Source organism: Mustela nivalis, assembly GCF_964662115.1.
Source record: "Mustela nivalis genome assembly, chromosome: 16".
In the NCBI taxonomy this organism is placed as follows: Eukaryota; Metazoa; Chordata; class Mammalia; order Carnivora; family Mustelidae; genus Mustela; species Mustela nivalis.
This window is the reverse complement of record NC_139035.1, coordinates 10,781,811-10,994,493: the sequence shown is the minus strand read 5'-3', so window position 1 is coordinate 10,994,493 and position 212,683 is coordinate 10,781,811. Positions and strand designations below refer to the sequence as shown.

The following is a 212,683-nucleotide window of genomic DNA, read 5'->3' as shown; positions in this document are numbered from 1 at the left end:
GTGGTGGGGCAGGGGCCCAGGCAGAGAGCGCGATCTGCAGGGGATCAGTCAGGCCCAGGCGGTCTTGGCTCCACATGGAGCTGCCTGCCAGCCCCACAGAGGGTCACCGGGCACAGGCGGCTCTGGGAAAGGCTGCAGAGAGCCCTGACCTGGACGGCTGTTGTACTCACAGCAAGGCCCCGCGAGCCACCACGTGGCAGCTCCCGTCCTTCGTTAGGTTTCCAGGAGTTTGGCTCAGTTGTCTCCAGGTTGAGGCATGAAAGGATAAACGAATCAGGCCTGCCCAGGACTCGGGGGAGGGGGGCGGGGGCTGCCTCTGGAGAGGGCATTCGTGCAGCAGAATGGGGGGGATGGGGGGACGGCTGATTCCCGCAAGAAACCGGGATGGAGGAAACAGGGGCAACAGGCCAAGTCTTTGCCCTGAAGTGTGATGTTAGGGTATATACTGGAGGTCACCGGAACTCCACTGGCAGGACAGGCTAGCTAGGAAGGCAGGGAATCTGGTGATTTCTGCTTATGGATGGGGCCCAAAGGCTGTATCAGGGAGGCTTGGGTTTTTCCTGCAGCTCAGGTGCGGGACTAGTACACACATCAACTAAAACACGACCTGCAAGCTTGCAGCCCGAGTGTGGAGCTCCATGTGGGGACAGCCGAGGGGCCTGGGGTCTGTGAGGCCGCATGGTGTCCTCGGGAGCCTGTCGGCGAGGCAGGCCAGCAGGGAGGCCCCAGGAACCAGGAAAGGCTTCTACCCCTTAGACTGAGCCTCAAAGTTTTCTAACAATTTGCAGAAATAACTGCAGAAAGGATGTGTACTTTCGGCAAAGGAGCAGCTAGAGGAGGCTTGTGGGTTACAAGGAACGTCTAGACGAGACACGCTTGTACACAGATGTATACACGCCAGTGTCCACCTTAGAGCCACTCGGCACACACTGCCAAGCTGCAAAGAACATGATGCGGTCTGTGGCCATATCCACTAACCCCCAAATGCACCTCTAAACCATCCAGGCCTCAGCTCCAACCTGCAGACCTCCACGGAACCCACTGGTGTATTAGGATTCCGCCCTGTGGCTCGTCGTGAGATCTGCTGCTCCTGCACACCTCCCTGATTTTAGAGAGGATAAGACCTTTCCTAAGGGCCCACCAATGAGGCCACAGCTGAAACTAATTCCCAACCAGGCCGGGAATAGGATGGGCGAGACCCCACCACCACCACCACAAACCTCCCTCTTCAAGCTAGGGCCCCGCTCAGAAGGGTCCCTCCACACGAATCAGGTTCCTGTCCATGTCGTGCTTCTCTCTGAAGAGTAGAAATTTCATAAAGGCAGTGGCTGTCCTCTTTATGTCATGAATAGCACAGAAGACAATGTATGTGCTTATTATATGCTTATTACAAAAAGGAAATTCCTTTGCCTTATTTTAGGGCTTCAGTGGAAAACCTAGTTAAAATACAAAAAATAGGGGTGCCTCAGTGGCTCAGTGGGTTAAGCCTCTGCCTTCAGCTCAGGTCATGATCCCGGGGTCCTGGCCTGGAGCCCCACATTGGGCTCTCTGTTCAGCAGGGAACCTGCTTCCCCCCGCCTCCTACCTCTCTGCCTACTTGTGATCTCTGTCAAATAAGTAAATAAAATCTTGGAAAAAAAATAAAATACAAATAATAAATGAGAGAACAGTTCCGGTCAGGCAGTGCAAATCCACAGAAACTGGCCAGCTAGATCTTTAAAACCAATCACAGATACAGAACTGTAGAAAAGAAACAACAGGCCCAATTACTAGCAGTACCCAGGTCAGAGCCCAACTCAAATACCTACACAGGTCCAAACACAAAGCCACTGTTCCAGTGACAACTGTTTATTATTCAACTTAGGTAAAAGTCAAAAAGTCAGTGTCGATGGGTGAAAAAGTAGGCTAAAATAGCAAAAAACAGTTTCATTTGGCAAAGGGCCAAAGAGTATATAGAGAAACTCCGTAGGTGAGGTCCCATTCAGCGTCATAGCAGAAGGGAGAGTGGCTCTCCCTGCCCCCTGTGACCACCGGCCTGACCGCCTCATCCGGGACCTGTCAGCAGCACAGAGGGAGACGCCCACCCCAGCCTCTGATCCGCCAGCTCATGTTTAAAAACTGACCATGAATTCTTCAATGAAAAATTGAAAGATTACTTCTCTCTCACAAGCAATAAAACCACAAAATCAGCTAAGATTTGAAATTTAGGGAAGCTAGTACAATTTCCTGCTTTTTAATGTGTACGTATTTTAGATGTGACAAATCTTTTTCACATACAGTCAGACAGGATAGAGAAGAATTTCAAATTTCAAATTAAAAAAGGCCGTTAATTCATGCACTTTATGCCTTCAGGTAATTCTTCAACGGTTTAGACTTCAGAGCTGCTGATGACACTAAATTCAATGCCGCGCTGGTTGAGTCTGTCAATCAGCTTTGTTCTGGAGAAGGCTGCTCCGGGAGTGAAGACCCCACCCCTGTAAGACGAGAACAAGGTCAATCTCGGCACAAAGCAAGCTCTAGCCCTCTCCTGGGGGGGGGCGGTGAGATTCGCTGGAGGTCTGGCCAGCAAGCCATGCAGAGAAAACCTTCATTCTGGAAAACCTTCATTCCATACACACTAGTTTGGGTTCCTTTCTCGAAATCAGCCAAATGAGCAAAGGAGCTATAAGCCAGGAGGAAACTAGCCCTCAGCAAACCCATCCAGAAGGGCTCAGCTCCCAAGGGGATTGTCTCTGTGGACTGCTGAGTGTTTGAGGGGGACACTGAGGGTCATCAGCCTAAGGGACCACTGCTGTCAGTAAAGGCAATCCTCAGATTCAGGGGGATGAAAAGGGACCTGAGTGAAATAAATTTAGGCAACATAAATAAGACTTAACATAGAAGAAAAAGAAGTTTTTAAAAAATCTAATGACTAATATTTATAAAGTGCTAAATATTTTCAAAGGGTATACAGCTGAACTGCATGGGTCCACTTATATGTTACTTCTTTACAGTACTATAAATATTTTTTCTTATGATTTAACATTTTCATTTCTCTAGCTTACTTTAAGAATATAGCACATAATACCTAGGTCAACAGTAAGCTATTCGTTAAACTTGGGGGAGTTAAACGTTACACATGCGTTTTCAACCATGCAGGGGTCAACTGTAGAATTATTTGGAAAAATTTAATTAGGCTTCACTTTATACCATTTTTATGTCACTGAACATTGTTTCAGGTCATGGCTACATTTATTTGTTTCTAAGCCTGTAAGCCTGGACTTATCTGTAAAGTTGGCCTACGTTTATAGTAACAGCTAAACACTCTAGTAACTGAGTCCGCTTGATAATCATCTCGCCAAGATGCCATGCATCAGTTCCCACTGGCATCAGGGCTTCCCACTGCCGGCTGGGCGCCATCAGCGCTGGCAAGAGGCTCCTGACAAGACTATTTAACAACAGGAACCTTCTCTGGGTAGCTGACTCCCGCCCTGCACTACTTTTACAAGGAAGGAAAGCCAGCCTACATAACCCTGAAACTTCTCTATTTATCTCTGCATTGTTCTCAGAGGCCAGTCAGAAACTGTCCTCTCACAATTTTAATTTGCCCCTATCTTTGGATCAGAGGTACTGAAAATACTTATGTGCAGACTCAATGTCTGAAAACTGAAAATAAGCTAAAATATAACATAGATGAAAATGACATCTTCGAATTAGAAGAAAACCAGACTCACGTCTTCGGAAGATCCGAGATATCATTCAGAAGAGTCATGGCTGCCTGGACCATGGCTATGGAGGTGGCCACATAGCCAGCCTCTGCAGAAGACAGGCGATCAAAGCAAACTGTTAATGAAGTATGCATTTGACAACACCCAAAAATCAAACGGTTGATTTGATAGCTCACTCTAGATATACAGAATTTTCTCAAAAACTGTTCACTTAAAACTAATAATATTCATACAGTAGTTATTAAGTTAGGACTGTTAGTGCTTTAATTTTATTTTATTTTATGTTTTTTAAAGATTTTATTTATTTATTTGACAGAGAGAGATCACAAGTAGGCAGAGAGGCAGGCAGAGAGAGAGGAAGGGAAGCAGGCTCCCTGCTGAGCAGAGAGCCCGATGCGGGACTCGATCCCAGGTCCCCGAGATCATGACCTGAGCCGAAGGCAGCAGCCCAAACCACTGAGCCACCCAGGCGCCCAGTGCTTTAATTTTATTAACCATACTTCATTCTCCCAGCAATTACATGACATTAATCCCATTTTTTTAATCCCCATTTTACAGGGGAGGACACCGAGGCACAGACTTGAAGTCAGCAGCGGCTGGGCCAGGAGCACCCAGAGCTGCCATGGTCCACAGCTCAAGCCCCTGCGTGGCCTCTGGGAAGCAACTGAAGCCAATGAGCCTAATTCCTTGTTTCTCTATCCACACAACAGGCTCCACTTAAAAAAAAAGATTCCATTTCTTTAAGAAAAACAACTGAGTAACAGAAGTCCAACTTAAGAAGTAGCTTTAAAAGAAGTCTAAAAGCAAATGGAACTTTAGTGTTTACAATTCTGCCAAATCATAAAAATATGGTGAATTTATCTTAAAAAGCCTGGTGGGAATCTGAGAAGGCAAGATACAAAGTACCTTTGCCATCTGGCTTGATCGAAACTGCAAAACAGACCCCCTCTCATCTATCAGAGGTGATGGTAATTAAGTGACAATTATACTAGAATTCACACGTAGGACTGTCTCTGTAGAGTTCTGTAAAATTCACACACCAAAAGTTCTTGAACTTTTTTGGGCGACCAATCCTTTCAACTACCCATCAAAAGCCTTTACCTACTCCAGAAAAATACACATGGATGCAAACATTCTATAACAATGTCAGTGTGTTCACCTGGCCCACAGCTTTATGTTAAAATTTCACTGCTTTAAAGTGACCCTTGAGTATGAGCATAAATGTCAACCAGCCCCTTTTCTTATTAATATTAAAATATGCCACTCAGAATTACTAATAAAATTAGACTGTAACAATTTCAATCCTTCCTTCAATGGAATAATTTATATATATATACATATATATATATAAGGGGATAAAAAACAGAACAAACTTCACATAACTTCTGGGAGAATTATTTAATAAATAATTAGATTACTAATGTATTGATTTACTCATTTAATAAAATAATTTGTGCAAGTTTATCTCTAAAACAATGAAGCTTTAAGGAAAAAAACCTCACAATACTGCTTTCTGCCTTAAGACAATGTAAAACTCTGTAGCATTCTTAAGTCATATGTGAAATACCTGGTCCTTTCACCTGAGTACAAATTCTCATATTTGGTTTGTTCTTCTCGGGACTAAAGCCTTGGCTGTATCCTTGACCAAAGAACGTCAGTGTAAATGACGCGGCATCAATCTGAGAAGGAAGCACAGGCCTTATGTCAGGAACACGCCACTTCCTCCCCGAACCTGGTAAAACCCATTACTCTACTTCACAGGAGACATTTTCAATAGATGAAAACACCACTAATCGGCCAGAACATCCTATCATGCGTTAAGCACCAGGCAAAAAATCAATCCACGCCCGGCTGGTGCTGGGGGAGGCTGAGGAGGAGGAGTGAGCGCGGACGGTTCTTACCCTGGGGACTCCAGACGGACAGCACGCTGAAAACACGTCCCACGGCCTGGAGCCGTGGGAGCATCTGGTGGCTCCTCAAAAAATTACAAAGAGATTTCCCACTGGAAATCTCTTTACCCCAAGGAACTGACAGGAGGATCCTGCAGGTGTATCTGCACAGCCAAGTTCACAGCAGCACCGCTCAAGACAGCAGAAAGGAGAAAGAAACCCAAGCGTCCATGGCCGGAGACGGGGGCCGTACGTATGGGAGGTGTGGGTGTCTGTGCGTGTGCGGTGGGTGGGTATGAGTGTGTGAAAAGGAATCACTACTATTTAGCCTTAAAAAGGTATGAAGTCTGACACCTGCTACGACATGGAACCTTGAGGATATCATGCTCCGTGACACACGCCAGTCACAGAAGGACAAATACTGTCGGAGCGGACACACTCACAGACAGGAGAATGATCGTGGCCAGAGGCTGGGGAAAGAGGAGAAAGGCGAGTTATTGTTTACTGGGGACAGAGTTTCAATGCTGTGAGAGGAAAAGTTCTGCAGCCAGACGGCTGGGATGCCTGCACGGTCATGCAACTGCTGCAGACCAACGTGAGTTCGCGCAGAACGAGTGCTGTCACTGTGAGACGCGCGGATACCACCGAATGCGCACAAGTGGCTAAGATGGTACCTTTCATGTTACGTGCATTTTACCACAATTTCAGGAAGAGAGGAAAAAGAAAGAGAGGGACAAGAGCCTGAGCTAAGGTGCGTATGATGGGTTTGTAGAAAAATCTCGAATGATGCCTACATTCGTGACTGGGCAGATGACAGCGCCACCAATCGAGATGGAAAACAAAGAGGAGAAAGAAGTTTCAGGGAAAGACGTTCAGATTCATGATGTGTGCAATTTCAAGTGCCCGAGGGACACCTGGGTCAAGAGGTCCAGAAAACAGGTGGACAAGCAGCCGATCTAAGCAGGTCTGCTGAGAACACTGTGGAGACAGCCCGGGGACAGTGGAGGGAAGGAAGAGAGCGGGCACCTGGAAGAGAAACGGTCTCAGAAGCCAAGGGAGCGAGTATTTCAAGGACAATAATGTCAGATATAACAGACTGAATAGGGACCCACAGCATTCAAAACATTTAGCAGAATGAAGACAAACATCGACTCTACCTAGGGAAAAACAGGGCGAAGGAGGGCCGAGGACTCCTCTCTGGGCCGGCATGTGCACAGACAAGGAGAGGTGGGGGAGGACGGCAGGGGACACCACGAGGAAGTCAGCAGGAAAGGTGAGGCTCAGGCCAGTATGGTCCTCAGGTCCACGCACTCAAGCACACGAACTCGGGCAGGTAACACCTGCTCTGCGGACTTCCTCAGCTGGAGGGAGCGGCTAATACCTTCACGTATATGACCCCGGGAGGACTAAATGCGATGTAAAGCACTTAGCTCCGCACCTGCCACACAAGAAGGGCTCGATCTTTAAAGAGCACAGGTGGCGGGATTTGTCTTGTCCAGAGTCCTTCCCTGAGCCGCCGAGAAGGTGGAGACAAGAGCAGCACCACCCGTGGCGGCCGGAGAGCAGGACTCCGCGGGGCGCACCACCCACGTGCTCAACCCCACCAGTGAGGCAGTGGGGGTAGACGGGGGCGGGGTAGACGGCGAGGAAAGCCCATGAGGAGATGGAGAGATCGCTAATTCAAAGCGACAGCATCAGCAAATGGTGCTCAAGTTCCAAGTTCCAGTGAGAAGGGGAAGCGGGCATTTGCCTCACACCCATCCTCGCTGTCGGGGAAGGGAGGGCAGCTCCTGGTGGTGCCCGGGTCGGCAGATGGAGCTCACGACCCAGGCCTGACGGGGGTGAGGGGGTGGGGGAGTGGGGGGGGTGTCTGTGAACCACATAGGGGGAAAGAGGGAGGAACTGGCATGGGGGGAGGAGGCACCGGCGTGTGCAGAACAGGAAGGGAAGCGCTGGGGAGGAGGAGGTATGGAGGAGAAAAAGGAAGGCTAAACATTTCTGAGATCTCTGCGACGTCAGAAGAATAAAAGTTTGGAATCAGACGACTGGGTTCTCACCTCGGCTTGGCTAAGTACTCGCTGTAGGACTTTGGGCAAGTTACTTAGCCTCTGGGCTCAGGCTCCTCTTTGGTCAAGAGGAGAGCCTACCCACTTCAAGAGTGTTTGAAAAGACTGAGTCACCTAATTTATGTAAAGAACATAAAAGCACATCTGAAGCACAGTAAGTGCTCCAAGTTTTACCTTCCAGTAAGTGTGCTGAGGAAAAGTAAAAATGAAATAAAGAAAATCATTTAAGAGCTGTATACAAAAGAAAGGGTTACCTGTTTTTGCGTCGGACCTTGTTTTGAAAAATAACCAAAGGAGAAGAGCCATGGGAACTAAAAAAAAAAAAAATTGAAAACCTTCAGTGATATTTTTTTAAAAAATTTGTGGAAAATACTTCTAAAGACCTAGTTTCATAAAAATACCACTTACTTTTATGAGAAGCTGCCTCCCAATGCCAAACTTCACAAAGAATAAAAAGAAAAGTCCCGCGAACATCAGCTTAATGACAGAAGTGATGCCTCCCACCGTCATGTAGGCAGCATACTGGACCTAGATGAGGGCGTAAAGGCAGAATGTTACCCCCAACTTCTGCAGACAACGCAATACAAGAATGTAAGCTACTTACAACTTCCTCTGTGGCCATAAACAGTGAGCAAAAGCAGTTTATGTTCTAAAATCTTGTTCAGAAACCAGACCTTGGGAGCCCATTTTTAAAATAAATTATTATAAGTGGTAATTAGCTTCCCTGACCTGAACACAAAAGTCCCCTTGATCCATACATAAAAAGCCTACAACAATGTACCTAAACGTAGTAATTATACATTATAAGATACAGATTCTAACTACAACCTCTTCTATGAGAAAATAATCTTTTAAATTGAGATACAGTTTCCTCTCTTTTCCCCCCTGTGGCATGCTTTAGCTTTGGTCCTTTTTTTTTTCCTTTCATTTTTTAATTAAATTCAATGAATTAACATATAATATACTACTAGTTTCAGAGGTAGGAGTCAGTGATGCATCATCTTATATAATACTCAGGACTCTTTCCAATATATACCCTCCTTAATGTCCACCACCAAGTTACCTCAGCCCCCCAACACACTCCCTCCAGCAACCCTCATTTTGTCTCCCATGATTAAGAGTCCCTTATGGTGTATCTCTCTCTCTGGTTTCATCTTGTTTCATTTTTTTCCCCTCCCTTCTCCCATGATCCTGTTTTGTTTCCACATACGAGATCATGACAGTTGTCTTTCTCTGATTATTTCACTTAACATAATACCCTCTAGTTTCATCCATGTTGTTGCAAATGGCAAGATTTCATTCTTTTTTGGTGCCTGCATAGTATTTCATTGTACATATATACCACATCTTCTTTATCTATTTATATGTCAATGGACATCTGGGCTTTTTCTATAGTTTGGCTGTTGTGGACACTGCTGCTGTAAACATTGGGGTGAGGTGCCCCTTCGGATCACTACATTAGTGATCTTTAGGGTAAATACCCAGTAGTGCGATTCCTGGGTCGCAGAGTAGCTCTATTTTCAACTTTTTGAGGACCAGTTTCCTCTTCAAGTCTCAGAAACGGGAGCAATTACTTCCCAGACCAAAAGGAGAAAGATGTTACTCCAGAGGTTGGAGGTCACAAGGAGGAAAACCCAGACATCTCACCAGCCAACAGAGTATCCTAGCAGCCAACACTCTCAGGAAGGGTTGTTGGGTGTTTAGGACACCAGCGTTCCCTGCACTAAATTCGCTGCTCTTCTGTTTCATCAACAAGGTATGCAGCTGCCAGACCCGAGTTATGGGGAAAGCTACCTCCTCCCCCATGAAAGCAAAATGCTTTACCCTACCGATTCTTACACTTTCAGAAACTGAACCCTGCATTATTTTGCCTGCTCTTTTTTTGCTTTGCAAACATAATAATCCTACATTAAACAGGTATGGGAATGATAATGAACAGTACACTCTTCATTAAAAATTAATTCATATGCACTTACAGGTGACTGCTCCAAATTCTCGAACAAGTAGCGCTGAGTCCGCCTCACAACGGACACGTCTGATCCCAAGAAGGGAATGGAGTAGCTGTTCAGTTCTCTGCAGTAAGAAATCGGCCACCTGCAAGACAGACCCGCAGACCCAAGAATATGCTGCCTTTTCTTCACTTACAGTTAACTCCGCAAATTTCTGGATAAAAAATGTAGCTTTTCTTGAGGCAGTAATGACAACAAAGATGGCAGATCTGCTCTCAGTTACAATTTATCTACGTGTCCTGTGCTCCCCACACCTACACCAAATAAATGAGTGGGACAGAGCAGAGTTCCTCACAGCAGGGGCTCGCAACCCCATCAATCTCCCCAGACAGTACGCTCATTTCAACAGCCAAACCCTAGTATGAGTTTAGAGTTCTCACATAAAAGTGCTATTAATAGACAATCTAGGGCGCCTGGGTGGCTCAAACATTAAGCATCTGCCTTCAGCTCAGGTCATGATCCCAGGGTCCTGGGATCGAGTCCCGCATTGGGGCTCCCCGCTCTACAAGAAGCCTGCTTCTGCCTCTCCCACACTCCCTGCTTGTGTTCCCTCTCTCACTGTGTCTCTCTCTGTCAAATAAATAAAATCTTAAAAAAAATAATCTACATTAGATCATGACACTTATTAAAATGGTGGTTTTACAGCACAAAATTAACTGATGTTTGATTTTGATAATGATAGTAAAAAGGCATAAAATTCATTTTCTCCCAGAATGCAAATATATTATTATATATGAAGTACTTAAGCTTAGAATAATGTATTAATCATACTATATTTAGCTAGGAAGACAATCCTGTATTCACTACAAAACAGTCTCAGGCTTTTCCAAGTGGCAGACTTTATTAATAACCACACCAACAGCAATATATTTAGACCTGATATGCTAAAGAATGGATTTTGGGGTGCCTGAGTGGCTTAGTGGGTTGGGCATCTGCCTTCGGCTCAGGTCAGGATCTCAGGGTCCTGAGTCGAGTCCCAAGTCAGGCTCCTTGCTCAGTGGGGGGTCCGCTCCTCCCTCTCTCTTCTGCCTGCCCCTCCCCCGCTCCGTGCCTCCCCCCTCTCACTGCCCCTCCCCCTGCTCATGCTTTTTCATTCTCTCTCAAATAAATAAATAAAATCTTAAAATAAAAAAAAGAATAGATTTTAAGTTAATATACCTTCTTTTCAATTTTGAACCAACAATTGGGACAGGTTTCAGATTTGACTCATTTCGCAGTTTTTTCAAATTACTCTGATCTGCAAAACCATAAACTGCAGACTTCCAGGTACCATCGTGAATGCACAACCCCTAATAAAAATTCAGAAAGTAAAGAAACATGTCTTAAGGGATAATGACAAAACATAAAACCAAGTTTACAAGTGTTTACAGAGAACAGAATTCCGCCTCTCTCTGAACAAGGCAAAAATCCCTTTCTTAATCTCGAAATGAATCTCAGGCAGGACTCGCTGGCTTGATCATACTCGATATTTACCCTCATGTGTGGTCCCTCTTCTTCCTTCCTACCATCACTTATGCTCCTTGTAAATGCCACTGAGTTTTTACCTATGCATTTCCACTCAACTAACTGACCATACTCCTTCAAAATTACCCTAATTCCTCTCCCTATGCTGATTCCTCGAAGTTTCAAGACGTGTCCCTGAGCACATTTATGCACACGGACACAATGTACAGACCAATCCCGGCCCCGGCACAGTCGGGGTCCCACTGCCCCCAATGCACCTTACTCCAGACTCAAGTTATATAAATGCATCCCACATAAGTCTTGTTAAAATATATATTTTTTTAGTTTTAAGGCTCATTAATATTTATATTTTAATTTCTTCCCCCACTTCTTCAGTTTCTTTCTGGAACTGTAGGCAGCAGAGAACCCTTGCTTGATCTTGCCCAAACTCATTCGTTCAGTATTTCTCATCCTCAGTGTTTTCCATCCTTCCAGCGTAATTACACCCTCTCCACGAACCTCACCTCCAACGCCCATTAGACGTGAGGGGCAGAAAGGAGAACACAGGCAAGGATATAACCTCGGACTTGATGTCTTAGTGCTGACTCTTCTTTACCTCCTAACTTTCGGATGGGCCTTTTAATTCTCTGTTACATAAGTATTTGAAACTTCATTTATAATTCTGATTGTACATAACCTTTCAGGTAGTTTACCTTGTTTGAATGAACAAAGTTATTTAGAAATATTCAAAACCAATTCTGTCACAAGATTTTTGAGAGAGGAGCATCAGTAAAACTGATGTGAAGACATTGTTGCTTATTAATAAGGAGAATAAGAGAAACAATAAACCATCAGAAGATGCAGGTGTTTATATGAGAGCTTTGACGACAGTGAAAGGCAGAGAGACACCAAACTTAATTCCCACTTTGATACGGATTCGTATCTTCTGTTGTGTTAAAACAAACAGAGCTAGAACTCTGAGGGGTTTCTATGTGAAACTACTCTCAATCTGGACCCAGTCAATGTGACCTGTTTGCAAACATTAAGATCCCCAGGGGCACCCCGCTAGCTCTGTCGGTGAAGCACATGACTCTTGATCTTGGGTACACAAATTACTTAAAAGTAAAATCTTTAAATAAAAATTAAAAAATAAAAAATTTCCAAATACCAGGAGAAAACAGCTTTTTGGAAACCTAAGAATATCTTCTTATACAAATAAGCTATCAAGGGCGCCTGGGTGGCTCAGTGGTTAAGCCGCTGCCTTAGGCTCAGGTCATGATCTCAGGGTCCTGGGATCGAGTCCCGCATCGGGCTCTCTGCTCAGCAGGGAGCCTGCTTCCTCCTCTCTCTCTCTCTGCCTGCCTCTCTGCCTACTTGTGATTTCTCTCTGTCAAATAAATAATAAATAAAATCTTTAAAAAAAAAACAAAACAAAAACAAATAAGCTATCAAAAAGGCACAAATCAGTTCATTTTTAAAAACTGTTTACCTTATTGAAAATCATAAAGTACACAAAACAAAGAGGCAATTTAATGAAATTGTGAAACAAATATCCCTGTAGACAAGGCCCAACTTCTGTCCTGCTTTCATAGTAATAAAGACAAATACTTGCTTTTCCTTAGAGTTTTACCACCTAAGTATTCATTCCTTGTGAATTTTGCTTGTTTCTAAACTTTACAGAAATGAAAGCCCACAGCCTATATTCCTCTGAGTTTGGCCTTTTATGCTCAAGACTGTGATATTAAGATTCATCATGTGTTAGAAATCGCTCCTACTTTGGAAATCAAAAATTACATGGAAACATATGAAAATGAAAACACGATAGTCCAAAACCTTTGGGACAGAGCAAAAGCAGTTCTAAGAGGGAAGTTCATAGCAATACAGGCCCACCTCAAGAAGCAAGAAAAAACTCAAATACACAACTTAGCCTTACTCCTGAAGGAGCTAGGAAAAGAACAACAAGACCCCAAACCAGCAAAAGGAAGGAAATAATAAAAATTAGAGCAGATACAAATGATACAGAAACTAAAAAGCAACAGAAGTGATCAATGAAACCAGGAGCGGTTTCTTTGAAAAGACAGCAAAATTGATAAATCTCTAGCCAGAACCATAAGGAGAGAGAGAAAGGACTCAAACAAAATCACAGAAGAAAGGAGATAAATAATAACCAACACCACAGAAACACAAACAATTGTAGAGAACATTAGGAAAATTTGGGGACGCCTGGGTGGCTGTCAGTTAAGCATCTACCTTCAGCTCAGGTCCTGATCCCAGAATCCTGGGACTGAATCCCACATCGGGATCCTTGGCTCAGTGGGAAGCCTGCTGCTCCCCTTGCCAGGAAAATGCAAATCAAGGGGCATGTGAGTGGCTCAGTCAGTTAAGCAACTGCCTTTGGCACTGGTCTTGAAGTCCCAGGATCGAGTCCTGCTCCCCGAACTCCCTGCTCAGCAGGGAGTCTACTTCCACCCCTAACCCTCCCCACTCTCGTGCTCTCTCTCATCCTGTCTCTCTCAAATAAATAAAATCTTGGAAAAAAAAAAAAAAGGAAAATGCAAATTAAAACTACAATGAGAAATCACTTCACACCTGGTAGAAAGGCCAAAATCAACAACACAAGAAACAAGTGTTGGTGAGGGTGTAGAGAAAGGTGTGGAGAAACCCCTGCACTGTTGGTGGGAGTGCAAGCTGGTGCAGCCACTTGAAAAAACAGCATGGAGGTTCCTCAAAAAGTTAAAAATAGAGCTACCCTATGATCCAGCAATCACACTACTGGGTATTTATCCAAAGAATATACAAACACTAATTCAAAGGGACACATGGACCCCGATATTTATTGTAGCATTATCTACAATAGTCAAATTATGAAAGCAGCCCAAGGGTCCAATGACAGATGAATGGATAAAGAACACACACATACACACACACACACACTGGAGTACTACTCAGCCATAAAAAAGAATGAAATCTTGCCATCTGCAATGACATGGATGGAGCTAAAGAGTCAGAGAAAGACAAATACCATATGGTTTCACTCACAGGTGGAATTTAAGAAAGAAAACAAGCAAAGGAAACTAAAAGAGACAAACCAAGAAACAGACTCTTGAATTCCTATATTGTATTGAATCACCACACTGTACCCCTGAAACTGATATAACACTGTATGTTCACTATACTGGCATTAAAATAAAAAACTTTAAAAAAAAAGAACTGCTCTATTGCTGGCCTTTCCATTTTCTAAATGGTATCTTCTCATAAACAGACATTATCAATTTTAATGTACACAAATTTATCACTTTTTCTTTCTATCTAATGCCTTCTCTGTCTTTTTTAAGAAACCATTCCCTATACAGCCTGGTGACTATAGTTAATCCTGTATTCCCTATGTGAAAGTTGCTAAGAGAAATCTTAAAAGTTTTCACCATAAGGGGCACCTGAATGGTTCAGCTGGTTAAGCATCAGACTCTTGGTTACAGCTCAGGTCTTGATCTTAGGGTCATGAGTTCAAGCCCCATGTTGGGCTACAGGCTGCACATGGAGCCTACTTAAAAAAAAAAATTTCATCACGAGAAAAATAAATTTGCAAGTGTATATGGAAATGGATGTTAACTTATTGTGATAACTATTTGCAATATACTGCAGTATATATAAATACCAAATCAGTATGTTGTACACCTGAAACTAATGTTATATCAATTATATTTCATTAAAAAATAATAAAATATATGTGGGGGGGGAGAAGCCATTCCCAACCCTGAGGCCATGAAATGCACATCGTCTTCTAGAAGCTTCACTGTGTTGCCTCTCACACTGTAATCCACCTAAACTTGATTTTTTGTACACAGTGCAAAGTACGAATTTAATTTCATTTCTCTCCATCTGGATACCCAGTTGGCCCAGCATCACCTCCTGAAAAGCTCCTTTCCCATAAATCAAGTGCTCACGCACGTGAACTACTCTGAGCTCTTTACTCTGTTCCAGGCCTACTGATGTCCCACTGCCAATGTAATGCACTGATTTAATAATGAGTCTTGATACCCAAGAGCACCTTTCTACCTTTTTCTCCTTCAAGAATGTCTTGGTTATTATCAGCCCTCTGCATTTCCATATACATTTTAGAATTAGCTGGCCAACTGCACACCAAAACAAAATCCTGTTTCAGATTTTGATTGGAATTACATGGGATTATAAATCAATCTGAGGAAAACTGACATCATAACAAAACTACAAAACTGAGTCCCCCAATTCATGAATATGGTGGACCCTTCCATTTATTTGTCTTCCTTAAGGTCTCCAAACATGTGTTATAGCTTTCTTCACAGAAATATTGCACATTTTTCTATTACTATCCTTAGGTACTTAATTTTTTCTATGCTATTAAAAATGGTCACTTTTTTAAAAAAATTCATTTTCTAACTACAGCTTGTATATAGAAATGCAACTAATTTTTACATTAATTCTGTGTCCAGCAACAATAAAGACTAGGATGGAAATAAATGAAACAGAGAATAGAAAAATAGAGAAAATCAATGAAAACCAAATTTCTCTCTTTGAAGAAATCAACCAAATTGACAAACTTTTAGCCAGACTGACAAAAAGAGTGAAAGAGAAAAAGAGAAAGCACTCAAGTTACAAAAACCAGGAATGAAAGAAGGAACATCACTACCAACCTTACAGAAGCAGAAAGGAGTATTAGGGAATACTCCGGACGACTGTAAACCACCAAATGAGACAACCTAGATGAAATGGACAAACTCCAAGAAAGACACTATTACAAATTGAACTGTGTCTCCCCAAATTCATAGGCTGAAGTCCTAACCGCTAATACCTTAAAATGCAACCTTATTTGAAAACAGGATTTTTGTAGACATAATTAATTAAGGGGAGGTCAAACTAGAGTGGGTAGGCCCCATCCTTAACAGACCTGTGAGATGCAGACAGAGCATCCCCACAGAGAGGACGCTATGTGAAGGTGGAGCAGAGATCAGAGCACAGCATCTACACACCCCAAATGCCCAAGAGCCAGCAAACCACAAGAAGCCAGGAGAGAAATACTGAGCAGATTCTCCTTCAAAGCCTCCAAAGGAACCAACTCTACCAAAACCCTGATCTCCAACTTCTAACCTGCAGAACCATGAGAATAATAAATTTCTGTTTTTTAAGCAACCCAGTTCTCGGCAGTTCATTACAGCAGGCCTAGAAAACTAATGCCAATGCAAACCAGCAAAACTAACTTAAGAGGAAATAGAAAATCCTAGTAAACCTGTAAGTAAAGAAATTGAATTAATAATCAAAAAACTTCCCACAAGGAAAAGCCCAGGCCCAGATGATACCAAACATTTCAAGAATTAATACCACTTCTTTGCAAACTTTTCCTAAAAGGTCAGTACCAATTACCCTGATACCAAAACCAGACCAAAAAAAAAAAAATCACGAGAACTACAAACTAATATTCCTTATGAATATAGATGCAAAAATCATCAACAAAATGCTAGTAAACTAAATCCAGCAATATATAAAAAGGATTATATACTATGACCAAGTGGGATTCACCCCAGCAATGTAAGATTGGTTCAACATACGAAAATCAATTTTAAGCAATACAATGAAAGAAGGGAAGAAAAAACAAAAACCACATAATCATCTCAACAGATACAGAAAAAGCATTTGATAAAATATAACACCCTTCACATTAAAAACACTCAATAAACTACTAGAAGGAAATTTCCTCAACCTGATGAAGAGCCTCTATAAAAACCCACAGCTAGACAAAGACATCTGTTCTCGCCACTTCTACTCCCCACTGTACTGGAGGGTCTAGCCAAGGAAATCAGGTAAGGAAAAGAATTTTTCTAGCAATATATGAAACTCATTTACTCATTCTAAAAATACTGCCTATAGATTTCTTTGGAATTTCCTACATTTACAATTATATCATCTGCTGAAAATAGTTTTGTTTCTTTTAAAAAATAATATATTTTTTTATTTATTTATTTGAGAGACAGAGATAGCAAGAGAGAGCATGAATGGGTAGGGGAAGGAGAAGCAGGCTCCCCACTGAGCAGGGAGCCCGACTCAGGGCTTGATTCCAGGACCCTGAGATCATGACCTGAGCCAAAGGCAGATGCTTAACCGAATGAACCACCCAGGCACCCCTTGTTTTCTCATTTCCAACCTATATACAGTTTCGTTCGTTCTTCCTGCACTACTGCTCTGGCTACAATCTGGTGGAAGCAATGGGCACCCAGGTCTTACTCCTGCGCTCAGAGCAAAAGTTTTCAATGTTAAATACAGATTTAACTTTATTACAGCTTTTTATTTTTTTTTTTAAAGATTTTATTTATTTGACAGAGATCACAAGTAGACAGAGAGGTAGGCAGAGAGAGAGAGAGGGAAGCAGGCTCCCTGCTGAGCAGAGAGCCCGATGCGGGCCTCGATCCCAGGACCCTGAGATCATGACCTGAGCCGAAGGCAGCGGCTTAACCCACTGAGCCACCCAGGCGCCCTATTACAGCTTTTTAAAAAAAGATAATCTTCCCTTCTACTCCCGGCTTGCTGTAAGTTTTTAATCATGAATAGAAAGTACATTTTACCACACTTTTTCTCTGCTTATCGAGATGATCATAAGACTGTCCTCCTTTAACCTGTTAGTGAGGTGGATTATAGTGATTATGTAATACGACACGTCCTATTCCTCTCTAAAACTAACTTGGTCAAAATATATTATTCTTATGTATTATTGCTTTTAAATTGCAAATATTTTACTTCGAATTTTTATATCTGTGTTCCTAGAACATGAAACTGGACTGGACTTTTGCATCCCGGAATTGTTCTTGTAGGGTTTTAGAATTACGGTTCAGTTAGCCTTGTTCACTCAAGTCAGCTGACAAAGACACTTACTGAGCTCCTACTATGTGACCAGAAGCTGGAGCACCAGTTCTGGGAGCTTGGCGAACTAAAAAGACAAACATCCTTTTTTTTGTAGTGCTCACATTCCAGAGAGGGTTACAAACTCAATAAAAAATACAATACACAGGCTTTAGAAGGTGCAAAGTACTACAAGAAAAAAGAAAAAGAGTAGATATGATGAAGTGAAAATGATGGAATCAAGTTTGCAATTTTAAATGGGACTTCGTCAGGAAAGTGACATCAGAGGAAAGACTTGAAGGAGAAGAGGGTGTCAGTCATGCAAACATCTCTGACAAGTATTTGCAGGAGAAGGAGAGAGCCAGGACAAAAGTGGAGGGCGGAAGTGTGCTGGCATGTTCGAGGGGGCACACGGGTCAGCGTAAATGAGGAAGAATGCCCAGGTGTGGGAGAGGAGGCTAGACAGGGGACAAGGGCCACGTCACTTGGATTCTTGCACCCGACCGGAAGGACATGGTCCGAGTGAGGTCGGAACAGGATCATCCCGGCCACATGTTGAGCACGACTCTACAAGAACAGATGGTAGCAAGAATAAGGCGTGGGGGAAAGAGAAATGATGAAGAGTGATCAGATTCTCACGTTTCGCAAAGGCAGAATCAACAGGATTTCCTGACTGACAGGATCTGAGGATTTGTCCTCAGAGGACAGAGAGCAACGACCCCGCCCGTCCAACCATGGAAGGACACACCACTACCAACTGAAACGGATACAAATGACCCAAGGTTGGAGCGCATTTGGAAACAAGAAACAGGAGGTCAGTTATGGACAAGGCACAGTCTGAGAGAGCTATCGGGTGTTCAAGGGCAGATGTTAATTAGGTGATTAGATGTTTTAAGTCTGGAGTTTAGAAAAAAGGTCTGGGTTAATGACATAAATTTAAAATACATTTCATCATATGCAAATATAGAGATTTTCATGTTATCTCTTCATTGATTTCTAGTATAACTGTACTGAGGTCTACAACACACTCTAGGACAGGGCTTGGCAAACCGTCTCTGAAAGGTCCAATCTGTAGGCCACAGATGGTCTCTACGACCTATTCTTTGTATTTCTATTGCAGCCCTTTAAAAATGTAAACAATCATCCTTAGCTTGTGGACATATAAAAAAGGCCATGGGCTGGGGCAGCCGGGTGGCTCAGTTGGTTAAACATCCAGCTCTTGGTTTCCACTCAGCGTGTGATCGCAGGATCTCAGGGTCATGAGATGGAGTCCCATGCCGGGCTCCACGCTCAGCACAGAGTCTGCTTGAGACTCTCTTTCCCTCTCCCTCTGCCCCTCCCCCTCACACCTGCCACAGGCAAGTGGCTGACCTGTTTTAGAGCCCCAACAGCCACTGTATAAGCCTCCACGCAGCACACACGGAACATTTCCATCACAGTGGGAAGATGGACTGGACAGACAGGACAATTCTACACTATAATTTCAATCCTCTGAAATTCAAGCCTGTGGTCTATGGTACAATTTTGTGTGTAAAATAAAAAACCTCCAGGGGAAAAGAAAGATAAGGAGAGACAGGACAGCTCAGTGACTGGGGATACACAGTTTTACATCCCTGTAAAACTCAGGCTGTGGGTTTTGCTTTAGGGGGAATGAGAGCGGGAGCTGCACTCCTACGGAGGCTTCAGCTGTCTTGTCCTGAGTCAAGCCCCAACTTTAAATTTAAATAATATTAATAAAAATAATACTTAATAACATTTACTGGGCAATTTGCTAACTGCCAACCTCTGTTCTGATTTAGAGTCACTGACTCAGCGACCACATGAAGCAGATGCTATTATCATCTCCTTTTACAGATGAAGGAAGGGGGGCCCGTGAGGACAGTGTGGTACTTGCCCAGGCTCCCGTCACCCATAAGTGGCAGAGCCAGAACTCAAGCCCAGGCAGTCCGGCTGCCAAATCTGGCTCGCCTCCCTGTGAACCACCAGGAGCTCGTCGACCCTCTAGTGAAGGGAAGACACCTTCACGACACCAGCTCTCCTTCCGACTGCATCTCCTGCTGTTCTTTCAAAAGCAGCCTCTTTTCTACTCTACCAATTTTCTCACGATCTCCCTGATGTGACCTCTGGGTTCCGTCAGCAGCTCCCCGCAGTCCTCTAACTCATCTTCTGCTTATAAAACTCTCTCTCCTATCTGGAACGTGGTCCATGCTGGAGAGATGGAACTGTCTCTGTGGTGCCCCCTCCCAGAGGCCTGCGACCCAGGCCGAGGCAATCTGACTACGCCATTACACCAGGTCATACTGATGGGCTCAAGAAAAGCCCAAAGGCCCCATACTTGACTGATCTTTCCTACCATGTGATACATCAACTCTGCTAGCTGTTCCCAGGAAATGAGGAACTTTAAGGACAATGTATCCCTGGGAACGCCAGCACCTTCCCTGCCACGCTGAGAGCCACACAGAAGAACCCAGAGGAAAGGAACGCGACATCAGTAAATCCCACACTATCCCCTGCAGAGTCAGTCAGTTCCTCTTTGTGTTGCTGGTTTAAACTGGGTGGAGCTGGGTTTCTAGCCAAGCTCCCCGGATTCATGCACGTATCCCACTCTTGCTTCTGAACCTTGCTCAGGGGACTGCTTCTGACTTTCCAGATGCTATTTCCTTCTCGAAGCTGAACTCAGCAAGGCCTCCAGGAGGCCTTCCCCAGTTACTCGGGCTCGGGCCCACTATCACTTCCCTTTACTCGGACTCTCCAGTGGGCACTCCCTGTCACCACGGATTTTAGCATGCGTGACACAGCTTTGTGTCTATTAACCTGATCCCACAATGTGGACAACTAGAACCATGAGTCTCACCCGCACACGGTCATACCATCCCGCAGCTGTGTCCCGACGCCGCCGCTCCCTCTCCCTTAGCCCAGCTCCACGGCTCCCGCCTCCCACACTCAGCCCAGCTCCTCCCGGCAGCTCTCACCTCTGGCCTCCCAGCGGGGTTTACTCTCCATCCTCAGAATCCTACAGTATTTCACCTGATCTCTCTAATGTCTCTCTCTCCTGTCAAGCCACATTATTCTCCCCTTCAGGACAGGCCTGTATCTTCTCCGTTTCTGGGTCATACCACCTTGTACTGCTATATGTACCTGCACCACCACAGAGGGCTTGCTGAACGAATGGATTTTGAACCTCAAGCGCAGACCTAGACCTGGCTCAAACTGCCGGCGACAAAAGGCCTATCGTAAACATGGGCCTCCGGGAATACGGCCACCTCGGGTCTCACGTTTCCCAACAGGCTGGATGGTCAGTGATGACATCACCATCTCTTTCTGGCCATGATGGCCTTGGCCCATGAGGCGCACAACACGAGTGTACAGACTGAACTGGTTGACAACAGTTATTACACAACAATGAGAGATATTTTGGTGCTGGGATCATGGGACCTCATTCTAATACACTGAACCGTGCAGCTGTTTGTAACAAAATTCTATTTTAAGTCTAGGTAATTCCCAGCAAGCCACCATCTTTACTTTTTAAAATCAAACATAGTGACTCTCATACCCTAAAAATTACAAATATGTATGAAATTTAACTCATCGAAATCTTTTTAGGAGGCATGTATCATTTCCAAAATGTTTTTGTTAACTTTTAAAAACACCTGAGAAACAGAAAAACCAACCTCAGGTCCGGAATGTAGAGTCAGGAAACTTTCCACAGCAGTCAGAGTGCCTACAAGAACAGCAGAACGGTAGAGTCAAATCAAATAAAATCCACACAACTAAGACATGCAGAATGCATTATTCCTATTTTTTAAAGATTTTATTTACTTATTTGAGAGAGCACAAGCAAGGTGAAGGGCAGAGAGAGAAGCAGACTCCCCACTGAGCAGGGAGCCCAACGAGGGGTTCGATCCCAGGACCCTGGGATCATGACCTGAGCCAAAGGGAGACGCTTAACTGACTGAACCGCCCAGGCGTCCCAAAATATAGCAATTTCTTAAGACTGGTCTTCCTAGTTTTAATTCCTAAGAAAACAAAATCATGGGGACTTGGAAAGCTGACCCTGAAAAAGAGAATGAACAGCCTGGTCATCAACAATGATGAGAACCACAGTCATCTAAGTGTTGCCTGGTGACCGTCGATAAACACCTAGATCATGAAGCGTAATTCCCCGAGATGATTCTGACTTAACTGACTTAACTTTAGAGACTTAAGGTGATAAATGGGGACCTACCAGATCCATGATTTTAAGATTAAGTGTTTTAAAGATGTTCAGTTGGGGGGCACCCAGGAGGCTCAGTCAGTTAAGTGACCCATCTCGGTTTCAGTTTAGGTCGGATCAAGCCTGGGATCGAGTGCCATGTCAGGCTCCACACGGAGCATGGGAGTCTGCTTGGGACTTTCTCTCCCTCTATCCCTCCCACCACCCAACACTCACTCACGCTCTCTCTAAAATAAATAAATAACTTTTAAAAAAATGAGATGCTCGTCTTCTTTTTATTTGGAATGGTTCTAGCATTTCATCACTGAGTATGATATTGGCTATTGCCCTCTGACATTAATTATGTTAATATTCTATTCCTACAAACCTGCAATCAGTAAATGGCATGAATTGTCAAATCATTTACTGAGATGGCCCTCTAGTTTTTCACCTTCAATATTCTGATGTGATGATGACATAACTTCCTAATAAGCCTTGGTTTTGATATATTATTCTTTTAAAATGCCATTGAAGATTTATTAAAAATTTGGCATTTTTTTGACTACTAATTTCACAAAGCAAGACTGATCTGTAGCCTTCTTTCTTCTTTGGGTGCTATCTATCTGGGACTTTGGTTTGAGTTATGCTAACTTTTTACTATAAACTAGAACACTTTCCATCTTTTTAAGCTCTTAGGATAGTTTATATGACACTGGAGTTACCTGTTTCATGTCATTTTCTAAATGGACCCTTTTAAAATATGCAAGGCATTACTAATGTCCATTGTTTTACCACGATATTGATATTTTTCCATTTTTTTAAAGATAAAGGGTTTTTAGTAAAAAGCTCTCAAGAAGAGCATAATAAGGTGCCTCGGTGGCTCAGTCAGTTAAGCATCTGCCTTTGGCTCAGGTCATGATCGCTGTGATCCCAGGGTCCTGGGATGGAGCCCCGCATCGGGCTCCCGGCTCAGCAGGAGCCTGCCTCTTCCTCTCCATTTGCTTCTCCCCAGCTCATGCTCTCTCTCATTCTCTCTTGCTCTCTTGCTCTTAAATAAAACTTTTTTAACAAATTAAACTTTTAATTATAGTAGTTACATCAATTATATTTTTAAATGTGTTAATTCCTAAACCAACCAAGTTTGGATTATAACGGCTGTCAGAAAATTTTTCCAGAAATTTTGCAGCTTTAACCATAACTAAGTTGAGACAACGGACAATTCCTCACTTTGGAATACACACGGTACTAACTGCATCTTAAAAAATCATGTCAAAACTAAGCAAGTGGGGGGTTTTTTTATTTTTAATTTTTTTAAAGATTTTATTTATTTGACAGAGAGACAGAGGGAGAGAGAGCGCTTACATGCAGGGGGAACGCGAGAGGGAGAAGCAGGCTCCCCACTGATCAGGGAGCCCGATGCGGGCTCCAATCCCAGGTCCCCAGCACCATGACCCGAGCCGAAGGCAGACGCCCAGCCAACTGAGCCACCCAGGTGCCCCTTAAATGTTTTTTATTATTTTCTTTCTTTCTTTTTTTTTTTTTTTTTTAAGAGAAGGTGAGAGGGGGTCGGAGGAGCGAGAATCCCAAGCAGGCGCCACATCCAGCGCAGAGCCTGACACAGGGCTTGATTCCACAACCCCAAGATCACCACCTGGCCAAAGTCAAGAGCTGGATGCCTAAACGACTGAGCCACTCAGATGCCCCAAACAAATCATGCGTTTGAACATTACCCATTTATAGTTATATCTCTCTTCCCAACTAGATTTTAGTTCATCACAGTTATAAACATGAAAATTTTCTATTATTAAGTTCAATTACTGCTTAGTGATTGATAATTACCGTTCATCTTATTTCTGGTATATATTACCCCCAGATCTGCTGGAATGGAGTCAAAGCCACTGCTTCCAATGATATAAGATCCTTTTTCTGCAGCTTTCTCATGATACTTCCAGTACATTAATTCCAAAAACTAAAAAATTCAGGACAAAAATCTGAATCAGAGCTATACAGAAACATGTACATCAGCATTAAATGACAGACCTTAAAAGACAAAGCAATTACATTGTGAAAATGCTAACCAATGTGGCTTTGTAGTGAAATATTAACTGTGGAAATGTTTTTCACTTTTTCAGCAAATATTTACTGCACATCTATCACGTGGCAACTAGTGGGGGGTAAGGGCTGATCTGACTTAATGACACTATTAACTTTTTCAGAATGAGTTCTAAATGCAAAAGTAGTATTATGAAAAACTAAATTAATATGCAAAAACCCCACAAAGACAGCAAGAACACATCTCTAAATCGTATCACACAGAGGGGCATCATTACAGACATGGGTCGGCACACACATGGTTGGGGTGAACAATGTGGAGGAGAAGAAGAGATGGGAGAGAGAATAATGTCTGTTCAAATCCTCTGCCTGTTTTTACAAATTACTTTTAGAACAGTTCTAGAGTCACAGAAAATCTACGGAGTGGAGAGTTCCCATGTACCCCGACCCAGTTTCTCCTATTGTTAGAGTTTTCTGTTAACATTTGCTACAATTAACAAACCAACACTGATAACATTATCACTAAAGACCATACTTTACCCAGATTTCCCTAGTTTTCACCTAATGTCCTTTCTCTCCTCCAGGATCCCACATCACATTTATCTGCTGTGTGTCCCGAGGCTCCTATTGGCTGTGACAGTCTCCTCGGGCTCTCAGGACCCTGACCGTTTTGAGGACTCTGGATCAGGTATTTTGTAGCATGCCCCCGTTGGAATTCTTCTCGTGACCAGTGTGGGCTTACTGCTTTTGGGGGGCAGGGGGGAGACCGCAGAGGTAAGGTGCATTTTGTGACATTCCATCAAGGGTCTGTACCGTCACTGGGACTTACCAGTGTGGACGGTGGCCTTGAACACTCGGCTGAGGTAGCGATTGTCAGGTTTCACCACCACCAAGTTCTTCTCTTGCTCCCTCCTCTCTGTACTGTTCTCTAGGGGAGGGACTGACTCTGTGTGGCGCCCCCTGAGGAAGGGGTGGTGAGTCACGCTCCCCGCCTCGAGGGTGGAGTAGTTACACAAGCAATTTGGGATTCTTCCACAGAACCGTGTCTCTACTCATCCCTTTGCCCATTTTTAATTAGGTGATTTGATTTGTATTACTGCCTTGTAAGAGTCCTTCATTCAGTCTGGATCTTATTAAGGCTTTGAGATCACTTTTACTGCAGTTTATAGGACACTTTAGGAAGGTTTCCTCATTTTCTTTGCTGTGGGATTTTTTTTTTTTTTTAAATAAGACAGGAATTGGTTTCTGTCTCACTCAGGTTTCCTACCTCTTCTTGACTCGATTTTGGTAATTCACACTTTCCTAGTCTTTTCCAGTACGTTACTAGATCGGCACATTGGTGAGGACAGTGGCAGAGACCGCAGGGACAGATGAGGTGACAGTTCTCGAGAAGCCGGGGTGGCCTGGTGCTTGCGGACCTACTTCCTGCACGCAGGCGAACCCCAGCTGAGTCCTGCTTCTACCGAGGGGAGGGAGGACTCAGCAGCACGACTTAACCCCCCGCAGCTTCAGTTTACTCATCCACAAAACAGGCCAGACGACACCGACTTTACAGGAACGCGGAACATTCAGATGACACAAAATGCTGGATTAGCAGAGTGTCAGGCGTGCGGTGAGCACTCGAGTGTGAGTGTCTACAATGTTTATATTTGGAGGATTTTACACTTCCTTTTCTGTAACGCTGTAAAGGTGTCTGATTACAAGAAGGGAATTCATTATGAAAACGTTACAAAAGTGAGATTCTAAGAATTTACACACGGCGCACCATTTTAATTAAGCCCTCTCACAGCACGCGGAAGCTACAGAAAGCAGCACATCCTACACACAATTTTTTGCATTCCCTGCAAAAAATGAGGTGGTAAGGCAGGAAAAAAATTCAAGAGAATGGAAGACCTGACCATCGCACTCTCCTTCAAGCCATCAGTGGAACCGCACGTCTCAGCACGAGGGAGGGGGTCCCCGACTTCTAAAACAGGTCTATGGGGTGGCACTAAATAGTCCCCCCTCTCACAGACAGCTCCTTCTTTCTTCATTTTACATACCTGAGGCTCTCCACAGATGTCAATACAGCTCGTCCCATTTTCGATACATGCTTTTACTACAGGTTCTCCGTAAAATCGATACTGGAGGGAATAAAGAAAACCAACCGTTTACTCTCACTTAGCAAGCCTGAAGATTGACTGACTGACAGTGATTTGAGAGAGAGAGAGAGAGAGAGAGAGAGAATGTGTGCACATAACAAGGCAGGGTCAGAGGGAGAGAGACAATCTCAATCAGAGTCCAGCCTGGGACCTGATCCCACAACCCTGAGATCATGACCTAAGCCTAAATCCAGAGTTGGACACAGAACTAACGGAGCCACCCAGGCGCGCCTTCCTTAGCAAGCTTTAATGAATGAAATGCCATTGAGTTTTGCAAGTAGAGTCTTAGTTATTAAGAATCAAATATTCATAAAGGAGCCGAAAAATCACGTAACTGCACCACACCACTTCTCACAGGGTGAATGAAGGCACAATGGAATTAGAGGAATATGTGCTCACCTCTAATTGAAAACCAAACAGGAAGTTTTACAGACCAAGTGATTCATTCGAGTTAAATTCTGAAGAACAAGGATTTGCCAGCAAAAAGAAAAATCCAGATAAAGAGAAAAGTATATGTGAAGGTGTGAGAAAAGGTAAGGGTAGCTGAAGCTCAGAGTAGTTGATAGGGACGTGATGAGAGACGGGCCTGGAAGGAACACTGGAGCCAGGTCAGGACTACTAGGCTCTCCTGAAGAATCCTAAGTAGGACAGTGGTGTAAGGTGTACAGAAAACACACCTCACTCTGCCTGACCCGCTAGAAAACAACACCATGGCTGCTAAGAAATGACAAAAGGCGGAAGGAAGGAAGGGGACGGATACACCAAGGGTAAGACTGTTAAAGAGACAGAAGTGACTGGGCTTGCTGATCAGACAGACAAGGAGGCCAGTGGCGGCGGGGGAGGGGGGTAGGTTACTGGTCCTATTAGTCAAAATACAGACCAACGGGAAGAGGAGAAAGTTCATTTGTTGCCATGATTGGCCTGGCTCTCCACAAAACTCCCAAGTGAGAAACCTAGAACCTGGTTTTTACTCCACCTGCCCTGGAAGTCACCAAGTTTTACGAATTAGTTCCCTGAAAATCTCAAATCAGTTCCCTCCCCTCTACACATCCAAATCTGAGTTCATACACTTACCACCTCTGACGCAAGTTACTGTACACAGTAACCAGCTTCCCCGCAGCCAAGGTAGTCCCATGGCCAAAGAACACCAGATCATTATTCTAAAATAAGAATCTGATGTTATCTTTGTTTCGTTGCGTACACACACAAACACACGCACGCGTGCACAGATACATATACATCTCTTAAAATCCTTTGCTAGCTCCACAGTGCCTATATCTACTATAGGAGAAAGTCCAACCTTCTTAGCATGTCGCGAAAAGCATCAGGTCACACCACAACCCCTTCATCCACATATTCCAACAGCTCTCCACTGCCGGTCATCTCCGAATTGTGCTACTTCCTTGCCCTCCATTCCCTGGAGCCCCTTCCCCTGTTCGTGGCTGCCAGGCTAGCTCCTGGCCCCTCTAGTCTCAGCCTTCTGGCCTTGGCTTAACTTCCCAGGGCTCAGAGAGTGAGCCACAGCCTGTTGGCTACTGGATTTACCTACAAGTACTGGCAAGTGGCAGTAAAGCATTAATGAGCTTTCTGAAATAATAACAGCTCCTTCTGGAAACAGAATGCGCTTCCCTCTCCGCCACAATCTCTCCCCGCCAATCCCCACATCGTATTCTGTCTCAACTGGCCCACCTTTCTCTCTTCTCCGGGCAATCTGAGGTTGAGACTTCAACACGAACGTCCCTATATTAATTTTTTGTTGTTGTTTTTCTCCACTTTCTAACCTTGTGCTTTTATGAAATAAACAAATGGTAACAATCCTTGATCTCAGAGGAGAAATTTCTCCCCAGCGAAGCGAATCAGCTTATAGGTCAAAACTGCAACCCTGTTCTCAGCATTCCATGTCCTAACGTGACAGCCACGTAGGCAGGCTTGCCTCAAGGGGCCCACAGACCCATTCCCTCAGTTATGGAAATAAAATCAGTATGCTTATTCACGCTTTTTTTTTTTTTTAAAGGAAACACAAAGGAAAAAATGAAGCCTCATTAACAGTTAATACATGTTCCCTGGGCCACTTGATGTGGTCCCGTGTTGAATGGAAACTATACAAGGGGCTCTGAGGGCAGCCTGGGAGTGTCCCTCATGCACAGGGGCCCACAGTGATGCCCTCATTCATTCATTTTCGGTATATTTCAACTGAATGCCTGTTTACACATGCCTAAGTAGTTTTACAGATATCCTGTTCACAAAATAAACAAAGAGGTAAAAACAAACAAACAAAAACCTGCGAAGAAACTGGTAATGACCCCAAACTCGCAAAATGAAAATGCCAATCCCAGGAGAGCCCAGGAAGGAGCAGATTTAGGGCAAAAACCTAGGGACTCAGATGCCCATGAATCATCCAAGTGGAAACACCAAGAAGGCAGCCGGACCTCCCCATCTGGTTTCCAGAGCAGTCCTCATGGAAGCTAACGTGGGCCATCAGCATACAGATGGCATCCGAAACCTTTCGACCACAACCCACGCTGAGAAATCCACTTCATGTGGCAGTCAATATGTACAAATATACCGAACTGAAACACAAGTTTCATAAACCAGCACTTACCCATATTACATGTAATTCACTCTATATTCTATTCTAAGCTACCTGATCATTTTTTTTTAATGCTGGAGTCTCAACTTACTACACTACGCTGTTCAAAAATGCTGGCCCAAAATGGACAAGTAGGAAGCACCAAAGACCTCTCTTCAAAACAAAACAAAACAAAACACACCACACAAATGAAAACCAACCAACCTTCTGGGTTTCTGTCTGGGATGATGACAAGTTCTGGAGATAAGATGGTGCAGGTTACACAGCACTGCCAATGGACCAAATGCCACTGGTTTGTACACTGAGAAATGGCTAAAATGGTCATTTTGGTTGTGTGTGTGTTATTACAATACTTATAATATATTATTTTTAAAGAGTCTGGCTCAGAGAGTGCAAACAGAGAAGTCTGTAAGGCTCGAGAGCTGAGCCTCTGGTACTTACAGGAAGATGAGACTATCCGACAGAAGGGAGGGGGACGGAGCTGGTGGAAAACCAGGGAAGAAACAGACCGCAGCAGCCAAACACAGGAGGACGTGACCGAAGGGAGAAAAGGCTCCAGGTGAGTGTGGGCAGCTGGTGAGGCTTCGCAGACCGGGCTCCCTGGAGCAGGGAGGTTTGCAGAGGTCGGGCAAGAGTGGCTTAGGATGAAGTGGGAGCGAAAAGTGGACATAGAAGGAGAAAGAACGTGTTCAAGGAATTCAGCTGCAAAGGGGGCACAGAAACAGTCCACAAGAAGGGCAGATGTGATAAAAATGTCAACATGGGGTCTTCAAATCCCCCAAACAGGGAAGGCAGAGTCAGGGTTATGCAGGTACGCAGGTGAAGAAATTCTCTTTCAACAGCTTCGACTGTCATAGCAAAAAAAAAAAGGAAATAAAATAATCAGATCACCGAGGGAAGAGGGACAGGAGACGAAAAACATGAAGACAAAGAGGACACAAGCCGTTGCTTCAAAGAGCAGGAGAGAGAACAATCCAGGCAGGTGGGGTTAGGGTGGCTGGAGCTGCTCAGGCCCCACAGGAGGTTTGTCACCACATACTTAAAGACGGACCGTCAGCAGGGGGACACACTTTCTCCAGACACACAGAGCTGCGGGGTTACTGGCTGACAGAGGATGCAAGTTCAGGTAAGGTAGACGGGACTGGAATAACTGGAAAAAGTTTTGGTGATTCAAAGGGGCACCTGCACCCCAATGTTCATAGCAGCAATGTCCACAAGAGCCAAACTGTAGAAAGAGCTTAGATGTCCACCGACAGATGGAGGGATAAAGAAGATGCGGTATATATATATATAATGGAATACTATGCAGCCAGCAAAAGAAATGAAATCTTGCCATTTGCAATGACCTGGATGGAGGTAGAGTGTGTTATGTCAAGCAAAAGTCAGAGAAAGAAAAATACCTTATGATTTCACTCACATGTGGAATTTAAGAAACAAAACAGATGAACACAGGGGAAGGGAAGGAAAAATAAAATGAAAATTGAAAGGGAGGCAAACCATGAGACAGTGAGTTCTAGGGAACAAACAGGTTGCTGGAGGGGAGGCGGGTGGGGGGAAGGGGTAACTGGGTGTAAGGAGCAGTGGGTGTTATATGCAACATTCTACCTCGGAAACTAATTTTTAAAATAAATAATAAATAGAACACACACACACACACACACACACCATCTTTGGGTTTTTCCAGAGTACTGGGGTAGGAAGGGCAAGGAGGTTGGCTGAGGATGTACAAAAGAGAATGGTCGTAGCAAGAGAGCACAGAATCAAAACTAATTAGGAATGAGATTAATCTAAACAAACAATTTGAATACATTTTCACTGGATAATTAAAAAACCTTTCTGCTTTCATTTAAAGCGTGATTATCAGGGGCACCTGGGTGGTTCAGATGGTTAAACAATCGCCTTTGGCTCGGGCCATGATCCTAGCGTCCCTGAGATCAGCCCCACGTTGGGCTCCTGGCTCAGCAGGGAGTCTGCTCCTCCCTCTTCCTCTGCCTCTCCCCCTGCTCGTGCTCTCTCTCTCTCTGCATCTGTCTCGAATAAATAAATAAATAAATTCCTTTAAAAAATTGTTTAAAAAAATGATTATCAATCTCCTAGATGCTTAGTGTTCAAACATTCTGGCAACTGTGATGGCTTCCACAGACCAGTAACTGTTACCAACATTCACCTTGGGACACAGGCCAGAAGTGTGTCCTCCATGTCCAGAACAACAACAGCGGATGGTTCTAATCTCGAAGCATCCTCTGACCCCCACCACTCTCATCCTGTACTCGGCCTGCCTGGGCTATTTCCCTGTGGGTCCCCTAGGACCCCTTTTTTCTCTCAGAAGACAAGGAACTACAAAACCATACATGAGCTCGTGCTCTGGCTTTCAACCATTCAAAGACTCTGCTCACTTCAAACCCTGACCTGGCCTGCCACACCCTCGGACCTAACTCCTGGGGTTCCTCTCGGACGTGATCTCCCACCTCTGCCCTCTCTGGCGTTCCTGTCCTGCAAACCCACGTCATCTAGGACGTCTGTAGCTGCCCTTCCCTGAAGCACCTTCTCCACTACTGCCACCGCTCCCCTGCTCACCTCACTCGGGGCTCGACACTAATGTCAGGTCCTGCTGACCATCCACCTCACAGAGACTCATGTGCCAATATCTCTGTCTCCTTATCCTGCTTGATTTTTCTTCAAAGCACTAATCACTACCTACAATTATAACCTTAGTTTTCTGTCTCAACCACTGGACTGTAAGGTCCATGAGGGATTCTCAATTTTGCTCACCTTTATGTCCAGGTACCCACACTAGAGCAGTATCCATGTAATAAACATTCAATGAATATTTGTACTGAATAGATAATAGAGGAATATCATTTATCAGGAAATAAAAAAATATATTAGGGGCACATGCTCAAATATTTTTTAACTTAAGAAGCATGCAGTAAGAAAAAAAAAAAAAAAAAAAAAAGCTGGCAACCAGAGCTGTAACCAATGAAGGAACCAGGAGCCCTGAAGTAGTACCACCGAGAGTCTGACTCTCTCAGGAAACCTGGGTCACATCCACTGGCTCCTCATAAGGAATGAAAACTCCCCCACACAGGCTTGAAGTCCTGAACCAACTCTTCTGTCCTCTGTCCTTATGTTCCTCTGGAATATCAAATACCAGACTCTGCTGGAAATGAATACATTGCTTGTTCTGACACAAAACCGGGTGGATGACTTACTGGCCCCACACAATTGAGGACAACTGCTGCCTGTTTAGCCATTTCATCTAGTGAGGCTGGATTCGTGATATCACAAATTATTATTCCAACTTCGGATGGGAGTGTCGGTCTTCCTGAAATAAGAAATAAATTGTTTGAAACAAATCCTAATACAGCATTAGATCTTCCAGATCGTCTTTTTATAGAAATCAGGGGTGGCAGATTTACTAAATATACTAACAAGAGGTAAAAGTTTTTAAAACCAGATAATTAAAAAAAAAAAGAGAGAGAGAGAGAGAGAAAGTTATGAGGAATATGGAGTTAACACTACACAGGTTGCTAAAGAAAAAATCATTAAGCTTTAAAAAAATCTAACTTAAGCAACATGCAAAGAATAACCGTGTGTAAATGACAATTTCACCATCATTTAGATACCGAGTAGATGACTGTCCTGATTTCTTCTCTGTTGCAAGAATTCCATTATAAAAGTTTCTCATCAACTACCAACCAATTACATATGACAAAATACTGGGGAGGGGGGCGGTAAAAAGAAGTTAACATGGACACGAGAAAAAAAAGGACTCTGAGGTAGAGAGCACAGTCTATCTAGGTAAGAACACTCATTATAGGCTTATAATGAGTAAATTACTGTAATTAGCGGAATGCAGGTTTTGATGGATCAAGGTGTTCCCCACAACCACTGAACCTGGGCATCACAACCTTGGCCACTTAGCTAGGCTGCACCTGTCCAGTCTTGGTGGGAAGGAAAAGGAAACGGAAGACCATATTTCAACAGTGAAATTGTTTCTTCTGAAAAAGTAAAACAAACCAACAAAAAACACCAAAAAGCTCTTTGGTCAAGAGTGCCCATTGGTGGTGACAGCAAAAAGGATTCTGCACTCCGGGGCCCAGGGTGGAATCAGAAGTGCGATGAAGATGAAAGAGAAGAATGCAGGCGCATATGGGTGCATGAGGTCCACTCGGGTGGTAAGGAGCCACAGTTAAAGGCTCCTGAGACCTAAATGTGGGCGCTGTCTCGCTGTCCCATCCGTACCCCCGGCCTTAGGGCAGGACCCAGCAGGGATGAGACCAGGCAGCAAAACCCTGTGGAACGAATGCTAAAAGAATAAGCCAACGCGACAGAGTAAGCCCGCTGGCGAATTCTCACAGGCAAAAAAGAAACTGAAAAGCGAAGTCCACGACGTCCCCGAAACCTGGAAAGCTGCCTCGCCCACCGCCAAAACCCAAGGCGAGGGGAGAGGACGAACAGTCACCGGAAACCGATGCCGTCCCCTCCCGTCCGACCTCACCATCACGACCCCTCCAGCCCCACCAGCTCCCCCTCCGCCCCGCTCTAGAGGGACACCGGGCCGGCCAGGGAAGAACCGAAGTCCTCGGCGGCTTGGCCTGCGGGACCCGCCACGCCAACGGGGGGTTTCAACCCAGGAGACACGCATTGACTGCTGGGCTTCACGTGGGGAGCGGCCCAAAGCCACGGCCCCCCCGCACCCCGGGCACCGCTCCGGACGTCCGGCCGGCCGGGGAGCCCTGGGGAGCCTCCCCCACCCCCCAGCCCCCGGAAGGACAAACGCTCGCTGCGGGCGACCCGAACCCCTGCCCGGAGCGGGAAGCCGCCCACCCCGCGTTTACCCAGCTTCAGCGCAGCCCTCTCCACCACTCGCTGCAGCTTCTCCCGCGAGCGGCCCGCCACGGCCCAGGGCAGGCGGGGACTCAGCCCCGGGATCACCTGCTCCCGGGCCACCTCCTGGACCACGAACTGGCCGGTGAAGCCAGACGCGCCCAGCACCACCAGGTGGAAGGGCCTCGCCTCGGTCGCCATGACGAGCCCACAGCGAGCCGAAGCCCGGGAAGGGTGGAGTCCTCCGCGCCTGCGCCTCAGGCAGCGATCCCAGTACCGGGCGCAGCAACGGCCTCTGCCGCGGCCGCCGTCGCCGCCGCAGCCAGCGCGCCGCGCTCCCGACGCCCCGCACGCGCCGCGGCGCAAGGGACACGCCCACGTCCACGCCCCCACCCACGCCCACGCCCACTCCCGGGCCTGGTGTGCCCGCGAGAGCCTCGCACAGGGAAGGCGTTGGCCCCAATTCCTGCTGTCTGCAGGGACCGCGCAGCGGGAGAACTGTTCTCCAAGGCCGAGGAGTGTTCGCGAAGCCGGAGCAAGCAGGTGGAGGGCGAATGGGTTCTGGGGCCCAAGGCCGCAGCGCCCTGGACCGCAAGCCCCTGACCCCACCACGGGTGGTGCCCCTCCGCCCTCCGCCCAGGGACCTGGGGACCCCCTTCATGGTTGTCACTGCCCTGCGGCTCCCTGGAGGAAACAACTCCCAGAGCTAGCCTGCCTTTGAGCAGGGAGGTTAGGCAGATCCTCCAAATGCAGAAGTAAGTTTCTTGAGCTGTGCGATTCATATATCCAGAAGCATTTTAACACATTTAAATGCATTAGTAAATGCATGGGGGGGAGAAGAGCCATCTCCGGGTCCAAAAGAATTGCAAATAATTGTGTAGTTACTACCTCCTCCCGGAGAGGAGCTTACTTACCTCCATTCCCTTTGGATATAGGATTTGCTTAGCCACTTGTGTTAACTTTAAAAAGAGCCCTGCCCCCTATTTCACCAGCAAAATCGGGTTTAACCAGAAATAGCAGAGAATTGCAATTCCGGAGAAATGAGCTATGGCAAAATCAGATGCAAATCCCCAGAACAAAGGAGGGGAGTCCTTATTTATAGAAGAAAAGAGGAGCCCGGAAAGGATTTCATATACAAAAAGTCCATTGGAATAAACTGGGAGCTCAGATACTTAACCAATTGAACCACCCAGGTGCCTCCAGAGGACTTGTTTAATAAAGTTGGTATCATATCCATTCAATACCATCTATGCAAGTGGAGAATAATGAGGGAGGCATACGTGTTGTGACACAGAAATTATCCAAGATACATTGTAAGTGAAAGGAGCAAGTTCACTAACAACATGAGAGCATAAATCTTCTATTTAAGATGAAAAGGATGTGTTCATTCCGATGAAACCTTGGGCAGAATACATGACAGGTCTTCCTAAAACAATCGCTGTGAAAGGCTTGGGGAACTGCTCAGTGAGTGGAAACTGTTATTAGCAGTGTTAGTAGTTATTACTAGGAAGTGGATCTGTATGAATTAGGCGAGCAGAAAGGGACTTGCACATTAAAAATTTTACCTTTCTATATTGTTAAAACTTTTGAGCTTTCCAAACAAGTACGCATTACTTTTATAATCATAATTTTTATTTTTTTAAGATTTTATTTATTTATTTGACAGTGAGAGAGACAGTGAGAAAGGGAACACAGCAAGGGGGTGTGAGAGAGAGAGAGAAGCAGGCTTCCTGCTGAGCAGGGAGCCCAATGTGGGGCTCGATCCTAGACCCTGGGATCATGACCTGAGCTGAAGCCAGACGCTTAACAACCGAGCCACCCAGGCACCCCTATAATCATAATTTTTAAAAAGGAGCAGAAGCTGGCTTTGCACAAGGGGCAGAGAAGCCACTGTGGGAATCATGTCTTGTCATCTGCAGTCCTGCCCCTGAGGCCAGGTTCCTGTGTTCCCCCCAAGGCACATGTTTGGGTCCATTGTAAAACACAACAATATGCATAAATCTCACAAATGCTCCTTTGAGCAGAGAAAATTCAGGAAAGAAAGAGTAAATCTGTACCAGTCCCTTTATTCAAACTCCAAAAAGCATATCTGATCTACGGTGACAGGCATCGTGGAAGATTTTGCTTTTGCATCCAGTGGTCCCAGCAGGTCAGGCTCTTCTTGAAGTAATCCTCCAAGGGATCCCTTCTCCCCAGGGGACCAGCATAGAGGGTCATTTCAGCTCTAAGGGTAGCACCAAAGAGAAGGAGAGCCCCCTCATCCTACCAGAGAAGACGAGGTTAGCTTGGGGACAAGGTCACTGGCCGCCCTGTTGGTGAGGTGGTCAGAGACCCAGCCCTCTGCGACGTGGGGCCTGAAAAGAGAGGAGAATTCCTAGACTGCCAGCTTGAGGGTTTGCCAGGTGACTTGGCTTCTGTCCTGGAGCAAACTACAGCGAAACCCCTCTGAGCCCTCTCCTCAACAAGGCCTTGACCTTGGTCTCTACAGACTTGAACAAACACTGATACAGTTCGTAACATCTCAAGGCTGCCTTCCAAAAGCGATGCTGGCTTAAAATGTCTGCCTGAGGGAATCCAGGCTGCCAAAACAATTCAGTGTTTGTTCCAACCAGCTCTGAAGATAGGGCCCCAGCTTCCCAGCCTCTGCAGGAGGGTGATAAGCTCTAATTTGCAAGACCCTATGCTTCACATAGACCCACCACTTCTTCCCACTTTTTTTTTTATTTAAGATTTTATTTATTTATTTGACAGAGAGAGATCACAAGCAGGCAGAGAGGCAGGCAGAGAGAGAGGAGGAAGCAGGCTCCCTGCTGAGCAGAGAGCCGGATGCGGGCCTTGATCCCAGGACCCTGAGATCATGACCTGAGCCGAAGGCAGCGGCTTAACCCACTGAGCCACCCAGGCGCCCCTTCTTCCCACTTTTTGTCATTCTTTTCTTCCTGGGTTCCCTCTTCCTTCACGGGCCACCTTGGTTAAGTTCAGTTTCCCTAGTGCAATGATTAAATGATTAATTTAGTGCAATTAATTAAATTGATTGATTTAATTAATTTAGTGCAATAATTAAATGATAAGTGCAATGATTAAAATCTGCCTTTACCATTTCGTCTGGTGTCTGGTTTGTTTATTTTCTTTTCTTCCTTCCTTCCTTCCTTTCTGTCTTTCTTCCTTTTTCTTTTTGAAATAGGCTCTATGCCCAATATGGGGCTTAAACTCAAGACTATGAGATCAAGAGTTGCACATTCTACCAACTGAGCGGACAGGGGAGCCCCCTGACTTTGTGTATCTTTGACACAGCAAATCAGACAGAGAGAAATAAAGGAACACAGAAGTGGCTTTAAGGCTATTCCAGAAGCGAACAATACTTTGGGAGGCAGGGACTGTAGGAAGGAGGCAGAAAGTGGATGTAGGTAGGACCTACATTTAAGAACCATTATGGCAGTTACGGTGAGTGTGAAGGGAAGAAGTCATGGAGAGTCACCTCTAAGTTGTCCTGATTGCCAGAATCATTTGTTAATCTCCAGGGGATAACGCCACGCTTCCGAATGTAAACAGAAGACCGGCAAAACAGCCAACACAATCAGAAAATCCTGGCGCGCGACCACATTTTAGAACAGGGGTTCTCAGCGCACAAGAAGTTGCTGAGTAGTACAACACGGGCCCATCTCTCCTAACTCATTGTTTCCACCAGCCTCTGCCCATCATGCTAAAAATGATTCAGTGAAAACAAATTAGTCTGGGTTGATCTTTTAGAAAAACAACAGAAACTAAGTCTTTTTTTTTTTTTTTTAATCAATTGGGTGCTACTTCTTTCCCTTTCACATCGCTTTCTCTTTTTTTCCCTAGCTGAAAATCTGTTACTCAAAGTTCTCTGTGCAAATCCTCAGATATTTATACTTTATTATTTTTAATGGTTTTTTTAAAGATTTTATTTATTTATTTGACAGAGAAAGGTCACAAGTAGGCGGCGGGGGGCGGGGAAGCAGGTTCCCTGCTGAGCAGAGAGCCCGATGCGGGGCTCCATCCCAGGACCCTGAGATCATGACCTGAGCTGAAGTCAGAGCCTTTAACCCACTGAGCCATCCAGGCACCCCTTTAATGTTTTTCTTTTTAATAAGCTGTGTATCCCATACCACAATGAGACCATTCATACTGGCTCACAAGAGCCAAGGGTTCAATTTCCAGCAACTTGAACTGCACGGTGGTGGGAGTATTTGGTGGCACAGACCTCGCAGGTGGAAGGCTCAGTCCCTAAGATGGCACCGCACTTCAGAGGCCAGTCACAAGCCCTGGGCCATCTGTACTTTTGATGTGCCGGCCAAAAGCCCCTCCTCAGGTTTGATCATTTGCTGGAGAGGCTCAGAGACTACCAGGGAACCCCTGTTATTGCGGGCTTATTATCAAGGATATTAAAAAGGATACAAATGAACATCCAGATGGAGAGGGAGGTGGATTGAGGTTCAAAAGGGTCCCAAGCACAGAAGCTTCTATTCCTGTAGAGTTGGGGTGTCTCGTGCTCCCAGCATGTGGATACCTTCACCAACCTGCCTGGAAGCATGATCGATATAATCATTGGCCATTGGTGTTGGAACCGAAAATTCCAACTCTCTGGCAACATCCTTCTTTCCTCTGGGGTTGCGGAGTAGGGAGCAGAACCCACCCAGCAGCTCTCTAGGGACCCACCAAGACTGATCAATGGTTATGACCAGACCTAATGGTTCTGGTAATGAGCCAAGACTCAGCTCATTAGCATAAACTCAGGTACCCTTGAAAGGTGCTCATTAGGAATAACAAAAGGTGCCGCTCTCATTTCTTTCACTCTGAAAATTACAGGAGTTTCAGGGTCCCTGTGCCAGGCACCAGGAAAGAAATGATTATTTCTCATTATATTAGAAGATCACATGTCACAGGCACTCATATAAGTGCCAAGGCCAGGGCGAGGGGGCCTCTCCAGGCTTTGAGTGCAAAATTTAAGGAGCCATCAAAAACAAAAACAAAAACAAAAACAAACAAAAAACAGGGGCACCTGGGTGGCTCAGTGGGTTAAGCCTCCGCCTTCCGGCTCAGGTCATGATGTCAGGGTCCTGGGATCGAGCCCCACCTGGGGCTCTGTGCTCAGCAGAGAGCCTGCTTCCCCCTCTCTCTCTGCCTGCTGCTCTGCCAGCTTGTGAGCTCTGTCTGTCAAATAAATAAATAAAATCTTTAAAAACAAAAACAAAAACAAAAAACCCTCAATAATCAAGAAAAATAATATTTTTTAAAAAATCAATGCAGGGATGGCTGGCTGGCTCAGTTGGAGTGTGGATCTCTTGTCATGGATTCAAGCCCATACTGAGGATAGAGCTTACTTAAATTAATTAATTAAAAATAACTTTAAGGGGCACCTGGGTGGCTCAGTGGGTTAAGCCTCTGCCTTCGGCTCAGGTCATGGTCTCAGGGTCCTGGGATCAAGCTCCACATCAGGCTCTCTGCTCAGTAGGGAGCCTGCTTCCTCCTCTCTCTCTGCCTGCCTCTCTGCCTACTTGTGATCTCTCTTTCTCTGTCAAATAAATAAATAAAACATTTTTAAAAAATAACTTTAAAAGACAATGCAAAATATCCATGATGAACAAAATGTGAAAAGCTCAAAATAAGATAGGACCAAGGTTACTGATTTTTACTTTGACCTCAGACTCCAGTCAGCTCAGCACAGCTCTGTTGCCGACGCAGCATCCAAAACATGCCTGATGACCCAAGTGTCACCAGTTTGATCCCCCTACGGACATCAAGGGCTCCATTTTGGACACGATAAGTTTGGATATCCAAGACATCCAAGTAGGAAATTTGGTCTTCTCTTTGGGAGGTCGGTGGTAGGACCTGGATGGAGCTAAACATTTGCGGTTCTTCATAAACGGGTGGTAATTACAGCCACGTGGATGGGTAATATTAACCAAGGGCACGAGTATGGGCAGAGAAAAGAAAAGATCCAAGGCTAACGACACTCCCGCCAGTGTTAACAGTTAACGTGCTCCCTCCCTGTTTGCTGATGTAAGGTCCTTGCTCCATAACAGAACTAATTTCCTCTCTTTGAGATTAGCAGACCCCTGGCCTTGGGGAATAAGGGACCAGAACATTCCCAGGCCACAGAAGCCAGAGCCTGTGTGAAGTCACCTTGGCTTTCTGATGAGCCCAGCAATCTTTTAGCAAAGTGTTTTTCTCCTTTAAGGCCACACCAAGGACTTTCTCAATCAACCTTTGCACAACCGTAGAACTTGCCCTCCTTCGCAGAAAGAACAGACTGCTCCTGCCCACCCCCAGGTGCCAAGGAATAAGATCTTCTTGGAAAAACCCTCCCGGGCACCAAGAAATTAGAATTTCTTGCACAACCTCCAAGTCCCGAGATTATCCTGTAGCTGATGTCATTGAGTCTGCATGTAATCAAGAAATGTCACAGACCGCAGCACTCCCTTCACTGATCAGTGCCCCTTATGGGTGCCTGGGTTGTCCAATTGGTTAAGCATCCAATAAAGAATCCATCTTGGTTTCCTCTCAGATCAGGATCTCACGGTCATGAGATTGAGCCCCACGCGGGTCTCCACGCTCAGCCCAGGGTGTGCTGGGCAGTCTCTTTCCCCCTTCCCCTCTGTGCCTCCCACTTGTGCCCTCTCTCTATGTCTCTCTCTTTCCCTCTCTCTCTCTAAAATAAATAAATAAATCTTTAAAATAAATAAATGAATAAAAACCTTTAAAAATGTCTGGGCCAGGCAGAAACCTCAGAGTTGGTCTTTGGACAAGGGTCCACCTTCTCCCTGGGTGGCCGGCCTCCCTTCTTTCCAGTCAAAACTCTCTTGAGTCTTGGCCTTTGGAGAGCGATGGGTGGCCAAACTTGGATTTAAGTAACACAAGAACTGAGCCCTGGGACACTCCTATATCTTGAGCTCCGCTGCTCAGTCCAATAGTCCAATAACATGGAGTATTACAATTCAATTTTAAACTACATTAAATTTCAAATTCTGTTCCTCAAGCACATGAGCCACATTTTAGGTCGTTAACAGCCACACAGGCCTGCCATGCTGGAGAGTGCAGATACAGAACCTCTCCGTAGCACAGAAAGTTCCATTGGACCATGAGGAAGGTGAGAGGAATCAGCAATGGGGAGGCACAAAGAACTAGAAAGTACAGTTGAAACCAGGGGAGTGTGGTATCTTGGAAGCCATCTGAAGAATAATATTTCTAAAAAAAAATTTTTTTTAAAGAATATTTCTAGAAGACACTTCACAGGGCCAAGCCTTCTGAGGACTGAGAATGGCTACTGTCTCAGCAACGCGGTGGCTGCTGGGGTTCTCAACGTGGACAGAAGGGGAGGGAGCGAAAATCTCACAGTGAACAAAAGCAGTTTTACTGTCATGGGAAAAAGAGATCAAGGGGGCAAAAGCTGGAGGCGGGAAAGGGGATCCAGAGAAATTTTTTTTGGTTTGTTTCTTCAGCTGGTTTGTTGGCTTGTAGGACAATCCAGTGGAAAGAAACTGATGATATGGGAGAGAAAGAGGAAATATTAGGGAATGACCTTGAATCAAAGGATGAAGGTTAGTGCACCCCCAAGCATCCCAGACAGGATGTCAGAGATAGTAGGGGGGGATTATAGCATTGGGGCATAGACAGAGGTAAATGGATAGTGCATGAGCTTATGCAAATCCCCATCTGATTATGGGGCTTTTTGCAGTGATGTCTGAAACCAAGTCTTCCCCTGGGAGTGAGGCTTGAGGGAATAGAAGCAGGAAATCATCTAGGAGGAAATCATCTAGGGTGCACCTACCGGTCTGGGGTAAGACAGCCTCCCCGGATGAGAGCCCACACATTTACAGCAAGCATCATCTCCCCGCTGTTGCTTCTCTCAGCCAAGTTCAACTGCACAGGTGCGGTGTCGAGTCAGCCCAGCAATCCCACAGGACCGTGGCTCCAGCCTAGGGATTTGCTCACGCAACAAGCGATCTCTCAGGGCTCTGACCCCAGCCATGTGCTTGTCTTCTGCTCCACAAAAGCGGGGTGAAGCTTTCTTTACTGCCTGTTCCTCCCAATCGTAGGTACAGAGAAATTTTATTTTTGTTTAGTTGGCAAAACATCAAAATTTGCTTCAGTTTGAAATAACACTTCTGGGCAGAGGCTGATAATCATGTATTTGGAGAAAGAAATGTATATGAAAATAAAATAAGGAGACTAGGACTCCAGCTCTTTTAAAAGAAAGACAGCAGGGCGCCTAGGTGGCTCCGTCGGTTAGGGGTCTGACTCTTGTATTTGGTTCCGGTCAGGATCTCTGTGAAACGCTGGATTCCACGCTCAGCACGGAGTCTGCTTCTCCCTCACCCGCCACCCCCCCCCCAATGAGTGAAATCCCCCCCGCCCAAATAAATAAATAAGTAATAAAATCTTTAAAAAATAACCTCTCAGCATAGTCCTCCACCTGGTACCCAAAAGCCTAATGACTATCAACAGAAGGGATGCTATTTGAGGGGACATATTTGGAGACTAGAGGTTCTCCAACGGCAGGTGATCCAAATCACCGGAAGGTTCTGTTGAGGCACGACTGCTGGCCCAGTCCACGGTTTCTGGTTGACTAGCTGGGGGCGGGGTCTGAGATTCTGCATTCCCAGCAAGGTCACCTGTGATGCCCCAGCTGCTCCAAGACTACAACTTTGAGGACCACTGTAGAGAAGATTGCTTCAAGAGAAAAACGGGATCAGAGACTGTCTAGCCAGTGGATGTCTGTAGTGCTCACCAGAACCTCTCATGTGAAGGTGCTAAATTATGTCAGTAGATCATTTATTGAGAGTTGAACAGGTAGAAGCAGCAAGCCAGGTATATTAAAAATATCGATGCAAGGCCTGCCTTCTCCCCATGATTACCCCTCCTCACTTGACAGGGGAATCTAGACTGTTCTTTGATCCCCAGTGGGTGGACACCACTCTCCATAAGCTGACCCTCAAGTACAGTGCCACCCCTTCCTCCCTCAAACTTTATGATTTAATAATATCAAAATGCAGGGCACCTGGGTGGCTCAGTCAGTTAAGCATCTGCCTTACAATCCCTAATCCCTATAATATAATCCCTATCAAAATACCAATAGCATTTTTCATAAAAGTTGAACAAATAATACTAAAATTTGTATGGAACCACAGAAGACTCCAAATGGGTTTGGCGATCTTGAGAAAGAACAAAGCTGGTGTCACAATTCTAGATTTCAAGATACAGTACAAAGCGGTGCTAACCAAAACAATATGGCGCCAGCACAAAAACAAACACACAGATCAATGGCACGGAATAGAGAACCCAGAAATAAACCCATGACTGTATTGTCAATCTATGACAAAGGAGGCAAGAATATACAAAGAGGAAAAGACCGTCTCTTCAGTAAATGGTGTTGGGGAAAGCCACATGCAGAGTGAGTCTGGACTTCTTACACCATACACAAAACAAACTCAAAATGGATTAAAAACCTAAATGTGTGATCCAGTAAGGGATAATGAACATATACAACTCAAGACCAAAAAATATATATGCAGCGATCTGATTAAAATGGGCAAAGACCTGAATAGGCGGTTCTTCAAAGAAGCCACCCAGATGGCCAACAAAAACACACAAAAAGATGCTTATCACTCATCATCAGGAACATGCAAATCAAAACCCCAGATTCTGCACCTGTCAGAATAGCTAAAATCAACGACACCAGACCCAACAGATACTGGCAAAGGTGCGTAGACAAAGGAGTACTCATGCATTGTTGGCGGGAATGCAAATTGGTATAGCCTCTGTGGAAGACAGGATGGAGGTTTGTCAAAACATTAAAAATAGGGAGGCACCTGGGTGGCTCAGTGAGTTGAGCAACCAACTCTAGATTTTGGCTCGGGTCCTGATCTCCTGGGCCCTGTGATCGAGTGCTGCATCCAGCTCCGTGCTCAACAAGGAGTCTGATTGAGATTCTCTCCCTCTACCCCCCTCCAAATAAGTGCATAAATAAAATCTTTAAAAAGGAAAAAAAGGACTATGTCTTAGTCGCTTAGTCGGTTAAGCATCTGCCTTTGGCTTAGGTTCTGATCTCAGGGTCCTGGGATTGAGCCTGCTTAGCGGGGAGTCGGCTTCTCCCTCTCTCTCTGCTTGCCCCTCCCCCTGGTTGTTAAATAAGATAAAATCTCTTAAAAATTAATTTAAAGAATAAGGAACTCTACATTTTTCTTCTTAACATTTTTGATGAGTATGTTTTCTGACTTCATATTATATTCAAATTTATGAAACTCCACATAATACTGAGAGACATAAGTGCAGTACAGTACCCCTCTATAGATGTGCACTTAGACCATTGTCATTTGTCACTATTATAAATAACCCCACTGCGCGCATCTATATAGATTAAACTTTTCTTTCTCTTGCATAATTTTATTACAGTAAATCTCCAAACTGAAGGTTAAGAGGTCAAAATCTCTTAATACATATTTTCTCTCTATACTTTGTTTATCTAGGGTCCCTATTAGGTGCAACTTGAACTTATTTACACATATCACTACTATCTGAACCTGAACTCTTTTTTATAGCCATTGCCAAGTTACTATATAAACCTGAATTGTTTCTTATAGCCATTGCCAAGATACCTGCCCCAAAGCAAAATCTCGTTAAAGGCAAAAAGTTTCAAGAAAAAGGAGGCTCCCTGCTGAGCAGAGAGCACAAAGCAGGGCTCGAACCCAGGACCCTGGGATCATGACCTGAGCTGGAGGCAGATGCCCAACTGAGTGAGCCACTCAGGTGCCCAAACATTAATTTTTGAAACTGTTCAAACCTTCTGAAAAATAATAATGCAGGGAACACCCCACCCTTATATCCTGCTCATTCAAAAACTTACTATTTGGGGGTGCCTGGGTGGCTCAGTGGTTTAAGCCACTGCCTTCGGCTCAGGTCATGATCTCGGGGTCCTGGGATCGAGTCCCACATTGGGCTCTTTGTTCAGCGGGGAGCCTGCTCCCTCCTCTCTCTCTCTGCCTACTTGTGATCTCTCTCTCTCTGTCAAATAAATAAATAAAATCTTTAAAAAAAAAAACTTACTATTTGGCCACTTTTACCATGTATCCTCATATGTACATACTCTTGCTGAATCATTTGGAAGTAAGTGATAAAAAGTCTCACAGGAGTTTTTAGAAATCTGGGATCCCATGGACAACCATGCATTGCATTTGGCTGTTGAATCTGTTTATCTCCTTGAATCTAGAAGGGTCCCCTCACCATTTTATAACCTTTCATGACATCGACTTCTTTGAAGAGTTCAAGCCAGTGACCACATAGAATATCCCACAATCTGGACCTATCTGTTGATATCCTCAGGACTGATTCGGGCTGGACGTTTCTGGTGAGTTCTACTACATTGGTGATGCCGGTGGGATCCCCCAGCGATCCCTGCCCTGTGCAATTCCCTCCCTTCGAGCCTGAGCAGAATCTGTGACTATGATGAACTAACTATCCCTCCTGGGATTATGATTTCTGATGCAGCAAGAGAGATTTTGTGATGTAATTAAGGTGCCAAATCACTGGTCTTTAAGAGAGATCATCTAAGGGGTCCTGACCTCATCATGCGGGAGCTTTACATCAGAAATGGGGGGACCCAAAGATTTGAATGTCTAGAGAGACTCCATCTGAGGCTGTTGGCTGAAGACAGAGGAGCTGAAAGGAGCTCCTGGCTCACGGCCAGCCAGGAAGCAGGGAGACCCCAGTCCTACAACCCTAAGGAACTGAATTCTGCCAACAACAAGAATGTGTTTAGAAGCAGATTTTCCCCAGAGGCACCAGACAAAAACTCAGCCTGGTTCATAGTTTGATTTGGGCCTTGTGATGTCCTGAACTGAAGCCAGACCAGTTCTGAGCTGACAGGTGGGTATTGCCTTAAGCCGCTAAATGTGTGGTGCTTGGTTACGGAGCCATCGAAAATCAGTCCAGCATTGTTGGACCCTTCTTTGGTGCTATTGCAACACCCCAAAAGGAACACAGTGTCAGCGTGTCTCTTTGCTGGGGATATCTAGACTGCAGGATTTGAATGTCCTCCTTGTTATTGGGATATCACTGCTTCTAAGCCTTTTCAGTGGACAGAATCAGGGAACAATGAACTTACAGAAAAGTTGAAAGAACATCCATTGAAAACGAGAGCTGATCTGATGCTGTGCCGCCCTAAATACTTGCATATACATAGTGTATATGTTATCAGTATCAGTCTGGACTCGTGCATTTTTACTCAATTCAGTGGTTTATAAGCTTTAATGTCATTATTTATGTTGATATTCGAATTGCTCCGTATTTAGCCAGTGAGAGCCAGGATGTCAATAGGGAATTTTTAAATCCTTTTTTTAAAAGATTTATTTGTTTGTTATTTGTTTGAGAGAGAGAGAGAGAGCGAGCACATGAGCAGGGGGAGGGGCCGAGGGAGAGAACCTCAATCAGACTCCCTGCTGAGCGCAGAGTCCCATGCGGGGCTCAATCTCAGGACCCAGGGATTATGGCCAAAATCGAGTCAGACACCCAGTGGACTGAGCCCCCCACGTGCCCCGTTTTTTAAAAAAATCTTAAGCCCTGGAGTACCTGGGTGGTTCAGTCAGTTAAGTGTCTGACTCTTGATCTGTAGGTCTTGAGTTTAAGCCCCTCATTGGGCTCCACACTGGGCTGGAAGCCTACTCAAAAAAAAAAAAAAAAAATCTTAAGCCCTAAAGTCTCACCACAATTAATATGAACAATAATTCCTTAACATGGTGTCAAATCCAGTTCACGTTCCAGTTTCAGGATTGCCTTCACACTATCTTTTTATAGCTCCATTTAAGTCAGCTTCCAAACAATATACACTATTTGTCTACAAACCTTGTAGGTTTCTTCATCTATAACGAATCCTTCTACCCCCACTGATTTTTGTGCCATTTATTTGTTGATGAAATCACATCTCCTGTCCTACGGATTCACCCACATTCTGGATTTGGTTGATTGCATCTTTAATATGGCATTTAATCTTTTCCTTTATTCCCCTGGTTTCCTGCACATGAATAGGTAGACCTACTTGCTTGATTACGTTCAGGGCATTTCCTTGCATGAAAACGCTTTGTGGCTGGGCCTCTGTGCTCCCCAGATCACAGAGCATCAGACTCTCCCATATGTAGAGATTGAGGTTCATTTCGGTCACTGGGCTGAGGTGCGGTCAGCTCTATTCTTCCACTACAAAGTGGACTACATCACCTTGATTGGCGGGCATTGATAATCCTTACTTCACTACCGTTGCAAAGCAGCAAGTTTCGAATTCTATTGTGCCTCTTGCAATTATTATGCTGAGATTTGTCAACTAAGGAGTATTGTTGGTAAGAAAAATACTTACCAAGAGGGTCACCTGGGTGCCTCAGTCAGTTGAGCATCTGACACTTGGTTTCAGCTCAAGTCATGATTTCAGGGTCTTGAGCCCCGTGTCCTGCTCAGCCCTCAGTGGGGGTCATCTTGTCCCTCTCCTTCTGCTCTCTGCCCCCATAAATAAAATCTTTTTTAAAAAATGATAGAAATGCTTGATTCTTTCCCTTCATCCATTTTCAGAATAATAACACAGTGATCAGTGGATATTTTTAGAATTGCTATAAATGCATGGATTTTTATTTAATATGTTTCAACACATTGCGGTCAAAATTGTTTGGATGTTCGAACTGTCCCATTTTTTAACAGACTCAGCAGGGAGCCTGCTTGAAAGTCCCTCTCCCTCTCCCTCTGCCCCGCTACCCCTCCTACCCTCTCTAAAAAAAAAAAAAGAAAGAGAAAAAGTAAGAAAAAGAAAATGAAATCTTTGTGAACTCCAAATCTGTATGTTCTCATAAAACGTTATTGTTTCACCTGACACATTTTTGTCCATGATTCATCTTAAAATTTTTTTAGGGTATCAAGATTCACTTTTTGTTCTCATGCAAATATCCAGTGATTCCATTAACACTTGTTGAAATAAATAGGTATATATTTTTTAAAGATTTTATTTATTTACTTGACAGAGATCACAAGTAGGCAGAGAGGCAGGCAGAGAGAGAGGAGGAAACAGGCTCCCTGTTGAGCAGAGAGCCTGATGTGGGGCTCGATCCCAGGACTCTGAGATCATGACCTGAGCCAAAGGCAGAGGCTTTAACCCACTGAGCCACCAGGCACCCGTAAATAGGTATATTTTAGACTCGGAAGGGCACCTGGCTGGTTCAGTCAGTGAAGCGTGTGACTCTTGATCCAAGGAAGTCATGAGTCAAAGCCCCATGTTAGGGATAGAGCTTACTTAAAAATATAAAATAAAATAAATAAGATAAAACAAAATGTGTGACAAACGCGACATCTGAACAAGTTGATGAGCCAAGTGGGGGAGATTCGAACACTGAATATTTGATGACATTCAGGTGTTAATGTTATTTTTCTTAACTGTGATAATGGCATTGTTGCTAAATTTTTAAAATCCTTATTTTTTAGGGACATATATAGTGAGTTTTTTAACTGGTAAAATGGCATGGCGTCTGGGATGGCTTCAAAATAATCTGGGATATATACTGACCTCAAAAGTGAAAACATCTTTGCACTATAACAGTTGTTTCTTCTAATCTGGATAAATTCATTATGAAAATTAAGATATCCTCAAGTTGGGTAAGGAAGGTTAGTGTGTTATATCGCATAACACATGCCTACTTAGCAGCGTGTTGATGCCAGTTGACTGTACACCTACGTGTCACTGTCGGACACACTCTTGCTGAGGCTGCGTGCACACAAGGAGGACCCACCTCCAAACAGGAGGTGATGCAGAGACATCGGGGGACTGTGTTTGGTGGCTTGATGGTGCTTCTCAACTCTGTCTTCCCGAAGTATTGGTGGACACATGAGGAATAGAGCTTTGGGCTCATCCAGACCCACGCTTGCCTTTGTTCGGTGGGACATACATTCAGACCTAATATCTGTGAATATTCCAGAAGATGGTGGGTTGTGCTGATTTTTAGGCCTTGCTTTGTGTGATTCCTTGTATCTTTGGGCTCGCTCCCTCTCCCACGCACAGAGGCATTCAAACACCCGCATGGGCATAAACTTCACTTCCAACATAGTTCTTATCAAATTTTCTGCATTTTACATTTTCTCTGAACCCAATAATGTTGCTTTGTATAAGATTTTCCCTAAATGCTAGTGGGAAATCACCCACCTCCATGCACAATTATATCCAACTGGAACATTTCAAATAATAAACATCCCATAATCACAAACGTGATACAACGTAGCAAACCAAGTGACCAGGACATTGATTGGCCCATGGCTGGGACTCCCAGATTAAGGAAGATGACTTAGTTGCCACTTTTGTTTTATGAACACAAAACATTTCATAGCCAAAAAAAGTACCTCATGCAATTATCAAACAACCTTGTGCAGCAGATACTCTGACGTCTGTTTTACGCGTGTGGAAGGCACTGTCCTTTGGCAGTCAGGTTTCGGACCAGGAACAGGACCCGCAAGGGCCGCTAGGTGGCGCTCGTCCGCTCCTCTAGCCCAAAGGCTGCAGGTTTTGACAGGTTTGTGTGTTTCCCCGGAAAACACCCCTGGGCATTCTCATAATAACCCTTTCCACGGCTTTGGCTATAAATAGTGGCTCTTACACCGCTGGGCCCTGAGCCGAACCCTGTTTTAATCTTTATGGCCATCACTCAGGAGCCAGCCCAAATCTGTGCTCCTCTCTCTTCCCGAGAACATCCTTGTGCACATAAAAACAAACATTTTTATTTTTACTTTATTTTAAACTCTAGCTTATTTTTTAAAGATTTTATTTATTTGAGGGACGGCTGGGTGGCTCAGTGGGTTAAAGCCTCTGCCTGCAGCTCAGGTCATGATCCCAGGGTCCTGGGATCGAGCCCCGCATCAGACTCTCTGCTCGGCAGGGAGCCTGCTTCCCTTCCTCTCTCTCTCTGTGCCTGCCTCTGCCTACTTGTGATCTCTGCCCGTCAAATAAATAAATAAAATCTTTTTTTAAAAAGTGAGCGTGAGAGAGAGAGCAAGCACAAATTGGGAGGGTGGGAGAGGGAGAAGCAGGCTCCCCGCTGAGCAGGGAGCCCCCATGTGGGCCTAGATCCCAGGACCCTGAGACCAGGACGTGGGCCAAAGGCAGACGCTTCACCAGCTCACCGGCCAAGCCACCCAGGCACCCCCAAAATGCAAACTTTTAGACCAGTAGAAATACCTCCCAAACGTGAGTCTCACTCACCTTTGTCATGTTTTTAAGCATGTTTCCACATAAGGAAGGTTGACAGAATGGAGGAACACAGTGCGAGCACTGTTACATGGGCTTCTGTCATTTCATGTGCGTGTGGAAGGGGGAGCACAGATGGCTTGTTCTGCCCTCACCCCAGTGGGGGCGGGGGTCTCCTAGCATCGGCAAACATCCCAAGAACACTTACTAATATCCAGCAATCAAGGTTAAAATGAAAGAGATTTGTCTTCTTGGCGCTCATCTCGGAAGTACCCAGGGTGGGGGCAAGCAGGGAAGGGTCTTCCAGAATGGCTGGATTGCAGGAGGCCCTGCAAGGTGAAGCTGGACGGGTAGAGGGGGACAGAGCAGAAAAGGAAGAGGGTGCCTCAGGGTACCCCCCTCATGGTGGTCTGAGCACCTATGGGGTGGAAGGCCATGGAAGAATAACAGAAGTATTTGCACCATCGCACAGCCCTTGAGTGTGTCTTTGGTCCTCAGTGGGGAGGAACAAGCTCTGAAAATCTTGCCAAGAGTAGAGGGACACAGTAATAGTGAAGGGATGACCGCCATTTTCCCAGACCAGTTTCTTTCCAGTTCTTTCTCTCCCCAGCCACACGCCTCAGAATCAAGGCAAAGAAGCTGATGCTAGTGGCCAGATCTGGGTAAGCCACCGTCTAACACATCTACTAGTGATCTTGAGACCCGGGTTGTCCAAATTAGACTGAAAACATCTGCCTGCTTATATAAAGTAAGTGAGAATAAGAGTAAATAAGGAAAAGAGTCAGCCTCAAGATGGAGACCAAGGTTGTTCATGACTTCAGTCCCACTCCCAAGAAGACTGACTAGCAACTAAGCATGGACAAGACATCATTAAAATCCCAGAACGTAAGGGTGAGGCCAAAGCAGCCCCTGGAACACAGAGCGAGGACCGTGTTTGAAGAGGAAGAGGAGGGGTTCCATTTTGATCACACCGTTCCTCCCCATGGCCAACACGGTGCAGCATTTTTCCATTGGGAAAAGGAGAGCCTAAGGTGGGCACCCAGTTCGCCAATGTTGTGGGACACTTTGGGGAACGCCTGGGGCCCGACCGCCGGGAACCAGAGAGAGATGGACAAGGGGGCAGGGCTTATAGTAACCCACGCTTAGATCCTGGAGGACCACATTCCTGCAGAGGGCAGTCCTCTAACCAGATACCAGCCAGCAGCTCTGCCCATGGGCAGAGCTAAACTGGTGGCCCCTCTGGCCACAGACCTCAGTTGCAGTCCTGCCTGACGTGGATCCCCAGTCCACGGGGCTGAACGCAATATGGAGCACATTCTACATTCCTGCCTGGGCAGGGAAGCAAAGTGACCCTCCCACCAACTGCTCAGCATAGCTTCCAGTCTTGCCCATCTGGGAAGCATGGCCACAGATGCCCGGCAGCCTTGAAGGACATTCCATGGCCCACTGGGGCAGGGAACCAAGCCAGCAGCCCTGCCCAACTGTTGAGTGTCGCCTCTGGACGCACTTGACCAGCAAGTGCAGACAGTGACCCCGGCTGACTGCCGCGCGTGGTCTCCAGCCCCACCCAACATGAATGTCGAGTCCCGCCAGCAGTGGCACAGTCGGGGCACATGGTCTGGGACCCCACCCACCTGGGAGCTGCTGCAGAGCCTGGCCCATAGCCCTGACCTACAGTAGTGGATCGGTGACACTACCACACCCGTGACTCTGCCAGCCAGAGGAGGTCACAGAGCCCAAGTGAAGGCTCCGCATGGCCCTGGAGCCCAGCCGGCAGCCGTGCCCAGCTGGGGAGCCCAATCCAGGGGTCCCACTCAAACACCCCTCAGAGCACAGGCTAGAGGTCCCTAACAGCAAGCCCCACCAGCCATGAGTGCTTCTGCTGACCCACACAGGGCGCCACGCTGAGCCGACAGGCCCAGATCTTCCCCTGCTGAGACACCTGTAAAGCCTGGACGAGGAGATGATGTGCTCGAAACAGACAGCAATACAAGGACATGGAGATCACGAAAAATCAGGTAAACTTGACACCGCCAGAGAAAATGAACGAAGCTCCATTAACTGACCCTAAAGAAATGGAGATTGGGGTGCGGGCGGGGGGGGGCTCAGTCAGTTAAGTGCCTGCCTTCGGCTCAGGTTATGATCCCAGAGTCCCAGGGTCAGCGGGGAACCTGCTTCTCCCTCTCCCTTTGCTGCTCCCCCTGCTTGAGCTCTCTCTCTCTCAAATAAATAAATAAAATCTTAAAAAAAAATTAATAGAGAGGCTGGCCCAGGGGCTGGGCCAGAAAAGGCCTTTCCCCGTGTAGCTTCTGGGCTCCTCAGGGTTCTTGGGAAGAAGGCGGCTTACTTCTGCTTGGCCAAGTGCTCACCTCCAATTTCCAGAGCCACTCCTGTGGTCCTTGAGCACTCCCAACCCCCAGGCTGGGCTGTCTCCTCCTCTCTCATTCCCAGAGGAGGACGTGGAGCCGGGGAGGCCAGGCAGGTCCCCGGGGGAGGTCACCATTGCTGTAGACGGGCCTGTTCTCATCTTGGACAGCTGTGGGGGGTCGTCTCAGTCCCATGCCATCAGCTAAAGAAAATGGGTCCCAGAGCATGTCATCTGTTTCTCTAACAATTTCTTGGTGTGTAGTTGCCATTTGGAATTTTCACAGGATTCTTCACATTCCTCGTAGGTGTAGGAAAATCTCTGTTGTTCCCATGTCAGCGTTATTTTCCTCCTGGGAGGCTGGTCACCTCCGTAAAGTAGGTGGGAAAATTAGATGTTGGGGCTCCGGAAGAGGTTTGCAAAGCGAGGGGCACTGCTCCCCTGTGGCTCTGGAGGGCGCCCCTGAGCTCAAACTGCTTAAGCTCTTGGAACCCAGGAGGGGGCGCTCCTGAGCACCAAGCCCCGGCCGAGGCGCCCGGCACGTCCCCACCAGGCTGGCTGTTAGTGTTCTGGAGTATTCTTTGATTTTTCCATCTCTTCAAGCAGACATTTGCTGAGCGCTACCCGGAGCCGAGCAATGGAAACTGATAATAGTTAACAGCGCTTTCTTGGTAGCCTCTAGGCCACAGGTGGAGCTGGGGTCAGGGAAGACCAAATCTTGAGGGATGAGTAGGGTTGGGTTTGTTTTGTTTTGTTTTTAAGATTTTATTGATTTGGGGCGCCTCGGTGGCTCGGTCGTTAAAGGTTTGCCTTCGCCTCGGGTCGTGGTCCCAGGGCCTTAGGATCAAGCCCTACATCAGATTCCCTGCTCAGCGGGGAGCCTGCTTCTCCCTCTCCCACTCCCCTGGTTGTGTTCCCTCCTTCCCTGTGTCTCTCTCTGTTAAATAAATAAAATATTTTTAAAAAGATTATATTGATTTATTGAGAGAGTCAGAAAGAGAGTGAGGACGAGCAGGAGCGAGGGAAGGGGAGAATCTCAAGCAGACTCTGCACTGGTTGGGGAGCCCCACTGGGGGCTCGAGCTCACCACCCCAGCATCATGACCTGAGCTGCAACAAGACCAGGGAGCTCAGCCCAGGCACCCCGAGGAAAGAGGAGGTTTTATAGGCAGTGGGAATAGAGGGGCCTTGTGGTGAGGAGAAGCCGGGGCACAGGGTGGGGCCGACAGCGAGGACAGCGGCCTGGAATGAGCTTCTCTGGGCCTCAGGGTTATCTCCTCAGGAGGCCCACCGGGCATCTCACCAAATGGGGCAGCGGCCAAGAAGCTGGATCCTTCGGACGTGTCACTCCCCGTTGCTGTCCTCCGCTCTGAGACAGGCTGTCCAGGCCGCGAAGGGAGCGCCTGAGACCATGAGGTACAGGGACCCGCAGGCACAGCCCAGCCTGGCCGGCTATTTCGGTGACCTTGGACAAGTCACTAGACCTCTCTGACCTCCAGCTTCCTCTTCCGGAGGATGGGGTTACTTTTACAGGCAGGAGATTTCCTGCGGGGCCTTAGAGCCAGGAGGCCTGGGTTCAAGTTCGGCTCAGCCACTTACTGGTCGGTGTGTCCTGGGGCAGTCCCTGGCGCTCTCTGAGTCAGTTTCTTCACCTCTAGAATGGGGACGTAAGCTGCACCTAGAGGATGAGTGAGAACTTGGCTAAGGCGGTGCTTTAAATCCAGGGCCTAGAACAGAATGGGCGCTCACATAGCAGCACTTCTGCCAGAAGCACGGTTTGGCCTTCTACTGCTCCCAAATACCCTGTTTGTGGGCCTCGTCTCCACAACAAGATCTTACCCTTGGTAAGGTCGTAAATTACGTTGCCTAGCACCAGGCACACCAGTGAGCACAGAATAAACAAACCCCTGAGCCCCGGAGCCGCGCCAGGATACCAGACGCCCGGCCCTTCCCTGATCCCGCCAGTGTTCCCGGAGCTACTATGTTGGGGCTTGTAAATTCTGGAACTTTCCCTTTTAAGGACTTAAACTTTCTCCTCAACAGGGTTCTGCCGCATGAGATGCTCCCAGGATCGCAGAGGCATTCTGGGGCCACTTCTAGTACCACTCACGCATTAACCTTTCTTGGACAATACGCTTTCTAAATATCAGGTCGTTTAATCCTAATAACAACTTTATGGGGCGATTTATTATTATTCCCATTTACAGGGAAGGGATCCGAGGCAGGGGAAAGGTATGGCATAAGCTGAGGCCTACCCAGCAAGCCAGTACGTGGGACAACCGGGGTTTAAGCCCAGGTCTTTCCAAGAACAGAGCTCATGCCGGTGGCTGCTATGCCAAAGGCCTCCCAGGGAATCTTGACATACAGGCCAACACCTTATGATACTCAGTACTCGTAAAGAGTACTTAGTACTCGGTACTCAGTAAAAGTTAGCTCTTTTCCTTCAATCAAGAAGTCTATATACTGGGCACCTGGCAGGAGGCTCAGTTGGTGAAGCGTCTATCTTTGGCTCAGGTCACGATCTCAGGATCTCGGGATCAAGTCCCGCGGCAGGCTTCTCCCTCTGCCTGCTGCTCCCCCTGCTTATGCTCCCTCTCCTTCTCGGACAAATAAATAAATAAATAAATAAAATTTGAAAATAAAAGAAGTGTAGCGATTGACTCCAGGTTGAAACAATTCCAGTGGTGACGAGGCTGGGTAGAAGACGTTACCTCTGGCCTCAGCTGATCCACTCTCGGTCCCAACTTGGAACATGGTCCAGGAAGGTGTAGATACTTGCGGATTTTCCAGCTGGGGCTAGAAGGGGGACGGGGTGTGAGCAGGTCCTCATCCAAGCACACGGGGCCTCGTGCAGTGACGTCACCGTCAGGTACAACTTTCCCAGGAAGGTCAACTTCCCAGGGGAGCACAGGGGAAGGCAAGCAGCAGGCAGGAGGGCCACACAAGGATCTGGGAGCTGAACTTGGTGTTCCTCAGAGATAGATGCCCGGGAGAAAAGCTATTCCATATGGTCAGTATTTACAGATGACACCATCCCTCTTATTTCAGGCCCCCAGACAATGGTGAGCTCTGGGGGGGGGGGCCCACGGGGAGGTAGCTCCAGAGCAAACCAACTTCCCCAGCCGCAGGGTTCCCACCTCCCTTGAAACACTCACCTCCTCTCTGACAGACCCTTGGACCCATTGGTAGGGCATCTGCCGGTCCCAGTGTGGCTGGGGCAATCCCCGTTCACAGCTGATGTCCTGTGATAATTAGTTTTGTGTGATACGTGGCAGGTGAGTCCATCCATCCTTCCCATCCGCCCTTCACGTTAAGCCTGCCCTCTCCTGGTGAGGGAGGCTCATTACATATATCCCAGCCACGGCTGGCCCGGGAGGAGGCCCTTCTGGGGACCCCAAGCCTGGAGGGGTAACATCTGAGGTCGCCCGCAGAGGTGGGAGGGACAAGAGGGGACAGAGTAATGTGCTGCCTTGAGAAATGGGGCTGGTGCCTACTTTCTAGGAAAAGAGATGAAAACCTTGGACTGTTCATCGGCCCAGAGAAGGCCAGGACGATATCCACTGGGGAAGCCAGAGCGGACTACGAGGGTGAAACAGCCAGACTCCCGTGCCCTGAGAAATTTCTAATTTAGTTGAGGCACAAAGATAAACAGTGCAAGATATAGTGCACCAGGTCCTGCAGTCACTTGTTTATTGAATTGTTATTCTTGCTTTCTTTTGTTTTTAAAAGAGAGCATGGGAGGGGCAGAGGAAGAGGAAAAGGAGAGATCTAGATCAAGTCTTAAGCAGACCCCCCACTGAGCACAGAGACGGACGTGGGGCTCAATCTCACGACCCTGAGATCATGACCTGAGCCGAAACCGAGAGTCAGTTGCTTAACTGACAGAGCCACCCCGGTGGCCGGTGGATTGTTTACTCATTCGACCCACATGAACTGAACTATCCCAGGCTAGGTGCTGGGATGTCCAGTCCGGGGCGATGCACCCTCCAGATGGTAAGTGCCATATACCAGAGCTGTGCTGGGCTTGCTGGGTCCCATCCCAAATTTGCCTTGCAAAGCTCGCCCCAAACCCACTTTATTTAATTCTATATCATGGTAGATAGCATTCAGCCCAATTTTCTGCTCCTGGCTTTGGAAAAGAATGACCACTGGCTGGTGTGCCCTGGGCAAGGAGGTTCTAGGAGATGTATGGGAAGGAGAAGAGATACAGCTGGAACAGGGAACTCGTGTCCACACCACTGCTGGGTACATAATAATAATATCTGAGTAAATGTATAAAGGAAAGAAAATTCTTTGAATGAATTAAATGAATGGATGAAAATGAAGAATTGAGGGGCCGGGAAGGAAGGTTTGCTCTAGATGCTAAGACGTTCTCAGGTCTTCTCCTGGGCACTTGCTGATCCTGGAGAGGAAGGACAGCCCCATCCACAGGCCAGTGTGGCAAAGTAGTGGCCCGTGCCATCTAGGGACCAGAGCCACATTTTTGTTCTAACCCTGAACTCTGGCTGGGGCAGCGGTCACTGTCTCTGTGCTGAGCCAGACAGTGTGTGGGGCCCTGCTCTTGCGATGCCCAGGGGAAGGCACAGCCTAATGAGAAAGGGCACCTCTGGAGGAAAACTTCAACTCCAAGTGGTTGCAACAGAAATGACAACGAGTCTCTGTCCCATTAAAATGCCGATTAACGAGTCCCTGAGCCGACCCATGAGTGGAGACTCTTTGAAGACCAAGGGTGCTCCCTGGGGAAGTGGCCTTTCTCCAGGGGGTACACTCAGATCACGAACTTGCACAACTGGGATTTGGATTTGAGGGGTCTGTGAGATCCTTGGGCCGCCTCTGGTAGACTCCCTATGATCCACCTCTTCCCGGCCCTACCATCCACCCCGCGGAGGGACTGGGGGTCACCCCCAAATGGTCCCAGCCACCTTCCAACCGTTCTTCTCCATCCTCTTGTCAAATTGATGCCTCCCCCTGCACCTTTGTCCCTCCCCCTCCACCTCCCCCCCTGCTCCCTTAACCCCAAGCCCCCCACCCCACCCACCTCTCACCCCCATACTTCTCTGGACCTGCTACTCCCTCCAGTCACCTCCTCTTTCTTGTCAATCCCCACTCTATATTTTTAATGTTTAAAAAGTAATACTTATGGGGCGCCTGGGTGGCTCCGTGGGTTAAGTCGCTGCCTTCGGCTCAGGTCATGATCTCAGGGTCCTGGAATCGAGCCCCGCATCGGGCTCTCTGCTCAGTGGGGAGCCTGCTTCCTCCTCTCTCTCAGCCTGCCTCTCTGCCTACTTGTGATCTCTCTCTGTCAAATAAATAAAATGTTTTAAAAAAAAAGTATTACTTATTTGCTGGAAAAATTTGGAAAAAACAGAAAGGTATCAAAAGGAAACAAATTAGGGCGCCTGGGTGGCTCAGTGGGTTAAGCCGCTGCCTTCGGCTCAGGTCATGATCTCAGGGTCCTGGGGTCGAGTCCCGCATCAGGCTCTCTGCTCAGCAGGAGCCTGCTTCCTCCTCTCTCTCTCTCTGCCTGCCTCTCTGCCTACTCGTGTTCTCTCTCTGTCAAATAAATAAATAAAATCTTAAAAAAAAAAAAGGAAACAAATTAACCTATTCCCCTACCATAAGACAACCAGTTTCAAAATCATTAACATGAATGCCTAAACTCCTGTGTGCGTACAACATATATCTTCATAAAATTGATGGTATACTGCATTTACTGTGTTATAATATAATTTTCCATTTAGTATATCATGGACATTTTGTCATACCATGCTTCCAAAATGTATATATTTTTTATTTTAAAAATATTTTTATTTCTTTACTTATTTAAGAGAGAGAGAGAGAAAGAGCAGTGGGGGGTGCAGAGGGAGAGGGACAAGCAGACTCCCTGCTGAGCACGGAGGCCAACACGGGGTTCCATCCCACCACCCCAAGATCAGAACCCTGAGATCAGGACCCCGCTGAAACCAAGAGTCAGACACTCAACAGGCTGAGCCACCCAGGCGTCCTGCCAAAATGTATATTTTAATGACTGCGTAGTATTATCTCAAGATTCTCTCAACCAATCGTTATCAGATATTTCATGTTTCTTATTTTCCACTCTCGGAATTCTTTATAGGAATAAATTCCTAGAAATAGAATGACTAGGTTAGGGCTATGTGACCATTGTTAAGGCTTGTGATCATTTATCAAATTATTAGCCAGAGGATTTGCACACATTTAACTTCTCCCAGTTGGGCGTGCATTTGCCTTTCCTGAGCACCCCCTCAGGACACCCCAGGCCAAACCGGATGTGATTGTTTTTAAAAACACCTCTAATCTAGCTGGACCCCTGAAGCCAGACTACCTGCTGGGCACCCCCACAGCCCTCTAGCGGGTTCTCCGCTGTCAGCCTCCCCCCGTGAGCTGGAGTTCTGAACTGCTGGGGCACATTTGAACACACCCCACATGGGAAGGGATAAATGAATGACAAATCTGCATCCTCTGCTCTCTCTCTGACTTTTCCTACACCTTCACCCTCAGTATCACTGCTCTGATACAGACACATCCTGTGCCCATTCCCCACACACCTGAGCACTCCGCTCCTCTGCCCCACTTGGGGGCTCACATCTCGGGCTGACTCCCAAGCCCCCATGGCTAGCCAGACACTCAAACCTGAGATCTGGGCCATTTCCATGTCTGCTGAGCATCCCCTTCCGGGTGCCTGGCCTCGTTGATTCTGTCTACAACTCTGATGTCAAATTCAAGGTTCCCCTGTTCCTCTGAGACCCTCTTTCTTATGCCTCTACTTCTGTTTATGGTTCAAGTGGCCATGACATATTTGACCCGTTTCCCCTCTGGCTTTCTACCAGTCATCTGCCAAGCTCCATGGGAGGACATCTTTCTGGTGGGTTTCTTCATGGGCAGCCCTCCTGCCAGCCTCACAGTCACAGCCATAGGTCCTCATTGCTGTCCTCTGGACAGTTTCATCAGCTTCCTACTGGTCTCCGCCGCCTAACCTCTCCCTGTCGCCACTTGGCTCCCTTCCCAGTGGTTCCTGGAGGCTGTCGGCTGAGCCATCTCCTGGGAGAACTTCCTTAAAAACAAATTACTTATTGGACACCTGGGTGGCTCAGTGGGTTAAAGCCTCTGCCTTCAGCTCAGGTCATGATCTCAGGGTCCTGGGATCGAGCCCCGCATCGGGCTCTCTGCTCAGCAGGGAGCCTGATTCCTCCTCTCTCTCTCTCTGCCTGCCTCTCTACCTACTTGTCAAATAAATAAATAAAATCTCTGTCAAATAAATAAAATCTTTTTTTAAAACAATTACTTATTTGAGAGAGAAGGCGTGTAGGAGTGGAGGGAGGGGCTAGGGAGAGGAAGAAGTAGGCTCCCCTCTGAGCAGGGAGCCCCGCACAGGGCTTGATCCCAGGACCCCAGCCCAGGACCTCAGGATCTTGACCCGAGCAAAAGGCAGACACTTAACTGACTGAGCCACCCAGGCACCGCTCTTCAAAGCGCCTGATCATCTCACCTGTCACCTTGGACTTCTCAGCAGTTTCTCATTGAGTACTGATCCCAACCTCAGCCTCTCCAGACTAGAAGGACACTTTGGATTTTCGCACCAATGTCCCCTCCCAGCCCTGATGCCCACTGCACCCCAGCAAAGAGCCCACATTCTCTCCCAGTGAGGGCACTTGCCTAGAATAGAAACACGCCTTCCTCTTCCTCATCTACATACCATCGTCTATGCCAGTCTTTCCATTTGGATTTGCTATCCTTCAGGGACCACAACAAATCTTATCTCCTCCATAAAACTGTCCCTCAGAGACCACAACAAATTTTATCTCCTCCGCAAAACTATTCCTCCTTCTTCAAAAACTTCGAAGTGATCCTTTCTCCTCCTGGATCCTTATGACACTTCCATGTAACCATCGTTTGGAATTCTTGTGGAAGTTTGTCTGGCCCTGGGGTCGGGGACCGTGGGTGTCCTGAGATGGATGAGGGGAAATCCGGATGAAGCAGTCACCACACCCTAGTGGTACTTAGCATAAAAGGCTTTAATAATGGCTAACATCTACCGTCCAATTACATGAGAAAGCATCTTGCATGCATTACCTCATTTAATTTTCACAGTACATCAGGCAAATTAGTGCCTCAGAGATTTCAATCTGGGAGAGTCTCCAGGGCTGTCATCTTTTTTTTTTCCCAAAGATTTATTTATTTATTCTGGAGAGAAAGAGCAGGGGGAGGGGCAGAGGGAGAGGACCCTAACCCTAGCCCTAACCCTAACCCTAACCCAATCTCTAGCAGATTCCCAGCTGAGTGCGGAGTCTGATGGGGGACTCGATCCCAGGACCCTGAGATCACAACCTGAGCCGAAATCAAGAGTCAGTACCCAACCGACTGAGCCACCCAGCCCCTGGGTTGCCATCTCATTGAAGAGGAAGACACAAGTGCTAGGTAAAGGCGCTGGTTTTAGTTAGATTTCACACTTAGTCGAGGTGCTTTGGAGGACACTGATGGCAGTTACGGAGAATGGGCAAAAGCTTCCCGAGCTGGCACCTAGGGACCCCACAGATAAGGTGTTATCATTGTTCCTATCATACAAATGAGGAGACTGAGGCTGAGAGGGGGTGAGTGACTTGCCCACGGTCGTATAGAGAGGGGGTGAGTGACTTGCCCACGGTCGTATAGAGGACACGGGAGGGAGCTGGGTCTTGAGCCCAATCCTTGTGATAACAAAGCCCATGCTTTATGGCATCATCATTACAGGATTTGGGTTTTAAGAAGGCTGTTTCTCCCAAATCCTTTAGCACATGATTTCATGTAGTTGGAACCCAATCAATACTGTTTGAATGGGTGAATAAATGAATATTGAGTGAATAAAAGAGATGAAGCCATCGGGGCACCTGGGTGGCTGAGTCGGTTGAGTGACTAACTATTTTGGCTCAGGTCATGATCTTGGGGTCGTGAGATAGAGCCCCGAGCTGCACATCAGGCTCTGAGCTGGGTGTGGAGTCTCCTTAAGATTCTGTCTCTCAGCATTATATGTTGTGTACTCTCTTATTTCATGTCTCAGTTTTAATTGAACATTGGGGAAGGCAGTATTGTAACTGTGACTCTGCCAGTATCTTCATTTAGAGGCCTGTGGCTGTTTCGTCTCCTACGAAATTCTTGTTACCAAAAAAGGCAGGATTGCATTTTTTTTCCTTTCAGATGGAGTTGGTGTAGTGTATTCTTGGTTATCGAAATACTCGTAGTTTGGGGATTATGAAATGGTAAATATTCATGATGTGTAAAAAAGCATGATACGTAACTGTGTGATCTTAATTACAAAAAAAAGCTTACTTAAGTGGATACACACATGGGCCCGAGAAGTCGAACTGTAAACTGCTTGGGATCATGCAGGACTTTGTTCTTTGCTTTGTGTTTTTCAGCTTCCTTTAATGCACATGTTAACTTTTAAAAATATTTTTTTAACCTAAAAAAAAAAAAAAAAAAGATTCACTCACTTTCTTCTCTAAAAACCCGTAGCTCTCCGGAAAAAAAAAAAAAAAGAGAGAGAGAGAGATAAAGCCATTGTCATAGCTTTTTTTTCTTTCTATACTCAGTTACTATTCCCAGAAAAATCCAGTTATCCTGTTAGCTCTAGAGATCTCCCTTGTTCCTTAGGTATGATGTCTGGGTTTATGTGTGAACATATATCAGTGTAAATGTGTGTGACTGTCTGTCTGTCTGTGTGCGCTCTGGCTTCTCTGGCCAATATTCAGATTATCTGGATTAAATAGGGTGGATATAATGATATTCGTAGCTACTAGACTTAGGAAGGCAGCATTGTCTTTAAAAGGCTACCAACTAACTACTCATTTAGAAGCTAAACTTCTGTAACAGTAGGGATTTCTCTCAAACATGACTTTGTCCAACCCCATCTCATGCAGTTAAATGCTGACTTTGGTCTTTTATCATAAAACAGGGCTGAATGCGTGCTAACAGGTATCTGGGATGCAATACGGCCTTGGGCCTGTTTGTTAAGGCTGAATTGTGGCCCAATCCGCATTCATGTGCTGAAATTCCCAGTACCTGAGAAGATGACTGTGTTTGGAAATAGGGCCTTGAATGAGGTAATTAAGGTAAAGCAAGGTCCTGCAGCTGGGCCCCAACCCATTGTGATTGGTGTCCTCAGAGGAGGAGATCAGGACACAGACACAGAGGGAGGACCACCCGAAGACAGGAAGAGCACAGCCAAGAGGAGAGGCCCCAGGCTTGCGGGCAACTTGACAGTGGACTTCGAGCTTCCAGAACTGTGAGACGACATATTTCTGCTGTATCTTGTACCCTGTCTGCTGTATCTTGTTATGGCAGCTTTAGTGAACTGCTATATCTATTAAGTTTTTTTTTTCAAAGATTTTATTAATTTATTTATTTGAGAGAGAGAGAGTGAGAGAATGAGAGGGGAGAAGGTCAGAGGGAGAAGCAGACTCCCCATGGAGCTGGGAGCCCGATGTGGGACTCTATCCAAGGACTCCAGGATCACGACCTGAGCTGAAGGCAGGTGCTTAACCAACTGAGCTACCCAGGTGCCCATGTAAGGTCTTGTAGGGAGGGAGGTACTCTGGAGGACATCCAGTCTATCTGACCCTTAGTATGCTTTTTTTAAGAAAAGGTTTTATTTATTTGTTTGAAAAAGAGAGCGTGCCTGTACATGCACAAGCGTGCACGAGTTGGGGGGTGAGGACAGAGAGGGACAAGTAGACTCCACATTGATCATGGAGCCCACACCGGGCTTGATCTCATGACTCTGAGATCAGGACCTGACCCAAAACCAGGAGTCAGACACTTAGCTGATTCTTGATTTCCACACCTTCACTTCACCCTCGTCTTCCCATTCATGTTTTTCTCTGAACATCTGTCTCTCCTTTGACTGTCTCATCTTTATGGGGATGCCTCTTTCATTTCAGGCAGCTTTGACTGGTAGAAAGCTTTGTAGATTGAACAAAATCTTCATCCAGATTCTGAAGGCAGCTCTTTACGTGTAAACAGAGCTGGCACGATGTCTTTGCAGGCTGGGTTCCCTGGCACTCAGACTCTGGAATGCTGGTTAGCAGGCAGGCTGTTTATGAGAAGTATCCTTTGGATCAACACTGTGGAAGAAAGTGGACCAAAGCTAGAGTGGGCAGAAGAAGTGGAGCTCCAGTAAGGATGGCCCTGGCCAACCTACAGGGATCTCTGGAGTTCGAGGCTTTCCCGAGTTGTCCTGATTTGGGCTGAGGTGGCTTTGATCCGTCACTGAATGTAGGCCACTTGAGTAGGTCTGTGGTCTTGGAGAGACAGCTCTTGGAAGGCTGAGGCAGTTCGTGAAGCTTCTAACCAGTAGGCAGAAGATTAAGTGCTCAGTCAAGACCCACCTAGTCTTGGCATTGTTTTTCGGTATTTAGACATTGTTTATTCATTTTAGAGAGAAAGGGAGAGCATGATCAGGGGGAGGGACAGAGGGAGACAGACAGAATCTCAAGCAGACGCCCCATGGATTGTGGAGCCCGTGGTGGGGCTCCATCTCATGACCCCGAGATCATGGCCTGAGCTGAAATCAAGAGTCAGAAGTTCAACCAGCTGAGTCACCCAGGCACCTCTGGAATCTTTCATTGAGCAAAAAGGTGAGCTTGTCATGGAGCTAATTTCTGAAACAGATTCCTAGAGCTCTGGGGAGGGATCCTCCCTAGGAGTCATCACAGCCCAGCTGGAGCTGGAGCCAGGTCACCAAGTTGTGTCACCTGAGTGTCCCAGCCACAGAGGCAACATCGGGGCTTTCCGCCAAGGGCACTGTGTTCACCGTACAATCCTAGTTTCATCCAGGAAATGTTCATTAATGAAGCCTGAATCATGTCATTAGCTCATAGACATTATCACTATTGGCTTTTGATGACCATCCATTAGACCCCTAATTCTTTTTCTCATGTGCAAATCTCTTCCTGCACAGAAGTCCTGGAAACCAAAGCAGCTGTATGACCTATTTTCTTAGAATAAGCATTAAATTTTTAAATATTTTATTTATTTCTCAGAAAGGAAGAAAGCACAAGCAGGGGGAGGGGCACTGGGAGAGGGAGAAATGGGCTCCCTGCGGAACACGAAGCCTGATGAGCGACTCAAAACCCCAGAACCCTGGGATCATGACCCCAGCTGAAGGCAGACACTTAACTGATGGGCCTCCCTCCCGGGGTGTCCCTAAACTTTTCTTTATGTTTATAACCAACATACGAGTCTCTCCCTGACCCCTTCAAGCTCCCTCAAAATTAAATTTCATTTGCACAAAAACATTAATTGGCAATGACTTGGGGCCTTTGAGTGGGGGATGGCACAAGATTTTTTTTTTTTTTAAAGAAAAATAGGTATTTTTATATCGAGGGGAAATAAGCTGCGTTCACTGAATGGGAATAGCAACAATTTTCTTTACCTGCAATGTTAGGAGGCCCATGAACATCAGAGTTGAAGTGCCATGTTCTCAATTTTTTTTTATTATTTTTAAGATTTTTATTTATTTGACAGAGCACAAGCAGGAGGAGGAGCAGGCAGAGGGAGAGGGAGAAGCAGGCTCCCCGCTGAGCAGAGAGCCCGATGCGGGGTTCGATCCCAGGACCCTGTGATCATGAGCTGAGCTGAAGGCAGACGCTCCACCGACTGAGCCACCCAGGCGCCCCGTCAACTTATTCCTGCGCTGTTTTAGACCCTTAAAGACCGATGACGTGGTCGGCTGTCCGGAGGGCTCTCCATTCATCTGGCTTTATGGGAGCAGGGGGCACCTGAAGGACAATGCTCCTGCCGCAGTGGGACTGCAGCCGAACCACACACTCCCGGCCAGCACCCGCCGGGGGGCTGGAAGGAGAAAGCAAGGGGAACAGGGCAGTTGCACGTGTCCAGATCGCGGCATCCTGAGGCCTCCTGAATCAGCAGGAAGGGAGGGGTGGTTTCCACCTGCCTCTCTCCATCACCTTGCCCTTTGTTTTCCAGACTCGCCAGGGATCTTTAAAAACAAAGTTCTCCTCAATGTAAACCCTAAAGACAGCCCTGCTTGGTTCTGATTGGCGGCCGTCGTGGGGGCGCAAGTTCTGATTGGTGGAGACGGGAGCGCCTGGTGCTGATTGGCAGGGACCCCTTCGGGGCAACCAGGCTCTTTCCCGCCTCTGGGTGAGAATTCTCTGCGCCTGTCCCCAGCCTGTTCCCGGCTTGTCCCCGGCTCCCCAGCCCTCCAGCGCCGGCACCTCGGAAGCTGCAGCGTAGGTGCCCGCCCTTCCCCACCCCAGAGGGCACCTGCCGCCGTGTCAGCCCTCCCAGGGTTCCTTCACGTTTCCTCGTGTTGTGCCCGCTCTAAGACACCTGCACCAGGTCAAGGGCCCCCCTCGTCCCCCCGTGATTAGCCACAGGCACGCACGGCGGCTCGGGGACCAGGAAAGATGACCAGCATGAAGATGGCCCCTCAATAGCTCTGTTGACAACCCATGAGAACACAGGGAAAATCACGCACATCACTTCTCATCACCATCTCCAGATTTCAGAAATGTTGCCAAGGAGGGCAGAAAACCCACTCTCCAGGGCCAGGCTCCCCGCCGGCTTAACTGGCTTTTGGGAAATGCAGCGGTGGGTGTTGAAGACAGGCTCTGCGCCCTGCCAGCCCTAGCTCCCAGCCCTCCTCCAGTCGGCCTTGTGCTTTCCAGGGCTCTTGGGCTCATCTCCGAGCACCAACAAAACATCCCTCCCTGTAACTGTGCGAGGCGAGAGTGAGGTCTCAGAAAGGCACCCAGGAACTGAAAACCAGGTTTTCCCTCTTGTTAAGATCTCGGAAGGCATCTGACTTGTCCCAGTTTGTCCTTTTTGGAATAAGAAAATTTTTCATTTCATTTTTACTGTAGTAATCCACAGAAGAACGAAAAAATCCAAGTGGAAATCGTGCAGGGAAAAAGCAATTCCATTACAAATGGGACCTGGAGTAGTTGAGAAGTGGAGGAGGAGAAAGGGCTCGCGTCCCACAGCCAGCGCAGCTAAGACACCGCTGAGCCCATGAGGTCACAGAAGGGTGGCTCTGGAAAGTTCACCAGGAGAAGGGTCTCTGAGCCTCCGGGGAAGCGAAATGCGGGTGCTGGGCCGAGGGCTGTTGGCCATGCAAGCACTGTCCCTAGGAAGGCTTTTGCAGACAGATTTCCCTCATCTCCCCCAGACCTTGCTCTCCCTCAGGTCTGTGTTGTGTCGTTTTTGTACTGTAGCCATTTCAGCATTTCTCATTAGCATTGACTGTTATTTAAATTATTGATCCCTTAAGTGTTCATACCTTGCTAGACTGAGTAGTAATTAGTTAAATGGGGGGTGGGGGAGATTTACACACTTACACACACACAGGTACTCATCAATATGCATGATTTCTAAAATTCTATTATCTATTATTGTTTTCCTCTCTATTCCTACTTGTTTTATTCTCTGACAAATCCAGGATGGTTTGCAGACCAGTAGGCAAACATGGCATTTCCTGTGGCCTATATTAAAATCGGCAGTGGCCAAGGAGCTGGGGAGGGTACTTCCCAGGACAGAGAAAAGCTCACTCTGCTCGAGGAGCTTGACATCTGCGCACACAGGCTGTGTCCCTGCAGGGACCAGCCCCGCCTGCTCCCGACCCTACTCTTCCTGCCTTTCTGCCAATTTGTCATTCTGCGCAGAAGGGAAGAGACCAGATGGATTCTGGCCAGAGTTAATACTAATGTACTTCTATTTGTGAGTAATCATTTTTAACAGAAAATGGGGTTTGCTATCCTGAAGGGAAGGTCAGACAGAGAAGGCTAAACGCCTTGTCATGAGAAGCTGGTCTCGCTGAGGGAAAACAAGGAGGCAGAGGGGCTGATGGTCGTTGGTGCAGAGCAGAGGAATCAAAAGCTAAGCCCAGGAATATACCAATTTAAAAACCATCTTTTTGCACAAGGGGAGGAAATGAATAATTTAGCTTCGGCTCGGTGCAGCCAGGAATCTTATATCTGGAACAAGGCCCGAGTAAGATCAAGATAACCCAAGAGCTAAAACTAAATGGAAACCATCGGCCATCTCTCTTCTCTGCCACCACGTTCTGGCCATTTGCTGCCCCTTTGCAGACACATTGATCCCACAGCTGTGCTGATGCTGTGTTTTCGGTTTACAGACCCACGACACTGCAGATGCCTCAGGAATCCAGAAAGGGCCTCTGAGAGCTGCTTCCCAAAGCTCCTCTTGTCTAGTCCCCTCTGCTTCTCTTGCCCTGATAAGCCTCTCCCTCTGGCCCTCGGCACTGGTATCACACGGTGGCCCTGATAGGATTGCCAGATTTAGCAAGAAAAATATGAGATGCCCAGTTAGATACACAACTGATCTTCAGATACACAACAAGTCCTTTCTCAGTACATCTCATGCAATAACTGAGCATTTGCTGTATTTATCTGACATCCAAGGGGGCTGCAGTAGCAATCCCAGGGAATAAGCCCTGTAGATATCCCCAGCTTCTTGTTTAGACATAGAAACTCTTTCCTTTGCTCTGCTGATCTTGACCGTTAAGGAAGTCGCCAAAGCTGCTTGGATCCCAGTTTCGTTTCTGACTCAAGAGAGTCAAATGGTCAGGGTTGACACAGCCAGGAAGTGCTCACTCACGAGATCTGTTGCAGAGCTAGTCTCTCTGGATTCGCAGGGAATAGACCCCTTGGCGGGTCCCTTCATTTCAGGAGCACTTGTGATAAGGGATTGTCCCCGAGAACCAGGCCTCCTGGACCTGTACTGTGTGTAGAGTAGGTCTTGGAGACTCTGTACTGTAGGGGCTGTTGTGGGACTCCAGCCTGAGTGCTCTCCCCGAAGCCTAGTGGACGGCTGCTCCTCCCCATTGCCAGGACTGGATGTAGATGCTGTACCCCAAATTCAAGTGATCTGTTTTGAGCAGATACCATTGACTAAATCTCCTGATTCTGTGTTGCTTTGGAGACTCCACACTCTCCAAAGAACCCATTCTTGTCCAGTTCATGATCCTCTCTTATGTTCAGGTTCCCAGAAGAACATCAGCCTAGGGTACCACTCCCCCAATTCAATCAACTGCAGCCAGGGCTCTACGGTGACAATACATGAAACACAACAACTTGTTGAGAAGGAAACACCTGCGGTGGTCTCTTACTCAGAAGGGGCTTTGGGCACAGTGGGAGCTTCCCACTCTATGGGTCTATTCATTTATTCACCTCTTATTTGCATAGGCAGCTTCAAAGGACTTCATCCAACTCTTGCAATCCAACAAATACAGACATCCACATTGTCTTTTCTCGGTGATGGAGAACAGAATGCTTTGGACATTTTAAAGCTTGATGTCATTTGAGAGATTACATATGTAGGAAACTGATGTTCAGGCTGAACATCTAGCTACTGGACACTATTCTGGAGAACAGAATGCTTTGGAGATTTTAAAGTTTGATGTCATTTGGGAGATTACATAGGTAGGAAACTGATGTTCAGGCTGAACATCTAGCTACTGGACCCCGTTCATCATCGCTCCAGGGACCACCTGCCTTCTTTGGCTCTTCTGAACCACGAAACGATCCTGTACCCTGAGTCTCTTCTCCAGGGTTGACCAAATTACTCTTCCTACTGCAACAACTTGGTTTTTCCAATGGAGAAGAAATTGAAATGGGGCAAAAAAACAGATTGGTGACTTTATTTACAGTCACTTTTGGATCAAGTTTCTATCCACACCAGAAGCATAGGCAAGGACACCTTTCTTCTTTGTTTAGTTTGCATGGAGTCTGTCCACCCCCAATCTTGTACTCAGAAAATAACAAGCAGGGGCTGTCATCATTCCAATAAATGATGTGAGCCTTCTCTACTCCCTGAAGGCATATCTCCTTCCTGACCCTTGATCCGAGGCAATTAAGACAAGCAATAAAATCACAAAACCTCACTTTTGATCAATGCATTCCGGCCAGAGGGAGGGAAAGCGGGCTGTCCTTACAGAATATCTATAATTAGATTGGGTTTGGAACTCGGACTGCTGCACCGAGAAGAGGACAAACACCGTTTAAATCGCCCTCTCAATACTTCAGAAGGAGCCAGAGGGACCCAAAAGCTCCGAGCAGAACTGGGAGTGAAGTCAAGGCATTTTGAATGATGACCTTATTGCAACATGCTATAAGTGGGCACGTGAGAAGTTGGGTCTTGTACAAATGAGGGGTGGTACTTGGAGGTCATCCTTTCTCTGTAGCCTAATGAACTAAAAGCAGTGAAAAGGAATAAGGTATTCAGACAGACAGTACGGGTTCCCTTGGTGCCATGAAGCTACAAACTGGAGTTCAAAAAAATTAACAACTCTATTGAGGTATAATTTATGTACATAACGGTATCTGTGTAAATTGTCTAACCCAATGCATTTGGAAAGACGTATGTATCCACGAACTTAGGGCCACAATCAAGATACAGAACATTTCCACCAATTCCAAAAGTAGCCCTGGGACCCCTGCCGCCCACCCTTCTGCCATCCTGTTTCCCTCAGTGAGCCACTGATCTGTTTCTGCCACTGTGGATTAATTTGCATCATCTAAAATTTTATATGAATGGAAACACAAGACATGTACTCTCTTGTCACTGGCTTCTTTCACTCAGAATAAATACTTTGAGATTAATCCATATCACTTTTATAGTCACAAGATTGTGTTTCTTATTGCTGACTAGTATTCTGTTAGTGATGGGAACTAGTGTGTTCTCACTTATTTGCTATTATAGATAAAGCTGCCATGAACACGTATGTGTGAGTTTTTGTGTGGACACCTTTTCATGGCTCTTAAGCAAGAACCTAGATGTGGAATGACTGGGTTGTGCAGGAGAGGTGTGCTTAACTCTGAAAGAAAGTGCAAGCTGTTTTCTAAAGTGGTGATACTATTCCCTATGCCCACTGGCTGTGTATTAGGATCTGGTTACTCCGTATCCTCACCACCACTTTACAGTGTCAGTCTCCCTGTGTAACTTAATTTTTTTTTAAAGATTTCTTTATTTATTTGAGACAGAGAGAGAGCAGGGGGGAGGGGCAGAGAGAGAGAGAGAGGGAGAGAGAAGCTCAAGCAGACTCTGCACTGAGCATGGGGCCCGACGCAGGACTTGATCTCATGACCCTGAGATCACGACCTGAGCCGAAACCAAGAGTCAGATGTTTAACTGACTGTACCACCTAGGTGCCCTATCTTTTGTGTAACTCGCCTTTTAAATTATCTTCAGGTGTAGAGTTCAGTCACAGTAAATGCATTACAGTGTTGTACTACCATCACCACTTCTCTCTATTTTCAAAACTTTCTCAGCACCCAAACAGAAACACTGACAATTAAAAGATAACTCCATTTCCCCTTCCGTCTGCCCCTGGCAACCATTGTTTTACTTCATGTCACTTTGAATTTTCCCACTACCCACATTTCTTATAAATGGAATTACACAATATTTGCTCGTGCCTGGTTTGTTTCTCATAATGTAGTGTTGTTCATGTTTGCCCATGTTGTTGTAGACATTTCATTGATCTTATTGTGGTTTTGATTTGCATTTCTCTAATGACTAAAGATGTTGAGCATCTTTTCACGTATTTATGGGCCATTTGTATATCTTCTTTAGAAAAACGTGTATTCAAGTTCTTTGTCCATTTTTCCTTGGATTTTTTTGTTGGATCGTAGAAGTTCTGTGTAGATTCTGGATATTAAACCCTTAGCAGATATTTTTTTTTAAGATTATTTATTTATTTATTTGACAGAGAGAAATCACAAGTAGATAGAGAAGCAGGCAGAGAGGGGGGGGAAGCAGGCTCCCTGCTGAGCAGAGAGCCCGATGCGGGACTCGATCCCAGGACCCTGAGATCATGACCTGAGCCGAAGGCAGCGGCCTAACCCACTGAGCCACCCAGGCGCCCACCCTTAGCAGATATTTGATCTGCAACAATTTCCACTCATCCTGTGGCTTGTCTTTTCATTTTCTCCATAATTTCCTTTGATGCACAAAATCTTAGAGTATTTGTGACATCAAACTTACCTGTCTTTTGTTGCTTGTGCTTTTGATGTCATATCTAAGACTCCATTCCCAAATCCATAGTCATGAAGATTCACCTTCATGTTTTCCTCTAAGAGTTTTACGGATCCGTTTTGCACTAATTTTTGTATATGGTATGAGGCAGGGATCTAATCTCACTCTTTTGCATGTGGAAATCCAGTTGTCCCAGAACAACCATCTGGGGAAGAGTATTCTTTCCCCTTGAATGGACTGGACGTCCTTGACATCAAAAATCAACTGGCCAAAGATGTTTGGGTCTATTTTTCAACTCTCAATTTGATTCTTTGGTCTATATGTTTATCCTTATGCTAATGTCACAGTTTTGAATCTTTTTTTTAAGATTTTATTTATTTATTTGACAGAGATCACAAGTAGGCAGAGAGGCAGGCAGAGAGAGAGGAGGAAGCAGGCTCCCCGCTGAGCAGAGAGCCTGATGCAGGCCTTGATCCCAGGACCCTGGGATCATGACCTGAGCCAAAGGCAGAGGCTTTAACCCACTGAACCACCCAGGCACCCCTGATTACTGTAGTTTTATAATATGTTTTGAAGTCGGGAAATGTGAATCCTCCAGTTTTGTTTTTTTTTTCCAAGACTGTTTGAGCTATTGGTACCCCTTTGTAATGCCACATAAATTTGGTATTTAGCCTTTCCATTTCTGCTAAAAAAAATGGCCATTGGAATTTTGATGATTACACTGGGTTTGTAGATTGTTTTCAGTGTATTGACATCTTAATATATCCATAAACACAGGATAACATTCCATTTATTTAGATATTCTTTAATTTCTTCCAGTGGTGTTTCTTAATTTTCGGTATGCAAGTCTTCTCTTCCTTGGCTAAATTCATTCATATGTATTTTATTCTTTTCGATTCTTCTTCTTATTATTATTCCTGTACATTATATTATGAATGAATTGCCTTCTTAATTGCCTTTCTGGAATTTTAATTGCTGGTATTTAAAAATGATTAATTTTGGTGTGCCTGGGTAGCTCAGTCGGTGTTCACTCAGGTCGTGTTCCCAGGGTCCTGGGATTGAGTCCCATGTCAGGCTCCCTGCTTAGTGGGGAGTCTACTTCTCCTTCTGTCTCTGCCCCTCCCCCTGCTCATGTACTCTCTCTCACAACTAAATAAATTCTTTTAAAAAATTGATTTTTGTGGACCCAGTAAACTTTGATAGGTTCATTTATTAGCTCTGGTAGCTTTCTCGTGGATTCTTTCTCGTGGATTCTCGTGGAATATATATATATATACATATATATGTGTATATATATGTATATAGTCACCTGCAAATAGTTTTACATCTTCTTTTTCAATTTGGATGCTTTTTTGGAGCGGGGGTGGAATCTAATTCTGGCTAGAACTTCCATACTGTGTTGAATAGCAATAGTAAAAGTAGAATCCTGATCTCAAGGAGAAAGTTCCCAGTCTTTCACCACATTAGCTGTAGGGTTTTTGTTTGTTTGTTTGTTTGTTTGTTTGTTTGTTTTTGAAATTCTCTTTATCATGTTGAGGAAGTTCCCTTCTATTCCTAGGTTATTGAGAGATTTTTGATGAAAGAATGTTGCATTTTTGTCAAATGCCTTTTCTGCCTTGGTTTAGATAATCATGTCCCTCCTCCTCTGCTTTGTTCTATTAAAGGCATTATTACATTAATTTTCTTAAGCCAGACCACCTTTGCATTCCCAGGGATAGAGGCAGTCTTGATAATTTTAATCATTCTAGCAGGTTTCTCACTGCTTCCATTTGCATTTTCTTGATGACTAATGATATTCAACATATTTTTGTGCTCATTAGCCATTGGTGTATTTTCTTTTGTAAAGGGTGTCCAGAGATTTTTAACTGGATTGTTCATCATAATATTGAGTTGTACGATCTTCACATATTATGAATATAAGGCCTTTATCGAATAAATGTATTGCAAATATTTTTTTCTGTTCCTCAGTCTGCTTTTTCATTTTCCTATGTAATTCAAGGAGTAAAAGTTTTTATTATTTATTTATTTATTTAAGACTTTATGTTTAAGTAATCTGTACACCCAATGTGGGGCTCGAACTCACAACCCTGAGATCAAGAGCCACATGCTCTAACCATCTAAGCCAGCTAGGTGCCCCCAAGGAGTACGAGTTTTTAAATTTCAGTAAATAGTTTTTCTTATATGGTTTATATATTTTTGTGTTCTAAGAAACCTTTGCTTACCCAAAGGTTGCAAAGATTTTCTCATTTTCTTTTAGAAGTTTCATAGTTTTAGCATTTGCATTTGGATCCATTTATTTCTAGTTAATTTTTATGTGTGAGGTGAAGGTCGCAAATGGGACATGTGGTTGTTCCAGCCTTAGGTGTTGAAGATTTCCCTTTGCCCCACTGAATTACCTTGGAGCCTCTGTAGAGGATCTCCGGTGCCCATAAACACAGACATGTCTGGACTGTCCTCGTGCAACATCAGTTTTGTTACCGTACCACTGAGTTTCAAAACCAAGAAGTACATGTCCTGCGATTTTGTTCTCAGGTTTCATTGGCTATCTTTTCTTTCTCTCTCTCTCTTTTTTAAGGTTTATTTATTTATTTGAAAGGTTGGGGGAGAACTCCAGGAACAGGGGCAGAGGGGGAGGAAGAGAGAATCCCAAGCAGACTCTGCAGGGAGTGAAGAGCAGAGTCCAACATGGGGCTCGATCTCATGACCTTGAGATCACGACCTGAGCGGAAACCAAGGTCTGAACCTCAACTGACTGTACTACCCAGGCACCCCTCACTGGCTATCTTCTAAGTCACCTGCAACCCTGCATGAATTTTAAAATCAGCCTGTCCACTCGTAGACACTGCTAGGACTTGGAGGTGGTACAGGTCTGCGGACCCATCTGGAGGGAACATACACCGTCACAGCATGGCATCTTCTACTCCACGGGCAGTCTGCGTCTCTTCACTTATTTAGGTCTCCTTCTTTCAGCAGTGGTTTCTAGTTGCCATTGCACAGGTTTTGCACACATTTTGTTAAATTTGAGAGTCTTATGTTTTTGGTCCTATTGTAAGTGAAAATGAATTTTGATTCATTTATTTGCAATTTTTAATTTCATGTTCCAATGGTTCATTGCTGGTACCCACAAATACTACTGATTTTTTTGTGTATTGATCTTGCCTCCTACGACTTCGCTAAACTCACTTATTCTAATAGCATTCTACAGATTCCTTAGGGTTTTCTTGATTAACAATCATGTCATTGGAAAAAGTTTTATTTTGTCCTTTCTAGTTGGTATGCCTTTTATTTCTTGCCTTTTCGTAGGTGACCCTGTACAACACTGAATACAAGTGGTCAGAATGACCATTTTTGCCTTGCTGCTGACCTGAGGAAGAAAAGCATTTGTCTTTTTCAACTAGGTATTTGATATTGGCTGTGAGTTTTTCAGAAATGCCCTTGAGCAAGTTAAGGAAGTCCTAGTTTGCTCAGAGTTTTTATCATGAATGGTGTATGAACTGTACACACTTATTGGTATGGTAATATGGTTTCCCTTTGTTTGTTGAAATGGTGAATTATATTGAGTGACTTTTTTAAAAAAGATTTTATTTATTTATCTGACAGACAGAGATCACAAGTAGGCAGAGATGCAGGCAGAGAGAGGGGGAAGCAGGCTCCCTGCTGAGCAGAGAGCCCGATGCCGAACTTGATCCCAGGACCCTGAGATCATGACCTGAGCTGAAGGCAGAGCCTTTAACCCACTGAGCCACCCAGGCGCCCCATATTGAGTGATTTTTGAATGTGAAAACAACATGGTACTTCTGGGGTTAATCTCAATTGGTCTCAATGCTGTATTTTCTCATGTATGTTGTTAGATTGGACTGACTAGTATTTATTAGGGATTCTGTGTCTAAGTTCATGAGTGATGTTGGTCTTTAACTACTTTTTCTTATTGTCTTGTCTGGTTTTGGTCTCAAGAGTGATGCTGGTCCCATGAAACAAACTGGCAAGTACACTCTCCTTTCTGAGGTGTTTTGTCAGATGGGTATGATTACTGAGGAAATTACTGGACCTGGAATTTTGTGAGGTTTTCATTTGTGTTATTCAAGGCTATTTGGATTTTCAATTTTGTTTTTGCTTTTAAAGGTTTTATTTGAGAGACAAAGAGTGAGCCAAGGACAGACAGAGCATGAGTGAGGTGAGGGGCAGTGGGAGAGGGAGAAGCAGATGCTCTGCTGAGCAGAGAGCCCAATGTGGGGCTCGATCCCAGGACCCTTAGATCATGACCTGAGCCAAAGGCAGATGCTTCACAGACTCAGCCACCCATGCGCCCTAGAATTTTACTTTTATTCTTTATAGAGCTGACACCTGGTCAGAGAGAATGAACTCGAGTTTCTATTTCCACGGGTAGCAAGAACCTCAGTTTCTTCATTTTGATTCCTTCTTCCCAAACTCATGTGCCTCACCCGACACTAACTTCTTTAAGCTGCTAGATTTCTTGTTCCTGGAGCTCCAGCACCCAGCTCAGTCCTAGGCCCGCGGCAGGCACACACACGCTTGTGGAGGTGCAAGGCGGCGACCGCCACAGCTCACGGTCTGCACCAATCTCAGGGCAACGGGAAGAAAGCTGAGTTCAGGAGTCCCTCTCATTAGAACCAGGGAGGAGAGATCCCTGTCTCTCAGCACCCTAAACCCAGGAAGAGCTAAACTGTCCTAGAACTCTCCAGGAAATGTTTAGCTTACCCTAGTTTTTATAGGGCTAGTGCATGGGGCACCATAGATGTTGATCTCTGAGGTTATTCAAACGGCAGATGGCACCAGAATTTGTGCCCGAGCCTTGATTGCGCTTGTTCTCTTTTCGAGGGTGCAGATAACGTGACAGGATGGAAAGCAGAGACGGGACTGGGGAGATAAAAACCTGCAGGGAGGGATGTGTGTTTCCGGACGTAAGCATCACACAAATACAGGTGCAAACACCACACACACTGCGCGGGGAAGTATCCAGGGGTGTATGAGTATTACTGAAACCCACAGAAATCCACAAGAGTTCGGCAGATCATGGCAGTGAGGAGACAAAAATCAGTCTCTTTTTGAATTGGGGGGTAAATGCCCACAAAGCCAGCCTCTCAGCAAGCGGGTTCACAGCCAAAGGGTTTCTCTGTCTTTTTCCGACCTTCCCTGACTCTCTTTCAATTCCTGCCCCCTCCGCACCCTGCCGCCCCAGCACGCCCCAGTTCACACCTGTCCTTTCAAAATAAGGCCTGCTTTCAAATTTCAAATCCTCTCGGCCTAATACACAGATTCACAGCCCAGTGGATTTTGATTTTTAAATCCGAAGGAATGAGTTTTCAGAGTAAATTTCAGTTCCTGTGTCAGGCAGACAGGGGAACGGTTTAGAACCAAAAGACCTTTCACGTAGGGACCTCTTAGACTTCCCAAAATAGACGGCCATCTGCTCATGGGGCCAGACCAACCTCTCAAGGCATTTCACTGTTGCTTGAAAGCCATTTTTCTCAGTACCCCACGGCTCAAAGAAACTCTTGGAGACGCTGTGTTGGTGTCATTTTAAATTACAAGCTTGATCTGTTACCCTCAAATACAGTTTTTGGGGAAGATTAGTTACAAATAATTGTCAGTACTTTCAAATGGGAGAAAAAATTACATTGTAGTAAAACCGGATGATTTTTTTACGCGTGAAATAACAATTTCTTTTTTTTTTTTAATCACCAGATGGAATTACTCCAATTCATGCAATAAATGACTATTACATTTTTTTAAAGTTGCCGTAAGTTTTTCTAGTTGAGATTTCATGCTCATTTTAAGTCAAGATACCAAGATATTCCTGAGCTCACCTCACACTCCCTGGGAAGCGTGAGGACACATATGGTTCGTCTGACACCCAAATGGGCCCCTGAGAACCAGGTAGTCTGTCTCAGTCCTGTGCCTCAGTGTGAGGTCTTCGGCTTCAGAAACGGGTGGCCCTGGTGGCAAATGTGATGCTACAGATTATTTAGGACTTTGATAGTGACCTAAAAGAGGTGAACAGGAGGGAAATTCTGATTTATCTTGACATAAAACTGGCAGAAATCCCCACCACCAAATTCCTGTAACTAGAAATCACGAGGGTTAAACAGAAGAGGTTTGTCTCTGATGGGGATGCCCCGCACGGCAGACTTGGGTGAATGTCTTTTCTAGAACCACATGAGATAGTACCATCAACATTTTACATAGTTTACATACCATCTGAATACAAATTCTTAAAATTTATAATAGAACATTAAAATAATCTTCTAATAAAATCAGCCTTAAGTATAAGGAATCTAAATTTTAGTCTCTTGTACACTTCTAAATAAATATCTTTGATCTATAATCCTTGAAAATATTACAGTTTATGGTACATGATAGAGACAAGTCAAACGGTATTATAAGTGAAAATAAAACACCGACTTAAAAATGAACAAGCCTAAAAGTACACTGAACCGAAATTGTAGAAAATCAAAACACTAAGTACATAGCAATTAAATCCGTAGCATCGGGATAACCGAACGCATGCTCAACAACAGACTTCCAACTTATATAAAAAGCCCTTTAAAATTCATATAATCTAAATAAATAAGAGAAACACACAGGGAGGTACTGTACCAGCCAGTAACAACTAGAAAGTAATTTCTCCCTTTTTCTTTCAAGTGATCCTAACAAAAAACATGAAATAATGGTCACTTGCTAAAAAACTAGAATTCATGTGTTCTGTTTCTGTTAAAAGGCTGCCTATGCTATCAAAAGCCAAAGTGAGGCTTTCTAAATGTTAGACCACTGTACCTTAGAAAAGGAAATGCCACTGAGCTGGCAGATTGAAACAAAAATCAGACACTTACCTATTTAAGATATGATTGAATTTTCGCTTAATGATCCCATAAGAGGTCTAAATCAAGCCCATGATACGAAGGCACATTCGAACATCTGAATGTGTGATTTGTTAATACTGAATTATATATCATGATTTAATTTCATGTGCCAAAGTAGTTTATTTTACATAAGACCAGAATTAAAACATCTAGAGCAGGAACTAAAATCTTCTGGATCTTTGTATTCTGGTTCCTAGATTCTCAGAACCTAATAACAGGTGCTCACCTACTGAGAAGTGGGTCTGGCACTTCTCATTCCTCAGGAAGCACTGAACCCATGATGAAGCCGGGTGCCTAAGACTTAGAGGGAGCTCTTTAGTTTTTCCTCTTTACCTCTAGGCCTGTGATTAATTTCTGGCTAGTTAATCAAATTAATTGTCCCAGATCTATCACAGTGTCTGATTTTGGGGCTAAGATTTCTACAACTCATCTGTTCCACAGTTAAGCCTTCCATCTGTGCCCACACATCTGCAGTCAGGTTCAAACGAAGATCATCTTTGTTATTCTACGTCAGGTATTTGCTTATGACAACCGTCTGAAACAGACATGCACGCATGCGCGTGCGCACACACACACACGGATCATCTCACAGATGAAGAACAGAATCTGGAAATAATGCACAAAGCCTAAATTACACAGCTCCCAAAGCTAATTAAAAAAAGACAATGAAACCATAAGGTAACTCCTTTTGATTATACACAAACTTATTGCGTGATGGCTGGAAGCGATGTCTTTGGACCAACACATGTAAACCAAGTGTCCTTTAACCATTAGCTTGACGAGGCAGCTAAAAATGGTGGGGCTCTACCAGCGCCCTTGAAGTTCTGCTGGGCGTAGCTCGCTACACTAGGAAGCAGCACAGAGCGGGCGGACGTGCTCTCCGAAGCCCATTCCTTCCATCCACGATGCTCGGATCGCCCTGTGCCTCAGGGTTGTTCTGAGAGCGCCTCTGGATCACCATTTCGAGCTGCCATTTCTGGAAGTCCAGGGCTCCTTGCTGCGGGGAGGGGATGCATGTTACAGAACTCTGAAAATAAACGCTGTTTAGAAAGTTTCTCTCTTTGATTCTCACTGCCAGCATGCCTGTGCCTCTTGAGCGCCGCTAGGAGAGGTAGATCCAGTGTTTCAGTTCTGCCATTCCCTGCAGTAGCTTAGTGTAATAGAAGTCCACGTTGTCCGCGAAGTCTGTACAAACGGGCGACTCCATGTCACCAAAAGTGCAGTACAATGCAGTTCCTCCGACACTCAGGAAAACCGTTGCTATGCACAGCAGGACCAGTAAAATACAGGAACCACCTCCCACTTCATCTGCGAACAGGAGAACAGAGTAAGGGTAAACTGGTGCAAAATGGAAATCCCGGTGTCTGCTGTCTTCTCGCTGATCATGGCAAGTAGACGTTTCTAGTGAACCTGAGTCCTCCAGGGGAAAGAGTTGCTGACAGGAAGATACTGCATGTGAGGACTGCATGGGACCCACCTGTCAGGCACCACAGACACACACCTGTCAGACACATGCCTGTCAGTCACCACACACACATACCCTTTAGTCACCACAGACACACACCTGTCAGTCACCAGACACATACCTGTTAGTCACCACACACACACACACACACACACACACACACACCCGTCGGTCACCACATACACATACCTGTCAGTCACCACAGGCACACACATGTCAGTTACCACAGACACACACTTGTCAATCACCACACAACTGTAAGTCACCACATGCACCTGTTATCCCAGACACACACCTGCAGTCACCACAGACACACACCTTTTAGTCACCAGACACACACCTGTCAGTCACCACACACATATACCCATCAGTAACCACAGACACACACCTGTCAGTCACTACACACACACACCTGTCAAGTCACCACATGCACCTGTTATCACAGACACACATCTGTCAGTCACCACAGACACAGACATCTGTGGAGCCCGTCAATGTTAAAATGAAAACTAGCTCATTTACACAATGAATATAATCGCCTCTATTAAAAAAGAAAAGAAGGACAGTTCTTCTCTGGTATGCTCATAGCCTTATTTTAGGGTACAAATTACAATCTCAATATTACAATATCTTTGGAGTTCACATCATGAGTTCACCTTAAAGCAAGGTCAATTTGATATTAAACAATAAAAAATTGTCTTTGGGTGGGATCACTTTTGCATTCTACTCAATTTTACTTTTTTAAAAAAATATTATTTATTTGAGAAAGAGAGAAAGCAAGCAAGAAGGGACAGCAGCAGACAGAGGGAGAAGCAGACTCCTCACTGAGCAAGGGGGCCGATATGGGACTTGATCCTCGGATGCTGAGATAATGACCTGAGCTGAAGGAAGATGCCTAACCCACAGAACCACCCAGATGCCATTACTCAATTTTACTCTTATCTTTTAGTGGAACAGTGATGTTCTAGCTAGTACAGTGATTTCTTTTTATTTTGCTTAATAATGGGCAGGACTGTTTTTAATAAAAATGTCCATATTGGTCTCTCAATATTAAGAAAACGGCTATTCTGGGGTGCCTGGGTGGCTTAGTGGGTTAAAGCCTCTGCCTTCGGCTCAGGTCATGATCCCAGGGTCCTGGGATCAAGCCCCTCATTGGGCTCTCTGCTCAGCAGGGGGTCTGCTTCCCGCCCCCCCAACCCCACCTGCCTCTCTGCTTACTTGTGATCTCTGTCAAAAAAATAAATAAAATCTTTTTTAAAAAATTAAATAAATAAATAAATAAAAATCTTAAATAAATAAAAATCTTAAAAAAAAGATTTTATTTATTTACTTGACAGAGAAAGAGAGACAGCAAGAGAGGGAACACAGGCAAGGGGAGTGAGAGAGGGAGAAGCAGGCTTCCCACTGAGCAGGGAGCCTGATGCGGGGCTCAATCCCAGGGCCCTGGGATCATGACCTGAGTCGAAGACAGACACGTACTGACTGAGCCACCCATGCGCCCCTTCACAGTTTATTTTAAAACATTTGTTTGTTTTATAGACAGGTGTTAACACTATTTATAGCTTCGTGGCCAAACCTGGAGGCCGTGAGGCACAGGTGACTGCCGGGCAGAAGCTAAGTGACCGGGCTAAGATGTGATGGCCACCTAGTATGTAGGAATGTCCTCTGAGAATCCAGGGCTCCTCTTGGTAAGCAACGATTCAGTGCCGTTCGTGCAGAGAACCGAGCACTCTCTCTGGAGAAGCCTGGGTGCAGAGCTAAAAGGAGCGTTGGGAACAGATCGTTTCCAAGGCTCCTTCATAACCGTAAATTAGAAGCTTCTACTGTAAAAATTTAGAGAACTCCACTGCGATCACTTTGTGTACCTAGAAAGCAGAGCTACGTGTTTACTCTGCTATTTTAGCAATGCCGTTGTTTTATAAACTTGAGAAGCCCCTTGAAAACTCATGCTGTATTTCTTCTCACCCTTACTGACCTAAGCCTCCGATAGCCTTAGCAACAAAGGCACACACGGGGCCGGGGGGAGGAGGCAAAGGTGAGCATCTTCAGAGGCTCTTTCTCCTTTCAAGTCATGTAGAAACCCCTGCAGTGTGACGCCTGAGTGGCTCACTTGGTTAAGCAACTGCCTTTGGCTCAGGTCATTATCCTGGAGTCCTGGGTTCCAGCCCTGCATTGGGCTTCCTGGGAGTCTGCTTCTCTCTCTACCTGCTGCTCCTCCTGTCTGTGCGCATGCGCGTTCTCTCTCTCTCACTCTCGTTCTATCCCAAATAAATAAATAAAATCTTTTTAAGAAATAAAGGCAAAAATACTTTAAAAAAAAAAAAAGGAAAGAAATCACCAGAGAATATCCTTGTAATCCAGAAATATTTCTCAGACCTCCAAAGGAATATGAATGGCTACTTAAAAACAAACAAACAAACAAACAAACAAACAAAAAAAGACAATAGCAGGCTCACTTAAAAAAAAAAAGTATTAAACAGGAAATTGAATGAGCTCCAAGCAGACTGTCCATCGGTAAGACAGGGAGGCCAGGAGTTGAAGTTTATGACTTGCTCACTTATTTGAACCAAATGCTCAGGAATAACACAATTGCTGATGATCATTTGATTCTATGTTTGTTTGTTTTTTTTTAAAGATTTTATTTATTTATTTGACAGACAAAAATCACAAGTAGGCAGAGAGGCAGGCAGAGAGAGAGGAAGGGAAGCAGGCTCCCTGCCAAGCAGAGAGCCCGATGCGGGGCTCGATCCTAAGACCCTAGGATCATGACCTGAGCCCAAGGCAGAGGATTTTACCCACTGAGCCACCCAGGCGCCCCTGATTCTATGTGTTTCTTTACAGCACATACTAAAGCAACAAAGTACACATGCACTTTTTACAAACCCTGTTACCAAACATGCTCCCAAGTCGACCCAGAGAAGTAGCTGGGTGCTAGACCCGGCGGGGGGGGGGGGGGGGCTCCACCCCCAGGGGGGGCTTTACCTTGATCCAAGTCATCATCGATCTCCTGGAACCTCACTCTTCGTTTTGATGGTTTCTGCTGCATCTGGGCAGGATGGTCTCCTACACCCTCATTCCTCTTCTTTAAGATAGAGACCAGTCCTTCCGCAGGGACTACCTGTTGGAGATAGTTCACACAAACAGTAAAGAGGCCGATTCTACTCAACAGGCACTGGCATTTCTATTACAGGTTTACCCAACTCCTACAGAGAAAAACGCCATCACAATTAATTATCAGAATCGTTACAACAGAATAATACTTTGACTCTATGGAGATGACCGCCAAATAACACAGATCTGAAACATGAGCGGCTGTCCCCACCGCCAGAGCGGGTTCCAGCGCCCGTGGCCTGTTGCAGAACGCAGGGACCAGAAACACGGTTCCCTGTACCCACCGGGCTCTCAGCTCCATGTCCCCAGAGGGCCCCCGTAAGATGGTCACTCACGGCCCCACTCTGCTTAATCATGACTGCTGGTGTTTGCCGTATACCAGATGCTGATGCCCGCCAATTCTTCTTCTATTCACCAGCAATTTTAAGAAACGAACATGTGAGATGTGACATATACTCGATGCCATGAACTCAAGTACGCAAGATGGAGAGTCGCGTGTTACCGACTCAGCCAGCCAGGTGCCCCCCCCCCCACCGCCGCCCCATGCCAACTCTTAACATCAAAACAGGTGGCAAGCTCAGGTCCTCTAAGACACTACGTATTTATGAAATTGGGCTCTACTGCTCAAAGTATTTTAAGGACTTCTCTTCTGGAATATCCCAGAGCCAGTTTCCTAGGGATCTGTTGCTTTGTAATACGCAGAGGTTGGCAAACTACAGGCAGTAGGTTAAGGGCCCCTTGCCTACTTTTTGTAAATAACATTTAATTGGAACACAGCCAAGCCCATTCATCTACACACCCTGTGGGGCTGCTACAACAGCAGAAATGAGGAGCTCCAACAGACCCTAATGCCTAAAATGTGTACTATTTGGCCCTTCGGAGAAAGAGCTGGCTGAAATCTCCTGTCCCCCACCGCCACCCCTTTCTATGCTGCCTCCTCCCCACCCTTTCTTTAGGAACAAAGACAAAAACAAAAGCCCTTGCCATTTAGGACTTAAGAGACTCCACGGTGTAGGGAGAAGGGGGTCAGCTGGTCGAGCCACACAGGAAGCAAAGGGCCCCCTCCACCAACAAGCAGCAGGTTGATTCGAATAAGTTAACCTGTGAGTTGGTCTGATGGCCAAGCTGCGGGTGATGACACAGGTGGGCATTGTGGGCCCAACATGCAGGTGTCAGTGACTTGCTGGGAGCAGGTCACTGGAAGCTGAGGGCTCTGCTTGTGATGTCGTCTGTGTGATCGATGGCATAAAATACTTAATGCGATTTCCAGCTCCAGCCAGCCATCGCTGATAATGTGCTATGCATAAATATTACTGATCCTGTTCGTTCTTTTTATAACTCAAGGCTTTTAGGGCCAAATGACTCAATATAATCTTCTACTGGGCTTCCCTGAACATGGGTCTATAGAAACCATTATCTTAAAAAAAAAAAAATCAATGTTAGCAGTTTATTCTTTTTATAGGAAATGTGTATTTCAGATGATGTCCTTCTTTTGAGAACACTAAAGCACTTTAGTGACATTAAAATGGAAAGTACAAATATGCAAAGGAACAGACTTTCAAATGTTTCTTTAGAAAGCAACAACATCAAACACCCCCTTTATCCAACATTAAAGAGCCCCCTTCTGCAGCCAGGGAATGACTTCATGCACACCACACTGAAACGGAGAGGAAAAGAGACCTAATAAATCTCTGAAGAGCAAGAGATGGAAAACTGGAAATGACTTCTAATGGCTATATTACTACTAATGATGTATCACTGATATTCTTTTTATTTTTTGTAAATGTAGGAAAAAAGGAGGGGGTGCATTTTCATAGCCTATCTATTTTCATGACCTATTTTCTCCATAAAATAAAGTCATACACTTACTTACAGTGAATTCATCTAACCCTAAGTGTTTTCAAGTTGCTTTAAATACTAAGAAAAAAAATCCTACTGATAATTGGCGGTGGGGGAGAAGTGTGTGGATGAGCCCCAGAGTGGCGTTACTGTTACCTTTACACCTCTGGAATATGACACTACATCAAAAACTAATGATGTACTGTACGGTGACTAAGAACATCAAGAAAAAAGACAGCGAAAGTGAACAAAGGTATGTTGAAGGACTGAACGAACCTCTGAAGTCATTAGGAAAGACACAGATGTGCTCCCAAGACCCGGCCACCAGTCTTGGCGCACCGGCTGGTAGGTCCCTACCCTTGTCCCTCTTGGCCCCATCTGGGACATCCAGCTCTGGAAGTCACGCAGTTAAGGACTACAAGCCTTCCCAAGTGGCCCCCACCTTATTTACTGCGGAAGGCAATGAACTTTGGCAAGTTTTTGAAAGCGGGGAGAAATTACAGTTGTGTGAAATAGGTCAACATTCTGCTTTGACCCCGTCCCCCCAACCTAAGCCTTAATTCTTGGCTAGAAATCTAACCACACCTTATACTTTCTTTTTCTTTTCCTCTCCCACCAAAAATGGCTTGTTTCGGCAGGCACGCCCCAGTATGAAGTGAGGGCATGTGCACTTTTCTCTCCTTTCAGTTGGGTTCAGGGACCTCCTCTGGGGAGCTTTCCTTTCTCATGGCCCTGAATTCCTAGTCTACAGACATGGAACAAGGGATGGTGGGTCCAAGTTTAGGCCCAGGAGATGAACGCCAAGGGCGAAACTCTTAGAAGACAACCGGTGGGTGTGGTCCTTTCGGTTTTGGCAAGAGTTTTGGGCAGGAGGGTACCTGGTGGCTCAGTCAGTGAAGTGTCTGCCTTCGGATCAGGTCATGAGTTCTGGGATCGAGCCCTGCATCGGGCTCCCTGCTCAGTGGGGAGTCTGTTTCTCCCTCTGTGCCTCACACTGCTTGTGTTCTCTCTCGCTCAAATAAATAAATAAAATCTTTTTTTTTTTTTTAAGATTTTATTTATTTATTTGACAGAGAGAGATCACAAGTAGGCAGAGAGGCAGGCAGAGAGAGAGAGAGAGAGGAGGAAACAGGCTCCCTGCTGAGCAGAGAGCCCGATGCGGGCCTCGATCCCAGGACCCTGAGATCATGACCTGAGCCGAAGGCAGCGGCTTAACCCACTGAGCCACCCAGGCGCCCAATAAATAAAATCTTAAAAAAAAAAGAGAGAGAGAGAGAGAAAGTAAAAAAAAGTTTTTTGGGCAGGGGTCTTAGAACCTACCCCTACCACAGAAATTCCACCTACCACACCAAGGCAGTCAAACATAAAGTTTAAGAACCAACTTTGGGGGGCGCCTGGGTGGCTCAGTGGGTTAAGCCTCTGCCTTCAGCTCAGGTCATGATCTCAGGGTCCTGGGATGGAGCACCACATCAGGCTCTCTGCTCAACAGGAAGCCTGCTTCCTCCTCTCTCTCTGCCTGCCTCTCTGCCTGCTTGTCATCCCTCTCTGTCAAATAAATAAATAAAATCTTAAAAAAAAAAAAAAAGAACCAACTTTGGCAGAGTTTTCCTCGATTCTATGGGAGAAAGGCAAGTAAGCCAAAGCAAGGTCAGGGTCTTAGTTTAGGGTCTTATGCAAAAGACTGCCAAGTGTTTCTAAGTAGGTAGAGAATATGATTTAGGACACACTGGAAGCGTGTCTTCTCCAAACGACCCCCTCCCCAAAGTTTCAATGTCTTTTTCCCCCTTTTCTTACAACAATGTCAGCATTAAAAGGTAAAATTTTGAAATCTCAAAACAATAAAGCTTTTAAAAACCAAATTTAGCTGTCCACTTCAATTACCAAGTTTCTTTCCTATCTAAACAAAATATAACAGCCCTTCCACTGAGAACAAAAAAAAAAATCTAAGCTGTAATTAATGTAATTGTTGCTGGTGGTATTCCATGAATACGTGAAGAATTAAAAACAAAAGCAAAACAAAACATCCATCTGGCCTAGTCCCGTACATTTGCAAATAAATAGTTCTACTGTGCGGCCCCTCAAATGTCAATGATCGTCTTAAATAGCATTTTAAGAATTAACTGATCATAAAAAACAAAAATTATTTTGTAACTCTACTGGCACACAGTAAACCTTCTGTGACAAGGAAAACACCAAGAGGGCCTCACTGTTAAAGCTGCCTGCACCCAAAATTAAAGGAGAAAGCAGACACCACCTAAGTAAGATTCCTCTAATGACAAAGACTTGCTCAAACCAGAACTTCGAGGCTGGTGAATTTTGGACAGGAATACATGATTTTTTGATGTAATGTATTGGATGCTCTTATTAATGGGTTGTAATACTGTTTCTGAGAACTGTCTTGTGTTTCCAGCACTTGGAAGATGCCTTGAAATGTGAATTATAATGTCAAGTGACAGGATTTTGTGTTTTGACTCATCATTTCTCTGTTCTGCTTTTTTCCCACCTCCCCTAATCAAAAAATACTTTAAAGTGTCTATTTTAATGCTTGGAAAGCTGTAGTAAACTTAGTCTCCCTGAATTGATCACAGATGATATACTTGAGGTCAGTTTATTGTTTGCCAAGACATTATTTGGGTCTTCAATTTCAAATGATAGAAATATGTTCCACAGAAATGTTTAAAATGTAAATTACTGGGGCGCCTGGGTGGCTCAGTGGGTTAAGCCGCTGCCTTCGACTCAGGTCATGATCTCAGGGTCCTGGGATCGAGTCCCACATGGGGCTCTCTGCTCAGCAGGGAGCCTGCCTCCTCCTCTCTTTCTCTGCCTCTCTGCCTACTTGTGATCCCTCTCTGTCAAATAAATAAAATAAAATCTTAAAAAAAAAGTAAATTATTTTAATTAGCTGGGAAAGGGTCATTCTATTAAATATTTGAATATTAAAGTGAGATATTTAGTAAGATAAAGGAAACCACCGTTGTAGTCTGTCAGTTTCTCTTATATATATAAAAAAAAAGTTGTTTCTGACTACCTTGAGAATTAACATTCACAAATCACACTCATATATTCTAAGTAGCTTACACGCCGGTGAGTTCACTCTAGAAAAATGTGTCAAATTTACCGCCACTGTTCACTGAAGGAATGTGATGGCCCCTGCCAGCGCCTTCAGGTTTGGGCTCCATCAAAAGACCTGTAATTTGGCCAATCGGTACACACCTACACAACATGCCACACGTGACCTTCACAACTCTATCACTCAGGTGTAATTAGTCCCATTATACAGAACAAGCCAAGCTCAGACACCTCATATAACCTGCTTAATACATTTGTCGCACCAACTACTATCAGAGTTTGATACAAGCTTGTTAAACCTCTTGCCCTTTTCTTGATGGGAAGAGATCTTATTTTCTGTGACTGTTAAAATTTTGCTTGGTGTCCTCTGTTAGTATGTTACAATTAAAGTGAGATGAACACGATTTTCAAATAAGCCTAAGGGGTTTCTTTTGTCTTTCTGAAGTACTTTGTATCTCTAGCAACAAATCCTTACCTTATACACCATCAGCTAATGGCTAAAGCCATTGATCTAGCAACGTGGGGGAGGAGATGGAGAGATGAAAGATCTTTTGTGTCATTCAATTAATCTGCAAGTAGATTAATGTCATGGCTCCTAAGACAGCAAATTCGTATTATAAGTGACAGCTGGAGCAAGAGGAGGCGTCTACAGGGAGGAAAGCCATCTTCCGGAAAAAACACAGTGGGGACCTGTGACCCCACAGTCATGCACCTTACAACAGTGTAGGTCAGACAGAGCAAGAAGGCAGGAAAAACCAATAGTATCAGTCTGTCAACGCGGAAGTTGTTTTTTTTTTAAAGAATTTATTTATTTATTTGACAGATACATAGAGCACAAGTAGGCAGAGCAGCAGGCAGAGGGAGAGGGAGAAGCAGGCTCTCCATTGAGCAGGGAGCCCTATGTGGGACTCGATCCCAGGATCATGGGATCATGACTTGAGCCAAAGGCAGCTGCTTAACCGACTGAGCCACCCAGGTTCCCCCAATGAGGAAGTTTTAAAAGATGAGTTTAAAGAGGAAGAAGTTGTTTTTAAAAAAACAAAGAGTTTTATCATGTCTCTACATTTCCAGATTTGGCACTACCTCGTATTTTTTGTAATTTGCTTAACAGAATGATTTCATAAGTACAAAACAAGAAAAGAAATAACAATGTCAAGAACCACTCCACTTTTTAACCCCCAGTAAACTGTTTAAATAGGGAGACTCCAGAACAAACACTTGGGTTTTCCTGCCCACATCCACTGCTAAGACCTGAACCCCACCCTTGCTGCTTCTCACCTCCACTGTGGAAATAACCTGATGGGTCTCCTTGCTTTGGCACTGCCCCTGTACCTTCTAGTCTCCACAGAGCAGCAGGAGGTCAGGTCACACCTCCTGTTCCAAACCATGGCTTTCCACCACGATTGAATGTGATTTTGGTTCCTTACCCTGGTCTGGAGGCCCTACAGGCACCGGCTTCACCTTATCTTCCTGAACTCTCTGTTCTTCTTACCCTGTTCACTGTGCCCCAGCTGTGCTGGCTCTCCCAGTGCCTTCCCTCCCCCTGGATTAAAAAAAGAGCCCATCCCCCACCCTGCCCATCAAATCCATCACTCTCGATCCCTCACCCTGCTGAGACTGGCACAGTGCTTACTAATATCCGAACCTACAATGTTGATTATTTTATTTTTTCAAGTAGGCTCCATGCCTCATGTGGGGCTTGAACTCACAACCCTGAAATCAAGACCTGAGCTGAGACTGAGTCAGACTCAACAACTGAGCCACCCAGGCGCCCCTACATGGTTTATTTTCTGTGACCTTATTTATCATGGGTCTCTCCCTCTAGAAAGTAAGCTTCACAAGAGGCTGACCTGAGTTCGCTGGTGTGTCCTCAGTTTCTAGGTGCTCAACAAATATGCCAAAGAGAAAATGAATACACAGACAACCAGTGTACATATAGACAGCACCTAGCTTACACTTATTAAGATAACATAGATTTTCCCCTTAACATAATCGAAACTAAATAGGTCTTCAAAGGTTATTCATTTTTCCGAGTTCACTAGGTTTAAAAGCAAAACCAAAGCCTTACTCTGTCTAGGTTCTGTTATTGACAATAACGTGTTGGCTTTGTAGAGGACACTTTCCATGAAGCCTCTTGAGGACTGGAAGACTGCATTTCCTCCACTGGCCCTGCTGCCCGGCACAGAAGACCACAGTCACTGTTTCTAAAACCCTCCTTTGTGCAGGATCCATAGACCAGGTACCTACAGGATTTCCTAAACTGCTGCTGAGCCCTGGCTGCCATCTTAACTCCATGTGGAATCCCACAGTGGCTCGTCTTCACATAACTTCCCCATCCCGGCAATCTAGCCAAGAGACAGAGCTGGAGACGGCACAGAGAGCAGAGAGGGGCACAGGTTCTCTGATGATAAATCCAACAGCAACTCCAGGTTGGCAGCATTCTCCCCATCAGAAAGTTTAAGGTTTTGTTTCTTGGGACACAATCTGAAGATACCTAAGTAAATGGGGCGGATACAGACAGAGCCATGAGCATGTCCTGCCCTCTTTCAGATCAAAAACTTTTTAGAGCACCAAGCTTTGGGGAAGCTTGGAGATTTGGAGAAGCAAACTGGCTTCTTTCCCAACTAATCCCTGCAAATAGATTACACGTGTACATATTAGTGAAGAAAAATGAGTGGCTTATCTCCATAAGACATATTATGCTCCTAAAATGTGCTCACAGAGGGGACCTCTTGAATTATATACTATGATTATCTTCAGTGTGAAAAGACAGATTAATTTTCAAAGAATTCACCCAATACTCGACATCACTCATTTAGAAAACTAAATAACTCCCCAACCCCCACTCCCTCATGGAACAATCTACTACAAGTGGAGTGGACTTTTATTAGCAGTATGGGATTGGATCAGGGCACCACCTTGAATTTGAAGAAAATACTTCTCGTCTCAGGTTTGATGCTAGGAACAGCTGAAGAGTTTTGTAACTTTAGTTTTGTTTTTTAAGATCTTATTTATTTATTTGACAGAGAGTGAGCACGTGCAGAAGTGGGGGGAGGGGCAGAGGGAGAGCGACAAGCAGACCCTGCGCTGTGTGTGGAGCCTGTGGTGGGCTTGATCCCACAACCCTGAGCCCGTGTCCGGAGTCGGAAGCTCAACCAACGGAGCTGCCCAGGTGCCCTGGAATAGCTGAAGGGTTTTAAGAGAAGCTAGCACAACTCTCCCAGTGTCCAGTCCCAAGCGAGTCAATGAATTTTGGCATTACAAGGCTCCTTGGGTAAGGGGAGTTTGAATTCCAACATTAAAATAATAACGTCAGAATATTATGGGCATTGCAATAAAATCTCATCTTTTCCCCAAAACCAGGATAGTTAAATTCAGGCAACAGAGAACACCTGAGGTTGGACACCTGCTGGGAATGCAGGCTTTACACACGGAGTGTCCCTGTCTGAATTTTTAGTCACTGCATCTGTGATGTTATGGTACACACAGAAGTTAGGTAAAAATACTGAGAAGGGAACAAAAGAGTGAATCTCCCTACTTTGCTGATGCTGCACATGTAATAAACTTTTTTTTTAAAGATTTTATTTATTTATTTGACAGAGAGAGAATGAGCACAAGCAGGGGGGTTGGGAGAGGGAGAAGCAGGCTTCCTGCTGAGCAGGGAGCCTGATGTGGGGCTCCATCCCAGGACTCTGGGATCTTAACCTGAGCTGAAGGCAGACACTTAACCAACTGAGCCACCCAGGCACCCTGTGATAAACTTCTTATATTAAAAACCTATGAAGTGAGCTTAAATGTTTCTAACGCTTTTTAAAAACAGTGCTGGGGGCACCTGGGTGGCTCAGTTGTTAAGCATCTGCCTTCAGCTCAGGTCATGATCCCAGAGTCCTGAGATCGAGCCCCATATCGGGCTCTCTGCTCCGAGGGGAGCCTGCCACTCCCCTGTTTGTGCTCTATCAAATAAATAAATCTTTAAAAAAAAAAAAAGTGGGTTCTACCTCTGGTGAGAGCGTGTCCTGCTCTTTTTTACATAAGAAAGAATATCAGGGCTCCAGACACTAAGCTATCATTTTACTTGGCAAAGTTATTCTGGATTTAAAAATGCTTCTCAAAGTTTCATTTACACAAGTCTCTGCATCACTGAGTTAAATCAGTGTAGATGGTTTTAGTTCTCTCTGAGATGGTGCATGAACTGTTCCATCTGATGGGATGAACCTGGTTGTTTAAAGGACACTGGCCTGCCCGTTGTTGTCAAGGCCCAGGAGCGCAGCAGCCGGAGCCCAAGAATGCCCAAGAGGCAAGAGAATGAGGGCAGAGAGACCGGTAGAAAGGGAAAACCTGGCAGTGAAAGAACATTCCACCATAAGCACAGAGGTCGGAAGAGTGGGGAGCACTGACGAAGTCGGTGAGGGGCGGAGTCACTCACAGGAAGAAGGGCAGGGTGGGAAAAGGGACCAGAGGGCTGCCTAGGACGACACGGCCATGTGGACGCTATGCTGTGCATCCCCTACTCACTCAAGTATGAAGCATGAAAAATATTCCAAAAACAATTTTAGTAAAATTACCCAAGTGAGCCCCCAAGCAATAAAATCTCATTCCTCACTGAATCCTCCGCACCTGACCGGAGATGGCCTTAGGAGAATTCTGCCGAGAGCATGTAACCTGGTTTGGATTAAAAAGGAGTTTGTGGGGCACGTCGGGGGCTCGGTGGGTTCAGTGTCTGCCTTTGGCTCTGGTCTTGATCCCAGGGTCCTGGGATTGAGTCCTGCATCGGGCTCCCTGCTCAGCGGGAGCCTGCTTCTCCCTCTCCCTCTGCTGTTCCTCTTGCTTATGCTCTCTCTCTCTCTCTGTCATATAAAAAAAAAAGTTTGCACTTACAAGCAAACCTACTATCACCTGGACATTTTACTTAGCTCAAAACTCTACTCTTACAGTATTGAGGAAATTAGTTTTGATCGTAGTGGATCTTTTGAGGTTCTTAAAACAGCACAAATTAAAAGATAATAGAATTGTAGGAAAGGGAACCATCACGCATAAAAAATAACTTCACAGTTATTGAATAACTTTGGATATTGTTCAAAGTTGAATATTGAAAATATTGAATAACTTTGAATAACTGTGAAGTTATTCAAAGACACTTTAAAATGTAAACAGTTTCAGGGCGCCTAGGTGGCTCAGTGGGTTAAGCTTCTGCCTTAGGCTCAGGTCATGATCTCAGAGTCCTGGGATCGAGCCCTGAGTCAGGCTCTCTGCTCGGCAGGGAGCCTGCTCCCCCACCCCACGCCTGCCTCTCTTCCTACTTGTGATCTCTGTCTGTCAAATAAATAAATAAAATCTTTAAAATGTAAATAGCTTCCACTGCTTGCTAGGTGTTATCTAGTAGGAAACACTGATGTTATGAGTTTGAGGAAGGAACGCTCCACTTGGTTCTAATACAATGAAGTGAGTTCAACAGCACCCCCCAACACCCACCCCTCCAAAACAAGTGTTCTGCAAAGTAGGGAGGATCTCTGTCTGTCAAATAAATAATAAATAAAATCTTTTTTTTAAAAAAAGAAGAAATTGTGGTAAGATCTGTCTAACATAGAATTGCAATTTTAACAAGTGAGTGGCATCAATTACATTCACAAATGTTGTGCTACCACTACCAGGAGCAACTTTTAAAATTTTCATCCGCCCAAACAGAAACTCTGCACTCATTAAGCATTATGAAACGATTTCAAGAGGAAATTAGGAAGAAAAAAAAAAAAAACCACAGTTCATAGAAGGCTGACTTGTAAGTGGTAATAAAAATCTGGTTAAAATAAACGAATGAATACTGGATCTAGTGCTTTACTATTCTATCCAACCTTGATCAAGAAAAAATGAAAACTAGTTTCTGGGGAGCTGACCAGAACAGACAATGCAGGGAGCCAGTGACTTCACGGCCCCTGATCCGAGCAAGCGCCCACGGGCTCTACCTTCCCGGGAACTCTGGTGCCCACTTTAGCTCTGCTGCTTTTCCAGTTTCTACTTGAAGTTTACGTTTCCTTCCCCAAGTGATGATGCAGAATTAGAAAACAATGGCTATCAATGGGACTTAAAAGATTACTTGGAAAAAACTGTAAGATGAGAAACAGGAAGAGTAACTGGTGTCCTAATTTTCAAGGGAGGAAACAGCAACATGGAGAGTTTGTAGGAACTCTGTAGGGCTGCTAGCTGCTGGGTCTGTATGTAACCTCAGACAAAGACCTCTCCAATTTACGAGGCCAGCTTCTAGAGGGGCTACAGTTTGTATATGGCTGTTTTTTTCCCCCTTAACTTTTTTTTAAAAGATTTTTGTTTATTTATTTGAGAGAAAGAGAGAGAGCACAAGCAGAGGGAGTGGCAGAGGGAGAGGGAGAAGCAGGCTCCCTGCTCAGGACTTGATCCCAAGACCCTGGGATCATGACCCAAGCTGAAGGTAGACCCTCAACTGACGGAGCCACCCAGGCGCCCCCTTTTTGCCCCTTAACTTTAAAAAACTGTATTATCAAACAAAGGAGAATAGTCATCTTGATCCTGTCTACCATTTTTTGTTTGTTTTGTTTTGACCAGCTTCATTACTTTTTGGAGAAACTTTGGATTATATATAATATTTTACTTAGTCAAGCAGTAAGTATGAAGTCTGTTCAAACCTACAGCTTATAAATTCATAGTACAAGAAAGAGAAAATTCACAATGTACAACTTAATGACTTAAAAATCCACCAAGGGGCGCCTGGATGGCTCAGGGGGTTAAAGCCTCTGCCTTCGACTTGGGTCATGATCCCAGGGTCCTGGGATCGAGCCCCGCATCGGGCTCTCTGCTCAGAGGGGAGCCTGCTTCCTCCTCTCTCTCTCTGCCTGCCTCTCTGTCTACTTGTGATCCCTCTCTGTCAAATAAATAAACAAAATCTTAAAAAAAAAAAAAAATCCACCAGTTATCTCCTTGTCTTACAGTATTTTAAAATGTTTCCTTTGTTCTGTTGTACTGTTTTAAAGAATTAAAAAAATATATCAATAATCATAAGAGTATGTATTATGAGGGGGAAAAAATGAGATTTCCTTACAAGAAGTAATTAATCTTGTCTTGATCATAATTTCCAGAACCATCAAATAAGTCACAGCAGTATAAAAACCCGTGTTCATAGCACTTACTGTCCCCGGAGGCATGCAATCAAAGTTCTTGAAGTATAAACATCGTGATCAAAGTCATCTTATTCAATCCATATAAAAAAACAAAACTACTAATTATTAAAAGTTTACATTAAGTAGATTTCCCCCTCATGCTGGAAACAGGGAACATTTACAAAAACGAGGCACTACTTAGCAGAGAGATACTTGCAAAATTTCATTGTACTTTTAATTGTCCTTCTGTTAAATCCCACACATACCTCTGCAATCTCTATCCTTTTGGCGAGATCGTCAAGGGAAAGACTGCTCTCGTCCGAAGGCAGATCCTCCTGCAGACTGTAGGAAGCTTCGTCCGGAGAAAGATCTGGAAGGAGGTCTGAGTCTTCCTCCTGGTTGTCTTCACATGACAGGGAGTCTTCAGCATCTTTTAAGCATCCTTCTAACAGGCTGTTCAAATAGTCTTCCGTCTCTTTATTGACTCGCTCGTCCTCACCCCCCCTCTCCTCGGGGGCCATACACACCTCCAGACCCCCTGCACTTAAGTCGGATTCTTGATGACTCTCCTCCAGCGCCCTCTCAGCGAGCTCTGGGTCCGGAGGCCCCCGCAGTGATTTTCCATCCCTGTCCGTGAGATCAAGTTGCTGCAGCTCATTGAATGCACTGTTCTCAAGTCGGCCTGGAGGCAACGCCTGCGAAGCATCCTTCAGCGGCAAGCGGAGTCCCTTTCTCTGAGCCTGGGAATACTGTCCCTCGGGGGCGGGGGCGGGGGCGGGGGCGGGCGCAGGGGCTAGGAGGGCAGAGCCGGCTGAGATCAAGGGCTCGAGCATGGACTCGCCTGTGAGCGACGCGGTGGGGGCTGCGGTGGGGCCTCCTACTGAGGCCACATCTCGGCCCGCCTGTGTCTGAGGCAGCTGCTGGCGGCTGTCATCCTCCCAGGCGTCCCCAGACCGGCTCCCCGCCGAGTCCCAGGGCTGGGCGTGGAGCTCCCGCGTGGCCTCGGCGCTGCAGACCGGCTCCTCCGTGTGGCCTATCCCTGCAGTTACCAGCTGGCTCGGGGGCTCGGCCTGCCTGTCCATCGGGTGACAGCAGGGGTTGCTCTCCTGGGTTCCCTCTGGATGCTGGCTTTCTTCCCTTGGCTCCGGGCCAAGACAACTTTCATTCTCTGAAGACGAAGGAAAGCAAGTTGTTGTAAGATTCAAGCAGGCGGGGAGAGAGAGGACATAAGTGAATTACTACGTGTGACACAACAAAATTCGAGACCTCTCCAGCGGAGATGGCATCTGCTTGGATGAACGGTGTCTTTAGAGAGAGGAAATACTCTGTTCAGTCAATAACCCTTTACCTTTAGAAATTAACAGAGATTGTTCAGACCATGTTAAGAATATGAATATGTAATTTAGTCTCCGTTGTCATTGGAGGTAGTTTTTTAAAGGCTGAGGGATAGTTTTCTGAACTTTATTGGCTTTCTGTATTTCCTTCCATATCTACCCTCCACTGAAGATCAGATTTATACTGTTATTTTTATGGATTTTTCAGTTTTAAAGACTACCTACTGTGGACAAAGAGGATTCATTCTCTCAGTTCTCTCTATTCCTTTCCTCCAATGATGTATTATTTCTCCTCCTCGAGTTTCCCACTACAGTTCCACACAATTCTGGGGCAAAGCAATATTCACGACCCTGCTATGGCTTTGTAACTATTATTCACAACTGACCTACATTGTGTAAGGGGATACATTTTCCTTTCTGATTTCCACTTTATCTTGCGTGCTGTTGATGGCTGCCTCATTCCTTCATTTAAAAAAAAAACCCTTGCCAGGGCACCTGGGTGACTCTAGTCAGTTAAGCGTCTGACATCAGCTCAGGTCATGATCTTAGGGTCCTGGGATAGAGTCCTGCATCGTGGGGCTCCCTGCTCAGCAGGGAGCCCGCTTCTCCCTCTGCCTCGGCTCCTTCCCCCAGCTCATGCTCTCTCACTTTCTCTAATAAATGTAAAAAAACAAAACAAAACAAAAAATAACCCTGCCTATGTATTTTCAAACTCTGACAGATTTACAACTATAGCATATGTCCCAACAGATAATCTATCAGTTTTAAAACGTATCCTTTTGGGGCGCCTTGGGTTAAAGGCATGGCTTTAGTGGGTGGCTCAGTGGGTTAAAGCCTCTGCCTTCAGCTCAGGTCATGATCCCAGGGTCCTGGGATCGAGCCCTGCATTGGGCTCTCTGCTCAGCAAGGAGCCTGCTTCCCCCTCTCTCTCTCTGCCTGCCTCTCTGCCTACTTGTGATCTCTGTCTGTCAAATAAATAAATAAATAAAATCATAAAAAAACAACAAAAAAAAGTATCCTTCTTGGGGCACCTGGCTGGCTCAGTCAGTGGAGCATGTGACTCTTGATCTCAGAGTTTTGAGTTTGAGCCCCCTGTTAGGTATAGAGATTACTTTAGAAAACAAACAAATAAATCTTGAAAAACACAAACAACAACATCCCCTCAGCGGAGCTGCTCTCTCCGAGGGCTACGCAGACCCGGTCCCGGCATTCCCTTCCTGTGATCCCTGCACTTCCTTCTCGTACTGTGCTGGGAACATTGTTCTGAATCCCAGGTCTTTCTCATTGTTCATTCTCTCTTGGATTTTTTTTAAGGTACATGGAAGGCAAACTTCGGATTGTTCAGATCTGAGTCTTCCTTCGTGCCTGACTAAAACTTTGGTCGGGTTGTTTTCTATCATGGAGGGAACTTCCTCTCACAGCCTGCAAGCCACTGCTGTACCGTGTCCCGCTTCCCTTTGGGCTGTAGTCTCTCAATCAATCCGAATACCAATCCCCATCACCTACATTTGCTTCCTGGAAGATCTGGATTCTTTTCTTTATATCTGATGTCCTGAAGCTTTGTGAAGTTCTTCATGCTTCGTGTTGGGTACTTGGTGGGACTTTCAACCTAGAAACTCATGACCGTCAATTCTTGGAATTTTTAAATATTATTTCCCCGACTCCTTTGTCCCCTGCTGCTTTCTGTTCCTTCCCTTCAGAATGCCTGTCTTCCGATTTGGGCTTCCCAGACTGATGGTCTCTATGTTTTCTGCCACCCTATTCCTCTCCTTGCCTTTGGATTAACTTCCTGGGACACTGCCTCAATTTTATCCTTTGACTTTTCTAATTAATTTTTTTAAAGATTTTATTTGTTTATTTGAGAGACAAATCACAAGTAGACAAGAGTCAGGCAGAGAGAAAGGGGGAAGCAGGCTTCCTGCTGAGCAGAGAGCCAGATATGGGGCTTGATCCCAGGACCCTGAGACCATGACCTGAGCCGAAGGCAGAGGCTTAACCCACTGAGCCAGCCAGGCACCCCTCTAATTAAGTTTTTAGTTTTATTTTTAGAGAGAGAGAGAACTCGAGTGAGGAGTGGAGGAGTAGAGGGGGGGAGAGAGCGAATCTTAAGCAGGTTTCATGCTCAGCACGGAGCCTGACTTGGGACTCCATCTCATGATCCTGAGATTATGACCTGATCAGAAATCAAGAGCCAGAGGCTCAGCTGACTGAGTCACCCAAGCACCCCATAATTAATTTTTTATTGTGGACACCACACCTTTTATCTTCTAAGAATATTTTCTTTCTCTGAATATTTTTCTTTTTTTTTTTATTCTTTCATTTGATAGAGATACAGAGACAGACACAGAGAGAGCACAAGCAGGGGAAGAGGGAGAAGCAGACTCCCTGCTGAGCTGGGAGCCCGACGTGGGGCTCAATCCCAGGACCTGGAGATCAAGACCCGAGGAAAAGTTAGACACTTAGCCATCTGAGCCACCCAGGCGCCCCTGTTTTTCTTTTCTTATTGTAAGAAAATAAGAAAAAAATAAGTTCCTTATTCTTTTCTTTTCTAAGATGTATTTGAGAAAGAATGAGAGCAGAAAGAGAGAGCTGAGCAGGGACCCTGATGTGGGGCTCGATCCCAAGATGCTGGGATCACGACCTGAGCTGAAGGCAGACACTTAACCGACTGAGCCACCCAGGCACCCAAAACCACTCCTTATTCTTGTTTTCATATATACAATATTCTCTCTAACCTATGACACTGTTCATTTTCTTAAAGTTTTCATCTGTTCTCTCCATTTTATTTCCTTTGAGCTTCTTGGGGTTGGATCAACTGGTCTGGTTTCCAGTCTTTCTATCTGAGGCGTTCTTCAGTGAGGCAACAAGAAGCTCTGTGGTTAAAGGCAAGTCTTCTCCAGGAGTGGTCAGTCCTCAGCGTGGGAGGAGGAAGGCCTGGGCCATTCACTGTGAGGCCTTTAATATGAATATCTGGAGGTTTTATCTCCTGGACTTGAGTAGCCCGTTTCCTGAAGAGGAAGCAAGAGACCAGCCGCCACAGTTCTAGATGGAGCTACAGAAAGCAGGTTAAGGCTCTCACAATTCAGGTGGTAGGATTTTCACGCAATCCTCATTTTCTATGTAAGACCTCTTCCTTGAGTTGTGCCTGATCCCACGTCCACACTTCCTCCAACCCAGGCGCTCTATGAAATAAATGTCAGCCTCCCGCTTGGCAGAAAGGGCTTATAAAGGTCTAAGTGTCTCTTGTATAGTCTTTTGGCTGAACCTCCCTGCTCCCAGTCCGACTCTGAATGCATGATGTCAGAGGCACCTCCATGCTTCCGATTCCCAAACCTTTCAAGGCAGGATTCAACATTGTTCCCACAGACACTCAGCTTTCCGCCTTCTCTGGTGTAATAAGCCAGTTGCCACCCATCCACCTGCTTTCCAGCTTCTGGAACTTTCTCGATATTGCATATGCTGCTGCTTCCTTGCCAATCCTGTGGCTGTGGGCTTCTGCCTTTAAGGATGCATTTCTGGGGGCATCTGAGTGGCTCAGTCATTTAAGGGTCTAACTTCAGCTCAGGTCATGATTTAGGGGTCCTGGGATCAAGCCCCACAACAGGTTCCCTGCTTAATGGGGGTCTGCTTCTCCTTCTCCCTCTGCTAATGTGCACTCTCTCTCTCTCATAAATAAAATCTTTAAAAACAAATAAAACCCATAAAAAAATGAATGCCTTTCTGATATCTCAGTAGTATTCCAACAAAAAGTAAAGGTAAGTGTCTGATCTGCTCTGATTAATCAAAAATATTTTCTGAATTTTTGACAAGTATGTATTCTAGTATAAAACTTACGGTTAACGTTTGTTAATATTAGCCTGAATTTCTGTTAATTGGTGCTCCTGAACCCAAAGATCCACTGACAGAGTCTGTTACTCCCTACTGCATTCACTCACACCTACTAAGAAAAACTCTACTCCGATGGAAAAAAAAAAGGAATTACAGCTGAGTATATGACTGATGCTTAATACACACTGGGGGAGTTCTAAAAGGAGCAGTTAGACACATAATCCACAGAAATGTCGCTGTCTCTCAGTTACTCTTTCCTACTCCCCCATGAGTTTTCTCTTTAAAGTTTTATTTTGTTTTATTTTATTTTATTTAGTAATCTCTACACTTAATGAGGGGCTCAAACTCATAAGTCCAAAATCGAGAGTCACATGCTCATCCAACTAAGCCAGCTGGGTACCCCTCCCATGAGTTCTCCTTATAGTAACCCCCCCCAACAATTCATGATGTAAGACTAAATCATTCATGAGTTAACACGTCTTATACTTTCTGCATATCTCATTAATTAACATTAAGTACAAACATTTGCGTGGTATCAGGACTGTAAGATGACATTTTCACAGTACACTGAAGAAAAAATACTTTAAGTATGAAATGTTGATAATGTACAGCTGCTACAGAGGAGAATTCAGACCTAAAATTGTTCATACCCCGTCATCAGGGAAAAGTTAAAACCACAGTGATACTCATGTCCCCTAAAATGACCACAATAAAGCCTGACACAGTAAATGCCAGCCAGGATGTGGAGCGACGGGAAGCCTCGCACACCGCAGAACGGCCTGGCAGTTCCTTGTAAAATTAAAAATGTACCTTCCCTATGTCCAGCAATTCCACCCTCAATTCTTTCCCCAAAAGAAATGAAAACATAGACCCACAGAAAGACTTCCCGGAAGGTCTATTCACCCCCTCCCCCAACTCATGCTCTCTCTCCCTCTCTCTCAAATAAATAAATAAATAAATAAAGTCTTGATTATTTATTTGCTTATTTACTTATATTTAGAAATTTTATCCATGATATCCTCAGCCTGGAAACAACCCAAATGTCTGTCAACAGGTGAATGGATAAACAAATTGTGGTATAGTCAGAGTGGAACATCACCGAGCAACGAAAAGAAATGAATCAATCACACATGTAACAATATGGGTGATTCTGAAAAACAGTACACTGAGAAGTTCTACTTATATTAAATTCCAAAGCAGAGAAAACCCACCAACAGTAACAGGAAGCACTGGGTTGCCTGGGCCTGGAGGTGGGAGAACTGATTATAAAGACAATTGGGAGGAAGATTTTGGCATAATAAAATCTTAAAAAAAAAAAAAAAGATTTACCAGTTGATCCAATAATTCCACTACTGAAAACATGAATGGGAAAGATGGGAACTCCTATGTTTATGGCAGCATTATTTACAATAGCCAAGATATGGAAGCAGCCCAGCTGTCCAGGAGCAGATGAACAGATAAAGAAGATGTGATAGATATATAATGGAATATTACTCGGCCATAAAAAAAGAATGAAATCTTGCCTTTTGCAACAACATGGATGGACGTAGAGGACGTAGAGGGTATTATTCTAAGTGAAATAAGTCGGCCTGAGAAAGACAAATACTATATGATGTCACTCATATGTAGAATCTAAAAAAAAAAACAAGTGAAGAAACAGACAAAACACAGAATTGGGCCCATAACAAAGAAAATGAACTGATGGTTGTCAAGAGAGGAGAGGGAATGGGGAGGATAGGCAAAATGGCTGAAGGGGAGTGGGAGATACAGGAGTGAAGAAGACAAAAGAATAAAAAGTGCAGCACAGGGAATATATAGTCAGTGATACTGTAATAGCATTATATGGTGAGGACCGTAGCTACACTTGTGGGGAGCCCAGCATAATGTATAGACATGTCCAGTCACTATGTTGTGCACTGAAACTAATGTAACACTGTGTTTCAACTATGCCCCCCCCCAAAAAACCAGAAACTTATTTTTTTTAATAGATTAGAAAAATCAGATTAAAAAAATCAGAAACCATTTTTTAAAATAGATTAGGGGTAAAATGTAGGAAGAGAAATTTGTATTTCAAAATGCAAAATATAAAATAAAATTTTATTTGGAGAAAAATCCAATTTCTTTTTTTAAATTTTACTTATTTGAGAGAGAGGGAAAGCACTGACTTGCTGCTGAGCAGAGAGCCTGACTTGGGGCTTAATCCCAGGGCCCTGAGATCACGACCTGAGCCAAAGGCAGACACTTAACTGCCTGAGCCACCCAGGTGCCCCGAAAAATCCAATTTCTTAAAAAAAAAAAAAAAGTGAAGGAGAAGAAGAGACAAAACAGAGTATAATAGGAGTGACTTACGGCAATATCACAAATTTGCCTCACAGAAGAAAAGGGGATAAAGATGTGGGGCAGGGCTTTGTAAAGAGAAAAAAGGCAGATTAAATTGAAGCCATCATCATCACCATCATCTTATCACTTTGCGCAACTCAGTCAAACAGCTGATGCCGTGTGTTTACTGCGCAGGCTCTCAGGCCCAGGGACGTGAAGCCTCAGACTATAAATCAGTAGTAAAATCATACATTTATCTTTATTTTTTATAAAGTTTTTGTAACGAACCCACATTAGTACTGTAGGAAAGAGTTTCTAAAAATCTTTGAACTTGTGGTATAAGACACAGAAGTGGTAGAAAGTATATCATAAATGTTTTAGAAATGTATACTTGCAAATTAAAGTACACCGTAAGTCAGTTAACAAAAAGGGAAGAGAATAAATTGCCATAGATACATTACCAAGAAACAGAACTGTTAAGTATTTAGATTTACAGCACACATTCTGGTAAAGTCCGTATATAGTAACTGTTGGTTTTTAAACAAAACAGGGCATCTGAACCTACACCAAAACCAATGCTGTTTCAGAGCATTTTTGTGCAGTTTTGTCATATTCTGTTAGATATAACTATCTCCTGAAAACATGGAAATAACTGTATGTTTTCATAAGAAGTTAGATGTTATTAATTCCTACTACCAGTTTTCTAAAAATAGGGTTACACGATATAAAAAGAATCTCAGTTTGCAATTTGGTAGGAAAGGTATATGCAAAAAAAAAATGGTAAATGTACAAATTCTAACACTTGTAAATTTAGCATAATAATACTTTTAATACTTGTAAATGTAACGCTTGTAAAATTTAAGAAGCAGGCATCTCTTACATTCTTCTCTACAGTAAAAACATACCCAGTTCTTTGGCTGTGGCTCCTCTGTCCTTTGGGTCTTCAGAAACTATTAACTGTGTAAAGCATTTCCTTCCCAGAGGCTTTTCTACAGTTGTTATCTAAAAAGTAAAACAAAACAAAAAACACACATTTTTGTTAAAAAGTTTTGAAAACTGTTGTGTTAAGTTAGAAAACCGAAAATACTCTGAGAAAGGTTTCATTATTTCCTAGAACAGTCCATATAACAGACATGTGACTCTTAACATTTCTTCCCATAAAATACTTCCGAGGAGACAGGTCTCTTACCTTAGGTTTGGAGAAAAGAGGACTGTAGAAAAAAAGAGAAAAAAAAGATTTTTAAAAAATTACAGGAGCAATATGCTTCCAAACAAATGTCACTGAAATGGCTGTAAAAATAAATTATAGCTTCTCTGGATTCTAATATTAGCACAGAACATTTCCAGTGCTGAAACATCGCCACTGGTTCACACAGTTCAAAGGGCAAGCTCTCTCATGTTAGCAACTTAGCTAGTCAATTACTACTGAAAACCCCCTTCTTTGGGGTAAATGCTGAGATCCGGGGGGAAAAAATGTTAACATTTTGCTGATAATGTAAAGAGTGTTTCACACACATATTTTTAAAATTTCAGATTATGTCTTTATAATCTGAAGTAGGTAATGATAGAAGATAATTTTATTGGCATTATCTGTGAGAACAGGTAACAAAAAAGGGAATTTTTAAATATTCTATGTTTTAGAGGAATATCAAAGATGACAGAATGCATATGTCCACAGAAAAGGTATGCACAAAAATATTTATAGCCACTTGATTCATAATACTGAAAAACCAGAAACAATCTGAATGTTTATTAACAATATCATGGAAAAATAAATTGCTACACAGTCCTACAGTGAATCCATACAGGAAGGAATAAAACCGGGCAAATTACCAGTACATGCAACAACATGTAACACAGACATAGCAAAATGATGGGCAAAAGCAGTTACTACAGAAATCTCCATTCTGTATGATTAGGTTTCTAAGAATTACAGAATAGGCAAAAACACTGTTACAGTACTTAGTGGTAATTTTGGGGGTGGGTGCTGAGGGATCTTTCTGAGGGGCTGTGCTGTTATGTGTCTTGGTCAGAGTGGTAGTTACATAGACATTTATATGTATATAAAACCTTCACTGAGCTTCTGTGCTTTAATGTATGTAGAATTCAAAATTATTTTTTATAGTAAAAAATTTAGGAATAATAATTTGGGGGGGATTATCCAAATTTGAAGCATAAATATGCCATGTCGATATTATATTAAATAAATACTTGTTTTCAAATGATTAAAACATCTGCAACACATTAAAAAATGATTAATTCCATGGGAAAGTCAGGGAAAGTGTCTATATACTGAATATTTTGAAAGAACACAATGTTCCTTATCTATTGTAAAACATTCCATGATTTTAAAACTCTGAGAAGTTTAAAGTTAATTTAACATGCTGAGAAATTAGGTTATAATGCAGAGTCCCTAAAAACATTGTTTCCAAGGTTCAAATCAACAGCAGAAAACTGTCATCATGAGAGGTGAATGAACATCATTTCTGAATCTACAAAGGTTCTTCAAAGGCTGGTCTCCAAAATAATCAGAGCCTAATGCAACTGTCCACTACGTGGGTCTGTTTCATTACGGACAAGTAAGAGTTTCGTCTACTCTTTGTGATTCCGGAGGAAAAGGAGAAAATGTTATCCACAGGACTCAATCTTGCGGTGTCCATATCAAGGATTCTTGGACATCTCAGAAATCTCGTTTAAACATCACTAGTTTAAACACTATCATGTATCCTTGCCTGCAGATTTCTGAGTCTTAGAATAATGAATTAAAAAATATATTTACATGCTTTATTATTACTATGATTTAGTTTTAAAAATCCCAATCTTTGATACAAATCAAGCAATTTAAAATAATCTGGTAAATGTAAAAAAAATTTATCTGGTAAAATTACCTTTCCTTCTGCAGTATTTTGGTTAAATATTGCACTGTTTCTGCTTCCCGCCATTAGACAAGTCTTACAGATGTGTTTTGGCTACAACATACATACTGGCAAACAACTACAAAAAAAATTCTAATACACAATTTTTTCCCCATTTCAATCACCTAATCTCGCAACCAAAAAGAGATCAAAATTAAAAGTTGTATTTTAAAATTTCTGATTAGAAGGTGTTTTGAACTTACATAAAGTTGAACTTTTACTGAGTTCTCAGACACTATGATAAAAGCCAATCAGATAAACACTAATCACTTTATCTGTTTTAATATCTCCCACTGAAAACATTAACAAATAAAAAGTGGACCATGAATTTCAAATATTCAGTGCTTCTTCAATACTCTACTTCAACTCATTCTATACAAATACTGATGTACTTACTCTTGGTGTGTTGTGCAAAACTTAGTAAGTCGTTCAAAATCTTCACCATTAAATCCTTTTTCTGAATTCCTTAGAGTTGTAACTGTATGTGGTTGTACAGTTTTCCATTTTGTTTCTAAATTTAAAATATTTGTTAATTACTGGATATTATGAAACATATTTAGGAGGGCAAAAGTAGTTAATTGGCACCACCACTCAAAATCCCCCGGCAAAGTTATCTTCTCATACAGCTCAAGTTAACACAGTGAAAAAAGGCTGTCATTACTTTTCAATACGAATAAATATTATCCCAGGGATGAAATTAGCCAGTAGGGCATGCCAAGGGATTGGAAGAAATGCAAACAGTTTTAAGTGTGTTCTTTTCTTGGCATTGATACAAAAAGCAAAATATAGAGAGAAATTTTCTCACAAGGACATAGACTCCTGGTAAAATTGCTACTTTCTTTGCAACGTTAACTTAACTGTTGAGGCATCTCTTTCCTGACTTACAAAACCAGGTCAAATAAGTTAAATTTCTAGATAGGAAGGTGTTAGATTACTGATAAGTGCACAGCCCTTGTAAGTCTGTACTTACCCCACTCTTCTTGAATGGCAGAGAGATTTGCGAGCAATTTCTCGTGATACAGTCGTTCAAGCTGAATGAATTTCATTGCTTTCTCATCTGAACAGAAAAACTGAGGAAAATAGAAATCCAGACTCTTTACATTTAGCCTCATATTGCAAGAATGTCCTCTTGAAATTGGAAAACTTGGAGTTTACCAAATATTAAATTAAATATTTAATATTTTTAAATTAGGGTTTCTTGATTTGGAGTAGGTAAGTTTTGATGCCATAGCTACTCGGGTTCCATTCTGCCAGCAAACAGAAACTAAAAGAGGGTTTTAATGCTCAAGGAATGCTCACTTGCCAGTGTATCTCTAGCAGAATCAATTAAGAGGAATTTAGTTGCAAACAGGATCCACCTGGAATCCTGGAATCTAAATGTTTCCCATTTTTTCCCTCTCCTTACTTTACTTTCTGTCAAGCAACTACATTACCCTCTAGTCAAGTCAAGCGTGTGCTCCTGATTTTGACTCACCGTGACTCTAATTTTTTCTCACTGAATGCTTTTCTCTCACAAGTCAAAGGTTTGCAAGCCAAAACAAGGACAGAGCACAACATTATATGGATCTTTGGTAAAAATTGAATTAACTGGCCAGAGTGGTTTTGTAATTATGTGAGTCTCCTCTTCTGTAGATTTCCCTATAAGGTTCTTCTTCTCCATCTGTATCACACAGTTAGCAGCATGCGAGGTCGTGGTCAGGTGCCCAACTGTCTGCCTTCCTTTGGGCCATGTTCTAAATGCTGACCCAGAAAGAGGGGAAGAGAAGAAAACGTGGGTTAGCTTTCTGCCCTTCCCACGATCACTTGGACACTCAGCTCTCTCTCGCATCTGCAGTCTTCAAACTGTGCCAGGGATCATAAACTAGGCCGGGGAGAAGTGGGGGCAACTCCACTTTCCTCTGCCCGTGACGTAAGTATACCGAAGTTTCTCAAACTTTACTGAACACAAAAGTGATCTGAAAAACTTACTAAAAATGTACATTCCTAGGTCTGATCTCTAGAAGCTCTGATTCTGAGGCCCATGGGGGTGCACACTATGAAGCCCCCGCCCCCACGGCCGGAGGTGGATGCTGGTCTATACTACACTACCCTGTGCTCACTATTTGGTTAGAAGAAAAGTTCTAGCTTCCTTTCCACCAGAATTAGATCTCCTGCGCACTTCGTCACGAGCTGCCACCATCTGTGGTGGTTACCACTGTCGATCTGACAGGGCTCGGGGTAACGACTGCGTTTCCCTCGATCTCTTTGGAGATGAAGAACAAAGTCAACAAGGTGAGGACGGAGCTGAAATCACACAAGTGGGGAAACACAGATGGTGAGGGCACATTCTTCTAGAGAGTCTATATATGGGGCCATCCCTGGAGAAGTGATTTTTACAAAGGGAAGAAATGTAATTAGTAATTAGTATAAAAACTAATATGCAGTCTTACTTGACAGCATTTGATCTGTTTAGTTCAAGTGAAGAATTCAGTCTTCCTTTTGTAGCTAAAAGCCCGACTAAGACGCTCGCAAGATCTACTATGTGTAATGTGCTCCCCAGCCTCCCCACGAATATCGCTTGACTTATGTTTCTGTTTTAATTCAAAAGAAAGAAAACCCAACAGATTTTCAAATTATATTTTTTAGCAATGTGCCTTTTTCTGCCCCTCATAAACACACCAATATTTAGATCGTAGTAAAGTTGGGGATTTTTCATGGAAGGCCAAATTTGGGTGGTTCTAGAGAACTTTCTGGAGTGGAAGAAACTGTCTACACCTTGCTTTCTGAGGTGGATACATGGATGCACAAAGCTGTGTGCACCACTGAAACACCCATCGAAAACAACAGATATATATGTTCTTGTATGTAAACTCGATTTTTTAAAAATGGGCAGTTCTCCATGAGTCCTATGAATGTCTTCTTGTAATTAAGAAAAGGATACAGTCCTCTTCCCGGAAATAGGACTCTGCTATCTGTTAAAAACAAAGACAGGAAGTTAGATTAACATTTGGATAAAAAGGCAAATACAGAACAAATCAACACCTCAACATTCTCCAAGTCTTTGACATCAGACTAAGAAAACTCTGAACTACACACACCAGCTGAGAAGAAATCGGACTGGAGGCACAGGACACATTTCTGAAGTCACTGATCGCAAGCAAAGCCAATGGACACATTCTTTGGTCTTTGTAACAACCCCTCTCTCCCTGCTCTATTTCAAATTCAAGTCAACTTCACCAAGTCATTAGAGTTTAGAAGCACAAACTCTAGAGAATGAGGAAAATACTACGGGACCTTACAACAGCGTAATGGGGTGAAAGAGTGACTCCGTCTTGTAAATCAAAAAGTGAAAATGTGTGAAGTCACATGAGACTCATTTGCGTTTCACCAAGTACTTCACGGGACACTGACTTTTGGTTCTCTTTCGAGATTTCAGAAAATTCAGGGCCAAGTGCTAAGAGTTGAGCAACAGCATGCTGCACGGGGTAAAGGGCACTGGAGGGGTGGGGGGCAGTCCAGAGATTGGGGAGCTGGCCCCAGACGAGGCTTATCAGTTACCAGCTTCATTCCAAGGCATATTTAAATTGAAAAATTATTTGATTCTGAACATTTTGGGATCTTTCACTTATATTTTTATTTAGATACAGCATTTGTAAATAGAACAACAGCAAAACTGAAAGTATTCACTGGAAACTTTCACTGAGAAATACTTGCAGAGACTGCTGTCATATTTAGAATATTTCATATAAATTTTCACACTTTTAAAACAGTTTCACTCTTACTAAGTCTCTAGTAAGAGAGGTGCTCCATCTATAGATCCCTGTCTCCGTTTTCCAGCTCGCTGTTGATGTGAAGAGTAATATGGTACTTGTCAAGCCTATAATCTAGCAAAAAGGAAGGTTTTTCATAGAAAACTCTTAAATCATAGGAAACAAACTGAGGGCTGCTGGAGGGAAGGGGGTGAGGACATCCCCTGGTGAGGTAACTGGGGGACAAATTTAAATTTTATTTTATTTTATTTTTTTTTTAAAAAGATTTTATTTATTTATGTGATAGAGAGAGAGAGAGATCACAAGCAGGCAGAGAGGCAGGCAGAGAGAGAGGGAAGCAGGGTCCCTGCTGAGCAGAGAGCCCGATGCGGGGCTCGATCCCAGGACCCTGAGATCATGACCTGAGCCGAAGGCAGAGGCTTAACCCACTGAGCCACCCAGGCACCCCCAAATTTAAATTTTAAAACAAAGGAATAGTTTTCCCCAAATCCCACAGTGGAAACAGCATAATTTAAAAGGAAAATATTTACCTAGCTTAAAGTTTACATTATCACTCCAACATTTTTTCATAAGCAATAAATACAAGTGGACTCAATCTCCTCTTTCTAAAGTTTTAGTTTAACCTAAAGCTTGAGGTACCTGAGTGGCTCAGTAGATTAAGCCTCTGCCCTCGGCTCACGTCATGATCTCGGGGTCCTGGGATCAAGTCCCACATCAGGCTCTGCGCTCGGCAGGGAACCTGCTTCCTCCCCCCACCCCACCCCTGCCTGCCTCTCTGCCGACTTAAGGTCTCTCTCTCTCTCTCTCTGTCAAATAAATAAATAAAATATTAAAAAAAATACTTTAAACTAAAGCTTGAGTCCATACATACTTTCTATTCTGAGGACTTTGCAAAGGATAAACTGATTTTCAACATTCTGCTTGTCTTTCATCAGCTCATCCATCTAACAGTACCAACTGGAATCAAATCGTCAATATTTAACTACTTTTTTACTTACAAAACAAGAATTCCACGTACTACGACCAGTAGTGTGCTGACACACGCCTGACGCCTGGCTCTCGAGTACTGGGGAGAGCCCTGACCTGCAGTGTTCACTCGCTTCTGTGTCGTCAAGGCTTCCACCACAGCCAATCTCCAGCGACCAACAGGAAGGACCTCACTGAGTATGGTTCTCATGAGCTATAGGAGCGCGCTCCAGCACACCGCTGGGTCACGTCTAATAGAAATCATGAACTTTGCATTTATCAACTTCCAGTGAAAAGTCTCCGGCATGGCATCGAGTTTCTCTATTATACATCACATTGAATATAGTCTCCGGTTGCCCATTAAGATTAAATGTCTGGCTCTTCAAAGCCATTCTTGTTGCCTTTCTGCCCTCGTGTACCATTGGCACACGCTCATTTATAAAAGGCTTCATGCTCTTATAAACCAGACTTTCTCGCACTACAGAAATACACATTTCAATTAGCTTTCAGATTTCTGTGATGGTTCCAATACCATAAAAGCAACTATAAAGGTAGGGTCACGAGACCCAAAGCCTCAAAAGCAACAGGCATTTCCAGGTGAAAGGGCAGCTGGGGAAAATAAGTTCGCGCCCCTGGGCAGTCTAGCAGGGCAAGAGCAGACGGGATTTTCTTTGATGTCCCATACGTCTAAATCTGGGAGGAAGCCCGGTAGAGCAGAAATGAACGCGAGGTGTGGAGTGACTAACCAGACTGCATTCTGGTCCCAGCTTTGCCACTGCTGGCCATGTGACCTTGGGCATGTCCTTTTATGTCTCAAGTCTCAGTTTCCTTATCTGTACAATAGGGACAGTGGTACCTGGGACTCTGCGAGACAAGGCTGCTGTCAGGATTGAGAGAGGGAGTGTGCGGGCTGCCTGGGTGGCTCAGTGGGTTAAGCCTCTGCCTTCGGCTCAGGTCAGGATCCCAGGGTCCTGCGATCGAGCCCTGCATCGGGCTCTCTGTGAAGCAGGGAGCCTGCTTCCTCCTCTCTCTCTGCCTGCCTCTCTGCCTACTTGGGATCTCTGTCAAATAAATAAATAAATAAAATCTTTTAAAAAAAGAGAGAGAGAGAGAAAGAGGGAGTGCGAATCTAGCGTGGGGGCCAGCATGGAGCAGCAGATGCTGAAAATGGTTTGAGTCTGAATCTGAACCGCAAGGGCAAGACTCAGAGTAGGACCATGTGGAGAAGTAAGTTGAAGATCACTCTGGGAGGGCAACAGTGTGAAGGTTTCAGGTTTCCAGGTTATTTTGGTTCTAGGTTTCCTTTACTTACCAGGAACCAGGAAGGTCTCATTTTTGGCCATAGTCACGCAAGGAGCCCAGGGGGTCCACTGCCTGCCTGAGTCTGACACCAGTTTCCAGTACAAACGCGCTGAGCACAGAGTACCATGCTTGAGGTTTTTCTTCCCACTTCTATAGGAAAAGCTTCCAAGTTTATGACTTCAGTCATATACTTAGAGCTAACCTGCAGTCGTATTAACTAAGTGTGTGAAAGATGATTCATACCGAGAGCAAGAATTTCTAAATGGAATCTTCAAGAGTTTCAAGAGCTAAAAATACAAGCCCATATCTGATGTAACTGCAGTCATGTTTCCAACAGCCTTTAGCACATATTCTCTGATGGAATATCACTTCAAAAATAACAACTGTCCCCAAAGGGACTCTCCCTCTTCAATTCCTCATTTCTCTTCATGGAACTGCCACTCGCCCAGCCCGGATCTCCTGGCCATCTCGGACTTCTCTGTTCCCTTTCTTACCACTCCACGTCCTAGGGATTCTTCCTTCAAAGGGACTGCACTCCATCCCTCTCTGTGGCCACCACCACCATTGGAACCAGCATGCTTTTCTCACCTTATCCTTGATTTATCACTATCTCCTTTCAGTTCTTGTTTTCATTAAAATTGTGTGAGCCTGGGGTTGCAGGAGTCCAACAGTCCTATGATACATGTTCACAAAGCCCTGCCCCCTTGGCTTTCTCTCCATTCTGGTTTCCTTCTCTTTTAACCTGTGTATCCCTAAACATTATGCCTGTTTGGGCCATTTCTGGACTTTGGGGTTTTAGAAGATGAGGACGGAGCCTTTTGCTCCCCTGGCCCCAACTCTACAAACACACAGCGCACACACACACCCTCCCACACTCCCCCAATTCCATATGGTTATACTGGTTATAGGTAACATTTAATGTTTGCTTTACTGTAAGCCAAGCCATATAGTAAACTCTTAATTTTCCTTTCCTGAAAACTTTTTGTTTTCCCTGGAGTTACTTTTTCCTTTCCTTTTCCCCCACTTTTTTTTGGGGGGGGGGCACAGTTTTCCAGGCACTTGCCACCTATACAACTCCAAGCATGCCACCAAGAGTCTATCTTCCCTCAATACATTCAGAAACAGCAAATACTCAGAAATAGGAAAATGATACAGAACTTTCTCCCCAGACTACTCTGGTCTCCTCCAAACAGAACTGGAGCCTCTCTCCTTGGTACAGAGCTGTCATCTTAGAACATTCCTGCACCTCCAGACTCTCTTCACCCCTCTCCTGGGTAGCACCCTGATTTCTGGTATCTCACACCCTCCTGCTCCCAGGTTTACCCCTCTGCTTTGGAGCAGCCTCTAGAGGCTTCCTCAGAAAGGGGTAAAAGGAGACAGCAAAGGCCCTGGGGTAGGAGCATCCTTGTATATCTGAGGAACTGCCAGGAGGCAAGTGGACCTAGGAAGCAGTGAGTAAGAGGGAACATTTCGGAATTAAAGTCTAGGAGGGAACAGCCCAGATCGTGCAGGGTCTCACAGGCCCTGTAAGGATTTTAGTTTTAATTCTGACTAACAAGAGAAGCCACCAGAGGGCTCTGAGTGGAGGACTGACAGGATCTGACTTAGGTTCTCTCTAGGTCACGAAATGACTGCCATGTAGAAGACAAAGACAAAGGGGAGAGGGAGAGTTAGGGTGGGGATTTCTAAAGTGATGAGTTGCCTGCAAGAATCCAGGTGAGGTCTGAGTCCTGCACCAGGGCAGAGGCAAGAAGGGGTCAGATTCCGGGGACCGTGCACACGGAGCTGCAGCCTGCATTCACTGCATTGGGTGTGGGGGGAGAAAGAAAGAAAAGGTGACTTCAGAGCATTTGGTCTCAGCAACTAAAGGGATGGAGCTGCTGTTGAACAAAAGGGGGAAAACTAGGGATGCAGAGAAAAAGCTTTTTGGAAGAAAAAGCAAAGTTTGATTTCAGATATCTTAAGTTTGAAGTGCTCTTCAGACACCTCAGGAGGCTGGCTATTGAAGCCTAGAGTTCAGAACTGCATACAGGAGAGCTCTGACGTGTAAAGGTTAGTAAAATATATGGGGCACGTCAGGGGCTCAGTGGCTTAAGCATCTGGCTTCAGCTCTGGTCATGATCCCAGCGTCCCAGGATTGAGTCCCACATCGGACTCCCTACTCAGCAGGGAGCCTGTTTCACCCTCTCCTTCTGCTTGTGCTCTCTCTCTTAAATAAACAAAACAAAACTTTAGGGGCGCCTGGGTGGCTCAGTGGGTTGGGCCTCTGCCTTTGGCTCAGGTCTTTGTCCCAGCATCATGGGTTTGAGCCCCATATGGGGCTCCCTGCTCAGCAGGGGCCCTGCTTCTCCCTCTCCCACTCCCCCTGCTTGTGTTCCCTCTCTCGCTGTGTCTCTCTCTGTCAAATAAATAAATAAATAAAATCTTTAAAAAAAACTTGTAAAAAAATTAGTAAAATATGGAGGCAGATAAAGCATGCCAAGAAGGGAGGGTCCCAAAGGCAAATAAAATAGTGCTTCAAAATGGACTATAAGCTCAACTTGTCAAAGCTCCTCCCATCACCAGCAGGAGGAAAACTGAGCACTGACCACTAAATGGGCATGAACATGTGACATGGAGGCCATGAAGACTTACGATCTTCAGAATGTAATTTTCATGGCATGTGGGGACAAAAGCCAGACTGGAGTGGGTTCAAGAGAGAATCAGGCATGGAATGTTACCAAAGCAGAATCCTTGTCCATAGTGTTTTAGACTGAATCAAATCATAAAGGAACAACTAGACAAATCCTAATTATAGGGCATTCCACAAGAATTCTTGGTTCTTCTTAAGAATTCTTGGTTCTTCTTAAGTTTAAAAAAGAAAAACAAAACAAAACAGAAAAGGCAGGGACTGTTTGGGATTACGGAAGACTAAAGAAGCCTGATGACCGAATGCAATGTGTGCTCCTTCACGGGATCCTGGGTTAGGGGGAACTAGTCATGTTTGTGGGACAACGTGAGGGAGACGGAACTACAGGCTGTCCGTGGAATAATACTGATACCAGCGTCTCATTTCCTGGGGTTGATACCAGCACTGTCGGGGAGTATCCACGGTGTTAGGGACACATGCACATATGTTGAGGGGTGATGCTACAGTGCACCCAAGAATCACCTGCAGTCCTTGAATTAGTGACAATAAGGGTGCCATCATAATGCTTACTCTTTATTTGGCTCTTACTGTGTACCAAGCACTATGTTAAATGCTTCCGCACATATTACTCCATTTGGTCCTCCACGTTACAGAACACATTGAAAGCCACTTAGATTGTTAGTGGTGGAGCCCAAACCCCCGCTTTTAAACCCTCACCATGCTCTCTAAGCCCCTCTGTCAGGGGAGGACAGATGGCCGAGATATTTAAGAAGCAGGATCTACAGGACTCAGCAAACTGATATGTTTCTGGGGGGTGGGGGGATCCTGGGGAGGGTGGGCAGAATTTTACTTTGAGACAATAAGGGGCGCCTGGCTGAGTCACCAGAAGAGCACATGACTCTTGATCCCAGAGTCTGTGAGTTTGAGCCCCATGTGGGGGGTAGAGGTTACAAAAAAGAAAAATATATAAATAAACTGAAAAAAATTTAAACAATCTTCAGGCCTAGATGTACTAGAACTGCTTTGGCTGTAGGATCGTACACCAGTAGAAAATAGCATTCCTCTTACCTTTCTCAAGCAACAACAGCCCAGTGACATAAACTCCTTGAAAAGATCTGACTACATCTGCTATTTCCATCTTTACTCCAAATGTCCTTTTCCTCAACTTTTTATCAAAATTCTATAGAAGAGTCCAAAGAAGAGTAAAATCATCAGCCGTTTACCTTTCACCTAGATCTGTCAATTGTTGACATTTTGCCAAATCTGCTTTCTCTCTCGGTCTTTTCCTCTCTTATGTACTTTTTCCTGCTGAAGTATCCTAAGTAACGATAAGTAAAAATATCATAATACCCTTCACTGTATGTCACTTCACTCCCAAATATGTGGGCACATCTCTCTCAAGAACAAGGACACTGTCCTATAAAACCTCTAATTCTGTTACCAGTCTCAGGGAATTAGGGCAATGATATTATTTAATATACAGCCTATATTCAAATTTCTCCCACAATGTTCCAAAAACAGATGCACTGAATGGAATAAACAAATTCTGGTCCCAGGACTGTAAGGAAATTGCTTGGCTAGTGTCACCATTAGTTCATTATTTTCATTTTGAAGGAAAAATTAAATGCGGCTCATACATATCTTATTTTTCTGAATTAGCTGTTGTGTAAAAACTCTGCCTCACCACCATCGAGAAGGCCTCCTGGTGTTCAGAATCCCCATCTCCTAATTTACCCTCCCAGTCATCAGCAGAGTTATTTTTCTGAAATTCACATTCGATTTGGCATTCCCACCATTAAAAACTCCCAGTCCCAAAAGGAGGGCCGTGGTTGCTGCCCCAGCCATCCAATGTCAAGTCCCACCTCCCCATCTTAATCTCCAACACCATTTCAGCCTTGCCTTTGCGGGAGCTGACCTCTCCTCCGGCTCCAGCTCACTCCACTCATCTCGTAAGCGCCTACACACCCCACAAAACCAGCTCAGTCATCCTGTATTCCCCTGATGCCCACAGAACAGAGCGAATCACACATTTTATGCTTTTGCCGAACCTTAAATATCTGTCAACACTTACTACAGGCTTCTCCCATTATTTATCTCTATAAGTGTTTCTCCTGTTCCGCAGTGGCTCTCTTACACACATGCTCTGTTACGTAATCTTTGTTTCCCCAGTGTCTAGCAGAGTTTTTGGCATCTCGGTGGTACTTACTAAGCGCTTGCTACACCGACTCTTAACTTGTACACAGCGTATTCATTACATAAATCAAGTGATTGTCTGAACTACAAGTGGATTATTGAAGGCCAATGTGTGGCCACCAGTAGCCATACGCTAAAGTTCCCACCAGCCACTGACCCAGGATCACATCCTGGGCTCTCTCTCCAATGACGGGTTGGAGGGAATCGATGACAGAGAATTGTCTTTCCAGTGACTCCAAACCCCAGGCCCAGGACTGTGGGGAGACAGAACATGGAGGGTTTGTTGGGAGTACCTGGTGCAGGCAGAGGGGGAGTGCCCTGGAATCCAACTGCTCAACCTCCCCGCGGATAAGTGAGAACAGATACTGGAGAACTTGCTTCGGGGCCTCCGGTTGATCATTAGCGTTTACTTCTGCAGACTCTTCATCGCTCACCGTGGGTGTGGACGCACTGAGCGTATTTTCTTGCATCAAAGCTGTGGCATCTCCTGAAGAAAGTCCTTTAAGAAGTAAAAAAAAATGCCTACGTTAGGATGAAGTATCATCCTGATAGAATACCTTAAAATAATTATGTCTGCTAACATAAAATTGCATAAAAACATAAAAATATGCATAAAATTTGCAAATAAAGCTAATCAAATGGGGGGGAAGCTCAGAACCACAGATTTTTGTCCTTGTTAAACTGTGCTGTCCTCTGACTGCTTCTGTTAGCACACACGTGAACCATTTTTGCAGAATTTTAATTAAGAGTATAAATAAAAAAAGATCCAATGGAAAGTATGCAGGTTAAAACCTGATCACAAACTTGAGTCAACAGAGGAAAAAACGGATTAGCTATAATTGAAAGTCCTGGCTTGCTCAAAATACAAGAATTAAACAGCAAGGTAAATGCACTTATCCTCTAAAACTGCTAAAGAAGTTAAACCCTTCTCTTTAAACTCTGGTCTCATAACTGTAGCACTACTTCTGGATCCCAAGAGAGCAGGAGGAATTCAGATGCCAGAGCCAATGGCCATGGAAAATTTTTTCGTAATAAGGAGCTACCAAACATAAATGTCAATAAATAAATAAATAATCCATGAATAAGTGCTTGGCCTAGAGCTTCTGATGTGATGTACCAAATTTTGAAAATTTAATCACTACATGTTTGAACTTCACCCTTCATGGAAAGCTCAGCGTCTGCTCTAATTGCACATTCACCTTAAACAGACTGTCTGCATCTGTAGATCCGTTTAGGGGATCAGCCTCAGAACGGCTCTTTCTCAGTAATGCAGTATCTGTCCCACGTTTGAGGATGCCTCCTGCGAGCTCTCTGGAGTGGGTCCGGAATTCTGCCTTTACTGCCTTCTAAATAAATCCACTGCTCTACCCAAAAGGTCAGCTCTTCATCTCCCTAGTAAAACATTCTGCAACTTGAGCGACTACAGATTCTAACAGGATTTTTTTCCCCCATCTATGCCTATTTATGTTTTACCCTAACAAAATCCATGCATTTCTGTATAACAGAAATGGGGCCTATGGTAAACTTGTCCTCTGAACTCTGTGGAGAGCCTGCAGGATGCTGGATTAGGTCACGGTGATGGCTGAAAGGTTTCATCTGCATTAGGTCAGAACTCCTGCATCCACAGGGATTCACTTATGGGCTATGGTTATTGTAACTGTAACCAGCAGTGTCTTCAGCATGAAAACTCCAAGTGCTGTCATTTCTAAAATCAGTCACCTATGGTGATTCCTTATATTTTAGAAAATTCCCTTCTATGAATTTCGTATCATTTGGGATCTAGAAATACAGGGCTTAGTGATGGCCTGCCATTTTGCAGGAAGAGTATTTTTGAAAACATGGATTATTCTTCTGCTATCTACTTTTCTAACCAAATGGCAGTAGTGCCAGTATGGGAAGAGAAGCTTTCCATAGAGAACTGCAAAGAAACTAAGAGAATTACTGTTTCTTTCTCTGTTCCCCAGCCACACTACTATGTCCAAGACATTTAATCTCATATAGACCGTTATAAAGCCAACCTCCCAAATTCGATACTTCTCTTGATTAGATTCTTCCCACATAGTTATCAAATAGTACTCCATGCTTCTTCCTTGAAAACATGTAGGAATTATGTAATGGTCATTTTCAACAAAGGGGAGTTAAAGATAACCTTTGTAGAATATTACCAAAGAACAAGATTCTCAAACATAAAGAAAAATGACAGACCTTACGACTTTCTAATCTAAAGGAGGTCAGAACAGAGTCCTAAATAATGGAACTGGAAACACAGATTGTGATTATCTGTTAGACAGTGTAGACCCATAATGGCCATGGTTTTTGCTAGATCCATTTTCAAGTTACTTTATTAATTAATATTATGGATACATACAATTTATAAACATGGGATGTATTGGTACATAAAATTATGGAGCCAACAAAAGAAACTGTAACAAAAAGAAGAATATTAGAACAAAACCAACAAAAGTTTGAAAAGCATATACACAAGTCTAAAGATCCCAAGAGCAATGGAAGGCCAATATAAACCTAAAGAATATAGTAGTTTAATCACCAAGTGTAGGGAGGGAACGGAAAATATGAACTAGGCTCATATGGGTCATTCCAAATGGGTTAAAAGGTCAGGGAAACTTGAAAGACTCATACCACAAAAGGATTGTTTATTGGGGCTGAAGATCATGAGCTTCAGAGACAACTTCATTACAAAACTTACCTCTTAAGATACTATTCCTTGCTGGGACAGAGTAGTATAAATAAAAAAACACTGGAATAGACCAGGAGACAGCAGTTCTGTCATTATTTTTCCAAGTGAAATCTGACCATCTCAAACATTCAGTCTCCACAATGATTTAAGAAATGTAACCAGGCTGGCCACTATGACCCCAGCCTCTAGACCAGCTCCCATGGACCCAGGCTCCAGCATCATCCCAGCCCCAAGCAACCATCCAGCTGACTCAGGTTCCAGGCTGGGTCCTATGGGTATAGGCTTTCAGCCAACATCAGAGCCAGGCAGGCTCTCATGGACTAAGCTGTCAGGCCCACCACCCTAGTGGTCCCTGGTACCTCATCCATCCCCAAGGACCCAGGATCTAAGGCCCACCCACATGGACTCAGCAGCAGGCCCACCCCAGTAGACCCAAGCAGCAGGCTTGACCCCTGTGTACCAAAGCACTAGGCCTGTCCACCTGCTGACCCAGGCACTAGATCTGACTACCTGAGGACTCCAGCACTAAGCTTATCCATGGTCATCACCAATGGGCCCACCCAGAATCTCCAGACAGGCTGACTAGTGAAGGATTTCCCTGTTGAAGCCACTCTGTAAAGACTGGTTCTTTAGGTGTGCAGACGCTAACACAAATCCACAAGGATCACAAATAATCAAGAAACACGACACCATTAGAGGAAACTAATAAAGACTCAATAAAAGACCCTATAAAACTGGAGAATCTATGAACCATTGACAAGGAATTCAGAATACTCTTCTTAAAGAAATTTAGTGAACAATAAGAAAACACCGATAGATAAACAAAATTGGGAAAATAACGTAGGAACAAAATGAAAACTTCAACAAAGAAATAGAAACCATCATAAAAATCAAACGGAAATACACTGAATACATTGAGTTGAAAAGCTGAATAGGAGTACACTAAAATGAGAAATTCAACAGAGAGCACCAACAGCAGACTCAACCAAGCACAAGAAGGAATCAGTGAACTTTTTTTTTTTTAAAGATTTTATTTATTTATTTGTCAGGGAGAATGAGCACAGGCAGATAGAGTGGCAGGCAGAGGGAGAAGCAGGCTCCCCACTGAGCAAGGAGCCCAATGTGGGACTCGATCCCAGGACACTGGGATCATGACCTGAGCCGAAGGCAGCCGTGTAACCAACTGAGCCACCCAGGCGTCCCGGAATCAGTGAACTTAAAGATACTTCATTTGAGGTAGGCCTGGGTGAATCAGTTGGGTAAGTGTCTGCCTTTGGCTTGGGTCATGATCCAGGGGTTCTAGGATGGCATCCCCCATCAGGGTCCTTGCTCCGTAGGGAGCCTGCTTCTCCCTCTGCCTGCCGCCCCCCTGCTTATACTCTCTCTCTCTGACAAATGAATGATTAAAATGAAAAAAAAAAAAAAAAGTCATTTGAAATTATCTGGTCAGAAGAGCAAAAAGAAAAAAGAATCAAAAAGAATGCTGAGGGATGCCTGGGTGGCTCAGTGGGTTAAGCCGCTGCCTTCGGCTCAGGTCATGACCTCAGGGTCCTGGGATCGAGCCCCGCATTGGGCTCTCTGCTCAGCAGGAAGCCTGCTTCCCCCTCTGTCTCTGCCTGCCTCTGCCTATTTGTGATCTCTGTCTGTCAAATAAATAAATAAAACCTTAAAAAAAAAAACCAACAAAAAAACCCCACAGGAATTCTTTAAAAAAAAAAAAAAAAGAATGAAAAAAACTTACCTGAATTGTGCAGTACCGTGAAGAGAAACAATCTATTCATTACTGGAGTCCCAGAAGGAGAAGAGAGGGGAAAGAGGGCAGAAAACTAACTTAAAGAAATAATGACTAAGAAATCTCCAAATATGGAGAAAGATTTGGACATCGAAGTTCATGAGGCTTATAAGTTCCCCAAAAGTACCAACCAAAAAGATCTTCTCTAAGACACGTTCTAATAAAACTATCTAAAATCAAAGAAACAGTATTTTTATTTTTTTTTTTTTAAAGATTTATTTATTTATTTGACAGAGAGAAATCACAAGTACACTGGGAGGCAGGCAGAGAGAGAGAGAGAGAGAAGGAAGCAGGCTCCCTGCTGAGCAGAGAGCCCGATGCGGGACTCGATCCCAGGACCCTGAGATCATGACCTGAGCCGAAGGCAGCGGCTTAACCCACTGAGCCACCCAGGCGCCCAGAAACAGTATTTTTAAAACAGCAAGAAGGGGTGCCTGGCTAAGCTCAGTCAGAAGAGTGTGCAACTCTTAATCTCAGGGTCATGAGTTTGAGACCCATATTGGGCATAGAGGTTACTAAAATAAAAGTCTTGCAGGGGGGTTTCAGCTCCCAGTGCTCCTATAATAACACTGATAAACTATGTAGAAAATACAAAATAACAGTAATTTTTAAGAAGACACAAAAAGAAAAAAAATCCTTCACAGACCAGGGACCCCCTAGAAGGGTATTTGTGGATTTTTTGGCAGAAACACTGCAGGCCCAGAGATAATGGGATAATGTAGTAAACATGTTGGATTTTAAAATAATTTCGATGTCACATGAACTTATAAAAGTTTTCTTTTGTGTAATAAATAGTAATCACAATTAGTACAAAAATTCCTTCTGATACATAAAAATTTTCTGGTAAAGACATTTAGAGTTAAGAAGGAAAGCCAAATAAAAACTGTACACTGTACAACATGTCATTTCATCCTTGCTACAAAGCCTTATTTAATTTAATTGAAACTTTTTTCCCCCCAGATATGAATCTATACAGGAACATAAAATTCTATTTACTTTCATCTGTGAAAGTCAAATGAGTTATAGTTAGAACTCCACATTAAGCAATTTGGTGATACTATTTATATGCAGATGTGACAAATTCATAGGCCTCTAAGTTAACACCTGTCTACTTCACCAAGCTCTAATCAACATCAGTGTTTACTTGCGCCTACTGAGGTTGGGTTTTTTTTTTTTTAAGATTTTATTTATTTATTTGACAGAGAGAGAGAGATCTCAAGTAGGCAGAGAGGCAGGAAGGGGGATGGGAAGCAGGCTCCCTGCTGAGCAGAGAGAGCCCAATGCGGGGCTCTATCTCAGGACCCTGAGATCATGACCTGAGCCGAAGGCAGAGGCCCAACCCACTGAGCCACTCAGGCGCCCCTTCAGGTTTTATTTTTTAAAAATTAGGGGTGCCTGGTGGCTCAGTGGGTTAAAGCCTCTGACTTCGGCTCAGGTCATGATCCCAGGGTCCTGGGATCGAGCCCTGCATAGGGCTCTCTGCGAAGCAGGGAGCCTGCTTCCCCCTTCCTCTCTCTGCCTGCCTCTCTGCCTACTTGTGTCTCTGTCTGTCAAATAAATAAATAAAATCTTTAAAAAAATTTATTTGTAATTACCTTCTTCCAGAGATGAACTGCCTTGAATGATTTCATTCAATGCATCATACCACCGGAATTCTGTCCATTTTGATACTTTTATTTTTTTTCAGAGAGAGAGTGGGAGTGGGAGTGGGGTAAGTTTGGAGGGAGAGGGGAAGAGAGAATCCCAAGCAAGGTCCATGCCCAGCACAGAGCAAAGCGTGGGGCTTGATCTCACAACCCTGAGATCAAGACCTGAGCCGAAATCAAGAGTCAGACACTGAACGGACTGAGCCACCCTGATGCCCCTTGACACACAATTACTTATTTATTTTAATTCCGGTATAATTAACATACAGTGTCATGTTAATTTCAAGTGTACAATATAGTGACTCAGCAACTCACTACATTACTCAATGTTCATCAAGATAAGTGTATTCCTAATCTCCTTCACCTATTTCCCCCCAGCCCCTCAAACCCTCCCCTATGCTGACCACCACTTTGTTCTCTATAACTAAGAGTCTATTTTTTTAAGATTTATTTATTTATTTGACATGGAGAGAGACACAATGAGAGAGGAACACAAACAGAGTGGGAGAGGGAGAAGCAAGCTTCCCACTGAGCAGGCAGCCTGATGCGGGGTTTGATCCCAGGACCCTGGGACTATGACCTGAACCAAAGGCTGATGCCTAACGACGGAGCCACCCAGGCACCCCAAGAGACTATTTTTCTGTTTGCTCCTTTTTTTCTCTTTGTTCATTTGCTTTGTTTCTGAAATTCCACGTATGAGTGAAATCGTATGGTATTTGTCTTTTGACATGTGATTTTTTAAAAATTCAACTTGGAACCTATCTCTGGTAGTGGTTAAGTGCTGTATTGTGGGAGAATACAGCAGTATCCTTTACCTGAAAACATTCGGCATGTCCCCTGACATCATTCACATTCTTCTCCATTACTTAATCTACTGTCAGTCTGTCACCTGTAAATACACCCCTGTGTGACATGGAAAACGATGAGCTTCAGCAAAGGCACGACCTCACACTTGGTACCTTACCTTAGGTGGTAATTACTCAGGAGAGTGAAAACTTCTCAGGGACAAAATGGGAATTAGCAGGATGCCATGCAGAAGACATGGAGGCTGAGGTAAAGGTCGCAGCAGTGATGATGCTTAGGATAAAATGTTCACAGTGACGACTAAGCTAAGCTGGGGACATTTCAGGACAGGAGAAGGGTTATTTAAAGGCCTAATACATTTTCAATTCTACACACTCCAACTCAGAGTATAAGGACACTATCTTATATGCAGGATGGTGTGGTTTTAAGAAAACAAGCTGCTCTGTTCACACTGCTCCCTCTGCCTGCGCTGTCAGCTTTTAGCAAGCAGGTGCACGTGAGGCAGGTGCGCGTGGGGCAGGCGTACACCCAGCGACGTGACCTCAGCCCTGAGCACAGTGCTGATGCAGAGCAGGTATTCAACCACTTCTGGGAAAAAAGCTGACCAAATGTTAGTGCCTCTCATGGATCATACTATAAGCCCATATACTCTTGATTCTCACAGCAGCATTATAAAGTGGGTATTAGAAATTGTAGATGAAGGGGCACCTGGGTGGCTCAGTCAGTTAAGCAACTGTCATCAGCTCGGGTCATGATCCCAGGGTCCTCTCTCTCTGCCTCTCTGCCTACTTGTGATCTCTCTCTGTCAAACAAATAAATAAAATCTTTAAAACACATATTTTATTTATTTGTCAGAGAAACCATAAGCAAGAGGAGCAAGGCAGAGGGAGAAGCAGGCTCCCCACTGAGCAAGAAGCCCCATGCAGGACCCGATCCCAGTACTTTGGGATCATGACCTGAGCTGAAGGCAGACACTTAACTGACCGAGCCACCCAGGCATCCCTGGACATTGTTTTCAACAGTGTTGGGGTAACTGATATTTTCATGTAAAAGAATGAAGTTGACCCTTACCTTATAAAAACCATGTACAAAAAGGAACTCAAAATGGATCAAAGACAGGGTTGCCTGAGTGGCTCAGTTGGTTAAGGAACCAACTTGATTTTGGCTCAGGTCATGATCTCAGGGTTGTGAGATTGAGCCTTGCATCCACAGGCTCCACACTAATCATGGAGCCTATTTAATATTCTCTCTCCTTCTGCCCCTCTCCCCACTCACACTTGTGTGCTCTCTCTCTCTCAAAAAAAAAAAAAAATGGATCAAAGAGTTAAAACTATAAAACTCTTAAAAGAAAACAATGGGGAGTTATCTTATTCACATTGGATTTGCCAATGATTTCTTGGAAACAGCATGAAAAGCACAGTAAATTAAAAAAAAAACTAATTAAGTTGGACTTTATCTAAATTAAAAATATTCTGCATCATAGGATACTATGATGTAAGTGAAAAGACAATCCACAGAATTAGAAGAAAATATCTTCTAATCATAAATCTGATAAGGGATTAATATCTAGAATACATAATATCTAGAATACATAAAGAACTCCTATAACTGAACAATAATGAAACAAAGCACCCAACTCAAAAATGAGCAAAGGACCTGAACTGACATATCACTAAAGAAGATATAAAAATGGCCAATAAGAACATGAAAGATGCTGAACGTCACCAGCCATTAGGGAAATACACAATGAGATGCACAATGAAGATACCAGTTTATACCCATAATTATGGCTATAGTGTAAGCCTGACCATTTGTTTTTTGACTATAATGTAAGTGCTGGTCTGGGATAAATATGCTACCAGCGACACAACCAGAGGAAGGGCCAGGCCACCCCACCCATGTAGTTCCCCTTTTCATAAAAAGCCCTGGCGGACCTAGATAATTCACCATTTAACCAACCCCTTCTCCCTTTCTGTGCTTTATTTTCTGCTTTTCTGTTTTAAATTCACCCACAAAGTCCGAGACGCTCCACCCCGGACCCGATAAAGACAGAACCCCAGTCTGCTCTCCTCTTTTTCTTACAGGTGATCTTGCTGTGTGGCCTTGGGCATGCAACGTACCCTCTAGAACTTGTAAATTATAAATCTTGTTTTTCCAAGTTTACTTATGGTTGTTACTGAGGTGTGTCTTGTAATCATAATAAGAACCCCAAGGGCCAGTCCAGCCACAACTTTGGCTCTGGTCAGGGAAATGTCTATGGGGGTTGCCTCAAGTAATACAGGCTCAGGTAAGTGGCCCCTGGCATTTCTAGCCCACGGCGTCACTATCAATAGGCTGAGATGGACACGGGACAATGGCAATCATCAGACAAACCGACAGTAAGCAATGATGTGGAGAAGCTGGACCCGCACCCCCACCCCACCGCCACCGTGCATCCCTGATAGGAATGTACAATGGTGCAGCTATGGGGGACGGTTTGGCAATTCCTCAGAACATTAAATGTGAATTACCATATGATCCAGCAGTTCCATTTCTACATATATACCTAAAACAGGCATATTTCTAGGAATACAGGCACAGATATATGTATGCCATATATCGAACAGATATACGTATGCCAATGTTCACAGCAGCATTGTTCACATTTTTATTTTTTATTTTTTAAAGATTTTATTTATTTATTTGACAGACAGAGATCACAAGCAGGCAGAGAGGCAGGCAGAGAGAGAGAGAGGAAAGCAGACTCTCTGCTGAGCAGAGAGCCTGATGCGGGATTTGATCCAAGGACGCTAGATCATGACCTGAGCCGAAGGCAGAGGCTTAACTCACTGAGTCACCCAGGCGCCCCTATTCACATTTCTAAAAAGATTATTTATTTATTTGTTTTAGAGCTAGAGTGAGGGAACAAGTGGGGGGTGGGAAAACAGAGGGAGAGGGACAAGCAGACTCCTTGCTGAGTGCAGGGCAAGATCATGACCTGAGCTGAAATCAAGAGTCGGACACACCACTGACGGAGTCACCCAGGCACCCTGCAGCCTCATTCCCATCAGCCAGAGTTGAAGGGATATTCATCACAGATGCACAGATATACAAAACATGGTACATACATGCCACAACATGGGTGAGCTTGAAAATATCATGCTAGGGGCACCTGGATGGCTCAGTGGGTTAAGCCGCTGCCTTCGGCTCAGGTCATGATCTCAGGATCCTGGGATCAAGTCCCGCATCAGGCTCTTTGCTCAGCAGGGAGCCTGCTTCCTCCTTCTCTCTCTCTCTCTGCCTGCCTCTCTGCCTACTTGTGATCTCTCTCTGTCAAATAAAGAAATAAAATCTTTAAAAAAAAAAAAAAAAAGAAAATATCATGCTAAGTGAAAGAAGCCAGTCACAAAAAAGCAAATGAGTATATGACTCTGCTGAGATGAATGATCTACAACAGGGAAATTCATACAGACAGAAAGCAGAACTGAGCTTACCAGGGGCTGGGGGAGGAAAGACGCAGGGACATTCCTTAATGCTTACAGTCTCCGCTTGGAGTGGATTTTGGAAACAGAGGTGATGGTTACACAACATTATGAATGTAATTAATGGCCCTGAACTGTATACTTAAAATTGCAAATTTATGTTATACGTGTTTTACTGCAATGTTAAAATAATAAAAAGGAAAAAAAGCCTTCATTTATGATTATGTTATGATTCTGGGAGCCATTACATAACTGAATTCCTCAAACCACTTGTTGTTTAGGCTGATCCACACCTTGGCCATAATTTTGGAAGATGGCTCAGAAGTAATTTTTAGGGGGCGCCTGGGTGGCTCAGTAGGTTGATGGAGGGACTCTTGGTTTCAGCTCTGGTGATGATCTCAGGGTCATGAGATGGAGCCCCCAGGTCAGGTTCCCCACTCAGCCCAGAGTCTGCTTCTCTCCCTCTCCTTCTGCCCCTCCCCACAGCTCATACACACTGTCTCTCTAAAATCAATCTATCAATCAATCAGTCTTTAAAAAAGAAATCATCTTTGATAATGGTTTATGTAGCTCCGATGGCAGACTCTCTGTGCTGTGCTCTTTTCTCCTCCCACATTTCCTTGCTGCAAGATTCTGGTGAGAGCCGGAAACGTGGAGAGGAGCGCGCTCAAATTTACTTATTTATTTATTAGATTTTATTTATTTATTTGACAGAGGGAGAGAGAGAGAGAGAGAGATCACAAGCAGGCAGAGAGAGGGGGAAGCAGGCTCCCGGCTGAGCAGAGAGCCCGATGCAGGGCTTGATCCCAGGACCCTGGGATCATGACCTGAGCTGAAGGCAGAGGCTTTAACCCACTAAGCCATCCACGTGCCTCTAGCGCTCATATTTAAGTATCTCTAATCACTGGCTAAGCACATTTAAGTGGTAAAAGGGAGGTATTCCTTCTTTTTCCTCAAGCTAGGCCCTAGTGTTTTGAGTGAGATAAATCTGAAAATGAGCCAACTTCCTGGCGACCTGACCTGCGGTCAAAGGGACACCTTATGTAATGCCGGCACAATTACCACCGCCCCGCCCGGCACATTCCTCTGCCCTCACAGGGTGCCGCGCAGGGCTACGGTTGGGAGCTGGGGCCGCCATCAAGCTGCCCCGGCCACCTAAGGGACGTGACCCGACTCCTCATCAATGCGTGGCTAAGGATGACATCCAGTTACACACGACAGTGACCCAGGGCCTGGAAAGTGGCAGTGCTGGTCTCTGACTGGCTGACTGGCAGGTGACTACAGCGTCGATGCAGGGATGGGACCGCGGGACCTGATTTCAGGCAGCGTCTTACAAATCACTTCATGTTTCAGGAGTGCTGGGAGGGGCTGAACTCAACCAAGGCTGAAGGCGCACTCCTTGCATTTGCTAAGTCACCGTTCTCCAGGCTTCAGTGGCCATGTGCCATGTGCCACTCCAAAGGCCAGCACCACGTAACCTTCAAAACACTCTTACTCCGTCTTTGGGAGATGCCACGAAGGACGCGCCTGCTGAGTGGAAGGAGCAACTCCTTTTACAGCTTGTGTGCCTCGCTGAGCTCGTAAGGAAGCAGAGCACTAATTACTCATCAGAAATTTTAATGAGCCCTTCTGAGGTCTAGATCAACAAGCCCAACTCCAGATTCCTGCGCTGCGGCCTCCAGCCAGACAGCCTTGAGCCTTGAGCAAAGACCAGGATTTCTTCTCTTCTTTCATAGAACAGGCTCAGTTACTTAGGATACAAACTGTCTGAGTATCCTGAACTCAATATTTAGATTTTTAAAAAGATTTTATTTATTTATCTGACACAGACAGCAAGGGCATACAAGCAGGGGGAGTGGGAGAGGGAGAAGCAGGCTTCCCTTTGAGCAGGGAGTCCGATGGGGGGCATGATCCCAGGGCCCTGGGGTCATGACCTGAGTCAAAGGCAGACACCTAACAACTGAGCCACCCAAGCACCCCTCAATATTTAGATTTTTACAAATACACAATGGATCTGAAGAAGCATTTCAGGGAACTCAAGTGGACTGTAACAGACTCGTGCCCAGGGTGCTCCCAAGGGCTGGGAAAGGCCAATCTCCAGTCCACTGACTCTTGTAAAAGCAGGTGATGCCATGAGCACATAAGTTGCACCCTTCCTATCACAGCTGTTCCCTCAAGTTCCACCACTTTCTAGAATTTGCTCCAGGCTGTATTCAATTCATATCCAAGACACAATTAGCACACATAAATACTTCTGGGATTTAGACTCTAAATTGTGTGTAATATGTCAACTAGCTGGATTGGATTCCCAATTTTCCTCTTAGAAGTCTGCTTAGATATTTTATACTTTAACTCATTTTATTAAAAAACTAAAAATATGAAGCATACAATTCATTATGCTGATTTTCAGGCTTTTCATCCAGGTCTATAGACAAGCACCGCAGTCTTTTTGTTGTTGTTGCTGTTGTTGTTTTTAAATACCACCAAAGTTTAAATGTAATTAATATATTGTTTTTCCTTTAGAAGTGTACTGCTAATCTCAAAACAGCCAAATTTTACCATATTTTTCAGTTCATTCCAACTACATTAAATTCACCAGATGCCAGGGTACCTGGGTGGCTCAGTGGATTAAGCCTCTGCCTTCAGCTTCAGTCATGATCTCAGGGTCCTGGGATCGAGCCTTGCATCGGGCTCTCTGCTCCGCGGGAAGCCCACTTCTCCCTCTCCCGCTTCCCCTGCTTGGATTTCCTCTCTCTCCCTCTCTCTCTCTCTCTCTCTGTCAAATAAATAAGTAAAATCTTAAAAAAAAAAAAAATTAAAATAAATAAACAAATAAATTCACCAGCTGCCAAATATAAAATATTCCTTGGTTCTCTAGGATAAATAAAACTATCAAATTTCATGTGGCCTCTAAGAAACACGATCTTCTTATAAACTGAAGTTACACATACTTTATTTCTCTAACAAATGTAAAGATATACACTTAAATTCAAAACTTAAAAATAGAGCCTATTTGGGGCGCCTGGGTGGCTCAGTGGGTTAAGCCGCTGCCTTCGGCTCGGGTCATGATCTCAGGGTCCTGGGATCGAGCCCCGCATCGGGCTCTCTGCTCGGCGGGGAGCCTGCTTCCCTCTCTCTCTCTGCCTGCCTCTCTGCCTACTTGCGATTTCTCTCTGCCAAATAAATAAATAAAATCTTAAAAAAAAAAGAAAGAAAGAAAAATAGAGCCTCTTGGTGGAAGAAGAGGACAACCTAAATACCCAAAGGAAACCAGATTGCTAAATTTTCCTTTAAGCCTCCCTCCCCGCCCTTAATATTCTGTGATTCTCTAAAAGCTACTGACATCAGAGATTCTCTTTGCATTAGTGGAATTATATGAGAAAGAAAAATTTAGAAAACCAGGAGTCAACTCAGAACCTTCAAGAGTCAAAAGAAAAACACAGAGAAACATGCTGAATTCATTGCAGTTTACAAAAGAAAATCATGTTAAGTCACATTCCGTTATGCCAGTAATCTTTAAATTTGTGAAGACAAACGACTAAATACCAACTGTATCTTCACATCACCAAACAAACGACCACTGTTGTTTTAAAAAGTGTTTCACTGAGCTATAGTCCACATAAAATACAATTCACCCACTTTCCGTGACCATCCAGCTCAATGGCTTTAGTAGACTCAATGTTGTGTAACCAAACGCACAATCAATTTTACAAAGTTTTCATTACCCAAAAAAGAAAACCTGTCCTGCTTAGCACCCATGCTCTTTATTTCCCCCAACGTCCCCAGCCCTGTCTCTATGGAATTGCATCTTCTGGACATTTCATATTAAATGGAATCTTATAACATGTAGTCTTTTGTGACTGGCTTCTTTCACTTAGCATAAGGTTTTCATGTTGTATTACATGTTACTAGTTAATCTTTTTTTTTTAGACAGAGAGTGTGCCTGCGGGAGGAGGGAAAGGGGCAGAGGAAAAGGAGAGAGAGAATCCTAATGGATTCCAGGCCCAGCGCAGAGCCGGACATGGGGCTTGATCTCAGGACCCGGAGATCATGACAGGAGCTGAAATCAGCAATCTGACGCTTAACCAACTGAGCCACCCAGGCACCCAGCACTTTATTCTTTTTTGCCAAATAATATTCTATTGTTTGGCTATACCCTCTACCTGCTTTTCATCTGATGACTACATTTTTCAAATGCCAACTTGCATGCTTTTTTCAAAATTGGAGAGCTAGATGGATGTAACAACTTTTTAAAAATACAACAAAGCAATGAGAAAAAAGCCCTTTTAGTTAAGTACAGTGTTGACTCTGTGAGTGGTGTTTAGAAAGTATTATTTTAAATAAATAAAGGTAAGAAGACATCTACTCTTTGTAGGGATTATGAGCAAACAACAGCTGGGGAGTGAAAAAAAAGAAAATCCCAAAAAACAAAGGAGACTACACAGAAAATTATTTACCTTTGGAAAGTCTGGCTTTAACAGTAGAAAACTGAAAAGCTAAGTCCCTAAACATCCTACCTGAATTTATGCTTCCATTAAGCAGAGTTCTGTGAAATCAGTAACAAAATACTCTGAGAAAAATAAAGACCAAAGTCTTCATTACATATGTATCAATATATATCTGTAACTGCACAGAAACACTCTCATACATTTGGATGTGCACATTTCTCAATTTATCTTTACATAAAAATATCACATTACAGACACTTGACGGAGAATACTAGTTTCTGTACAGAATGTGAAAGGCTGGACTGATGGAATCCCCGTATTTTTCATCTTCTTTCTAGATAGCTACAAGGGCATGACTGAAATCACAAAAAATAACTAGATAAGAAGGAGAAAGTTGTCTGACTGGCAGGGAGAGCGTATCCTCAAGCAGACTCCAGGCTAAGAGGGGAGTTGGAAGTGGGGCTTGATCTCACAACCCCAAGATCATGACTTGAGCCAAAACTAAGAGTTGGACACTTAACCGACTGAGCCACCCAGCTGCACCAGAATGTCACTTTTTAAATTACATTGTAGAAAAAGAGTGGCTTCTGAGATGATCTGGCCGGCTCAGTCAGTGGAGCTTGCACTCCTGATCTCAGGCTCCTGATCTGAGCTTGGCTCCTGATCTCAGGGTTGTGAGTTCAAGGGCCCATACTGGGTGTAGACTTTACTTAAAATGTGGCTTCTAACTGGGGAGCTCTGTCTTGGACTGCTACCCTGAGGGAAGCCAGCTGTCGTGGTCTAAGGCAGGAGGTGAGGTACTGGGAAGTAAGGCACACAGGGAGGGACGGAGGCCAGCTACAAACCATCTGAGTGAGCTTGAAAGCACATTCTTCAGCCCAAGTCCAAGCCTTGACATGTCTGCAGGCCTGACCAGTAGCTTTACCGAAATCTCGTGAGAGACTTAAGCCAGAGGCACCAAGCTAAGCTACAACCAGCTTCCTGACCCACAGAAACCATGGAATAATAATTATTAGTTGTGTTTAGCTACTACATTTTATGAGAATTTGTTATGCAGCAACAGATAACACACAGACTACACAAAATTCTTCAACTTTCTGCTTTTTTATGGTATTCTGCAGTCCCTTCCTATGTTTTCAGTTGCAACAAATCCCATTCCCAATGCTTCTGGAAATGGCACCGTCTATTGGAAGAGCTAGAGGACAGCAGAGCACACATTTCTACAGTTCTAGCTATCAGGTTAGGATCTTTAGAAGTAGGTGACACGGGTGGCTCAGTCGGTTAAGTGTCTGCCTTCGGCTCAGGTCATGATCCCAGGGTCCCAGGATTAAGTTCTACACTGGGCTTTCTGCTCCCTCTGCATGCCGCTCTGCCTACTTGCGTTCTCTATTTCAAAAATAAAGAATAAAATCTTTTTTTTTTTTTAATTTTTTTATTTTTATTTATTTAACAGACAGAGATCACAAGTAGGCAGAGAGGCAGGCAGAGAGAGAGGAGGGGAAGCAGGCTCCCTGACAAGCAGAGAGCCCGATGCGGGGCTTGATCCCAGGACCCTGGGATCATGACCTGAGCTGAAGGCAGAGGCTTTAACCCACTGAGCCACCCAGGCGCCCCAAAGAATAAAATCTTAAAAAAAAAATTGAAGTAGGTGACATGTTTCCCCAAACTATCAACCCCTGCCTGAGTTGTCTGCAAAAGCTTTCCACTGTTTCTTTGTTGTTGTTGTTGTTGTTTTATTTATTTACTTGACAGATACAGAGACAGTGAGAGAGGGAACACAAGCAAGGGAGTGGGAGAGGGAGAAGCAGACTCCCTGCTGAGCAAGGAGCCCAATACGGGGCTTGATCCCAGGACCCTGGGATCATGACCTGAGCGGAAGGCAGACGGTTAACAACTGAGCCACCCAGGCACCTCTGACTGTTTCATTAGTGGTTAGAATGCCCAGACCTAACTTAAAGATGTACCCACCATCCTCCAAACCTCTCTCCATTCCACACACCATGCACCCTTGTGACAACTGCATTATTTAACTTAACACCTGCTTTGCCACTAAACTCTAGGAGGAATCCATGAGGGTTAGAGAAAGATCTGTCTTGTCATCTCTGTATTTCTACTGCCTGGGAAATAGTCACATAGCAGAAAGTTAATAAAAGTTGGTGAAATACCATCATTATTATCAATTCTACTGGGAGAAGCTCACTGTTGAGCAGGACAAGGGGAACTCTGGTCCAGAGGAAACACATCTGGCTCATCAGCTGCCCCTGGGTTCACATCCTCCTTCTCCCCCGTCTCCTGCAGAGGTGGACAAGGCCCTTCGCAGATGAAACCTGAATCTCCTCGTTTATAAAAATCAAGGGGTGTAGCTTCTAGGTTGGTGAACATGCTGGGACATGGGAGAGTAGTGCGCCTGGAGAGGGAGTGGAAAGCTCCCCCCATTCTTTCCCCAGACCTTGCCTTATGCATCCTTTTCCTCTGGCTGTTCCTGAGTCATATCCTTTTATGATAAACCAGTGATGGGGTAAGTAAACACCAATCAATAAAATAAAAAATAAAAATACATTAACAAAATAAAAAGGGGTTAGAGGGGTGCCTGGGTGGCTCAGGGGGTTAAAGCCTCTGCCTTCGGCTCGGGTCATGATCCCAGGGTCCTGGGATGGAGCCCCATATCGGGCTCTCTGCTCGGCAGGGAGCCTGCTTCCTCCTCTCTCTCTCTCTGCCTGCCTCTCTGCCTACTTGTGATCTCTGTCTGTCAAATAAAATAAATAAAATCTTTAAAAAAAAAATTTATAAAAAAATAAAAAGGGGTTAGAGTAGGCCATTTTCAAGATCCTTTCTGGCTTTCTGAAAGCAACATTGTTAGCCAAGTTCACGGTCCCAAGATCTAGACAAACTCCCTGTCCAACATGTCCACTTGGATGTCTAAGGGACCCCAAACTGCCACACTGTCTTCCGCCCTCTTCCCCCCCGACGTGCTCCTTGTCTCTCTACACTCCCACCCCGCGGTAGCGGCATCACCCTACATCTGGTGCCTAAACCACACGACTGGGGCTAATCCTGGACTCTCCCCACACCTGATCTACAACCCGGTCCAGTCAATTCCTCCCCCTCAGTAACTCCCAGTCCACTTCTCTCCAACCCCACAGCTAATCCCTCAGGAAGGAGCACCAGCAGTGACGCCACCTGGATTATTACAAAAGCCCCAACCACTGCAAGGTCTCTAATTTTGCACTATTCTAACCCATTCTCCACACCGTCAGTTGAGCGATCCTTCTAAAAACTGCAAGTCCTAGCACATCACTGCTGTTCAAACCTGCCGGGAAGCCCGAACTGGTTATTACAAACAATAATCCTTTATAACCTGGGCCTTGTTGATCTTCCAAGCTTCAATGTTTCCACTGTTGTACTTTCTATTATTCCTCTAGATTCATTCTTCCCTTCTAGTCTGCTCCAGACAAACTAAGTATCGACAGTCGCTGAAACATGGGATGCTTCCCTCTTAGAGTCCTCTGGGCTTCAGTCTGTGCTGTGCCACCTCACGTCCTGCCTTTGCTCTCTCTCCCCATCTCCTTCCCGTAGCTGGCACGCATTTGACCCTGTCTCAGCTTCGATGTCCGATCTCATCAGCTCCTCCAGGAAGGCTCCCACAGCCCTTCTAGAACACCATCTCCACAGCAATGTGCTTACTTAGTACCACCCATGCCTCTCATCCTGCTAGACTGAACGTGTTAGTCACTTGGCTCCCATAGGCAAGCCCAAAACTCAAAGGCAGATTCACCGACAGTGTTACAACGCCTGGCATACACACAGTGCTCAGTAAATGTCTGCTAAGTAACCCTGTATGGTTATACAAAATAACGTAAAAAAAACTTATGAGGGGAAGAATTCTTCTGTGATGTAAATTCATCCTCTAGTTTATCTTAAGATAGACCAAGAGTCAGAGACTTACGGTGCCTGGGTGGCTCAGTCAGGTAAGTCTCCGACTCTTGGTTTCTGCTCAGGTCCTGGTCTCAGGATCCTGGGATCAAGCACCATGTCTACTCCTTACCCAATGGGGAGTCTGCTTCTCCGCCTCTCTCTGCCCAACCCCAGCACCCAGGGACGCTCACTCACTCTCTTAAACAAATAAAAATAAGTAGTTTTAAAAAATAGTTGTTGGGCACCTGGGTGGCTCAGTCTTTAAGCATCTGCCTTGGGCTCAGATCATGATCCGGGGTCCTGGAATCGAGCCCCACACTGGGTTCCCTGCTTGTCAGGAAGCCTGCTTCTCCCTCTCTCACTCTCCCTGCTTATGCTCCCTCTCCCTGTGTGTTTCTCTCTGTCAAATAGAGAAATAAAATCTCTTTTTAAAAAAATGTTTCTGTGGTGAATAGAATCCATGTTCTAATTCCCATAAATATATTACATTACGTCACAAAGGGGAATTAGGCTGCAGATGAGATTAAGGTTGTTAGGTACTTAGCTGACCTTCAAAAAGGCAGATTATCCTAAATTATCTGGGTGGGCCCAGTGTAATCACAAAGGTCTTTCCACCGTGGAGGGACTTGGCTGGAAATTGTTGGCTTTGATAATGTAGGAAGAGCAACTACAAGCTAAAAAACGTGGCCTCTAGAAGCTGGAAAGGCAGGGAAGCTGAATTTTCTCTGGAACCTCAGGAAAAGAATGCTGACACCCTGAGACCTTATGTCAGACTCCTGACCTACTGAACCGTACAGTAATAAATTTGTGTCAGTTTTCAGCCACCAAGGTTGTGGCAATTTGTTATGGCAGCAATAGAAAACTAATATAATTTTAATATTGGGGCTGTTTTTTTAAATAAAGGGAATTTTGGCTAGGAATCTTAAAGTCCCTTCTGAGTCTACAATCATTTGACTCTATGTAAATCAGGAACACTTTTATTCTACTGTTACCTAGGAAACAGCTACCTTTCAGAGGAGATATGATCTGTCTTCTTTGATCAATCCCTCACTGAGGGAAGATTAAAAGAGAGGTTACTGTTTCTGCAGGTCACTTTCCAAAGATATTTTAGTTTAAAGGGGCTGGAGTGGAGATTAGGTAAACCAGGACTTCAGAATTTTCAAAGTTTAATGTATAGTCTGTAGGAGAGTTAAATTGCTCATTTACCTACCTAATGAACAAAATGGGTTACAATCCCCAAATATCAATACCAGAATCTATCAATCTTAGATGGTTTGGCAAGGCTTTTCCAGTTTTTAATTCGGGTTCTCTTAGGTAGGTATGCAGGGTCCTGTCATATCAAAGTCCTCATGATTCCCAGGATCTCACTCCTGGCTCAGCTACAGCATACAGACATCACTCAGCTGCCTCCACTAGGCATTCAGGTTTGGGAGCCAACTCTAGAGTTTCTACTACGGTTGAAGCCAGATGGGTAAAATTCAAATCTGGCCTTTGCATTATCAGTTATTTTTATGGTTAAGAGTTATTACTTTAGACGTCAGTTAAGCTGCCAGCAGGGGCGTGATACGTAACATTAAGCTAGGGAGACACTGGAAATAGGTTTTTCAGAATATACCTTAGGGTATATTCAGGTAAGCCTGAAAAGAGAGTATTAAAAAGATCTCAGGAGATAAGAAAGACACTGACAAAAGAGGTGAGATGGACTTAAATTAAACCAGTTTCTTAATTTCCTCGAATGTTGTTCCTGGTCACTTCGCTCAGAAATCATCCGGTGACACACTCAAAGACTAGGGGTACCATTTAGAAGCACCTGTCTTTGGCTAGGTACTTGATAAAGTGCTTTATCTACAAGATCACTCATTCTAAGGACAATCTTGCAGAAGTGGCATAGGATCAGCCGTCGCACAGATAAAAAAGAACAGGCTCAGGGAAATGAGTTAAAGGTCACATGGCCAGGAATAGGCAGAGCCAAAGTCTTTGCTCTTTCCACTATGCAAGCCTGACTCCAGCCACAGATGTATTTCCAAGATTTGTTTTTCTCTAGCTTTCACGCCCTCCCTGTCCCCGCCGAGCTGGAGGCCGCCAGTGGAACAAGTCAGGGCACTGAATATGAGCAGCAAGTCAATCTGGAAGTTCTTCCTTTCTCAATTTCCATGTGCTGCCTATCTCTGGCTTCCTGCCATTTGTTGAACTGTTTTGTTAAATGCTTAGATACGGGATGACCGAGTAAATAAAGCATGTTCTATGGCAACCCTCAAACACTTAATCTGAACTTGCTTTTTACAGCCACACAAAATTTATGGGTTAATAGTTGCCAGGGGCTGGGGGTGGGGGGGTGGGGGAGACATGGAAATGGGGAGTGACTGCTAACCGATACAAGATTTCTGTAGAGGAGGATAAATGTTCTAGAATTAGATACTATGATGGTTGTATAACTATGTGAATATACTAGAACCAGAAGATTTTACACTTCATGAAGGTGAATTTCAGGGCATGTAAGTTACATCTGAATAAAAGAAACTGTAGCTAAAATCAAAAGGATCAGATATTAACAAGGGTTGGCGAAGATGTGGAAAAATTATACCCCCATATATTGCTGGTATAGCCACTTTGGAAGGTAGTTTAGCAGGTCCTCAGAAGTTGAAGGAAGTATCGATTATGATGCAGCAATTCTACTCCTATGCATGCATAACCAAAAAAGGGAAAATCTATGTTCACATGAAAACCTGTATGCTATCAGAGGAACACTATTCAGTATAGCCAAAAAGTAGAAACAGTCCAAATGCCCATCAGCAGACAAACAGATAAATGAAATGTGATATAGTTATTGCAGTGTTATTTTAATAGACAATAGAAAGAAAAATGTACTGATATGTGCGGGTACAACATGGATGGATTTTAAAAACATTACACTAAGTGAAAGGAGTGGGTCATAAAAGACCATATATTGTACGATTCCATTTATGTGAAATATCCTGAGGAGACAAATCTATAAAGAAAGAAAGTGGATTAGGGTTGCCTAGGGCTGCCATGGCTCAGTGGAAAATGGGGTGTGACCGCTAATAGGTATGGGTTTCTTTGTATGATGAATGATGAAAATGTTCTAAAATTGACTGTGGTAATGATTATACAACTCTGGGAATGTACTAAAAATCAGCGAATTGTACATATTAAGTAGGTGAAGTATATGGTATGTGAATATCTCAATAAAGCTTTTAAAAAAATTAGTGGGGGAGAGGAAGGGCCAAGGGAGTGGGTGAGAGGCAATCTCCAGCCCACTCCACACCCAGTGGGAAGCCCGACACAGGGCTCGATCTCAAGACCCTGAGATCATGACCCGTGCCAAAATCAAGTGTCAGATGCTTAACTGACTGAGCCATCCAGGAGTCCAAGATGTTAAAAATATATAGGCTAATTTTCATTCCTTTTTAGGATATTTAAAGTTATGACAGATTCAACTATAGTGAAAACCTGATGTAATGCAGCTTGAAACCCTGCTTAGCTAACTATATTACAGGGATTCAACTCTCTACGGGAAACAGTCTCATAATAATGACAACTGGACTTTTGTGAGGCTGAGTTCAAGGTTTTAGCAGGTTTAGAGAAGAAAGCCTGTAAATAATGACAGGTCTCCTAATACTATTCCTCTACTTCTTTTTCCAGCACTAGCTTTTGGATATACAAAAAATTATTACAAATTAAACTAGGTAAAGAGGCATAAGAGTAAATAAATTCACCTTAATAGGGGCACCCGGGTGGCTCAGCGGGTTGAGCCTCTGCCTTCAACTCCGGTCATGGTCTCACGGTCCTGGGATCAAGCCCTACTTCAGGCTCCCTGCTCAGCGGGGCGCCTGCTTCCCCCTCTCTCTCTCTGCCTGCCTCTCTGCCTACTCCTGATCTCTCTCTGTCAAATAAAAAAATAAAATCTTCAAAAAACATTCACCTTGGGACTCCTGGGTGGCTCAGTTGGTTAAGCAGCTGCCTTCGGCTCAGGTCATGATCCCAGCGTCCTGGGATTGAGTCCCACATCGGGCTCCTTGCTCCGCAGGGAGCCTGCTTCTCCCTCTGACTCTGCCTTCCACTCTGTCTGCCTGTGCTCGCTCTCGCTTGCTCTCTCTCTGACAAATAAATAAATAAAATCTTTAAAAAAAAAAAATTAACCTTAATATATATTTTTAAAAAGTGTTGAGAGAGCACCTATCTATAAAAAACTTATTTCTGGGCTGGAATTGAGTATCACACTTTATATATCATTTCACATTTGAAAAGCGATTCCATTATTAGAAAAGTACCCACTTTTGGAACTTCATTTACTTAGGATCTTAGAATTTCACAGTAATGAAAGAGCTACCACGCCCACATCTAGACACCTATGCACCAACTCTCTGTGCTGTTTGTTTGGACACAGGGAATGGATTCGGGAGCAGCAAGATGGAGACATCTTTAGGCAGCTTTCCTCCAGCTAAAGATGATGACACTGAACTGTGGCAGTGGAGATGGAGAGAAATAGGCCAGCCAGAGTGATCTCAGGGAGATTCGATCACTAAGACCTGTGATGGGGTGTGTACTGAGAGAGGCTTTAGCCATCGCTCAGGGTACAGTGCGAAGAGCTCCCAGGCCATCCTAAAGCCTCCCATTCCAAGCCCTTCCACCTCCAGAAAGAAGTAATTCTGCTCTCCTGGGAATCTTCTACCCAGCTTAAAATTCTTCTGACCACCCACACTTTCCTTCTTTTAATTTAACAATAGAACTCAAAGTACAAATAAAAATGTACCTCTTACAACAAAACAAAACAAAACTACATAGATACAGAGGTGAATCACCAAGTTTTAACCAAGTTTAGACCATCCCATCTCTGTTCAGGAATCTAAGGAATTCATACCTCAGAAAGGAATTTTAGAAAAATACTTGGATGAACATCACCATCATTATACAGCCTAGAAAACTAAAGTACAGAATGGTTAAGTCTCACCAAGTTACCAAAACCACAAGTAAGAGTTGAACATAGGTTTTGCAATTCCTAATTCAGTTTTCTCACACTTTATCATTTTATTTAAGATATAGAATTGAAAAGCTAATCTATATAAAGACTACACCTAAGTTTTAGAAATCATATATTTCAAATGCATTAGGGGATAGTAATTCTCACTAGATAAAAACTCACTAGATAATAAATATAGAAAAACTTCAAATAATATAAACATGCCTAGGGAAAATGAAATAAGGCCATGGAAGGAAGGAATAAAAGGAGCTACAACTGACCCATATACATATGCCACTGGGTCTCAGTTCCTCAAAACATCAAAAGAACACATTAGAGAGGCACAGTCAAATTGCTCTTGAATTATAGTCATTGGATAAACCAATTTATGTACAAATAGCACTACATACATCATCTGTTTATTTTAGATCTTTTGAGAAAAGGCTCTCATATCTCTTTTCAAAATTTATTTTAATTTTCTTTAAGCAAACTAAGGAAAAGCAAAGACGAAAAGATCAGTTAACTGGAAAACCTAATTATGAACTACGTTAAAAAGTTATCAAGTCACTTTATCGAATAAAGAAGGATAAATTTGTATGAACTACAAACTTTCATCTTTAACTCCAAATTTAAAATAAATAAATAAGTCAAGAGGGTATGGAGAGATCAACTATATCTCTAAGCAGCCAAAGAAGCAGAAGATGAGAAGACCCTCCCCTTCATTCTCTTAAGCCTCACGCAGAGACTGCTGGCTTAGGTAAACTGGTGCTACACTACAGAGTCCCAGCCTTGGATGTGCTGGAATAATCCAGTCCCACATGTTCCAGATGGAAAATAAACAGAGATGGTCTTTTTCCCATGGATGCCCTATGATTCAGGGGGAAAAAGTCTATAGCTCCAAACTTTAACTGCCAAACAATATACCAAATGAGAACTACTCTGCAAAAAAAGGAAAAGAAAAAGAAAAAGAAAACATTCTGAATTAGTTTGTAACCAAAGTGATACAATGAAAGCTAGATGTCTTATTCAACACTGATATAAAATGTCTATCAATATATGTTAACACCGATTATTCACTTACTAAGTGAGTTGGAAAGATCCTGTAAAGAATTTAAAACTGTACCAGCACCTCGTGCTCTCTCTCTCTCCAAACAAAGAAAAAGTGACGAGATCAAGCCCTGCACCAGGCTCCATGCTGAGAGCGGAGTCTGCTTGAGATTCTCTCCTCTTCCTCTGCCCTTCCCCTTGCTCGCTCTCTCTCAAATAAAAAGTAAAATAAAATAACAACCATATCAGCACAAAAACTCGCAGATGGGAGATCAAAGCCACAGTGATGACAGAAGGAAATTTTTAGGGCTGATACTGGTAGAAAATGGTCTGATTTATAAAGGAAGAAGACTTTATATACTTATAATACCTTGTGTGAAAACATGTACAAATAACTTCAATTTCAGCGTGTTTATTTTGGCAAATTACTGGGAATCGCCATAAAGAAGCAGCTGAATAAATCACGCACACCCAAGTTGGGGGGACACTGGAAAGCTGTCAGGTGTGTCACACGACGCACGGCTGGATCTCCACATGCTGGAGAAGTGGCTCCAGCATATATCAAGAGATGTGAAGCAAGATGCAGGACAGTATGGCATACAGGACGTGAAGACAGCATATTTTTAGGTAAAGAATAGTATGCAAAATAATTTTTAAAAATACCTTGCGGTATCTTCTTCATTGGGCCTCTTTTGGTTCTTGGGCTTCTTTTTCCGGGTGCTTTATTGTCCTTTCCCACGAGGACCTGCCCATCCCTGGGTCTTTCCCCAGGAGCGTTCTCCGAGCTCTCGAACGCAGCCACCTCATTGCTGGCGGGGCAGTTGTCATTATTGTTGAGACTGTCCTGGGCCAGCACGTCAGGTCTGCCCATGGCGCTGGCAGCACTGCTCAGACGCTCCTGCCCGTCCCCATCCAGTTGATTTTCATTTTCATCCGATGCAGAAGGCAAGCGTGTCACTATGCTTCCCCTGCCGTCACCAGGATGACACCCATCTTGTGACTCTATCTGCAGATTATCTGTAGGAGTTCTGCTGTCATCCATCAGAGCATCTTCTGTGGGACCATTTACATTTCAGTCAAGTCCTTCCATGTCTACAAAGACAGAAAGAAAAAAGCTACTTCATCTCTGGATCCTCGGTGATCTTTAGATTTCCTTTTCTCTTGGGTTGTCTTACTGTAATTAGGGAAAGGATAGAAATGACTGACGCTCATTCCTTCTATTTCTTCCCCACTCACAAGCCCACCCAACCTCACCGGGTTCTGGCTTGAATACAACAGTGCCCAACCCTGGCTGTGTGTTTATTACCTGGAGAGCCTGTCCAGCACAGAGCCCTGCTACCATGGAACCATGGCCTTAATGAAAGAAATTACTCATTAATCAGGCTATCTGGTAAAATCAACCACTCTTTTTATCACTGGACAGTTACCAGACAAATGAAAGTTGTGTAAGTCCTTTGGCTGAACAGCAGTAATACTTGCAAACAAACACATTTACAGACTTTTTAAAAATAAATGGAAAGATGGACGCCTGGGTGGCTCAGCTGGTTAAGCAACCCCCTTCAGCTCAGGTCATGATCCTGGAGTCTTGGGATCAAGTCCTGCATCGGGCTCCCAGCTCCATGGGGGAATCTGCTTCTCCCTCTAACTTTCTCCCCCTTCATACTCTCTCTTTCATATTCTCTCTCTCTCTCTCTCTCTCTCTCAAATAAATAAATAAAATCTTTAAAAGAAATAAATGGAAAGAAGGTATGTAGAAAATTCAGGTAGTAAATTGCAAAATTCTATTCTCATTATATCATTTACTTCCTAAAAATAAACCCTGGAAAGTACCTTAGAATTGTCAGCAAATTCTTTTTATAAAATTAAAAAAAAAAAAAAAGAGGGCCATGATTAACTCTATAGACTAGTTTAGACTTGGAAAATCTAAATCTGCTCCAAGGATCCTTCTAACATAGTAAACATAGAGAAAATAGATTCTAAGCATTTTATCAGACATGTTTTGTCCCCTCTTATCATCCAAAAGTATACTACATTTTAAGGGAATGATGTCAGCAAGATCTTGAAATTTTCTGCTTGCCAATTATAATTTGGGGTTTGAATCAAACATAGTATTTCAGTAATCTGAGAAAAATTTTAGTGACTTTCCAAATTCTTCAAATTAATAGAAATGCTTATTTGGTGTTTAGAAACATGTAAATAAAGTATAATTCTTTTAAAACATGAAAACGAAGTACAAAGTAAAACATTAGCTCTGCACTGGTTGTATCATATATTTTTAACGTATTTTACAACTGGAATATTTTATTTGATTCAGACCTAAATGTACTGGTTCGCAGCCTGGGTGGCTCAGTCATTCAAGCATCTGCCTTCAGCTCAGGTCATGATCCCAGGGTCCTAGGATCGAGCCCCCATCAGACTCCCTGCTTGGCAGGAAGCCTGCTTCTCCCTTTTCCCCCTCCCACTCCCTGTGCTTATGTTCCCTGTCTTGCTGTGTCTCTCCCTGTCAAATAAATAAATAAAATCTTTAAAAAAAAAAAAAAAGGACTGGTTGGCAAACATAAAAATATCTAAATTTGGGGACGCCTGGGTGGCTCAGTTGGTTAAGTGGCTGCCTTCAGCTCAGGTCATGATCCCAGCGTACTAGGATCGAGTCCCACATCAGGCTCCTTGCTCGGCAGTGAGCCTGCTTCTCCCTCTGCCTCTGCCTGCCACTCTGCCTGTGTGCACGTGCTCTCTCTCTCTCTCTAAAAATAAAATCTTAAAAATATATATATATCTAAATTTGGATGGTATCAATTTCCTTTTACCACATATATATATTAACTTGGGTTTAGACCTAATATAAAATCTAAATAGAATATAATTTTTAATTTAAAAAGTTATTATTTTAATGAAGGGTTTTTGAGATTACTATCATGAGAGAACCCAAGTTCACGTGACTTATAAAATGTATGTGGCTAAAACAGACAAAGATCAATAGAACAGGATAGGGAGCCCAGAAACAAACCCACAGTGATATGGTCAATTGATCTATGACAAAGGAGGCAAGAATATACAGTGTGGAGAAGGCAACCTCTTCAATAAACGGTGGGGAAAACCAGTCACATATTAAAGAAACTACATTTTAAGGGAAATACTAATATCACTTTCTCATATCAAATATACAGAAAAATAAACTCTAAAAAGACCTCAGTGTGAGATCTTAAAGCATAAAACTCCTAGAAGAAAACATCACAAGTGTATTCTTGGACACTGGCCTTAGCATCACCTTTCTAGATATATCTCCACAGATGAGGAAAAGCAAAATGAACTGTTGGGTCCACATCAAAATAAAAAGCTTTTGCAAGTGAAGGAAACTAACTATATAACATGGCAACCTAAAGAATAGGAGAGGATATCAACAGTTGCTATACTCAATAAGGGATTAGTATCCAAAATATACAGAGAACTTACACAACTCAAGACGAAAACCCCCAAAAATCTGATTTAAAAATGGGCAGAGTACCCGAATAGGCATTCTGCCAAAAACAAACAAAACAAAAAACTAAAATCACACAGATGGCCAACAAAACATGAAAGGATGCTCAGTCTCACTCATCATCAGGGGATGCAAATCAAAACCACAATGAGATATCACTTAACACCAGTCAGAATGTCTAGGATTAGAGAGACAAGAAATAACAAGTGTTAGCAGGAATGTGGAGGAAAGGGGAGCCCTTGTGCATTGCTGGTGGGAACGCAAACTGGTACAGCCACTCTGGAAAACAGCATGGAGGTTCCTCAAAAAATTAAAAACAGAAATACCAGATGATCTAGGAACTCCACTGCTAAGTTTTTACCTAAGAAAACAAAAACACGAACTTGAAAAGATAAATATACTGCCAATATCACAGCATTGTTTACAGTAGCCAAGTATGAAAGCAGCCTAAGAATCCACTGATTGACAAATGGATAAAGAGCATGTAGTAATATAAACATGTAATAATACTTAGCCACTAAAAAGAATGAAAGCTTCCATTAGGGACAACATGGGTGGACAGAGTATCATGCTAAGTAAAATGAGTCAGATAGAGAAAGATCAATATATGATTTGACTTATAAGTGGAGTCTAAAAACCAAACCAACCAACCAATCAGCAACAACAAAAAACCAGAATCATAAATACGGAGAATAAATTGTTGGTTGCTGGAAGGGAGGGGCTGGGGATAGGGGCGAAAATGGTGCAGATGATTAAGAGGTGCAAACTTTCAGTTTAAATGACTGACAGGGATGAAAAGTGCAGCATACGGAATATAGTGAATAATATTGTAATAACGTTGTGGTGACAGATGGTAATTACAGTCCAGCAATAACAACTAGAACTGTAGACCATTACATTGTATACATGAAACTAATGTAACATTTTATGTCAACTATACTTCAATAAATCAATAACCAAGTAAACAAATAAAATGCATATAGCTAATATGGTGGGAACTACACAAATGTCCACTAACAGATGAGTAGATAAACAAAATGCAGTATATTCATACCAGGGAAGTTCTGGAAGTTCAGGAAGGAAGTTCTGATACATGTAAAAAATATGGAAGAAGCTTGGCAGCATTATAGGTAGTGAAATTAGCCTGACACAAGAGGATGAAAACAGTATGATTCCACTTGCACAAAATTTCTACAGTGGGCAGATTCATGGAGACAGAAAACAGACTGGAGGGGCAGAGGGCAGGAGATAAAAGGAAGTTCCTGTGTAATGGTTGCATTGTTTTTTTGCTCAGGGTGATAGAAAAGGTTTGGAAATGCAGTGGTGATGGGTACACAGCAGCATTGGTGTCAATACCACCACCGCATCATACAGTGAAAAACAGTTAAAATGGTATATGGTATGTGTTCTTGATCACAGCAGTGAAAAGAAATTCATGTGGCTATGCAGGGAAAAAGTCGGTCTTTAAAACTAGGAACAGCCTCGGCTGACTTTTATAAACAATCAAGTTATATTCTCTTTTTTTTTTAACACTTTATTCATTTATTTGAGAGTGTGTGTGCGCATGTGCACATGCACTATGGGGGGAGGGGCTGAGGGAGACAGAGAAGGGAGAGGGAGAAGAAGAAGCAGGCTCCCTGCTGAGCAGGGAGCCTGATGTGGGGCTCCATCCTTGGACCCTGGGATCATAACCTGAGCTGAAGGCAGACACTTAACCCACTGAGCCACCCATGCGTCCCTATTCAAGTTATATGCTAACATGCATCTGAAAGTACGAAGTGTACCTGAGAGATACACGGGTCACATGCTAAGGAGGAAGTGGGAGGCAGAGAGCCCCAAACAATTACACTTCTCTCTTGCTGAATCTCCATCACGCAGTAGGAACTGTGACAGGAACTTCACATATCTCATATCAAACCCTCCAAGCAAGCCCTACATGGGAAGTACGCACACCGTTTCAGATGGAGAATCTCAGGCTTGGAGAGGCCTGAGGCAAAAATAACTTGTTTAGGCTCATCTTTCTGGGAGGAAATGGAATTGGATCTGAAACCAGGTCCCCTCCCCTTTGACTCCTGGGCAGCACAGGATAGAGGCTAAGAACCCAGGCTAATCCAGGCTCGGAGTCTGGCGCTGTCGTCTAACAAACGGTGTGTGCAACCTTAGGGCAAGCTGCCTACATCTGCAAGCTTCTCTTTTCTCATCTGTAAGTGGAGAACTAATGCACCCACTTTGAAAAGTCATTTGTGAGGCTATGGCAGGAAACACACTTGGGAGAGTGCTTGGCTTATACTGAATGCTCGGTGAAAGTCAGCCACCACTGCTTCCCAAGAAATTTCACTGGTTGGTATTAAGCACCAATAGGTCTTTTTCGAGTGGGTCTAGAGCTTCACTGCAGTCTCAGAAACAAAGCATTTCCAGATTTCCCAGAAATGTTAGGTTCCTGATAATAAACTAATGTTAACCAGCATCGTCTGAAAATGCTGAAATTTAATTTATAATGGGGGATATTTCATTTGGTTACTAGAATGCTTAAGCATCTGTTCTGGGCATCCTGTTTCAGATGATTAAGATATCTAGAAATTAGTAATTAAGGCTTCCTGGTGAGTATAAAACTACAAATCACATTTCACAGCTTTGTTGAGGCTCTGTTTCAGACCAAAGCTCTTATTGAATTTTCATAATTACCCTAGGTAGATAGGTAAGTTTTAGTCCCATCATACTAACGAGGAAACCAAGTTTCCTATCTCATGAAGAGTCATTCAGCTAGACCCGGGCATAATGTCCTGCTCATTAGCATTCTGTACCACCACTGTCCTTCCCCAACACTGCTCTGTACTGTGTATTTTTGCACATGTGTCTATGATATTTAAACCACTTGAATGCCCATAACCCAGCCACAGAGAATTTTTATTCTTTGCCACATCTAGCCCCGGGCCTTGTACTTAAGAGCTACAATGACCGCAAAGCCCTGACTCTGGCATATTTTGGCTTTTTTAAAAGCACGGTAGTGAGTGCTGTTCAAGTTTCCAGCCTCTCATGTGAAAACAGCATTCCAAATATGTACACTGTGCAGTAGTTATTTGACAAGTTGACTCTGTACAGCTGAGAACTTCAAGCAAACACATCTAAGTCAGGCTTAGACAAAAACTTGAAAAATAACAAAGCCCTGGAAGAAGTTTTAAATAAACCAATAATTTAGAGTAACAGACTAACAAAAAGAAATCTACACTTTGTCAATAACATTCTCCTTCCCAGGTAAAATTAGAATTCATCCTTTGAAACATCTTAATGGATAACTGCTAAGATTAAACATCAGCTGTCACTCAAACAAAAAACTTAATCCATAGGTATTACTCAATTATTTTATTAATATCCTTTAAGGAGGGGCGCCTGGGTGGCTCAGCTGGTTAAGCATCAGACTCTTTTTTTTTTTTAGATTTTATTTCTTTATTTGACCGACAGAGATCACAAGTAGGTGGAGAGACAGGCGGGGGTGGGGGGAGGGAAGGCTCCCTGCTAAGCAGAGAGCCCAATGTGGGGCTCAAACCCAGGACTCTGAGATCATGACTGGAGCCAAAACCACAGAGGCTTGACCCCCTAAGCCACCCAGGCACCCCAGCATCAGACTCTTGATTTCAGCTCCGGTCTTGATCTCAGGGTCCTGGGATCAAGCACCACGACAGGCTTGCACTGGGTGTGCAGCCTGCTTAAGATTCTCTCTCCCTTTTCCTCTACCCCTTGTCCCAGCTCAAATTAAAAAAAAAAAAAAAAAATCCTCTAAGGATTTTTCAAATCCTTTAAGGAGATTCTGAGTGACATTTTTTTATAGTCTATACAGATTAAGCTAAATACATACTTTCACTTTAAAAAAAAAAAAAGTTATCTCTGCACCTAATGTGGCTTTTGAACTCACCACCCTGAGATCAAGAGTCTCACGTTCCACTGACTCAGCCAGCCAGTCTCTCCTATACTTTCACTTTTGAAAGAGCCAAGATTTTTAAGAATTAAGATACAACACCAAGTTGAAATTCAATGACTTCAGAGTTAAACTAAAATTTAAAGGAAGACATTTACCAAACCAGTAAGGTATTCTATTAATCCCAAATTCAAATTTGGCTACTCCTGGTCAGCTCAGGATTGAGGACGAAAGTCATCATACCCATATGTTGTGTTCATTATGGGGATTACATATCTCACTTCACATTTTACCATTTTACTCGTTACACATTTGAAAACACTTCTTTTTTTTTTTTTTAAGATTTTATTTATCTATTTGACAGAGAGAGATCACAAGTAGGCAGAGAGGCAGGCAGAGAGAGAGAGAGGAGGAAGCAGGCTCCCTGCCGAGCAGAGAGCCCGATGCGGTACTCGATCCCAGGACCCCGAGACCATGACCCGAGCCGAAGGCAGCGGCTCAACCCACCGAGCCACCCAGGTGCCCTGAAAACACTTCTATCTCATTGCTAAATCCAAGATTTTTCATGGTTAATGCTTTGTTTAGACATGTGTACCTGTCGGCAATGTTCAGTATATCAGCAATCACAAGTATGCCTCAGAGGAATGATGCTCAAAACTTTTGCAACCCAGAATAAGAAATTCAATTTTCATTGAGATCCTGTACACACAAAATAAGTATATGTAATTGAAACATGGATTTTTATTTATACAGAGAAAGCAGTGTTCAAATAGAAGAAATTAACTGAAATCACGTGACTCTTAAGACCAAAACAACCCTGGGGCAGCTAAGCTGACTAAAGAAAGCATAATTTGTTTCATCTTCCCCAGTCCTCCCTTCCTCATTTCAACACAGCTGACACATCTATGGGGCCTTTGAGTTCAAAACCCATTACATACATGGAGGGACAACTGGGTAGCTCAAGGTTAAGCTTCTGCCTTGGGTCATGATCCCAAGGTTCTGGGATCAAGTCCCTCATCGGGCTCCCTGCTCAGGGAGGGAATCTGCTTCTCCCTGTGGTCCTCCCTGTCGCTCCCCACACCCACTTGTGCTCATGTTCACGCCCTCTCTCTCTCTCTCTCAAATAAATAAAATATTTCTAAAACCCCAAACCCATTACGTATATGGAAATGACAGGTCAAGAGCCTCACTGTGGGTATAGCCAAGCAGTGCAGACAGTCACCACACTCCTCTTTGCCCTCCTTCTTGGACATATACAAGTCTTACTTGAAAAAAAAATAGAAGCAAATCTCTAAACAGTATTAGCTCTCTCTGCCTGCCTCTCTACCTACTTGTGATCTCTGTCAAATAAATAAATAAAATCTTTAAAAAAATAAATAAAAGTAAAATCTTTAATATATATATATATATATTTTACACACAAAACTACACATTTTGTTCTAAAAAGATAATTCGTCCTAATATAGTGGCAAGAGCAAAGAGTTCATTACAATCTTCCCTTAAGAGGCCTGACCAAATAGCATTATCTGAATAAAAATGCTGATTATTAACAGTAATCAACAGTTATTGAATATTCACTAAGTTTCAGGAAGTATATCAGTCAAATATGTGTGTATATATATATAATTTAATCCTCACACAGATTTTTCAAAGTACTTCTATAATTATATCCATATTATAGAGACAAAACAGAAAGATTAAAAGATTAAATATTAAATAAAAGATTAAAGATTAAATAAAGATTAAATAAATAGGTCAAGGTCATATAGCTAGCATGTGGCAAAGTCAGGATTCAAACTCAAAGGTCCTGACTCCAGAACCCATACCCTTAATTACTATCATCATTTTTATATCAATTTTAAAAATCAACTATTCTCAGAAATATATTTTTGTAAACAACAAATTGCTAGCTTAAAGGAGAGAGCAATACAAACAAGTTCTAGTATCTTGAAATGTTTCTAAGATATATAAAAAGTTTAGAAAATAGGTTAAGACAAAATAAAATAAAACCCACCAGTAAGACTACTTACTTGCCGTCTTTCTTAAATACGACGAATTCTTTTCTTTAGGGTTATACGTTTATCTCTGTTAAACCCTGTTAGAGATCATCATCGAGAATCTGACACGTACCCCTGTACATAATGAATAATTTCTACAAGGCAGGTGACAGTTACCCGCTAAGCCAGCATCACAGCTAAAGAAGAAATAAAGGACAAGTCTCCAAACTTTGAAAGTGCATCCCTGACGAGAAGAGAAATGCCACACGTTTGCCCGTGGTGTATGGGCTTGTTTTAACTTACATGGACATATACTGGGCTAATCTGTATGTATATATCCACTCTGAAATACACACGGAAATAAACACGCAGAAAGGACTGTGGAGTTCTACCTCTGGCAAGGGCAGACGAGCTCACTTCAGACAAACCGCCCTGCTGATAACAACCAGGAGCGCTGGCAGAAGTTTCAATCTCGAGGCCAAAAGAGTGGAACAGAGCTTTTAACAGACTTACAGACCTAGAGGAAAAACTCAAGTTCAAGGGCTTGCCAAGGAAACGGGAGCCTCCGGCTTTCAATTGGGACCTAAAGGGGCTCCTTGCTAGAAGAAAAGGTGAGGCTGAGATGGAGCAGCCTTCACGGAGACGAAAGCCCAACAGAGCATCGTCGTTTTGGCTTGAATCAAGCTGACCTGCCCCAACATGGCTGCCCGCCAGCAGCATTAGTTAAGTCCCCTCTGGAAGACGGAATCCAACAAAGGCTCAATCGACCTCCACACATTTTCCACCATAAGGCTCAGGGTATAACCTAAAATAACCAGGCATATAAGAGATCAATATTTGACCCAAAAATGGGGAAAAAGGAGTTAACAGAAAAAGTCATAAGAGATCCATGCATTGGGAGTTAATGTACAGGATCTTTAAGTATTATGAAAATGTTGAAGGACTTAAATGGGAAAGAGAGAAAATTTCAGAAGAGAATTAGAATTGGTAATATAGTAGCAAAAGCAAATAGTTTAGTTTGCTAAAAAGCAAGTTAATCACAAAAAATCATTAGATTTGATTTTTTAAAAGTCAAATATTCTATTAGATACTAGATCAGATATTCTAGATCTTAAAGACACAGTAATGGAAATTATTCCAGGTATGGAACTCAAAGGCATTTTGAGCCTTTAATCTTTATTAATTTCTAAAAGACTTCAGAGTGAAAAAAGAGCTAAGTGTGTGACAACTTCTGAATTCATTCAAAAATGGTGTCTAATAACTTCTTAATCAATTCCAGAAAAATTTTATTTAAATGTGCTAAGGGGAAATAGAAAAAGAGTAACTTTGCCACCTTCTATTTCCTGTTGTTTAAATACAGTCACTGATATGCACGAGGCGTGGCTAGGCACACTGTACTATCACGAATAAAACTTTCCCTTTCAAATCAGCTTCTTGCCTTAAACTGATTTATGCATATTTCAGAATAGTTGACCAAATGTGAACTCATATTCCTAAACTTCGAAATTATAAGTACATTAACACGCATATAAGATAACCAAATACTATCTTTTCCACAAGTGCACCAACTATGTATGTATCTGTGCCACCACCAAGCAACCTTGGTGGCGGAGAAGCTGAAACGTCATCAAAAGGCCCAACTGCCCTGTTTGCTTGTTTCAAGTGTCCTCGATCTTTAGTATTATATTTTTAATATAATACTAAATATATATTTAAGTGTTATTTTTGAGTCCCAAGGTTTACTTTGCAGATCCTAAGACAACAGACAGAACCAGGGCTGAATTCAATGATAGCCATGGATAACATGGAATTACATTAAAAATGTCTGCAATTAACTTCTAACAAATGAATAAACGCTGTGCTTTACTTTGCAGGGAGAGACAGCAAGACAAAAAGAACCTGACAAATATCTAGACTAAAACCATTGCTCCAAATCCTTGAGCATTAGTTGGAAATCACTAAATCATTAAATGGATCAGTAGGGATCCATTGCAAAATTTGGAATTGGAGGAGGGACATGATCAGGTTTACATATGAGAGAAACCACTCGTGTTGATCTTACATAATATGAGCTTTCCTCTCCTTTTTTTTTTTTTTTTAAAGATTTTATTTATTTATTTGACAGAGAGAGAAATCACAAGTAGGCGGAGAGTCAGGCAGAGAGAGAGAGAAGCAGGCTCCCGCTGAGCAAAGAGCCCGATGCGGGGCTCGATCCCAGGACACTGAGATCATGACCTGAGCCGAAGGCAGCGGCTTAATCCACTGAGCCACCCAGGCGCCCCAGCTTTCCTCTCCTTTAACAGGGTGAGACATGCGTGGCTGCTGACAGGACAGAAAGGGCCAGCTGAGGGAGCGGTTAAGGAGAACAGGAGAGACCGCACAGACGAGGTGGGATGGCGTCCAGGACACAGGGAGGCGAGTGCCCTTACAGAGATGGGCCGTGTTTCCCGTCGTCATGGAAGAACAGTGGGGGTCGAGGGAGTGGTTTACACTGGAGTTAAGTGAGAGACATTTGTAGTCCATAATGGATCTGTCTCAGGGAAATAGGGAGTAAAGTATCTGCTGAAGGGGGAAACGCAGAAAAGTTTAAAACAACCCCTCGAAGACTGTGGGGCTGCTGCTGCGAGCCCACTGAAATCCACTCCGCTACAAATCCGGTCCCCAGTTGGCTGCCTTCAAGTCATGGTGCAAGCAAGCCACAGAAGAGCAGCTAAAAGGATATTCTCTTAACCCAACCTTCTCCACAAGTGCAAAAGTATCAACAGAAATGCTGGCATGTTCTCGCTGTAACAGAAACACACAGATTTCTTCAGTCTCTCTCAACACCGATTTTTAAGAGTGATTCTTGTTTTTCTATTCCGTACCACTCTACTATTGTTCTTCCTGCCTCTTTATATGGATAAGAAAATTCAGTGTATAAAATCCTTGCCTCTGGCTGATTTCACTTAAAGCAAATGAATTCTTCAAATCCTGGCCTATATTGTGACTGTGCACAGACCAGCACCTCATCTCATCCGGTCCCTTAGAGCTCACAGATGGTATTCACTACACTTCCGTGTTTGGCACAGTTTAGAGACACCAGAGTTCTAAAATGCCACCTCTTTTGATGAAGTCAGTTTCAAATTTCATCTTATTTCTTTGCAATTTCAGACTTTTCTGACACAGATACAAGAGGAAATTCTTGGAAGACAGTCAAGATACTGATTTAGTGAATCAGCATACTTGAGTTCTCATACTAGCTCTTTTCCTAGGATTTAAAGTTTCCTCTAAGATTCCTCCAAATTCCAACAACTGATGATCCTAGTTATCAGTTCCCAAGTCCTCTTTTACTTGTTTTTTACTGCTTCAAGTCTAAAACAAGTATCTCTTTCTGGGTCATTATTCTGTGAGCTACCATCACTAGTTAGCTACGTAAAAATTACAGCTCCGGTAAACTCACACATTTTCTTCTGCCACCTTCATTGCCTATGCTTCCTTATCTTGAAAAACAGTGAAGTAAGGTTGCCCTCTGAATGGGAATATGATACTCCTGGCCCACATCAGGAGAATACGGGTTCTGAACTGTTTACGCAACACACCTACTAATTCTTTGTTTTTATACACAGTGCTCTCTGTACCCAAAAGCACACATTTGGCTGCCACCGACATTTTAGTAGGAGGACACAAAACAAAGCAAATAAATCTCCACATGGAGACTGAAGCTTGACCTCAGAAGTGGAGTGGTTTAACTGAGCTAGCCTGATGTTAACGTAATAGTAATTGTCTCTATGAATAAGATACACTTACAAAAAAAAGATACACTTACTAGATACAGTGGGGAAAGACAGAGACAGATGAGATAGCATCAGGGAAGAGTTTATAACCTAAGGTTAGTACCCAAAATATAACAAGAACTCATACAACTCAATAGTAAAAATAAAATAAAATAAAACAAAACAAAAATAATCTGATTTTAAAATGGACAGAAGAAAGGCACCTGGGTAGCAAAGTCAGTTAAGCATCTGACTCTTGGTTTTGGCTCAGGTTATGATCTCAAGTTCCTTAGATGGAGCCCCTTCTCAGGCTCTGTGCTCAGGCTGGAGCCTGCTTGAGTTTTTCTCTCTCCATCTGCCCCTCCCCCAGCTTAGTCTCAAATAAATAAATAAATAAAATCTTAAAAAACACACACACAAAGATTTATGAATGGCCAATGGTACATAAAAAGATGTGCAACATCAGTAGTCATCACAGAACCGCAAATCAAAACCACCAGTAGATATTATCTCATACCTGTTAGAATGGCCCTCCTCAAAAAGACAAAAGATAACAAATGCTGATGAGGATGCGGAGAAAGGGGAGCCCTTCTGCACTCCTGGTGGGAATGCAAACTGGAGAGAAAACAGTATGGAGAATCCTCAAATAGTTAAAAACAAAACTATCATATGACTTAGCAGTTCCTCATCTGGGGATGGAAAACACTAACTTGAAATATATCTGCACCTTCATGTTCATAGCAGCAGTTTTTATAATGGCTAAGATATGGAAACAACCTAAGTGTTCATCTATGGATGAACGGATAAAGAAAATAGACACACACACACACACACACACACACACACACACACACAATGTCACGTAATTCACTTAAAAACAAAAGGAAGAGGTGCCTGGGTCACTCAGTGGGTTAAGCCTCTGCCTTCCGCTCTGGTCTTGATCTCAGGGTCCTGTGATCAAGTCCTGAATCAGGCTCTCTGCTCAGCAGGGAGCCTGCTTACCCCTCTCTGCCTGCCTCTCTGCCTACTTGTGATCTCTCTCTCTCTCGCTGTCAAATAAATAAATAAAATCTTCTAAACAAATACAAAAATGTATATCAAAGAACAGTGTATCAAATAATACAACTAAAGGCCAAATTTATTAATATTATTTTGTGAGAGCATATAAGAAATGTAAAACCATAAAACCTGTTGTACTCTTGAGAGTACAACAGAAAAAAACAGTTCTTGAAACTGAGAAAATTGGTAAAAGGTGAAGTGCTATTTTATGAGCACTTTCCGAGGGAAATCCTAATACGGTCAGTTTTTAAGCACCATTATTAAATTTTTTTGGAGAGGGGAGGGGGCAGAAGGAGAGAGGGAATCTTAAGCAGGCTCTACGCCCAGCATAGAGCCCTATGCAGGACCCAATCTGAAGACCCTGAGATCATGTCCTGAGCTGAAATCAAGAGTCAGATGCTTAACAGACTGAGCCACCCAGGCGCCTCCATTATTTTTTATTTAGTCCTTCCATATCTCTGCCTTTCGGGCTCTTTCCACTTTATGTGCTTTTTTCCCCCTGAACAGGTTTTTCAGTAATTTACAATTCTACCACGTACAAAAATAGTATTTAAAATCTGTTTCATGATCTGCCCCAACAAAATCTAAAATGGATTTATTCATGTTATTCACACTATCTCTTGTTTGATAACAAATTTCTATCAAAACAAAATCATCATGATTCTAGATTATTTCTATTATTCTTTCCCCTATCCTATTTCTCTAGTCTGTCTTTTCCCTCACCATTATCTTTATTATTCTATTGGTGGGTAAGTTCAGAATTTTCTAACCTCAAAAAGGTTAGAGAAAAATACATTGTAAGATACTGAACTGTTATTTACACTATGACCCAAAACCTCAATCTCAGCATGAGATGCTAGTTATGGCTGACACTCTGTCTACAACTAATCTCTAAAGGGAAAAAAAGAAAACAAAACAAAAATCTATTTATTTACTATGGGCTATGAAGAAGAAAGATTTTTTTTTTTTTTAAAGATTTTTTCATTCATCCATTTGGCAGAGAGAGATCACAAGTAGGCAGAGAGGCAGGCAGAGAGAGGGAGAGAGGAGGAAGCAGGCTCCCTGCTGAGCAGAGAGCCCGAGGCGGGGCTCGATCCCAGGACCCTGGGATCATGACCCGAGCCGAAGGCAGCGGCTTAACCCACTGAGCCACCCAGGCGCCCCAAGAAGAAAGATATTTTGATATGGAAAGAGAATTCAACAAAAGAGAAAAGAACACGCCACATATACCATTGAATCTTGAACAACACGGACTGGAACTGCATGGGTCCAACTATATGTAGATTTTTTTGATAAATAAATATAGTATACAACTGTAAATCTATTTTCTCTTCTTTACTATTTTCTTCATAACATTATCTTTTTCCTGGCATACTTTACTGTAAGAATACAGTACATAATATATATCCCATATGAAATATGTTAATTAAGTTATTGGTGTGGCTTCCTATTAATAGTAGACTATTAGCAAAAGTTCTTGGGGGAGTTAAAAGTTACATTCAAATTTTTTTGACTGTGCAGGGGTTGGCTCAAGGTATTTCACACTTAGTACCTTCAGTGGCTAATCTGTACCACTTAGCTAAATAATACTAATAGCTAATACTTATTAGGCAATTAGCATCCAATCAAAAACATCATTTTTATTTTTTTAAGGTTTATTTATTTGAGAGAGGGCTTGAGCAGGAGGGGGAGGGGGAAAAGGAAGGAGAGAGAGAGAGAATCTCAAGCAGGTTCTGCCAAGCATGGAGTCTGATGTGAGGTTCGATATACTGACCCTGAGATCCTGATCTGAGCTGAAACCAAGAGTTTGACGCTTAACCCACTGAGCCACTCAGGCGCCCTAGGCTTTGTATTTTGTATACTAAGCACTGTACTTTATCTATTAGCTCATTTAATCCTCAGAATTGCCCAAGAAGAACAGAAAAATTTCCCACTTTGCAGATGTAGAAATGGAAACAAAGAAGCTTAAGTAACTTCATCAAAGTCACAGAGCAAGTGATGGCGATTAAGGAACACACTTGTGATGAGCACCGTGTACTGTATGAAGGTGCTGAATCACTATATTATTCACTTGAAACTAATATAATGCTGTATGGTAACTAACTGGAATTTGAATTAAAAAATCTAAAAAATCATTCAACTATTACAATTCTAAAAAATTAAAGTAAATAAACTCATTACCAATAATTAAAGCACTATTTTTATATGTGATCTTCAATAATTTAAATAAAGTCACAGTTATATTAATATAGGGGAAAAGAAGCCCAACAAACCCTCCATAATGATGGAGACTAGAATAAATCTTGTGATCTTGCATTGGAATTATTGGGATCACATGAACTCATGGTTTTCAAGATGAGATACAGAAATAAATACATATATAAATAATATTGCCTAGTTTTGTGCACTGAAAAAATCTAGAACCAATGACTCAGTGCCATTGAATATACTTAGCTCCCAGATCTGTTTTTTTGTTTTTTGTTTTTTTTTAAATTTTATTTATTTGACAGAGAGAGATCACAAGCAAGCACAGAGGCAGGCAGAGAGGGGGACGCAGGCTCACCACTTGGCAGAGAGCCCAATGTGGGGCTCAATCCTAGGACCTGAGATCATGACCTGAACCTAAGGCAGAGACTTAACCCACTTAGCCACCCAGGCACCCCCCAGATCTTGGGTTTTAAAGACCATCCTCAAGGTGCCAGGGTGGCTCAGTTGGTAAAGCATCTGCCTTCAGCTCAAGTCATGATCTCACAGTCCTGGGGCCAAGCCCTGCATCAGGCTCCATGCTCAGCAAGAAGCCTGATTTTCCCTCTCCCACTCCCCCTGCTTGTGTTTCCTCTCTTGCTGTCACTCTCTGTCAAATAAAATCTTTGAAAATAATAATAATTTAAAAAAATAAAGATCACCTCCACCAAAAGGAACCATCGATCCTTTCAGAAACAGCTGATTCCAAGACTGGGGAAAAAGGAAAGTACAAGCTAAACTTGGAATACTTTGTGGAGTCAGAAAGTCAGTAAATCCAGAAAGATGGGGAAGTGTCAAAAGGATGAAGGAAACATCCTTATGGGGCTCCCAACTGGCAAAATGCAGCCCAATTTGAGCATCAAGATAATAGATTATAATCTATTATAAGTAAGACAGGAACCCAAGTGCTTATAGGTTTATATATATATATAGATAAATACATAAGAACAGACAACTCTTTCTTCAGTAGAATACCAATTAATAAATGTAGAAAAGATAACAGTTATAAAAAAAATTGCTCCTTTCCAACCATCACAGTATAACTAACTCAGTCAAGAATCATTATGGATGTCAAAATGAGTGGGTCCAAGTTTCATCTGACAAACTTCACCTTGAACAAGTGATTAAAGTTAAGATCACCAAAAATTTGACAAACTGATATGCTCCTGATGGGATTCATGAAAAAGGACATAATTCCATTTCTGTGGTGTTCTTGACAAAGATGCATAGCCTAAATCAATCATTTGGTGACATTCTTCAAAATAACTGCCCTGTCCTCAAAAATGTCAAGATCAGGGACGCCTAGGTGGCTCAGTTGGTTGGACAACTGCCTTCGGCTCAGGTCATGATCCTGGATTCCCGGGATCGAGTCCCGCATTGGGCTCCCAGCTCTCTCTCTGACCTTCTCCTAGCTCATGCTCTCTCTCACTGTCTCTCTCTCAAATAAATAAAATATTTTTTTAAAAAATGTCAAGATCAATAAAGAAGAAAGACTGAGAATAGTCTACTTAAAGGAAGCTAAGAAAACACAGTAGCTAGGGGCACCTGGGTGGCTCAGTGGGTGAAAGCCTCTGCCTTCGGCTTGGGTCATGATCCCAGGGTCCTGGGATCAAGCCCCACATCGGGCTCTCTGCTCAGCAGGGAGCCTTGCTTCCTCCTCTCTCTCTCTCTGCCTGCCTCTCTGCCTACTTGTGATCTCTGTCAAATAAATCAATTAAAAAATCTTAAAAAAAAGAAAGAAAGAAAGAAAAGAATACAGTAACTAAATGCAATGTGTGATGTGTGGAATTCTGGACTGGAAAAAAAAAGCTATAAAAGGTATTATTAAGACAACTATCAAAATTTGAATACGGACTACAGAATAGGTAACAGTATGACATCAACACTGCATTTCCAAACTTTGATAACCATACCATGGTTATGTAAGAGAATGTCCTTATTCTTAGAAAATTTACCTTCCAATATATTTAGAACCAAAAGATGTATCTGCATTGTACTCTGAAATGGTTCAGAAGAAAGTCTGTGTAACACAAACATATACACATACATTTACTTATACACACAGAGTGCATAGAACACAATGATAAAGCAAACGGGCAAACCTGAAACAACCAGTGAATCTGTGTGAAGGAAACGGGAGTTCTTTACACTATTCTTGCAACTGCTCTATAAGCTTGAAACCATCTTAAAACATTATCCCCAGGCGTTAAGCGTCTGGCTTCGGCTCAGGTTATGACCCTGGGGTTGTGGGATTGAGTCCCACATTGGGCTTCCTGCTCACCAGGGAGCCTGCTACTCCCTCTCCCTCTACCCTCCCCTGACTCATGCTCTCTCTCTCTCTCTCTGACAAATACATAAATAATAAAAAAAAAAAAAGGTTATCGCCCAAAACCTCTTCTTTCTCTAATTTCTAATTTTTTTTTTCTGGCTACCTTTAAAAAAGGATTCTTTTATTTTTCACATATTTTATTTCAGATCAGTTAGTGACAAAGTCTGATTCATCATGTCCAACATTAATAATGCATTTTGAACTGTATCTTACATCTTTTCCTAAAGTATGTAAGAATGAACTATCTTTTCTAAGAATACTCAATTTGTTGTTAATTGGCAGTATTTTGGAATAAATCATTTCTCAAGTGCACTCCCTGAACATAGCTATAGATAAATAACTCTAATTTTAAAAATTTTTATCTTCCCACACAACTCCTTTGTAAGTATATTCCACTCAGAAAATTCTATTTCCAGAAAAAACTTCAGAAAAGTATTAACACAGTACAGCCACCCTCACTATATAAAATCTTCCCTGAATTATTTCCATATATATAAAAAAAATCTTCACAGGATCTGGCAGAAATCTGGAAAAAGAAACCGAGTTTTAAAACAGTGTGTGTGGCACGTTTTGTGGGGGAGATTATCATTAGGAAAAAAAGGTACAGACACACAGGATATATGAGGAAAACGGGTGGTCTAGGAGAGCTTTCTACCCTCTGATTCTGCATCTCGATGTTGGTCAAAGTTGTTTATAGTCATGATGGAGTATCTCTGCACAACCACATACTTGACAAGGACCCAGGACGGGACTCTGAGGAACTGTGATGGGAATACAATATGGAGATACCGATGAAGATCTAGTCAGTGTGGTTGTTACCGTATCTGTGGGCGGAATTGGTTGAGGAAGAAAAGCATATAATTACAAAGACCAAATAGGACAGAAATAGCACCTGGAAGCAAATTACTCAGGGAAGGAAGCATGAGGGATGTAAATGGATGTTTTGAACTAAAAGTTTTTTTAATGCTATGAAGAAACCTTCAGAAAGACACCAAAGTTCTCAAAATTAAATCCATATATAATGTGCTCAATTTTTAGAAAACAGTAATTCAATTAGCAACAGTAGAAAAGGGATAAAAACAATAGCTCCTTTTGGTATGGAGTCAGTCAAATATTTAAAGGTCTATTATGTGCAAAGTACTGTAACAGTTAATAGAATCCATTTAGGAAGATAGAGGAATATGTCTGAAAATTGGGCATTGGGGCCTCTTGAATTAGTCTTCGCAAGTCAGAGAACACCTTGACCACTGCTCTTACTTTTCTCTTTGTCCTTTTAAACTAAGGTATGTAGAAAAAGCATGTTGGTAAATGTCAAAAGTCCTGTCTTCCTGATGGTGAAAAAATGTTCAGGGATTAATTTTAGTTTACTCAAAAACAGATTTCAATATTTTTTAAGAGTGATTTGAGAGGAGGGAGAAAGTGTGCACCCACGTGCCCCCACGCCTGGTGGGGGGGCAGAGGAAGGGAGAAACAGAGTCCCAAACAGACTCACACTGGGCACAGGGCCCCAAGGGGCCCCATCTGATGCAACCGAGACCATGACCAAAGTGGAAGTCGACTGGATGCTTAACCAACTGCATCACCCAGGTGCCCATATATTTCAATATTTGTATGCATTCACTTCTTTTCTGATTAATATACTTTAAATGTTATAAAAGTCTTACTATTTACATGTCAAGAATGAAATCCAGGGATGCCTGGGTGGCCCAGTTGGTTAAGCCACTGTCTTCAGCTCAGGTCAAAATCCTGGAGTTCTGGGATTGAGTCCCACATTGGGCTGCCAGCTCCTTGGGGAGTCTGCTTCTCCCTTCTCATGCTCTCTCTCCCTCTCTCAAATAAATAAATAAAATATTAAAAAAAAAAAAAAAGAATGAAATCCACATTTAAGCCTCAAAAGAAGATGGCCAGGGCCACCTGGGTGGCTCAGTGGGTTAAGCCTCTGCCTTTGGCTCAGGTCATGATCTCAGAGTCCTAGGATAGAGCCCTGCATTGGCCTCTCTGCTCACCGGGGAAGCCTGCTTCTTCCTCTCTCTCTGCCTGCCTCTCTGCCTACTTGTGATCTCTCTGTCAAAAAAAAAAAAAAAGAAGAAGAAGAAGAAGAAGAAGAAGAAGAAGAAGAAGAAGAAGAAGAAGAAGAAGGTTGTTTTGTTTTTAAGATTTTATCTATCTATTTGAGAGAGCGCACACGAGCCGGTGGGGGAGGGATACAGTCAGAGGGAGAAACAGACTCTCCACCCAGCACGGACTCCAAAACAGGGCTAGATCTCACAACCCTGAGATCATGACCTCAACCAAAACCAAGAGTGGCAGCTCAACTGAGGGAACCACCTAGACACCCCTGACTGATTGGGGTTTTTTTGTTTTCTTTTAAGATTTTATTTATTTATTTGACAGAGAGAGAGAGAGATCAAAAGTAGGTGGAGAGGCAGGCAGAGGGTGGGGGGGAAGCAGGCCCCTTGCTTAGCAGAAAGCCCGATGTGGGGCTGGCTCCCAGGACCCTGAGATCACAACCTGAGCTGAAGGCAGACGCTTAACCTACTGAGACACGCAGGCGCCCCAAAGTGGTTTTGTTTTGTTTCATTTTGTTTTAATGCAAGGAAAGCATCACTAAACAGGCAACTGCTAATGTTAAATCTTAAAATGTAAAAACTCAAACCTGGCGATTCACAGACCTGTACCCCTGGGGATAAAAATATAGGTTTATAAAAAATAAAAAATAAAAAAAATGTAGAAACTCAGTACAGTTTATTACTGTATTCAAGAATATAATTCCCCATCATTCCTAAGTTCCAGAAGTTCCACCTCAAAGCATGAAGCAAACACTAGAGGCAGAATGGAACAAAACGAAGCGATGTTCTGATTTTGGACTTGTTCCTACTTCCATATGAAAACAGGACCCTGTACTTATTAGCTGGGTAATTGTCCCCAAATTAGTTCAGCTGTAGGAGCCTTGATTTCTTTGTTGTAAGAATGAGATGAGGTGACGTATGGGAGACTACTAAGGCCATCCATAAAGATACATTAAGACCGCTCTGGAAAATAGCCGCTGGGTGTAGAAGCAATCATAAAATCCTGTTCTACATGGAAATCCAGTTGTATTTACTCTGCTTAGGACTCTGTGTGATTTCCAAATCTGAGAGATCGTGTTTTATGAATTCTGGTAAACCAGCAGTATATCCTTAAAGATAACCTCTGCCCCACTAATGTTACTCTTCTCCTCTAACTTCTGTTGGATGTACATTAATTAGGTTTTCTTCCTATATCAACTACATCAGTCAACCTCTTTTGTAATTTCTTTTTAGATTTTTGTACTGTAATCAGGGGCTTGAATTCATAATCAAAATCACAACATCCTGGAACGACTGGGAGGATAACTGGTTGAGCGAGAGAGTCTTGATTTCGGCTCAAGTTGTGATCCCACGGTCCTGGGACTGAGCCCCTCGTTGGGTTCCTTCTCAGTAGGGAGTCTGCTTCTAACTCTCCCTTTGCCCCTCCCCACTCTCACTCTCTCAAACAAATAAATCTTTAAAAGAATACTCACAATATCCAGTGGAAGTATTTCTTTCTTTACCTGTGTATAATTTAATACTTAATTTGTCTATTCAGCTTATTTCTGTGACTATCTTTTAGTTCCAGAAGGCACATAGAGTACTACCTAAAATGTCTTTAATTTTTTCATACAATCTTTTTCCATGTTTCTTATCCCACATTTTTAAAGTCAGAAAATGCTCATTTTTGGGCACCTGGGTGGCTCAGTTGGTTAAGCAACTGCCTTCCACTCAGGTCATGATCCCAGAGTCCTGGGATCAAGCCCCACATCGGGTTCACTACTCAGTGGGGAGCCTGCTTCCTCCCTCTCCCTCTGCCTGCTGCTCCCCCTACTTGTACTCTCTCTCTGTCAAATAAATAAAAATCTTAAAAAAAGAAAAAATGTTCATTCTTTTAAATTTTGGGGAATCTAAATGTGTTGTTGTTTCTGTCGACTCTTACCCATGGTGGATTATTTTAAATTTTGAGATTTCACAATTTTTTGTAATTTTTTAATTCTGCGCCTCTGCAGTGAGGGGCTTCATGGGTGGGAGTTTCGTGTAGGCGGATTTAGGATCACTCGTTCCAGACTCTGCTTTTGCTTTTTCCAGGCCTCCCAGGTTGCGTTACCAGCCAGGGCCAGGTTTTTTTTTTTGTTTGTTTGGTTTGGTTTTGTTTTTAAAGGAACTTTTTTTGTCTTTTTTTTATTTGACAGAGAGAGAGATCACAAGTAGGCAGAGAGGCAGACAGAGAGAGGGGGGAAGCAGGCTCCCCACAGAGCAGAGAGCCCGATGTGGGCTCCATCCCAGGACCCTGAGATCATGACCTGAGCTGAAGGCAGAGGCTTTAACCCACTGAGCCACCCTGGCGCCCCCAGGGCCAGTTTTTATATTAATTCTCAGCTGAGGAAAGCACTCAGACGACCTGAAACCTCAGGGTTAACAGACTTATGGTTACAATGTCTCAGGGAAACTGCTCCCTTCAATATAATGTCAAGGCAGAAACAGAATAACTTCCCCCTCTCCTATCAGGCAGATTACTACCCCTACCCCCCGTCCATCAAGGGTCCTGGCTGTATGTGGAGCTCTCAGCACCAATGCCCTACTTGGGTTCCTTGGCTCAGTCTTGACAGATTCCTTTTCCGTCCCCATGTGACAGTTAAAGCTCAAGCCCATTGCGGGCACCCGAGTGGCTCAGTCAGCTAAGCATCCAACTCAATTTCAGCTCAGGTCTGAATCTCAGGGTCATGAGTTCAAGCCCCACGTTCAGCTCCATGCTGTGGGTGGAGACGACTTAAAAAAAAAAAAAAAAAAGGAAAATCAAGACCATTTGATAGCTGCCTCAAAGAACTCTTGATAATATGTAATATTTATTGAACATTTAATGAATACTAGGTACTGTGTTCACACTTTATACCTTATTTCACTTCATTCTCATAGAAACTTTACTATTTTTCTCCTGTTATAGATGAGGAAACAAAGACTAAGCAACTGGCTCTAGTTTATGCAGCAAGTAAGTAGCAGAACGGAGATCTGAACCCAGATCTATGTGAATTTGGAGTATGCACTGTTAATTACCATACACAGCCACTTTTTTCTTCCTAGTGCCTAAGCTGGTGCTAAATGCAGGACAGTCTGTCAAGGGCTGTCTGCTGAATGAACACATTCTCCTTCAGCATGTGTCTGTTTTGGGAAAGCCTGAGAATCATCAAATATTGGCAGATTACTAAGAGCAGATAAAATGCTGAATGGCACTTTCAGTCATTCTTTATACTCTAACTGCAATATTAAAATGCCTGTCTTGTTGACTTCTTGTGCAAATGAATTTTTTAGGGACAGCAAGACACATGCCATCATGTTCAGTAATTGTTTTAATTGTCACCATCACCAACAGGACAGAACCCCTCTGAGAAGAACCTACAAGCTAGCGGAGAGCACACAGGCAAGACCTGGTAGGCAGCAAGACATGATTGATGAATATTTAATAGGAAGAAGAAAGAGGAAAGAATAAAAGCTGACTGAGGCTCTGCAAAGTCAAAGGATGATAAATGTGCTCTTTCTGGTAACACCAATCCACTCCCAAAATCAGGGGTGGAAGGAAAGGCAGATGCGATTTTTTGTTAAAACAGATGTTATAGGGGCGCCCTGGTGGCTCAGTTGGTTAAGCGTCTGCCTTTGGCTCAGGTCATGATCCCAGAGTCCTAGGATTGAGTCCCACATCCAGCTCCCTGTCCGGCCCGAAGCCTGCTTCTCCCTCTCCCACTCCCCCTGCTTGTGTTCCTTCTCTCGCTGTGTCTCTGTCAAATGAATAAATAAAATCTTTAAAAAACAACAACAACAACAAAACAGATATTCTAGAGCAGACTTAAAAAACCCCCACAAGACTAAAAAAAAATCTTTAGGTTCAAATACATGACATCCCAGAATGTTTGCTGTCAGCAGTCAGCACTGTAACAGAGCAGGAGAATAAATACAGACGTTTGCTCGGGGCTCACCCTGCCTCACGCGTACATTACCTCGCATCCTCACGATGCTTCTGTTGGGCAGTCACTATTAATGCCTCCAGCTTATGGGGAACAAACCCAGGCATGAATAGGTTAAACAACTCATCCGAAGCCGATCAGCAGTGGGAATTCGGGCTCGAACCTAGGCTAAGGCGCTCAAGAGTGCGTGAGGCCTCCCAGGGCTACACAGATGGTGGAATCGGAGCAAGGCGCTGAGGATGAAGCCTTGAGACAAGTCAGGGAAGGAGAGGAAATGTGAGTCTTTATTATCTGGCCTGAGAAAAGTCCCAAGGTAGTTTGAGAAACTCGGTGACATAAATTCTACATACACATCTTCAAACACTTATTTAAATGAAATAAGCACTGTAGTTTAAAAAGTATCTAGTAGATACAGTCTTGTGTTGGCTTATTTATTGCTCCAGGATTTTCCATGAGTTATTTCATGCATGAAGATTATTCCCCGAGTGGAATTCAAGGGTCTGAAGCAAGAGAATGTGTTAATTCTTGTGCCCTCCACAGAGACTGAGGTGCCCCACAGGTGTTTGTAAACCCTTGCTCTGCTGGACCAAAATACTAATGCCTCTCTTTTACTACCTCTTACCTAAGGAAAAAAATGCTCACATCACTTAAGATGATGTTTAGAATCTATTTAACAACAAAAAAACCCAGAAATATTATCTGGTAGGAAACAGACATGGAGGAGAAACTCCAAACAGAGAGTATTTTTGTCTCTGAAGGATGAAATATGATAAGAACAAGTCAGCAAATTCCTAAAAGGAAGCATGAATTAGTAAAAACAGCAGCAACAAAAGGCAACAAAATTAAAGGGGCCTACTGTACTTTCTGACCTAGAAAAGTTGTAAGCCTGTAATTATAAACCCTTGCTGCTCATGTTATGCAAATTAAAGAAGAAAGGTTAAATATTCAAAGAAAACACAGAAGAACTGTTCATTTTTTTCTGAAGATAGAAATGAGACAGATGGAACCAGACCAACATCAAATTTATTTTAAAGCTTGTCTATTTTTTTCCTCTTCAAATACAATTTTACTAGAAAGGTTCACCTTCTTACACTCTTGACTGGCTTTCTATGAGGGAAAAAACATAAAGAGCATTCCCTGCCCACTTAAAAGGCAAAATGAGGGGCTACCTTTGTCTCAGGTAATGGTCCCAGGGACCTGGGATTGAGACCCGCGGCGGGCTCCCTGCTCGGCGGGAAGCCCGCTTCTCCCCTTCCCACTCCCCCGGCTTGTGTTCCCTCTCTCACTGTCTCTTTCTGTCAGATAAATGGAAAAAAAAAAAAAAACCTTAGATAGATAAATAAATGGCAACATGAAAATCTTTGAAACAGGGAATGCCTGGGTGGCTCAGTTGGTTAAGCAGCTGCCTTCGGCTCAGGTCATGATCCCAGCGTCCTGGGATGGCCCACATCAGGCTCCTTGCTCAGCAGGGAGCCTGCTTCTCCCTCTCCCTCTGCCTCTGCTGCCACTCTGCCTGCCTGTGCGCGCTCACTCTCTCTCTCTCTGGCAAATAAATAAATAAAATCTTTAAAAAAAAAAAAAAGAAAAGAAAAGAAAAGAAAGAAAGAAAATCTTTGCAACAAATGGAATAAAACTGGTTTCAAGAAGAATCATGACTGGCCAGACTGAAATTAAGACATCATTTTATTAATAGGACTGTCCTGAAATTTTAAAGGTAAAAGACCACAAAATAATAAAAGTAACCTCAGAGATCCAAGTCGAAGAGGACATATGCATATGAGGATTTGCATAATGAGGATAAAGTAGTGGGTGGAGGGGCGCCTGGGTGGCTCAGTGGGGTAAGCCTCCGCCTTCTGCTCAGGTCATGATCTGGGGTCCTGGGACCAAGGCCCGCATCAGGATCTCTGCTCAGCAGGGAGCCTGCTTCCCCCTCCTTCTCAGCCTGCCTACTTGTGATCTCTCTCTGTCAAATAAATAAATAAATCTTAAAAAAAATATATAGTGGATGAAGTACAGAATATCACCGAGACTACTGAGTTTGGAAATAACCTGACCCCACAGTTAGTTTAAAAATGACCCGAAGAAGGGTCAGAGGGTCTACAGAAAGAATTAGCAGAGGAGATAAGAGCAGGAGACAGAAAGAAGGACTGTGGTGGGAGAGAAACTACAAAGTCACAAGAACAGTGCGGCAGGATTTCCCTGTGCTACTTAAGCCTTTATTTCGTATGAACTGCCAATTTTGAAAAGGTTTTAACCACAAAAACATTTGCACCTTAATTATTTCCTTAGGACATGCTTTTCTCTCTACTGAAAGGACAAGGTCCACTTCAGCAACCTTCAGAGAAGGCATTAACTTGGCAGTGTCCCACCAAAAAAGAGAGGGCAGGCTATTTTCTAAAAAGGTAAAAACCAAAATCAATCGTTTAAGCTTTTTGAAGTAAAAAAGTTACTTTGTTTCTTGTTAGAACAGGACTTCCAGGGGCACCTGGGTGGCTCAGTGGGTTAGGCCTCTGCCTTCGGTTTCGGTCATGATCTCAGGATCAAGCCCCGAACAGGGCTCTCTGCTTGGTGGAGAGCCTACTTCCCCCCACCCCTGCCTACTTGTGATCTCTCCATCAGATAAATAAATAAAGTCTTTAAAAAAAAGAACAAGACTTCCTAATGTTTCCATGCTGGTGCTCCTCTGAATTCTGAAGACCATGTTTTCATGGCCTCCTAAAGGCAAAGTTAACGTCTTTTATGAACATAGTTTACTGAGTGCCTATGAAGTACATACCGCCAGGCAGAAGGGGAAAAGGGAACGGGATAAAAAAGGTTTAAAGAAAACCACAGGCCCAAAATGGCTTCACTTTGGCCAAGTTGCCAAACTGGGGCTCCATAAGCTCACCTGCCTGCAGTTCCAACCCTCCCTAGAAATGCAGTCTTAACTGGTCGTCAGGAATGTTCTGGTCAGTGCTAAGAAGGCAATCTATCTCCCAAAGGAATTTGAGGTAATCCACTAATAATATCCTTACGTTAAAAAAAAAAAAAAAAGACTTATGTCCCCCCAAAAAGGTGACCTCATCTGCAATAATCCTTTCTTCTGTGTATGACCTCCTTGTCCTGCTTTTTAAAGCCTTTCCCATCTGCGGAGCTTCCCTCGACTTGCTAGGTGCGGTGGTGCCTGATTCATGAGTCAGGTTATAAAGCCGATTAGATTTTCAAATGTACTGGATTGAATTTTTTTAATCAAAGAATTAAGAAGTGTAATCTCCGGGACTACTCATTCTATTTGAGGAGACAGAGCACATGTACATGAAACAGTAAAAGACAAGCTGTTAGTAGCGATTGGGAGTCGGGGAAAAGAAGAAAGTGATAAAGCAGAAATAACATGGGGTTGCGAGTAGTGAAATCTGCATTCTAATCCAAGCCCTGTTCACAGCTTGTTTGAAAAGTTTGGGCAAGCCATCTCTCTGAGTCTTAATTTGCTCAGCAATAAAAACATGGGCCCCTTCAACTGTAACGCTTTATGCCATATTTTTCTTGAATGGTTTCACTTAAAAAACATAATAATAATTATGATGGTCCTTAAGCACTGACATGACATCTTATTTTTACTTATAATCCCAAATATGTAAAAACAGAATGTTTATGTGCTTATAACTCCAATATGACTATTAAACCAAAACAAATTTAAAAATTAATTTAAAAAACAATAAAATTAAAATAGCATCAATTTAATATGATGTTCACTGCTCGGTAAAAATTCGATTTCTGGTCACAACTTGAAAATGGTATTAACTGTGATGACCTTGAATAAGCTCATATTATCTTCTTGTAGCTCATCAAAATGAACATTCTAATAAGTTCACTTTATTCCTCTTTGCACTTCTCTGTATTTTATACATCTTATGTGATAAACATGCATTTTTTTCCAATTGAGTTTTTAAAAATCATAGCCTTGTTGAGATAAAACTCACATTTCTGTATAATTTACACATTTAAAATGTACAGTTCAACTGTTTTGGGTATATTCACAAAGGTGTGCAACTCTGTCACAAGAAATTTTAGAGTATTTCCTCATCACTCCAGAAAGGATCTCCCCACTCTCTCATAGGCATACACCTAGTAAGAGTCACTTTACAGGGGTGCCTGGGTGGCTCAGTGGGTTAAAGCCTCTGCCTTGGGCTCAGGTCATGATCCCAGGGTCCTAGGATCGAGCCCCGAATCAGGCTCTCTGCTTGGCAGGGAGCCTGCTTCCTTTCCTCTCTCTGCCTGCCTCTCTGCCTACTTGTGATCTTGTCTGTCAAGTGAATAAATAATGAAAAATCTTTAAAAAAAAAAAAAGTCACTTTACATTCTGTCAGCTCCCTCTCCCCCCAACCCCAGGCACCCACTTAACCACAAATCTACTTTGTCTCCATGGATTTGCCTATTCTAAATATTTCATATAAACGGAATCAGACAGTATGTGGTTTGGGCTTGGCTTATTTTGTTTGGTATAATGTTTTCAAGATACATCCATGTAGCAACATATTACCAATACCTCATTTCTTTTATTGCCAAAACATATTCCATTGTATCAACATAGCACATTTTATCCACTCCTCCTCAGCTGACAGATATTTGAGCTGTTTCTACTTTTTGGCTACTGTGAGTAATACTGATATATTCATTCGGATACAAGACTTTTTCTTTCTTGAACACCTGTTTTCAATTCATTTCAGTATATACCTAGAAGTGGAACTGCTGGGTCATATGCCAAGTTGATGTTTAAGTTACTGAGAAACCACATTTTTCACAGTTGTCACATCATTTTATATTCCTACCAGCAATGTGTAAGGGTTCCAATTTCTTCATCTCAAGTACAAAGAGTTATCTCATTGTGGTTTTTATTTGCATTTCCCTGATGGCTAGTGAGTATCTTTTCATATGTTTACTGGCCACGTGCATATTTTTTTTGGAGAAAGTTCTATTCAGATACTTTGCCCATTTTTAAACTGGATTACTTGTCTTTTCATGGAATTGTAAGTTGTATTATTTTTATACTCATTTATACATGTAGGGGTGCCTGGCTGGCTCAGTCGGTACAGCATGTAACTCTTGACCTTGGAGTTGTAAGTTCAAGCCCTATGTTGGGTGTAGAGATTAGTTAAAAATAAAATCTCTTAGGATGCCTGGGTGGCTCAGTGGGTTGAAGCCGCTGCCTTCGGCTCAGATCCTGATCCCAGGGTCCTGGAATCGAGCCCCAAATCGGGCTCTCTGATCAGCGGGGAGCCTGCTTCCCCCTCTTTCTCTGCCCACCTCTCTGCCTACTTGTGATCTCTGCCTGTCAAATAAATAAAATCTTTTTAAAAAATAAATAAATAAAATAAAATCTCTTAGGGTGCCTGGGTGGCTCAGTTGGTTAAGCAACTGCCTTCAGCTCAGGTCATGATCCTGGGGGTCCCAGGATCAAGTCCTGCATCAGGCTCTAATCCCACATTGGGCTCCCTGCTGAGCAGGAAGTCTACTTCTCCCTCTGACTTTCCCCATCTTGTGCTCTCTTTCTCTCTCATTCTCTCCCTCTCAAATAAATAAATAAAATCTTTTAAAAAAATCTTTCAAAAAAAGAAAGAAAAAACTTTAAAAAGCCTTGAACATGTTAAATTTTTTTCTTTTTTATCACTAGGAATGTAATAGTTGATACAAAAAATGAGAGTTGTGTTAGTAAAGAAACCTTCCCCATTCCTGATAGACTCCTTTACTCACCTCTGGGGAGGTATACTGATTTAGTGTTTGGTAAATTTGGTAATTACTAAACTTGGTGGGTCAGTCACCTTCTTTCTTCCTCAAGTGAGCCTGCCGGCCAAGAACACTCTGCTGTGCTCTGTTGTTTTAGCCAGGCAGGCGCCTGGACATGAAAAGACATGGAGGAGATTAAGAATGAATCAAAATATTAGATAGATGGACAAGAAGGACAGGTGGGATAGGACAGGCACTTCAATACAGGTACAAAGGGGGCGCCTGGGTGGCTCAGTGGATTAAAGCCTCTGCCTTCAGCTCAGGTCATGATCCCAGGGTCCTGGGATCGAGCCCTGCATCCAGCTCTCTGCTTGGCGGGAAGCCTGCTTATCTTTCTCTCTCTGCCTGCCTTTCTGCCTACTTGTGATCTCTGTCTGTCAAATAAATAAGTAAAATCTTAAAAAAAAAAAAATTACAGGTACAAAGACCAGGAGTTTTTAGAGAAAACTGACTGGCTGGCTGGGGAAAGCAAGAGGAGTAGCAGGAGGCCTCCTGAACTCATTACTGCCTGTATTTTAGCTCAAATCCCAACTCCCAAGCCTTGTTACCAGTCTCTCAGCAACCCATCTCTCTTTATTCCATACTAGTGTTTTATAAAATGTCTTCCCTAACTACAATGAGCAACTTGTTTACCTCTAAAATGTACATGGATTTTTTTTTAAAGATTTTTATTTATTTATTTGACAGACAGAGATCACAAGTAGGCAGAGAGGCAGGCAGAGAGAGAGAGGGAAGCAGGTTCCCCATTGGGCAGAGCCCAATAAAGGGCTCAATCCCAGGACCCCGGGATCATGATGTGAGCCTAGAGCAGAGACTTTTTTTTAAATTAATTTATTTATTTGAAAGACAGAGATCAGAAGCAGGCAGAGAGAGAGAGTGGAGGAAGCAGGCTGTCTGCCGAGCAGAGAGCCCGATACAGGGCTTGATCCCGGGACTCTGGGATTATGACATGAACCAAAGGCAGAGGCTTTAACCCACTGAGCCACCCAGGCACCCCAAGGCTTTAACCCACTGAGCCATCCAGGTGCCCTAAAATGTACATGGATTTTTAAAAACAAGATATGTAGTATTGGTAAGGGTTCAATGAAATACACATTGAAACAGGCCCCTCAGTCTGAATGTAAATTGGCACAATGTATCAGAAAACAACTTCACAATATGTAGCAAGAATATCAAAACAGTTAAGACCTAGTAGTTTTATTTCTGAAGATTGATGGGGAAAGAAACACTCTGAATATCAACAAAAAACAAAAAAAAAAAAAAAAAGAAGAAGGGGGGAGGGATCTTCTATGCACAAAGCTGGACGTGGAGGCATCCTTTTAAAGTCTTATTTTGTTCCAGAAACTGTTCTGCATAATTCCATTCACATTACTTCAGTTAATCTTTGTAACTCCAATGAAGTATCATTTCCCCCATCTACACATGCAAAAACTAAGGGGAAAAGTGTTTCGATAGTTTGTGCAAGGTCTCTGTGGCAGTCAGTGACAAACGGGAAACAACCTAAATGTTCAATGACAGAGGAGCAACTCCCTCAGCCGTTTATACTCCAAGTGTTACAAAGTCACAAAATATGTACATTATGAATCTACGATACAATGACTGAAGTAGATTCTGAAACACATCACAGGATCTCAACTGTGTTCACACACTGCAGAGACTGAATGTAAATACACAAAACTGTTACCAGTTCCTTTTCTTGGTCAATGGGAGTACAAGTGATTTTTTTTTTCTTTTTTGGCACTTTTCTATATGTTGCATATTTAAAGATATGTTTTAACTTTTTGTTTGTTTGTTTCTATTTGACAGAGAGAGAGATCACAAGTAGGCAGAGAGGCAGGCAGAGAGGGGGCAGGAAGCAGGCTCCCTGCTGAGCAGAGAGCCTGACTCGGGGCTCTATCCTAGGACCCTGAGATCATGACCTAAGCTGAAGGCAGAGGCTTAACCCACTGAGCCACCCAGGTGCCCTAAAGATATATTTTTATACTAAAAAAAATTTTTTTTAAAGTTGAATCACTAGGTGCCTGAGTGGCTCAGTCGGTTAAGTATCTGACTCTTGGTTTCAGCTCAGATCATGATCAGGGTTCTGGTATGAAGCCCTGCATAGGCTCCACACTCACTGGGGAGTCTGTTTGAGATCCTCTCACTCCCTCTCCCTCTGCCCCTCCCCCTGGCTCTACCTCATGTGCGTTCTCTCTCTCTAAATAAATAAAATTTTGGGATCCTGGGTGGCTCAATGGGTTAAGCCTCTGCCTTCAGCTCAGGTCAGAGTCTCAGGGTCCTGGGAATAAGCCCTGCATCAGGTTCTCTGCTCAGCAGGGAGCCTGCTTACCCCTCTCCCTGCCTCTCTGCTTACTTGTTTTCTCTCTCTCTCTGTGTCAAATAAATTTTTAAAAAATCTTTAAGATAAATAAAATCTTAAAAAAGTAGAATCAAGAACGTATTTTTAAAAAAACACTAATAATGCTACCATTAATCTAAATACTACTCTTTAAAAAGAAAATAATACAAGTAAATACAAGGTTATTACAAAAGTTTAGCAAATTTAAAACAAAACACACCATTTACTAAGTGCTTTCTGTATGCTATAGCCTATGGAAGGTAATCACTTTGACACACATTATCTCATATAATATATTGAGGGTTTTCTTCCTTTTGGGATGTGTGTTTATTCACCATTTCAGAAGACAGCCATTGCTTTTTTTGTTCTATTTTAGAACCATCAAAGAGTTGCCTGAAATATCTGCCAATAACCTAGAGAAACAGGAGTTCCTTCAAAGCCATTTTTCAAGGGCACAAAGTATAGACCTCTACTGAGGAACGTTACAGATCTTAGAAATGAACTCATCTCAACTGTTACAGAATCCATACCTGTGCGTTCACTAAATCCTAAGTCAAAAAGGTGGCATTTGAAATTTCGATAATATAAAAAAATAAAATTCTATACAATATTTACTGAATTTTTATAAATTATACTAAACAACAAAGTTTTTCATGTATTTTTCTTTCCCTGTCTAGAAAACTAAAACAAATCTACATACAGCTGTTCATGACATTAAGAAATAAAATTATGTAAATATACTTAAGATGCGTATTTTTCATCAAATATTTAGGTGAAAACTGATTTCCACTGTTTTTCTCACAGTATTTAGTATAATGTGGTTCACCTATGGGCTCAAACATTAGCCATTAACCTGACAGGACCTAATGCTGAGTTTGGATTTATACACAAGCCACTATATTTCAAAATTATTCACCAAAATGTGTATGAATGTTGTAATGTGTACATGCACTTGTATACTGTAGTATGTAGGTTCATGTGGATTATCAGTAACATTAAGTAATGAACTCAACTAGGATAAAGAACATAATCCATACAGCACCAAACACAATTTTTTTTTAAAGATTTTTATTTATTTGACAGACAGAGAGCACCAGTAGGCAGAGAGGCAGGCGGGGGGTGGGGAGCAGGCTCCCCGCCGAAGCAGAGCCTGCTGCAGGACTCGATCCCAGGACCCTGGGATCATGACCTGAGCCAAAGGCAGCAGCTTAACCCACTTAGCCACCCAGGAGCCCCATCCAACACAATTTTAACACTATTTTTAAATCACAAAACCTAAGCCAGGAGTTCTCTAGCTTAGTTTCTATTCTGCTTTTGAACAAGAAGTAAAAACTCATTAATTCTGTCATTTCCAAAGTTACTAGGAAAATTTCAAAATGAGTTCAGGCCGACATATTTACTCTTAATTAAGGCTCTCACTGTCTCACATAGCCCTTTCTTTCTTTCTTTTATTTTTTTTTAAAGATTTTATTTATTTATTTGACAGAGAGAAACCACAAGTAGCCAGAGACACAGGCAGAGAGAGAGGAGGAAGCAGGCTCCCCACAGAGCAGAGAGCCCGGATGTGAGGCTCCAACGCAGGACCCCGGGACCATGACCTAAGCCAAAGGCAGAGGCCCCAACCCACTGAGCCACCCAGGCACCCCTCTTTCTTTCTTTTAAAGATTTCATTTATTTATTTGACAGACAGAGATCACGAGCAGGCAGAGAGGCAGGCGGGGCGGGGGGGTGGGGGGAGGCTCCCACTGAGCAGAGAGCCCAATGTGGGGCTCGATCCCAGGACCCTGGGATCATGTCCTGAGCTGAAGGCAGAGGCTTTAACCCACTGAGCCACCCAGGCGCCCCCTCACATAGCCCTTTCAATCCATCCTGCATATCAAAGGCAGATTTCTCTGCTGAAAACTAGTACTTGGTGTTTTACAATAAAAAGAATGACTTGATACGTTTGTGGAATAAGTATTTCTTCATGTCTCAATGATCTCTGGTGACATCATACTGTCTGGCCAGTGCAGCCAGTATCACCAATTTTATATTGTTACTGGCACCAAAGCAATCTCTGCACCTCAGATGAGCCCCCAACATCTCCACAGGCCACTTCCAGCATCCCATGTTCCGGCCCTCAATTTCTACTCCTCCGTACTGTCAACTGCTTTCTGCCGTCACCCCTCCCACCATTAGCCAGTTCAAGCACATCAAGAACTCCAGACTTGCGCATTTTTGTCTGGTTAATAGTGACATGTTGACTTATATCTAGAGCACACTGAAAGTTGGTAGAGAGGCAGGAAAAAAGACAGGGGTAAAAGTGAATATTCTTTCGGGGTGCCTTTGGTGGCTCAGTTGGTTAAGGTTAAGTGTCTACCTTCAGTGCAGAGTCCTGGGATCGAGTCCTGCATTGGGCTTCCTACTCAGGGGGGAGTCTGCCTCTTCCTCTTCCTCTGCCCTTCTCCCCTGCTCTTGCTCTTTTGCTTGCTTGCTCTCCCCCAGATAAATAAAATCTTCTTTAAAAAAAAAAAGTGAATATGCTTTCTTTTAGTTATTCAAAAAAATGTATTTTGATGGGGTTTTAGGAAAAGATAGAATGCCAGGGCAAGGCAGTTTACTCTAGGTTACAAATTCTAAAAAGATAAACCAATAGAGAAAAAAAAATTGTCCTGGAGAAGGATACTTTAGGGTGCTTTAAAAGATTATTGGTAGAAAAATAAATAAATCAATAAAAGATTATTGGTAGAATACGATTTTCCCCGAAGATGTTTTATTTCAGTGGTGAAGAGTCCCTGAAGAAAACTATATGATAAAAAGAACTACTACTAAATACACTCTAGTATAGCCTTTGTCTGTGTACTCAAAATATACTTGTACTCACTTTCTTCCTGACAAATCCATCTGACATCTTTTTTTTTTTTTAAAAGATTTTATTTATTTATTTGACAGACAGAGATCACAAGTAGGCAGAGAGCAGGCAGAGAGAGAGGAGGAGAGGAAGCAGGCTCCCTGCAGAGCAGACAGCCCGATGCGGGGCTCGATCCCAGGACCCTGGGATCATGACCTGAGCCGAAGGCAGCGGCTTTAACCCACTGAGCCACCCAGGCGCCCCTCCATCTGACATCTTAAGTAGCATGAGAGACCAATGGATTCTGACTCTAAATTAAAGCTTCTTATTAACTTCAACTACAGACAAAATACTAATTTTTGAATAACCATGTTTTCCTCTAGTTAAAATTTATCTACATTTTCTCTGTGGAGCATGATCACTTTTGCAATAGAGAAGGCAGGAGAGGAAAGAGGGAAGGAGTAGGGTTTATACTCCTCCCCCACTTCAAGTCTCTAATAAACCATGACCTGTTCTGACTTTTGAACTTTCCATAGAAGAACAGAAACCAAAAGGTGAGGTAAGGCAGAATAAGTTTTGGGGCATTATGGGTATCTTTTCACATATTCTGAGGAGCTAGAACAGAATGGAAACTCTACAGCAAAGGTTAGACAAAATACACAGTACTATACAAGTGTATAGCAGTTATAAGACAGACATTCTTAGAATATAAGAATCCATAAGTGTTCTTGGAACAGAATTTTTGCTCATGTTTTGCATGCATAGGAATATACTCTTTGAAGATGTCAGGGAAGGCAAGCCATTTTAGCAAAGGTCAAAGCCATGTTGGGGTTCATTAGGGAATCCCTACATTTTCCCCAGGTAACAGCTGAAAAAGGACATAAAGCCAGTAGGCATCAAAATCCACAAAATTATAACTAAAAAAGAGGCCACTTGATATAATTAAAAACTATCTCCCCAATTAAATGTTCTTTTACTTTAGGTGAATGTTAAACATCTTTCTCTGGCTTGTGAAAATATGAGATTTGGTGGATAGAAGACCTAGGAGATCAATTTTTAAGCTGGAGTTCAGATCTAAGACTAAGAAGAGAAACCATTTTTTTCTCTCCTCATTCACCAAACCTGTATTATAGGATTAAAATAAGGAAGTCAAATGACCTTGTCGCTACTTTTAGCTCTTTACATAGCTTTCCCAGTGCTACAGGCATAGCTCTAACTGGGATGGTAAAGAACTCCACAACAACAACACATTTTTTTTAACTATTGGAGCAAAAGCAAGTGGTTACTTTGTAAGGTTTGAAGAAAATAAAGCCTGGTGACTGAATTTGGATTAAGAAGTCACAAATGAGTATAAAGCCTTTTCCAGGAAAAAGAAAATTATGAAAAATTTCATAATTTACTGATCAGCATAGTTTCCACGAACTTTCACTCATTTCTGAGTTGAACTTGAGGGAGGAAATCACAACTACTTTGGTATGAACCCTTTTAAGTCCTGAGTTAACTAAACCATCTTCATGCTCCACAAGCAGGGGAAAAAGAAAAACTGAAGGAAGTAATCTGATACAAAAGAAATAATTCCACTAGTTTCCAATAAATAAAATACATTTTCACAAAAATAAGTGCTCATAGGAGCGCCTGGGGTGGCTCAGTCATTAAGTGTCTACCTTTGGCTCAGGTCATGATTCCAGGGTCCTGGGATGGAGCCCAGTTTGAGCCCCACAGTGGGCCCCGTTCAGCAAGGGGTCTCCTTCTCCCTCTCCCACTCCTTCTGCTTGTGTTCCCTCTCTCCCTGTCAAGAAAATAAATAAAATCTTTAAAAAAAGTTCTCATTGAAAAATCTTAAGCAATGTTTTTCAGTTCCTCTAAAAATGTTTTTGAGATATAGTTGTACAGTTTTATTACCTGCAAAAAAGAAAAGTAGCAAGAAAAGCAATGTATGCATAAAAGTAAAATGTAAGTGGTATGCTCTGAAATACTCACAAACAACAGCATTCTGTATCTTATCATAAAGTTCACATATTTTAAGGAAATTATTTCAAAGTCTCTAGTATAAAAGATGCTTCAAAATATTAGTTTGCCTTCGTTCTAATTAGAAAACCACAACCACTGAATGCACTGAATTTTCTAGATGCATTTAACAGAGGGAAAAAAAAAACAGTAATTATTCAGCTAGGTAGCAGTCTTCCAGGAAAAACAGAGTAAGTATTCTCATAAGAGAATTTAGCAGATACAACAATTAGAAAATATTGCTAATTCCTAAAATCGCCTAAGTACTGTCATTTAAAATGTCAAAAGACCAAATGTCAATAAAGGCGACAGTGTTGCTGACTGCTTCAGCATTCTTCCTACAGTCAAACAGAAAAATAAACTTAATTTGTCAGTATTTTGACAGACACATTACTATCTTTCCTTTCCACATGGCTAATGATGACAGAAAAAGAGGAAGTTCTAAGAGAGGGCAGGGAGGAGCAGGGTATTACTACTAAGTTTCTATCTCCAAATACTTCAGACAGCAGAATCTCACAACAGCGTTTGAACAATTTAAGAAATCTCAAGTTATTATAAGATTCAGAAAAGTTTTACATGACGTTATCATGTTCAGACATGATTTTCCTTTTTCTTTTATTGAGGTATAATTGACCAGTGATATACTTCTTTAAAAATATTACAAATAGGGGCGCCTGGGTGGCTCAGTGGGTTGAGCCGCTGCCTTCGGCTCAGGTCATGATCTCAGGGTCCTGGGATCGAGTCCCGAGTCGGGCTCTCTGCTCGACAAGGAGCCTGCTTCCCTCTCCCTCTCTCTCTCTGCCTGCCTCTCCATCTACTTGTGATTTCTCTCTGTCAAATAAATAAATAAAATCTTAAAAAAAAAATTACAAATAAATTATTTCCAATGTGTGAAAAACAAAAGTATTCCTTGGTTAAAAGAAAATATAATTTCCCCCAAGGGAATGATTCCTAAATAAACAAAAGAGCCTGTATTTGTGTGAATCTTCAGGGACTCAGAGAGAATGCTCCACAACAGTAGCAAGACACAGACACAGTGAGTATGTGAGTAGAATTTCTCAATTAAAAAAAAATCCATAGCGAGGCCACTTCAATCATTTAAGATCTTCTTTAAAAATTGAGAACTGCTGGTCAGTTGGTTAAGCGGCTGCCTTTGGCTCAGGTCATGATGCCGGCGTCATGGGACTGAGTCCCACATTGGGCTCCTTGCTCAGTGGGGAGCCTGCTTCTGCCTTTGCCTCTGTCTGCCATTCTGTCTGCCTGTGCTCACTCTCTCTCTCTCTGACAAATGAGTGAAATCTTTGGGAAAAAAAAAAATTGAGAACTGCTGGGGCACCTGGGTGGCTCAGTCAGTTAAGCATCTGCCTTCGGCTCAGGTCATGATCCCAGAGTCCTGGGATCGAGCCCCATATGGGTTTTCTGCTAGGCGGGGAGCCTGCTTCTCCCTCTCCAGCTCCCCTGTGCTTGTTGTGTTCCCTCTCTCGATATCTGTGTCATAAATAAATAAAAATCTTTAAAAAAATAAATAAATAAAAATAAAAATAGAGAACTGCCAAACTCTCAATTACTCTTCCTCAAATTAAAAAAAAAAAAATTGCCAATCATGGACGGGACTGGAAGAGATTATGCTGAGTGAAATAAGTCAAGCAGACAGAGTCAATTATCATGTGGTTTCACTTATTTGTGGAGCATAACAAATAGCATAGAGGACAAGGCGAGATGGAGAGGAGAAGGGAGTTGAGGGAAATTGGAAGGGGAGGTGAACCATGAGAGGCTATGGACTCTGAAAAACAATCTGAGGGTTTTGAAGGGGTGGGGGGAGTGGGGGGGGTACCAGGTGGTGGGTATTAGAGAGGGCACGGAGCCCTCTCCGTGCATGGAGCACTGGGTGTGGTGCAAAAACAATGAATACTATTATGCTGAAAATAAATTTTAAAAATTAATTTTAAAAAAATTGCCAAGACTAATTTGTAGGAACAAAATATATTATCTTTCTTATTCCATTAAAATGGTGTCAATGGACAGTCATCTAGATTTAAATACAAATGAAAACACCACATTCTCCTACTATAATGTACACGTATGTCTCACCAAACAAGCACCATCCAATCACTTCTCCTTCCCCAAGTCTATCTCTGATACTTTAATATATGCCAGATCTACAATGACCAGACTTTACAAAGGAATTTTGTTTGCTGACCACATAATTTAAGATTTCTTTATGCCATAAAGGTTGGGGAGGGAGCATTTCTCTTAGATTATATTAAATATTAAATCTTTCAGGTGAATTGTGCCACCGAATTTTAATATTCAATGTAGATGTAAACAGTGCAAATAAAGTTGTATTTAGGGAAGTTTAACAGGATATATAAGTCTAGGGGCTCCTGGGTGGCTCAGTTGGTTAAGAACGTGACTTCTGAGTTCAGTTCAGGTCATGATCTCAAGGTCCTAAAATGGTGTCCCATGTCTGGCTCCAAGCTGGCCATGGCACCTGCTTGGGATTCTCTTACCCTCTGGCCCTCCCCTTGCTCTTGCTCTCTCTAAAAAAAATTTTTTTAAAAACTTAAAAAAAAAAAAAAGGGGGGGTGCCTGGGTGGCTCAGTGGGTTAAGCCTCTGCCTTTGGCTTAGGTCATGATCTCAGGGTCCTGGGATCCAGCCCCGCATCGGGCTCTTTGATCGGCAGGGAGCCTGCTTCTCCTCTCTCTCTGTCTCTCTGCCTGCTTGTGATATCTCTCTCTCTCTCTCTCTCTCTCTGTGTCAAGTAAATAAATAAAATTTAAAAAAAAATTAGGGGCACCTGGGTGGCTCAGTGGGTTAAGCCGCTGCCTTCGGCTCGGGTCATGATCTCAGGGTCCTGGGATCGAGTCCTGCATGGGGCTCTCTGCTCAGCAGGGAACCTGCTTCCTCCTCTCTCTCTCTCTGCCTGCCTCTCCGACTACTTGTGATTTCTCTGTCAGATAAATAAATAAAATCTTAAAAAAAAAAAATTGGGGTGCCTGGGTGGCTCAGTGGTTTAAGCCTCTGCCTTCAGCTCAGGTCATGATCTCAGGGTCCTGGGATCAAGCCCTACATCGGGCTCTCTGCTCAGCAGGGAGCCTGCTTCCCCCTCTCTCTCTGCCTGCCTCTCTGCCTACTTGTGATTTCTCTCGGTCTATCAAATAAATAAATAAAAATCTTTAAAAGAAAAAAAAATAAATAAAAAATTTAAAGAAAGAATATATATGTCGAGATAGGAATAATGATGGGTCCCATGGATCCCACTGAAATCAGTTAGCTGCAGGATTAGTTTTCCAACAGAGTTATCTTTCACTTTTAACATAGCTGAACAAGAGATGGTTCCATGTCAATCACCCCATTGCAAAAACAACTTAAAGCACATACCTAGCCAGCACGTCATTAGTTTTCTATAAAAAGTGCAATATATTTCCCTCAGGTCATGATCCCCCAATCGTGGAATTGAGCCTTGCCTTGGGGTCCCTGCTTAGTGGGGAGTCTACTTCTCCCCTCTCTCCCCAGTTCTCTCTCTCTCTTGAATATATAAAATCTTTGTTTTTAAATAGTGCCATATTTCCTTTTAAATTTATCTAAACCACCACACACACGTTGTTTGCTAGTAATCAGGCTCCCAGCCTTTTAGTGCCAAAAATTAAACCCTTTCTTTCTGAATTTTGCTGATAAGATTTTCTCTTTCCTTTGACAAGCAATGCCATCATAGAGAGGAGCACATTTACAAAATTCTAAGCCACATCTGAAACTGATTCAAAAAATAAGTCTACAAAAGTAGGAACTCTACCTGTTCACAGTAAAGGTCAATCTTCCTGTAGGTCTTCAAGTTCTCCCTTCTTCACAGCCACAAGTAAAGTAAACAGAGACTCACACAGGCCTTGATACACTGTTGACATGAAAACCTCAATAACTGTAACAATGACAGCCCAGGAAATGACTGAGCATTCGAATCATCTTACCACTCTCAGAAAACATGCACCTGTTCATCCTCCTCAGTGTGAATACAGTCAACACTAAGAGGAAGAGACTTCTTGGAACCTTCTTCCTGCCACACGAACTTCTCAGTTTGAATATCACAGCACCTTAGGAAATGGAGTTTTAAACTTACCCCCTAGATTTACTCCAAACTCTCAGAGTAGGAAGACATCTTAAAAATTACACAGTTGGGGGGCACCTGGGTGGCTCGGTGGGTTAGGCCTCTGCCTTCGGCTCAGGTCATGATCCCAGGGTCCTGGGATCAAGCCCTGCATCAGGCTCTCTGCTCAGGGGGAAGCCTGCTTCCTCCTCTCTCTCTCTGCCTGCCTCTCTGCCTACTGCCTACTTGTGATCTCTCTCTCTGAAAAATAAATAAATAAAATCTTGAAAAAAAAAATTACACAGTTGGGGTGCCTGGGTGGCTCAGTGGGTTAAGACTCTGCCTTTGGCTCAAGCCATGGTCTCAGCGTCCTGGGATCAAGCCCCACATTGGGCTCTATGCTCAGCAAGGAGCCTGCTACCCCCTTTCTCTCTGCCGGTCTCTCTGCCTACTTGTGATCTCTGTCAAATAAATAAATAAAATCTTTTCCTAAAAAAATCTTTTTAAAAAAATTATACAGTTATCCTATAGCTATGTGCTGTTCAGTAAGGTCCTAGCCATTTGCTATGTACATGTAGTTACTAAGCACTTGAAATGTGGCTGGTCTGAATTCAAATGTACTCTAAGTATAAAAAACAGATTTTGTGGATGAAGCATGAGAGAATGCAAAATATCTCATTATTACCAAATCGATTACATCTAAAAGTATATGGATTAAATAAAATATATTATTAATTTCACTTTTTTAAAAAAGATTATTTATTTATTTATTTGACAGACAGAGATCACATGTAGGCAGAGAGACAGGAAGGGAAGCTGGCTCCCTGCCAAGCAAAGAACCCAATGTGGGGCTCAATCCCAGAACCCTGGGATCATGACCTGAGCCGAAGGCAGAGGCTTTAACCCACTGAGCCACCCAGGCGCCCCTTAATTTCACTTTTTAATTTGTTATTTTTTATTTAGGAGACTTTACATTGCTCATATGGCTTGCATTTACAGTTGGATTGTTACAGACCTACAGTCTCTATAGCAATGCTTATAAATTCACACCTTTATTTTTTATTTATTTTTTAATTTTTTTTAAAAGATCTTATTTATTTATTTGACAGAGGTCACAAGCAGGCAAGAGAGGCCACAGAGAGAGAGTGAGAAGCAGGCTCCCTGCTGAGCAGAGAGCCCGATGTAGGGCTCAATCCCAAGACCCTGGGACTATGACCTGAGAGGAAGGCAGAGGCTTTAACCCACTGAGGCTTTAGCCAACTGAGCCACCCAGACGCCCCTAGACTCACACCTTTAGTTCTGATAGCAAACATGAGCTATCACTTGACATTTCCCAATCACGACTGCCATTTAAAAGCCAAAAGAAGGGGCGCCTGAGCGGCTCAGTTGGTTAAGCAACTGCCTTTGGCTAGGTCATGATCCTGAAGTTCCGGATCGAGTACTGCATCAGGCTCCCTGCTCAGCAGGGAGTCTGCTTCTCCCTCTGACCCTCTTTCATGCTCACTCACTGTCTCTCTCTCAAATAAATAAGTAAAATCTGAAAAATAAGTAAATAGGGCGCCTGGGTGGCTCAGTTGGTTGGGCGGCTGCCTTCAGCTCAAGTCATGACTCTGGAGTTCTGGGATCCAGTCCCGCCATCAGGTGCCCAGCCCCACAGGTAGTCGGCTTCTCCCTCAGACCCTCTCCTCGCTCATGCTCTTTCTCACTGTCTCTCTCCCAAATATATAAAATCTTTAAATAAATAAAAGCCAAAAGAAGGGTGCCTGGGTGGCTCATCAGCTGGGCTCCAAATTTTATTTTTGGATCAGGTCATAATCTTGGAGTTGTGAGGGTAGAGACCCATGTGGGGCTCCCTGCTCAGCGGGGAGTCCACTTCTTTTCCTGTCTTTCTCCCTGTGCTCTACCCACCACACGCCCTCTAAAATAAATAATCTTTGAATAAATAATAAAAATAAAAGCCAAAAGAAAAAGCAGCAATTCTTTTCTGGATCCATTGATATTATAATAAAAATAACTTAAGAACAATGTAAAAATAGAATCACTTTGCCCTAACACCATTTTAAAGAAAGATTACTTGACTTCGAAAAGGCAAAAATAGCACAGGATGCAGAAATTACATCTCTTAAGAAAATAAGGTGGGAAATACACAAACCAAGTGTTTCTAATAACGTAGATCAGAATCTTGATCACATCTTTAAAGTGAAATTAACATTTCTTTCATTTCCAGGACCTAGGGCCCCAGAAAGCTATATAAAATCTTATCTTTATTATTCAAGCACCCTCAACCACAACCAACCACTAACACTATAAAAAGGAAATACAACTTAATTCTCTTGTCCAAAACTAAGGGAGGAAAAAAGGAGAAGAAGAAATAAAGGAAAGAAAAAAAACATAGCTCAAAAGCAAAATAAGAAACATCAATTTCTCTAGGGCTAGATGGGCTACCTTTAGTCCACAAACCATATGGAATAAGAAAACATATTTAAAAACAAATAACTTGCACCGTGATTTTTTAAAAGAGTATTTTAAACATGAGAAACAACACATTTCTAGAAGCAAACCCTTTATTCTTTTAGCATGACATATTTCTTCTTTATTTAATTTAAAAGTACTCAGGCCTCCAGGGCTTTTGAGGAAAAAAATTACTGTATTTCTGAATCTATGAAAATATTTTTTAAAAGAGTAGAGGCGAGAGCTCTTTAAAGAATGGAGGGGGTGGGGCGACTGGGTGGCTCAGTGGGTTAAGCCTCTGCCTTCCGCTCAGGGTCTTGGGATCCCAGGGTCCTGGGATCGAGCCCCGCATCCGCTCTCTGCTCAGCAGGGAGCCTGCTTCCCCCTCTCTCTCCCTGCCTCTCAGTCTGCTTGTGATCTCTCTCTCTGTCAAATAAATTAATCAAATCTTAAAAAAGAAATAATGGAGAGGAAAAGCTTTCTCAGGTGTCCAGAGGATCCAAGAGTCACTTCTAGAAAACTGTCAATGGGGAAACGTATAAAAAAAAAAGAATTTGAGGAAATTTGGACCAAGGAGTCCCCAAGGCTTCCGCAACAGTTGCTGGAACACTTCTAAGGTGTCCTAGCAAATTTATAATCCCCAGAAGGCCACACATATTTGCCTGTCCATTTCTTTATCCATTTTGAGATTCATCAGCTGAGTATAATCTTCAGACTTCAATTCGCCAGGTGATACATTCCTTAGAAACCTTTTCCTCGTGCATATAAATACCAAGCTCAATTACGCTCCCAGTCGAGTAAGCAGAAAGGATTGCACATATTTTAATGGGGGTGTTGATTGGCTGCAGCTTCCTGCCCTGGTGTAAAGAGTAATGGGCAAATCTCTGTCTGAGTATAATCCCTAAACCCCGGAATCACGCAAAACGAATCGAGTCTCCTCACATTGCCCAACCGGTGAAAAGATTGCCAAAATTTCCATTAGAGCGCCCTATTTTTAGAGGCTTTGGAATGGGTCCTCGAAACGGCACGCCACAGTACGCCTGTGAGTAAGTTTACACAGGGATCAAAATAAGCATCCTGAGGTCGCAACCCTTCCCAGCTTACGAAGGGATTCAACGCTTTTAAACCCTGATTTTTATAAAAGCCTTAACTTTAAATCTGTTCAACCCGCAAATGAAAAATAAAGACTAAGGGAGATCCCGGCCCAGAGGGAGGTACGGATGGGAGACCCCGGGCGGTTCCCGGAGGCGGCGGAGGACACAGGACGGTCCCCGGGGCGGGGAGCCGGGGCAGCGGCGGCGGGCGAGCGCCGCACAGACAGCGGGCTGCAGCCACCGGAGGCGCGCGGGCAAGCGCGGAGGGCACCGGGCAGCCCCGCGCCGGGAGCGCAGCCGCTGCGCGGGGCGCCGGGGGAGGAGCGACGGGGTCCCGGGGGGTTTCCCGCGGCGGCCGCCCGCCGCCCCGCATCCCGCTCTTCCTCTCCTCACCTGGGAGTCGGAGGCGAACGCAGGGCTACGGCTGGACGCCGGGTCTGTTTCCAGCCCCGCTCGCTGACATGGCGGCCGAAGAGCTGTCACAGAGCCTGCTCGGGTCTCCCGCCGCTCGGGTGGAGGAGACACCTCTTGCCTTCCCGCCCCGCCTCCCTCTGCGCACCCTTCCCCGCTGGCCGGCTGGCGGCGGGCGGCCCGCGACCGCGGAGCATAGAGCTCGAGCGGCTAGAGAGGAAGCGTAGGGGGACGGACTACCATAGAGTACCAGCCCAGCCACAACCCGGATGGTCCGTCTCTCTCTTCGTCCGTCCACTCACAGTCCCCGGGAGGCTCACCCGGACGGAAACGGAAGTGAGAGAAATGGCAAGAAGAAGGAACCGTTCGCATGCGCAGTGCGTAGTGTCTTGTAGCGCCGGGCCTAGTCTGGTTTGGGGGAGATGGTACACGTGGAGTGCTCTGTACGGAGCCGGCTGGCTGTGTGACGCGCTCCGGGGACGTTGGGACAGACCGTAGAGGCTGAAGATGTCGGTCCCGGTGGCAGGGCTCCCCCGGCGGCTGGCGCTCTCAGCCTTGGCCGGTGCTGGTCGCTTTTGCGCGTTGGGGTCTGGAGCGACGAGGTGGAGGGGCGTCCCCGCGGGGCACCGCCGGGGCTTGGCTGACCTCCAGCCGAAGCCGGTGCCCGGTCAGGGCTTCAAAGACTCAAACTCGTGGTTTCCCAAGTACCGCTCAGAGCGCAAGAGTTACATAACCAATCCGAACCTGGCCACGACCTTGGTGCGGATCCTGAAGGAAGAGGCGAAAAGCCCTGACCAGCTCTTCCTGGAGTGCAATCCAGGTGAGTCTGCCGGGGACCACCTTTCCTCGGAGTTCATCGCTCGTGCCACCTTCCCTCGACGGCCCGTGGGGGGCCCGTTTAAGACATACCCCCTTGGAGCAGCTGGGATGGTCGGTCCCGGTCGTGACACCAGGAAATATTTCCGAAGCAGTTTGCACTTCACGCAGCATTTGATAAAACGTGTTCCTAGATTTTACTGTCTCCTCAAAATACTTGCAAGTCCTTCCCCAAAGAACTTCTGTCTTTCACATTCTCCTCCTAGAGATCCTAGCAGGAGGCCTAGAACGTAAGATGCATAGACTTTCTGAAAGGTGCTTTTTTTTTTTTTTTTGGTAAAGATTTTGTTTTATTTCTTACGTAATCTTTATACCCAACGTGGGGCTCGAACTTACGACCAGGAGATCCAGAGTCGCGTGCTCCACCAACTGAGCCAGCCCGACACCCCTGCAAAAAGTACTTTTTTTTTTTTTTTTTTTTTAAAGGAGCACGGCTTGTCCTGAGTCAGTTCTGTTTAGGTTTGACAGTATCTTTTCCTGGTTAGAGTCCATGAATAAGTGGTATGCTAAAGGCAACTTTGTTTGTTTTTCCTGGGACAGTAAAACATTGTGATTAAGAGGCTTTGGCTTTGACAGAATAGATTCAAAGCCAAGCAGCATCATTTATCAGTTGTGATGGTAGAGTCCAATGATTTTTACGTAATCCCCAGGTTTCCTGTGTGTAAATGAGGAGTGTAGTATCTTCTTTGGGAATGTTGTGAGGATCAGAATTAAGTAATATGTGTGAAACATCGACTCTAGTCGATATTGAGAAAAGTTGTTTCTTTTGCAAATAAACTTTTTCCTTCTGTTAATAACACTAGGTCCTGGAATCCTGACTCAAGCATTGCTTGAAAGCAAGGCCAAGGTGATTGCCCTTGAAAGTAACAGAACTTTTCTTCCACATTTGGAGGTATACTTTTAGTTTCTAAACTAATTTATTGTTCAGCTAGCTATCTTTGAGTATTTAGGGAAGGGAAAATTAAACACCCAATTTATTTTTATAGAATCACTTTGGGGGGCCTTGCTGTAAATATATTTTATCCCTCATGACTAGAACATAGCATAATTAGTATCATAGAGCTATCAGTGCTTGTTGAATGACTGAAATACTGGAGTTCTGAGACTTGTTCTCTGATTCTGTCTCTGCTGCAGACTAGTTGGGGGACTTTGAACAGTGTGTAACTTGACATCTCTAGGCTTGTTTCCTTATCTCTGGTAGGGTATCCTGTGCCTCTGCTTTCTGTGAACTTAGAATCTAGGTTAACAGGACTATGTTAACTCTGGATTTAGGGTTTCAGAGGCAAGAAAGGTTTGGTATGGTCAAATACAGTAGCATGTGGGGAAAGCATTATCCAAATGGGTTTTTCAGTGAATTCTCCTGCTTATATGGCAGACAGGTTCACATTAACAGTGAAGCAGAAATACCTTGTCTCACCGCCAGCCTCTTCCCTTCTCTTTCCTCTCCCTCCTGACTCTCTAGATTCAGTTTAGGAAATTTGTACTTATGGTGCCAAATTCCTGAAACCACATATAATGGTATTTAAAAGTGCAGGACAAGGCGCGCCTGGGTGGCTCAATGAGTTAAGCATCTGCCTTCGCTCGGGTCATGATCCCAGGGTCCTGGGATCAAACCCCGCATTGAGCTCCCTGCTCGGAGGGGAGTCCCTCTGCCTGCCGCTCTCCTTGCTTGTGCTCTCTCAATCTCTGTCAAATAAATAAATCTTCTAAAAAAGTGTAGGGTGACAACAAAAAAATTATAAAAATGTCCACCAAATCCAGTTGTTCATTTTTTAAATAAAACGATGCGTGTTAGATGGTTGTTATCCTACAACTGACAGATTTGAAAAGAACTAAGGATTTTTTTTTTTTTAAGATTTTATTTATTGGGGCGCCTGGGTGGCTCAGTGGGTTAAGCCGCTGTCTTCTGCTCGGGTCATGATCTCAGGGTCCTGGGATCAAGCCCCGCGTCGGGCTCTCTGCTCGGCAGGGAGCCTGCTTCCTCCTCTCTCTCTGCCTGCCTCTCTGCCTGCTTGTGGATCTCTGTCTGTCAAATAAATAAATAAAATCTTTTTTAAAAATTTATTCATTTGAGAGAGAGAGAGCACAAGCAGGGGGAGAGAGAGAAAGTGAGTGAAGCAGGGAGCCCAATGTGGGACTGGATCCCAGGATCCTGAGATCATGGCCTGAGCCTAAGGCAGGTGCTTTTTTTTTTTTTTTTTTTTTTTAATATTTTATTTATTTGACAGAGAGAGAGATCACAAGCAGGCAGAGAGGCAGGCAGAGGGGGAGGGGGAAGCAGGCTCCCTGCTGAGCAGAGAGCCAGATTCGGGGCTCGATCCCAGGACCCTGAGATCATGACCTGAGCCAAAGGCAGAGGCTTAACCCACTGAGCCACCCAGGCGCCCCCTAAGGCAGGTGCTTAACCAAGTGAGCCAATCAGGTGCCCCAGAAATTTAGGGGTTTAGCCAGATTATTTAATTGATGCTGAATCTGCTGGGATCCCAAAAAAACATGAAGAGAAAAGAACACAAAATTGAAGAAAGATCATGAAGTGTGATTTAGTCACCACAGCCATCTGCAATTTCAATTTCACCTTGGGAATTAGAAACAAAATAGTTTTTATTTTTATCTTTTTATTTATCTATTTATCTATTTATTACGATTTTATTTATTTGACAGATCACAAGTAGGCAGGGGATGGAGAGCAGGCTCCCTGCTGAGCGGAGAGCCTGATGCGGGTACTTGATCCCAGGACCTTGGGATCATGGCCTGAGCCGAAGGCAGAGGCTTTAACCCACTGAGCCACCCAGGTGCCCCTATTTTGATCTCTTTAAAAAAGGATTAGTTTTGTTTTTGAGGGGCAAGAGAGAGAGAGAGAGATCTTTACCAGGTTCCATGCCCAGCTTAGAGCCTGAGCCAGGGCTCGATCTCAAGACTCTGAGATCATGACCTGAGCCGAAATCAGACAGTTGGACACTCAACTGACTAAGCCATCCAAGTGCCCCAAGGCCTGTGTTTGAAGATTAATCTGCATGTTCACAAAACAATTAAAAAGCATTAAACTGTCTATTTACGGGCTCCTGGGTGGCTCAGTCCTTGAGCGTCTGCCTTCAGCTCAGGTCATGACCCCAGGGTCCTGGGATCAAGCCCCACATCGGTCTCCCTGTTCAGCTGGAACCTTGCTTCTTCCTCTTCCACTCCCCCTGCTTGTGTTCCTGCTCTCACTGTCTTTCTCTCTATCAAATAAATAATAAAATCTTTTTTAAAAATGTCTATTTAGTTTCTTACCAGTAACACAGTAGTTGGCTTTCTTGGAAGATCAAGATTCATGTTAATTTGAAATCCATGATTCCATGAAGAATGGAATCATTGGGGCTAGAAAGTTCATGACACAGCATAGTTTCCTATAACAAATACAGGAATATTCGTCATAAATGTTTCAGAAACTGCAGAGTAAACACCAGATCAGTCTCTGATCAGATCCAGTCTTTGGTTAGAACTAAGACTGTTCCAGTTCCAGCTTTCGGCTTCTTTCTAACTCCCCACCCTCTCCCCTCAGCACTAACTTAAGTTCAGCCCTCAGGAGGTATCCATTCTTATTAACCATCATTATGACAGGGAAAAGCCATTCAGATAAGGTTTAATGTGAATTCATCTATTTGCCAGAAAAAAAGAGAAATAACCATTTAAGTAGACGTTTTGTTGGGAGCCTGGGTGGCTCAGTCAGTTAAGTGTCCAACTCTTGGTTTTGGCTTTGGTCGTGATCTCTGGGTTGTAATATCAAGCCCTGAGTAGGACTGCTTGCTCAGTGGGGAGTCAGCTTGAAGATTCTCTCTCCATTTGCCCCTCCCCCTGCTTGTATGTGTGGGTGCATGTGATGTCTCTCTCTGAAATAAATCTTTTAAAAAATGAAATAAATATAAGTCTTGTGGCTGTAAATCACAGCTTTAAAGCGGTGCTCGCAGCCTACAATGCTTCTAGCCACCCAGAATTTTGCTCCTAAAAACTGAAAAAATTTTCAAGGATGATGCTCAACTCAGAATTTTTGTTTAACATTAGAACCCCCACCCTCTCTAATAAAATTCGTAGGGCTCCACATGAACAGTGTTTAAAGCAGGAGCAGTTTTCCTATCTGGATGTGCTAGAGATAAGTTTTCAAATTGTGTTCTGTAATAATAAATCATGATATATTCCTTTTTGGAAATGAGAACTACTGTTGCAGAAAGAGCTGTGCATGTTCAGTTGAAGAGCCCTCAGCTTTTGTGGCAAATGGTGTGGTATTTCAGCAGAGATAGAACTCAGTCTTTTCAAGTCAGGCTGAATGTCAGCCCTAGCCATCACTGCTACCTTCAGGACCCTTGGGCAATTAAGTAATTTAATCTGTTTGACCTTGGTTTTTCTCTTATATAAAATAGAGACATTAATGCCCACTGGTAAAGGATCTTGTTGCAATTTGTTTTCATTTTAAACATTTTATTTATTTTAGAGAGAGTGGGGGTGGTGGGGGAGGGGCAGAGGACAAGGGAGAGAGAATCACAAGCAGACTCCTGGCTGTGCATGGAGCCCAATGTGGGGCTCGATCTCATGACCCAGAGATCATGACCTGAGCCCTAATCAAGAGCATGCTTGATCAACTGTGCCACCCAGGTGCCCCTCTTGCTGCAATTTAAATAAGATGAACTGTGCTTCCTGGTTTGTTTGTTTTTGTTTTTTTAATTTTGTTTTTATTTATTTATTTGACAGAGAGAGTGAGAGAGCACAAACAGGGGGAGCAGAGGGAGAGGGAAAAGCAGACACCCCTCTTAGCAGGGAGCCCAATGTGGGACTTGATCCCAGGACCCTGAGATCATGACCTGAGCAAAGGCAGACGCCCAACCATCTGAGCTACCCTGTTGCCCTGTGCTTCCTGGGTTTGAATCCTAAATGCAGTTGGGTTTTTAAATGTGATTTCACTATTATTATAGAACTAAATTATTCTGGAGTTCTGGCTGTTATATCACTTTTCCCATTATTGCATGGTACATAACGGGTGCAAAAACAAAAACATACTTTCAGAATAGGAGTGGGACAAAGTCTGAATGTATACATTCCTTTTACATTTCTATCAAGCCAAAATTCATTAGCTTTTCTTAGTTACAAAGATTAAAATAGGACTCTTGAATAACTTCTGAGGTTATTCTGTTGCTATCCAAACAGAACAATTTGTAAGAATTTCAAGATAAGCATCAAGTGAGTGTTCTTTTTCTGTAGCTATCATAACACCACACTCTGGTTCTCTTCTGTACATTTTTGGCTTATTCCCAGCTTTTCGTGAGACTCTGGAGTTACTCCATCCTCAGGCCTCATCTTCTGTGCTTCTCTTTAGGGGATCTCATCTGTACCCCTGGCTTTAATAACCTCCAACAAGCAAAATTTTTACCAATTTATAACTTTACCCTGGACTACTCCACTAATCTTCCTGTTCAGGTCTACAGCTTCCCACCTGGCATCTCCACTTCCTATTCTCTGGTTCATGTAAGAAGAATCTCAAACTTCACAGGACCAAAAGTACCTGATTTCTACCCAAGTCTGTTCCTTCCCTAGTCTTTCTCAAGGCTCTCCATAAAAATGATTAGAATTTACTAGATTTAGAAATAAAATAAGATTTATAGGTTGAAATCAAACACTTAAGGAAAATTAGGTTTTTGGAGCACCTGGGTGGCTGTTGGTGAAGCCTCTGCCTGCTTCTCAGGTCATGATTCTGGGAGTCCTGAGGTAGAGCCCAGCTTTGGGCTCCCTGCTCAGCGGGGAGTCTGTTTCTCCCTCTCCCTCTGCCCCTACCCCCACCCCCACTCATGAGCATGCACTCTCTTTCAAATAAATACATAAAATCTTTTTAAAAAATAGACATTAAAAATAAAAATTGGGAGCGCCTGGGTGGCTCAGTGGGTTAAGCCGCTGCCTTCAGCTCAGGTCATGATCTCAGGGTCCTGGGATGAAGTTCCGCATCGGGCTCTCTGCTCAGCAGGGAGCCTGCTTCCCCCCCCCCCTCTTTCTCTCTCTCTGCCTGCCTCTCCATCTACTGTCAAATAAATAAATTCTTAAAAAAAAAATAAAAATTAAAAATAAAAATAAAATAAATAAAAATTGGGTTTTTTATTTCATAACTTTAAGTTGCAAATTCTTTTTTTTTTTTTTTTTTTTTTTTAATTTGAGAGAGAGTATGAGCAAGGAGAAGGTCAGAGAAGCAGACTCCCTGTGGAGCTGGGAGCCCAATGTGGGACTCGATCCCGGGACTCCAGGACCACGACCTGAGCCGAAAGCAGTCACTTAACCAACTGAGCCACCCAGGCACCCTAAGTTGCAAATTCTTGAAACCTCGATATATACCAATAGAATTTTCTGTGCATGAGAATCTCAGAATGCATTTTAAGTCCCATTGACCTCTTCTGTTTGTTTGTTTGTTTGTTTGTTTATTGTGACTTCAAATTATGTTTATGGAGTCTTGTCGCTAACCCTTGCTCTCATTACTAAGATGTCCAGTGCTACAACAGAATGAGCACATCAGGGCAGTGAAAAGATGGAGGTATATCGGACCTCTTTTATGGCAGACAAGGAGCTTTCCTTCCGTATTTGCTTCTGTCTTTAGAAAACATAAATGAAAAATAAAGGGGAAAAGGGAAAGTGACCTACAAGATGAGTATAGCCAGGTTCATCTGGTAAAGGACTAATTAAACTCTTCTAGTAAAAACAGGACTGTTAGCATTTTACTTTAATATTTTTATCGTTTTGAGGGCACCTGGGTGGCTCGGTGGGTCAAAGCCTATGCCTTCTGCTCAGGTCATGATACCAGGGTCCTGAGATCAAGCTCTATATCGGACTCTGCTCGGCGGGGAGCCTGCTTCCTCCTTTCTCTGCCTGCCTTTCTGCCTACTTGTGATCTCTGTCAAATAAATAAAGAAAATCTTTAAAAAAAAAAATTTTTTTTATAATTTTTTTCCCCTCTACTCCGAAGCATCTGGCCACAGATGTTGCGGCTCTCTGCCTGGGCCCAGGTGTGGTCTCGCAGTCTCCGCTGATACTCCACGCGCCTGCCACTAAGCAACCAGATTAGTGTGAGGACGCTTTCTGAGTAGCTGAAGCCACTGAGAAAAAGTAGAGAAAGTGAGAGGATAAGTGAGAATTTGTTGAAGGTTTTTTGGCTTGGGGGCTTTTTCTCAGTAATATTGTACTTTGATTGCTTTTCAGGCATTAATTAAGTTCTCTTAACTCTTAAGTTTTAGGATAAAGTTTTTGAAGTAGATCTTTGGGTGGGTACAAAGTCTGCCTAACACTGACAGTTTTAAACCTGTTATCTCTGTCTCTCTTCAGTCCCTGCAGAAAGAGATGAATGGAAAACTAGAAGTGGTCTACTGTGACTTCTTTAAAATGGACCCTAGAAATTTTGGAATAGTAAAACCTCCCATTATGATTTCAGAAACGCTTTTTCGGCATTTGGGAATAGAAGCAGTTCCTTGGTCAAAAGGTAATGCGTCCTGCCTGGGTGGTAGAGTGTGTGGACAGGTGCTCTCAGGTGACTGTGGTTTTCGCCTCACGTAGACTGAATCCGAGCAGTTCCATGGATGGCCATGGAAGATGCCGAGGCGTCATTTTAGTTGATTTTATATAGCTTGTAGAGCTAGTCTGACTCAATAAAATACGATTTTAGGAAAAATTTTAACAATTTACTCGAATATTTTTGCTTGTATTCCTAACAGATACCCCATTAAGAGTAGTTGGAATCTTCCCATCAAAAAATGAGAAAAAGATACTTTGGAAACTTTTATATGACCTGTATTCTTCTACTTCTATATTTAGTTATGGACGAGTAGAACTAAATATGTTTATTACTGAAAAAGAATATGAGGTATGTTATTACAAGTACTTGATGTACTTGTTTTGGAAGAGTTTTGTGATCTGTCTCTGAGTGGTGTTAATCTGAATGACTTTAATTTGAGCTCATGGCATTTGAGAGTATTAAGATGGATTTTAAATTTTGTAGAGCATTCTTTAGATTCGAGGTTTTTTGTGGTTAAATACACATGACATATTTACTGTTTTAACCATTTTTAAGTGTACAGTTCCATGGCATTAAGTTCACGTTGTCATAAAGTGTACCACCATCTATCTCCTCAGCACATTTTTACCATCCCCTACCGAATTAAGCATTACTCCTCACCCTGAACCTCTGGTAAACGTTGTCCTACTTTCTGTCTCAATGACTTTAACTATTCTAAGTACTTCAGCATAGGTGGAATCATAGAGTGTTGTAGTTAGTGTCTGACTGACTTCATTTAGCATAAAGCCTTTATGGTTCATCCAGGTCAAAGCATGTGTCAGAATTTCATTTTCTTTTTAAGGCTGAAAAATACACCATTGCATACGTGCATGTGTGTGTGTGTTTGTGTACATTTATTTATTTTTTACACACAAACATATACACATAGATACATACACCCACCATCTTTTCTTTATCCATTCATCTGTCAATGGACATTTGAGTTGCTTCTACTTTATTGTTGTGGTGAATGATGCTGCCATGAGCTTTGGTGTACAAATACCTCTTCCCAGGGGCGCCTGGGTGGCTCAGTGGGTTAAGCCACTGCCTTCGGCTCAGGTCATGATCTCAGGGTCCTGGGATCGAGCCCCACATTGGGCTCTCTGCTCAGCAGGGAGCCTGCTTCCTCCTCTCTCTCTCCTGCCTCTCTACCTACTTGTGATCTCTCTCTGTCAAATAAATAAATAAAATCTTTAAAAAAAAATAAAGAAAAAAGAAGTTATTTCTATATTCTCAGTATTAACCCATGCTCAGATATGTGATTTGCATATATTTTTTCCCTGTTTATGAGTTGCTGTTTCACACTGTTGTGTCTTTTGAGTCTCAAAGTTTTTAATTTTGATGAAGTCCAATTTGTCTATTTTTTCTTTTTGTTGCCTGTGCTTTTGGTGTCATAGCTAAGAAGTCACTGTGAAATCCAATGTCATGAAGCCTTTTTTTCTTACGTTTCCTTCTAAGAGTTTTATAATTTCAGCTTTTATATTCTGGTCTTTGATCCATCTTGAATTACTTTTTTTTAATGGTGTTGGGTAGGGGTCCAACTTCATTCTTTTGCATATGGGTATCCAGTTTTCCCAGCATCTTTCGTTGGAAAGACTGTCCCCCATCAAATGGCCTTGGTACCCTTGTCAAAACATCATTAGTCATACACATGAGGGTCTGTTTCTGGGTGTTCTATTTCATTGCATTAGGCTATTCAGTGTCTCTTGAGATTCCATATGAATTTTAGGATGGATTTTCCTATTTCTGTGGAAAAAAACATTGTTGGAATTTTTTTTTTTTTTAAGATTTTATTTTTATTTATTTGACAGAGAGAGAGAAATCACAAGTAGGCAGAGAGTCAGGCAGAGAGAGAGAGAGAAGCAGGCTCCCGCTGAGCAAAGAGCCCGATGCGGGGCTCGATCCCAGGACACCGAGATCATGACCTGAGCCGAAGGCAGCGGCTTAATCCACTGAGCCACCCAGGCGCCCCCATTGTTGGAATTTTGATATGGATTGCATTGACTCTGTCGATCACTTTGGGTAGTACTGACACTTAAACATTGGTCAGTCTTCCAATCTGAACACAGGATGTTTTCCATTTGTGTTTAATATTTTTCTTTGGTGTTTTGTAGTTTTCCGTGTACAAGTCTTTCTCCTCCTTGTTTTAATTGATTCCTAAGTATTTTATTCTTTTGGATGTTGTTATAAATGGAGTTGTTTCCTCAATTTTACTTTTTAGATTATTCATTGTTAGTGTATAGAAATATGATTGACTTTTGTGTGATTTTTATATCCTTCAACTTTGCTGATTTCATGTATTTTAACAGGGATATTTAGAGTTTTTTAGACTCTACTCTCTGAAATTAAAGAACCTTCTGAAGTTCTTTATAAAATGTCTTGAGAGTAATGTTTCTTTTCTGCTCAGAATGCTTCACATTTATCAATCTTCTAATTCGTGGTAACATGAGATGCTCCTGTGTATGTAGGAGTTATGGGTTAGGGTAGTGGAGGTGATTTACTCACCAAGACTCAGTAAAGAAATAGTGACTGTCCGTGGAAAGCATCAGGGGACTCAGAACCTTGAGGCTGTACATACATTACATACATGAAGGATTGCGAGAAGAGGTGCCTGGGTGGCTCAGGCAGTTAAGTATCTGCTTTCAGCTCTGGGATCAAGCCCCAAATACGGCTCCCTGCTCGGTGGGGAGCCTGCTTCTCCCTCTCCCTCTGCCTGCCACTCCCACTGCTTGTGCATGCTCTCTCTCTCTCTCTGCCAAATAAATAAATAAAATATTAAAAAAAAAAAAAAAGATTGCAAGAAGAGAATATCTTGCTACTGGGGAGATGTTTTAGTGCTGTCTTTACCATGGACCTTTTCATGTGTCGTTCTTACTGTCCTGTCCTGTTCTCCTTCACTGTGGAAACTCATTCACAGTGGAAACTGCTCGTCCTTCAGGTGTCAGCCTGAATAATTCTTGACTCAAAGTTTACTAGCCCACTTGATACATACTTCTGACCTACACTTGTCCTTCTCCAGAGTCATTGTACATTTTTGTTTCATTTTTTTTCTTTAATAAGATTTTGCCCTGGGGGGTTTGGCTAAAGGAAATCAGTCTCACATACATTATATTTTAAGTGTACATGATGATATATTTCCGTATGGAAGTTTAAAAAGATTTTCTCTTCTTTGAAATGGTTACGGTTAAATTTTCAATTCAAATTTTCTTTAATTTCTAAATACTATTAAGATATGACTTTTAAGATTCAGAATTATGTTTTGATTGCTTATGGTTATGTAAACATGTAACTTCTATTTTCCTTTTACTAGAAACTGGTGGCAAATCCCCAAAATCCACACTTGTATCAAGCATTAAGTGTGCTCTGGCAAGTAGCTTGTAATATTAAGCTTCTGCATGTGGTGAGTAAAATCCTTCTGAATTGCAAAAGAGAACTTGATTTTTATCTTTTATTATTTATTTTTTTAATTTTATTTTATTTAAATTCAGTTAATAAACTTAGAATGTATTACCAGTTTCAGAGGTAGAGTTCAGTGATTCTTCAGTTATATAAAACACCCAGTGCTCATTACATCACGTGTCTTCCTTAATGACCATCACCCAGTTACCCCAACCCCCCAGCCCCTGAACTTAATTGTTTTTTTTTTTTTTTTTTTTAAGATTTTATTTATTTATTTGACAGAGAGAAATCACAAGTAGGTAGAGAGGCAGGCAGAGAGAGAGAGAGGAGGAAGCAGGCTCCCTGCCGAGCAGAGAGCCCGATGCGGGACTCGATCCCAGGACCCTGAGATCATGACCTGAGCCGAAGGCAGCGGCTTAACCACTGAGCCACCCAGGCGCCCAACTTAATTGTTTTTTAAAGAAGCTATATTTTTGTGACCAGGAAATGGAGAAAAATGAAAAATTAATTTTATTATTTTCCCCAGCTGTTGAAGATAATAGAGTAAGGTAACTTGGTGCTTATGTTTTTGTCACAAATGTTTATATTTTTCTCTGATTATAAAATTAATATATGCTCATTATAAAAATTTAAGACAAGAAAGAAAGAGAGAGGGAAAGAAGAAAAGAATTTTAAAGACTCATCACTACAATTCCACCACCCAGAGGTCACTATTGACATTTGTGGCCTATTTGTAGCCTTTTATTTTTCCTGTGTTTTGTTTTGTTTTCTTTAAATAGTAAAGATTATATTATTTTGTATTTATTTTTCTTCACTTAATAGCTAATACAAGGGTTTTTTTCCTCTTATCACTAGACATTTTTCCTAAGTTTTCAGTGGCCAGTTACAAACCTCATTATAGGGGCACCCAGGTAGCTCAGTCATTAAGCGTCTGCCTTTGGCTCAGGTCATGATCCCAGAGTCCTGGGATTGAGCACTGCATCGGGCTCCCATCTCGGGAGAAAGTCTGCTTCTCCCTCTCCCACTCCCCCTGCTTGTGTTCCCTCTCTCGCTGTGTCGCTGTCAAATAAATAAATAAAATATTTTAAAAATTAATTAATCAACTAATTAATTAATTCATCATGTGTATCTCCATGTAGTCCCTTCAGTGTTGTCCAGAAGCCAGTTAAGCCCCTCAGTGTGCATACTTAGTCATTATAATGTTACTCATTTAATCTTAGCTTTTGTTCCAATTCTGTTTTTTCCTCCAATGCATGAGGTTCTTAGATTGAGTCTCTGTTCCTTGTCCTTAGTATCTGTTATGCCTATACTGTTTTTCCTGTATTCCCAGATCTTTTCACATTTGTGTTCACAACACTGACCCTGCATTTGTATGATGTAACGTTGGTACTGCCATGCTTGGTGTCCCTCATCTTTTGTTACCTCAGTGATCTCTCATTCTGTTGCTTTTTATCTGGGCCTCCCTCCTCTCCTTATCGGCTAGTTTCTTCATAAAGGACTCCTGAGGACTTTAGCTTTCTTGAGAGTCTTCTCTTTTTTTGTTCTGTAGTATTTATTTTCAAAGGCCCAGTGTTGACTTTTGCCATTCATTAATGTCAGTGTTAATTTGATGGCCCCTAATCTGATTATGAAAATATGGAAATCTTAGCTATTAAGCCAACTTAAGGATCTATTTGTGTAATTATATTAAGGATGATACTCTAAGTAAGTAAGAGATCAGCAATGTCAGGATAGCCCTTTGATTCTCCTCTACTTAACTTAAAAAAAAGAGGAAGTGACATCTGGGTGGCTAAGTGGGTTGTGCCTCTGCCATCCGCTCAGATCGTAATCTCAGGGTCCTGGGATTGAGCCCCACATTGGGATCTCTACTCCGCAGAGAGCCTCCTTGCCCCACCCCCTCTGCCTGCTTCTCTGCCTACTTGTGATCTCCCTCTGTCAGAGAAAAAGAGAAAGAAGAGGAAAGTTTATGATTTAACTATCCCATGTTGTTTTTCTTAAGTCCAGTTAGAATGGTGACTTGAATTTAATTCATTCTGTTGTTTAGAGGCAGTAATAATTCAGGGCACTTTGAAGAGAACTAAAATGTTTTTGGTTTTGTTTACCTTCCCTCAAGGAGCCTTGGTCCTCGTTTGGCGTATACCGCCACAGTGAGGGACAGAAAAAGGTGAAGAATAAGGTAAGAATAAATACCCTTTTCTTTTCCCTCTAAATGGAACATCCTGTTTGTTTGTTTTTTATTTTAAGATTGTCTGGTATTCTCTATTTATTTAAATATTTACTTTAACAATATTTGGAAATGTTATTTCAAACCTACCTTACTGGGGCGCCTGGGTGGCTCAGTGGGTTGAGGCCTCTGCCTTCGGCTCGGGTTGTGATCTCAGGGTCCTGGGATCGAGCCCCACGTTGGGCTCTCTGCTCAGCGTGAAGCCTGCTTCCCTCCTCTCTGCCTGCCTCTCTGCCTACTTGTGATTTCTCTCTGTCAAATAAATAAATAAATAAATTCTTTAAAAAAAAAAAACCTACCTTACTGCTTTTAATAAATTCAAATTATTTTGGAGGAGAATTGTAATTTTCAGCTGATTATTCAGCAGATACTAGAGTTAATAGGCGCAAACAGAATTTGACTTCCATCTCTATCTCTTAAAATGAGGATACATCCCAAGTTTGGAAAATACAGTCATCTAATACAATGTTCATCTAATTTGATAAACTAAAGAAGTAATTTTAAAAGTCAGAGGTGTGTCGTATTACTGTTTATAATGATTGTGTTCATAAACCGGTATGTCTTATTTCTTACCCAGAGGTTGAGGCTTTTGTTTGTGTTTTCCCCTTTTTATAGAACCAAAGTGATGATATTATAAAGTGATCTTCTGTTTACTTTATATCAGGGGGACTTGTAGCAAAATTGGAATGAAGTAGCTGAATTTTAAAAAACAATCCAAAGTTTAACTTCAGTCTGAAAGGCCCCATTTGCCTACTTACTTCAGTTTTTATTCTCATTCTTGCCACTGAAAGAAAAAAAAGAAAGCAATCGATTTAAAATCGACCGACTTTTCAGTGGTCATTGTTGTGATCACTGAGGTTTTAGCTCTGTTTCACTCTCCATAAGCATATTTTTGTAGCGTCACAAAATAGAATCAGAGTAATTTATTTTGGCTTAAGTCCATTAGGAACTTATCCAAATGTCCGCAAAGTAAAAATTCCTATATATCACAAACTATCATTTTTTCACTGACGAGAGCAAAAACCAAAAAAGGTTTTTTTGGCTAACTTAAACATACAGAATTTTTTTTTTTTTAGGTTTTATTTATTTATTTGACAGAGAGGATCACAAGTAGGCAGAGAGGCAAGCAGAGAGAGAGGAGGAAGCAGGCTTCCTGCCAAGCAGAGAATCCGACGCGGGGCTCGATCCCAGGACCCTGAGATCATGACCTGAGCCGAAGGCAGAGGCTTAACCCACTGAGTCACCCAGGTCCCCAAACATACAGACTTTAGGGGTGAAAGGAAGATAACCAGACGCCATGTTTCCTGAGAGAATTGGATTCAGATGTTCCACCTGTGTCTCTGATACCAGCATGCTCTTAATTGCTGCAGAGTCACTTTGAGACATTTAACATTTTTCAGAGCACGTTATTCTTATTTCCATCCAAGTTGTTTCGGATTTTCCACTTTTTGGAAGCCATATTTTTATCAGTGGAACTTTTTTCCTAAGCTACAAATAGCCATCCATTTAACACCAAGACAGTTTTTTCTTCCCTATTTATCAAGTTGTTATCTGTAACTACAAAGCTATCCACCAGTTTCCCTTTTTTTTTAATTAATTAATCTTTAAATAACTGGGGTTGCCCAACCTGGGGCTTGCGCTCACAACCCCAAAGAATTGCATGCTCTACCAACTGAGCCTGCCAGGTACCCCCGGCCAGCTTGCTTTTTGAAGTCACCTTCAAAACTCTTATTAACAACAACATATAACACTTTATGGTGTGAGGTTATCTCCCTCTCTAATTAATAATTACTAAATATTTTTTGAATTTCATTATCTTCCTTTTTTTTTTTTTTTAAACTAATTCCTTCAACTGTAAGCATCCAAAACTAGAAACGAAAATTATTGAAAGTTTCCTTTTCAGGCAATAGGTCTTCCACAAAGAGTATATATACTAAAAAAAGTGTATGTACATACATATGTGTGTGTATATGATGTTAGAGAAGTAAATAAGGGATCACTAGCTAATATATGAGATTTCCAAAGGACTTAACATAAGGCCTCTGTGCTTTCTGAGGGGTAATTTCTGAGGGAAAAGACATCTTAATCTTACATTAAGGCATGTGCTTTTTAAAGAAATCCAAATATGGTATACTAGAGCAGGTTGGCTGATTTTCTCAGTAAAAGGCCAAGCAGTAAATGTTTTATGCTTTATAGCCCACATAATAGCCTCTGTCTTATTCTTTGTTTTTGCTTTTTGTTTTTCTTTTTTTTTCTTTTTTCTTTTTCTTTAAACAATGATTTACAAAGGTAAAAACCATTCTTAGATCCAGACTATACAAAAACAGGCAGGCCGTGAACCATAGTTCGTAACCCCATAGTTTTTTAAATATCCAAGGGAAAATTATAAGTCAATAAATTATAAGTCAATTATCCTTAGGATCTGGTGTTGTGTCTCAAATATAGAAGAAATTCCATACGTGTTAGTGTACTGGTTAGGATTTGATTTTACCCTTCTTCAAAGGTAATAAGCTGTTACTCTTCCATGGATACTGCCCACAGATAGACTCCTGGATCACACAAAGGACTTTACTGCCCCCACCTCCCATGGGGTAACGTGATGTTCCTCAGTACATGCTGGGGCTTGCATTGAAGCTCTGAAACACAGAGCTGGGAGAATCCACTTCTTTTATAGCAAACATGAAGCATGCTTCTCTTTGTCCTGGATAGAGCCATTATCTCACCCCTCACGGTGGCCTGCTGCAGACAACCCAGAGAAACTGCCCAGGTGAACAGTGCTTAGGGCCTTGCATTCTAGGCACACCCAGCAAGAGTGTACAGGAGCGCTCAGAGTGTATGGTAATTGTCCCTTCCAACAACTAGCTTGAATGAGTAAGCGAACCCCCTCTTGCTCTGGTAGTATTTTATGACTAACACTATTTTCTTCTCTTTCCAGAATCCATTAGCACAAACAGTTAAACAAGTAGAAGAAAACATGTGTTTAATTCAACTGACTCCTCTTGAGAATTTATTTACAGAAAATTTAACATCTGTTAACTATGATGTATTTTTTCAAATGTTAAAGCAGTGTTTTATGAAGCGCAATTTCAGACTAATGGACCATTTACAGTAAGTAAGAAGAATAAAAGCAAGTATAAAAGCAATTTAATAGAAGAATCATACTTTCATGTTAAAGGTCTATCTTCTGGATCTTGTATATATCTTGAGTAACAGAGTCAGGTACCATGTTGTCACTCATCTGTTTCTTCACAACACTTCCTTCCCCAGTGCACATTTTAAGAAAAATAAAATTCAGTTTTCCATATAGTCCTGTATTCTTGATATTTTCATTTTCATTTAAATAGGCTATTTTAAATGAAAATATCAAGAACATAGGAAATTGGGACACTTGGGTGGCTCAGTCAGTTGAGCTTCTGACTCGATTTCAGCTCAGGTCTTGATCTTGGGGTTGTGAGTTCAAGCTCTACCTGGAGCCTACCTTAAAAAAAAAGACTATAGGAAATTAAGCAGTAAATAGGTAAAATGTGGTGAAAAATTGTTTAAAATTCCCTTGATGATCTCTGAATTAAAAGCATGTTTACACCTGTCACCAGGATTCCATTCAAAATCAAAAGATATTGGAAATAGTTTCCACCAACATATGAAACTTGTTCAGTTGTTATTGTCAGAGGCTCACTGATGGTTTCTTGTCAGGCTAATAAATAAGGCAGTTTTCTGCTTTATAATTTATTCACCAGTAATTATTACATGAAGAGGTAAAAACTGTTCCGTCTTCGAAATCTGCTGGATTCCAGTTTCTGCTGTTTGTACTTACTGAACTATTCCATGGACCTAAATGGAGTTAAGATTGTTTTTGCAAAGAGAGTTAACAGATGAAAGAGGTAGGCAGAATATTTTCGAAGGGCAATATTAGACTAGAATGTTGTTTTAGAATTGAGAATGTGTTAAAGCCCAAATTTGCTTTTTTTGTGACAGGTAAGCCGTGAAACTTTAGAAATGATAATAAAAGCCATACATAATTTGCAAGCTCTTAAAACAAATAAGATTAATTATATATCCATAAGTTATACATTTTATCTTTTTTTTTTAAAGATTTTTATTTATTTATTTGACAGAGATCACAAGTAGGCAGCGAAGCAGGCAGAGAGAGAGGAGGAAGCAGGTTCTCTGCTGAGCAGAGAGCCTGATGCGGGGCTTGATTCCAGGACTCTGGGATCATGACCTAAGCCGAAGGCAGAGGCTTTAACCCACTGAGCCACCCATGCGCCCCTAAGTTAAGCATTTTAAATGGGGCATAGAAACCATCTCTACCAATATTTACTGCGATTATAAAAAGGAATTAAGCAGATTTACTTTGTGTTTCGTTTGCAGGTTATTGAGTCCAGTTAATGCAACAGCTATATTGAAGGAAATGGGGAAACATGGCAACATGAAAATAACAGATCTGTACCCTCAAGACTTTAAACAGCTTTTTGAAACTATAGAGTATTTCAAAGAATCTTGTAGGTGGCTATTCGATGATTGCATGGAAGAAATGATCGTGTAGGGGCGCCTGGGTGGCTCAGTGGGTTAAGCCGCTGCCTTCGGCTCAGGTCATGATCTCAGGATCCTGGGATCGAGTCCCGCATCGGGCTCTCTGCTCAGCAGGGAGTCTGCTTCCTTCTCTCTCTCTCTCTGCCTGCCTCTGAGTGTACTTGTAATTTCTCTCTGTCAAATAAATAAATAAAATCTTTAAAAAAAAAAAAAAAAAAAGAAATGATCGTGTAGGGTACTTGACTGCCCACACATTAGCTGGAGCCATTGATTTATTTGGAAGTTACGGCACAGATGGGAGAGAACTAAGTTTGAAAAGCTTCCAGTCTTTCAACAGAAGATAACTATTCTTGTTTTGCAGATTGGGCAGGTAATTTCTTTTGAAGGTGATACTTTTAGCAAATTAGATAAAACCATGGCTGCTATTTCATTCACAAAAAATAAAATGAAAACTTCTTTTAATTATGGATTTGATTAGATTGCATTTGTTTTGTTTTAAATTCCTATCAACTGTGGACATACTGCTAGTTGTAGAATATTGCCAGATAAAACTTAGTTTTAAAAAATCCCTTTGGCCAAGGGTGTTTGGCTGGCTCAGTCAGTAGTGTGACTTGATCTCAGGGTTGTGAGTTTAAGCCCCACGTTGGGTGTAGAGCTTACTTTAGAAAAGAAAATCCCTTTGTCCAAATACCTTACATTGAATTAACTTAAATATTCCACTTTCACTGTTGATTTTTGCTTCCTCCTGGAGGGCAAAAGAATTTGTACATTGTTAAGCTTAGAAAGTAAATTAAAATGGTTTTAAGCAGTTTGTTTATTTTTCAGGTTGTTCAATTATATTGTCAAATACTGTACAATAAAATTATTTCAATTTTAATATGGCTTACACTTTTTAGAAATTAAAATATTTTAAGTAATAAGATATTGTGTTTTGTTGGTCTCTAATGAAAATACTATTGAATCTAATTTATTCACTTTGAATTCTGTTGTGTACAGAATGTGCTTTTTTTAGTGAGTAACTCGATTTGTTTTATTCGAAAGTTGCTTAAATTTTTGTTCTCAAGAAAGTTCATCTGCATTAGACCTTTACATGAACCTAAATGGAATTAAGAATGTTTTCTTAGGGGCTCTTGGGTGGCTCAGTGGGTTAAGCCGCTGCCTTCGGCTCAGGTCATGATCTCAGGGTCCTGGGATCGAGTCCCGCATTGGGCTCTCTGCTCAGCAGGGAGCCTGCTTCTCTCTCTCTCTCTCTCTCTCTGCCTACCTCTCTGTCTACTTGTGATCTCTCTCAGTCAAACAAATAAATAAATCTTAAAAAAAAAAAAAAGAATGTTTTCTTAGATCATTGAAGAAGCTACTGGATTTTAACTGAGACCTATCAAATCTCAGATTTGTTTGCTATTATAATACTTTGTAATACCTGAGGCATATTATTAGTAAGTTTTTGCAAGGCAGATTGTCACCGTTTAGCCAAACCAGTTCTTCCTGACTTCCCTACTATAGTCATTGGTCTGCAATTCAGCTTGGCTGGAAACGGAATCTTCTTTCTCCTAGAATTCCTATGCTGCCATTATATAATCTGCCATATCTTTCTTCTCACTGTTCCTTCCACTCCTTTGCCTCCAGCCTAAATTTCTCCCGACGTTTCTTAACTAATGAATATTAAGGTACCTGAGGTGGAGTGATTCCCATGGCAAGGCCTGCTACCAGGTAGTTGGGGCTTAACACTCCCAGAGATATTTTGCCAAAGGGCCTCATGGCTGGCTAAGGATAATGAATGGTCATCTGGTTTGTTTGAATTCCCCTAAATCTGATGAGTTTAGCAGAATGTTCACAGGATGGGGCACCTGGGTGGCTCAGTCATTAAGCATCTGCCTTCGGCTCAGGTCATGATCTCAGGGTCATGGGATTGAGCCCTACATCGAGTTCCCTGCTCAGTGGGAAGCCTGCTTCTCCTTCTCCCACTCCCCCTGCTTGTGTTCCTGCTCTTGCTGTCTCTCTCTGTCAAATAAATAAAATATTTAAAGAAAAAAAGAAAAGAATGCTCACAGGAATCATGGGAGCATGCCTGGTATCTCCAAAGAAGTTTTGTTCTTTTTTGTTGTTGTTTTGTCTTTTTAAAAGATTTTATTTATTTATTTGACAGAGATCACAAGTAGGCAGAGAGGAGGAAGCAGGCTCCCTGCTGAGCATAGACCCCCCCCCCCCATGCAGGGCTCAATCCCAGGACCCTGAGATCATGACCCAAGCCAAAGGCAGAGGCTTTAACCCACTGAGCCACCCAGGCACCCCTGAGGAATTTTTACTGTAAGAAGAACTAGCTATCCATACAGTTAATTCTAGGTAAGATCACGGTGGCCCAAGACAGCAGAGCTGAGAGCTTGAATCATTACGACAGGAGACGCTCAATGGTATTTAAGGTTCTTTTTGTGTACTTGTTTCTGGAATATTGATAACTTTCCAATAAGAAAATAGAAGTGTTTCTCTAGAATATGTAAGAATACAGTCAGTGTAAATTTAGAAAGTGATTGGGACCGGGCGCCTGGGTGGCTCAGTGGGTTAAGCCACTGCCTTCAGCTCAGGTCATGATCTCAGAGTCCTGGAATCGAGTCCCGCATTGGGCTCTCTGCTCAGCAGGGAGCCTGCTTCCCTCTCTCTCTCTCTGCCTGCCTCTCCATCTACTTGTGATTTCTCTCTGTCAAATAAATAAATAAAATCTTTAAAAAAAAATAAAATAAAATAAATAAAAAGGAAAAAAGTTAAAAAAAAAAAAAAAGAAAGTGATTGGGACCAAAATAGTCATGTTTTATATTGTAGGACTAAAAAAAAATGTTTTCTGTTATTGTGGGATATTACCGCTCATTCTCATCACGAAATCATAGAATGGCATTTAACAAGTTAATCATCTGAACCTTGGTTTTGCTTGTGCAAGATGAAAGAAAAGGATTTAACTTTGTGGCCTTCTATAATTATCTGATAATGTATCACCAAAAGCATATCTCCCTTGAGGAGGAAAATTCCCCTTCATCCACCAAGGAAAATCTGGAGAGTGAAGTAAACTTAGAGCTTCCACTGTCTCTCAAATAAATAAAATCTTTAAAAATAAATAAATAAATAAAAGATTTATTTATTAGAGAGAGCACAAGTGGAGTGGTGGGAGGGCAGCAAGAGGAAGAGAAAAAGGAAGAGCAGGGAGTCCCACGTGGGACTTAGTCCCACGACCTTGGGATCATGACCTAAGCGATAGACACATGCTTAACCGACTGAGCCACCCAGGTGCCCTGAAGGAAGAGGTTTTTTAAGTTCCATGCCCTATTACTTTATTATTTGCATCAATCTAAGACTTCAAAGAGGGATTCTAGTTACCTCATGAGACACATAATACACTTCAAAAAGTAATCCAGTAAGTCTTGGTTAAATGTTCATTTGGTTTATTACTAAAACTGCTGGGTAGTTCTGTATTAAACATTTATAGGTGCTATTTAATTTCCCTCTTGCTAATAAAACAGTGTGTGAAATTTTCAATTATGGTTTATGGGAAATTGAGGCACAACTTTCTATGCTCTTTTTTGGTTTTTATCTACTCATTAGAGGTGAGGATATTAAAGTAACAGAACCGGTAGGGCGAGAAAGCATTGCTTTTCAAAGTCCAATTTAGATTCCTGGTCAAAGCTGACTGTAAATTTAGTTAAGAATTTTCATTAGAAACATCAAATCTTGGGGCATCTGGGTGGCTCAGTGGGTTAAAGCCTCTGCCTTTGGCGCCTGTCATGGTCTCAGGGTCCTGGGATTGAGCCTGGAATCAGGCTCTCTTCTCCGCAGGAAACCTGCTTCCTCCTCTCTAACTGCCTCTCTGCCTACTTGTGATCTCTGCCTGTCAAGTAAATAAAATTAAAAAAAAAAAAAAAAAAACATCAAATCTCTAAGACTTGCAGAAAGATGGCTTCAGGATCCTACCCATGATTTCCTTATCTATGGTACAAAAACCTGTACTCCTCTCTTAACATCTTCCACTCCTCTATAAAATACACTTCTACTGTTTTCATACAAGAGGAACCACTAAAAGAATTTATTGAGTTGCAGATCCAGGCATTCTGAGCTTCTGTTTCTAAAATACATCTAAACCACAGCCCTTCCCTCCCAGGCAACTTTAAAGGATAGTAAGAGTGAGCCATCTTTCCAGTTTCTGAATGGGCTTTGTATAGGAAATCTGGAACCTGATCTTTATGATTTATCATTTAAGAGTTCTCCATTTTAATATTTTTAAATGAATCTCTTTTATTAAGTAAAAACAACTTAAAACCCTTCTGGTTCTGAGTATGTGGTTCTCATAGGCTGTTATATTGTATTATTGTGGAATTGCTTATTTCATGAGTAGGAACAGATCCAAATTTTGTGGGGCTTGGGTTTATACAACTTTAAGGAGCAAGCCCCCTTTAAAAATTGTATATAGATTGCAAAACTTAATATTTTAGCCATTTGAAGTATATAATTCAGTGGCATTAAGTACATTCACATTGTTATGCAAAAATCACCATGACATATTTTGAGAATTTTTTCATTATCCCAGGTAGAAACTCCATACACATTGATCACTAATTCTCCATTGCCCGTCCCAATAGTGCCCCATGACTGCTTTTCTACATGTTGTCTTTATGGATCTGTTGATTTCAGGTACCTCCTGTAAGTGGAGCCATACCTTATTTGTCATTTTGAGTCTGGAGTATTTCACTGAGCATATTTTCAAAGTTAATCCACATTGTAAAATATTAGTATTTCATTCCTTTTTAAGGCTGAATAATAGTCCATTGTATGTACATACCACTTTTTGTTTATTCATCTGTTGATGGGACACTTGGATTATTTCTACATTTCGGGTGCTGTGCACAACGTTTGGGCATGCAGCTATCGCTTGTAGTCCCTGCTTTCAGTTCTTTTGGTTATTGGGGGACCTCTTTTTAAGAAAAAGGATACAAGGGGCGCCTGGGTGGCTCAATGGGTAAGCCTCTGCCTTCCGCTTGGGTCATGATCCCAAGGTCCTGGGATAGAGCTCCACATGGGGCTGTCTGCTGAGCAGGGAGCCTGCCTCCCCTCTCCCCGCCTGCCTCTCTGCCTACTTGTGATGTCTGTCAAATAAATAAATAAAATCTTTAAAAAGAAAAAAGATTCAAAACAGTATGACTCTAAGTACAAAAGGGAGTATTTGAAATGAGAGGAGAAATCACAACAATGTACAATATTTTAAAAGCTGATAAATAGGGGCACCTGAATGGCTCAGTGGGTTAAAGCCTCTGCCTTCAACTCAGGTCATGATCCCGTGGTCCTGGGATCGAGCCCCACGTTGGGCTCTCTGCTCAGTGGAGGGTCTGCTTCTCCCTCTCTCTCTCTCTCTCTCTCTCTCTCTGCCTGCCTCTCTGCCCACTTGTGATCTCTGTCTGCCAACTAAATAAATAAATCTTAAAAAAAAAAAAAAAGCTGATAAATACCACAAACATCACAAAATCCAGAAAAAAAAAAAATTAAGTGTGATAGATCCTCCATAATTTTTCCCCCTGCATTTTTGGCTGCATACTCTTTGATCTTATGAAGAGTATCGAAGGATCCTCATTTATAAGAATTTTAGGGGTGCCTGGGTGGCTCCGTGGGTTAAAACCTCTGCCTTTGACTCAGATCATGATCCCAGGGTCCTGGGATAGAGCCCCACATTGGACTCTCTGCTCGGCAGGGAACCTGCTTCCCTTCCTCTCTCTCTGCCTGCCTCTCTGCCTACTTGTGATCTCTGTCAAATAAATAAATAAAATCGTTTTTTTTTTTTAAATAAAAAGTGGGTTAAGCCTCTGCCTTCTGCTCAGGCCATGATCTCAGGATCCTGGGATCGAGCTTTGCATCGGGCTCTCTGCTCAGCAGGGAACCTGCTTCCTCCTCTCTGCCTGCCTCTCTGCCTACTTGTGAGCTCTGTCAAATAAATAAAATATTTTAAAAAAAATAAGAATTTTATATTTTATATTACAAACCAGCTTCTATAGAGAGAATGAAAAGACAACTCAATCTTTTCCTCCAACATAACTGACTGAAATTTTTTATTATTATAAATGAAGTTTTTTTCTTTCAGCTTCTCAACTACACTGGTGATTCCAAGTATCTGACTTCCTGTATGGTATCTTGCCCTCGTGGCTTCTCACATAAGGGCAAGCCGTGGGGTTTCAATGCTTTGATCTTCCTCCTACTGTCCCAGGTCCAGTTCAGCAGAGTCCTTGAAATACCTGCTCCTTCCCCACTCCCCAAACCTGCTTCTACCATGTTGGTCCTAGGTCCTACGTGGGTGAGCAGAGCAAAGTCCCTGCATCGGGCTCCCTGCTCAGTGGGAAGCCTGCTTCTCCCTCTCCCACTCTCCCTTCTTGAGTTCCCTCTCTCGCTGTGTCTCTTTGTCAAATAAAGTATTTTTTTTTAATTAAAAAAAAAAAAAAAGATAGGGACTCCTGGGTGGCTCAGTTGGTTGAGCAGCTGCCTTCAGCTCAGGTCATGGTCCCGGCGTCTTGGGATCGAGTCCCACATCGGGCTCCTTGCTCAGCAGGGAGCCTGCTTCTCCCTCTGCCTCTGACTGCCACTCTGTGCTCGCTCTCTTTCCCTCTCTCTCTCTCTCTGATAAATAAATAAAATCTTTAAAAAAAAAAAAAAGATAAATCTGGATCATCACTGAGGACTAGTGGATTTGGGGATGGTGCTGGCCTTCACTCAAGATGGCCTCCCGAGTATAAGACCATGGCTGCAGGCTAGGGCAGTACACCCTGGCTTCCCTGTATCTGAGCTTACTGCTGCTTTTTGTCCATTGAGGAAAACAGGGAGGGCCTTCAAGTGAGGCTATTCAAGTGAGGGACCCTCATTCCAAAGTTTCCTTAGCCTCAGTTCACTGGGCCAAACTAGGGCCAACAAGTGCCCTACTTTGTAAGAAAAATGCTATGCATGGAATGGGCTGCTTCTCAATTCTTGGCACCCTCTTCAGATTTGGGGTCCAAGGACCCTCAATTCCAGGCTCAGGACCCAAAACCCAAATCAGGAAATAATTTGTTGTTCTAATTTTATATTCTGTGGCTCAACATTAAATTATCCTGGCTTTATATAGTATCTCAGGAACTGAAATCCTACATTCTTTCTATGCCTTGAACCTTCAGTTGAGGAGTTCATGCCTTATCTTGCTGGTGCACTGCTCACAGGCACACAGCACCATACTCAAAAGATTCTGGAGAGAGCATCCATCCATCTCTTGGTTTCAGCTCAGGTCATGATCTCAGGGTTTTGAGTTGGAGCCATGTGGGCTCCCCACTGGGTGTGGAACCTGTTTAAGATTCTCCCCCACTTCGGGGTGCCTGGGTGCCTCAGTTGGTTAAGTGTCTGCCTTTGGCTCAGTCATGATCTCAGGGTTCTGG

General features: G+C 43.1%; 3 protein-coding genes across 4 annotated transcripts; 1 reads left to right on the top strand and 2 right to left on the bottom strand.

Annotated features, from left to right (window-relative positions):
* Positions 1–1,832: 1,832 nt before the first annotated feature.
* On the bottom strand, positions 1,833–34,143 carry SCCPDH (saccharopine dehydrogenase (putative)). The gene is made up of 12 exons (XM_082703938.1): positions 33,798–34,143; positions 32,169–32,281; positions 26,268–26,348; positions 24,013–24,142; positions 21,653–21,702; positions 10,830–10,960; positions 9,639–9,756; positions 8,071–8,190; positions 7,917–7,973; positions 5,275–5,386; positions 3,714–3,795; positions 1,833–2,474 (listed from the first exon to the last, which is right to left on the bottom strand). Exons 1-12 carry the CDS (start codon positions 33,985–33,987, stop codon positions 2,369–2,371), a joined length of 1,290 nt encoding a protein of 429 aa, XP_082560064.1. The 5' UTR covers positions 33,988–34,143; the 3' UTR covers positions 1,833–2,368.
* A 42,773-nt stretch (positions 34,144–76,916) lies between these two features.
* Positions 76,917–186,988, bottom strand: CNST (consortin, connexin sorting protein). 2 transcript variants are annotated; one of them, XM_082702355.1, is made up of 11 exons: positions 186,649–186,988; positions 141,569–141,997; positions 116,407–116,612; positions 108,195–108,225; positions 106,245–106,331; positions 105,671–105,785; positions 103,549–103,570; positions 103,265–103,361; positions 95,145–96,046; positions 82,715–82,850; positions 76,917–79,575 (listed from the first exon to the last, which is right to left on the bottom strand). In XM_082702355.1, exons 2-11 carry the CDS (start codon positions 141,945–141,947, stop codon positions 79,370–79,372), a joined length of 2,181 nt encoding a protein of 726 aa, XP_082558481.1. In that variant the 5' UTR covers positions 141,948–141,997; positions 186,649–186,988; the 3' UTR covers positions 76,917–79,369. The 2 variants fall into 2 exon arrangements, with proteins under 2 accessions (XP_082558481.1, XP_082558482.1); XM_082702356.1 differs by lacking the exon at positions 186,649–186,988 and adding an exon at positions 182,423–182,790.
* Positions 186,989–187,000: 12 nt separating this feature from the next.
* TFB2M (transcription factor B2, mitochondrial) lies at positions 187,001–206,176 on the top strand. The gene is made up of 9 exons (XM_082702362.1): positions 187,001–187,486; positions 188,346–188,434; positions 194,875–195,028; positions 195,261–195,409; positions 198,411–198,500; positions 200,613–200,675; positions 203,659–203,831; positions 205,095–205,271; positions 205,493–206,176. The coding sequence occupies exons 1-8, from the start codon at positions 187,174–187,176 to the stop codon at positions 205,267–205,269; spliced, it is 1,206 nt and encodes a 401-aa protein (XP_082558488.1). The 5' UTR covers positions 187,001–187,173; the 3' UTR covers positions 205,270–205,271; positions 205,493–206,176.
* The last annotated feature ends 6,507 nt before the right edge of the window (positions 206,177–212,683 follow it).

Bases quoted from the DNA above. Each gene is read 5' to 3' on its own strand.
- SCCPDH (XM_082703938.1), bottom strand. From the start codon at position 33,987: ATGGCGACCGAGGCGAGGCCCTTCCACCTGGTGGTGCTGGGCGCGTCT. The intron at 24,143-26,267 runs GTATGTAAAATG...TGAATTTTTTAG, and splicing joins ACATCTGTGGAGAGCCTCAG to TTTTTGGAATTAATGTACTG. The intron at 21,703-24,012 runs GTAATTATCAAT...CTGTTCTTGTAG, and splicing joins TACCAGAAATAAGATGAACG to GCACTCTGACTGCTGTGGAA.
- CNST (XM_082702355.1), bottom strand. From the start codon at position 141,947: ATGGATGACAGCAGAACTCCTACAGATAATCTGCAGATAGAGTCACAA. The intron at 116,613-141,568 runs GTATTTTTAAAA...TACTTCTTAAAG, and splicing joins AATGAAGAAGATACCGCAAG to GACTTTCTTCAGGAGATGCC. The intron at 96,047-103,264 runs GTATGTTTTTAC...CTTCGTCTTCAG, and splicing joins AGCCACAGCCAAAGAACTGG to AGAATGAAAGTTGTCTTGGC.
- TFB2M (XM_082702362.1), top strand. From the start codon at position 187,174: ATGTCGGTCCCGGTGGCAGGGCTCCCCCGGCGGCTGGCGCTCTCAGCC. The intron at 187,487-188,345 runs GTGAGTCTGCCG...TAATAACACTAG, and splicing joins CTTCCTGGAGTGCAATCCAG to GTCCTGGAATCCTGACTCAA. The intron at 203,832-205,094 runs GTAAGTAAGAAG...TTTCGTTTGCAG, and splicing joins AGACTAATGGACCATTTACA to GTTATTGAGTCCAGTTAATG.